Source organism: Tenrec ecaudatus, chromosome 16, assembly GCF_050624435.1.
Source record: "Tenrec ecaudatus isolate mTenEca1 chromosome 16, mTenEca1.hap1, whole genome shotgun sequence".
Taxonomy (NCBI): Eukaryota; Metazoa; Chordata; class Mammalia; order Afrosoricida; family Tenrecidae; genus Tenrec; species Tenrec ecaudatus.
Genome location: NC_134545.1, coordinates 88812570 through 89100927, shown reverse-complemented (window position 1 = coordinate 89100927; position 288358 = coordinate 88812570). Strand labels below are relative to the sequence as shown.

The window sequence follows — 288358 nt, the reverse complement described above, 5'->3', positions numbered from 1 at the left end:
ATGTGGTGTGAGTCAGAGTATGGAATTCTCCTGGGAAGGTTAGCATCATGAAACACCACCTTCGGCAGTACATATAGGTGGAGGCTATGTTGGGAAACAATAGCTTCATGCTTTAGAATTGTTGTTTAATAAAGGTTTCTATGGGAGTGTATCAATACTTTTCAGCAATAGAAAACAAACTCACCACCGTGGAGTCAATCCTGACTCACAGTGACCCTGTAGGACAGGGGATATCTGCCCAGTGGGTTTCTGAGACAATAGCTATTTACAGAAGGATAAAAGCCTCGTCTTTCTTCCACTGAGCAGCTGGTGGTTTCAAACTACTGACCTGGTGGTTGGCAGCCCAACTCATAACCACCATGCTCCTGGAGCTCCTAGCTTACACATACACACAGGGGCATTTTCAGGTGCCATCAAGTCTGGTTTGACTCATAGTGATGCTCTGTAAAACAATACCAAACACTCCCTAATCTTGCACCATCCACACAATCACTGATAGCTTTGAGTCCATTGTGGCAGCACTGAGCAAATCCATCTGGTAGAGGGTCTTCTTTTATTGTTTTGCTGACCCTCTACTTTATCACATATGACGTCTTTCCCCAGGGACTGGTCCTTCTTGCTAACATGCTGATGATTACCAGGACTGGGAAGGTCAGTGGGGGGAAGGGCAGGCACAGGTTCGAGAACAGACAGGTATTTGGGTGAAGGGGGACACAATACTAACAAGAGGGAGCCGGAGGTGGGAATGGTGGAAAGAGGGCAAGACAATGGGAGGTTTGATGAGTTGCTGAATGTAAACCCGATGATCTGCTCTGTCCCATCACCTAACACACAATCAAAAGCTTGAAAAATAAATCAAGTAAATGTCTCACCAACCTTGTGAGGTGGGGAACTTCAAAACGTAGAAAAAGTCCATAATCTTTTCATCCTATTTTTCCACATTTGTGTATGTGTTTTTATCACAAAGATGTGTGCCTATGTTTTATTGGCTATGCAAAGGCATTCCACTGTGTGCATCATAACAGATCTTGGATGACATTATGAAGAAGTGGAGCTCATCATTGTCAAGTGGATCCATGGGTAGACCAAGAGGCAACTATTCAAATAGAACAAGGGATTCCTGTGCAGATTAGAATCGGGAAAGGTGTGCATCAAGGGGGTATCCTTTCATCGAATGTATTCAACCTATATGTTGGGCCAACAGTATGCCAGACTGGACTCCATGAAGAAGACCATGCAGCAGGCTTGGGAAAAGATTCATCAACAGACTGCAATTCGCCAAAAGGTTTACCCTTGCTTTCCGAAAGCAAAGGGGCCTTAAAGCGCGTACTGATGAAGATGAAAGCCTACCGCCTTCAGCATAAGTCATCTCAACTTAACGCAAGAAACATCTTTACAACCAAACCAATAAGCAACAACCAAATAAACAAAAAAAAATACTTAAGGTGTGGAGTATTTCCTTTAACTTGGATCCACAATCAACACCAATGCAAACAGCAGTCAAGAAATCAAATGATGCAGTGCCTTAGGAAAATCTGCTGTGAATTCCATGATGCTTACCTGCCCAACATGATCACTGAAAACAAAGTGGGTGAGTAAGAAAATGTGGTGAAGAAAGCTGATGGTACCCGGCGATCAAAAGATATACCATCTGGGGTCTTAAAGGACTGAAGATAAACAAGCAGCCATCTAGCTTGTTTATGGAAGAAGTACACCAGACTGTGTGATCATGAGGTATCCATAGGATTAGGTATCAGGCATCAAAGAACAAAAAAATCATACATTGTGAATGAGGGGGAGTACAGAGTGGAGACCCACAACCCATCTGTATGCAACTGGACATCCCCTTACAGAAGGTTCGCAGGGAGGAGACAAGCCAGTCAGGGTGCCGGGTAGCAATAGTGAAACATACAACATTCCTCTAGTTCCTAAATGCTTCATCCCTGCTACTATCATGATCCCAATTCTACCTTACAAATCTGGCTAGAGCAGAGGATGTATACTGGTAAAGATAAGAACTGGAAACACAGGGAATCTAGGATAGATGATCCCTTCAGGACCAGTGGTGAGAGTGGCAATACAGGGAGATTGGAGGGAAGTTGGGTAGAAAGGGGGAGCCGATTACAAGAATCAACATTTAACCCCCTCCCTGGGGGACGGACAACAGAAAGTGGGTAAAGGGAGACGTCAGACAGTGTAAGACATTACAAAGTAATAATAATTTATACATTATCAAGGGTTTGAGAGGGAGGGACCAGGGATGGAAGGGAAAAAACTAGGAGATGATACCAAAGGCTCAAGTAGAAAGCAAATGTTTTGAGAATGATGATGGCAACAAATGCACAAATGTGCTTGACACAATGGATGGATGTATGGATTGTGCTAAGATTTGTACGCACCCCCCAATAAAATGATTTTTTTTAATTTGGAAAGGCTCTCAATAATGATTACATAACAAAGAAGAGTATAATCCGTGGCACTGAATAATACATATAGAAGTTGTGGAATTGGAGAATACGGTGTTGTATATATTTTTGCCACAACTGTACAACTGTACAACTCTTCGTGATTGGATCACTGAATTGTATGACATGTGGATGAAGTGCTAATAAAACTGTTTTTAAAAAGTTACTACTTAAACAGTAATATTGCCCTTCTGGAAATATTTTTGTCAGACTTAGAAAATGTTTATGCTGAATAAAATGGTAAAAATTCTTGCAAAAACAATCTGCTGTGAAAGACCTCTGCAGAATGCTAGCAAGCCACAGTGCCCTTGGATCATTCAAGTTCTCTCCATCCGAGCCGTGTTATTTTCAGTCCCCACATCTTCACTGGGTAATGAACTGAGAACCTGACAAAGTTGGACAACGAATCGAGAAGACTCAAGAAGTGATGCCTTTGAATGACTGGCAAAGAACATACACTGTACCAGGCACTGCCTGACAATCTAACGACTCTGTCTTGGAAGTTAACCAGAAGGCCCCTTAGAAGCAAGCTTGGGGAGACTTGGCCCCACATACCTTAGGTAGGGTGCTGGGAGGGGCCGGTCTCTGGAGAAGGAGCCCTGCTGGCAGCCTTGTGTGCGCCTCCACACTGTTACTGGGAGTTGGAACACATTCAACACCCTCTAACAACAGCTTCACAAAGAAATCCCACCATCGCTTCATCCTATTTTCTCATGGATTGATGAAACCATGTAGTGTGGGGGTGTGAATGTGTCTAAACAACAGAGATTCTCTGAGGGAGCTTCAACAATTGTGTGGAAAAATGGACTTGACCGATCATGAAAATTATCCACAATATTTTTGAAACTCGTGTGTGTGTGTGTGTGTGTGTGTAAACCTGCAGACCTCAAGCATAGGCTGTGTGTCAGTCCTTCATGCTTAATCAAAGTAGATTTATACAGACCTTCCAGGAGGCACTGGCCTCAGCCTCCCTTGTTAAAGAACTGCCAGAAACACTGGAGGGGAATTTAGAAAGAACTGGGGTGCTGGAGCAGGAGGCAAGAGCTGGGAAAACACCAATGATGACTGGTGGCATGTCCTGTTTTTGACCTCAGGCACAGCGGCTTCAGAAAACTTATGTGAAATGCATGAGAGAAGAGAGGAAGAATGCAGGAGCCTGTAACTTAACTTTATTTTTTTGACTGCCTGATTTTTTTTAAGACCAAAATCCCAAGTTAGATGGAAGAAACATTTTTGTATCAATAATCAAATTAATAATTTCAGTGACTTAACCCCACTCCCATTGTGTATCCTTAATATTGATGAGGATAAGAGTCTCTGATGGCTCAGTGGTTCAACACTAGGCTGCTAACCGAAAGTTCAAAAGCTTGAACTCATGGGTGTTCAAAGACCTGGCAACCTACTCCCATAAATATCGCAGCCTTGGAAATCCTGCGGGGCAGTTTTACTGCCTCCAATACCATCTTTATGAGTCAGAGTAGACCGAACAGTAATTAGTTCATTGATGAGATTCTTAGGGTTAAGCTTTTCCCATTGTTCTGCCCAGCCCTGACCAGCCAGTAAATCATCTACGGATTTCAAGGACTCAACTCACACCAAAATCCTTCCAGTCTATGGGGGTGTATCCACCCAGTATCCACCTACAACCAACACTATACTGAACTCCTGTCCTCAACACACACACACACACACACACCAGACCCATCCAAAGGGCAGAGTCGGCCGGGATGAGGTTGAAGGTCTGGCCTGATTTTCCCCAGCAGATGCCATGTTGGAAAGTGCTGGCCTGGCAGTGCCCTATGAACACTGCAATCAGGCAGCGGAGGCCAATTAGTTTGAGATGGACGGGCGAAATGCTGACAAGCTCAAGAGTAACAAGGGCCTGGGCCCCAGGGGGAGCTGGAAAGACTTCAAGGCACAGGAGCAGCAGGTCCAGGGGCAAGAAAGAGTCAGACAGATGTTCTCTAAAAAGCACTTTACCTGGTGACCTCTTCAGACTTAACTTTCAGGCGTGTTTGAAAGCAGGACAGACACAGCCTGACCACAGGCAGGTTCTGCGCTGCTTGCTCTCCGAAACAGAAGACGGATGACAAGCAGCGGATGCAGGAGGTTACAGGATGCCACAGGACCCTCACAATACAACATCACCCCAGAATGTCTAACTTTTATGCAGATATACGGGGGTTGGTGGATTCCAGAAAGCATCATTTCATAGGAAAACAGACACCGGTATCTTTTGGAATACAAGCAAAGTCTGCAGGAAGGTTCTTTATGGAACTGAGACTTTCGGGTTAAGGCTATGCGCCCAGATCCCCCTGGAGGACATGGCTAGCATCCTCTGGGACCAGGGCTTCGGCTGTGGAAAAGCAGACCAGGCAGTTACTTTTCATTCTTATTGGGCCACCCTAAGGGTTATATTTCAGTAGCTCTTCTCGGATTTAAAAAGAAGAATGGACGATGGCTGGTGAGTTGTCCAGACTCCCTGGGTGGCACATGGTAAGTGTTCCATGACTAACTGGAAGTATGTTTGGACCCATCCAAAGGCCTCTCAGGAGAGAGGCCCAGCCGCCTGCATCCCAAAGGGCACTCTCTGGAGCAGCTGGACTGCACGTGTGGGTCACCATGACTTGGAATCTACTAGACACTTACGATCAAAATGCACCCAGTGGTGACTGAGCCAGAAATACCAATTGAGTTTGTCAATTCAAGAAGGCACACTCGATTCGAGAAGGCAGCTGGGGAGAACATCGATCCCTGTCGGGCTTGTAGGGCCTTCCGGCTCCTCAGTTAACGTCCTAGGTTTCTCTGTGAGGACAGAGGTAATTGTGACGGGCTAGGAGAGACCAGTGTCCAGAAGACAGCTCTGGATGGGCCCAGAGAGAAAGACCCACCCATGGGGTCTGAGCGGCCACAGTCCCAGGAGCAAGGGGAGCTGGCGTGGCCCACAGAGCACGAGCAAGCCTGGAAGCAAGCACACATGGTCCTCGCTCTGGAGATCAGCTGTGGTGAACACTGCGCTCGGTAGAACGACACGTATCCCTGTCTTAATTTTTCCCTTTCTGGTACTCCATTTCCCGGTGCTATGTTGTGACTCAAAACATCACAGAAGACCATCAGGTACAGAAGGCCGATTTAGATTTAATAAATATATACACACATTTTCTGGGCCTTGGTGGAAGCACTAAATTACAGTGATTTCAAGATATTTCCGGAGGTTAAAATATATCACGCTTGGTTGCCTTCTTATTTCACTGCACATCTACATAGATTTCATTCATTTCCTTGCACGGCTTCCAGTTTGGAAAGATACGCTGTGGGCAGTGGAAGGGAGATCCGAAGGCTGGCCAAGGAGGAAAATTTTGCAGGGGTGTTAAGTAGGTCCCCGCGGTTGACTTCTTCCTGGAGAACACAAACTCTTCTCCCCCAGACAGCTCTGCCCACAGGCTGGAGTAATGGGTAGTGAAGGCAGACAGCAGAGGAGTCGAAAGTAACCCCCTGGGAAGTCATCCATCTAACAGTTCATTCTGGCACCAGGCTACTGTTCTAGGTAGGCACTGGACGCACAGCATTGGACCAAAGAGCCAGAAAGCTGAGCTCCAGAGGAGTGGCAGGCCAAAGGCCAGCTGATTCTGCCACGAACTAGTCAGACTACTGTAGGGGTAGCAGCAACCCAATAGTAATGTCGGTATGGGTAAAAGAAACCCTAAAATCCCAAACCCCTTTCCATCAGGTTGATTCCAATTCATGGCAACCCACGTGCTACTGAGCAGAGCTGCTCCCAAGGTGTTGCTGGTATTGTTATGTGGTCTGCTGAGTCAACAAAGGGGAGTGTTGTTGCTTTCAACAATGTTGTTGTTAAAGATACACACACCAATTCAGTGTCTACGAGTCGATTCAGTGATGCGCTGAGGGCATTCTTCAGATCCTGAAGCCATTCTTACGCTCCCTTTGGGAATTCCCCTTCTCCATCAACATGAACTCACTGCCCTCATCTAACCTTTCGAGGTGCTGCTGTCAGTCTGATTCCAGAGCATCCTTTAAAAGAGCACACGGCATGGGGTAGATCGTCTTTATTAATTGAGCTCAATTACTGTTTGGTCTAGAGACAATCTCAGGGGATATTTTTTGTTTAAGGTTTAAAGGTTATCGCAGGGCAGCAATGCTAGGGTTTCATCTTGACTGTAATCTTTCTGGAAGCAGACACATACACACACCCCGCACTTCACCGGGGCATGGCGTCATGTCACCACCCTTTAGGTTAGATGTAAAGCGCACGCTGCTTGTGCCACTGGGGCATCTTTCAGTGACAGTAGTCGCCTACTCATTCATGTCATCTCTCTGACTTTGCTTAGTCTCCTCCCCTGTACATGAGAATACCAGCAAGAGCCATCAGTAGGAGAGTGACACAGGATGAAGTAGCTTGTTTACAACACGTCAAACGGGGTACATACTACAGCACTGTGCTAATAATACAGACTGGAGCCAGAGACCTCAGTTCAGCTGGCACTTGAAGTCGGCCATTCCTGGAAGGGTGGGTGAAATGAAAAGGTGCTTAGAACAGTATCTGCCATACAGAGGTGAACATACATGTTGACTGTTATCATTAGCAATACTGACAGTAAAAGGACACGGAATGACTAGTCATCCAATGGCATGAAAAGTGCCCCATCTGAAGGTTATTTTCTTTTTCACTCCCTCCTTCTGTCCCCTGTCAGGTGACAGGCGGGTCTGGGAACACTGCGGATTTGGGCCCAATCTCTGACTTCACGACAACGCCATTGTCTCCGTCATTGCCCTTTGCCTCGGTTGTACCTGAGGAGAGCAGAGCTATGCTTGCAGCCTGTGACATGAGTCTGAAGCCGATCACAGGGCTTATTCCAAGTTTTGTCTGTTGCTCCTTAACATGATCCAGACCACGGCCCTGTCCTCGCCTTGGATGGGGCAGTGGAAGGAACTCACCTTCCACTGGAAGGCAGGGAGGACACACACCATCGAATCAATTCTGATTCATAGCGACCCTGCAGGACAGGGGAGAACCACCCCTGTGGGGTTCCGAGACGGTAGCTCTTCACGGGAATAGAAAGCTTTCTCTCTCTCCCATGGAGCACCTGGTGGTTTCGAACACCTGACTTCCTGATTAGCAGCCTGGTCTGTAACCAGCGATGCCACCCCAGCTCCTTATAGGAGGGAGGGAGGGATGAAGGAAGGAAGGAAGAAAGGGGGCATGTGAGGTGCTGGGCGGCACTGTTAATCGTGTTCACGGGATGAAAAGAAAATCAGATCCCATCCTGCTCCATCAAATACAGATTTGAAATGAACAGCCCCGTTCTGGAGAACTCATCTACGAGAGAGGAGGAGGAAGCCTGTCTTCCAGCCCTTGCCCCTCCAACCCAGACTTCAGCTGGGAGCAGGGCGGGGGGCAGATTCTTAAACGAAACAATGTGAAGGAGCCCACTGAGGATGCGAGGGGAACAGATGTCTTGATTTCCTCCCAGGGCTCCTTACTGCTGCTTTCAGCTTAATTAGCCAACTGTGCTCCCTGCACACCTGGATGGGATTGTGAAGGGCTGAGTAAACCCCACTGGTGCCCTAAATGGTGCCTCTGCATGCCCTCCGCCGCTCCTGCTCTGCCTGATCCCATGGTTGACCTCACCTAACCCTGTGGACCTCCTGCTGAACTGGTGCACCTCCTGAACTTACCCCGGGGTCCTCCAGGCCTAACCCATGGGTCTCTGACTTAGCCCCATGGGCCTCAGCTAGGATCCTCAAATTGCTGCAAGAGCAGGATCTAAAGGGGAGGATGACAAGAAAGCCTTGACTGTCCAGCTGCCACCTGGGGACCCAACTAATCTGCTCTCACGGAGAGAGAAGAGCAGGGCCTCCTTGTGAGGATGACAGGAAAGAAAGGTGTGGAAGCACTCGACACAGTGCCTAAGACTTGGCCCCTCCCTCACTGTCATTGAGCAGACTCCAATCCTGACTCCGCGAATTGGCTTTCTGAGGTTAGAAATCTTTTTAAGCGCAGTCAGCCTCATCTTCCGCCAGAAGAGCAGTGGGTGTGTTTGAACCCCCAGCCTTGTGGTTAGCCGTCCAGTACTTAACCAACAGCACCGCCATGTCTGATAGATACTCAGGATGTGATGTTTCCACACCTGTTCACCTTACCTGGAATTTCAGTGTCATCCAAAAGCACACCAACATTATCCCTAACTAGCAAGATGGCCTTAGAAAAATCTTTTTGCCTCTCTGGACCTCATTCCTCTCAAATGTAAAATAAGAAAGAAAAGGAGGCGGGGAGGAGGGGAACCTTTTTCACTTCCTGTGCCATAGGATAGTAGGCCCGGTGACATAGAGGTGATGTGATAGACTGCTAACTGCAAGGTCAGCAGTTCAAAACCACCAGCTGCTCTTCAGGAGAAAGAAAGGCTTTTCTACTCCCATGAGGAGTTACAGTCTCCAAAACTCATGGGCCAGTTCTACCCTGTCCTATAGGATCCCTGCAAGTCAGCATTGACTCAATAGCAGGGAGTTGGTTTGGTTTGATGTCATAGAATTTCAATAAATTGGACCTCACAAAGTGGGTGCACCCAGGAAATTCTGATTTTTCTGACCTGTCTTACTTAAACAGAGAATTTTACATGAGACAGAATCCCTAACCTCTAAGTCAATTTTCATAACCCCTGCCCTTTTACTTGCTAAGAAAAACACCAAGGGACCATATACTACGTTGGCTTTAATAGCATTTTAAAATAAATTTATATTTTGTGAAGGAAAGAGCAACCACATAATTAAAAGTTAGTACATCAGAGGGAGATCCAATGCAATTAGGTCCATGTTCATGGCTGTTGCTGTAGTCGGGAGCGGCCGAGTAGGTTCACACAGCCCCCTGTGTGCAACAGAACAAAAACGCTGCCCGGCCCTGCACCGTGCTCACAAGCCTTTGCATGGTTGAGCCCATCGTTGCAGCCACTGTGTCCATCCATCTCCTTGAGGACCTTCCTCTTCTCTGCGGCCCCGCTAAGCTTGCTGTCCTTTCCCAGTGACTAGTCTCTCCTGAACACATTTCCAAATATGGGAGGCAAGTCTCAACGTCTTTGCTTCTAAGGAACATTCTGGCTGTACTTCTTCCCAGACAGATGTTTGTTCTTTGGGTAACCGTGGTACTTTCAGTACTTTTTTGCTCTATCATTTCTTCTTTGGTCTTCTTCATGACTGGATGGTACACGAGGTTAGCATGTTTATCTAGATATCTTGTGACTGTAGACAAACACGCTAACCAAAGACTGAAGGTGCAAGTCTTCCCAGAGATACCGCAGAAGAAAGGCCTGGAGATCAACTTCCAAAACATTAACCATCGAAAGCTTTATGAGTGCAGTTCTACTTTGACACGCCGGCTGGACTCATGCGTGCTAATGTGTACATGAGTTCGCAAACATATCTCAGTAGCTTCCAGAATCTCGGTCCTTACTGATCCAATTGGCCCAAATTTCCTTTGCCCAGGCCATCACTAAGCACATCTCCAAGGCATAAGCAGAGATGAGGAATGGCCTGAGCCTCATATGAACTTTCTACAAGACTGGTAACGCTTCCTGTTTCAATGCAAATGGGTTAACATTTTTCTAAAACACTAGACAATGTTCTCTGCCTTCATAAGAGCACTTATAATAGAACTGAGCATTTCCTCATCAAACCAGGATTATCAAAATACGAATTTGATTCCTCTGCTAAATTGTCATCTGGCATTGCATTCAGGGGCCATGGCGGTGTATTGGGATTTTTGCTCTTCCACTAGAAAGCAGCAGAGTGCTGAGTTTTAACAGACTCTCTTCATAGTTTTGTCTCCTCCAGTGTCAATCACCCCTCTCTCCCCGCTGTCCATCAATCGATGCTTATCACTCACTGACTTATATTAGGCATTCATCTGTTGTACAAAGATCCCGTAAATCCTTTCCCAGACAGACAAGGACACCGCTCCCTAATGCTCTCCCATTAGCACGAGTCCAGTAAAGCTCAGCTATATTCTAAGCAATCTTTATACTTGATTATAGCTAATCCCCACCTTCCCAGGGCAGATAACATCAGTCCCATTTTACAGTTATTGGCAACTCAGAAGTAGCATATTGAATAACTCACCCGAGATTATACAACAGGTAGAGACAATACTAGAATCCAACTCGCTAAACCCTTCTTGTTCTACCATATCAAGTCAACTGCACTCAGGTGACTAACTATTGTGTTTTCTCACTTCCTTCCTTCATTCAGCCACATGAAGCATTGTGCACAGGAAGGCAATAATCTGAATTTATACTGGATGTCTCAAATATAGAAACATGAATATTTGAGACATATAGAAGCTGGCTGTCTCAAATATAGAAACATGAATATTTGAGACACAGCCCCTGTTTGCAAGGAACTTAGCATCTAGATGCATGGCCGTGACCTAACTAAACCTTGGCAGGCAGTGTAGGAGAGAATGGCAACGCCAGGGCTACGACATTCAGAGGAACAAGACACCTGTGTTTTACTCCCTCTTTAAGTCCCCACAGCCCTGGGTATGTGGCAAAAAACAAAACCACGCTCACTGTCACCATGTTGATGCTGACTCAAAGCAACCCTATAGGACAGGGTAGAACTGCCCCTGTGAGTTTCCAAGACTGTAACTCTCTATGGAAGTAGAAAGCACATCTCTCTTCCATGGAGCAGCTGGTGGTTTTGAACTGCTGACTTTGCAGACTGCAGGCCAACTTGTAACTATGATGCCACCAGGGCTCCCTCAGCAGGTGGCGTGTGACATTAATACATATGTATTGAGCTGACCAATGGCACAAGAACAAAGATAAATGACGAGTGGAAGACCCTCGGAACTCAAGCAAAGCCATAACGTGGAAGCTGTAGGTTGAGGGACCAGATGGAGCCTGGAGATGTTTTGCTTGGCTCTCACCACAAGTCAATATAACAGAGCACGGTTTCCAACCCTCCAAAGCTGGGAGGCCTCACACAAAACTCCTGATTTCACCTTCTCTCGAAAAGCCAAATCTGGCGATGTCCACACAGCAACAATCACCTGAAAAACTACTGGCCACTTTAGGCAGCATGCCACAGCCCCCCACTCTCTGCTTGCTCCCCCCAGTTATCAGCCGAGAGCTGAGTACCGTCTCACACCAGGCTCGTGTCATGACCTACCAGTATCGGCCTGATGCATTCATTTATATTGTATGTCTGGCCCCCGCGGCTAGTTGCCATTCGACACTCTCCATTTCAAGAAGAGCAATCATAAAGACTTGAGCACTCACAATATGTTGTTGTTTTCTATCTAGTTGATTCTGACTCAAGGCCACCCCATGTGTGCAGGATGGAATTATCCAGTAGGATTTTTTTAAACAGTTTTATTGGCATATGATTCACATACCCATAGAGTTTTGAGACTGTGTGCAACCTCTGCCTTCCTTTCTGAAGTGCCTCTGGATGGGTTCACACCACTCACTTTAAGCTACTAGTTCAGCACATAAAGGCTTGTCCCTCCCAAGGACTCCTACTGACAATATACTGAGCGCTCATTTCAGTATTTCATAAGCATGGATCCATTTACTCCTGAAAACAATGCTCGAAAATCATGATGATTATTGATATTAGGATGAGAAGACTAAAACATACACACACAAAAACCGTACTTCCATAGAGTCAGTTCTGACTCATAAAAACCCTAAAGGATGGAATAAGAACTGTCACTGGGGTGTCTGTTTGTTTTTTTACTGGGAATGGAAAATCTCATCTTTCTCCTGCAGTTCGGCTGGTGATTTTGAGCTGCCAACCTTGTGGTTGGCAGCCCAATGAGTAACCATTACACCAACATGGTCCCAAACTAAGATACAGAGAAGTTAAATAATGTCCCCATGGTCACACAGCCAAAGAATAACAGAGCTAGGATGAAAATCTAAACACTCGGGTCTAGTATCTGTATTGTTCACCTTGATACTAGGAAGTTGGTAGATGAGCCCCAGAGAGCAGAAACAGATAAACACATTTTAGATTTTCAGTAAAAAATATGAATGGCATCCCACCCATGAGTCAATTATGCCACAATCATGGCAAAAAAAACCTTGAGAGATCAATCGATGTAGGAAACGTGGTTTCGACACTTGAAAGGTATCTTACCGCCTTCAGGTCAACATCTACTCTTAGTGACCCTACAAGACAGGATAGAACTGCCCCTGTAGGTTTCTGAGACTGTATCACTTTATGGGAGTAGGAAGTCCCATCTTTCTCCCATGGAGCAGGTTGGTGGTTTTCAACAACTAACCTTGTAGTTACCAACCCAACTCTTAATATTAAGACACCTGGTAGATTCTGTAATAGTACTGGTGGACGTTCATCAAACTTTTACCCACATCTTGTTATTACTTCTATTTTGTAGTTCTGCCTGTCCTCCAATGAATTCAAAGATTTGTGGAAAGTGGAATTAAAAGATGAAAAGGCAGTACTCACCCTGGCCTCAGAGCCTGCTAGAACAAGACGACTGCTTCCTACCACTGTGATGCAGGAACCCTGGGTCCAAAGCAAAGCAAACTCATTGCCACCAAGTTGATTCTAACTCATTGATTCTGTCCCAATAGGACAGGAAAAAACTGTCCCATAGGGTTTCCAAGCGTGGAAACTTCATGGACAAATCTGTCACATATTTCCCCCAAGGAACGGCTGGTGAGTTGAAATTGTCAGCCTTCCAGTTCAAAGAGGGGTGCTTAACCACTGTGCCACCAGGCTTCTCACGCCTGAGTCAGAAGATCTAAACTTGATTTCTGTGTCCACCTTGACTCCTCGGGAGAATAAAGCCAGAACTCTGAGCTTCAACCCTAGCCCTCTGCCGGCTGCCAATCCAACTCCTCTCTGCAGCATTCTATGAATCTAGCACACACGCAACACACACACACACATCGTGCTAAGCCAGGTCCGTCTGGGAGCTCTGGTTTACTTAGTCCCCAAGGCTTACCTGTCTCATCTCCCCAACAATCAGGAAAGCAAGGCCTGACACACTCCCCAAGCTATTTTGGACTTTGGGAGTAGGCTCTTCTGAAACACTGAGACATACTGAGAATTTTCAGATTTATAGTCATCATTTATTTTGCCTATAAGAGAATAGCCTATTGCCTGCCCTTCACCCCTCCCAGGAGACAGACTGGTGTGGCAGTCTTAGCCAAGGTCTCCAGGCTTAGTTATTCACCTTAGCCTCTTTCCCCTCATTGATGAGTCATCTTCATCTGCAGAGACTAAGAGAGTTGTTCTGAGGATCGAACGATGCTGGACCCTGGACTCTTAGCACAAGTCTGGCCCATCAGAGCTCAATCGTTGGAGCCCTTTCTGCCACGCATATCACACCCCCTTTCCACTGAGAAATCAGAAGATCAAGCCAATCCCCCTGCCCTGCAGTGGATCCTGACCCGTAGCGACCCTAGAGGGGGGAGCAGAGCTGCCCATGGGGTTTCCATCGGGCTTCCAAGAGCAGACTGCCATCTTCCTCCCAGAAAACAGCTGGTGACTTTGAGCTGCCGACCTTGCAATTTGCAGCTGAGGACTTCACCAGAAAGGCCATGCATTTCTGATCACTAGGAAATAAGACCGGAGCCATGACGGCACAGTGTTTAGCTGTTAATGGAAAGGATGTGGCCGTCAGTTTCTGTAAAGATTACAGCCTTGGAAACCCTGGGCAGCAGTTCTACTGCCCTTTAGGGTCAATAGGAGCTGAACTTTGACTTGATGGCAATGGGTTTGGGGATCATTAAGATGAATCCCTTAAAGGCTGTCACTGTGTAAATCCACACTGGAGTGATCGCTACACAATAGCTCCAGGTTCAGGAGACAACATAAACCCGGAGAAGTCAGCAGATTAGCTCAAGAAACCTAATTAGAGATTTGGAATATTTGCACAACCGTGCATGCATATTAAAATCACCCAAAGACAGTTTCAAATGAGAGATTGACACCCAAACTTCACCTTCAAAGATTCCTACTGGTCTCCAATGACGTCACTGGTATTTTTAAATTTTCCATTGCTTTTCCCACCCATCTAGCCCGTCTGTTCTTCTCTCACTGAATGCCTTCCATTCAGGTGACTTTTGCTCCTGGTAGGCTGCAGGGAGTCATCCATTATTCCTTTACCTAAGATCATAGTTTATTTTAGAAGAATTAATACCCAGTCATTGGTTACAAGTTGGGCTGCTAACTGAAAGGTCAGAAATTTAAAACCACCAGCTATTCCTCGGTTACAAGTTGGGCTGCTAACTGAAAGGTCAGAAATTTAAAACCACAGCTATTCCTTGGGGTAAAGACAAGGCTTTCTACTCCAATGAAGAGTCGTAATCTCAGAAATTCACAGGGCAGCTCTACCCTGCCTTATGGGGTCACTGTGAGTCAGCATGGGCTCAATGTCAGTGAGTTTGGTCTTGGATCTGGAGTGCCAAGGAGTTGGAGATTAAAAATGTTCCAAATGCCCAACTCTTCCAAGATGATCTTCCCCTCCAGTTCCTCCCCTCACACCCCCCACTTAAGAACAGTCTCTCCTGTCCCTGGGTTCTACTATCTGCTGCAACATCTCACAGAAACTCATGAAACTTTAAGGAAATGCCTCATGTGGTTGTGGATGTTATTGTCCTATTTCTGAAAGTCTTGCAGAAATGAGCTAAATGCAGAGTTCAGGGCCTGAAGCCAAAACTCAAAACAGGTCTTCTTACTTCTACCAAAGCTCAGTCAGGAAACAGAGGAATGACTTTGATAGAGATGGGGTTTGGGTCTTTTCACAGACCACATCCCCAAGTAAACAAAAGATGGTTTCATATCCTGCAATGGAGTTTAAAGATGCCCCCAAGGAAACAAATGGTAGGTATGACTTGGTTTGCACCATCAACTAAATGGAAGTTTTAATCCCACCCTGATTGTGTGCATTAGTATAGTAGAGAAGCTCTCCAAAATGGGATTATAGCCATAGGCATGGGGTCCAGAATTATAATACATCACATAAGAATTGTGACCATAAGAGTCATATTAATTTACTACAACTCATTGTAGCCAAACTTTATTTTGCACTTCCTTTTAGGCACATGGTGAGCCTTCTGGAATCGATTACAACCCACAATAAAATTGACTGAGCGTCCACCTACCCGATATGATTGCTGAAGACAAATGGGTGCATAAGCAAATATGACGAAGACAGCTGATGGTGCCCGGCTATCAAATATAGCATCTGCATCATAAAGGCTTGAAGGTAAACAAGCAGCCATCTAGCTCAGAAGCAACAAAGCCCACATGGAAGAAGCACACCAGCCTGTGCGATCATAAGGTGTCGAAGGGATGAGGTATCAGGCATCAAAGAATAAAAACTCATATCATTGTGAATGAGGGGGAGTATAGAGTGGGGGCACAAAGCCCATCTGTAGGCAACTGGACATCCCCTTATGGAAGGGTCTCGAGCCAGTTAGGGTGCAGTGTAGCAATGATGAAACATCCAACTTTCCTCCCATTCCTAAATGCTTCCTCCTCCCACCCACCCACCAATTATCACAATCTCAATTATACCTTTCAAATCTGACTGGACCAGAGGATGTACACAGGTACAGAAAGGAACTGGAAACACAGGGAATCCAGGACAGATGATCCCTTCAGGACCAGTGGTGACAGTGGCAATACCGGGAAAGTCGAGGGAGGGTGGGTAGAAAGGGGGAACCGATTACAGGGATCTACATATAACCTCCTCCCTGGGGGACAGACAACAGAAAAGTAGGTGAAGAGAGACATCGGACAGTGTAAGATATAACAAAATAATAATTTATAAATTATCAAGGGCTCATGAGGGAGAGGGGAGCAGGGAAGGAAGGTGGAAAATGAGGAGCTGATGCCAAGGGCTTAAGTGGGGAGCAAATGTTTTCAGAATGATGAGGGTAACAAATATACAAATGTGCTTTACACAATTGATGTATGTATGGATTGTGATATAAGTTGTATGAGCCCCCAATAAAATGATTTTTTTTAATTCACTGAGTATCTATTATGCTTGGGTAGCACTGTCGTGTGTTTGAAGGTTTCATTCCAGGGCATTGGTATTTAAGACTTAAAGTCTGCTACACATAGGATAGATGGATAAGAGGGTGGAGAAAGAGAGCAAGAAATGAGACTAGTGTGGAGATCTAAAACCTGCTGTGTCCTTCCTGCTATGTTAGAGATTTGACTCTCTACACCCCAATTTCCTCATGGGTTTATTTTGTCCCATGAAGAGGAATCGCATGGCTTTAGCGCCAAAAGTAGACCTTGTGTTAAAAATTAACTTAAATTAATCGCATCTTGGTTTAGTCCAAAGCATTTAAGTCCAAACATTGAAAAGGAAACCTCAGAGATACTTGGGATTTTATTTTACCTTGGGATTGTTACATGCCATCAGGTCAATTCTGACTCATAGCAACTCTATGTACAAAAGAACATCGCCCAATCCTGGCCCATTGCTGTTAATCATTGCCACATTCTGTTAGGTTGCCTTTCTTTCAAAATATGTTCAGCAAATGGGTACAAATGTAGCTCTCCTTCTAGATGGTCAGCTGGGTAGCTCTCTTCTAAGTTATTGGCATAGACTAGTGAGTGTGTGCACTGCTCCATCCACTTCTGGATCGTCTTCATTGGTATTCCGTCAATTCCCAGAGCCTTAATTTTCACCAAAGCTTTCAGGGGAGCCTGGACTTTTTCAGTCACATTGGTTCTTGAACATAGGCTCCATCATGAAGTGGTTGACTGCCAACCAATTCCTTTTGGGACTGCGATTCTGTATACTGTTCCTACCTTCTTTTGTTTCTTCCTGGGCCTTTCAATATTTTCCTTCAGTAGTGCAACTTCAAGCTTGAATTTTTCCTTCAGTTCTTTCAGCTAAAGCAGCGGTTCTCAAACTGTGGGTCACAACCCCTTGGGAGGTCGAACAACCCTTTCACGGGGGTTGCCTAAGACCATTGGAAAACACATATTTCCGATGGTCTTAGGAACATAGACACCACTCCTCTATCCGTCTCCAGGCAGGTCCGCCCACATGCAAATATGCCCACAGACAATTACCCGGCATGAAGACTGTGACCCATGCTCCACCATGCTCCAAGACAAAATTTCATTTATTTGTCATTAGAAATATTTCACAATATATATTATTACATATTGGTGTTGTGATCAATCACTATGCCTTAATTATGCTTAATTTGTAACGATGAAAATATTACAAGAATCTATGTATGGCCTCCTCCCTGGGGGATAGATATTGGATAGTGTAACATATGACAAAATAATAATTAATAATAATAATAATTTATTAATTACGAAGGGTTAATGAGGGAGGGGTAGTAGGGTGGGAGGGGGAAAATGAGGAGCCGATATTAAGGGCTCAAGTAGAAGGCAAATGTTTTGAGAATGATGATGGAAACAAATGTACATATGTACTTGACACATGGATGTATGTATGGATTGTGATAAGAATTGTACAAGCCCCTAATAAAATGATTTTTTTAAAAGAAAAGAAAATACATCCTGAATATCAGATGTTTACATGAAGATTCATAACAGTAGCAAAATTACAGTTATGAAGTAACAACAAAAATAATTCTATGGTTGGGGGGTCACCACAACATGAGGAACTGTATGAAAGGGTCGTGGCTTTAGGAAGGCTGAGAACCGCTGAGCTAAAGAAATGCTAGGTGCGTACTTTCCTTTTGGCTTTATAACTAAACAAATATCATTGTAATTTTTTGTGTCTTTTCAAGCCACCCTTTGAAATATTCTTTGTAGCTCTTTGAAATCATGTCTTCCATTCACTTTAGCTGCGTTACCTAAAAAAGCAAGTTTCAGAGTCTCTTCTGTCATCCATATTGATTTCTTTCTTTCTTCTCTTTTTAATAACCTTTGCCTTCTTTGTGCGCGTATTTGATTTCTTCTCACAACTCATTTGATCTTCAGAGCATCAAATCTATACTTGAGATGTTCTGCAAATGAAGGTGAGATCTACTCAAGGTTGGGCTCTGGCTCCTGTGCACTGTGTTAATTTTCTAAAGCTTGTACATGAGCAATCGATGGTCTGTTCTGCAGGTGGGCTTTGGGACTGTTCTAACATGATTTGGAGCTTCTTCAGACTCTTCCCATAGATATGGCTGATTTAATTTCTGTATCGTCCATCTGGTGAAGTCCATGCCTACAGTCATAGTTTATGTTGTTGAAAGAATGTTATTTGCAATGACTAGTTCACTGGTTTTCAGAATCCTATCATGTAATCTCTGATAGCCTCACTGTCCCCAAGGCCTATTTTCCAGCTTCTAATTCTTATTTGGTTTCAATCCACAGTAATTATCAAAGCATCATTATTACCCATTTGATTATGTTTAGACTCTAGATGTTTGTAAAAAATATTTAATTTCTTCATCTTTGGCATTAGTGGTTTTGTGCAGATTTAAGTAATAGTATTAGCTGGTCTTAAAGGCATACAGATATGATGACTGATAGCATTGTACCTCCAGATAGATCTTGAAATGCCTTTTGCCACAATGAATGTGACACATTTCCTCTTCGATGTCTCACTCCTGCCACAGTAGATCAGATGGTGGCATCATTCAAAATGGCCAACACCAGCCCTTTCAGCTCACTAATGCTTCGGTTATTTATCTTCAAGTACTTGTTTCATTTCTGACACCTTCCAATTTTCCTAGACTCATACTTGTAAATCTCAAGTTCCCATCACTGGGAGTGTTTGTAGCTGTTTCTTATTATTCCGAGTAGGGTCACGTCGGCAAATGAATCCCCAAAACTTTGCTCCATCCATGTCAGTAAGGTCAACTTTACTTCAGGGTGCAATTCTTTCCCGCTGTATTTGTGCGCCTTTTGTTCTGAGGGGCTCATTTCCCAGCCCTGTATCAGACAATGTTCTGCTGCCATCTACACGTTTTCACCTGCACTGTTTTCCAGCGTCTTAGTCTGCCTTCAAAGAGGGGCTCTACTGAAAAGACTGTCCACCATGAGTTACCCGTTGGTATTCAATCTACTGGTGGTACAGCTTCCAGCATCACAGCAACACACAACATGGCCAGCTGGCCTAAGTTAGAGGAAAGAAGCAGCAGCACTGCTATCTTTGATTGGCTTTGCCCCTTCTAAGGAACCCTGGTGCTCTAGTGTTTGCATGTTGGGCTGCCATCTACATGGTTAGCAGTTCGAAACCACCAGCAGCCCTGAGGGAGAAAGACAGGGCTTTCTACTCTGCAAATAGTTACAGGCTTGGAAGCCCACAGGAGGTTGCTATGAGTCAGCATTGACTCTATGGCAGTGAGTTTTACCCCTTCTGGTCATTTATGGTCTAATCTTAACTATACGAATAATATTTTAATGAAATAACTGCACTGTGGAAGAAAGATCTGGAGTGCCCTGTCCACAACTGACTGATGGCCTTTGATATGCCTCTCCTGGGAATTTGGCCTTGACATCGAGGATCAGCTGCATTGGGAAGCAGATTAAAAAACAAAAATGAAATATGACATTTAATTGAGTCACATTAGTGGCAAAAAGTTTGAGAATTCCAAAGCACCTCAAGAAAAAAAACAAAATCCTGGGGATTCTGTGTCAGAAAAGGCTCACCCTGGAAGCCTCAGAAGCTTTGTGTCACACACGCCTTTCCTGCAACCCATCAGGTTGGCAAGAGTCATAACTAATAACGACAATAATGTCCAAGTCCGAACATCAAGGTCAAGGCATTCTGCTACTCTGGTCCTGAGCAGGCCTGATTCCCACCCTTCCTGTGACCCAATTGTCCAAATTTGTCTAGGATTCCAGTAGGCACATGCCTTAGAATATTCTCCCCTTTGCTAATTCCAATGGCCTTCTATAAATGAACTTCAAGGTCAATTGCTTTTGCTTCTGAAAAACAAAAGCACCTCTTTTCCTGGAAACAGGACAAATATTCTCTCCCATGTTCCAGAGTTGTCTCTGAGCATAATCACCAAGCAGAAGGGTGAGGGTCTCGCAGAGCATCCCTGAGCTCATGCTGGGCTTGTGGCCAAGGTGGAAAGGAGGCAGAGAGCTGAGTACTGTTCGGGTTTTACCCGTCCTGCATTGGGGGAAGGTCCCTGGGCAGCGCAATCAATTTGTGACCAGTTGCTAACTTAAAGGCTAGCACTGAGGAGTGGTTTAAACCCACTGGGCAGTGTTTTGGCAAAAAGACCTGGTTAAATGCTTCTGTCAAAATTACAGCCAATCAACCCGTATGGCGTTCCATTCTACTTGAAATGTGTGGGTTGCTAAGAGTCAGCGTTCGCTTGACAACCTCGAACTTGTGTTTCATTGCTTTCATTTGGTTTTGTCCTGTGATGGGAAGGGACACCAGTGAGAGCAATGTAAACCTGGATGGACCCAAGGGGAAAGGGGAAAAAGAACAGAAGCTAACGTTGGCCCCACATGTGCTGTCCCTGAGTCCACTGCTGCTTCTCTGGGAGCTAGGACTGAGAATCAAGCCACAACCAAGCCCACGCTGGGCCCTTTGCCAAGCCAATAAACTGCAATTCATGGGGAAAGTGATCTCACCCAAGGACAGTTACCACGAATGAAAAACTGTGCCGGACATGCAAGTCGCTTTTTCGTGGGTACCTTCGGAAACAGCGTGGAGTCTCCTTTGAACACGTGATGTGACTGTGTATCCAATGCCTGTGTGTGTGCGCATGTGGTTGGGTTTTTTTTTCCCCTGGAGTAATTCTTTGGGCAAGCAAGGCAGCCATCTATCATGATAGAGAGCCATGTACTGTGTGCTCTGGAGTGGTCACTGAGCTTCTCTGCACCTCACTCCCATCACCCATAAACAAAGGGCTTAGTGCACACGGCAATAGAAGACAGGCCTGGTGATGCCCTTCTGACCAGTCAACCAAAGAAAAGTGTCTAAATCACCACCAGCCGACTCCTTCAGGCATGGGGTTGCCACGCGTTAAGGGCAGACTCGAGGGCGGCTCATAACAGAACATCCCCCCTATGGATATGAAGAAGCGCCGATGGGCCGGTGCTTGGCTGTGCAATGAGAGCTAAGCAATTTGAACGCAGCGGTGGCTCCACGGCACAGAAGACCCGGTGATCTGCTCCATAGAGATGCCAGCCTTGGACATCCAAGGGGCGGGTCTACGCTGTCCCAGGGAGTTAGAATCGACTCAACAAGGCACAACAACAGCACAGTTGTTGTGAGGATTGAATGTCCTAAGGCATCTTTAATAACAACAACAAACCTGCGGTTGTGGAGTCAGTTCTAAGGCTTAGTGATCCGATCGTAACCCTACAGGACACCGCGGGATGCTCCACAGGATTTCCAAGGCTGTGAGCATCACAGAAGCAGACTGCTGGCCTGCCTGGACTGGTCTGCTTGAGCTGCGAGTGGAGCCCAGTAAGGCCTCAAGGGCCCCTTCATTGTTCTGAGCTGCTCATGCCTTCAATTTCCTGTTAGACATGGGCTGGGCTGAAAACTCCCAGGACTGTGCAGCCAGCAGCATTGAAGAGAAAGGGGAACTAGAAACCTTTGTTTCTTGTTGTGATGGTTCATGTACAGCCCAAAGATGCACAGTGGGAGGGTGGTCAGAGAAAGCACAGTCCCTGGCTGGGATCGGAAAAGCAGTAAAAACTCAAAGAAGGAGTGGGGAGGGGTCGGAATTAGAAAGGGGAAGATAAAAGGAGATGCCAAGAGAGGTGCCTTGTTGAAGAGCCGCAAAACTCTAGACTGAAAAAGAAAACTAAGCCTTTGGGGCGGGGGGAGGACAGGAGGAGCAGCCATTGATCAGATCCAGTGTGATTTCTTGGGGTGCCACCCAAACTCCCAGGGGCATATAAGGCCTTGGCTCTCCACCCCCTGACCTATTGAGAATGTGCCTCTCCCTGGCCCTCCCTCACCCCCCTTGCTCCCCTCCAAACTCTGACGGCTTACAAAGGAGACACCCCCCACCACCACCCAAGGGCGACAGGTCCTTTCTCAGGCTGCATCCAACATAAAATGTTCCGCATGAATAATTTTGTTTTCATTTCACCAAGCAAGAGAAAAGGCCTGAGATGTAGCCAAGTTCAGGCGGTTTTAATCGGCTAGTTAGTGGGTGGGGTAATAAGAGTGTTGTCACACAGATTTCAATGTAGTAAAAAGCTCCAGGGAAGATAGCGAGCTGGGGAGACAGACACAGAAGGACAGACCGATAGGGATGGTCTGAGCATCCTTCTCTAACTTGGAGCCCTCCCCTGAACTCCAAGGCAGCTCCAGGAAAATGAATACATACCCCTTACCTCACTGACAGAATCCATACACCAGAGCGGAAACGGCACACCTCACCATAGTGGGCATCGTAAAGGAACGGCCCAGAGGAAAAGGCCCAGACACCTGCACACTGGTCTATGGTGAGTTTCGGGGAACCTGTGTGTCTTTTTGCCAGGTAGGCCTGGAGAGTCATGGAACCCCTCCCTAGGGCCACCGCTTACTCAGAGACAACAGGTCAGGGGATCCCTAGGTCCTTTGGTGATGAAACAGAAGGGAGTTCATTCTAAACTGGTCCAGTTAGGGGTAGAGAGTGGTTCTCCTCTAAACCTGAGTTCTAGAACCTTCTCAGGGTAGGTGAAGTAGATGGGAATATTTGTCTCCACTGGGGATGGAATATCCGCAATGACTTTGCTGAAGCAATTGCCTCCAACTGCTTCCCACCCACACACTAAGCGCTTTCCAATCTATGCTCCTGGTTAAAGGCAGCAAATCTCTGTGAAACGCGAATCTGATTCCTCAAGAGGAGGTTTTCATCTCCTGAAGACCCTCTAGTGACATCCAAGTGTTCAACTAAATACTTCCTTGTTTTCCATGGAACCAGAATAAACCAGGACTGAGATGGATAGACACCCTACTCAAAAATCCTACTCAAAAATCCTGCATAGTCTGGCCTCTTCTCTCTCTCCAGACAATCCTGAACTGCATACCTTCTCTGCTCCTCGTGGCACGTGGTCCTGCTTTCACTCCCCAGCATGCTTCTTGCTCCTGCATACCACAGGGACTTTGCACATGCTGGTTCTTATACCTGGAACCCCTTGAACCAACCTTTAGTCAAGTCGCTCCAAGGCATCACTTGAAACTCCACTTAACACCTCTGGGGAAGGCTTTCCTGCCCCCTGGCCTCAGGAAATCTTGGTCAGACCCCTTTGTTACTTACTGTCCAAGAAGCATGTCCTTTTCCTTCCAGTTGTAGCATTTCATCATGCCCTCCTTTGAAACCTCCCGTCTGATTTCACAGACAGCAGCCATGTCTCCCCCACAGATGAATGCAAACTCAAGAACACAAGCCTCAGAAGTGGAGGGAATCTCTGCCCCAGCTCCCCATGTTGGGGTTCTCAGTCATCTTTTCCCACCCTTTCCAGCCAGCGCCCTCTCAATGGACACTAGCGTAGTGAGTATAAGCCCATACTCAGCAGACAGGGCTCACATCCCAGCTCCGACACTTACTAGCTGGGCGGCCTTGAGCAAGCCGCTTTCCGCCTCTGTGTCCATAGGTGTAAACTGATCCACAGTCTTCCCTCAGAGAGGAGGGAAAGGGATGGAATGAGTCTGTGACTCCAGCCCGGTGTGCAGTTGGCACTGGCCTTGATCATCGCGAGCGGTGCGCGGTGATTCTCCGCGAGGATATAAAACCTCAGAGACATCGGGTGTGCATTTTGCTAGAAATGAAAGCCAAGGGCTTTATGGACAGAGAAGACATTTCTCAAAACCAGGAGACGCGTGCGCATCCAGTCGGGATACTGCCGCGTTGCAAATGGCAGAGCGAGAACACAGCTTGGAATCAGGGGAAATACTCAAAGGAAGCTACTTACATGAGAGAATTGTGTCAAGAGCTTTATCAAGCTATAATCTTAGGCATCTAACAACATCAGGTTTACCGGTTACGTCTTCAGATTGTCATGTTCTGGAAGTGGCTTAATCAAGCATTTCTGTTAGGGATAAATCGACTTACAGCTGCTTGTCTACCTCTCCTCAGGCTGAAGGGAATGTGCTTATGGTTTTATCTCAGATAGAGAGTTACAGTCGGCCGGAAATGGAAGATCCCAATGAGTGAAAATAACATTTGATTCAGATTTGGTTAATTGGCTTTTGCTGCGCTTGGTTACAGTTATGGGTGGGCTATAGGCGCTATCTGCTCACCTTACCTAGTTTATTTCCTAACCCCCTGTTGACCGACATCTTCTCTTACAAACATCTAAGTCAGCAATTCTCAACCTGTGGGTCCTGACCCCTTTGGGGTTGAACAACCCTTTCACAGGGGTCACCTGATTCATCACAGTATAAAATGGCAGTGATGAAGTAGCACTGAAAATAATTTTATGGTTGGGGGGGGGGTCACCACAACATGAGGAACTATATTAAAGGGTCATGGCATTAGAAGCTTGAGAACCACTGATTGTACGAACATTCTTAACAGACCTTGCCTATATATTCCTGTCTTGGTTCCAGTAGCTCCACACCAAAAACCAAACCCACTACCACCGGGTCTTTCTAAAACACAGCAACCCTCTAGGACAGAGTAGAACTGTCCCACAGGGCTCCAGCAGCTTCAGGAAGAAAGAACCCATCAATTCCTGAGGCAGCTCATTCTTATCAGACTTTTAATCCTTTATTCATTCAACCAACATTTGTGAGACTCTGAAATCTGGGCAAGACTCTCAGTGTCTATTTGTCCACTAGTGTATCCCCAGTGCCCAGAGTGGCCCTGGACGCAATGTTGTTGTCAAGTGCCATTGAGTCAGCTCCAACCCATAGCGACCCCATGCACAACAGAAGGAAGCACTGCCTGGCCCTGCGCCATCCGCTCAATTCTTGCTGTGCTTTTGCACTTTGTTGCAGCCTCTGAGTCATTCCGTCTAACTGAGGTCCTTCCTCTTTTTTGCTCCCTCTCTATTGTACCAAGAGTGATGTCCTTCTCCAGGGACTAATCTCCCCTGACAACATGACCAAAATGTGGAAGACAAAGTCTTCCGATACTTGAGTCTAAGGAACATTCTGGCCATACTTCTTCCAAGACAGATCGGTTTGTCCTTTTAGCAGTCCATACTACTTTCAATATTTTTCTCCAGTGCCAAGTTCAAATGCATCGATTCTTCTTCGGTCTTCCTTCTTCGATGTCCAATTTTCACATACAGAGGAGGAAACTGAAAAGACTGTCTTGGGTCGGCTCACCTTAATCCTCCAAGTAACACCTTTGCTTTTCAATACTCGAAAGAAGTCTTGTGCATCAGATTTACTTAATGCAACTGATCTATTGATCTCTTGATTGCTACTTCCATGAGTGCCAATTATGGATCCAAGCAAGGCAATATCTTTGACAATTCTAAGCTTTTCTCCATTTATCATGCTGTTACCTATTGAGCCAGTTGTGAGGATTTAACTCCTCTTTACATTGAGTTGTAATCCATACAGAAAGCTGCAAGCAAGGCGGTGTCATCTGCATCTCACAGGTTGTTAATAAACCTTCTTCCTAACCTCACGCTACATTCTTCTTCATAAAAGCAGCTTTTCTGGTGATCTGCTCAGCAGAGAGATGGAATAGTATGGTGAAAGGATATAACACTACTGCACATTTTTCCTGATTTTAACTCGTGCAACATTCCCTTGTTCTGTTCACACAATTGTCACTTGATCCCATGTACAAGTTCTGCAGGAGCGCCATGAAGGGTCTTAAAATTCCCATTCTTCTCAAGGCTTTTAATAGTTTGTTGTGATCCACACAGACGAATGGCTTAGCGTAGCCAATAAAACACAAACAAGCATTGCTCTCGTATTCTCTGCTTCCAACCAAGATCCATATGATATCAGCGATGACAGCTTTTGTTTTATATCTTCTTCTGAATCCAGCCTGAACCCCTGGAAGCTCCCTGTCAATGCGCTGCTCCAACTGTTATTGGATGATCTTCAGCAAAATTTTACTGGCATGTGACATCAATAATGTTGTTCTATCATTTTGAGCATTCTGTTGGGTCGCCTTTCTTGGAATGAGTACAAATATGGATCTCTTCCAGCCCATTGGTCAAGTAGCTGTCTTCCAAATTTCCTGGCCTAGCCGAGTAAGTGCTTCATCAGATCATTGATACAATTCACCTGTGGTTCATCAATTCCTGGGGCCTTGTTTCTGGCTAATGCTTTTAGCGGAGCTTGAACTTTTTCCTTCAGTATCAATGGTTCTTGCTCATATACTACCTCCTGAAATGGAGGAATGTCTACTACTTGCTTTTGGTACAGTGATTCTGTGTATTCCTTACATCTTTGATGCTTTCTGCACCATTCAATACTTTGCCTGTAGAACCTTTCAATATTGCAATTTGAGGCTTGATTTTTTTTTCAGTTCTTTTAGATTAAGATATGCTGAGCACGTTCTTTCTTTTGGGCTTTCCAACCCTAGGTCTTTGCATATTGCATTGTAATATTTTACTTGATCGTCTCGAACTGCCCTATGAACTTTTCTATTCCGCTCTTTGACTTTCTCATTTCTTCCATTTGCGTCATCCACTCTGTGATAAAGAGCACGTTTCAGAGTCTCTTCTGAAACACAGTGGGATCCCAAATACATTTTTGACCCATTGACTTCTTTGCTCCCGCTATTGATCTAGGCACAAGGGCTACAATGGTGAGTAAGACACACCGACTCCACACCATGAGGCTTACATTCGAGGCGAGGAGAGAGAGGAAGGTGGTAATGGGACATTATAATACAGTTCGCAAAGAAGGGAATAGGGTGGTGAGGGTGCAGTGAGAGTTTGTGGGAGCCAGACTAGGGCAGCCATAGGCGGCTTTTTGGAGGAAAGCACATTTAATTATTAATCTCTAAATATGAAGGAGGAGAAGGCATGTAAATAATGTGGGCCTCACGACTTACCTGCCCTGACTTCGCCAGGGGAAGGAGAATCAAACTCAACATCAACTCACAGCCAATTGCTATGAGGCTGAGGTCAGACAAGCCTTCACCCTCCAACCTTCTTTATAGATTCTGACATCCCTCCCACAGCATGCTCTGCCTCTCAGCTGGGCTCCCAAGCCCTCTGCAACGAAAAGACCATACTCACAATAAGGTTTATTAGGGGAGTGAACAGAGTGTATCATTCAAGATCAGAAATGCTCAGGATACAGTTCATTGGCCAAAACCGTTTCTTCTTAGTCATGCCCCCAGGATGCCTCTCTCTGGACCAGCCACTCAATCTCTTGGCCTCTGCCTTGCTTAGGCAATGTTTCAAAGCTCCTTTTGTGCTATTAGTAAATTCCCAAAGGACAACTCACTCTGTCATAAGCCTTGGCCTAAGGGCACTTAACAAGAGCTTCATGGGGGAGGAAACCTTTCTCCCCCAATTAAATGCCTGTAGGGACCCTGCTGACAAGGGACTCGCCTGCCTGGTGACAGGAAGCCCATCACTGTGTCCGGTGCTCTTGGTGCTGCTGCCTCTGCTGGCCCATTTCTTCCCTATCACAGCTCTTTAGCTCCAGGATTGAGGAGGTTTGGTGTACAGGAATCTCATTATGACTCTTCGATCTTCCAGATCTCCCAGTAGTGAAATCTCCCAGTCCTGCTTCAGGGTGTTCCATTTTATACCCACTGAAGTGGCAAAAAATGGACCAATCTCCATGTTGGCATTCCAAGTTTTCCAACCATAATTCACCCTGTTAAGAACCAGTCCCAATTGAACCACATAATTCAGTCAGCATCTTCCCTCACAGGAAAAGAGAAGATACATCCCATCTGCATGGTTCCACCCCGTAACTTGGTGGAAATCACAAAGACTATGGGAGAAGAGCCATATCAAGTAAGTCACTGCACAGAGGGGACATCCAGGAGACACCGTGGCAGTGGAAAGGCACTACAGGCAGAGGCAACAGCGTGTATGAAAGTTTGGTAGAAAGAGAGCCCCCCAAAATCATCTGAGCCACAAATAGGAGTAGTTGGAGGCAGCTTGGTGAGGAGACCAAATACAGGAAATGAAAACCTATAGTCTCATTCAGCACTAGGAAGTTATATTTTGGCATTTCGCCCTTAATCCTAACTCGGTGGGAAACTCTGTCTCAACTAAAGGATCAGGGAAGCGTTCTTGGGGAAGCGACCAGGAATTAGGGTTTCAAGGACAAAGTGGCCACTTATTGTTGACTGGTTTACTCCCAAGCCCCCAGTGTGCAGTGGAAAGAACACGGAACAAAAACACCCAGACTTGGGTCCTAGTCCTGGCTCAGCATCTAACCAGCCAGGTAACATGATGCAGGCCCTTGGTTTTCTCTGAGTCTCAGTTTCCTCAGCTAAAAATAAAATAAAAATAAAAATGGGACAAACATCTCTAATTCCCAGACCCGTTAGGAAGTTCTAAAGGAAATTAGCATGCAAAAGAACTTTGAAAGCCATAAGTACACATGAAAGTAAAATGTGCTTTTATTCTATCTTTGTTTAATTGCCCTGGAAGTCTGAGTGGCATAGTGGTTATGCATTGGGCTGCTAACCAGAAAGTCAGCAGTTTGAAACCACCAGTCGATCTGTGGGAGAAAGATGAGGCATTCTGCGCCCGTTAAGAGACTCAAGAACCCACAGGGGCAGATCTACCCTGTCCTATAGGGTCACTATGAGTCATAATTGACTTGATGGTTTGGGTTTTGTTTTTTGGTTTGGTGTCATTACAAAAGCAAAACCCAGCCATGGTGGAAACTTTGGGAAATACAGATTTGCAGATAAAAATGTTTTCAAAAATTAAGAAGCAGACAATATTGGAGCTCTCCCTTCAGTCATTCTCTGCACATGTGTGTATGTGTGAAAGTTTTAACAACCGGGAACATAATTGGCACACAGTTTTGGGTCTGCTTTATCCCCTTAGTGATAGATCACCAACTGTCCCCCAAGTCATTGGACAGTTTTCAACAGCATGGTTTTCTGTGGTTGCAACAGCTCCATATGACGTGGTCGTTTTCCCTCCAAATCAATTCCTTCCTTCTTTCCTTCGCAGCTGGGGAGGGGGCTGAGGGAGGCCCCTTCCAGCCTGGGAGCTGGCTTTGGGCACAAAGACACCACCAATACATCCAGACTCCAAAGTGCCAGCCTCCTGGAATTCGCTGCCTTGATGTCCCTGAACAAAATGAATTAATGAATGAAGAAGTCTCTTGAGGGACTCAGCTTGTCCATGCACCGCTGAGAGATCACTTCCCGGGGCCTGGAGCCGTGCCCTGTCCAGCTTTGCTGGGTGCACCAGGAATTACACACCAGAATCCACCCCACAGTGGCAGCGGTGGGACTCCCAAGGGCGTGGCCACCCAGTTCTCCCTTCCACCTCATGCCTTCTCCCAGCTCGTTGGGGAAGTGCTCCTCTTTTATTACTGATGAGCTTCACTGGGCTTTAATATTTGCAAAGTCCAGGTGGCCCCAGACCCTCCGAGAGGCACTCCTGCCGAACTGGTTTTCCGCCTGCGCCACTTTAAACATGATTTAAGAAAAATTACCGGAGACTCCACTCCATCTGTCTCTGGAAATGGTCTTTGTGCTCAGATCATTTGCCAGCGACACTCCATCTCCACAATTACTTCAGCTATTTTATCTTTATCTGTCTGGAACACGGAAGGGGAAGCGGCAGATATGCTGTTATTCGAGCAACTTGTGCGCCTTAAATACTTGTGCACCTGCAGTCAGAGATTCCTCAGATGCCCGGGTCCTTCCTGGAAGAACCTCCCATCCCCACCCCTGCACCAGCTTTAGCTTTAGGCATCAAAGAGAGCAGCGGATGATGAAACCATTCCATCATAACAGCACTGTATCCCACCCCTACCCTGCCCAGAGGTAGCTCTGAACCCCAGACCCTAACTACAATTGCCTCTTCGCATGCCTCCTGATGCCCAGGTGGGCCCGTAGGACAGAGGGCATTCTGACAACCCTCTAGGGGTCTCTATCAAAGGAGTCATTTGCAATAGAAGCTGCTGCGTCCTGCCTATAAGGTCAGGAGGGAAGAGCAAGGAGCAGACGGTAGGATGTTCACCCAGCTGGTCCCTCGGCTGGTGTGTGTTTTTATGCATCAACTGTGTACATGTCCTACAGACACCGCGGCGAAGGATGATACCAAGCTCCTCCTGCCTTCAGGGAGCTACAAAAAAAATGACCAAACAATAACAGCTGGTATTTATTGTGCTCTTACTACATTCTGGGTATTCAGCTGAGCAGTGCATGAGCTTTCTCCTCTGCACCTTACAACTGTGCTGGGAGGTGGGCCATTGTCAGCCTCATGAGAGCACAGAGCTCTGTGAGACAAACACCTTGTCCAACGTCGCAGAAGCAAGCAGTTGCAATCAGAGCTCTCTGCTTTGTAGGCAAGAAGGTGTTGCTCCTAGAGAGAACAGTTAGAGGGACCAAAAGGACCCAGACCCACATTTGGAATAAAGTCAATTCAGTGGCCACTTGGGCATGATGGTTAAACATTGGGCTACTACCTGCAAGGAAGGCAGTTCAAAACGACCAGCAGCTCCGAAGAAGAGAAATGAGGCCTTCTGCTCGAACACAGAGTTACAGTCTCGAAAACCCACATGGGAAGTTCTACCCCACCTGACAGGGTCGCTGCGGACTCAATGGCAGTGAATTTGGGTTTTTCGTGCTTGTTTGTTTTTTGGTTCGTGGGCTGTTTTCAGTGCCAATCCCAGAAACCCATAATGAAGACACAGAGCAGCCCCAATGGGTGATGGATCCAATCAACTCTGGTACTTCTCTGGAAGCGGGTCTGACGTGTCCCCTCCTGTCGTGTATCATGTCCTTGGAGTATTCTCTCCACCTCTACTTCAAGACAGGGCCGCTCTCTCTTCTTCCTACGGTTTCTTTCTCCCTTAAAAGGATTCCCTTTCTTTGCATTCAGGGGCTAGACTAAGCCAGCCAGAACACCAGCCACAAAAGCCAGAAGAGGGTCCTGGACGTCAGGGCAGGCCACTGGCTAGGAGAGTCCAAAGTCACATGGCCAGAAAAGTCATAAAAAGTCAAGGTAAGGAAGGGCGCCAGGGCCAGTGACAGGACAAGACGAGTCACATGGGGTGTTGGATCCAAGGAGAGAGTCGGGGCAGAGGCAGAAGTAAGGTGTGAGGTTGGGCTTATTCCAGAAGCAGGGTCTGAGAGAAAGGGGAGGGTCTGAATGGTTTCTTTGGGAAATGATTCCAAGCAGCAGTATTTGAGGAATGGGAAATTGAACAAGGAAGGGAGCAAACTACAACCGGTACATGCTAGATTGCTTACCATTGGGAGTAAGTGGCGCTCAGTCCCAGTGGGGCCCTCTGGGAGTTTATGTAAAACATACAGCAGAGTTGTCCTACCTGAGTTGTCCTACCTGAGGACTTAGGGAGCTGGACTCCTAAGCCATCGATTCTCTTAGGTTAACGCCAGGGCTTTGAACGGGTTCCTCCTGGTTTTACCCACTACTGAGAATTTGCCTTCCCGCCTCAGATGCACAGAATCAGAATCTAGAATATAGGAAGATCCCCAGGGGAAGCTTAGAGATGACATAGGGATCTCATTAAACTAGAGAGTCTGATTCAGTGTGGCTTGGGAAGGCAATGTCTCAGAAAGAGTTGGACGAGAATGAACCAGTTTAACATTCTGGTTAATTGTTGATACCTGTAGCCAGGTCCCTTCACTGCCACCTTTTTGGGGTCTCCCCCACCTGCTTAGGCAGAGTGAGTTCTTCTAGCCAGCAGAAGCACAGAGACAGCCGGTCTCGTGCTTGCAGAGAACAGGTATGGTATGTGCCCTGGGTATACGGGCAGTTGTTGAGATTGGAGCCAGAGCAGCCAGAAATTAGGAAGGAAAGAGTGTTAGCCCATGGCTAAGGCCTTCAGGACTGCAGAGGGGATAGAGGACTGTGAGTCCCCAAATGCAGATTGGCTGCAGGGTGCATGGCATGCCCCACAGACAAGTGGGAGGGGGGTTCCAGGGACCCTGCTCCTCCTGGTGCTGCTGTGACCTCTTTTCTGACCCGAGAGGAGCTGGCAGGCCAAATACTCGAAGGGCCTCCACCCTACTCTGTCCTATAAGACTCCTCACATGCTCTCTCTGCAGTCTGGGCCCAGAGCCTGACCTTGTAAGCAAATCCAAGGACCTGAGATCAAACTCACCCAAACTCACTGCCATTGAGTGGATTCCATTTCCTAGCGACCCTATAGGGTCCTAGAGGGTTCCTGAGAGTAACCTTCACAGAAGGGGAAAGCCCTGTTCTTGCTCCAAGGAGCTGCTGGTGGTTTCAAACTGCCGACCTTATGCCTAGCAGCCCAACACAGAACCAGTAGGCCACCAGAACTCTTCAGGATCTGAGACCAAAACACCAAAACCCAACTCACTGGCATCAAGTCAGTGCTGACTCAGAGTGCCCCCCCACCCCTACACGCTGTGTGTTTCCTAGACTGTTGACTGTTTGCAGGAGTAGAAAGCCCAGTCTTTCTCCCATGGAGTTGCTGGTGGTTTTGAACTGCCAAGCATGCCGATCACAGCCCCAATACAACCACACCACCACCAGGATGAGACAGACACCTGGAGTTTCACACTGGGAGAGCCCAGGTCTTTGAGCAGCAGTGCCTTTACACGGTCTTCCCTGCACTCACCTCTAACCCTTCGGCGATTTGCAGGCTGTGTCCTTTCAAGAGACAGCTCGTTCTGTTTTAAATTTATTTTTTCTCTGTGCTGGGAGCAGACACTCGGGATCTCCAAATGTGAGTTTGGTGCCTTGAGTGGGTAGCTCAAAGTTCCGAGAGTTACTGTAGGGAGTATCGGGCTACCCATCCATCTTTCCTGCTAACCCAAAAGTCAAATCAGTCCACGGAGGGCTTTTTTTTTTCCCTAGGATTTCAGGCTCCCTGAGGGCTAATTTCTCTGAAAGCTGAATTAAACTAATAGCACCATAAAAGGCCCATTGTGAGATGTAATTGGTTTGCAGGACTTTCCTATAAAAATAATAAAAAGACTGCCAAAGGCAGTTTCCAAAGGTCAATTATCTTTGTGTTGCTTGAGTTGAGTGGAGGTCAGTCCCAGAATTCCGTTTTACAGGCTTATTCATCAAACAGGGGCCTGCCCTGTCCATCTGACCTCACCAGCTGTCAGGGAGGTCACAGGTCCCGGCTGGCAGAGGGCTGAAAGGGTACCTTGGGCTCCTCTTTCCCCACGGATAGAATGGTCCGACCCCACAGTGACTGCAGAGCTAGAAGCTGAAACGCCCCAGGCAAAATGAAAGGGAGAAAAGTTGAATCTGACCACACCTAAGACAAGCATGTAACTTTATCGGTCAGTCACCACCCACCTGACAGTTTGCCCATATTGTGATGCTGGAAACTACAGCAACAGGATTTCCAGTCCCGGGAGCATCATTGTGTAAGTCTGGGTTAACTAGAGAAACAAATTCATAGACACTCATATGTGTATAAGAAAGTTTTATATACGAGAGCAATTGAATATTGAGAACACAGCCCAGCCCAGATCAAGTCCATAAGTCTGAGATTAGCCGCTATGCCCAATACCAATCTATAAATTCCTCTTCAGACTCACACAAAACATGCAATGACGCCAAATGCAGGAAGATCACAGGCCAGTGGGTGGCAAGACTGTGGATTGAGTGGCGGCGGAAGCATCTTCAGCGCTGACAGGGGTCTCCATGTTGCTCCTCTAGCTCCAGGACTCTAGCGAAGCTCCATGTGTCTTGTCATCAGGGATACGAGGCAGAGTCTGTGTCCCACCTCCAGTGAAGAATACCAGAATTTCCAGAATCCTCAGGAGGTCGTGGCCACACAAAGACCTCACTGGCTGTGGCCTGATTAACAGGCTAGATTCCATTCCAGTCCACAAATTGACAGGAGATTGTGTAACTGCCACACTCCTCCATGGTACACAAGTTTCAGCAACGCTTCCAGACAGTAGGAAGAAAGGGCTGGCAACCTCCTTTCGAAAATGAGCCAGTGACCACCTGAGGGATCACAACAGAGTACTGTCTATTATAGCGCTGTAAGATGAGGCCCCTTGGTTGGAAGGCACCACACAATCACCACAATAGACTCAATGATATTGAAGATGAGCAGGGACCCAGTAATATCTCACCTGCTGATGGGGTTCTCCATGAGTCAGAGCTGACTTGACAGCAGCTAACAGCAGACTGTGTGGACTGGACCAAACAATGGCCAGCCTCGAGAAGACTGGACATTCAGAACCCTTCATTGTGCTCATGTGGAAGGAGTACATGAATCAAGAGGCCATTGTGAACAAAACATGGAAATACTGCATAGTTAAAATCGGGCAAGATATGCCTCAGGGTTGTATCCTCTCACCACACTTACTCAATCTGTGTGCTGAGCAAATCATCAGAGCGGCTGGTTCATGTGGAGACAACTGGGGCATCGGGATTGGGGGAAGGCTTATTAGCATGGCATATGCAGATGACACAGTCTTGCTGGGTGAAAGGGAGGAGGACTTACAGCACCTGCTGATGAAGGTGAAGGATGGTAGCCTTCCGTATGGATTGCAACGCAATGTAAAGAAACCTGAAATCCTCACCACTGGGCCGATCAGTAGCGTCATGATAAACAGAGAAAAGATTGACGCTGTGAAGGATTTCACCTGGCTTGCATCCACAGGCAAGGCTCATGGAAGCAGCAGGCAGGAGATGAAGCACCGCATCGCACTGCACAAGACCTCTTTAACACGTTGAAAAGCAAGAAAGTGACTTTGAGGGCTAAGGTGTGCGTGGCCTAAGCCACAGTGCTTCCAATCACTTCACGTGCAGGAGAAAATTGGGCACTAAGAAAATTGAAAGAAGATGCGTTCCCATTATGGTGCTGGCGAAGAATATTGAAAGGACCGTGAACTTCCAAAGAACACATCTGTCTTGGAAGAAGAATCACCAGAATTGCTCCTTGGAGGAAGGATGAGAATCCGTCTCGGGGTTTGGTTTGGTCTAGAGTCACTAGGAGTTGGACCTCAGTGGATGGCACCTAACAATAAACAGTCATCAAGCGCTGGGCCGTTTACTTGGTGGCTAGGTGAGAAAGGACCTCTTTCCTCCAGGAGCTGGAGCAACACATTGGTCACGTGTCTTCATTGCATTTGACCCAAACCATTTTAAACTATTGTGGTTCAGTGCCGATGTGGAGGTGCTGATGCACACCCACCCTACCTACAACAGAACCACACACAGCCCGGCCCTGCGCCATCTTCACAACTGTTGTGTGAGCTCTGGTTGCAGCAATGATGTCAGTCCAGTCAGTCCACGGTCCTTCTGCTTTACCAAGAGTGATGTCCTCCTCCAGGAGCTGGTCTCTCCTGGTGACATGTCCAAAGAACCTGGGACAAAGTCTCACCATCCTCACGCCTAAGGAGCACCGACTGTTCTTCCTCTGAGATGGATCTGTTTAACCCTGTAGCCGTCCACAGTGCTTTCGGCATCCCTCAGCAACATGGAGCCCCCATGCCCCGGTTCTTCTTCATCTTCCTTATTCAATGTCCAACGTTCACGCGCCGAGGAGAGGATTACCACTAATTGTCAGTTTGTCACACCGTGGTGGCTTGCCTGTTGTGATGCCCAAAACGTGTCACTTGTATTTCAGACATCAACAGGGTCCCTTGGTGAACAGTTTTCAGGGGAGCTTTCAGACTAAGATCAGGTTTTATAAATAGAATAGGCTGAGGAATTCGCCTCTGAGAACGTTACAAATGTCAGCAGAACATTGTCAGATACAGAACTTAAACGAGTTTCTGCAAAAATTACGTTGAGTTGACTAATCTAACTAGGAATTTAGGATGGCTGGAGCCAGGGGCTCCAGCGATATCATTTGTGCTCTCATAGTCTCTCTCCACTGCTGGTCCCTGCCCGCATACAAGCTCTCGGCCACACCGCTGGTAAAAGGACATCAGGCTACCCTTGAAACCCATTGAACTACCTCAATGTAAAGAGAAGCTTTTATTCTTCAAATGTCTGTCTATCTATCCTGGTGGGGGTGGGGAGGGACTCTGATCAGCCCTACTTAGATCACATGCTCATCTCTGCATCAAATACTATGTCCAAGGGATTGCAGGAATAGAATTTCCCAAGCTAAATAGCATGCCCACTCTTGTGGCTAGGAGGTATGGAAATTCACCAGACCACAATGAGTGAAGGAACAGAGATTGCTTCCAAGGATGGATAATGCCAACAGATAAAAATGGCGTATCCATCTGAAGAAAGCAATCCAACTTCAAACTGCATCCCCTGACTTGCTTAGATTCAGATATTCCATTAATCTTTCCATCCTTCCTCCTTTAATCCATCCATCCATCCAGCCAGCCAGCCAGCCAGCCAGCAAGTGCTCTTGCAGGACCCTATGGTTCTAAGGGACAAAGCTTAAGCTCTAGAGCAGTGGTTCTCAACCAATTCATAACAGTAGCAAAATTTCTATTATGAAGTAGCAACGAAAATAATTTTATGGGTTGGAGGGTCACCACAACATGGGGGACTGTATGAAAGGGTTGCAGCATTAGGAGGGTTGAGAACCACTGCTGTACAAATCTCTAAGGAAACAAAGGAAAGTCTGAAAGAAACACCCCCAGCTATTAGCAATGGTTATCTCTAAGTGATATGCACGGCTCCCCTTTGCTCCTTATTTGCATCCTAGGATCTGCATCAGTTGTTTGCTGCGAACTATATTGCCTACAGAAAGACCAAAAAATAAAAAAGTCAATATCTTAATCTTGTTAGTATCACCACGTGGACTCAACAACCTTTTGGGACTTGGTTTTCAATGAACTTTCCTCCTCAACAGGGAATGGGCTGGCCATTCAGAGAACTCAGTCTCCGTTTTCATCACTATTTATTATCGTAATTGTACTCAGCCATGCTAATTTCTCAAGCTGCTTCTTGGATCTGGAACCCTGAGGCTTCTCACAAGGTGCTGCACTCTTCACAGCACAGCACGATGGCCGAGGCCACCAGGCCCAGGAGGAGAAAAAGCAGTCCCCTTCTCACAAGAGCCCAGCAATGCCTGTCCACATCCGAGCAATGGCCAGCCCCAGAGCAGTGACGCATGCATTAGCAGCTCAGTAGAATCCATGGCATTCTCTAGCATCCGCACAAGGGAGGCGGAGAGGGGTGTGCTCGATGCATTCGGTGATTTATTGTCAGTGCTGGCCATGAAAGGATGCAGCATCCCTGGGAACAAACAGAGGTTCCTTCTGGGATCGGGGCATGATAACCAGTCAAGTTCATGTTAGGAATACACGTGGAAATTACCAGACCTTCGAAACAGCTTAAATTTACATCTTCACGTTCCAAATAGGATCCCATAGTTTGGTCTTTTTGCATGCAGTCCTTTGTACACATAAGATACACATATATGTCAGCCAAAGGAATGCTACATGTGTAGACTCAGTGTCTCCTCGGAAGAGGTAGGATTTCTGACCAAGTAAAGAATAAAACCAGGAAAGGAGGTGGATGTTTCTTAGATAGTAAATGACAAAACACCAAGTTATATAAATAATTCTCCCATGGAGTCTGAACCGGATACACTTCTCCACGGAAACAGCTATCGATCAGAAACATACTAGCAGGAACCAGTCATCACCTCTGATTTGGATGAGTTCCTTCAAGGACCTTACAACCACCCTACATGTTTAAAGGGATAGGAAGTTAACTCAGGAGGCTACTGATTGGAAGAACTCGGGCTTGACCCCATGGCTGTCCTAACTCTGCACCACACTTGCCAGGACGCCAGGCCCCCTTCTCGGCCACGCGAGCCCCGTGGGTGCGCAGTGTGTGCGCACAGGGAACACCCAGTGAGCTTCTACAGTGCTCACGGAGCACAAGCTCTGCACCCACTTCCCGCGAGCTTGCAGGGAATGAAATGGATACCAAGTGAGGAAACTCCGAAGGAAAATGGATGGCGTGGTTAAATTCAGTAAATCAATTTAATTTAAAAGCTCTTTTTTCCACTGCATGGAAATTGGAGGCTGAGCCAGTTGGGGCCGAGCTTGGGCATTCCTGGCTTACACACGACCTTGCCAGAGAAAGTGTCCTCAAGTGTCGGGTGGGCGTCATTCTAGGGCGTTACGAGAACCATCCGCAGGGAACTAGCCCCTGTGGCTATAAATCCCACAGGGAAATGGAAACACTGAGTCAATATCAGCAGGACACACTCGTGTTGCAGAAAGACAAACATGCACACTAAGCCGGTGCCTCCTTTAAAGAAGAGGTAGTGACAAATTCCCTCTAGCCACTTTGCCCAGCTCTTCGTGTCCGTGCTTGGAAAGTCACAGGGCCCCAGAGCCTGGTCTCAGAGATGACTTTCTAGGAATAAGGGGGGGCGGGGCGCACCCAAATTCAGTGTATTTCTTTCTACTAACGCTGAGACTTGGGAGAGAACAAATCTTTCTTTAGAGGTTTATAGAAAACAAGACCGCCTTATGAACAGTATGGCTTTTGTGTGGTTGTTCTTTACAATTACAAGAGGACTGGGCTACACGCTTGGGTTTATGAAGAATAAATCCTGTTTAAAGCTAGCGAAGTTAAGAAGACATGTGACGCTCTTTGGAGAAACACACAGCACTCGTGTCAAATTGTCCTGAGCGATGTCCTTTGCTGCGAGTGGGGGATGGATAAATCTGCAGGCCTAGAACGAAGGGGAGTCGTGAACAGGGAACTCACTGCAAATGGGTTCAGGTAGGCATCTGAACTGAAATGAGAGGAAAGTCATTATTTTTTTTTTCATATTAAGCCACCACGCACAAGGGAAATCATTCTCTTTGCCTTATTTCGACCTGAAATCTGTTCAGAACAAGAGCCAAGACTCCAGCTCCCAGCCTTCCGAGAACTACAAAGCCGTCACTTAGCACGGCAATTAATCCAGGGAGATGGCATGAGCTGCTCCACGCTTGGCTCCATCTTCCCCAATGCCACTGACGCTCGGCAGGGACTGTCGACAGCACATTTCGGGTAGCAAGAATACTGATGGATTTGTGAGCTCTACCCGTCTTGATTTGGACAAGGCGATATCCCAAGTTTATTTCTGAACAATGGTCCCAAGAGCACTTCATAAACAAAAAGAGCCCAACAAGTAAACAGCCTCCTTAGGCAAATCTTCCTATCTGTAAATAAAAACAGCCTTCTATGAAACGACTGATCTTTAGGTACAATACTGAACATGGAGATCACCGGCAAGGCATGAAAGGTTGATCCTGCTGGGCAGGGCCAAGCACAAACAATCTGATGGGAACAGACCAGACAGCGAGCATTTGCGTCCATAACCACCAAACCAAACTTCACACTGATCGACTATATGGCAGCCCCAAATCCCACTTTTAACAGGCTCTGATTCCATGAAGCTATGCAGACCAGCCCTCCTACATCCAGCTCTTCTTGTACCTCATGAAAAGTCAAGGCCACTCAATCAGGAAATAAAACCCAAGCGTATAATTTGGCTAAAGAGGAAGACGAGGACTCTTTTAACTGGTTCCTTCTACCACTGCTGTCAACCCTCTCCATCCAGAGCAAAGGACAAGCTACTTCTGGTACCACTGCCGTCACCTGCTGCCCAACTTCCTCCCTATACTTCTGCCCATTCCTTGCGCTCACCCCCTAGAGCAGTGGTTCTCAACCTTCCTATTGCCATGACAATTTAATAGTTCCTCATGTTGTAGTGACCTCAAGCATAAACTTATTTTCACTGCTACTTACTGTAATTTTGCTAGTGTTATGAATAGGACAACCCCTGTGAAAAGATCGTTTGACCCCCCCCAAAGGGGGTGGCGACCCACAGGTTGAGAACTGCTGCCCTAGAGCTTACCAGCTTACATCCCTTACTAAATGTGTGTGTGTGTGTGTGTGTGTGTGTGTGCGCGCGCGCATAAGGGATACATATATCCTTTATATATTATACATCATATATTGTATATAATACATATATGTGATATATTGTATATCTAGTCATTGGGGGCTTACATGTGGTCTTTCTAATGCAATAAAATTTTAGATACAATGGCTTCTTTATGAGTAGAATGCCCATTCCATCAAATTTATTATTTCAGAAAAATACAGCTGCATCATATTCGTGTTGGAAGTGTTTCTTTCAGTAGCTCTGCTCCCAATCTTTCTCCACAGCACAAACCCTGCCTTTGATAACCCAGGTTCGCAATCTTCATTCACTCTGCCGCTTAAACACTGTTGGTGACAAGATCGCTGTCTCCAAGGCAATCTGTTGCATTACAGGGCTGCAAACATCTGTAGGACATTCGGCCTAGTCTTTACTCAGACTGCCTCATGCCATTCCAGATTTAGATGCTAATCCGCCTCTCAGCAGTTCCATGGAATCCATCAACCCCCCCTCTGACTTGATGAATCTTAGGCCAACTAGAGACAACAGATGCCTTCTCCCCAGCAGAAAGGACCCCCCTCCCACAAAAGCCAGCAGACACCTAGGTAACTATGCTGACACTGCAGGCAGCGAGAGGCAGTGATTGTACAGAGAGGGCACTTCCCTCCTCCAAGGGAGGCGATAACGACGTGACACTCCGTGACTGTTGTCAGACATAAGTGAAGAGCCAATGCCGCTGTGTTGGCTATCTTTCACATTTCCAAGAGAAACATGATATCTGAGTTTGTAGGTGCAATTTCCCAGTTCCCAAATGTTGACAACCCAGCTGGAAAGGCATTTTAAACCCTTAAAGGCCAAACGAAACACACCTGCAAGCCAGATCCCACTACTGCACACAAGCTGGGCTCTTCTCTAAAATCTTCTCTTCTCTGGAGCAGAGATGCCGTGTGGCTCGGGGGACAATGTAAATGCCACGGTTCTTTTTTATTTCTCACCATCCGCTGCACTGGTCCGCAGGATGAGGCAGGTCTTCCTGGGGCTATATATTGACATTTACCTGGAGATTTTCCATTTGAACGCATTTCAACAAAGCTGATCCCTGAGGCACGGCTGCCCGTAGGGATACAAGATAGTTGGCACTAAGTTGCTTAGGTACTTAAAGAACATCATCAGTCATATACCCAGGAGTGATCTTGGGAATTTAATTTCTCTGGGTCTCAGTTTTCTTATTTGAAAACCGAGGGTAAAAAATCCCGTCCTTGGTGGAGTTTAATCACTGCCATCCATCGCCTCCATGTTCAAGGGAGGGCTACATTGAAGCACCATTTCCAGAGACCAGAGAAAGGCACAAAGAATCATGTTTGATGTCACATGGAGATCGTGGGCACTGAAAGGGCACTTCACGTCTATAGTCTTCCTCCTAAAACATCACAATCTCAATCTAATCATGAGGAAAACATCAGATAAACTCATGCCAGGGTACATTCTTGGGATAGAGTTTCCAGGAGGAGGAAATAATTGGCGCAAGTGCTATAGAGAGACTGTTCAAGCTAAGAAAGTTTCCATGGGGCTTCAGTTTTTGCAGAGGTGTACAGGAGACCAAAGTTAGCCTAGAAAAGGTTGGAGAGTATCTGGGATCAAGGATAGACAAGAGGGTTGAAGAAAATTGGGAGCAGACATGAAAGAGCACATAAAATCTAGGAAGACTATTGGGGTCCAATGGTCATGTTAGGGAATGGGAATGGCCCTCCAGAAAAGAGAAAGTGATGGTGCAGGAGCACGGTAGTGACTGAAACAGCAATTCCTTGAGAGAGTGAAGAGATAGGGTTCAGGGGTACCAGCAGAGGGGCTGAGCTTTGAAGGAAGAGAGAGATACGGTGTGGCTGCAAGTAACGTTGCATACTTGATGGGAAGACTATGGCTTGTAGGAGAACCCAGGACATTTGCTGATAAAGACCAAAGCCTGGAGCCTTCAGTTGTGCTTAAAAGCCGTTTAAAACATCAGGGTTAGCAGTGGCCTTGCTTCCAAATGCCTTTTGCCAAAGCTTGACAAAAGGGAAAACCAAAACAGCTAACTAGAAGAAAATCAAGGCCAAACACCAAAACAGGACCAAGGTACCTGTGTGTGAACAGGAGGAAAAAAAACAGTTAGGGGGCAGCCCTGGGAAAGCTGAGCCACAAAAACCAGGGTAACTGGGTGGGGCCAAAGACCATGGGAACTGAGTGAGGCTAGCCACTAAGTCCCCACCCCCCACACCACTTGGTTGGAGCCCTGGATGCCATCTTGGTGAGGTCGGTAGAAGACCACATGCTCAGTTGCCCTGCAACAAAAGGGTGGCCACTGGGAGGGCCATCTGGTGAGGTCGGTAGTCACATGCTTGGCTACCTTACAAGAAACAGCTGAGCCGGGCGTCAGAGAGGAGAGAGCATGGGGGACCATCATCCTGCAGGAAGACCAATGGATTCACGCAAGCGGCTGCAACACAGAGTGAAACACTGGAAAGCAAAAGGGCTTTGGGGACCTGAGTTTCCCCAAAACTGTAGGCAGTAGTCTTCTGACTGCCTCACAGGAAGGGAGGCTTAGGGAAACATGGAGGCAAGGATCTCCCAGGAGAGCAAAAAGCCAACAGGAGGCCAAACATGGAAGCAGGAAATCCAAGGTAGCATAGAATGGCAGACGTGATGGAGCAGAGAAGCAGGCACGTGGGGGGGGAGGGGTGGTTGGTAAGGGGCTCCAGGAGAGAGCCTCTCACTGGCAGCAACTCTCAAGGGCAGGGTTGAATGTCCCAGGGACATCTGCAGCCACGTCTGGGAGCAGAAGGGCCTATCTTCCTCTTACAGAGGCCAGTGGCGTTGTCAAACTTCACACCTTGCAGTTAAACTTCAACCCAGAAGCCAATTCTGTCTCTCAGAGGTAATATGCAGTGAAGCCCGAAACAAAAGGTACACGGAGAGAGTAAATGAGGCAGAGATCTGTGCCTGCTCAAGGGGCAAGTGTCCCAAGCTGGGCTTACCTTAGCCGTGTCGTCCAAAGGTGTTCATCTGAGTCGCTGACACCACGATGCTAGGGTTCTGGCCAGAACTTGGTTCTTGGCTTCGCGCAATGAGAGAGTTCGCTCCAAAGCCAGTTTTGTAATCCAAGTGGGATTTGATGAAGGACAGAAATTTCTGGTTTTACAGTCTCAAAGGGATTCACAACTGGGTCCAACAACCATGTGGAAAAGAGCACCCATACATGCAGATCTTGCAGGGGAGGTGGGGGGGGTGGTAAGGATCTTGGGAGGCCAGAAGCCCAAGAACCCTAGAGGCTGAAAGTATGTGGGCCAAGAAACTGAGCCCCAAGTAGGCCTGGAGCAGGTATATGTGTGCCGGCGAGGGGGAGAGACTCTCTCTCCCAACCTGCCTCTGACCAGGAGCAGGGTAAGAGAGAGCCTCCCAGAGCATGCTCCCTGACCTTATTCCAGCCCACCTCCTGACTGGGGGAAGGCGTGGTTGATGGCATTGGTTGACCTCATTGGCTGAGTTAGGCCCACCTGGGTGATGTCAGGAGCCTGGGCCTAGTTTGGCCAACCCAGGTATACCTCTCACCTGGCTCGAGGGGTTGAGTACAAGCATGCTTACTTGGGGTCTTCATAAGTGTCTAATGGTTGGTTGCCTGATTTTTTACCAACCTCCTCTCTGGAGGCCTTTGCAGGCATGGGAAGGACAACCCTGTCCCTATATCTAGCTACCTAACACAGACTCTCTTTAGAAACACAGATGAAGTCTCATTTCACGTACTTTAGACATGTTATCAGAAGAGACTAGAAAAGGATATCATGCTTGGTAAAGTAGAAGGTCCGTGGAACAGAGGGAGACTCTCAAGGGGATGGATTGTCTCCAAAACCGCAACAATGGGCTCAAACCTCACACGACTGTGAGAATGGTACTGGTAGCATTCTGTTCTGACTCATGCTTGAAGACAGCTAAAATCAACACTTCAATTAAGTATTTCAATTAACAGCCAGAAGGTATGAGTTAAGGATGGGTGGTGAAAAGAAGGCAGACATGAGTCTTAGAAAGTAAATCATAAAAGAAAATAGAGGAAAAAATTAGGAGATAAAAGGAATTTATCGAGGTCTAAATATAGATATGTACATATGTAAATATATTTATTTATGATGATTGGGAAATAGATCTATGTGCATATATTTAATAAGTTTAGTATTAAGATAGCAGATGGACATTGGGCCTCCACTCAAGTACTCCCTCAATGCAAAAACACTTTGTTCTACTAAATTGGCATTCCATGATGCTCACCTTCCTGACACAATCACTGAAAACAAAGTGAGTACATAAGCAAATGTGGTGAAGAAAGCTGATGGTGTACGGCTATCAAAATATATAACATCTGGGGTCTTAAAGGCTTGAAAGTAAACAAGCGGCCATCTAGGGGAGAAGCAACCAAGCCCACATGGAAGCAGCACATCAGTCTATGTAATCAGGAGGTGTCAAAGGGATCAGGTATCAAGGGGAAAAATATCATATTGTTAATGAGGGGGAGTGCGAAGTGGGGACCCAAAGTCCATCTGTGGGCAACTGGACATCCCCTTACAGAAGAGTTGCAGGGAGGAGATGAGCCAGTCAGGGTACAGTGTAGCAACTGTGAAACATACAACTTTCTTCTAGTTCTTAAATGCTTCCTCCTACGCCCCTCCCCCACTATCATGATCCCAATTCTACCTTACAAATCAGGCTAGACCAGAGGGTGTACACTGGTACAGATAGGAACTGGAAGCACAGGAAATCCAGGACAGATGAACCCCTCAGGACCAGTAGCAAGAGTGGCAATACCAGGAGGGTAGAGCAAAGGTGGGGTAGAAAGGGGGAACCGATTACAAGGATCTACATATAATCTCATCTCTGGGGGATGGACAACAGGAAAGTGGAAGAAGGGAGATGTCGGGCAGTGTAAGATATGATAAAATAATAATAATTTATAACTTATCAAGGGTTCATGAGGGGGAGCAAAGGGGAGGACAGGGAAAAAATGAGAAGCTGATACCAAGGGCTCAAGTAGAAAACTAATGTTTTGAGAATGATAAGGGCAACAAATATGCAAATGTGCTGGACACAATGGATGGATGCATGGATTGTGAGAAGCGTTGTACAAGCCCCCAATAAAATGTTTTAAACATTTTTAACTTAAAAAAAAAAGAAAGTAAGAGTCTAATGTGGGAGGGAGGGTCACATGGGTCGAAAGTGTTTCAGCAGTGTGTTAGGCCGAGCTAACTAGAGAAACAAAGCCATATAGGCAGAACTGACTAGAGAAACAGATAAACATAAAAGAGAAGAAGTATGTATCAAGAAGTAATCGTGTTGCAGGAAAACATCCCAGCTTGTGGGGAACTGAGAACCTGGTACCAATTACAAGCTCATGGTTGCTGACTCTACACTTGAAGCTTCTCTGCCTGAAGGTGGTCTTCCACCACAGCAATCAGACCCTATTGCCCACCCCCCTTCTGATACGGAACATGGATTGTTCCCTTTCACTTCCATCAAAGCCCAGTCCCTCTGCTTGTACCTGAACCCCATCTCTCAAACCCTAGAATATATGACCTGGACGAATAGGACATGGCTGTCAGAGAGAAAAATACGGAAAAATGTACTTTTCAAGACTAGGGAATCAGATGATGACCTGAGGTGGGAGGAAGGAGGAGTCATGGGGCATTAGGGACTCAGGAACTAAGTCACCAGAGTACTGCTCAGGCATCCACACAGGGACTGAGTCACCAGAAATGATGGCAGGCGGAGGTAAGGAACAGCCCACACTGAGCCCAGGACTGAAGCCTTTGGGGCTTGAGGGACAGTGTCCAGGAGGAGAGGAGAGGAGGAAGGCTGGTGGAAGGGCTTGTGGGTGGTCCACTGGATGTCTCCAGCTTCAAAGACAATAGTCGTAATTCAGTCAGAATGACATCACCCCATCTCAAAGAGCGTGGCATCTGTGACATCTTTAAATGAAAGGTTTCCCTTCAAGAGGGCTGCAAGGGACACAGGGAGGTGTTAGGAGTCTGCTAGGCCATGGGAAAGACAGGAGCCTTCTTGCATGGAAGAGCTGGCGGCCGTGGGGAGTGAGGCAAGCGCGCGTCACACAGGGAGAGGCGGTATGGGAAACTGGGTCTGTTCAAGTCGTGTAGGGATGAGGCGGCTGTGGGGTTTGTCCTCTCTGGGATTGAGGTGAATAACGTCTATATGGGAGCCGGCAGATGCATCTTTCTTCTGTGTAATAACACAACCCAATGCAAATGACTCAGGCATAAAATCCACGGGGTATGTGCAATACCGTACACTAAAAACTACAAAAAGGTGCTGACATTTTTCAAAATATAAGTTGATGGGGGTTTATGCCATATTCATGGTCTGAAAGCATTAATATTGTCAAAATGTCAGTTCTTCCCAAATGGGCCTGATTTCCAGGCAGTGCTAACCCAGCACCCAGTAGGCCACCTCTTTCTCCTGTGGAAAGGTTAGTGGGGTTTAAACCATTCACCTTGTGGTTGGTAGCCAAGTCCTTAATCACTGTACCACAAAAATCATTTTAAAGGAGAGATCTTACATCACCCAATTTCAAGACTTATGATAAAGCTCTGTTATATCAGGGCAGGATAGACACAGAACTATGCAGTAGAGGGTTTAGAAATGGCATATCAAACCTGGTTCACTGATGATCTACAAATGTGCCATATTACTCCATGGGAAAAAAGACAACCCTTTCAGCCAACAATGCTAAATCATTGAAAATCAAATGGAACACACAGGAACCTCCACCCTCATAACCTCATCCCATCCCAAAATTTAACTCTACACAGATCACAAATCTAAACATAAAAGCTATAAAATCTAAACATAAAAACTATACAAAAAACTATAAAATGCATAGGGAGCAAACCAAAAAATCCCAATCGTGGAACAGACAAAAATGTCTTAGAATAAGGAAAGTACAAACCACTTAGGGAAAAATGGATAAATTTGGCCTCATTTAAATTGAAAATGGCTGCTCTTCAAAATTGGCTGTTAAGAGAGGGACGCCACAGACCGAGGGAAAACATTTGTAATACAGAGGCTTGTATCTGGAAACGCTCGGAGAGCCCAAACCCACAAAGAACTTTCAGAATTCAAGAAGATTAATTATTCTTTTTTTAAAAATTAACCAAAAGATCTGAAGACACTTTATAAAATAAGACCGGTGAACGGCCAAAATGCAGATGAAAAAAAGCCTTTCAGCACTGTTACACACAGGAAATACAAAAGAACACCCCAGTGAGGTATGCAATATGCCCAGTAGAATGACTTCCTTGTTAGCAGGAATATAAGATGGTGTAATTCATCTGGAAAAGAGTTTCGCAGCTTCTTACAAAGGTAAATGTACACTTACCCCTGTTGTTGTTGTTTTTCAAAACCATTTTATTGGGAGCTAATAGAGGTATCATACCATTCCATAGCTCAATCACATCAAACATTATTGTACTATTATGGCTACCACAATCCCCCCACCACCACCATACCTCCCGGAACCCTTATGCTACTTGTTGTCTCTATAAGTTCATCAACCCTGGATTTCATACAGTGAAAAACAAAAACACATAACAAAGATTGGAGAACATACACTTACCCTTTGATCTAGGGATGCCATTGCAAAGTGCTTACCCCAAAGCAAAGATATGCCTGCAGAAAGTCTTGTACATACGTGTTCACGGCCGCTTTCTTTAAAGCCCTACCGTATATGATTCTGCTCATGTGAAATTCTAGAAAAGACCAAACTAACCTACAAGGAGGACAAGCAGAGCCATGGGCGCTGGGACCCAAGGTGGGCAATAGAGATCGAGTGCAAAGGGGTCTTGGGGAGTGCTGATTCAGGCAGTAGTTACTTGATGGACGCATTTGTCAAAACTTATCCAACGGTATGCTTAAAACGTGTGTTCTTATGGCATGTAGATTATATTTCAATAAGGTTGGTTTTTAAAAGGAAATCTACATGAGGGAGCTTTAAAACAGTCATGGGAAAACTTTCATGATCTTTTCTTTCCCCTTTTCCACAAATGTTTCTAAACCCCCTTTATCGAGTTCTTTGTCGCTCTCTCTTGAGAACTCTGTATCTTGTTCTTCTCTCACCATCCATCACATTTTATTGGAAGTAAATTCCAGAGATCTCTGAGGATCTTTTCTGTTAATAAAATGAACATGGAGTCATAACAACACCAGTATGCATGTCAACGACTCCTTTCATATAGAGAGAAACCCAGTGTTTTATTCCAGAATATGCTTGTCAGTCAAGACGGCTTGCTGGGCTGTTAACCCCCCAGCTGTTCTGCCAGGGAAAGAGGAGACTTCCCAACTCACAGTAATTTTCAGTCTCAGAAACACCAAGGGGCCAATTCACTGGTCCCCACAGAGTGAATCTGCCCTCTAGGACCACTGGTAGATCCACAGAGTGGATTACCAGTTGGCCTGCCAACCATGACGTCAGAACTTGAAGGTCACAGATGATCCACAGGAAAGAAGTGATAGAGGTATACAACGTTCTAAAGATCCAAAAAGAGACACTGAAATGTAAAAAGCATTACTATTTCTAAGGTGATATTAGAAATATTTGGCACGCTGGTAAGCCCAGCCCTCCACCAATCAGAAGAAACGGTGGGCTTCAGCAATTAGAGAACCACCCCCCTATGGATGAGATGCGTGCTTGCCCAGGACCACAACCCTGTGGCTATTCTTGCTTGTGAGCCTATTGATGGCCTTCATCCCCTTCTTGTTTATCCTGACTTCCTCATTCTCCATAACCATCCGGCACTTCCAAATGAGGGGGGAAATCTATTTTTAATTATAAAAAAGAAAAATGGTATCCCGTTGATCTCACATTTCATGCTGTTGTAAAATTCTAATAGGTCCTGCAACCCTAATGGAACTTGTAAATAATAGATATGGGAAATGGTATACTACAGCTGCATCGAATTAGATGTTAAAAATGGATAATACTATAAAAATATTTCCCATCTACTGCAAAGAAAATAGAGAAATATGTCGTTTAAATGATTTTCCCACTTTAATATTTAAACGGCCCTCGCTTTGCTCCAATCCTAACCAGATCTCCCCATAATTGATTATGTGTAAGAGAGAGAGAGAAAGAGAGAGAGAGAGAGAGAGAGAGAGAGAGAGAGAGAGAGAGAGAGCCTCTTTCCTCAAACCGCCCAGGCTCTGGCATGCCATAAGTGCTCAAAATTCATTATAATAGTATTTTCTGATGGGTATCTTGGCCTAGGTCAATCTTCAGAGGCTGGCTGAGCAAGGCAGGGAATCAGATGGTAATTATCAACCCGGGTACATTTTTAGAGCAAAATGATAGCTCGTGACAAGGGGGTTGCTGCCATCTCCTCTTAGCGTGACTGCTACTGCCTCTGTGGCCGATCTCAGGAGCAACCCTTTGCTCTGCGCCATTCCTCAGAGGAAGTACAAGAATAGAGTGGATGTGGGAGCCGTGGCAGAGAAGTGATGATCTGCACATGACAGCCAGTGCTTCCCCTTTATTGTCTCTCTCTCTCTCTCTTTCTCTCTCGCTCTCAACAGAGAAGCTACACATACTCCCATCAGCTCAGTGGGGATTCAGAAGATCTTTTAGCACCACGACTCTTTTCGGAAACTCTGCAAACCCCAGGGGGTAAAATTATGTCACTGTACAATCTCCTAATGTTGCTTGACAATGCAGCTCCAAATTGTGATTTTAAAGCGGTCTCGGGCTGGGCCCACACCCGCGGTGAGTTCCCAGTTTACCCATCAATGATTTGCCAATCTCCAGGTTGTTAACAGTTCAGTTTTGTGCTTTGGCGATGGCGTGAATGCCTGCGCCTAAACAGCTCTTGCCTATACTCCCCTTGGCTGTCCAGGTGTTCGGTATACAGGAGAGAGGCGGCAGCACGATCGTCCACCCCGTCTCGTCTGTAAGTCCCTCCCCTGCCAGTTGAACATGAACGCATGGAGCCTAATAGAGCCGCTCTGTGTGCACCCGAGTCCTCCACGACCCTGCTCTGCTACATAAACAAAACAGGAGGACGCAGTGGCCAAATCAAGGGCACGAGGATCTCCCACTCTGGAGGATCGAGAAAGAACTAAAGGGATGCATGACCTCTGCAGGCGAAGGGCCGAAGAATCCCCAGGTCACAACTGGAAGAAAAGTGTTTATGTAGCACCTAAAATAGCATTTCAATGAGATACTCAATTATAAATGACATTACCAAATTTAGCTTTATCTAGAGACTTTATTATCCTCTAACTCAGGGCTTTCCAAAGTGGGTGATGATGCCCCCTGGATGTTGAAATGACCACAAGGGGGGAGGGGTGGCAAAAGCAGATACCTAGGCTTTAACCTGGGTTATAGGCGAAAGGTTTTTCCTTGCCAGCAGGGGTGGGTACTGAGTGGTATTTTTCTGAACCGAGACGGCAGGCCAAGTAAGTTTGGGAACCTATGCTCTAAGCGGTGATGGGAATCGCCCTTTGTGTTGTTAGGTGCCACAGAGCGGGTTCCAACTGCACAGCAGAGCAAACCATGGCCCGGTCCCACACTATTCTCATAATCCTTGTTATGACTGAGCCCATTGGGGTCGCCTCTGTGCCAATCCATCTTGCTGAGGGGCTCCCTCCTTTCCCCTGACCCTTTACTAGCTGGGAGCCCCGGTGGCGTAGTGGTTCTACGTAGGGCTGCCATCTGAAAAGCCAGCTGTTCAAAACCACCAGTCACTCCTTGGGAAAATGATGGGCCTTTCTACTCCTGTAAAGAACTCTAGTCTTGAAAACCCACAGGGGCAGGTCAACCCTCTCCTATCAGATCACTATGAGTTGGCATCAACCGGAGGGCAGTGAGTGAGTTTTACTTGACCCTGGGGACCTTGGTCCCTTAGCACAACAAGGCTATTGCAGCCATCCACTTGTCTTGTCCTGCTTAACACCCGAGTTGCTTACTTTTCAATAAGTGTTAAAGACAAAAACTGTAGAAGGACTCATTGTGAGAGAGCGAGGAGAAATGGTGAAGGGTGTCCTCACACATAAATACTGAGCAAACTCGCTGCACAAGAAGGCAGCTGTAAACCGATGCCCCAGTAGTGGTGGCATCACAAAAAGAAAGCACCATAGAAGCAAACAACTCACGATCTTGGCCTTTGGAAGATGCCAGCCAGGACTCTTCGTTTTATAGACTTGGTTCCTAAGAGTCAAATTCTTACCACTCAATAGTTTAAGCTTTCATTGCATGGTCTGCCAGAGCAAAGATCAAAATCTCTACACAGGTTTTTTTTTTCTTTTTATGGTGAAATGTTTATTATGTCTCTTTGGAATAGAGTCTTCTCCCCCAAGCTTGAAAAGAAATTCCACATGTAAATCATTCTCAAAACAATGCTTTAGATACTTGAGCAGTTGACCTTCTTTCTCATCTCATGCAACAACTAGTTAACCAGGAATAATTAAAGTAATTGCTTATCAGTAAGGTTTGAGGGGATGCATTGCATTTCAAACGCATTTTTTAATATAAAATCTTTAGTGTACCGGTGTCTGTAATGGAGAAATTAATAACCAAAGAATTATCCACATGGAGTGTCCAGATCTGGGGAGTTTCAAATCAATCAGCATGGCAGTAACAAAATATCTGTTACATGCAATGGGTCAGCCTAATTGAATGGATATCGTCACAATCTGTTAACAGCCCCACCACGACTGAGGAAAATCTCACCCTGGGTGGATATGGCGAGGACAGTTCTGCATTTCTTTCCATCTTGGAATATCTGGACTAGGAGCACTGATTTTTCCTTAACAAAATAAAAAAATCTGTGATCCAAAAGAGTTTTGAAAGTGATTCCTACAAAATGTTACATCTCAAACTGCCCAGCCTGTCCAACTGGCCTCAGCCAGCGGCTTCGAGTTAGGACTTCACGTTGGAGGGCTTATTGAGAGGAAATCCACCCCCGGTAAAACGAGGCACCGTCGGGTTAGCCATGGAGAAGGGGTGGTCCATGGATATTCTGTCCTTGTTCCTGTAAGAGACAGGGAGAAAAGTGAGTTTCCTTAACATCTGTTTCCTCTTTAAGTTTGATGTTCTCTTAAGTTCGTAGGTGAGTTAGCCACTGAAAATGGCTTTGATGAGAGCGTTTAGCGTTAAGCAAGGCGGCTGTTCCCATCTCCTTAGGTATTCACTGATAACACCTGGAATGAGGAAAAGACACAAGCCTGAGTGCCCTCCCAGTGTTGATCTAAACACGAACAGAAGACCTCATTATTCATGGCAGCACTGTGAAGTTGGTGGCTTCTCACCAGCAATTATCACCTGCTTTTTAAAATAATTATTTTGCCCCACAGATCAGCCTGAAGCATCTTTTGCTTGGTTCAATTATAAAAATGAATTCATCGCCTATCAACGTCCAGAATCCGAAGTTCCAAAGGAGATGAATATTTACCACACACAAGGTATCTTCATCAAGCTTAGACATTTATGATATAGTGTGAACTTTAAACAAGCAGCACTTGGTTTTAGAAGTGGTCTAAAATCACAGGTGGCAGATAACATGTTTGAGAGGAGATAGAGTTCTTCTCTAAAATCTGTAATGCTTATATGTCTTCTATGTAGATTTCCTCTACACGCACGCACACATGCACACAGCCACACACATACTCAGTTCCTGCAGAGATACCTTCGATTTACACAAGCTTTAAGGAGCCTTGGTGGTGCAGTGGGTGACGTTTCGGGTAGCCAACTGCAAGGTCAGCAGTTCAAACCCAATGAAGTAGTCCTCCTTGCCCAGAAGGGTTGCTGTGGGTTCTACTCAACGTAACTCAATGGCAGTGAGTTCGAGTCTTCGGTTCACCAATTATGTAATTATGAGGCCAACAGAAAACATTGGTGAAGCCCTTTTAAAAAAAATTAAAATGCAAATTGTCAAGACCCATCGCAATGGTAGTTGAAGACAATGAATGGTTGACCTCGGGGACCTGACTGCCACCTAAACAGTAAGGATCGGACTGGTCTAAAATTGATTGTGGGGATAATTGCACCACTCTTCTCCATATGTCTCAACCCCCGAATTGTATCAAATGTGAATTACATGTCAATAAAATTGGTTGGTTTTTTTTTAACGTTAAGGGGGTGGGGGAACGAAGAAGAATCTGACTGATAGTACAGACTTGAGATCAGTCTGGGAACCTAAGGAAAGGGGGTTGGGGGCAGGGTGGGTGTCGACTGAGACTCCAGCAGGACAGAAGGGTCGCTAAGGAAATAGAGGGAGGCTATTTTATAACAGACGTGTGCAAGGAGATCATCTGCAGAGATTAGCCTAAATTATCCCACTCAGAAAGAAGCTGTGGTGGACTGGTTAATCAATCCAGCTGTCTCTTAGCAAAATTGATTTCATTACTTAAAAAAAAAAACTCATCCTCCATAAATAGGACAAAAGCTCAAGTGGATCCAGCAAAGATTCTTCCGTGTCCTTTGGCAACTTGTCTGGCTCCTGATGCTGGTGGACGCAAGCACTGCCCCCGCCCGCTCCCCACTGCCCTCTCTTGCCTTAAATAACCTAAATTTTCCCTTCTGAAGGAACTTAAGCTTAATGCTTCTGGCTTGGTCTAAGCTGACTAATGGGAATAATGTCTCCTTTGTATTATCTTTTTAATGTATTTATAGGCTCTTATAATGACTCCCCTTCAGCCTTTGAGTCTAAACTGTCTCAGCACTTTTGTTCTTGCCTCAGCATCTTTCTCCTCAGCTCCCTAGTCTTCTATTCTCCCACGGACACATCCCTCTGTCTCCCTCCAACTACACAGGACCGCCTGTGAGGGGCTACTCGTAATGAGCATTTAAGGGCAAGATGGAAACAGGTTGAAGTAGCACCACCTGCCAGGAACTTCTGTGATGACGGAAATGCTCTAAGATGGTTGGTGCCACCGAGGGACTGAAGTTTTCGTGTGATTTCATGAAAATTCACTGAAATCTGAAGAGTCCCAAGTTTGGGCCCGTGGTGGTTGGGTGCAGAGCGAGTGGGGTTCCAGAGGATGGGTCATGGGGACAGGAGTGGTGGCGCACCTTAATCCAGCAGACCCCTGGGCATTGGTAAAAACTACAGAGAGTAGGCCAAGTACAGAGTAGAGGCGGGGACGGTAATCAGCTGGAGATAATGGATCAATGAAGGTAGCTCTTTGCAACTGTGTGTAATCGAGGATCATTGGTCTCCAAAATGGGGTGCATGAATGCTAGAGGTAGGAAGTGAGGTGATCTACTGAGGGTGGAAAGAATTCTGTTTATGCTTTTGTCTTTAAAAATTAAAAACCAAAATGCCTGCACAACATGAAGTCAGTTACCAGGCACAGAGATGGTACCGCTAGAGTTTGTCTAAAATACAGATGGAAATCATTTGTGACTTGCTCATGATTGCAGTCCACTGCTGCATTCTTAGAAAGAACCGTGTTACCAAGACCTGCCTCCGTAACAAGGTTATACATGGGTTTAAATGTGAACGCGCTTCAGATTCCACAAGGCTGATTTTCAGCCTTGTCTGCAAGCACAGTATGGCAAGATTGCCTCCCAAACAGGAGCAGACTCACTCCCTGCCATCGAGTTAATGCTGACTCCGAGTGGTCCCCTGTGGGTTTCCATGACTGTCCCTGTTTAAGGAAGTAGAAAGCCCAGTCTTCCTCCGGTAGGTCTGCTGGTGCTTGCGAACTGGTGACCATACAGCTCAACACGTAACCATTGCACCACCAGGGCTCATTGTGGGGGGAAATTGTTTATGTCTCCTTCTCTACCGTAGGCCAATCCATGAGCCTAAGGATCCTCATGAGGAGCCTAAGGAGGGTCCTCAGTCGTAGATACAGGGCTTACTCTGACCTTGTGACTTAGTTTTGTTAGGTGGCTGGATACAGGGACAAGGGCATTGTCCCTCCCATGCCTGCAAAGGCCCCATAAAGGAAGTTGGAAGGAAATCAGGCAACCATCAGATGCCTATGAAGACCCCAAACTCTTATGCAAGCCCCCACCCAGGTGGGAGGTACACCTGGGCAGTCCAAACTAGGCCTGGGCTCATGATCTCACCCAGGTGGCCTTAACTCAGCCAATGGGGTCAACCAATACCTTCAACCAGACCTCCCCCAGCCAGGGTATGGGCCAGAATAAAGGCAGGGAGCATGCTCCGGCACGCTCCCTCTCTCTTGCTCTCTGGCCCTGACTCGTCTTGTGCCACAGCCTGGCTGGCCCCTGTTCCACATGTCTGTGTGTGATTTTCCACAAGGTTGCTCATGCCCAGTTGTGAACCGCCTGAAACTTGTCCTGTCCTTCATAAAACACCCACTTGAATTACAAAACGGGCTTTGGCATGAATTCTTTCATTGTGCGAAGCCAGGAACCAAGGTTTTACCCACTCCAGAAATCTTGCAGTTTGCTGTCTTTGCTGTTGTGTGCCATCAAGTCACCCCAATTCACGGTGACCCTACAGGACCCCACAGTGGCCCTACAGGCAAGGGAACAACTGCCTCATAAGGGGGCCAGGCTGTCACCTTTCTGGACACCGTTGGCCAGGTCTTTGCCCTTCAGAGATACTGGTAGGCTCCAACCTTTCGGTTAGCAGCCGAGAGCTTCCCCTTTGCACCTCCAGGGCTCCCTGTGACTTAATTTACCCCAATGAACTTCTCAAGCCTGTGACAGTACTGCCAAGTGTTTTCTTCCCAGTGTGCAATAGACACAACAGAATTACCACATTTGGCTAAGTCTTACTTCAGAATATGTTCTTTACGCTTCTGAGCCAGGTATTTCTTCTTTATATTCATCAGTTCGTTGGAGAGTTTCTCAATCTCAAACTTATATTCTTGGCTCTGTGACTCATACATATTCAGTTCTGACGACAAAACCTACAGCGCAAATAAGGCAGCGTTAACATAAGAGACTTCAACATTGTTTTCAGCCTGATGGTGGTGATGGTTTCATTCCCTCCATGGAGCTAGAGACATAGAGCCAAGCCCCGGATCGAGAGGTTCTCTGCCCACTGTCACCAGCTCAAGGTCCCCATCGGGGTGAGAACGTAGCTGAGGGGTGAAGACTCATACTCAGATGGCAAACTTAAAATGAGAGAGCATCCCGGCTTCCCCAGAGAACTATCCGGCCGCACCACACAAGCTCCCAAATGAATGCTGTCCTTGGCTTCAGAGAAGCCTTACTATGACTGGAGACCAAAAAGCTCCCAGACATATTTTATAAATTGCTTTTAAAGCTCTTTGGCTGTTATTGTTGTTACCAAAAAAAAAAACATTCAAGAGAAATGTTACTAAGTAGTGTGACTCATCTGAGAATTGTCGTAAAAACTATTCTGGAATCATCCTGACACCACCATTAACTAGGCCTTCAATTCACAGTGTTTTCCACGGTGCTTGTTCTGCTCAATGTCTATCACCTCTGTGTTGTGCTCCTTGAGAGAATTCACAAGTCTGTTCATCCCAGCATGGGGACACTTACCTCAAAGAAGCCGGGAGCTATGGCATGCGCTTTGAAACGCGTAGCCTACGTGGAGAGATTACATAAACAGCCTGCTGATCTGCCTCCTTCCATGCGTGGGTTCAAGATATGCCACTGGTCTTAGACCGGGCAGGAAACTAGCTGAGCTGCTCACTGAAACCAAGGGGACAGACGGACAGCTGCGGTCCCTGTAGGCATGGTGGACTCTTGTGCCTCTTAATCTCTATTTGAAGATGTGTGTAAGAGGGAGGTCAGTGCCTCTGATGTGTTCACTCTCTTTTGTGTGTGTGTGTTTGTGTGTGTGTTCACTCTCTTAAGAGCCTTCCTTCCCTCTTAAAGGCTGTGAACATGACACTGTGATTGCATGAGCTAAAGAATATCACTTTCCTGTTGGGAGAAAACCTGGCTCGATCATCAGACTCTTAAGGACAGAGAGTCCGTCTCCAAATAATGACTACAGAGCTAGGGGAAGAGCTAAGACAGCGAGAGGACCATGTGCCAACTGGCTCAGGACCACCCACCGCAACATCTCTTTTCCATCATTCGTTCAGAGCGAGGAGCTGGATGTCCAGAGAGACTGGAGTCAAAGGATTCAGTGCAACCCAGAGAAGGGGGTCGGGACGGGTGGGGGCATGAGTGGTCGGGCAGTAATATCAAGATGGCCATTTCTGTCTTTACATTATATTTCTAATCTCTACCAACCCCAGAGAACCTCGGTTTTTTGTTTTGCTTGAAGTATTCCTTTTTTTAAAAAGCAACAAAGAGAATCAAAAATGTGTGCTTTATGCAAAACTCAAATGATGCCTCAGGATATGCATGTGAAATGCAGAGTTGGAGTAATAAGTTGAAGATGCATATGCTAATTAGACTTCTGTCTCGTTCGCCTCTTTAAAGTAGGATGGCGTGATTTTGATCATCCTCTTTATGAAGGGTCAGTAAGATACATGCCACATGGCTTCCACTTGAACTTGAGACAGAAAGGCAACCGCGATTGCCTTCATGGTGCAGTTGTTGTTGTTGCAGGAGCAACGGGATCCTAGTCTGAGCAAACTGGCCCGATGACCTAGTGACGGAGCATAGCCTGGTCCTGAGCCCCCCTCCCCATCGTCCCTGTGCTTGAGCCCACTGTTGCAGCCACGGTGTCATTCCATCTCCTGGAGGTCCTGCCTCTTTTTCACTGCCCCTCTACTGCACCAAGGATGATGTCCCCCTCCGGGGTCTCTCCTGGCCCTATGTCCAAAGTATCCACGATAGAGTCGTAGGTAAGAACAAGATTTCAGCTTGCATCAGCTGCATTCTCTGGTTGTGTGTGTAAGACTTCGCTGACTGGAACAAGAACATCTAAGTACTCACTTAGACCATTAAGCTTGAAACAGAGTGTGAACACACAGTTTTCGAGAATACTTTCAAAAAAGATCTGCGTCACAGAGTAAGCTACCCCACCTAGATCCCAACGGAGATTCTTGCATTACTTAGAAGGGAAGTCACACGAACAGATCCTTGATTTTCCTTATTTTCCATGACTACTTACTTCCTATGGGATCATTAAGCAAGACCCAGGGAGTCTTATTTTGTGGACAGGGTTTTGTATATACCAGGCTATGCTTTGCGCACATTATTTGCACACAATGGCCAGCCCCGATTGAGCCATGATGTGAAAACATCTCTTCTGCTCCTTCACACCACTCAAGTCTTCTGAGTCACCCTCCGGCCACCCAAGCAACCCCTCACCCCTCCATTTTGATCCTATCGCCGCCATCCTTCCTCCAGCTCTTCTCTCACTTAACTCAACTTGACTCTTTCTGGAAGTGGAAACCCAGGGAGGAGAAGAGAAGAGATCTCAGACCCGCCCGTCCCTCCTAGGACGGGACTGCTAAAGAAACTGACCTCAGCAGAGTGGGCCATCTGAGAGGATGGCTCCCTGAGCCAAGGGAGTGGACTTGTCCCGGGGTGCTGCTTGGAGTGTGGCCTTGCTTCGGCCAGAAAAGAGCAGAGGCCACCACTTACTTTGAGCTGCTTGGTCTTCTCCCGCAGAGTGTGCCGGTACAGCTGGAGCTGCTCTGCAGCCTCGGGCCCAGGCTGCCGGGCCAAGATGTGCTTTAGCTCCACGTACAGCTTCTCTTTTTCCTGGCAGGGAGCACAACCGCACGGGGAAGTAAGCAGTGACATCCAAGCAAAGAGTCAGCCTTTAACAGCAGGGGCAGGATGCGCGGGGCCACCCTACCTCCCAGCTCACATGGTTTACACAGCTTACACTTACCTATAGATGCCTGCCTTCCTGCAGAGGAGCGATTGATTACATGACTGGGAGACAAAGAGCTCAACTAAGGGGAGGGACTGACTCTGGTCGTAGGAGATGGGTAGAGTCCACACGCAAAAATGTGCATTTTTTAATGGTTCCTTAATGACTAGGAACTTCCCCCTCCAAGCAGAGTTGAAAAGAAGAGCTTTTTAGGCAAAAGCTCCGTAATGGAACACGGGGAGCAGTGAGTTCAGTTCAACAGGGCCAGCGTGAAAGGAGAAGCTGAGAGAAAAGACAGAACTCCCGACTTAGGACCAGACTGAATATGTCACAGGACAGGATTTGGGGCCCCATCTTTAGAGAATGGAGAGCCAAGGAATAGTCCTGCCCAAAGTTGTCAGAGGGACGTTCCAACACAAAGCTGAGAACAGAGTGAGGATACTGATTAAGGTCCTCGTACAAGCAGAAGAAAGATAAGCCAAAGGCTGCGAGGAGAGAGCATGAATAGATGTAAACACAATTCAGAGGCGGAACCAACACACTTTGGTAATTGATCCGATAAGAGGGCTAGGAAGGGGCAGGAGGGAAGATGATTCTGAGGTCTCTACTTGGGCAGGTGATGGTGATGGAGTCAAGGGAGGAGAGAATGGGGGGCAGGTGTTGAGAAAGGGAAATGTGATGGTATCCTCCAGGAATCATCAGGTGCACGACATGTTTCCCCTTGAGGCCCCTCGTCGATCCAGAAGAGGTGCTGAGAATAGGGCCCAGGGCTGACAGCCAAGGAGTATGTGGAAGACAGATCGTGCCTACAGCTCTGAGACGGGATCCACTGGCCAGCAAAGGGTCACCTGGTGGGTTAGGAAAGCCAGGTATTTGGGAAAACACTATATCAGGTGGCATAAGTAGGTGAGCAAAGAAGAAAACCCCAGGAGAAAAGAAGGTAAAGTGATTGAATGGTCCCCAAACCAACAAAGTGCAGCTATTCGAGGAGGAAGGGACGATTTGAATGGTCAGTGTCATCCATTTGGGTAAAGAGGGGAAAATAACCAGCAGAAGGGTAGAAAAATAACTCTTGGGGTAAGTAGGACAGCGGTTCTCAACCTGTAGGGTGTGACCCCTTTGGAAGTCGAATGGCCCTTTCACAGGGGTGGCCTAAGACCATCGGAAAACACATATTTCCAATGGTCTCAGGAACCAACCGAGACACCGCTCCTCTCTCCAGCTCTAGGCAGGCCCACCCACATGCAGATATGCCCACATATGAGTACCAGGCGTGAAGACTGTTACCCATGTGACACCATGCTTCAAGACAAAATTTCACTGATTTGCCATTAGAAATAAAAAGTTCACAATATATAGTTTTTTGTTTGTTTGTTTTTTGTTTTGTTTTTTAAACAATTTATTAAGGGCTTATACAACTCTTATCACAATCCATACATATACATACATCAATTGTATAAAGCACATCTGTACATTCTTTGCCCTAATCATTTTATTTTTTTTCTCTTCTTTTCTTTTTTTACATTTTATTAGGGACTCATACAACTCTTATCACAATCCATACATGCATTCCCTGCCCCAATCATTCTCAAAGCATTTGCTCTCCACTTAAGCCCTTAGCATCAGGTCCTCTTTTTTTTTTCCCCTCCATCCCCGCTCCCCCCTCCCTCATGTGCCCTTGGTAATTTATACATCGTTATTTTGTCATATCTTGCCCTATCCGGAGTCTCCCTTCCCCCCCTTTCCTGCCGTCCCTCTCCCAGGGAGGAGGTCACATGTGGATCCTTGTAATCAGTTCCCCCTTTCCAACCCACTCACCCTACACTCTCCCAGCATCGCCCCTCACACCCTTGGTCCTGAAGGTATCATCCACCCTGGAGTCCCTGTGCCTCCAGCCCTCATATGTACCAGTGTACAACCTCTGCCCTATCCAGCCCTGCAAGGTAGAATTCGGATCATGGTAGTTGGGGGGAGGAAGCATCCAGGATCTGGTGGAAAGCTGTGTTCTTCATCGGTACTACCTCGCACCCTAATTAACCCATCTCCTCTCCTAAACGCCTCTATGAGGGGATCTCCACTGGCCGACATATATATATATATATATATATATATACACACACACACACATATATCTTTTTTTTTTGCATGATGCCTTATACCTGGTCCCTTTGGCACCTCGTGATCGCACTGGCCGGTGTGCTTCTTCCATGTGGGCTTTTTTGCTTCTGAGCTAGATAGCCGCTTGTTCACCTTCAAGCCTTTAAGACCCCAGACACTATCTCTTTTGATAGCCGGGCACCATCAGCTTTCTTCGCCACATTTGCTTATGCACCCATTTGTCTTCAGCGATCCTATCATGGAGGTGTGCAGTCAATGATATGATTTTTTGTTCTTTGATGCCTGGTAACTGATCCCTTCGGGACCACTCGATCACACAGGCTGGTGTGTTCTTCCATGTGGACTTTGTTGCTTCTGAGCTAGATGGCCGCTTGCTTATCTTCAAGCCTTTAAGACCCCAGTCACTATCTCTTTTGATAGCCGGGCACCATCAGCTTTCTTCACCACATTTACTTGTTCACCCACTTTGGCTCCAGCAGTTGTGTCGGGAGAGTGAGCATCATAGAGTTCCAATTTAATAAAAGAAAGTATTCATGCATTGAGGGAGTATTTGAGTAGAGGCCCAAGGTCCTTCCGCCACCTTAATACTTAACCTATAAATATAGACACATAGATCTATTTCCCCATCCTCCTATATATTCACAATATATAATTATATACTGTTTTGTGATGAATCACTATGCTTTAATGATGTTCAATTTTTAACAATGAAAATATATCCTGTCTATCAGATATTTACATGACAATGTATCACAGTAGCAAAATGACAGTGATGAAGTAGCACTGAAATTAACTTTATGGTTGGGGGTCACAACCACATGAGGAAGTGTCTGAAAGGGCCATGGCCTGAGGAAGGTGGAGAACCGCTGTATGAGGGTGTGGTGGCTGACCCTGGGCAGAGAGGTTTGCGCAGCATTTGGAGAACAAACGGCACACTGGTTAGCAAATCCGAGAGAGGCCGGAAGAACGTGAGTCTCTCCAGTAGGACATCATCGTGGGAAAAGATCTGAAGTGGCTGGAGGGGTCTGTGCAGTCCAGGAAAACTTGGACATGTGAATTTGTGAAAAGTAAGGGAAAGGACTTCCTAGGACCCCAACCCTTAATTTAATCAATATGTGATATGAAATTCCCATTCATAGGTTAAAGTTTCATTGTTTATGATGGTTTTCACTTGAAGGAACGATATTACATATGAGTGACAATTTATTTCTAAGACGTATCAATTCTAGATTCTCATCTCTCCAAATTGCAATAAATTAAACAAACATTGATAAAGACTCGTGTCTCCTCATTTGTCTCTGTACATATTTAGTCCCTTAAGGTAATTATGTTACGGGGGGAAAATGGGATCCGCACAAGCCATCTTATTAAATGAAACAGCCAGTCAAATGGAAACTAAATTTTACCTAGAGCTAAGCACTCTTAGTCTTGTCATCAAACAATCTGATTTTGCCAGAGAACATAAAAGTCATTTTAAAAATCGGTAAAAGAAAATTCATTAACTAGCTATTGCTACCGTTTGTTGGAGTTTTGCCTGCTCCCTGGCAAGATTATAGAAATGTTATTACAAATAGCATCACTCTATCTACAAAGGCGTGTAACTGCAACTGGCTGGAAGCAGCTTGTGGAGACACACACACTCATACTCGCCATTGAAGAGATGGTTCCAGGAACAACCAGGAAACCCAGAAGCTCTCACAAAAGAAGAAAACTGGAGCAAATAGAATTACAAAGTGGTGACTTTCCTTTGCTATACAATACCTCCTGTCTCACCTTGCAATATGATCTTCACAGTAAATGGATGTAGCAAGCAATGAGAAAGATATCAGGAGGTGAGTTTATTTTCTATAGCTACTTAATGCCTGCTCTCTCAGAAAAAAATAACACTTCTGACAAGGCTTCAAGATTCAATTTGGAGAGGGTAATAAGTATGTGGTGAAGCCCATGAAACCATATTGCCCATTTCCTTCGGCTCGCCTTTCTTTGGGCCCAAGTACAGGTAGACTTGAAAAAGTAAAGAACTCACAATGATAAGAAAGAAGCAATCTAGTTTGGGATGTAATAATGTCTTAAACGGAAGGGACCATCTTACTCCAAGGATGTTGAAATGTTATGCAGGCGTCCATGTCTCTTAGCCCCGGGGAGAAGACGGACTGGAGGAAGAAAATATTGTGACTTCCCATCATGCGTGAGAATCGCAAGGTCCACGGAGGTGAGTGGGGTGTCCAAACTCCCTCCCCAAGTGCAAACCTAGTCAGGAGTTACTCAAGAATCCCTTTTCCCAGGGCACACTGCTGATGGGACTTCAAAATGTGTCTGGCCCTGAAAAGATCTGGATCCCGTGGAACTAGGGAATTTCCCAACACCACATCATAGCATCGACAGAATAATCAACAGGTGAAATCAGGTTCAGAGAGAGGGAAGAGGAGTCAAGTATGATGAATATGACCCAGCTCCTCCATCTCCTGACCTACCGTGTCCTCTCGCAGGACGTGCGATCTCCGAATACAAAGTGGGTGTGTCGCATTTACTGTCTTCATCTAGCACATCTAGTTCATTCGCTTGTTTGACGTGCAAGGTTGTGAAATGGATTAATGCCAAAGGATGCACTGGGTGAGGATCCACCGGTGTGGAGGAGAGTGAAGATACCGGGTGAATTCCCATGAAAATCGCCAAAGTAGTCAAAGTCAAAAGATTCTGAGAGTTAAGAAAAACAGAAGACATCTGTGTGTTTGCGGTGGATGGGATGAGTACCAAACGAAAACTCTGGGGTTAAAACAATGAAATGTGTGACGAGCAGAGAACGGTCGGCTCGGGGATTTGAGTGCGCTGCCAGACTTCAACGTACATGAACTGTGGTCTGTGCTTAGAGTGGGAAACTCAACGGATGAAGCCACCATGAAGGCTGGTCAGCATTAACATTCTTCCCGTGTCTCTCGTACAGATTTGTATTTGGGGAGAACGTGCCAGTAATTTAGATAAATATGGAGTGTTTGATGGATTGAAGGTCTTAAGTATGATTGTTTTCCAATTTATTTCCCTCCTAACCCTCGACAAGGGCCAACCAAGCTCTTCAAACATTGTGCAATGGTGTGTATAATAACCCCATTTAGAGACAAAGTGTGCGATTCTATTATAAAGAGAATCTATCTTCTGCAACAGAGACTCATTAGCTGTCCAGTGTAGATTGTCTCCATAAGCCAGCAGTGACAGAACCAGCTGCCTTGTAATACAAACTCTGTCCTTCCTCATTAAGTACATCCATTTCCTTTTAAACCTACTCACTTAATTTGTCACTGGGTTAGATGCACCATATGTCAATGAAAGAGCCTGAGAAAATCATAAATAGTTTATTACTTCCCCACCAATACAAGATGGCATCTTTGAGTTGGCATGTCATCGTTTATTCGGGTTGGTTTACAGTACACCTTACTATTCTTACTGTGGTGCATACTCCACTCTTCATCAACAGCTGTATTGGAATTAAGCTGGACTATTAACACCAAGACTCCAGATGCCTCTTAGCTGAGGATGTCTTCCAGGCATGAGCCACATGAATATCCATCCTTGAAGCCATCTCTTCCTAGACATCCTTTCTTTCCGTTGGACGTACTGTCAGGCATGATTATGGATTCTTTTGCTGTGGGACTCTCTGCCAAGTTACGCTAGGTCACAGCACAGCTCATTGTCAATACTGCTGAGTCGAGTGGCATGGTAAGAAATTAATTACAGTATTAGCTTGGAATAATGCTGTCATTACATGGTGACAGTCTGCAACCCCATAGAGGAAACTCCAGGTTTGGAGTCACTCAGACTTCAGGTATTTGTATTTTTTCTGACAATAAATTATAAGTCTACATTCTGAAGATTAGATGCAAATAAGAGCCAGTGCTATTCTGAGTACAATTCCGAAGAAGAAATGGAGTTGCTTACTGAACGCCTTTCCCCACCAGCCCACAGCTTTCTAGTCACTGTCTGCTTGTGGTCCTTTGCCGCTGCAGCTGAAAACAGGAGGGAATCCACATTCAATGTGCACCTTAACACCTCTTCCTCCTCAGCTCGCCTACACTAAGCAGTAACTGACCGAGAGGAACTAATGTATTCGCTTTTCCTCAGAATCTGTGTTTGGCAAATGCCACTGCATTGATTCTGCTCACCCTGGATTCATCCACTTGCTTGGGCGAGAGTTGGGGGTAATTGCCTCGCCCAGGAGATCTGCTGACTCACGTAATCCAGGCAGCTTCCTGCTAGTGCCCAGACCCACACTTCTGCACAGCATCCGGAACAAAAATCACCCACTCGGCTGCTTGGGGCTAATTCTTCAAGTGTCAACCTGTCTTCGTTCTACCCTCAACTGATGGGTTCAAGGTAAGGTTGGTTTTCGAAGTAATAATAATCCCATAATCACTACTTAAATGACAGTCTGCTTCACACAAAAAATTCAGGGAAAAAATTCTTTTCCAAAAAAAAATAATAATAATGTCAACAGAAGTCATGGATGTGACTCCAGTATTTAATCTTCATGAAGCCATTGTTTCTCTCCAATCAAATTCTGAATCCTTAAAGTCAGAAGCATGAAGGATCTCTCCTGGTCTCCAGCCTGCTGTTGTACGCTGCCCTTCTAGGTGCTCGGTCACTTTGTGGATGCCATTTTTATGACCAACAAACGATGCTCACCATATTTTGGTAGAACAGATAGCTTTGTGTGAAGAACGTTTTGCTTGAATTAAGCCATTAGGCATCTTCCAGTTGGCAGAACTTGGATAACTCACCCTAGTGAACACGTGATATAATTTTTAAGCTAAATTTTTCACTGTGCTTATTACTTTGAGCTCAATCTTCTCATTGCTCTTAAAACTCAGGAAATGGCTGATACACGGCTTTTATCTCTCAGTTAAATGTTTATTGAGGTGTTTCGGTGATTCAGAGAATTTCAACGGTTGTTTTTTTTTTAATTCCTAAGACTTGCATAGCTATCCAAGTTAATCGTCTATGAAAACTCACCTTGTATGTTTATGTACGTACTGGTACCTGCACATACAAAGATGCAAGACAACTCTTCATCTGTGGTCCTCAACTAAGTAATGGGTTGATTTTCTTTACCGATCCATATGCACAGAAATCCTAGTTGCGTGCATAACTCTTTTCCAAGATTCTTAAAAAGCCACTATTTTTGCCCCCTTGCTAGATTTAAGTCTCCTCCCCAACCTCCTTCCACTATCCCATCCATAATTCAAAAGACAATAGCCAGCTTTAAAAATATTGCTCAAAATTGCTGCTTCTTGCATATAAAAGCAACTCCATAACACTACCTAATTTATCTGGAAGTGTCTGTTTTCATTAGCAGGAAAATAAATTAGAAACTCCGTAAACATATTACATTTCTATCTTGCTTCGGAAAAGGAAAAATAATGGCTAACACCTTGGGGCTTTCTTGTTGATTGGCTTTATAACGAAAATGTCAGCTACATCGAGCTCAGGGCCATCTTGTTTATGATGTCATGAAGTGGTAAAGCCCCCTTGAGAAGATGGGAGATGCTGGAATTGGGGATAAAACAGAGCCGCATGCCCGGGTTCTTTCTGAGCAGGGAGCTGGATGGTGATACGCAGGGTCCAGGCTTCAGCCGGAGGTGAGTGCTTTATGAGGCAGAGGAGAGATCTGCAGGGGCTAACCTTCGCTTTTTGGTAACAATAGGAAAAATGCTTCCAGAGCTTTCTGATATAAGCAACACAAACTTCCTCCAGAGATCTCTTTGCAAGAGATTTTATTTCCAAATTGCTGTTATATATACATTTGTGGAATCTTGTGCAAAGTATATAGTTCCCTAGATTGGCCTGGACTTTATTACCAAGGCTGTTGACTGATTTTACCTTTGCACATTATCTAGTACCTGAATGTTACTGAAGAGTTTGCACAGATCAAGTAAAGACCGTGCGTGCTGTTCTGAAAGCTTGTCATGAGGCAAGTCCAGAGAAATTCAAGTCCAGTAAGTATTTAGCACCAGCACTGTGCATGCCATTTTGCTCATTTTACATGAAGAGCCATTTTGCTCATTTTACATGAAGATATGTAGAAAGTCTAACTTTAGAGGACCCCTCCCAAGGCTTTACTCCCAAGTGAGGAAAACCAAAGAGCCAGGTGATTACCCAACCAGACAGAGTCATCATGCCAGGTCCCCAAAGATGTACGAGGAGAAGGAGGAAGTGGGTGGGGAGGTTCAAAGGTAAGAGATAATATCCTTTAGGCAGACCAAGCAGGGTTCATAGAGAGGGAAACATTTCAGATGGATCATGGTGGGAATATCGGTAGTAGGAATAATAATTGTACTCATGAATCAGAGGACAATTTCACTATCAAGGGGCAAATTAAATTGATAAGACTCACTTGAAGTCAAGCCATTGAAAACGGTGATCAGTTTTCAGAATAAATAGTAGGCGAGATGCTTGAATCAGTTGTTTAAAACAATTTAAAATTCATAAAGCAAAATGTATTTTGTCTTTTAACTGAAATGTTTGCATTTCAATTTTCATGATATACTACTTATTAGGGAAAACCAAGAATTAACCAAGTGTTAACTTGGGTTTTCGTTTATATAGCTGACAATAATATAATGGTACTTGACTCCCACCATATATTTGATTTCCCCAGTACAATTTCCTGTATTTTTATAATGTGAAAACCATACGAAAGGAACATTGTTCAGCCAGAAAGAGGAAACAGAGTCTTGATGTATGCTTCAATATGAATAAATCTTGGAAACATTACGCTGAGTGGCATATACCAAGCACAAAAGGGCAGGTATTTTATGATCCTGCTTCCAGGAACTATCTGGAAGAGGTAGTTGTAGAGAAAGCCGAGTTTGTTCGTGGTTACAAGAGGTAGCTGAGAGGAGGGGTGGGGAGAGGCATTGATGGAGATATTAAATATTTACTTGTTCATGGCAATGGAAAACATGGCATACTGGTGATGAGGTGGGCATTCAGGTAATTTGTGTCACTGAGTTATGTCTGTGAAAATGTTGAATTGGCAAGTGATGTGCGTGTGTGTATTTATATTTGAATTATGGTGTTGGTGAAGAACACTGGAACTACGATGGACAGCCAGAAGAATACACCCATCTGCTTGGCAGAGGTACCACCAGAGCCCTCCATGGGAAGGCACTGTCTGACATATTTGGACATGTGATCAGATGACACCAGTCTATGGACACGGACATCATGCCGAATAAAGTGGGAAGTCCGAGAGTAAGTGGAAGGCACTTCGTCAGAGGACCTGACACACTGGCTGCAATAATGGACTGCAATCCAACACCAATGGTGCAGGGCAGCAGTGTGACTTTCTGTGGTATATGGGGTCACTCTGAGTCAGAACTCACTGGACAGCACCTAACAACAACTTGTGTGTGTGACAGCATTATATATGTAAACTTAAATCGCACAAGAGTATTTGCAGGATATAATGAGAAACCATAATAATACAATGAATGCTCATGAAACCACCACAAGTAGACTATTAGGAATACTTTGGAGTTACCTGTGTCTTCCCCTCCTCACTCTATCCCTGTGCCTCAGTACCTGCCACCATCTGCCAAGGTGTTCATGGCTGTGAATTCCGTTATCATCATTCCTTTAATGTATTTTTCATATCACTTTATCACATAGCTATTATTTTGTTTTGCTTGGTTTTGAGCTTTATAAAAATAAATCTGAGCACATAGACACAGTAGTTTTCTGAGATTTATTTTGCTCAGCATTATGGTTCTAAGATTTGTCGATATCACGTGTGTTTCTGTCAATGGACATTGGGTTGTTGTCCAGTCTTATTTTTATGGACAAATAATGCTGTGAGCATTCTCATGAATATCCCCTGGCCTTCCGAGGAGATATCAGACTATCTAGGATAAAAACCTCCTAGTGGATTGTAAGGAGCCCTCATGGCATTGCAGTTATGCATTGGGCTGCTAACCATATGGTCAGCATTTCGAAACCACCAGCCACTCTGAGAGAGTAGGTGGGGGGCTCTCTACTCCCATAAAGAGTGATAATCCAGGAAAAGCACAGGGACAGCTCTATTGACTCGATGGAAGTGGGTTAAGTTTGAGTAGAGTGGCATTGCTCATTGCTGGGTCTAAAAACCATATAAATGCTCAACTTTTCTAAAATGCTTTCTAGATTCTGTTTCCCAATTATTTCTAATATTTCCCAAAATCATTACTGAGTTCTTTTCTACACTTATTCTCTAAATTGCTGGATAAACATTCCCATAAATCTGTACCCTTCTCATTGATCCTGGCATGAAGAATGTCAGGCATTCTTGAGCAGAGGGCTAAACCGGGACTGGTGCAGGCTCCTGTCTCACACAACTATGAGATAATGAATGGATGCTGTTTTAAGGCACTAAGCTGGTGGTGATTTATAAGCAAGCAATGGATGATACAGACATCTTAACTTCAGTCCCTCTAGAAATGGTAACATGGCATTTCATTATGGTCTCATTTTGTATTTCCCTGATGATAAAATATGGGGGAACTTTTTTTTCCAAGTTTGTTCACCATCTGTGTTCTCCTTCCTGAGAAATGCCTGCTCACACGTAGTTCCTTTTCTATCGGGCTGTCTTTCTCTTATTGATTTGTACATCTTTAGATGTTCTGGATATGCAAAGATATAGAGTTGGTACCTTACATTCTTTATTATTTCCTTTGAGAACGTGGCATTCTTCATTGTAATGTACCAAGATTTAGCCCTCATTTTATAGTGAATGTTTCTTACACCTTAATTAAGGACTCTGTCCAATTACTTTGAAAAGATTTCTTTTAGCAGAAATGTTCCAAGACTTCACTCGTCTTTCCCCCAATCTTCTCTTAATCCTTTGACATTTCTGACATCCGCTTTGGAGCTGCCGCTTCTGCAGCCACCCTGAGTTGCCACTGCTTTCCTATATAAATTCCGACGTTTTTTCTAGTGTCGCTCTCGTCCAGTTTATCGTATCTGGCGTCTTCCGCAACGGTGGCAATTTTACTCTACGGCTGTGTTCTGCACTGCATTTACATTGCTGGTCGTCTGCGGTTAACCAAACTGGACATTCCTCTCAAGAAAGACACCAATGGGTGCGGTAGGCGCTGGTTAGGTGATGCCGCAAGGGGCGTCCGAGTGAGAGGTAGTCATATCAGTGACAAGTTCACCGGTGAAAATCTTTATGTTTTGACAAACTTTCTGTCTCCTGAACACTCTGGCAGCTTGGGAGGCTTGGACAATGAGCACCGGGGATGAGCAGTAGAGGAAGTGGCAGAAGTTCTGACTGACAGAACATGTGTCAAGGTTATAGATGCATAAGGTGTGGCTCAACAAACAGGTAATTTCAGCACCTCCTCACAGCAAACGTGAGAGCTGACTGTTGTGCTCTCTGGTGGCCAGATGCAGACGGTGGGGGCTCATATGTGCACCTGACTTACCCAATTAGGCTAATGGCCTAAGCAGGATTTGAACTTAATATGTGGAGGACTGCTAATCCTCTTCAGTGCTCGCAGACTGATTCTAAAGAAAGGGGTACACAAGACAAGAGAACAGTACAAGGGCACGGGGTGAGGGGGGGATGAAAGCACAGGTGCCCCCAGTAAGAAGTCCGCTTCCGAAGAGCCACCGCCCTGCACAAGGGAGCGCGTAAGGGACTACCTCACTAGACTAGGAAGGAGGACCACATGTGTCTTGAATGACACACAGATGACTGTGCTTTCAATATGACAGACAGCAGCAGGCCGTTAAGGGTTTCGTGCTGTAAAAGGAATCAACGTTGCATTTGAAGGGGGTTAATTTTCACTGGTGTATAGGACGAATTAAAGTGGGAAACGAGAGAGCAAAGAGATAAATAGACTACAATCGCTATCATTCAAGGTGCTAGTGTTCACATTTTTTCTTAAATCAAGCCCATCCATGTGTAGAACTGTTTTAGTGCACCGCCCTCCCACCCCAGCACCTCCCTAATATATATTATCTTACATGATGAGGCTCTGGAAAGTTTGTGGGAAAATGAAGTTGCCAGCCCACCGAATAAACACTGCACCATATCCACTGCCAAAGCCACTGCCATTGGGCCAAATCCAACTCATAGGGACTCGATAAGATAATAGAACTGCTCCTGGGGGTTCCTGAGACTTTAATCTTTGCAGGAGCAGACAGCTCCGTCTCGCTTCCTTTCCATGTCTAGCGGATGTGACCTGGCAACCCTGCTGCGATGAGCAGCCCGATAGCTAACCCACGGCCCCACAGAGCTCCCGCAGATCTGTAAAGAAAACGCAGTGCCAAAACCGCACGCCCCTTCCTATGTACTGTGTGATTGCTAAAGACGCAGAGCCTAGTGAGTAAGATAGACACGTCTCCAATCAAAGCCAAGCCCATTCCGGTAGTCGATTCTGATTCATAGCGACCCTATGTCGGGTTACGAGAGGCTGTGTGAAACTCAATAGGATGTTGTGATAAAAGCGATTCTAAACAGGCACAAAGGGTGCTGTGAGAACCAGCAAGGGGCCGCCCCTGGAAAGAAAGCCCCCTTGGGGTTCTCTCACCAAGAACGGTCCATTGCTTCCCAAAGGTCTCAGAGGTTCCTCTCCAAAGAACCCCGGGATTGACCTAAAATCAGTCATTTCCCTGAGCCCCTCTCATCCCAGAGGTGGGGGGGGGGGCGCAGGCTACAAGCATGCTGGGATTCCTGAGCGAGGGCACCTGACCGTGCACTTCAACTGAGCTCCTGTCTTTTGTTCTAAAAGGGACTCTTTTCCCTGCGGCCTCCTTGAAGTCTGGGATTGATTTTACCTAGATGGAAAACGCCCAGCTTCTTCTCACTAATGTGCCACCAAGCGAGGGAAAAGGAGCCCCAGCGGTGTAGTGCTCTAGGCCCTGGACTGTGACCGTGAGGTCAGTCAGTGGGCTCAAACCGCCAGCCCTTAAAGATGAGGCTGCCTGCTTCTGTAAAGACTGGAAGACTCACAAGCCCACCAGGGCAGTTCTACTCTGTCCTAAAAGGTCCCTCGGAGGTTGGATCAATTCAGCAGCAGTGGGCGTTGTGGGACTGATGCCCTGGGGGTTGGTGGGAGAAGGCAGGATCATTCCCGTAAAATAGCAGTGATCATAATTGATCGAACACATACCACAAACCCTGAAAGCCAATTCGTAGATGGCATCCATGCCCTCTTCAGACATCAATTCCAGTTCACAGATGAGGAGACAAAGGCTCAGGGAGGCTAAGGATTTTGCCCAAGATCATGTACTTCTGACTGGTCGAGTCAGAAATCCAATGATGAATGTAACCAGAGTAGAGGGCAGCATGAGAAAGGAAGGGTTCAGGAGAACCGGGCAGCAGCCATGCAGCTGTGCGCAGACCATGCCTACGGAAAGGGCCTTGCAGACTCCAGTTATAAAGCCAAGCAGGGGAGCTAGGGAAATGCAGCATCATGAAATCATCTGAACTAGGCGATATCTTTGTAACGCTACGTAAAACCCAGAAACCAAAATCACGGCCATGGAGTGGTTTCTGACTCATAACAACCCCATAAGGGAGCTCCAGTGACATAGGGGATTACAAATTGGGCTGCTAATCATAAGGTTAGCAGTTCAAAACCACCAGGGGCTCCTTGGGAGAAAGATGAGGCTTTCCACTCCAGGAAAGAGTTCCCATCTCAGAAACCCTCAATCAAAATAGTCCAACAAATAGATTCAGCACTAGAAGTCATCACTCATCTGTGCCAAGACACCTGGGGGACAGATTACTTACCAATGGGGTCACTATAAGTAACGCTGCATAGTTCTGAGCGATTAAAATTAAATTTCGAAATCACGTTGTTAGGTGCTATTAAATCCGTTCCCACCTAGAGTGACTCTATGTACAACAGAGTAAAGCACGACCCAGCCCCGTGTCACTGTCACAATTGTTGCTGTGCTTGACTCCATCGTTGCAGCCACTGTGTTGATCTCATGGAGGGTCTTCCTCTTGATGTCCATCTCCAGGTCCCTCCTGAGAATGTGCCCAAAGTACATGAGACAGAAGTCTCCCCTTTCTTCACTTCTAGAGAGCACTCTAGAAGTTCTTTCTCCTGGAAGTCCAAGGCCTATTCAGTATTTTTCACCAACACCATACTTCAAAGGCACCAGTTGTTCTTTGTTCTTCCATGTTTATTGTGCAGATTCCATGCGTCTATAAAGCAACCGAAAACACTGTGGCTAGGGTCAGGCACACCTTCGGCCTCAAGTGACATTTTCGGTTTTTAATCTTCTGCTGCAGAAGTGTCCAGTGCAATATGGCACTTGATTTCTTATCTGGAAGTTGGCTGGAAAATGAAATCCATTCATCTTCAGTCTTTTCTTCATTCATCATGTTGCTCCATGGTCCACTTGTGAGGATGGTTGCTTTCTGTATGCTGAGGAGTAAGGTGCTGCACATCCTCCTCCCTTCCATCAAATGAGATCATGTCATCTGTATACAGAAGACTGTTAAGGAAGAGTCTTCCTATCGTAATGCCAGGTTCTTCACCACAGAGGCCGGCTTCCTGTGTTATCTGCCTAGCATACAGATCGACTGTGTGTGCTGAAAAGAATACAACCCCAGCACACATCTATTTCTCATTTTAAACCATCCAATACCACGTGGTTCTATCCTAACACTGTCTTTTCGTCTCTGCACGGGTCCCACAAAGGTACAATGAATTGTTCTGGAATACTCATTTTTTGTAACATTATCAATAATTTATTATATGGTCCACACAATCAAATGCCTTTGCATAATCAAAAAACCCCACAGGTATAAATATTCCTGGTAATCTCTGCTTTCGGTCAATATCCATCTGAAATCAACCATGACTTCCTCACTTCCACAGCCTCTTCTGAATCCTGCTCAAATGTCTGGCAGTTCCTTGTCAATGTACTGTTGCAACCAGTTTTCAGTTAACTTCAGCAAAATATGACAACTGTGTGATTATGGCTCACTAGTTTCTGAATTCTGTTGGATCATCTTTCTTTAAAATAGGCACAAACAAGAATCACTTCCAGTCAGTGGACCAGGTAGCTGGCTTCCAAACTTCTTGGCACGGACCAGTGAGTGCTTCTAGTGCTGCATCTGTGTGTTGAAACATTCTGGCTGTTATTCCATCAGTTCCTGGAGTCTGGTTGCTTGCCCATGCCCTTCAGTGCAACCTGAGGTTCATCCTTCAATACCATTCGCTCTTAATCATAGGCTACTTCCTGAAATGGTTGAACATGGATCAAATCTTTTGGTACAGTGACTATGTGTATTCCTACCATCATCTTTGAATACCTTTCTACTTTGTTTAATGTTTTTGCCCAGTTGAATCCTTCAATATTTCAACTTGGGGCTTGAGTTTTTCTTCAGGTCTTTCAGCTTGAGATGTGCTTCCTTTGGATTTTCTAATTCCAGGTCTTGGCACGGTTCATTGCCTGACCTCACTTTGTCTTCTCAAGTTGCCATTTGAAATTCTTCTAAAGCTCTTTTGCGTCATCGTTTCTTTCCATTCATTCCTATGTACAAAGGCAGATTTCATGGTCCCTTCGGCCATGCATCTTAGTATTTTCTTTCTAGTTGGTCTTTTTAATGACCTTTTGCTTTCTTCAGGTATGTCCTTGGTGCCCTCCCACAGCCCGTCTGGTCTTCGGTCATTAGTGCACAGTGCATCAAATTTATTCAGGAAATGGTCTCTAAATTCAAGTGGAGTCTACTCAAGGCTGTACATTGGCTCTGGTGACCTTGTTTTGATTTTCTTCAGCTTCGATGTGCACATTAGTCATCGATGGTTGTTCTGCAGCTGGGCTCCAGTCTTTTTCTAACTGATGCTACTGAGCTGATGCACTCTTTCCAAAGATGTCGTTTATTGGATTCATTTGTAGTCCATCTAGTGAGGTCCACATGTTCCATTGCCATTTCTGTTGTTGATAAAATGTATTTCCAATGAATAGATTTCCAACAATTGATCCTCTGCTTTGTTTCCAACTTTCATGTTCCAATCGCCAGTAATTATCAGTGCATTTTGATTATATTTTTCATTAACTTCAGATAGCAAAAATTGATGAATGTTTTCTATTTCTTCATGTATGGCATTGTTAATTGGTGTCTAACCTTAATAATAGTCCTATGTAAGTACATGGATATTATCCTATCACCGACAACGGTGCTATGGTCAGGATAGATCTTGAAATGTTCTTTTTGGATGATGAATGAAACATTTTTCATCTTCACTTGGTCGATCCTGGCCGAGTAGACCATATGACTCTCCAATGCAAAATGGTCAGTACTATTTCATTTCATGTCATTGGTGTGTAGGATAATGGTCTTTCTGCATCCCACTACTCCTTGCGACTTCCAATTTTCTTTGATTTTTACATCATTCATTCCATGTTCCAATTATTAATAGATATTTGCAGCTGTTGTTCTCATTTTGAGTCATGCCCCGCCAATAACTGAAGGTCTCATATCATCAAGATTGACTCCACTTTGAGAAGGCAGCTCTTCTCCAATCATTTTTTATTTGCCTTCCTGTCTGAGGGACTCATATCCCAGGATTATATCAGGCAATGTTTTACTGCTGTGCACAGGTTTTCACCGGCTTTCCCCCCAGGAATAGATAGCTGGGTCCTTTTTTACTATTCTGCCTTATTCTGAAAGGTTCACTAAAACCTGGCCAGCATGGGCGAATCTGTTTGTATTGGGAATCATTTTTTAAATTTACTATTAATTAGGAGTTAATACATATACCATATCATTCCATAGTTGAATCACATCAAGCAGTATTACAATTTTCACCCCACTCAGTTTCCAAACATTCTTTTTCTTCCTGGACTCCTTGACATCGTCTTCCTTTTACACCACCACCACTGTATGCCCCCACCCACCACCACCACCTCCACCACTATCTCCACCACCACCCCCACCACCACCACTGTATGCCCCCCCACCCACCCCCACCACCACCACCACCACTGTATGCCCCCCACCTACCACCACCACTTCCACCACCACCTCCACCACCACCTCCACCACTACCTCCACCACCACCCCCACCACCACCCCCACCACCACCACCACTGTATGCCCCCCACCCACCCCCACCACCACCACCACCACTGTATGCCCCCCACCTACCACCACCACTTCCACCACCACCGCCACCACTACCTCCACCACCACCACCACCACCACCACCACCCCCACCACCACCACCACCACCACCACCACCGCCACCTCCGCCACCTCCACCACCACCACCACCACCACCACCACCACCCCCACCACCACCACCACCACCACTGTATGCCCCCCACCCACCCAAAGCCCTTACTCTACTTGCTGCCGCTATAGGTTCATCAATCCTGGGTTTCATATACCAAAAGACATATAACACAACTTCAAGAGGGTGACCTCCCAATGACATAACACCTCTGAGACAAACCCTAACATGAACAAACATAAATACAGACAATGTTGAAAATCAGATCGGGTCCGGCGTGCATCAATCAGGAGGATCAACAGACAAAGTTTTAGCTGCTCAAGTCAGCTTTATCCTTTTGATGTTCTATACTTATCTCTCCAATGCACTCTGTTTAGTAACCACTTTCCTCCCATCCCCCGATTATGGAGAGAGGGAGATCACCGAATCTTCCTAAGTGGTTCCCACAAAGTATCTTGGGCCCCCACTGTCATCTACAGCCTTCTGCAAACCAGATTCTCACAATTTAGGCTCTGCTACCAACTCCTCCTTTGACTTCAGATTATATAATTCAGAATCCTTCGGTGACTGATGATGGTGTGCTTCTTCCATGTGGACTTAATGGACATCTCACTTAAATGGCTGCTTGTTTGGAGACAAGTCTTTAAGACCCCAGGCAACTGTATCTGTCGGCTGGGCAGCTTCTAATTTCTTCACCACTATTTGCTATAGCATCTGTATCTTCTGTGTTCCCTTCTTCAAGGCGAGTATCAAGCAGGGTCATGATGTAAGAACTGATAGTTCTTAAGTTGAAGCTAAGATTTAATGTGAGCCTCAAACCCATTCCTGGAATTATTTTTTGTTTGTTTGCTTTTTATCTGCCTTTGACTCCTTTCAAAACCTCCTTGTTAATTTATGGTAGGGAGTATTATGGATCATCTCCCTTGGGCATAATGATCTTCCATTAATATTGTCTTTGATTAGCCCCTGGTATTAATTTTTAAAGCCCTGTTGAGAGAGGGATATTGGGTCAATGTAGGCTAACTCCCTATCACAGTACCTAAGTTATTCACTTTTGTGGCTGGCCACTATTTACACAAACAATGAGGGTTAGTTGTCAGGGAAATTGACAGTAATCATCACTGAGAATGTCTGTCACTACAATACATCTCTTCATACAGCACATCGTGTATTTGGAACTCTTATGACATAGCTTCCCACATTTCAGCACCACCAACTGGCACACTAATGGTGGATGGAATTGTATATTCACTTTGTAATAACTCCAAGTATTTTGGATTTATCATGAAATCCTAAAAAAAAACAAAACTCCCAACGATTTAGAACCCATACATCAAGAGAAGGGCCCCAAAGAGAAAAGGCGCCATCCTTTCTCTGCTTCCCTCATGTTCCAGAAAACCCAATTTACTTGATCACTGTTAGTCCCTAATCTGACAGGAAGCTTTCAAGACTTCTTGCCTTTTGACTGACCAGTTCTTTCACTGGAACGCTCTCTTCCCTGGTTCCACCTTCCATCCCTTGACAAACATCTTCTCATCCTTCAAGATTGTGCTCAGAATGATATCCTTTGGAGAGGCTTCCCATTTTTCTCAAAGTAACTGTAAATGTGTTGTTACTGAAATGTTTTTGTTGGGGTTTAATCAGTGCATCATGTATTGAGTTCATCATAGTGTTCGGTTCACCATGCACTGTCATCATTGGTCTAATCAAGCCATCTTTAATTTCCTTTGTAGCATAAACAACGCTATAAGCAATATGGTCAGTATATGCATATCTACACACCCACATACAACTGATTTGTTTGCTCTAGATTAATTCCTCTAGCAGAATTTCAGAGTAAAAAAATGCTCAGAGTTATACTGTGTACGGCCTTTTGAAAACATACCAGCAAACTCTCTTCCAGAGAGATTACATCAATTTAAACTCCATCCACAGTAGAGAGCCTATTATCTAACATTTTCAATAACCCCAGGCATCATCATTCTTTTTCATTTTTGTCAGTCTGATAGGCCAAAAATGGATAATTATTCTTCCATTTTCATTCCCTTGATTACTAGTAAAGCTAATATATTGTCATATATTTGTTAGCCATTCATATTTTGTTCTTTGGGAATGGTTTGCTTCTGATTCCTCACACTTTATTCATTGTGTCACCTTTTTCCACATTGATTTACAAAAGCTCTTAAAAATTAAGGACATTGATATATTCCCCTGGCATATTTGATGCAAATATTTCCTCCAATTTTTTTGTTTTATTTTCTTTGCATTTTTAAGGTGTTTTGTGCAATATCAATGATGTTTTATTAAGTTTTTACATAGACAAGATTTTAGCTTTCTCTTTCTTTCACGATTCATGTCTTTGGTATTGTACTTAGAAAGTTCTTCCCCTGTTTTTAAGTACCTACCCTAACAAGATGCTCCCAAATGTGTACAAGGAAACTTGTACAGGAATCTCCACTGACACATTTTTGCAATAAGGAAAGTTTTCAAAAAAAACTTAAAGTCCAGCATTACAAAAATGGGTAAGTGTATCATAAGTATACAATGAAATCATCTACAGCATCAAAAATAAATGATGTATATCAACAAGGCTAGATGTCTGGAGTGGAGGAAAAAAGGAAGAAATGAAAACTAATGTGCTCAGTCTAGGGGGGAAAGAAAAAGAATGCACTCAGTAAAGTAAATGTAAACTACATCAAAGTAATTCTATGTATTATTTTTAGATTCATCCATCTGCAGTAAAAGCATGAAAATGTACTGAAAAAGCAAACACCGAATTAGTGATGGTTGTTGCCTTTGGGAACCAAACCAAAAAGCAGTAAAAAAAAAAAAAAAAAAAAAAAAAGGTGGGGTTTATAGCCAAGAGGAATTACTGAAATCTGAATGAAGGCCAAACACGATAGCAGGACAAGAGGAAAGTAAAAGGAAATAGAGGAAAGAACAAGGAGGCAAAGGACATTTATAGAGGGCTAAATACAGGCATGTACATATGTAAATATATTTATATGTAACGATAGGAAATAGATCTATGTACATATATTTATAAGTTAAACATTAAGGTAGCAGACAGACATTGGGCTTCTATTCAAGTACTCCTTCAACACAAGAACACTTTGTTCTAATAACCTGGCATTCGGTGATGCTCACCTTCCCAACACAATCACTGAAGACAAAATGGGTGCATAGCAAATGTGGTGAAGAAAGCTGAGGTGCCCAGCTATCAAAAGATATAGCATCTGGGTCTTAAATGCCTGAAGATAAACAAGCAGCCATCTAACTGAGAAGCAACAAAGCCCACATGGAAGAAGCACAACAGCCAGTGTGATCATGAGTTGTCAATGGAATCAGGTATCAGACATCAAAGACCCAGAAAAAAGATCCTATCGATGTGAACGAGGGGGAGCATGGAGTGGGGACCCAAAGCCCATCCGTAGAAAATTGGATATCCCTTACAGAAGAGTCACAAGGAAGAGATAAGCCAGTCAGGGTGCAATATAGCACTGGCAAAGCATACAACTTTCCTCTAATTCTTTAATGCTTTCCCCCACCCCCACTATCGTGACCCCAATTCTACCTTAAAAATCTGTATAGACCAGAGCATGTACACTGGTCCAGATAAGAGCTCAAAACACAAGGAATCCGGGAGAGATAAACCCCTCAGGACCAAAAATGAGAGTAGCAATACCATGAGGGTAAGGGGAAGGTGGGGGAGAAAGAGGGGACTATTCACAATGACCTAAACATAACCCCCTCCCAGGGGGATGGACAACAGAAAAGTGGGTGAAGGGAGACAGTGGTCAGTGTAAGCCTTGAAAAAAAAATTATAAATTATCAAGGGGGAGGGAGGGAGGAAAGAGGAAGAGGAGGAAAATGAGCTAATACCAAGGGCTCAAGTACAAAGAAAATGTTTGAAAATGATGATGGCAACATATTTTACAAATGTGCTTGACATGATGTATGTGTGGATTGTGATACGTGCTGCATTTCAAAAAAGAAAGAAATCCTTAACCAAATCCAAAAGACCTGGTCCCTTTAATATTTTAATCTGAAACAAATGTGACAGAGCATTTGCATATACATCCCGATTTGGTACAGGGTGTTTGCTCTGACATATTCTACTGCAGAAACCTCTTTTTGCAAACTAAAAACAAAGGGGACCTTCCTCACCCCCCAAAACAGTGAGAGGATCATTTTATTTTAGTCTAGAATTTTTGCAATATTTTAAAGAATGTAGTGCATGGTATGGTGAATTATTGTAACTTCACATTTTTCCAAATATAAATGCTGTAATACTTTATCTATACATGTAGAAAAGTGTTTTATCATACTGCATTATAATTATTTGTTTAGAGGCTTGTCAATTCTGGTAGACTCTGCCCTCCTGGGAAGACTGCCCCTGTGCATCTTTGTATCTCTGATAAGTCTTATACGAACTAGTACTCGCTGTTGAATAAGTGATGGAAGGAATGAGTAAAGAATGAATCATTAGTGCAGTGTAGCACTGACAAAACACACAACCTTCCTCTAGTTAATGTCTCACACACACACTACCATGTCCCCAATTCTATCTTACAAATCTGGCTAGACCAGAACATGCATACTGGTACAGATAAGAGCTTGCAACATTGGGAATCCAGGACAGATAAACCCCTCAGCATCAATAAGGGGAGCAGAGATACCAGGAAGGTAAGGGCAGGGTAGGGGGTAGGAGTGGGGGCAAACCGATCACAATGATCAACATATGCCCCTACTCCCGGGGGATAGACTACAGAAAAGTGGGTGAGATGAGACAATGGTCCGTGGAAGACATGAAAAAAAAATTTATAAATTATCAAGTAGACATATGGGAGGGAGGGTAAGGGAAGGAGGGGAGAAAATAAGCTGATGCCAGGGGCTCAAGTAGAAAAAAAATGTTTTGAACAAGATGATGACAACATATATATAAATGTGTTTGACACAATGAATATATGTATGGATTGTGATAAGAGCCATAAGAGTCCCCAATAAAATAAAATTTTAAAATAAGAATGAATCATTAAATGAATGAATGGGTGACTCATCTAAATGGCATAACAATTCTCTATCATTCCTGTAAGTACCATTAATCAGATTACAGAAAACATAAACATATTCATTAAATAAAAAATAACTTATCAGTCAAGCTGATACCCAAATAAATGTGATCATAAAATAGGGCTGCCCTCCACAGAGAAGAAGCACACAAGCCTAAGTGAACACAAGCTCTTGAAGGGATCAGGTAGCAGACAACAAAGAACAAAAACCATCATTGTGTGATCACCTTCCCCAATAAACGCTGAAGATGAATGTGTGCATAGTAAGTGTGGTGAAGAAGGCTGATGGTGCCCGGCTATTGAAAGATATCGCGTCTGGGGACTTACAGGCTTGAAAGTCAACAAGCAGCCATCTAACCCAGAAGCAACAAAGCCCACATGGAAGCAGCACACCAACAAATGTAATCATGAAGGGCCGAGGGGACCAAGTTTCAAGCAACAAAAGCGGGGGGGGGGGGCATCATATCATCGTGAATGAGGGGGGTGCATGATGGGGACCCAATGCCCATCTGCAGACAACTGGACATCTCTTGCAGAGGGGTAGTAGGGAGGAGATGAGTCACTCAGGATTCAGTGTAGCAATAATGAAACTCACAACCTTCCTCTAGTTCTTGAACACTTCCTCCCCTCCAACTATAATGATCCCAATTCTACCTTGCAAACCTGGTTAGACCAGAGGATGCACAGCAGTACAGTTGGGGTCTGGAAACACAGGGAATCTAGGACAGATGAACTCCTCAGGACCAACGGTGAGAGTGGCAATACTGGGAGGGAAGGGGATGCAGAAAGAGGGAACCATCTCGGGGATCTACATATAACCTCCTCTCTGGGGGATGGGCAACAAGAAAGTGGGTGAAGGGAGACGCTGAGCAGTATAAGATAAGATAAAATAATAATTTATAAATTGTTAAGGGTTCATGAGGGAGGGGGAGCGGGGAGGGAGGGGGAGGGAAAAAAGGAAAATGAGCTGATTCTAGGAACCCAAGTGGAAGGCGAATTTTGAGAATGATGAGGGCAAAAAATGTATAAGGGTGCTTTACTCAATTGATGTATGTATGGATTGTGATAAGAGTTGTATGAGCCCCAATAAAATTATTTATAAAAATAGGGCTGTGCTGGTTAATATGACAGCCAGTGCTGTTGTGGGATAACCATTGGGCTGCTAATTGCGAGGTCAGGGGATCAAACCCACCAGTTGCTCTAAGGTAGAAAGATGAGCCTGTCTGTCGCTTTAAAATTTTGCTGTCTCAAAAACCCGATATAGAGTCATTATAAGTGAGAATGAACTCAATGGCAATGGGTTTGGTTTTTCGAGTCGTTGTTGCTTAAGTGACATGTGGATATCAAGCATTTAAATGGAGATATATAGATGCACTCTAATATATAGATGTGGTATGAAACACACACCAAAGACAGTAGAATTGGTATTTTTTTCAAGAGTCATAAAAGTTTATTATAAGAATTGGTATTTTAAAATACTTAAATGACATTAATAACTTAAAATCCATTGCATATTAAAATATTATTTAGGATTGACTTAAATATATTATTAAAGTTAATTCCATCTATTTCTTTTAATCTTTTTAATGAGGCTTCTCAAAAAACCAATCTGACTGGTATTGAGTCAATTCTGACTCACAGTGACCCTACAGCACAGAGTAGAATCACTCTTGTGAGTCTTTGAAGCTGTCAATCTTTACAGGAGTAGAAAGCGTCATCTGTCTTCCTCTGAGAGGCTAGTAGTTTCAAACTGCTGACCTTGCAGTTAATAGTTCAATGAGTAGCCCTGTTAAGCCAGCAGGACACACTTAATGTGACTACGAGAAAGTTTTAAAGTGACAATTGTGACTAGCATTGTACTTCTATCTGACAACCCTGAAACATACCACCAGTTTGTTTTGATTTAAAATTGTAAAAGAAATGGCACTTCAGCATTTATATACTACCTTACCTGAATGTGAACCAATCACTGCCCTTTATAAACAATGGCATAGAACTAGATGAAACTGTAAGAGGTCATTATGTAGCACTGCCGCCAACACATATGTGATAGGTAGGTTTATTGTGCCAACCTGGCCAGTAAACACATGTAGGATTAATAGGGTTGCAGTTTAATTGAAGGGCAAAGAGATAAATAGCTCAGCGAGTCTGACCTTTCTGTCTCTTGCTCTCTGATGATTGGACCACTATGCAGCTGCCTTAGCTAGTTCTCTGCCTCAACTAGAGAGCTACACTGTCTGTGGGACACCCAACCTGTGAACTGTATCGCTGTAGTTCGAGGTTCCTTCGAGATCTGCTTAGCCACACTGCTGGTGTATACATCACTTGAGCTGGGAACTGTCGAACCCTGTCATCTGGCTGACTGTTAGTGACCGGCCCTGCTGTGTGCTGCCTGTGGCTGGACTGCCTGCATTGCTCTACAAAGGACTCAGCTGCCTTCTTCCTTGACTTGTACCCAGCAGTCCTCATGAGTTAAAGGACTGCCAGTGTTTTAACTGTCTCATGGAAGTGAGTTGAACTGAGCCCTCTGTACTGCTCTGTGGACTAATTAGCTGTTTATTTCTTTGTGATATATATATACATTCATAAGTGTTCTAGTTTTGTTTCTCTAGAGAACCCTAACACAGCATAACTTGGCAAATGAGACCTTAGGCAAATTGTTCCACAAAGCACATAATAAAATGTTAGAGAAGTCGAAGATCTTGCATTAAGCTTTCTAATACAAAGCTGATTGGCTTTGAAAAGATAACCGTCAGGTGAGAAGTTATGTGGAAACCAAGAACCACACGGAAAAGGGTTTTGGCACTCTTGAAAGATGGCCCTAGGGTTGTTCTCCTTTCTAGTGCAGTTTCCTTTTGGCTAGATAGTGATGATTCTAGTAGAGCCCAACTGTCACTATGACCCATATGACCCAGTTCCAGAGTGGTAACATGGTCAAGGAGAACGACGAAAAAGTTCAGATTCACCCATTGAGTCAATCTCAGCTTACAGGGATCCTAAGTCTGTAAATCTGTAACGCAGACAACCTAATCCTTCTCCCTCAGAAAGACCAGAGAGTTTATACTGCTGACCTTGTGGTTAGCAGCCGAATGCCCAGATGCTTGCCCCCCAATGCCACCAGAATTCCATCTCACAAGCCCCCTTCCCTCATATCCTACAGCCACTTCCACATCCTTGACTTAAAAAACCTCTAGAGCGATTTTTATATGCTGCCCAGCTGCCCATCCCTCACTCTTATCATGTATCTCAGCAGCCTAGAGAATCGTTCTAGCAAGAACAGATGCCTCCCTAGAGGGGTAGACATGGAGGGGGCAAAGCCAGAGCCCTGCCCAGGAGGTAGAAGAGGAAGGACTGCAGTACTGGGAAGGGAGGTGGGGAAATGAAGTTTCCATGTTGCATCCTGTCTCAGCCAGCAAAGGCCAGGAGTCAAAAATGAGAAAGGATAGTGGATCCTTGCCTAGCTACGTGGTCAATGTGGGCAGCTTGAAAGACTAAAGTTTCCATTTTCATAAAACAAAAGTGAGGGACAGAGCTAAAATGCACCTTGGGTCTTTTTTTGTTTAACTTAGGAGAAATGCTTGTGCAAGATCTTGCAGCAGGGTAGGATTTCACAGTCAGAGAGTGTCTGCGATATTCTAGAAACCAGCAGGGATAGAGGCTTCTCCAAATAGGGCCATGTGGACACACACTGATTTCCAGAAAGGACATACTAAGGGGCCTTTATGTAGCAAGGCATTTAGATAAACAGTGTGTGGGACGGGTGGGGGCGGCTGGTAAGGCAAAGTAGGCCTGGCCATATTTCTTGCTTTGTCTGGTTGATATAGCACACCTAAAATTCCACAGCCAATGAACATGAATGCCATTAACTCAAGAGCTGGTCTTGAAATGCTCTAATTCCTTGTTCCCCTCTCTGAATGCAGCACCTAACTGATCATTTCTCTCCTCTTTCACTCATTCTCTGCCCTCCCTGGGACAGACAATCATTCAACCCTCCCATCCATTCAGCCCCTAGCCTGCTCCTGGCTTTATTGCGCTGCTTCGGGGCCCTACAAACCCCAGAACCAAACACCTCTAAGTGCCCTTGACAACACTCCCACCTTTTCCTCCTGACCCGCTGTGCACACCCCACTGCTACTTCTCTCCCACCCACCAGTTCTCTGCTCCCAGGCTCCGCAGTGCTGTTGGTGGGCAACGCACGGTGGTACAGCGTGGGACAGCACCGAGTCAAGCTTGGCACACTCATGTGACAATTCCCATGTTAATTTCTTGTCCACCCTCTTGATATTGTCTCCTCAGCAGCCTCTTCACAGGTCTCTCCTCAAGGCTTTAGCTCTGTTTTGATCACGAGACCTGGTCTGAAAAGGCTAAAGGGACCCTAAGAGACTGGTCTTCACTGGATGGCATCAGTGGTTACTCTTGGCTTCAGATGAAGAGATAGGTGGCCTTCATCCTCTCCTGGTACATGTCTATGAATAAATCCATGAATACATATACCCAGCCCCATAAAACCATTCATGCAATACCCACTTACATACACTGGCATGCATGCCTGCGGACTCTCTTCCTTTATCTTTGCCTATTCTTTGCACACATGCCTGACGGGCCTCCCACCCCTCTCCCCAAAATGTTTACCAAGGATTAGAAGAGCGCACGCCAATCAACTACACTCAGGGGACAGGGTTAAGATAAAAGGGAAAGAGGTCTGTCATGGGTTATTCTACGTGTTTCAATGTTATCTGAATCTTTTATAATAGGGACCTACTTGTGTTTGATATAGGTACTTACATTGTTCCCCTCCAATCATTTATGCCAAATGTCGTGTACCTGTAACGTGTCCTCTCCCCCATTCCCTTCTGAGCCAGTCCTCCCACCCCAACCACCTCCCAGGGCAGGACTCTCAAAGGACACTAAGGTGCAGCTTCCTCAGGGTCAGGTCCTTGCCTCGGCTCTTCGTTTCGCAAATGCTGTCCGCGATAAGCGACTCTCTCCTTGAAAGGTTCTCTTGCCTTGCCTCTGGACCACATTCTAAAACCAGAGGAATCTCGCAAGAAGATCTTGTGAACAAGTAAGTGAAATTTGTCCCTAAAAACAAGGGGGATACGTTCCTCCAAGCAAAAGAATACAGTTTCTAGCAAGAAGAGTAAAATAGAGGGTGGGGACACTGAAAACAGCCGTGTGTGTGTGTGTGTGTGTGTTCATATAAGATTTAACCCTCTAAACAGCACAAATACACACTCACCTGCAACTACTTGTCTGATTTGGGTTTTTTTGGTGGGGGAGATGGGGGCTAATCAAAGAATATAAACTCAAAAAGCCAAACTCACTGCCCTGGAGGCAATTCTGACTCATGTCGCTCATGTCAATCCTCTAGGATAGAGCAGAACTGCCCCTATGGGTTTCCTGGGAGTAGAGATCCCATCTTTCTCCCAAGGAGATGCTCGTAGTTTCAAACTAATGACCTTGCGGTTAGCAGCCCAATGCGGAACCACTTCAGCACCAGGGCTCAAGGCCAAACTAAAACCCCCACAACCTTAGTGTTGCCAAAGGCAAGAATAGACATTCTATCTCACCTTCAAAGACAGGAGGAAGTAGGGAAATCTGTACTTGAGAACCACGGTTAGATATGTGTTTGGAGTCCATGTTAGAAATTAATGCGTGAGATCACTCCGGGAGGGGTGCAGTGGACGTGCTCTGAAATATGTAGCTTGCTAAGGAAACATTCGATACTTCTATCCTCACCCACCTCATGGGGTTGTTAAAGACCACATGAGACAAAATATGCAAAATTGCTTTGTCAACTGGAAAAGCATTTAGAAATTTTAATTATTTTGTGATATTTTGCCTCTACCTAGATTAAGAGTCAGACCAAGCAATACTGAAGAAAATTAAAATACCTGATCATTTCTTTTGAATTCACATTCCTGGAAATGTTTATAAACTGAGAATTCTAATTAATTGTCATTTTCTCATTCTCTTTTCAGATGAATAGACTGCAATTAGTTTGCAGACTCTATTAATCCCATGGTCAAGCTCCTGGTCACTGTCAATTAGGCTACCAGGCTTTCAATAGGAAGCCTGGAAGTCATTTTTTGTGCACGGCCCACAAAACAAGACGGATCAGTTCTCTCCCTTGACCATCTCGGTTCCTTGATTTTAATCTCCTTGGGCATCCTCGCCGCATGATCCCCACTACAGCAGCTTCCTTGCCCCACACTCCATCTTTAGCCTGATTTTTAAAAACTCATTCTTCCTACCAGTGCTTAAAAACCCAATCATTTTTATTATTCCAGCTAATTGGAAAAGTACCCAAATTATAAATAATGTGAAAAAGCAGGAAATAAAAAGATAGGAACGACTGGAAAAATCTCCAGGGGAATGGATGGAGACAAAGTTGACCCAACAGACATGTGAGGACGGAGTGGGCCCGAGCAGTGTGTCATTTATTATACATGTAGTCACTGTGAGTTGCAACTGACTTAATGGTATTTAACGACAAGCCTGAGCACCGAGCTCTCTCCAAAGCACTCTCTATGAGTTGCCTCATTTGAGCCTCTCAACAGCCCTACAAGGTGGGTTTTACTATCTTCACTACTTTGTGATGAAGTCACTGAACTCTGAGTAAGTACTTGCTCAATGTCATCACACGGGCCAGTGGTAAAACCAGGACTCAGAACTAAGTGCTGACTACCAACTCCTATGTAATCCTGCCTCAGTACTCTAAGGTAGCGGTTCTCAACCTGTGGGTTGCGACCCCTTTCAGGGCCAAATGACCCTGTCACAGGGGTCACCTGATTCATAACGGTAGCAAAATTACACTTATGAAGCAGCAAAGAAAATAATATTATGGTTGGGGACCACCACAGCATGAGGAACTGTCTTAAAGGGTCACACCATTAGGAAGGTTGAGGACCACTTCTCTATGGTAATGACTGGCTGAATCATTTTCACACCTCAAGACTCAGCCCAATCACATCTTCTTTGTCTTGAGGAAGCCAGTTTTTATTTATCCCCCCAGCTCGCTCCCCACTTTGATGATTGCCAGATGGTTATAGAAATAAACACCTGAATATATACTGTCCTCGGCAGTGGTCCTACTGCATAATTGAGGCTTTGCTATTGTCAGTGTCCATTACATTGTGATTGCGTGTAATTGTGCATTGTTCACTAAGTGGAGCCAAGGCGGACTGTCCGGATGTTCACACCCAGCTCCTACAGACCATCTCTTTTCTTCCTAGATTGACCTAAAAGTATCTTCTCAAAGTGAATATAAATTTCTCACAGGTGCAGGCTATGTCTATGTCCTCGTGTGCCCCATAAACCTCTGCAGACCTTATAAACCAGTTGTCACCTCGTTGCATCCAACTCATGCGACCCCGTGTGTGTAGATCAGAGCGGTGCTCCGTAGAACGTAACTGTGTTCCTTTTCCCCTCTTTGTGTGTGGTGACTGTATATGTAACAAAGCATTTGTGATTTCACCCCCGCTCACATGTACAATTCTGTTCCATTCATCATATTCACTGTATTGTTCCACCACTACCCTTAACCATTCCCAAAATGGCCCATCATCCTTCACAGAAGAAGTTCAGCATTCACTAAGCACTGTCTCTTCCTTTCCCACTCCCTACAGCCTGGCCCTGATAATAAGCCACTTGTGAACTTTGGTCCTTGTACATCCACCTACTCTACATATTGCATCTAAGTGAGATCGTATAGTCCACGTCGTTTGGGGATGGACTGATTTCACTCTGCATGCTGTTTTCGAGGCCCATCCATGTTGTTCTCTCATGAAGGCAGACCACCACATCTTTCTGCTTAGAAGCCTGCACATGGACTCCAACCTCCATCCTTTCAGTGAGGAGCCAAGCACATGAATTCTCGGCACCACCTACCGAACCAAACCCAACCAAACAAAAAGCCAAACCCAGTGCCATCCAGTCAGTTCCAATGGACAGCAGCCCTATCACGGAGGGTACAACTGCCCCCATGGGGTTTCCAAGGCTGGAATCTTTACAGAAGCAGACTGCCACGTCTTTCTCCCACTGAGCAGCTGATAAAGTTCAAACTACTCAGCTTTAGGCCATCAAGTCAATTCTGATTCATGATGACTGTGTAGGGCAGGGGTATAATTGCCCCTGTCGGTCAACAAGACTGTAACTCTTTACAGGAGTAGAAAACCCTGTCTTTCTCCCAAGGTGCAACTGGTGCTTTCGAACTGCTGACTTCTTGGTTAGCAGAGCAGCAAGTGACCACCATGCTACCAGGGCTCCTGTACAGCATTTCCAACTCTCCAACATACTTTTCAATTCATGACTCGCCTCCCAAGCTGCCTCTCTTAACTGGGGAGGCAGGTCCCGGGGAACATGCAAGGGAAAGAATGTAAGGGGGCATGATCTTTTCCCGTCTCAGAATAGACAGTGCATTGGGTTCTGACACGCCCTTGGGGAAGTGTTCAGAAGCCAAAGGTAAACTGGCTTTGAGGGCATCAGTGCCATGCTCCTTGGGCTGCATATTTGGCCTCTGTCTCAAAGGAGGCTATGTCAGGAAACCAGAGCAGGTCTCCCAGACATACAGCAGACCTCAGTCTGTCTCCTGCACATGAAGTGCAGTCTCTGTAGGAAATGCAGGGAACGTGAGGCAGGCTTGACACCCCTCTCTCAGCCGCGTTAAAAAGAATAAAACCAGCGCTTCCATTCCAAGGGGCGGAAACTTGACGGCCCCCAGGGAGTTCTTCCCATCTAAATGATTCTATAAATTCCCCTCAAACCATATAAAAAAGCAGATTAAGGATTCATGTGAGTGTTTGGACTATAAATACAAATTAATTTCTGCTCCAGCTGCAGTTTTTCTCATCCTTGTTGGAGACACCTCTACCTCAGAGATATTTCTGTGTGAAGCACCAGCAGAGGAGCTAAAGAGAGATAGGACTCCCCTGAGTTCTTGTTGGCAAGTGTTTTCTTCTCATTTCACAAATAAATCTGCATCTTGAAATGGGCTGAATTGAATCTTGCTGCTGTCCAAAAGCATTTATCACTGAAAATCTGTTTAGTTTGGGGAGTAAGATGTAATTGTGGGCAGATTCAATAAGAGCCTAAATGTTCCGCTGAGAAATTCTTTATAGAAAATGTTGTTCTTGGACTCTAAATAATCCATTTATTTCCATTTTCAGTTAGGAGTCATATTATTACTATTCATTTTTACCCAAAAAATTCTATTTAAACACTGCACTTATAAAAAGTTTGCCTAGTTTCTGATATCTGAAACTCTTATTACTCTGTTTCTCAATTGATTTTGTAAAATTTAATTCAAACTGACTCTCATACAAGAGAAAAAAGAAAAAGTAATTCTTTTTTTTAGAGTCCCATACCTATTAAAGCTCAAGAAGTATAAATCAAAAGAAAATCATGAATGTTAACATTTCTAAAGATTAATTTATCAACTAATACATTCTTGGTTCACACATATGCTCTGATTGAATCGACCAAAACAGTCATAAATAAATGGACTGTAGATCATGTTTGCAAATGCGTGGGAGTAACACACGTGTGCCCCCAAGGAAATGTGCTCGGTTATGACATCACAGCTGGCGCTCCTATAAAAAGAACTATGTCCTGCAGCAAACTATAATTTCCTAAATAAAGGGAATAAAAGATTAAAGAAAGGAAAATCATGTCAGCAATAAAATGTAAGGGTAGCGACAAGATGGCAGGCATATTAAAATGCCATTTCTGGCAAAGAACTGAAAGAAGAACTCTTGTGCCACTTGGCTGCTTAAATACGTGAGATTTCTGCTCACAACAACACAGAACGGCAGTTGTAGTAGGTAATGACCCAAAAAAATGACCCTTTGCAGCTAGATTCTTGGAAATGCTCCTCCTGTGTGTGTTTGGGGATTGACCAGATGACTTGTTTTGGCCACACTGGTCTTAACAAACATGAGACTGAGGCTCAAAAGGTGTGTGGGGCAGTCTCTTTCTTGCTGCTCTTGGGAACCCCGAGGCTGTAGCCACTGGACTATCACTGGGACAGCTCAGGAAAGACCTGTGATTATCCAATCACTCTATCACCCCAGTCAACGGCCACCACCACTCAAGAGCCAGCACCAACCACTGTCCCTGTTACAGATGCCATTTAGCTCAACCAGGTCCTAGGCGACCCACAGTTCCCTGCAGAAGCACAAGTGAGCCCAGGCAAGGCCAACAGAAGCGCTACCCACCTGAGCCCGGTCCAAATTTCTGACTCACAGCAGGACTGGATAAGATAATGGCTTTTAAGCCATGTGTTGGGAATGGTTTGTTATCCAGCAAGAGGCAGCCGTAGCAGAGACCAACAGTAGTGCAGGAGCAGAGTTAGCAAGTCAGTCGTCACAGAGGGAAAATGACCGGCAACTCTTCCTGGAGGTGAGTTCACCTATGAAGTGCTGAGGAGTATCGAGTTGTTCTGGGCTAGTTTTTTGTTAGTTTGGTTTTTGAGATGCTTTTAAAATCCAAATACAATGTGTGATATCACACTAATAGCAGTTGACATTTATGAACTACATATTACATACTTATGAAAAGAGTCCTGGTGGTGCTGTGGAAGAGATATGGGTCTGCTACCAACCACAAGTTGCCGGTTCAAAACCGCCAGCCCCTCTGCTCGAGAAAGATGAGGCTGTTTGCTCCTGTAAAGACTTATAGACTTGAAAATCCTGCACAGAGTTGCTACAAGCCAGAATCCACTTGATGGCAGTGGGTTATAACAGGGAATAGGCTATTCAGGGGTTGGGGACCCCGGCCTCAGAGCCATATGCAGCTCTTTCAGAACATACATGTAGCTCAAGTGTAAAATTGAAATTTTTCACTTTTTCATTTTTTAAAAATTCCTAGCACTTTTATCACTGTGAAAATGTGGCTAATGCCTATTGTTCAGATAATGGAGATTCCATTTGTTTATAAAAACGTGCCTCCGGCTCTTGAGTAAGTTTGAAATTGTTGTGAGGGACAGTAATAGCTCTTCCATCTCAAAAGTCTGCTGACCCTTGGGCTACATGCTTCACAAAGATGAACTGCTTTAAGCCACATGTGAACGATCCTGCTATTATCTGTATTTTACAAATAAAGAACTGAGGCTTTGGAGGTGAAGGAACTGTCTCGAGGTGATACAGCACCGAGGAATCTGGTACCAGGCCAAAATCCCACATGTGATCTTTCCGGTCTGATCATAGACAATGATTAGGTAGTTTCTCTTCTTATCCGGAAGTTGCCCTCCCCACACCAGACCTGGTGCATTGCCTGCCTGCGTACTGCAGTTTTCTGGAGGGAGTTGGAGCCAAGGACTCAAGCCTCCCACTTCCCCCTGCTCAGTCTTATGCTCAGATCTATCAAAGAGGGCTTCAAAAAGTTCGTGGGGAAAATGGCATTGATGCTAATGGAAGTTTTCCATGAACTTTTAGAAGTCCTCTGCATGTGCATCCCACTTGCACGTGGAGGGCTCATCACTGAGAGCCTTGGCCTCTACTAAGATCTCCCTATTCGTGGTTTTGACTGAGATGCCATCCTCCACGGTGACTCACACCTGGCCCTTCCTCTGCTCGGGTCCATCCGGAGCCCGAGCCTTTTATTTGGGACTCAACAGAAAGGCAGATGCCCCTGCCAGAGCTGATCCACCTGGGCCCTCGCCCAGGGCCATTCCACAAAGAAAAAGGAAGCACCAGGAATGTGGCACCCTCTCTTGCCTCTTGCCTGGGCTGATGCAGTCAGTGAATAAAGGCTTGATTGACCATTTTAGTTTAGTTCTTGTCCAAATTGGCCACCTCCCCACCCTACTGCACAACAAGCATCATAATCAACTTGGATTCCCAGATCAGATTTGTTCAGGCGTCTGAGCTCTTAAGAACTATGATTTTCTACCCGATATGGGCCACCTCCCAAGCAAGGCTTCGGTAGCATATAGGGCTAGAGGGCTGTTGGAATCTGGAGGTCCAACCTCTCTCCCTTGAATCGTAGGTGGTCAGGCAGAACAGACTGTGCTAGTTACATGATCTGCTGTCAATTTGAGGATTAAGAGTGAAGGGGTGGAGTCTAGCCTGTCAATCATTATATAGTCAATGATCCCTCTGTGTGGGCATGGCCTTCTCCTGAAAATTCTGGGGACTTGGAAGCGGGAGACACACTCTCTCTCTGCTCACTCCCTGAGAGGCGCTCTACTTACAAGACACATGACGCTCTACTGACAAGACACCAGACACATGACGCCCTGAGAGCTGGAAAAGCCACATGGCTCTACCCTGATGCAACCAGATGTCTGGGGCCAGAGAAGCCACATAGAGATCCCTTGCCAGTGCTGAGATGCTTACAATGCCACTGGATCCACAAGACTTCCAACCCACTGGCCCGTGATCCTACTGCATTCGGCATCATTGCATGTATTTTGTGAGTCTGAAGAGGACTTTATAGACTGGTATCAGACATATTGGCTAATATTGGACTTATGGCCTTGATCTGGACTGGGCTGGGATGTTTTCTCAATATTTAATTGCTCTGGTATGTAAACTTCTTTCTTACACACATATGAGTGTCTATGAATTTGTTTCTCTAGTCTACCCAGACTAACACAGAGACCCCATAAGGCATCTGTGCCCAAAGAGAGAAAAGAGTTGGAATAGATAGTGCACCTGGCGCACCTTGCCCAAGCTTGCTGACCACACCAAGGTTAGAAGAGGAAGTGACCTGGCCCACCTAAGTCCCAGGCTCTGACCAATCAGGTTAGCAAGTCCTCCTTTTTTGAGTCATGGGGGAGCAAAAGAGATGATGCTCTTAGAAGGGAGCTAGAGAAGTAGGTGGAAAGGTGAGTAGAAGTCCCTTTCTCTTTGTGGGTACACATATAATACATGCAGTTCCTTATTCATTAAACCTCTGGAATCAAGCCCCTGTTTCATGGATTTCTGACCATCCAACACACCTCAACTCTATCTCTTAGCAATGAGATGAAAGATGGGAGGAGGAGAAGGAACTCAATCGCTTGCTTGAAAATGCTTAACATGAACAAACCCTCCCTACCCAAATCAAAGCACGAAACCAGGAGTCGTCTCTGTCTCGCCTTAGCTTGGCTGAAATTACAAGTATTTAAGGTATTTACAGTTTGCGGTATAAACTGGATTTTAACTTCTATCTGCCTAATCGAGCCTACCCAAGCTCATCTCTTTTTAAGAAACTCCTACTGCTTATAGGACTTCAACGCTATACAAAATTATTCCTGGCATATTTATAGAGAGCTACTGAGAGGGCATGTGAGAAGGCATGCAATAATTGAGCACATTAAGTATACCGAGGCAAGTGTGAAAGGACATAGGTTGAGAATCTCATTCACTTGAAACGAAGCTGAACATAATTTTTAAGAAATATCCCAAACATCTACATATTAAAAACCTATTTCTTTAAAGGAGACTAAAGGCTCCCAAGCACTCCTGGCATAATCAACCACTCTTTCAGGCCTGCCAAGAGTGATGACAACATTTCTGAATATTGCTAAGTGACTCGGAGCTTAGTTCCCTGATCTAACAGGGTTATTGTAAGGATTAGGGGATCAAATAGTAGTTCCTAGATTTTAGATTTCATGGACCTATTGAATATCCCCCGAGGCTTGGAGGCCAACAGAGTCGTGCCACAATTTCTTCCTTGATGAACTTTTAATGGGAAATAAAATGTTTGAAGAATAAAAGATAACATTTATGTTGTGCATATACATATAATTTCCCCCAACCACCCTATGAGATCGGCATGATCCTTTCCATGTTACAATGGAGAAACCTGAGCTACCACGGAGAGGTAGCAAGAAGGTGGGGAGGAAAGCACAAGTATAAAGCGTGGTCATTTCTGAGAAGACTTGACTTTTTGCATCACCAAAAGAAAGAAGGGCTGGAAGATCAGGCCAGCTTCATGCTCACACTCACTGCCTTCGAGCCAACACGGACTCGCAGTGACCCTGTAGGACAGGGTAGACCTGTCCCTGTGAGGTTCTGAGACCGTAGCTCTTCATGGGAATAGAAAGCCCCATCTTTCTCCTGCGGAACAGCCGGTGGTTTTGAACTGCTGACCTCCTCACACATCGCAGCCCAACACATAAACCCTATGCCACCAGGACGCCTAGCTTTATGCTAAACAGTTCTATGTTCTTTTCATCACAATCCAATGTGTACATTTAAGAATCTGCAGGTTCTCCCAGGACATGAACCGGCATTTGGGAGCCTTGGTATCACTAGGAGAGTCTAAGATCATGACCCTCTCAGTTACCATGATTGTAGACCATTAACAAGCACATATCTGGTTTGCTTTTTTGGGGGGAGGGTTTCAATCAATGCATGTTATGCACATTATAGGCACATTAATCATGTATGAGAAAATGGGATCACTCCAAGGTTTAGACAAATCAAAAAGACCGAGGTATCCAGTACCCCGCAGACCAGACAGGTCATTCACACAATGTAGCTGCCTCGTTGCTCACTAGCAGCATTAGCTCTCTTCTTTCTGAACAACACATCCCCAAGTGCTCACTCAATCCTCCCTGCAAGTGAAGGCCACATGCGGAAAAGCAGCAACAGGAGAAGGTAGAAGCGGTCCACAAGGAGCACACTGGGTATGTTAGTCTGGGTACACTAGAGAAACAAATTCATAGACACTCATATGTGTACAAGAAAGAGTTATTGTATATTAAGAAAATGCCCCAGCCCTGTCCAGAACAAGTAGCTAAGTCCAATATTAGCACATGTGTCTGATACCAATCTATAAATTCCTCTTCAGGCCCATGCAACACATTCAATGATACAGGAAGATCACAGGCCAGTGGGTGAAAATTCTTGTAGATCCAGTGGCAGTGGAAGGATCGCAGCACAGGCATGGGTCTCCACATGGCTCTTCCAGCTCTACGGCTCTGACTCCATCAGCATACCTCCATGTGGCTTGTCAACAGGAATGTCTCCCAGGGAGAGAGTGTGCCTGGCCTCCAGTGAGTCGTTGGCACCTCCCAAATGAGGTCATCAAGCTGCGACCTGATTGACAGGATAGACTCCACCCCTTCCTCAAGTTGACAGTGGATTATGTAACTGCCACACTGGAGAAGACTGTTCTCTGTCCATTTCCAACACTCTACATGTGCTTTGATGAGAAAGCTCTACAGAAGGCAATTTCCCCTCTCCCCAGGTTCTTCCTCCTCTTGACTTAACAGAGCAAAACCCCACAGAATTCAATGGTTTCCACTTACATTGTGACTTGCTTTTGACCCCACACAGAACACTAGTGAGAGAGCATCTTCAACAATTTCAGCTCAGCTTTGCGCATGGTGACCCACTAACAGAGCGGGCAAGCACTATGCTGAGTCTAGGCTACACATCCAGAGACTGGAGCAAGCTAGTAGAATGCTGCCTTCCAAATCTTAATGTGGTTCTTCAACGATTGAACAACTATAGAATTGGGGGGAGGGGTGTCTGTGTGGGGTGCCCATGGAAATGAACTGTTTACTGTCTCTACCAGGGGGCCGTCTAGCATGGCAATTAGTTTCTGCTTTAGGTTTCAGTGACTGGAGTTTATAGGAGCAGTTGCGAACCTTTTCTACAATGGGCCAGATAGTAATTTCTTTAGGCTTTCTGGGCCATAAGGTCTGTGTCACAGCTGTTCAACTTGGCTATAGTTGCTAAAAGCACCCAGACACGGCAAATGGAGTGAGTGAGCCTGGCGGCATATCCATAAAATCTTATTGATAGGTACTGAAATATTTTTAAACTCTTCATGGTGATTGGGTGAAGGTTTAGAGAGCAGATCATCAGTCTTATATTCAGCAATTCATACACATTCTGATGAAACCCATCTATTGCCACCCGTCAGCGAGTCATCACTTAGCCCCCTTCCTCCCTATGTTTCCAGTGTCCATTCCTCCTTCTGTAACCCTCTGAACTTTGTCCTTGGGTAAACTCTGCCTTTTGACCTTAAATGATCAAATATTCTAATACAGAGGTGAGGTCAGCTCCAGACTAAGGGCCATCATCTTGGAGGGCCCACCATTCTCTATCCAATAAGCCACCATTCTCTATCCAATAAGCTCTTCAAAAGGCATGCATTGTGTTTCATGGGGGTTTGCATGTCAGGTCATCACACTTGTAGTCAACAGTTTAAACTACTTCGCAAACATCCCTCCTTTAGCCTACTCCACCTCTATCCTTGGATTTCTCTTTTCTTCCCCTTCACCCAGGTTTATACCTGTAACCCCTCTAATCTCTAAGCTCAGTCTCTTTTGTGACTTTTGAGTTCTGGTCCACATTTTTCTCCCACCCTATCAAGGGCCTTCTAATGTGAGCCTTCAGAGCAGTTGATAGGAATGGCCAGGCATCATCTAGGTCTTCTGGTCTCAGCGTTGTGGAGACTGAAGCTTTCATAGTCCATTAGCCCCTGGGACTAATTGTTTCTGTATATGTTTTCTCAATTTTCACTACTCTACTCCAAGCAGGATAGCCCAACAGATGCACTTTAGATGGTCACTCAGTAGTTTTTCCACCAAATCACTATTCACCAAAGTGAGAACTATGTCATGCCTTTGTGAATTATGTTGTCAATTGACATTCGTGTCCTCTGAAACTGTGATCCTGAACCCCTACACCCAGTGATTTATTCCTTCTATGTTTGCTGATGCCTCACAAGTTTTTGGTATGCCCTACCACATTCATTCATGAATATACTGGCAGCATAGATGAGTACACATATACAATTACCTTCTGTCAAATGTGTGTGTGTGTGCGTGTGTGTAAGCGATATACTCCCACTTTCCCTCCCACACCTGTTTGGCCTGTATGTCTCTCCAAACATCTACTCACACATCACCACTGCTGCAGGACAGTACATGTAACAGTATTTGCCTCTATTTCCTTGACCTCTGGCACACCTCCTAGTAGACATTAAAATCTGAATTCCATATCATTTTCACAGGGCACAAACTATTACTGTTATTTTGCTCCTTTTAACAATTTTAAAAATGTAACCATCTAGTGGAATCATTTAAAAACAGATGGTCTTTGTTATCTAGTGCTGTTATAAAAGACTACCAGGAATGGGTGGTTTTAAAGCAGAGATGTTTATTTTCTCACTGTTTAGAGGGCTAGGGGTCAGAAGAAAAAAAAGCTGGCTGCAGGCTAGTTTTCACTCTTTTGGCTCTGACTCTTCCCCGCTTTTGTCTCTTGGTTCCTTGGGGATTTCGTGAGGTGTGGTACCTATCTTTCCCAATATCAGCTTGCTTGCTCAATCTGCTCTCTTTAGATCTCAAAAGAGATTGATTTAGCATAAAAGAGATCGGGTTTATTGGTCAGATGGAGACTGGTGGGACCCCCAAGATCAGGGGTCCTCAAACTTTTTTAACAGGGGGCCAGTTCACTGTCCTCAGACCTGTTGGAGGGCCGGACTGTAGTTTTTAAAAAAAAAACTATGAACAAATTCCTATGCACACTGCACATATCTTATTTTGAAATAAAGAAAAAACGGGCAAAAACACCCAGCGGGCAGGATAAATGTCCTCAGCGGGCTGCATATGGCCTGTGGGCCATAGTGTGAAGATGCCTGACCAAGATTATGGCCCTTCCCCTACAAGTCTGGGACTGAACTTCAATCCATGTCAGAATAATCAACAATTTCAAAGAAGCAGCCTTTACCCAAAGAAACTGTTCAGAGAGTTAGGGGCAAAGGAGAAATGGAAAAAGAAAACACTGGGAGGGAAGTGGGTGGGCACACTGAGAAGCTTGTAATGGATGAGTTTCATCAGAATGGGCATGAATTGTTTAATTCAAAACTATGAACCGCTCTGTAAACCTTCACCTAATTCACAACCCCACTCTCTTCCTCATGCCATTTGGGTTGATTCTGGCTCACAGGGATCCTGGGTAGCATAATGGCTTGAGTTGGGCTGAAACACTGTGATAGTTACATAATCTGTTGTCAACTTGAGACTATTAAGAGTGAAGCAGTGGAAGTTAGCTTGTCAATCTGGTTGCAGCTTGAAGACCTCATAAGTGCTAAGGAGATAAATAGCTCACTGGAGGCAGAACACACACTCACTCCCTGCAATACATTCCTGCAAGTGTTGAGATGTTTCCACTGCCACTGGATCCACAAGACTTTCTACCCACTGGCCTGTGATCTTCCTGCATTCCACATCATTGCATGTGTTGTGTGAGTCTGAAGAGGAATTTATAAATTGGTATTGTACATATGGGCTAATATTGGACTTATCTGGACTGGCTGGGATGTTTTCTCAATATACAATTGTTCTTTTATATAAAACTCTTTCTTATACACATGAGTGTCTCTGAATGTGTTTCTCAAGTCAATCCAGACTAACACAAGCAATTACAGATTAAGATCAAGGATTTCAGCTCTCAATGTGGATTGCAATTCAATGTAAAGAAACCCAAAATCCTCACAACTATCCCAATAGGTAATATCATGATAAAAAGAGAAGAGACTGAAGTTGTCAATGTTCATGGAAGCAGTATTCAAGAAATCCAACACTGTGTTACATTGGGTAAATATGCTGCACAAGATCTCTGTAAAGTGTTAAAGGACAAGGAAGTCACGTTGAAGATGAAAGTGCACCTGAACCCAAGCCCTGGTATTTCTGATCACTTCAAATGCATGCAGAAGTTGGACACTGAATAAGGAAGTCCAAAGAAGAATCAATGCATTTCAATGAGGGTCCTAACCAACAAATCTGTCTCAGAAGAATAGGCAGAATCCTCCTTAGAAGTGAGGATGGCGAGACTTCGTCTCATCAACTCGGGGCATGTGAGCAGAAGAGGCCAGTCCCTGTAAAAGAACACCATGCTTGGTAAAGCAGAGGAGCAGCAAGAAAGACAAGATGGATCGACAGAGAGCCTGCAACAATGGGCTCAAATCCAACAATTGTGAGGATGGCACAGGACCAGGCAATGGTTTGTTCTGTTGAACTTTGCTTTGTTTGTTTGTTTTGTGTGATGAGTCGGAACCAACTCCACAGCACCTAGCAACAACAACATTGAGGGGGAACAACTCAATCCATGAAATGGTATTGCTAATGTCTAGACATAATGAATGCAACCAACATCGCAGAATTGCATAGATTAAAAAATGCTAAATTGGCACATTTTTTGTTAGATGTGGTTTTAACCACAATTAAATTGTCATTTGTTTTGGTTTTTGTTTAATCTTAGCTTGGAGGATGTAGTAAGAGATGGTGAGCCAGATTTGGCCCTGCCTAGTTTGCTAATTCCTGGTTTATAATCCCAGCTCTGGAGTCTCTTAGCAGTAAATTTTTCAGTAAATTCTCTTGGGAAGCCTCAGTCTCCTCCTCTGCAAAATGGTAACCATATCAGCATCGACTTCGTCTGGATTTCCTAAGATGCACTGGAAGCAAAATGCTTAGCACAGGACTGGGCATGTACAAAGCAATCAAAAAACCTGAGCTGGTATTGCTACTTCCCCCACTATCGAAAACCCTCTGCAGCTTCTGCCAAATTCACCCAGGCTACCATCAAGTAGGATCAGGTGTTTCATGCCTCCATTAACAAGGAGACATTCTGTATTTTTCATGATAACATCAATGCACTTCAAGATGCTTCGGACCCCACATGTGCACATTTGTCAGTTTCTTCCTCAATACTCTCAGTCGCTGGCTTTCAAGAGCCAAGGACCAGAGGGCGAGGGACTCCTGCTCGACACTACAAATACTGCTGTGGGGTCTTTCTGTTTGTTTGTAATTTTTGTTTTCACACATCTTCCAATCCTCTAACAGTATGTGAAGTGCTTTCCTTTCACCTTCCCAGCAACCAAAAGATGCTGATAAGATGACGTGAGAGGTTTTGCAGAGAAAGAAAAGAGAGTGTGGGAAGGTTAAGTAACGAGACAGACCGCCTGCCTAACAGCCAGGAGGCACGGGCTTCCATGCCTCAGCCCTGCAAACTTCCTTGGAGTACTGAAATGTCCCACAAAGGAAGGGGTGGCTGTCCTCCAGCCCCGACCCCCATGCAGCTCACACCTGAATGCCTGGGGAGGCTGTTAAAATGTTCTGATTCATTAGACCTGGGAAGGTCCAAGAGTTGGCATTTCAAACCAGCCCCCAGTTGATACCAAGACACATTGCAGCTTCCAAGGTTCTAAGTCCGATTCGAGGTAAATGTTTTCTCCATGAAGGAGCACAGCAACCGGCACGCGATGGAACGATGTCAGTGGTGCTCCTGCACCCGGGCCATAGGGGTGACACTAAGCCTTCCAAGACAGCCAGCCAAGACACCACGCAGTATTCTACCAGTGCCTCTCCTGGGGTCTGCAGCAAGCAACTCAACATTCCTGAGCGTCACATCCCTGATCTATAAAGGACAAGAGAGGCAGTTCTTGTCTCACAGGGTTGTGATGATGATGAGATTGGAGCAAAGTCTGAGCAAGGGTAAAACAAACCAGACTCAAATCCACAGCTGTTGAGTTCATTCTCACAGCTACCCTGTCGGGCACAGTAGACTAAGTCTTCACAAGAACGGGCAGCCTCAACTTGCTTCCGAGGAATGACTGGGGTGGATTTGAGCTACTGACCTCTTGGTTTGCAGTGCAATGCTTAACCCCCAACACCACCAGGGATCTTTGACATAAAATAAGCATTTGACAAATGTAAGATCATCAGAAGAGCCAAAAAGGAGGAAGCATCCAAAATGTGCTGTCTGCGCCTGTTCCCCTTGAACACTTGAGAACTTGTACAGAGCCATTCGGCCCCTGACATCATTCAAACCATTTTACAGTTAAGCAAACCAGACTTCCATCCAGTCAGTCATAAAATTCAATTAGAGAGAAAGTTCACCTTGAAAAGGCAAGGCCCAGATGCCAACGGAGAAGTAAAGATTTCCAGTTGAGTTCATTGATTATTTATCTGAGTGGTGTCCCCATCCCTGGGGCCTCTAGGCACATGCAAAAGCGGTGACTGAGAAAGCTTGTGACAATTTTCTAGAGCCACATGAATCTGAACTCCACCAAGGTAGCTTTCTCACTTTGATCATTTCCGTGTGTCACTGTGCTTTGCATAGTGAGCCTCCATGCATAACCCCCTGAAAGTAATTAACTCTACTGATCACTGTGTGTACCCAGTAAGGGAAATGCCTCTGTTGTCTCATCTGTAAAAATGAGTGTCCTGCTCAGAATAAGCAGGCGCTCGCATTCGAGGGCCAAGTTTGATTCCTTCCCCCAAAATTGCCCATCTCCCCAGGCGAACCACACATCTCATCACCACACCATCTCTTGAGCTAATGCTCACTGCTGTCCTTACCACCACATGGGAAAGCTAGCCATCCCCCCAGGATGTGGCCTAACACCGTATAATCAATACCACAAAGAGCTCTTCCGTGAGCAACCAAACAGTTTTAAGATGATTACGGTGGAATGCCACCCTCCTATTGGGGTTCACTGTCCTGATGCAATTGAAAGGGAGCTATCTTAAAGGCATTATCTACTTCCTATATAAGTGGATGAGTGTGGGAGTGCTTGCTTGCTTTGGATTGAGTCTGGATCCTGTATCTGGCTCATTGATCTCTGCTTCTTTGGGCTTGATTCAATGGCCTACCATATGGCCTGTTGACCTTGGAGTTATTTGACTCTCCAGGCACAAGCCTCACTTGCTGACCTTGGATTCGTCTAACTCTGTAGATACCAGCCTGCGGTGTTCTGGCTCTTCTTGGGTCCATCAACCTTCAAAGCGACATGGGTCAGGAGAAGCCTTCAGCTTAATATCTGACCCACCAACTTGGAACTGGTCTAAAACTACCCACTTCCAAAACCATGCCCTTGATATACATTTCTCTCCTTCTATGTATGCATACATCACTGCTTTTGCTTCTCTGAAGAACCCAGCTTAACGCAGACATCGTTTTTTAAGTAAATGACAATACCAAAGCACAACAACAGAATAGCCATTTCATCTGGTACTGGTTATGAACTGAAGCAGCAATATCTGAGTGAACTTCACAAAGGCTAAACAGACAAGTGGTCACTGTGTGTTCTAAAGCTGAATTCCAATTTACAACTCAGGAGACTAAGTATGCATTCTGCAATATGTGTTAACTTGGCTGGGTCATGATTTTCAGCGGTTTGCAAGTTATGCAACAATAGAAGCCTGACAGTTATGTAATCCTATAATCATCCCTTATGGTGTGATCTGATACGATCCATCAATCAGTCGTATGGGGATTAGAGAGTGTGGTAGTTACATAATCTGGTGTCAGTTCGAGGATTCAGAGTGAAGGGGTGGAGTCTAGCCTGTCAATCAGGTCATAGCTTGATGACCTCATTTGGAGGCACTAGGGAGATAAATAGCTTGCTGGAACACATGCTCACTCCCTGCGAGACATTGCAGCTGACAAGATACATGGAAGTAGGCTAGTGCCCTGAGTTGGAGGAGCTACGTGGAGCCTCCTCCCAGTGCTGAGATGCTTACAATGCCACTGGATCCAGAAGACTTCCCACCCACTGGCCGGTGATCTTCCTGCATTCGGCATCATTGCATGAGTTTCCTTTTTTATTTTTTTTAGGTTAAATTTTCTTTTCAATTTTATTTATTTAATTTTAAGTTTTATTAGGGGCTCATACAACTCTTATCACAATCCATACATACATCAATTGTGTAAAGCACATCTGTACATTCATTGCCCTCATCATTTTCAAAGCATTTGCTCTCCACTTAAGCCCTTGGCATCAGGTCCTCTTTTTTTCCCCTCCCTCCCCACTCCCCCCTCCCTCATGAGCCCTTGATTATTTATAAATTATTATTTTGTCATATCTTGCCCTGCCTGATGCCTCCCTTCACCCCCTTTTCTGTTGTCCATCCCCCAGGGAGGAGGTCGCATGTAGAACCTTGTAATCGGTTCCCTCTTTCCAACCCACTCTCCCTCTACCCTCCCAGTATCGCCACTCACTCAGGACCCCTGGTCCTGAAAGTATCATCTGCCCTGGATTCCCTGTGCCTCCAGCTCCTATCTGCACCAGTGTCCATCCTCTGGTTAGCCAGACTTGCAAGGTAGAATTCGGATTATGATGGGGGGTAGGAAGCATTTAGGAACTAGAGGAAAGCTGTATTCTTCATCGGTGCTTCATTACACCCTGACTGACTCGTCTCCTCCCCTAGACCCCTCTGCAAGGGGATCTCCAGTGGCCAACAAATGGGCTTTGGGTCTCCACTCTGCACTTCCCCCTTCATTCACTATGGTAAGATTTTTTTGTTCTAATGATGCCTTATACCTGATCCCTTCAACACCTCATGATTGCACAGGTTGGTGTGCTTCTTCCATGTGGGCTTTGTTGCTTCTGAGCTAGATGGCCGCTTGTTTATCTTCAAGCCTTTAAGACCACAGATGCTATACCTTTTGATAGCCGGGCACCATCAGCTTCCTTCACCACATTTGCTTATGCACCCATTTGTCCTCAGGGATCATATCATGGAGGTGTGCACCCAATGATATGATTTTTTGTTCTTTGATGCCTGATATCTGATCCCTTCTGAACCTCAAGATCACACAGGCTGATGTGTTCTTCCATGTGGCCTTTGTTGCTTCTGAACTAGATGGCTGCTTGTTTACCTTCAATCCTTTAAGACCCCATGCATGTATTTCTTGAGTCTGAAGGGGACTTTATAGATTGGTATCAGACATATGAGCTAATATCAAACTTATGGACTTGATCTGGCCTGTGCTAGGATGTTTCCTCAATATTCAGTTGCCCTTGTATAAACCTTGTTCTTATCATCATACGTTTGTTTCTTTAGTCTACCCAGACTAAAGATACGGATGCAACAAACACACTTAATCAGATCACAGGCCTGATTGGATGTAAGGGGCGCTCCCTGGAGTGTGGTCTGCTTCACCGTTTTTCTTCTGACAGACAAAAGGAGAGCGAAGGGAACCTCTTATTACGAAGAACGAAGAGCCAGGAGAAGAGTATGTCCTTTGGACCTGGGGTTCTTGTGCTGAAAAACTACAGAATCAAAGGGAAGATTGACAGCAAAGGCTTTGCCCAAAGCCAACATAGAGATTAAGGCTGCTGGAGTTGGTGATCTAAATTTAGCTTTCCAGCTTTCTACATTGTAAGAGAATAAATGTGTTTGTTAAAGTCATCCACTCATTGTATTTCAGTATTAGAAGTCCGAGATAACTGGGGCAATAAGGTAATAAAATACTGAGAGGAAAGGGGGCTACTGTTTCATGGCCAGGAAACCTGATCTCATGTAGCGACACTGGAAGGACCCTGAGCCTTACTCCCTCCTCAACTAACATCTGCATTTCCACTCCAGTTAAAATGCACAAGCACAGTGATGGCCATCTGTCCTCAGACACTCCGGCAGCTCCCTACCCCAAGTTCACACCGAGTCTGCTTTTCTCCTTCAGGGAAGAGCTTCCCGGAAGTGAGGTGGAGACAGGTGGAGTCCCTCAATCTGTCTACACAACAGCCTGAATGTGGTAGGGAAGGTAGAACAAACTCTCAACCAATAGAAAATGAGATTCAGTGACCCCCTGTCCCAGTTTCTCTTTCGTGGATGGGACAATTCTGAGTGGTTCCCCCAGAGGATTCCTGGTGACACTGGGTCTAAGATAGCTCCAGTGGTGACCAGCTCTCAACCCTCTCTTTACTGACTTTATCTCCTTCAACTCTCTCCTCTGTTTCCTCACTCCAAGTTCCTGGGACCACTTCCTAGCTCCCAAACGACCAGGTCCCAGTCCCTTATCTCACTCTCGGATTGGCTGTGGCTTGAACTGAGATGGACGCTCACTCCTCCAGAGCCTGGCTTGCCATGCCATACCACCCTCTCCAGGATAACATCAACACTAGGAGATCCTTCAAAGGTGGGACCAGGGCTGTCTCATTCAGCCTAGAACCCCTGGTTCACTGGTGAGGATCAGAACCACTTACTGAATAATTACTGTCAATATAGGTGTTCCTGCCACACCATACCGTAGAGGCAATATTTGGTCTTTTCATAATTCAAGAAAGCTCTTTTATATTTGATAGAAGTTCATGAAATAAAATTAAGGCAGAGTAATGATCAGTATTATCATAAAATACATCACAAGGAGACTCATTATTTTCCATTGAACCCACCCAGTGCTGCCCCTCAGAACCCACCCAGGTGTCTCTGCCTCTTTGTCATCTTCTTTGAAGGGCCCAGCATCATGTCCCTCTGATCATCCTTCCTTGTCAGAGCCCCACGGTCTCTTCCCTGTCACCCTCCCTCTCTCCATCTCTACTTTCCCTTTTGATTCCTGGGCTCTGCTCTTCCAGCAAGGGATCACAATTTAAAAAAAGAAAAGGCTACATCAAAAATGTTGAAGATAGAAAGACTGATTGTGTAGCTGCTATAGCTTTAAATCATTTTCTCCCAAAGATCTTAAACTGACAGGTTGTGAACTAAGCATTTCTGTGTCATGGGCACTTCGCAGTCAAATTTCTGGGAGGCTCATGCATGCTCTTAGAATTTTCCAAATCACTGTCAACGTTTAAAAGTCAGTAGATTGAGCATAAAATCCAACAGTTCTCACTATTCTTGAAAAATTGAGGATTTAAGGACATAAGTCTAGAGTCAGCTAAGGTGGCATTGCTGCTTTCTAGAGATGGGACATGCAGGCCCCCTGCACTGCAGTCCCCAGAACTCCCTTTGGCCTTGGCCTCTGAAGTCTCTAGCAGCTACCATGTATGGTCATGATACACAAAATCCATTTTGCTCTTTCCTGCCTGGTACTGAGGGTGAATATATTTGGTCTTCACTGAAACAACTCACTACCATCGAGTCATTTCTGACTCATAGTGACCCTGTAGGGCCCCATACGACTGCCTCCATGGATTTTCCATATGGCCAAGGTTTGCAGGAGTAGAAAATTTCACCTTTCTCCTGCAGAGTGGCTGGTAGTTTTAAACCACATACCTTTGGTTAGCAGCCCAACTGGTAATCCACGACCCCACCAGAATTCTGCCCATAAAGTAAGCACATGGGGGGTGGGGGAGAAAGAGAGAAGCCATAGACGCTGTGACTACACCTTGTGTTTACAATGCCTGTAACAATAGGTTACAACTCCTAACTTTACTGCCATGATAAGCCACGCCCATAAACCATCTTGAGAGTGATGGTATGATGATGCCCAGATAATGGGCAACACTTACTTATGCCTCACATGCCTGCCCGAACCTATGTGACTTTTTCATTAAAGATTCCATTAATACTGAAGGATTGGGGGGGAATAAAGACCAAGAGGAGCAAGAACAGAGGGGCGGCCACTAGCAGGCATGTTTCCTTTGCCTTTGTTTTATTAAAGGAGTTGCATGGTGGGGGAAAGGAAACAAATTCTTCCCTTACGTGGCTTAGGGTCCCATTCTGGCAGGAATATAGACTTCTTCATCTTACCACCGAGGCTATAAAATCAGACGTAAGAACCATTTTCATGTTAACCCTGAGCAAGGGTAGAACTTGGAGCATGCCCACTTGAATCAACCTGCCTCTGCAGACAGACAGACACCACAAGGACACTGACAGTCCCCATCAGTTGATAGAACCACAGACACACAGTAAATTCTAGACTCTCGCAAAGTTAGAAGTTAATGGCAAAAAATGCAAAAGCTACGGGAAGTCTAATTCCCATCGCTTCTCAAGAACTGAAAGACAGAACTTCAATGACTACGGGACATACCACTTACTGGAGAATGACATTCTCGCAACATTGAATCAGCTACCAGTCAAATATTGAACTCGTGCTGAATGTGGACAAGGAACAAAGGATATATTGATGAACAAAACCGCTGTGGGCTCTGCTTTTATGAAGCTTATGGTCAAGTCATTAGACACCTGGAATTATTTACAGAATCACGCATGTGGAGGAGAGGTTAAGGTTGGGAAACAAGTAAGCACCAGGGGACATATCTTCATCGGCCGAGGAGAACGACTTCCTTGAAGAAGCATTTAAGTTAAGACAGAAAAAATGACCTTCCTTATGGAAGGTCTTCCTCTCTAATGTTTACCCTCTATCTTATCAAGCATGATGTACCTTTCCAGGGTCTGGTGTCACCGGATAATATAGTCACCGTATGTGACATAAAGTCTCACTCTCCTCACTTCCCAAAACCATTCTGATTGTACTTCTCCCAAGGTTGATTTTTGTATTACTCTAGAAATCCATGGTGTTTTCGATATTTGTGGCCAAGACCATAATTCAAATGCATTAATTCTTCCTCAGTCATCCTTATTCATTATCTAGCTTGAATATTCATATGAGGTTATTGACAATACCAAGGTTTGGGAAAGAAGAACCTTAGTTCCCAAAGGGACCCCTTTGCTCGTTAACACCTTACAGAAGTTTTGTGCCGCAGACTTGTCCAGTATAATGTGTCATTTGATTTCTTGGCTGCTGCTTTCGTGACTGTTGATGATGGACGACGTCAATCTTTTCTCCACTTCTCGTGATGTTGCCTACTGACCTAGTTGTCAGAATTTTTGTTTTCTTTACTGAAGGTAGTGGTCTTTCATCTTCATCAGTGAGTGCTTCAAATCTTCTTTACCTTTCATATTGTCATATGCAAACTGCAAATGGTTAGTGAGGCTTTTCCCAATCCTGATGCCTCACTCTTCCTCACACAGTCCAGTGTCTTGGATTATGTGCTCAGCATACAGACTGGATACAGTTGGTGCAATCCTGATGCCCACTTTCCTGGTTTCGAACCTTGCAGCAACCCTTGCTCTGTTTGAACGACTGCCTCCCGGTCTGTGTATCATTTCCGTATGAGCAGCGTTAAGTGTCTGGAATTCACATTTTTTACAGTGTTGGCCATAGTTTGCTATTATCCACAGTCAAATGCCTTTCCACTGTCAATAAAACACATGCAAACATCCTGCTGGTGTTCTTTACTTTTAACCAAGAGCCATTTGGTGTCATCAATGATATCCCTCGTGCCACATCCTTTTCTGAATCCGGCTTGGATTTCAGGCAGCTCCCTGATAATGTGCTGCTGAAACCATTTTGTTGAATCATCATCAACAGTATTTTACTTGGAAGTGATATTATTGATACTGCTTGATAATATCCACATTTTTGTGGAGTCATTTTTCTTTGGAATGGGCATCTAGATTAATCTCTTCCAGTCAGTTTGCCTGGTAGCTGTCTTTCAAATTTCTTGGCATAGATTAGTGCATGCTTCTAGCACTACATCTGTTTCTTTAAACATTTCTATCAGATCCTGCATCCTTGGTTTTCACTAATGCCTTTAGTACAGCTTCAACTTCTTCCTTCAATACCATCAATATTAATCATATGCTATCTCTTGAAATGGTTGAACTTTAACCAATGTGGAATGGTTGGTTCTTTCTATGACTTTGCATATTCCTTACATCTTCTTTTGATGATTCCTGCACCATTCAAGACATAAAGGGTGGGTAGGAGTTTTCGAGGCAGAGATATTATCCAAGATTGCTGGATACCTGATCTGTGTCAGGCATTGTTGTTAGAGAAATGAATTATGAAGTGCCTTTCCTCAAAGAGCTCATAGGGAGTGGGGGGAGGGGGCACGTAGATTAGAGAGAGAAGATTCTATTACCTTGCTGGCTGGAAAACAGTAGGGTCCCTTTACCACCATGTAATAGATTAAATAGTCAATTATACATTACTGTGATCCTTGGCAGAATTCAACCAAAATACTGTGTTGTAAGTACAAAGAGTTTCTCTAATAATTTAAGAAAACAAATGAACTTGAGAAACTATCAACCCCAGGGGTGCACTTGGGGCCTTAGCAGGATGAGACGGCTTGCTGGGGAAATGCGAGCTGCAGGAGGAACCTCTCGCCTACCCATCCAAAAGAAAGGCTAAAGGAGGAATTGGATAAAAGGAAGGGTGATAGGATATTACACTCCAGAAGTATGGGAAAAACTGCTTCGTAATTGATAATATCAGTCATCATAATAATATAATCACAATAATGAAAATGCTATATAATCACCTCTAAATGCTATACACTGGCCTCTGTGGAAGGTACTATTATTGTTCCTATTTTACAGATGAGAAAATTGGGGGTTAGGGCAAATGAGACATTTCTGTATATGGCAATATGTCAGACTAAAAATACTGAAAACTAAGCTCTGTAAAGCATTCGGTACTCCAGGGGGAAAAAAACACATATTCTTTTCATTACAAAGTGACATTTACAGGTAGTTTGATCACAAGTACAAAAATAAAAGGGTGAAGTGCACATTAGAGTAGTAAATAGACATGACAGCTATCACAAGGAAGAGGGATGCCGTGCAGGGATTTTAATGGTTACAGGTGGGAAAAAGGTAAGGTTCTGGGCCTACATAAAGCTAGGAGGTAGCAATGAGGCTCTTTAACATAAAGTTAGAAACTTATAATAATTATAACTTTGGTAAAAAGATACAACAGATTAAAAAAAATCCACCCATGGAAACAAGAATACACAAGGAAATCCAATTGTCACACTTCATCTCTGGGTAAGAAAAAAAAATCCATTCCCTCTGTGAATCTGTATTCATGGGTAATCTCTCACAAGAATCCAAGGTTCAAAAATATGTTAACCCACTGACCAGTGGAGCCCCAAAGTAACAACTTAACATAGAAAATGATCCCACGGGTACAATATCTTGTGGGATACTGGGCAGAAAAAATTAAAGGAGCACACCCTGAAGCTAGACCATCCCCACATGCCATAAATAAAGCCCTTCTAAAAACAAGTTCTTAATCCATAATGGCAAAATACAAAAAAGAAGAGCTCAACTACATATGGAAGTTACAACCCCAAAAGACCACCCAACACTTCAAGTAATCGAACAAGCAGGTAAAGGTTATTAACTAACCATATTTAAATTAATTGAAGACCTAAAAGAAGGAATAGAAATGTGAGAAAAAGATCAAGACACCATCAGCAAAGATCAGGTGTGTGTGACAAAAGAACCTCTAAAAAAGTAAAAGTGCTGGAAATAAAAATCTCCAGGGGCTCTTAGCAGATGAGCACAGCGTAAAACAGAACTGGTGAACAGGAAGATAGAGTTGAGAAAATGTAGCCAAAATAAATTTTCAAATGGAAATATCAAAAGAGACCAGTAGATAAAGAAGGAAGCACTGTCAGTCCAGCATACTTCTAACAAGAGTTTCAGAATGTGCGAATAACTCAAAACAAAAAATTGTAAAGAAACCACTCAAGCCTATCAAGCTGATTTGGACTCACAGAGACTCTGAGAGACAGAGTAGAACTGCCTTGCTGGGTTTCCAAAGGCATACATTACTGCAGGGGCAGCAAGCTTCATCTTTCGCCCACAGAGTTGCTGGTAGGATTCAACAGATAGTTGGCAGTACAATGTGCAACTCACTGTAACTCCAGGGTTGCTAAGAGGATGTGACTAGATTAAAAACAGGATTATCTATCCAACATCAAAGGAATCCTCAGAGTCTAGAAATACATTGAGTCCTAAGCATGACAACTAAAGAAAAATCATACTGAAATGTATTGTGCCAAACTCTAGAATACCAACAGCAAAGAAAAGCTCTAGCAATCAAACAGAAGGTGTCAGAAAAGGGAACAATAATTATTGTCAATAACAATATTGGAATGACACTCAGCTTTTCAATAGCATCACTAAGAGATAGAACACAAAGTACTCATACTTTCAAAGTGCAAATAGAAAATACGATGCTAATTTAATCATTCCTGAAAGTGCTAGCCATCATGAGAAACCATCACAGAAAAAAAACAAGAAATGATATGCTTCAAAATGAAGAAGGCTAAACCAAGTTGGAAGGGATAGAAAATAAGAAAAATGTTGGGGAGAAAAATAAAAACACAAATAAGCAGCTGAGTATATGAAAATATACAAAGATGACAATGACTAATGTGGAAGAGATTGAAGGAAGTACATGGAGTTTTAAAATTTGAATCACTTGCACTGTTTGTAAAGACAGTAAGATATTGAGCAGGCTTAGTGCCATGATGCATATTAAAATTTTTGTGGAATCCAGGGTGGTGATGACTGTTCAGAAGAAAAATACAAATATAATGGGAAAAGATGTAAGAGGGAGGAGATTTGTTGAGAAAAAGAGTAAAAACAGAAAAGCCAATCCAAATAAAAGTAGGGACTGATTTATTTCATGCTTAAATAATATCAAAAAGAAAAAGAAGTCTAAATTTATTAATAAATGCAAATGGATTCAACACACCAGTCAAATGACAAAATCAAATTAGGAGATATATATATATATTTGTAAGTAAAAAATATTGTTAATTATTTATAATTTAAAACCAACTGGTAGAGATTTATTAATATGAGATCAATGTGTTTTAAAAAGTTGTTATTAATAATACAAGAATAGCTGCATGTTATTAAAGGACTATATCACCAGAGAAAATAAATCTAAAATTTTACTTACTTTATTAACATGATGTAAAATAGACTAAAATCAAAAAAGGCAAATGATAACAAGAACTAAACAAATTTCCAAGCTTTTATCAGTTGAATAAAAAATTAGAAATAATATAGATTTTTTTTAAAAGAAAGAAATAGTATAGATTTGGATAACATAACTTATATAGAATCCTGAGCCCTGAACATGGAAAGTACATATTCTTTGAAAACATGCAGGAATCATTTACACAAGAAATTAGTTGGTAGCAAAATGAGTTTCAAAAAATACTAAATTATCACTATAATACAGTACACAATGTTAAAAAGAAGCCATGAATAAAAAATAACCTAAATACCTAGGTAGTTAGAAATTTAGAGATTACCATATGAGACGAGTACAGATGTTAAAGATTTTTAATTATGGGAGAATAGCAAAAATAGAAGTATTTAGAGAAAACAGAAATGAAAATACCACATACCAAAATCTGTGGAAACAACTTGTTTTTACAAAGGTCACTATAGGGTGGGAACTGACGCCTGACATGGGTGCGATCTTGCCTTTGAAAGTAATCCCGTGCTGCATCTGTGGAACCCTACATCAAATGTGCACACCACCCTGCTACCTTGAGGAAGAATTGGAACTCCTCCAGCCTCACGGACAGTTGATCAAGTCTCAGTTATCTCCTTACTTACTACTCTATTTCTTCTCACTTTATTCACGCCCGTCTCTCTGACCCACCACAGTCGGTCTCAAGGAGCTCAGATTTGTGTTGGGTTTTTTTTCTCTTTCTTCTTTTTCCTTCTTTCTTTCCCTTTTTTTCCCTTTTTCCCTCTTTCTCCTCTTCTCTCCCACTCTTTCCTATAATACGCCACTACTGGCTTCCAAGTCACTACCCCCTGCCCTCCATGGGAGTGCTGTACACCACACCACACAAGGCAGCTATGACAGTCATCTACACCACTCTGTGCTGCTGAGGAAACCTCCATCTGATCCCTAAGGCGATCTCGTCAACTAGGGAAATACTGCCCAGCACCACTGGGTCCCTACATTAAAAGGGCACACCAACCTACCAATGAGGGGCAGGGTCTAAATCCCTCTGGCCCTACATTCAAGCAATCAGGGATCAGCTATCTCTTTATTCTTTATTTCCTCCTTGTCTCTCTCTCTTCCCTCTTTACCATCACAGCCAATCTTCGTGAACACAGTTGAGTTATTTTCCCCTTCTTTCTCTTTCTTCTCTTTTTCTTTCTTTCCTCTCTCTTTCTTTGTTCTCTTAGCTTCTTTCTCTGCTTGTATGATTCTCTCTTCCCCTTCTCTTTCCTGTCACATGCCACTGCTGGTTCCCAGACCACTACCCTTTGCCTAGGGTAACTCTGCCCACCCAGGGGACAGACCAATCCCTAAGACAGTGCTGCAAACAACACGAGTCAGTGTTACGCACAGCACAGCACAGCATGGGGTCATCTATCTCTTTGCCTATTTTTAAATTCTCTCTCCTTCGCTTTCACTTTTTCTTCTTTTCTCCTCTTCTCCTAGCTCCGCTCTCTTTCCTACCACAGCCTCAGCAGATTCAGTTCTCCTTTTTTGTTGTTTTCTTTTCATTCTTTTGTTACTGGTTTCACTTTTGTTTACTCTGTGCATTTTAGTTGTGTGTGTGTGTGTGTGAGTGGGTGTCAGTTTGCTTGACATTGTTACTCCAGTCTGTGTCTTCTTCTTTATCTCCTTTTCCTCTCCTTTCACTCTCTTTCCTGTCACAAGCCACTAGGGGCCTCCAGGCCACTCCCCTCTACATAGAGAAACTCTGAAGGCCCAACTGAGGGAGCTCCCATCCACATTTATTGGCTGCAAGCAGCTCTGGAATCACGCCGGTCCTCTTCCATACACCAAGCAGCTGGGGGTTCTCCCCTGAAAACAGTGGGGGCATCCCCAGCCGAAACACCGAGCCCCTACAAGTGACTGGGGGAAACGCCTGACCACCACTGGTGTGACTCCATGCTACTGTGGTAACATCCACCCAATCTCCAAGAGATCTCTCTGATTATGGTAATTCCCCTGTCAGCTACAGATCTCTACACCAGGGATGGTATACCCACATGCCCTCATCATCACTCCAGTTGAGAGAAAAACACCACAGGCCATCCAAGGAGCTCCAAGAACCGTGAAGCCTACTTAGAGATCTTCCAGGGAAGCGACGCCCTCATGGGCCCACAATGGCCCACAACAACCCAACCAGAGTCACATGAGAGGAATATCCTACACACATTCCAAATAATGGAATACTGGATGGCTAGGATAAGAGTGAAATCACAGGAAGATATAGCAATAGCCTTATTGCTTCCGTACAGCTACTGGCAGGTAGTTCATAAAAGCACTCATATGAATTCCCCAAGAGAGAGCCCAGGGCTCTTCAACTCAGGAAGATGGCTCCAGGCTCCTCTAAAACAACATGTAAACAGCAACCAGTTCCAACAGCATCGACAAAAAAGCAGGATAAACAGAAGACAATTCCGGAAGAAGTCATGAACCTAATTATGGGCATAGAAGAAGCAGATATTGACCTGCCATAAAAAGAAATTTTCAGAATGCTGCTTGGAGTCATAAAGGATATGAGGGAATCAATGCAAAAAATTGAAATGATAGAGGAGATAAAGGCAATGCGCCCAAGGGAAAAACAAATATTAAGGAATGAAATAACAAAATCCAGTGACAAATTGACAGACCTTGCCAACAGAGTTGAGGAGGCAGAGAATCACACAAGTGACCTAGAAGATAACCAAGCAGACCTTCTCAAATTTGAAAAGCAGTCAAATAAGACAATCAAAGAAGCTAAAGAAAACTTGAGAGCCATGTCTGATGCTATGAAAAGGAACAATATTAGAATAATTGGACTACCAGAACAAGACACAACAAAGAAGGCAACAGTGAAAATAGCGAGGGAATTCTTAGAGGAAAAGTTCCCCAGCTTCATAAATGAAAATCAGGCAACCATTCAAGAAGCTGAATGTATTATTGTTACGATGCTCTACAACTATACTATACAACTACATTGAGAAACAAAGACAGTGTGTAAATATTGTCCCTGAAACACTGTGCAAAATTTATCTCTAGCCCTTTTTTTTGATTAGTTGTGGAGACCTTATCCTAAACCATTACAATTATTTCTTAGGACCTATATATAAACAAAGGTTCCTAGTACTATTTTAATGTATGGTACTTTGTATAACATTTTTCTTTGTGAAGCGGTACCTTAAAAAATTTTCAAATATACCTGGTTTCAATTCTTTTTCCATGGGCAGTGCAAACTCTACAGGCTCTGGTAGGAAATTTCTTTTTTCCATTGCTTGAAATGAATACAGGTTCATGCTGCTTCTTGAGTTATCTCATGATCCATCCAAAACAGATGGCGTGCAAAACACGAGTAAACTCGGGATCTGTCCGCAATGGACGAATCTGACCAAATTGACCTCTAGATACAGGCCATAACAAGAGACAAGGAGGAGCACTATATAATGCTCAAGGGAACAATAGACCAAGAACCAGTGAACATAATAAACATAAATGCACCTAACTAGAGACCTGCGAAATTTGTAAATCAAAAACTCCAAAAGGTGAAAAAAGAGATCACAGGCTCAACAATTATAGTTGGTGACTTTAATATACCACTCTCTGGAAAAAAAACAGATCATTGGGAAAGAAACTCAACAAGGAGGCTACAGATCTAAATAACACAATTGGACGACTTAACTTGATAGATATTATCAAACCTTTCCACCCACATGCAAAAAAGTTCACATTCTCTTCAAATCCACATGGTACATATTTGAAAATAGACCACATGCTGGGACACAAGTCGAACTTGAATAAATTCAAGCACAGACATCTCTCTCCGATCACTGTGCCATAAAGTTGGAAATTAACAGAAGGATGGTGAAGGAAACAAGGCCAAACAATTGGAGGATGAATAATTTCCTATTGCAAAAGGAGTGGGTATTGACCACATCAGAGATGAAATCAGGAAGCTTCTAGAAACCAATGAGAATGGAAATAAAATTTCCCAAACCTGTGGGATACAACAAAGGCATTTATCAGAGGAAGGCTGATAGTAATAAATACATACATTAAAAAAGAAGAGAGACTCCTGGATGATATGCTGACACAAAACTTACACCAATTAGAGCAGAGTCAACAGAACAACCCTACTAATAGCAAGAAGATAGATATAATAAAAATCAGAGCCAAGATACAGGAGAGGGAAAACAGGAAAACTATGGAAGAAATTAATGCTGCTAAAAGTTGGTTCTTTTAGAGAATTAACAGAATTGATAGGCCGCTGGAAAAACTTAACCAAAGAAAGGAAGGAACAAACAGCATTTGCAAGGATGAGGGATGAAACAGGGGACATTATAACAGATCCTAATGAAATCACAAGTATAATTATACAGTATTATGAAGGTCTATACTCTAAAAATTTCAACAATTTGGAAGACATGGACAAATATTTATCAATACAATCCTTCCCTAGACTATCCCAATGGATGTCAAGAACCTCAACAGACCCATAGCAATGGAAGAAATAGACAAGGTAATCAAGGGCTTACCAACCAAATAATCCCCGGGGCCTGATAGCTTCACAGGAGAATTCTACCAAGCATTCAGGGAAGAACTGACACAAATCCTATAGAAACTCTTCCAGAACATAGAAAAAGATGAAAAACTCCAAACTCTTTCTATGAAGCTAGTATAACTCTGATACCTAAAGTAGGCAAAGATACCACAAGAATTGAGAACTACAGACCAATATCCCTAAGGAACATTGATGCAAAAATATATATCCTTATCAAAATACTGGCCAGTAGAATACAAAAGCATATTAAAAAATTAATTCACCGAGACCAAGTGGGATCCATACCAGGGATGCAGGGATGGTTCAACATACGAAAGACCATCAGCATTATTCACCACATTGGCAGGAAAAATGATAAGAACCACATGATAATATTGATAGGTGTAGAAAAAGAATCTGACAACATCCAACACGCATTCCTGTTTAAAATACTCAAATACATAGGAATAGAAGGGAAATTCTTCACTATTATACAAGCCATATATGAAAAACCAATAGCCAACATGGTAGTTAGAGAAAAGACTAAAACAATTCCACTGAAAAAGGGGACCAGACCAAGATGCCCCTTGTCCCCCCTCCTATTTAACATCATACTGGAGATCCTAGCTAAAAACATAAGACAAAGGAAAGATAGTAAAAGTATTCATCTGGGGAAGAAAGAGGCGAAATTATCATTATTCTCAGATGATATGATTCTATATATCGAAGATCCCTTAAACTCCACAAGCAGAGTGTTGGAAGCATTAGAGGAATATGGCAGAGTGACAGGGTACAAAATCAACAAACAGAAGTCTATTGGACTGCTCTACACATCAGACAAGATCACAGAAGAGACGATTAAAATGGTAGTACCCTTTATAATAGCCAAGCACAAATTGAAATACCTAGGGATATACCTGACTAAAAAAACAAAAGATTTGTATGAGGAAAATTATAAAACACTACTACAAGAAATCAAGCATGACCTCAACAAATGGAAGAATATCCCATGCTCATGGAATGGCAGACTCAATATAGTAAAGATGTTAGTTCTGCCCAAGGCACTATATAAGTTCAATGCTATCCTGATACGAATACCACCATCCTTCAGAGAATTGGAAAAACAGATTACCAACTTCATTTGGAGGGGAAGAAGCCCAGAATTAGTAGAGAACTCCTCAAGAAGAAGAGGAAAGGGGGAGGGCTTGCTCCACCTGACTTTAGCACATACTATACGGCCACAGTAGTCAAAACAGTGTGGTACTGGTATAATGACAGATATTCAGACCAATGGAAAAGAGCTGAAGACCCAGAAATACAAACATCAGCATACAGGCAACTGATCTTTGATAAGGGCCCCAAAAATATTTCATAGGAAGCGGATGCCATATTCAATAAATGGTGATGGAAAAATGGATATCTACCTGCAGAAAAATGAAACAAGACCCTTACCTCACTTCATGCGCAAGAATAAACTCAAGGTGGATCACAGCCTTGAGGTAAAACCCCAAACTATTTGGGCCATTAATGAGGGAATTGGGACAAACCTTGGCACAGGGAATACATAGGCTGTCAGAAATCGGGAAGAACACCAACACAGAGGAGTGACAAATAGACAAATGGGATGTACTGAATATAAGACACCTGTGTACATCGAAAGAATTCACAAGAGAGTAATAAGAGAGCCCACTGACTGGGAAAACATCTTTAGCAATGACACATCAGACAAAGGTCTTATTACTTAAATCTACAATGCTTTGCAAGCTTACAATAAGAGAAAAACTAATTGCCCACTGAGGAGGTCGACAAAGGACCTGAATAGAAGTTTCACAGAGTCTGAAATCTGAATGGCCAATAAACATATGAGACAATGTTCTTGATCATTAGCCATAAGAGAAACGCAAATCAAAACAAATATGAGATACCACCTAATACCCTCAAAGACAGCCCAATTCAAAAAATCAGAAAGCAACAAGTGTTGGAGGGGCTGTGGTGAGATAGAAACTCTCATCCACTGCTGGTGGACCTGTAGGTATGTACAGTCTTTATGGAAATCGATTTGGTGATTTCTAAAACAGATGGAAATTGAGCTACCATATGACCTGGCAATCCCCCTACTGGGCATACACCAGAAGAGGCAAGAAACAAACCAGACATCTGTGCTCCAATGTTCATTGCGGCACAGTTCACAATCACAAGGAGTTGGAAACAACCCAAATTTCCATCAGCAGACAAATGGATTAAAAAATTGTGGCACATACATACAATGGAGTACTATGCATCGCTAAAAAGCCATGATGAACACATGAAGCATATCGCCACATAGGAAGAACTGGAGGAAATTATGCGAAGTGAAGTAAGCCAAGCACAAAAGGACAAGTATAACATGAGATAGATATAGATAGATAGATATAGATATAGATATAGATATAGATATATAGATATAGATATATAACAGAAAAGTAAATGCAAAGGGGGCACAGGGGAAAAGCTACTGTATACAAACACTTCAGGGGTGAGGTCCAGGTAGAATGGCAGGGGCCAGACCAAATCCAGGGGTACATATGGTAGCCAACTAAAAAGGGGCAGAAAGGGAGGAAAGGGGAAAGAAAAAAATTTGTGTGATGGGGGAATAAGGCACTGACCCACCCAAGGGGAGGGTATTGTTTGTGTCTCCACAGGGAAAGGGGACCAGACTTGAAGCCTGTGCCAGATGAATGCAGTGTGCAGGCAAGGAGTGGGGAGCCAGTGGAGGGACCTAGGGGCTTGGCCCCAATACCAGCCACATGGACAACTGCCCCTCCCTCCAGTATTTACTTGAGAGGACAGCACTGAAGCTGCAGCTAGGGGAGAGGGGCATGTCTGATCAGAGCACATGGGAGCAAATGAAGGGGGAGGAAGAGGGAGTGGAGCATATTCTGGCCCACCAGGCCTGGAGGACGATATCCTCACTCTGAACAGCCAATGCACAGAGTGGACCATATGGCTGATCCCACTACGAGACACATCGTCCCTTGCTGGCCCAGAATGACCCCATGACACTGAGATAAACCACTAAAGGCATGCAGCAGAGCAACCAAGGGAGCCCCTGAGGGAGTACAAAGAACAGACACTGGGGCCAGAGCATGGCATCCATTGGACCTGACTGAAGGACACGCCTAGAGACCAAAAATCAAACGTTGATCTATTTACAGGTTTTTCCTTCTTTCTAAATTTTTTTCTTTTAATTAATTTATTCTTCTATGGGTCATTGGTTTTCTTTTTTGTTGTCATTGCTGTGTTCTCATTCATCGCCTATATTGCTATGGCTTAATTTTTGGTGCATATTATTATCTACAGATCTATCTAGATAAGATGGGCTGGATGAATAGTCTGGAGGAGAAAACAACGGGACCAATGGTTCTGGGGGGGACACAGGAGAAGGGGAGGCAGGGGTAGGAGGTTGTGCTGACCAACCCAGGGACAGGGGAGCAAAAAGTGATCCAAAATCAGAGACAAGGAGGATGTGAGAGGCCTGGTAGGGATTCAGCAAGGGTAATGCAACCGAGAGAAATTACTGAAACCCAAATGAAGGCTGAGCATGATAGTGGGACAAGAGGAAAGTAAAAGGAAATAGAGGGAAGAACAGGTGACAAAGGGTATTTATAGAGGTCTAAATACTGGCATGTACATAAGTAAATATATTTATATAGGAGAGTAGGGAAATAGATCTACGTGCATATGTTTATAGGTTTAGTATTAAGGCAGCAGATGGACATTGGGCCTCCACTCAAGTACTTACTCAATGCAAGAACACATTGTTCTATTAAATTGGCATTCTATGATGTACACCTTCCCGACATGATTGCTGAAGCAAAATGTGTGCATAAGCAAAGGTGGTAAAGAAAGCTGATACCCAGCTATCAAAAGATATAGCATCTGGGGTCTTAAAGGCCTGAAGATAAACAAGCGGCCATCTAGCTGAGAAGCATCAAAGCCCACATGGAAGAAGCACACCAGTCTGTGTGATCACGAGGTATAGAAGGGACAAGTTATCAGACATCAAAGAACAAAAAATCATATCAGTGGGTGCCCACCTTCTCGATACGATCACTGAAGACAACCGTGTGCATAAGCAAATGTGGTGAAGAAAGCTGATGGTGCCCGGCTATCAAAAGATGTAGCATCTGGGGTCTTAAAGGCTTGAAGATAAACAAGTATCCATCTAGCTCAGAAGCAACAAAGCCCACATGGAAGAAGTACACCAGCCTGTGTGACCATGAGCTGTCGAAGGGATCAGGTATCAAGCATCAAGGAAGAAAAATCATATCATTGTAAATGAGGATGAGTGCAGAGTGGAGACTCAAAGCCCATTGGCAGGCAACTGGACACCCCCTTACTGAAGGGTTGTGGGGAGGAGATGAGCCAGTCAGGGTTCAGGGTAGCAACAATGAAACATAACTTTTCTCTAGTTCTTATATGCTTCCTCCCCCCCCCCACCCGCTTCACTATCATGATCCCAATTCTACCTTACAAATCTGGCTAGCCCAGAGGATGTACATTGGATAGCAACTGGAAACACAGGTAATCCGGAACAGATGACTCCTTCAGGACCAGTGGTGAGAGTGGCGATGCCTGGAGGGTGGAGGGAATTTGAGGTGGAAAGGGGGAACCAATTACAAGAATCTATGTATGGCCTCCTCCCTGGGGGATGGATGGCAGAGAAATGGGCGGGGGGAGACATCAGACCGTGTAATATATGACAAAATAATAATAATTTATGAATTATGAAGGGTTCATGAGGGAGGGGGGAATGCGGAGGAAGGGGGGGGGGTAAATGAGGAGCCGATATTAAGGGCCCAAGTGGAAAGCAAATGTTTTGAGAATGATGATGGCAACAAATGTACATATGTGCTTGACACAATGGATGTATGTATGGATTGTGATAAGAATTATATGAGCCCCCCAATAAAATGATTTTCTTAAAAAGGTCACTATAGGACATTTCACAACCTTAAATGCTTTGTTGGAAAAGAAGTCGGAACATTAAGAGCTAAGCATCAATCTCAAAAGGTAGAAAAAGGACAGAGTAAATCCAAAGTACGTAGAAGGAAGGAAGTAATAAAGTTGGAGCAATCGTTGATAGATAAAGCAAACTTGCAATATCGAGATTTCATAAAAAGCAAAACCCGGGTCTTTAAAAATGAATTAAGTGATCATAACAGTGGAGGCAGAGCAAAGAACTTGTGGAGAGCAGGGGCGCTGGAGCCCACTGCCTGGAGGAGGTCCAGCCTGGCCACTTACCCAGCTGCATGGTCTCGGGGAAGTGACCTGCGGTTGTCATGACTGGGAACCCAGTCCAAGTCTTAGACTGTCCGACCCGTGCCCCCATGCCGACTGGTGATCCACACAACAGGACATGCCAGCTGCTTACTCTCCCGGGAGTACATCCCTCCCACATGGAAATGGGAATGATCATCTCCAAGACTTTCCCAAACTATCAAGGGTTGAGAGGAGCCCTGGTGGCATCGTGGTTACCAATTGGGCTGCTGACCTCAAGGCCAGCAGGCAGTTCAAAGCCACCAGTGGCTCCACAGGAGAAAGACAAGGCTCTATTCCCATAAAGAGCTACAGTCTCAAACACCCACAGGAGTTCTACCCCGTCCTATAGGGTCACTGTGAGTCGGAAGCAAGTTAGAAGGCAGTGACATTTTGGTTTGGGTAGTCTATACGGAATGCAGCAACATTTTGAAAAAGCTTGAACCATTGTGAGAATTACCAAATGGTTGTCATAGAGACACAAAGTGGGCGCACACTGCTGGGAAATCTGGCCCCGACAGACTTGCCGGACACGGGTCGTCACGAGCCTTCAGTTTGTAAACAATGCCATGGCAGTGCACAAAAGGCAGCCACAGTGAAACAACATATGCCTGTACTTTGCACCAAGCAGGATGCTCAGATTTTTTTTTCACTCCTCACAACATCCCTGGGCATGGGTTCGATTACAGATTAAAGTCCATAATACAGATTAAGGTCTTAAGATGCAGAGAAGTTAAACTCACACAACTACACGTTAGAAGATGCAGGATTTCAAGCCAGACGCCCTCGTACAGGGGCTTACATTCTTGTCCACACCAGACTGCTGGGACCCAATTGTCTCATCCATCAGCTGGGAGAGCAACACCAACCCGCTAATAGGAAAGGAGACCAGGGGATAAAGCCCCCAGTATCATAGGTGACAGGCAGACAGGAATGAAGACGGTGTGTCCATCCTGATGGCAATGAGGAAGAGGAAGAGGTGGCAGCAGCGATCAATCTTACTTACGAAGACAGACGCCTGAAAGGATCTTCCAAAAACAAACACCCTCACTGCCATCCAGTCGATACCGACTCACAGAGACCCCCGCTGTGGGTTTCCAAGACTGACTGCTACTGGACTAGAAAGTCCTGTCTTTCTCCCACGGAGCGTCCGACGGTTTCAAACTGCCAGCCTCGCAGGTCGGGTCTCAGCCCAATGCGTAGCCACTAGACCACCAGGGCGCCTTCGAAAGGTTTGGGCCCTTCCTAATGGTTCCAGAATAACTCCTTGCGTAGATCCCTTAGGAAGACGTTTTTTCTGTGTTTGACACAATGGATGGATGGATGAATTGTGATAAGAGTTGTACAAGCCCCCAATAGAATGATTTTAAAAAGAGATATTTTTCCTCCCACTTCAATCGCAGACATCTTTAAGTGGCTGTGTCGTGTGAGCACGTCTCTACGTGAGAATTTATTTTCGAAATCAGAATCACAGCATTTCACATTTGATAGAGATAGGAAGGAACGTATTTAAAAGAATCTGACAAGTGAAACTGCAGAGATACGGGGGTGCAGGGGGGAGGCAGGAAGGGTGTTCCCATGATCTAATGCAGTAAGTCTAGCCTTGAACTTAATTTTCCGGAATTCTTGATACAGCGCGGCATCATCAAGGCCTGTTTGTCCCCTATATGTGAGTCACTGTTGCCACCTACAGTTCAAGGCGGGGCGTGCAAAGCCGCCCAGGGAAGGGGCATGCTGAGAATGTCGCCCTGGAAACGGCCCAGAGAGTAGAGAAAAAGAAAAGGCTACCTGAAGAAGCAGCTCTTTTTCAACCACTTCTTCGGTCTTGCTGATGAGACGCTTTTGCAGGACATGGATTTTCTGTATCAGCTCATAGGTACTGGGGTCGCTGGCCTGTCCGAGAGGGACAAAAATTAAAAAGTAATCGACATGTCATCAGTTACCAGTCACTTCCAAAGGACGGAGGCCTCTGGGTCCTATGATTTCAGTCAATTGCAGACCCAATTCAGAGAGAATCATAATCCCCAAAACATGTATCACAGGTGCGGTGGTCATAAATAACTGCCTCCGCCGCCCCCCTCTCCAACAACAACAAAAAAAGACCAGTTTCCTAATGTCTTATTTCTGACTCTATTCACCCAATCAGTAGAAGTGAATATGCTTCCTCCACCAATGAGGGTAACAATAATGATAGTTACCAGGAGGGCTTGCTTCTTGGCCACCAGCCAGAGCAGATTTTAGCCACATGGCAGCGCTGGGAGGTAGTATTAGCCTTCCCCTTTTCCAGGTAAGGCAAATGATGCTCAGAGATGTCAAATCATTCAACACCACGAGGGAAACCGGCATCATGTTAAGCTGGAACTAAAGTCAAGCTCGGATACGCCTGGGGCCCACCATTACTGTGTTCTGAGGCCACATTTCTGTTTCCGCAGGAATGAGACAGGGTTCCCTAATTTGCTTCAGCTGTAGGAGTCTCCTCTGGGGATTGTCAACAGGAAGATTCATTACAGCCCGTGATGCGGACGGTTTCTAGGATGTGGACTTTAGCTAATAGCTGGCAGCAGAACACGACCATGACATTTAGCTCTCAAATGGAGTTATCAATCTGTAGGGCTTGGATGCCTTTTCAGGAGGGGTCTTGTGCAATTCAGACAGGGGCTACAGCCCTAAATTGATCGCGTGTCCTCTCGACTTTAGCCAAAGCTCCGCTTCCAACTGCACTGACATTTTGAATTAAGATAGCTACTAAATATTTCCAACAGTCTCCCGAAGTCTCCATTTTCTAATATCATTACAGAAATTGACATAGAATTGGACACTTCAAAGATCTGACTTGGAAACATCTGGAATAGCCCCGTGCTACTGTAAATGGATTTAAAATCCCCAGATACATCCATAATATCCTTAGTTTCATAAGCTACAATGTTCTTAGTATTTGAAGAGGATAAAGTTAAGGCCCAAAAGGGGGGAAAGAAGAAGAATCCACAGACTCTGACTTTAAATTCTAAGCAATGCCGAGTGATTTCCATATATCAGGATGAGAGTTGGCATGTATTCACTTGGCATGGCTGGCTGTTGTTAAAATTCAGGCCTCGTGTTTACATAACAATTTATAATGCATTAGCCTTAATGTTGTCTTCATTAAAAGGGGAAAAAATGGAAAACAAAAACCTACTTGGCTGATTTTCCCCAGCTCTTTCTTTTGTCACCTACCTATGTTCTCCTCCAAACCTAATTGGTCGTTTAATCAAAGTCCCTTCTAGCACCTGCACGGTTGGGCACAAGGAAAGGAGATGGCCATCGTTCTCTGGAGCGAGCAAAATTTGTCTCTGAGGGGCTGATGGCAATGTCCGCCAGGAAGTCGTAAAAGAAAAATGCCATTTATTATTCAGGACCTACTAAGGGGACTTTGGTTGTGTCCCCAGACCCTAAGAGAAAGGGTTTGATTAGCAAAGACTGGTCCTTGGAAAAGAGAGCTAGTTCCCCAAAACCCCGTTGCCTGTAGGGATTAAAGGGATGTCAAGGCCAATAGAAAGAAGGTGGCCAATGGTCTGAAGTAAACAGATGGCCAGAGGAACGCTGATTGGCTGCAGGAGGCAAGGGGAGGGAATTAAACTGTTTCAAGTGCCAATTGGTGAGACCAGTTCACAGCTAGTCCTGGGTCTGTTTTAGGCAGAAGGGATTGTGTCCAAGATGTACTAACCAAAGCCCAAGGGAACCATTTGGTTCTGAAACATCTGACCCAGCCTTACATTTGGAGTGGCAATTTATACAGTATTAAATAAAGCCATGCTTCGTATCGTGGTTCTGGTTAGAAGCAGTGGGGGGTTGGAGGGATGGGGCAGGGAGTGGGGTAGAAGAAGGAGGTGTTGGGACGGGGAAAGAAGGCCCCCCAGGAGTTACCTCAAGCTTCCTCCATCTGTGCACATTCATGGGGTTCTCCAGCTCCTCCTCCAGGGCTCGGCACCGCGTCCTCTCCTTCAAGAATTCTCTCTGTATGTGGTAGAGCTCCTGCCTGCAGAAGACAAGTCTCAGTTGCAGAGAAACCCTCTGTCCTGGGAAAAAGACTAGACTTGAGTAGAAAGAAAATGGGTTGGAAATTATGGTGGCAACATATGTACAAATGTGTCTGCCACGATGGATGGATGGTTGGTGAAAAGGGCTATAAGAGCCCCCCAGTAAAATGGTTAAAAAGAAAAAGAGACAGGTGGACCCCTCCCCCACTCCCATCTGAGACACATACACACACACACACACACACACCACCACCAACAACAACAACAACAACAACACTGTGGCCATAGACACCCTTCAAGCCTGGGGTTTAAGCTACCTCTGGAGATCAACCTTCCGTCAAACAAATAACTTGCAGGTCTATCGAGTGAATAACCAGCCCAGTGAGGAGCATACTCTTCAGTATAAGTACATTCAATGATACCAGACCAAAAGGGCAGCAGTTGCCCCAAACTAAAGCCCAGGTGGCAGGAAATGAAGGCAGCTAGAATTGGAGGGGTGGGAGGCAGGACTTGCTAAGGAAGCAAGTAGGAGGAGCGCTGTTACAATGGGGGACTGCAACTGATGTCATGAAACAAAGGGAGCATGGCATTGTTGAAACGAAAACGAATTTGCTCTGTAAAATTTCACCCAAACCATAACAAAAGTCTATTGGAATGTGGTGTCTTCAAATGGTTACTATGTACAGATTAAGTCATAGATTTAAAAAAAGGTAGGGGGGTTGTCATCAAGACAATCCCGACTCCTAGTGACCCTCTAGGGGCAGTAGACTTGCCCCTGTAGGATTTCCAGGGCTATAAATATTTATGGTAGCCGACTGCCACATCTTACTCTGGTGGAGCAGCTGGTGGTTCCAACCCCACCTTTCAGTTAGCAGTCAAGGGCTTAAACGCTGTGTCACCAAGCCTTAGTTGGAAAGTTCAAATTAGTGAGACTTTGGGGAACACAGAGAGTGGCCTCCTAATCTGACCGAGACACCAAATCCCAAACCCACTGCCATTGTGACTCACGAGACAGAACAGAGGGACAGCATTGAGACTCTGAGACTTGTATGACAGAGCAGTGGCCAAGGGACTATGGAGGAAGAAGCCAAAGGACCAAGTGGCTGAGAGGCCTCAGTCCAGAGAGAGCCTTGGCTGCTGACTGAGGAGAGGTGCTGCCGTGGACCACACGCTGTATAGTCCGTGCTTTCTGATGCTGCTTTGCGGAAACCTGTTAACTCCCCTAATAAGCTTCCTTAACTGTGGGGGTTGTGTGTGAGCGCCCGGTGGCCGGTGCAGCAACTTAATCAAACCGAGTAGAAATGGAGAATGTTGTGGAAGGAACACTTGGTGGGAGACTGGAGGAAAAGAAGGCTGGAGTGTGAAGGTATGCCTGATTTCTGCCTGGGACAGACCAGTTGGAGTCTCCTTTGGGTAGTCAGAAGTATCTGAGAAGCTGTGAAAATATACTCTTAGGGGTGGGGGCGGGGCCTAGATCCAACCCTTAGGGTTCCTACTTTAATTAGGCTAATGTGTCAGCTGGTCTTTGAAGTATAGAAGTCTTGCGGGTTCATCTCATTGGCAGCCAGGATTGAGGAGGGAAGCGGTGGGATAATAATTCCTCTCACGCTCCACCCCTACATCAGTGACTTACAAATTCCTTGAGAATTAACTCCGCCTCTGACTGTGCTTCTGAAAATCCACGGCCCCTCCAGTTCAGAGGGCGGGTGGTTCTGCCCCACCCCCTGGCTGGGAAGCTTGCTTAGGGGGCGGGAAGAGAGGCTAGCACTTACATTGACGTGGGCGATAAGGATATTATTATCTGTCTTCGTCTGCTGAGGGTTTGCAGCTTACTAATACTAAGCCATCTCTTTTACTTAATTGCTTCATTTAAACCAATAAGGCAACATCCCCTCATTAGCAAAGCAAACCATTAGAATTAACTGCAGGACGTTCACTCAACAGGGAGCTCAGAACAAGCTGCTTGGAATTAAAAGCATATTTTTAACACTTGCACTTTCGAACGTGTCATCAGGAGAGAAGGGCAAGGTATCCATGACTGTGACTGGCTGCTTATCTTGTGCTGGACGCTGCACATGCATGTGCATGCCAGTTTTAACTATGCCTCCAAAGCTCAGACTCATTAGGGGATCTGCCCAGGGTCACACAGCTTGTATGTGTCAAGGCTGAGAGTGGAATTGATGGCTGCTTGCCTCCAATTTCTTTATTAAATTCTCTTCCCTGTGAAAAGAAAATGTCTATTCTCAACAAACCAGCAATAAAGACCCATAATGAATCAAATCTGGTTCTTTAAAAAAACAACAACCTCATGACTGGCAAGTTTATTGATAGTCTTGGAGATCATTCAATAGTTACTTAGAAGAAATGGATTTGTCTCCAAAACATAAGTCATGTTATCTCAAGGTAGTAAAGTTATGAATGATTTTCTAATCCTTATAAGTCTTATGCATTTCTCACATTTTGGAAAGTTTTACTTCCATTATCTGAAGGATAAGCAACTCTTAAATATTTTTATATAGAGAAGTCATATGTATATTTAACTCATAAATATATATATATATATATAGTTAAGTCAACAAAACAATATTCTCCATTCCACTTTGGTGCAGAGCAGCCATCTAAGGTGCAACTATTGGACCCTCCCCATTTGAAGCAAAGAAAAGTGAAACAAAAATCCAAGATGAATGGGAAGCACTAGCCCAAAGCACTAATGGACCATGAAAACTTCAGCCTCAATGGCCCTGCGACCAGAGGAACAAGGTCGTGTCTGCCTCCTACCTCTGACCTCTCTAGAAGGGAGCGCTATAGAAGGTCCTGGATGGAGTGGAAGAAAAATGTGAAACAAAATTCCAAATTGTAAGAAAAACCAAACAAACAAAAAGACAGGCTTTCTGGTCACAGAGAGGCCAGTGGGATCCCCAAGACTACAGAGCCTTGAGTCACCCTTCCAGGCTGGAACAGAGCTCACTCCGGTTGCTCAGTGTTCAGCTAAACAACAGGCCTACATAATGAAGAGCAACACCAGCGAGGCGCCGCACCACTTCAAGCATTCAAGCACGCCAGGTCTAAAAAGCAACAGGTGCCCAGGGGTAAAGGTCAGCGACAGGTAGGGGTAGGAAAAAGGGAGGGGTGGAAATAGGAGGAAGAGGGAAGCGTGCTGGCACCCTACTGCGGGGATTGCAATCCAGGGCACCCGACAGAAGGTGCCTGAAATGTGGAATGGAAAACCAATTGGCTCAGTCAACTTTCACCCAGAACGCAATAAAAAGTTTTACAAGAACTAGGAAAGCAAGAGAGAGCCAAACAGAGAGTGCTCCATCCTTGCCAGTGGCAACTCTTCCTGAATATACTCACTGCCTCGAAATACCAGCACTCTTTTCTAATCAAATTGATTTCAGAAGCAGATTCAAAGGGTGTCCTTGCCCCAAGGTGGCCATGGGTACCGCTCGCCTACGAGTCTGTGGGGGAATAAGCCTAACTGCTGAGAAACCACCAGACCCCTGACTTGGTGTCCAGCAATCACCCATGTAAAACACGGGGGTGTTTCCCCAGAGGGAGTGTAGCTCTAGGGTCAGGCAAGATTTCAGCAAAGAAGATGGCGCAGTGAGCTGAAACGAAAGCTGCAGGCGGTAAACCCAGAGTAAGATGTAAAAGTTGGCCACCGTCTAAGGAAACAGAGTTTGCACAACGTGATAAAAGCCCATTTTTTTCAGCTCTGTCCTTCTGAGCTTGTAAGAGGGCGACGAGCCACTGTTGCTACGATTGTATTTCAATACAGGCGCACCGCCTCTGCATCGGCCTCACCAAAGACAGTCCACGTAGCGCGCTGGAGGAAGCCTGCGTCCTGAATTGTAACTCGTGTGTGTTGGTAATCTGACTTAAACACACACACACACCCAGAAAGAGTTGGTTTTTGTTTAGTTTTGTTTTACCTCTTTTTCCCTTCAGAAAGGCAATGGGTTCACATCCGCGATGACACGGATACCATGTAGTTTCTGCCCTCGTTATTAGTTGGAAGGACTGCACCACATGAAAATGACTTGACGCAATTTCATAGAAACCCCCAGTCACCAACAAGCATGACAACAAGCTTACTTCAGGAGCCCCAAGCAAGCCCAGTGCCCTCAGCCCCAGCAGTCTCCTGTCACCTGAGCTCATCCACATTCGCCACACTTCGAGCAAGAATCCCCTTTTCCCGGCGCAGCTTCTTGATCTCAAGCTTGAGGATCCTCATGTCCTCCACCCTCTGGTTGTACTGGCTCTCCCCTTTGTTCAGCACGGACTGCTGGATCTTGATCTTCTCATAGAGCAAAGCTAACTCGTCATTGCGCCGAACAAGCTGAGACCCCAGAATGTCTCTCTCACTGATGACCTAGAACGGGGGGAAGAACATGTCCATCAGAAAACTGTCACTCACTGACCGAAAGTCTCCTGTTCCATCTGTCCAGGCACTGTGTGGGCCCAACCCACAGTGGTTGAGCCTATTCTAGCTCACAGCAGACGCTCTGGGACAGAGTGCAACTGTGCCTGAAGGTTTCCAAGACTGTAAATCTGAATGGGAGGGGACAGCCTCACCTCTCCTTTCTCCCTTAGGGCAGCTGGTGGGTCTGAAACACAAGCTTGTGGTTAGTAACCCAATGCTTAAACCACTACCACGTGGTCAGGCATTAAAACTAGCCTGCTAGGCAATCCACACAGGCCTCCTCCCATCAGCATTCACAGCTTCCTGGGAAAGAGAAAGAGTTCAACAAATAAGCCATGGCTTTGACCCATGAGGAGGATCCATGAGGCAGAGTGGGTTGAGCACTGGACTGCTAACCACAAGGTCAGCCATGGAAACACCAACCGCTCCGGGAGAAAGATGAAGCTTTCTGCACCCTCAAAGATTCACGGTCTCAGTAGTGGGTCGTTTCGATTGGTTTCCAGACATTGTTGGTCGTAATGTTGACATTTGAATGACCTGCTCCTGAGCAGCTCTTGCCAAGGTGCACCACGTCTCCGTTGGTTGGGTTGATTTGTTAACTTTTTCTCCTGGTTTGGGCAAACGTCTACAAAGCAAATTCTTCCACTCAACAGTTTATGCGCATCTTGTTTTGTGACCTAGATGTAATTCCCCTAATTGAATAGCCGTCTGCCCATCTCCTCCCTGGGTTCCCATTTTCCATCCGTCCTCCCCTCCTGCTCCGTCCTGCCTTCTGGGTTGTGGTTTGGGCAGAGGCTACCCTTTGCGTCCCTGAGGATGGGTTGGTCTGAGGGGCACACTCCTCCCTGATGCAAGAGTGTTCCTTTTACCAAATGGTCCTGTCTGTCGTTTGGCTGAACCATGGACCCCAGGCCTGAGCGCGGGTCCAGAGGTGAAGGGTGTCTAAGGGCCAATCCCTGAGCGTTTCACCAGTCTCTGTCAGACCAGTAACACTGGCCTTTTTCAGAAACCCGAGGTTAGGCCTCCTTTTCCCCCACTCTCCCCAGGACCTTCTACTGGTTACCTCACTTCTCTCTGTTCTACCCTAGCCAACCTCATCCAGTGTCGCCTGCCAGGTCCCTGAAAACGGTGGAGTTTCTAGCTGCTGAGTGACACATTTGAGTTTCCAATTCCCAAACTTCCTGAATATCATTGAGAAGTTTGCCTGAGCCATTACACTGGAATGTGAGCTCCTGGAGAATAAGGGCCGTTTTCTTGTCCATCATGTATCCTCCAGGCCCAGCATCGTGACTGACACCTAGTAAGGAAGGGCTCATAAATATGAGTAGAATAAATGAATACCTTTTTCATAATTCATCTGCAAAAGATAGACCTCTGCCGCTATTCTTGGGGTGGACATGCTTAGCTAGGAATGAGGATCCAGGAGGAGTTGGCTCAGATACCTGGCAAGGGCGGCAGGTCCGCAGGTGTTCCTACCTGGTCTAATTCCTTCTTCTGTCTCAGCCTCTCGCCATCAGCCTCAGCAATGATTCGCAGAAGTTTTCTCTCCTCTGCTTCTTGCTTTTCAATGAAGTGTTTAGTCTCCAGGGCTTGTTGCCTCAGCTTCTGGAGCTCGGCCTGAGAGAGAGGGAAAGACACAGACCAATTTCACCTGGTAACAGCACAAAGCAGGGCTGCGGGGCCCGCAGCTAGATGTCCAGTTAGGCTTCTTAGACTTCCTCTGGTGTTTCATTTTAGCACGGTTTGATCACGCTCAGTAGCAAAACAAGCTTATGCAGCGAGCACACACACACATGCCTGTACAGGAACAGTAATGTGCATTGTGGTGATCATGTTCACTCTATGAGCAGAGTCTTGAGGGATTTCTATCACTGATCAGTATATGCATGGCATGGGATTCACTGATATCCGACAATGCGCCCTCTCTTACACTGAGAGGAGGGGCACAGGATTGTCCGGAGGCTGACATGGGCTAGGAAATGCTCCTTTAACGGTCCTGCCACCAGCATGTGAACTGCAAAGAAAGTCCACCTCGAAGCAGAATGCCCACCAGTAAAACAGGCCAATGGGCACATCGTGTTAGAAAAGGCATGGAATGAGACGTACACTCTGCCTCTAGGGCATTTCCAATCCAGATGGGAAGATAAGGGATACGAACGTTATTCGACTATGAAGCCCATTTTGCGGGCAACAGGCTGGACTTGGACGTGAGGTCAGAGGCTGATGAAATGGTCAGTGTTGGGAAAGAAAGGGCGGAGCTAACGAGGATGCCCACAATAAAGGGGAGAAAGCAAAGATGAAGAATGCGACGGGGTTTCTATTTGGAACTGTAGTACAGTCCCTTCAGCACCATGCCAGAGTTCACCTGAGCTTGACCCATGGAGATACCGAAGTAGGTTACGTTCTGTCTGTGTTTACAGGAGAGCTTTTGGAGATTACAAAGGACCAAATAAATCTTAAGTTGCCAAGAATGCACAACATATGAGAATGCCAAGAACTGACAGGCTCCCAGCGTATATACCATATACACATTTCTTACTGTGAATATACCAATAAGCTGATGTTGGTCCAATGATACCAAACCCTCTTGGATATTACTTCTGTTGTAGCTTATCCTCCTGGGTGTCACTTCTGTTGTAGTTTATGTCTGAAATAAGAGTCAAGTAACTGACTGAAGGGAATGAATCACTGGACCAGGGAGCTCAGGACCACAGTCCTGGAAGACACTAAGGCCTGTTGGTTCAACATGGTCCATCAAACCAATGTTCTAAATCCTACTGTAATGAGTACCAGTAGGAGTCTACGAAGCTAGTGAAGTGCATCTTTAAAGTATCCATGGTGCGCGTTATGGTCTCTCTCCAAACACAGCAAAGAAGAGTGATGAGAATCAAAGGGCACAGGGAAATCATTAGTCAACATACTAATGGACCACAATAATGGCCATCTCCACAACCCTGAGAACAGCAGAATTAGATGGTGCCCGACTATCACCGCCAACGTCGTCTATCACATTAGACGGTCTTGGACCGCAATGGGAGAAAAACGTGGGACAAAACTCCAAATCATGAAAGAGACCAAGCTTACTGGTTGGCTAGAGACTGGACTCATGTCCATAACTGTGGCCCTTAGGCACCCGTTAGGGCTGGAGCTAAATCCACCCCTGTAGCTCACTTCTCAGCCAAGCAATAACCAGCCCTCTAAGGAAGACAGTGACCCTGGTACGGTACACACACTTCAGAATAATCAAAGATTTCGAATCAAAAGGGCAGCATTTACCCAAGGACAAAGTTCAAGAGGGTCAGGAAGGGAGGAGGAACGGAGAGTGGACGAACAGGGAGGACGTGGGGTAAGTGGTGGACCACTGCAGGGAGCACCCTGGCTGAGGAGAAACAAAATGGGAATGCGCGGTTGAATGGAAAGCTGATCACCGTCTCTGAAAACCTTCACCTAATTCACCATAAAGAGCTGAGAGGTAAATATGTAAACCATCAACAGGCAGATCGTGGCTGCTAGAAAGGGAGGGAGGAATACAGAGAAGGGTGAGAAGGAAAGGAAAAAGGAACTGACACTGAAGTGATGACTCAGAAACCTAGCACAAGGGAGAGCCTGGCTATGGCCGGCCTCACGCACTGCACCCTATTGTCAGTGCGTTCCCGGCCTCTGAAGAGAAATGAGTGCACTGTCAAGTGTCCTGGCAGCCGATGAAAGCTTAGTGTCACACACAGGCCATTCATCAATAGCACAGTGCGTGGCAAGGAAGCCCGTCAAGCATGGGCACAGGGTCTGGCACTCAGCTGACTCACAAACAGGCTTTGTACGTCTATTGGTATCTCTTCTCGGGAGGAAACACGGCATAGCCCACGGTCCACCTCTCTCCCTCGGTGAGAGTGTTATCCTTGGACGATGTCAGTCATTCCTGCAGCCCTTCTCTCGGGTCCGTCACCTTGGACCGTTGTCTTCCTCCTCTGGCTTGGAGGACAGCATGGAGCAAGAGGGACTGCGTCCTGCAGGCACAGCGCGAGCAGACAGAAAGGGGCTAAAGGGGCTTGCAGGACTAGAGAAGCGGACAGATACAGCTCTGCTTCATACCACGGTGGGCGGGCGGGGGGTGTCCAGACAGGAAACCTGCGACAGTGTTGCCAACCCTCCACAAGCCAAAGGGCGACACTAGGATCCAAAGAAAGAGCAACCGGCTCCTCAGAAATTCCTGGCCCAAGAGAAAGCAGTTGTGGACCACAGTGTGATCCCGGGAGGGGGCCCTGCTTTCATCCACGGCCAGCAAGGGTCACAACCCAACGGTGCGCTCTCGAAGGGTGGCACTGAGGGCTGTATGTCTTTATTGACTGGGGCACTGTAAGCAGCCACACAAGGCCCAGCTGTCACAACGGGGGCGAACGTGATCAGCTTTCCTCTATATATATAATATTCATATATATATGATTACTCTCTTTACTTGAGAAGAACCAACCAGGACATTATATATACAGTCGTCCCTCTGTACTTGAGAAGAACAGACCAGGAGTGGGTGGGGTACCAGAGGGCTCCGACAGGCTGGGAAGCGCTTCTCTGCCAAGCCATCTAAAACGTGAGGCAGAGGATACAGGCCTACGAAGAAAGGGAGACCCGAGCAGTCACTCTGTACAGACATTGCAGGGTGCCTGTCTGGGCCCCTCTATGTTTCCAAAAGTTTCACACCATAAAATAAAAGTTGTTGAGAGAGAAAATGCTTCATCCCACGCCTCATCCCAGCTAGCTACGTCTACAGTGCAGTGGTCTCACATGATATTTACCAAAACCCATCTGGCCTAATGAAATTTCAACCTGACTCAGTGATTCTGCACACATCTCATTCCTAAAAATAGCTCGTGTCACTCCACTTGCACAAACATCACATAGTGCCCTCATCATGGGAATACGGTGCCTGGGGATGCTCAGCACGGAGAAGGCAAGGCATCTACTGTGGCTGGATTGTAGCGTGGAAGGTGGGGATCAGCCAGAGGTGCAGCTGGAAACCCATGAAGGTCAAACTGGGAAGGGCTTTGCAGGTCATGCGCTGTATCGAGTGTGCAATGGGAAGCTGTACCGTGTTTAAGGCATGAAGACTAGTTCTTGAGAAGCTCTGTGTTCCAACGGGAAGGACAAGCGGGGACTCAGAGCAGGTCCACACAAGGCAAAACAAATGAGGAGATGGGGCTCTGCTGTCACCAGGGTCTGGAATCGGGAGGGAAATAGCAAGAGGATATAGTAAGGAGCCACCTCACCGATGACTTGCAGGTCAGGCGAACGACAGCAGGAGAGCTGAGATCTTGTTTTCCTTCCAGAATGTTTCCGGGCCCTGAGATGCAGTGAATGGTTTCATAAGTATCAGGACCCTGAGATGCAGTGAATGGTTTAATATCGCTTTTCTAGCCATAGCTTTTGCTCCTCCCACATAGCATGCTTCGTTTTCCTGACGGGTCTAGCAAAGAAGGTGGGGGAAGATACTGATTGGGGTATGATGCAGCAGTGTGTGATGGCTAACAGGGTTCACTGTGGGTGTCATCCTGCTAGGGCTAGGTATAAAATGAGCCATCTCGGGAGCAGGAGGTGGGATTTTGCTCCTAGCAGAAAAGATGAGCCGGGCCAAGTAGAGCCAGGAAGGGAGCATGACCTTTTCTCCCCGAGACCCCAGCGCATGGAGTCCCCTGGATCCAGGAGACAGCTCTGACACCAGGGAAGCACCAGCAGAATGGGAGTCATATCCTGAGACAGAGAGGTGGGTGGCTTGCCCCGCCCACTGAGCAAGTGCAGCTGAGGACTGCAGGCTGGCTTGTGGTGGCTCACAAATGGGGAAGCTGGGTTTGCTAACCCATGGGGCTGGAGCTGGAGCTGGGTGCCTTCAGGTTGAGGTTTATAATGAAGTGTCCTAACCTTGGGGCACTTATTAACAGCCTGGAGAAGGCTTCTTAACATGGCACGAGCAAGGCAGAAACCAACGGGCCAAAGGACAGAGCAGGCAAAAGACCAGAGAGAGGCGCCTGACATCCGGCAAGGCTGAGAAGAGGCTGTTCTATCTCAATCATGGTATCCTAGTCACTTGTCAGGAACCCTGGTGGCTTAGTGGTTACATATTGGGCTGCTAACTGCAAGGTCAGCAGTTCAAAACCACCAGAGGTTCCGTGGGAGAAAGGCAGGGCTTTCTAGTCCCAGAAAGAGGTACAGTCTCAGAAACCCACAGGAGAAATTCTATCCTATCCTATAGGATCATTACGTGTCAGCATCAACTCAATGGCAGTGAGTGTGAGTTTGAGTTGGTATCATTTGTAACCTATAAACTTCCTTAACAAATCCCTTAATTGTGAGTATTGTCTGTGAGCAACATGTGCCCATTGCACTGAACTGTTGAGCCCAAAAGAGAAGCAGGGAGTACTTTGGAGACATAACAGATTTATACCCACATCTACTCCCAAACCCAAAGGGAGATGGTGGCATGGGTGGAGCAGGGCACCCGCCCCCGCAAGGGGAGGGTATTGTTTATGTCTCCACAGAAGTTGGAGGGTGAGTGCAGCCCCACGTTGTGCCAAACCCTGAGGGCAACATGGCCACATGGAGCAACTCATGAACGGAGAAGGCTGCAGGGCCAGCCCTCAGCAGAACCAAACTGACCCCTCCCCAGAAGGATATGCTACAGAGGACAACCCTCAACCTACAGGTTGGGGGGATGGGCCGGCCTGCCACACCCCACGGAAGCAAACCTAGAAGGAAATGGAGAGAGTGAGGGACCAGACCCTGCATCAGCACACCAAGCCCTGAGGAAGACAGCCCTGCATGGAGCTGCTAAGGCAGAGAGGACTGTAGGGCCAACAACAGCACGAGACATGATGTCCCCTCACTGGAGCTGGACCATACTGAGGACACACAGTGGGGAGTGAATCCGGTCTGACACAAACCACAACCCCCCACCCCTCCGGCAAACCATGAAGAGAATATACAGATCAGCAACAGGAGCAAAGCCAAGCCACAGAGCCCCTGAGGAGCCCCCAAAATAGACTTCCAGCTAGGAGGGGCAGTTCCCAGAACCCTCAGGACCGGTCGGAGATAGCCAGAAAGGTCAGTAAATAGACCTGGAATTATGTATGGGGTTTTTTTTTCTTTTTTTCAATCTTTTGTTTTCTTTTTGTTTATTTCCATTATTGATGGTTTGCTTGTCTCCATAAGATAGGCATGGGAAGCAAGCCCTATGAGAAAGCAATGGGGCGGACAGTTCCGGAAGGACTCTGGGGAGGAGGCGGGGAAGGGAGCAGTGAGCAAACAACGACATAGACGGAACAACTGGGGAATTAAAATCAACAACAAGGAGAACGGAGAGAACCTGGGGGTGTTGGAGCAACAGCAATTTACCTGAGAGGCATTACTAAGAGGCAGAAGAAGGGTGGGTGTGATGGTAGGAAAGGAGGAAGGTAAAAGAAAACAGAGGAAAGATCTAGGAAGCAAAGCTATGGGTAGTGGTATAAACATAGGTGTGTACATATGTAAATATATTAATTCATAAAAATAGAGGTATTGGCCTATGTACATGTACTTATATGGCAGTACATTTAGGTAGTGGATGGACCTTTGGCCTCTACTCTCCCTGGGCTTCTAACCTGGCATTCTGTGATGCTCACCTTCCCAGCATAATCACTGAAGACAAAATGAGTGCACAAGCAAATGTGGTGAAGAAAGCTGATGGTGCCCAGCTATCAAAAGATATAGTGTCTGGGATCTTAAAAGTTGGAGTTAAACAAGCAGCCATCTAGCAGAGAAACAACAAGCCCACATGGAAGAAGGACACCAGCCTGTGCAATCATGGGGCGTCGATGAAATCAGGTAACAGGCATCAGAAGACCCAAAACAAATCAACAAAACATACTGAGAGTGAAGGGGGTAAGAGCAGAGACCCCAAACCCATCTGTAGACAATGGGACATCCCCTCACAGAAGGGTCACAAGGAAGGGATGATTCAACTAGGGTGCAACATAGCACCACTGAAACACACAATATTTCTCTGGTTCCTTGAGGCATCCTCACTCTCACTATCATGACCCCAGTCCTGCCTGGGCTAGACCAGAGCATGTACACTGGCACAGATAAGAACTCACAGCACATGCAGTCCAGGTCAGATAAGCCCCTCAGGAACAGAAATGGGAGTAGTGATACCAGGAGGATAGAGGTAAGGTGGGGAGAGGAGGGGAGGAAGGGGGAACCGATCACAATGAACAGCACATAACCAATCAAGGGGTCATGAGAGTGAAGGGGGGAGAAGAAGGGGGGAGGATCTGACACAAAGGGCTCAAATAGAAAATAAATGCAAGGGAACACAGAAGAGGGGGAAGACAGGGAAAGGAAGTGGGTATTAATAAACCCAGGGACAAGGGAACCACAAGTGATCTAAAATTGATGGCAAGGAGGGTGTAGGAGGCCTGGTAGAGTTTAATCAAGGGCAAGAGAGCAATTACTGAAACCCAAATGAAGGGTAAACATGATAGTGGGGCAAGAGGAAAGTAAAAGGAAATAGAGGAAAGAACTAAAAAGCAAAGGGCATTTATAGAGGTCTAAATACAGGTATGTACATATGTAAATATATTTATAGATAATAGGGAAATAGATCTATGTACCTATATTTATAGGTTTAACATAAAGGTAGCAGATGGACATTAGGCCTCTACTCACGTACTCCCTCAATGCAAGAACACTTTGTTCTAATAACCTGGCATTCCATGATGCTCACCTTCCTGGAATGATCACTGAAGATAAAGCGGGTGCATAAACAAATGTGGTGAAGAAAGCTGATGGTGCCTAGCTATCAAAAGATATAGCATTTGAGGTCTTAAAGGCTTGAAGAAAAAAAAAGAAACTATCTAGCTGAGAAGCAACAAATTCCACATGGAACAAGCACACCAGCCTGTGTGATCATGGGGTGTCCATAGGATCAGGTATCAGGCATCAAGGAACAAAAAATCTTATCATTATGAATGAGGGGGAGTGCGGAGTGGAGACCCAAAACCCATGTGTGGACAATTGGCCATCCCCTTACAGAAGGGTCACGGGAAGGAGACAAGCCAGTCAGGGTGCAGTGTAGCACCATTAAAACAAAAATCTTTCCTCTAGTTCAGTGGTTCTCAACCTTCCTAATGCTGCTACCCTGTAATACAGTGCCTCATGTTGGGGTCACTCCCCCAACCATAAACTCATTTTCGTTGTTGCTTCATAACTGTAATTTTGTTACTGTTATGAATCGGGTGACCCCTGTAAAAGGGTCGTTCGACCCCCAGAGGGGTCACAACCCACAGGTTGAGAACTGCTGCTCTAGTTCTTTCATGTTTCCTCCCCCCAACTATCGCAACCCCAATTCTACCTTACAAATCTGCTAGACTAGAGCATGTACACTGGTACAGATCAGAGCTGGAAACAGGGAATCCAGGACAGATAAACCCCTCAGGACCAATAATGAGAGTAGAGATACCAGGAGGGGAAGGGAAAGGTGGGGAAGAAAGGGGGAACTGGTCACAATGATCTACCTATAACCCCCTCCCTGGGGGACGAACAATAAAAAAGTGGGTGAAGGGAGACATCGGTCAGTGTAAGACATGAAAATATAATAATAAATTTATAAATTATCAATGATTCATGAGGGAGGCAGGGAGGGAGGGAGAAAAATAAGAAGCTGATACCAAGGATTCAAGTAGAGAGAAAATGTTTTGAGAATGATGATGGCAACATATTTATAAATGTGCCTGACACAATGGATGGATGGCTGGATTGTGATAAGAGTTGTATGAGCCCCCAATAAAATGATTAAAAACAATAATTTTTTAAAAGGAAAAAATCAAGTAAATATATAAGATAAGTAACTATATACAGACCACAGTAAGAGGCATGTGATTTTACAAACAACATACAACGAGCTACGATCCAGCCGGGGCAAGGTTTTCTGGTTTGGTTTTTGTTCATGGCATTTTGTTTGTTCCTTCATGAAATATGACTGGGTCGAAGGGCAAGCACAAGGAAATACTTGCTGAGAAAAAGATCTGGTCCAGCATTGAGCACTTGGAGGGATTGCCGGCCGGGAAAGAGAGTGACGAGGCAACCTTTCTGTTCCTGTGATCGTTTAAGATGACAGCAGAGACAGCAATAAAATACCTGTTTGGCTCAGGCTTTCTTGAATAAAACTATCACTTTCCCAGATGTGCAACCCTCACTTCCCTGCCCCTAAGTGCCGGGAGCTGATCAGAATCTATCAACAGAACAAAATGAAGCCTTGTCGTATTAAAATGCAATCAACGATGTGTAACAGTATCTGTCTGGAATGGAAAGCCATCTGTGTGTTCAGCATTGCCGGGCTGGGTTTGTTTTGTTCTGTTTTTAAAATATCAAAATTCTGAGTGGGTATCCTCATGTCATAAATGTATGGGCTGCAAACAAGACGTGGCATTAGACGCTGGCAGCCAACGTTGACATCAACAAAATACCTTGGGTCTGATGCAGTTAGCAGTTATACATCTGAGCTGTCTTGCCCCGGAAAGATGGGCATCCAAAGGCCCATCAAGTGGTATTCTAGGTGGGTGGGACCTGAGGTGTCGACATCCATCAGAGTGTTACTGGTGCGATAAAGTTGTAATGAGATGACAATAGAGACACTTTAGTCACTGCCTCCCCACTTAGGCGCTTTTGTGGTGGGCTGTTTATGGAATAGGGATCATCTAATTTCGCTGTGAGGCATCAATCACATCACAAGAACCATATTTGTGGGTATTTCACCATTCATTCATGATCCCAGGACTCACCGGGTTGCCCAGTACCCATCTTGTTTACTTCTAGCTAAACAAATAGGGCCAACTGAATTCTCCTAGCCCATCCTCTCACTGTGTGTGTGTGTGTGTGTGTGTGTGTGTGTGTGTGTGTGCGCGCGCGCGCTGAAGAGCTCCCCAGCCATGCCATTCCAGAGTCCACTAAGTGAAAAGATAGGGTGCCCTGGAGCCAATGGCTAATGGGATGCAGAGCTCTGGACATGGAGAATTTGCCACTGAATTATTCACCGAGAATCACAGTGCTGTCAGATGGATGTGGGATGATTGGGAGGTAAGCGGATAGCAATGGGGCTTGTTAGGGCTGGAAGGCACATACTCCAAATGAGATGGTTCTCTCAATGCTGGTGAAACAGAACTGGGACAGACTGGACAGATGAACCTCATTGCAGAGAACTATTGACATCCTGCCGTCTCCATAATGTGCTGGCAATGTCCAGAATCCTGCGGAGTCAGGAGGACGAGGGAGGAGCCGAAGGGGGAAGTGAAATGTGCAAGAAGCAAGGTTCTTTTCCGGGGGGATGGAGATGAATGAGGAGGAGGATAACCTGCAAGCAGACGACTGACTGTCCATCTGCCTGCTTTGAGAAGTGGCAGATTGGGTTGTCCTGTCGAAGGACATCTCACGGTCTAGCGAGCAGGCTAGGGCTGGCCCTTCCACGAGAGAATGTGCACCCGCTGAGCTCTGGAGAACTCCCAATTACAAGCTAAACTTCTCTTGCAGCCAAATTACTAGAAAATCTGCCATGTCCCCAAACTTCAGCTGTATATGAATCCAGAGACCTGCGCGTAACGTGATTCCAATTCTTAGGCTAAAGGAGTTAAGAGGCTCAAACTCGACATCTGAGCCGTCATATTCCTCTACAGAATGCCCAAAGGGGCTTACTGATAGGCTAAAGTTATCCAGTCGGAGCAGTGTGGTCAGTCACTCTTGGGTAACCTGGAATAATAAATCAAGCAGGCATCTTGTCTCTGTGCCTCACTCTGTCATTAATGGGAAACTCTGGGAGAAAAGGCATCTTAGTTTCACAATCTATCCAAAGCAATGGTCAACCAAAGCCAGTCAGACCTGGGATTCCCCTCTTGCAGTTGCCTCTCCAGAAGGGAAGCTCATCAGATCCACCAACTGCCAGCTCTGCTGACCTAAGACCGAATAAATAATAGAACCCAACTGCCCTGTATTATATTTTATTGCAATATTTCTTTGGGGCTATCTGTGTAGATCTTATGCTCCAAACTGGTCAAGGGAACCACCCAGAGAAAATACAGAACCCAGGGCTCGATTTGCAACCTAATTAATCAGAATCGGGGGAGGGGGGAGCCTAACGATCTGTCTTCACCGGATCCTCGGGTGATTACAATGATCAGCCAATTTTGGAAAGTTAAGAGTGTAACTGTTTGATAATGCTGGGGTATAATAAGCTTAAAAGAATTGTAATGATCCAATCAAAACACCCATTCACCAAAGTCAAGCTCTAAGGCATTTTAAAAAACCACGTACCTATACACAGGGCATCCACTGCATGCTCTGAAGCAAGATCTTAGGGAAGACACTTAATTGCGCCTTGGACCTCATTAATGGGCAATGATAGCTCTTTGTAAGACAGAGCTTCTTGGGAAAGTAAGTGATCCGGATCAATGTCATTCTCTAAATGAAAGCCGTTGACGTACTAGCAATTCCCCAATGGTATTGCCCTCAAGCCTTGAGAGCACGGGCCCCTGAGGCGCATGCGTAAAGCTGTGAATGCTCTTTGGGTTCACCCAAGGATAGATATGCCCCCACCGCTTGGGGCTCCAAGGTGAAACAAACCGCCTTTTATAAAAGGTATGCCTTTGAATAAGAGAGAAGAAAAAGACACAGAGTCTTTCCAAAACAGAGAAAATGTGTGCTCTCGGTGTAGCATTTTCTGGTCTTTTTCCATGATAACCGCAAGTGGAGAGCAGGAAGGCTCAGAGAGGCAGGTGTCTCCGCTCTTATATTGTTTACCAAAGGCGCGTTGTTCAAAGACGGGCCTGACGTTCATTGAAGCTAGTGGTTGTCTTTCCATGAGAACTTTATTGTCAACTTGGCCAAACCTATCATTTCATGGAAAGTGCATATTCCAGTCTGTGAAATCTCAGTGTCAAGGAAATAGGACATTAGACCTGTCCACCGCCAGAGACACGTCCTCAAGACGGGATATGTGTTTGGAAGCTAATCGGTGTAGAGGCCAAAATACTGTCTTCACCTTGTTGTAAGTGGTTCCCACAAGCAGCTCATACTCATTCTAAGTCTTCTGCGTAGACATAGCATGTTTCAAAATAAGAACAGCATCATTCTCTTAGCCGGTCTTTTCTAAATTCTTTGGTCAAATTAACTATAAGGGGAATCCATGGAGCGGGATAGGAAAAGAGAGACATTAGGTGTAGTGATGTGTATAGCAAAATCATATTCAGTTAGAGGATTTCCAGGCAGTTCTTTGGCGCGACACTTCTGGAAGAGAGCATCCTCATACTGTGTTGGCAGACATTGACTGTTCTAACTTAGTAGATGTCAGAGGTGGTCCAAGGAGGAGTTACTACCAAGTCCGTAGGCCCCTAAAACGAAAGAGCGTACGGAACCTGGCCCAGGGAAACCCTGGGGAAGACAAGGATTTCAAGGACATGTGTAGAGAATGATGGTGCTGGCAGAAAAGCTATGTGCACACCCAGGAAACAAAGGACAGACAGACAACAATGATTAGGAGCAAAAGGGCAGAGGGCCTTGCCAGCATCACCTTCTAGAAGGCCCAGGGAGGCGTCTGGGAGGACCAGTCGTGGACACGGGGTTGGGCTTGGGCTGGGAATGCAAAAGGCACTGTAAGGAACCTGCAGAGTCCAGGTCTTCCTGGCATTGCCAGGCTGGTCTCTTCCGCTGGTGTGATGCTAGCCAACATAACGAAACGAGGTGCTTGTGCCTATCAACGGCCCCACGCCTCTGTGCCCTGCCCTTCCTATTGGGAACACTACCTGTGAGGAGCCCTGACTGGAGATGGTAAGCTCTCCTTCCTGATGCCTTTCGGAGGTGGGCTTAGGGAACCATCAACAGTGGCCATGGGCACGCTTGATGGTCCTCCTTGCCCTTGAGTGCCTCGAGTGGGTCCAAGAGAAGATGGGCCCAGAGCTCTTATTACAGGATGGGTACCTTTAGTGTTTCCTTCTCCTTCTCTATCCGCTGCTGTTCCAGATGCAGCTTCACCAGGGCTGACTCTTTGGCTGATATTTCTTCTTTTAACTGGTCCACCTGGTGGGTCATAATCTTTAACTTCCTCTTCATCTCGGTGATCTCATCCTAGCAAAAGAAGCAGCGAAACAGTGGGAGGTCATCGCCGAGATGGAAGGTCCGGCCATCTTCCAGAGTTATTCGAGGGAGACTCTCAAAACAATGGTCTCTTGGCCATTTAAAAGTGGGCTATTCTTCTAGATGCAGTGGTTCTCCACCTTCCTCGTGTTGCCCCTTTAAGACAGTTCCTCATGTTGTGGTGACCCCTAACCCTAACTCCCCCTCCCAAACCATAAAATTATTCTCATTGCTACTCCATCACTGTCATTTCGCTACTGTTATGAATCAGGCAACCCTTGTGAAAGGATCATTAGACAACGCCCCCCCCAAGGGGTCGTGACCCACAGGTTGAGAAGCGCTGCTCTAGAGCTTGTGCCCATGCATCTCAGAGTCAGCGTTAGGCTCTCGAAATGTTCGCATGAGATCTATACTAAGTATGCACCCCGTGCATCGCAACCGCAGGCGTTTCCAGCCTCGCTTTACAAGACTGGAAGAGCAGCACAGTAACGCGACAACCAAAAAGCCTGTGAAGCCAAGCGCTGCAATCTAGCGACGGGCGTGTGTCACTGCCCGCCTGCACCAGCAGTTGGAAACACACCTCTTCCTCATTGCCACTGAGTCAGCTCCGGGCTCCTGGGGACCCGACAGGCCAGGGTAGAACTGCCCCCGTGGGTCTCCGAGGCTGTGGTTCTTCACGGGAGTAGAAAGCCTCTTCTGTCTCCAGCTGCTGACCTGGAGGTTAGCAGCCCAGCGGGTAGGTCAACACACCAGCCACGTAGGGACTCATTCTACATCACCGTTAACCATGGGACCAGGGTCTCCAGCACCTTAGCAAGCCCTCTCCTTTGCAAACAACCTGACAGTTTTACATACACTGAACGTCTCTCCTTCGGGTGAATTCCAAGACCTTTCTTTCTTGATCTGTTTTCGATTCTGCCCACAGGGTAGCCAGGGTGGGAAAGGACAGCAACGGAAAGACACCGCACGCCCCTTTACCTGAGCCTCCACCAGGTTTTTGCTGTACAGATTCCGGTCTGATCTCACAGCTTCATACAGGTTCTGCTGCTGTTTGAATTTCGTCTCTGACTCGGCGATTTGTTTCCTGTAGTCAAAAATCTGCATCTCCCGGGTTTTGATGTCTTCCATGTTAATGAGGACCTGCAGGGGAGAAGGAGACGGATCAGTTGGGAACTGACTCAGAGACACATCGAGCGCTGGCTGGTAGCAAACCAACACCAAGCTCACTGCCATCCAGCGATGCTGACTCCCAGTGACCCCCCTGTGAATTTTCAAGACTGTTGTGGTGGATAGGAGTAGAAAGCCCCATCTTTCACCCATGGACAGCCTGGTGGTTTCTAACTGTCAACTATGTGGATCACAGGTCAACACACAGCCACGACAGCATGAGGGCTCGTGGTGGAGAAGCCAGAAATCAGAACATCAGATTGTAGCTGTAATCGCCACAACACAACTCAGGTGATGAGGGATCAGCGTGTATCTGACCTGCTCCAGAGTCCTGCTCAAGCATACAGGCTTAGCACGGTTATTTCCAGATCATACCAAAGAGACAAGAGGAAGGAAGAATGCTTTTAACTCTGTAAACCTCTCCTGACAATCATACCCACCGAATAAGAAGAAAAGGGGGAGGGGTGGGAGCAGGTTTAAACAGAGATTAATACAAAGTACCGAAGAAGACAGATGAACACGGAGCGGCTGGCTGCACTCCTTGTTGGGGAAGAGTTAAACCAGGAGAAAGAAAAGTGGCCATTGGACCCCGGTAGCCTGTCTTGCCAATGTCCAGTTCACGCCATTAGGGGAACAAAAAGGCCTCGTAAAAGTGCGTTCTGCGGCGCTCACCACACTTCCAGGAAGGACGAGATGCAAGACTGACAGCCTCCCTTTTGCAGGTGTCAGAAGGCAAGGACACAACGCCACAGTGACTGCTGCACGGGAAGAAGCCCACAGCCGCGATCACTAAGCGTCAGGATTGGGCTGCAGTGTCTACACGGGGTTGGTTGGTTGGTTGGTTGGTTGGTTGGTTGGTTGGTTGGTTGGTTGGTTGGTTGGTTTCTGTTTTTATGTTGTTTTTAGCTTTTTTTTAAGGACACAAATGGGAACATTTTCTCAAGAAGAAAATGCTTAGGAGGGAAAGCTGATTAAACTGAAAGAATCAAAGGGCCCAAGGTCGATGCAAACAGCCAGAAAAATCTGTAGATGTCACGGAATTCATGGAGTCCTCTTAATTTAAAAAGAAGAAAAAAACCCTCCACTGTCATGGGATCCATTCCAGCTCATAGTGACCCTCTAGGACAGAGGAGAATGTCCCCTAGGAACTAGAGAATGTGGCAGAGCAGGGTGGGGAGATGGGGGGCGGGGGACAGAAAGAAGCCAAGAAAGGGTCCTCTGGCAAAGAGACATTTTACTAGAAGTCAGGATGAAAGGAAGTCCTCAGACCTTTGCGTGTTCATTTCATTGAGTCTGGAGGGTGTGGGTGGGGGGCTACTTGTAAACTGCATGTCCCCAACTTATTGGTTTTTTTTCCCCCGCTTGTGAAATTTGCATTCCCAAAAAATACATTCTGCGTCAGCCTGCCCTACTATTTTCCCATCAGAGTTGATGACGGCTGGTGCCGAAAATATTTAACCTTTCTATCTATAAATAGGCATTTCGAAAACTTTCTTAGACTTATACTTAAGGAGGGATAACATTTTAAAGGCCCTTTTGGAGTATATTATTTCGCACTCTTGTTTCTTATTGGATCTATGAATTCTTATTCATGTTTTTTTTCTTTTTACGATCTCTTGATTTGAATTCTTTATACATATCCCTATGTGTCATCATTTCAAATCAATAGGAAAAAGTCGAATGTACTTTTATTCCCCTCCTTTTCTACTTAGACCTTCCTGCCTCCATCACATCAGCCCCTCCCTTGTTGCATTTAACCTAGCCAGGTTAACCATCTAATTCTTTTAATTCTGCATATTCTACAAATATAATGCCTACTGCCATCGAGTATTGAAAAGCAAGGACTAAGGGGCATCTGACCCAAGCCGGGGTATTTTCAATTGCCTCATACGCATGTGGAAGCTAGACATTGAATAAGGTGGACCAGGGAAGAATCGATGCATTTGAATTGTGGTGCTGGTAAAGAATATTAAGAGTACCATGGACTGCTAAAAGGGAAAACCCATCTGTCTGGGAAGAAGTATGTCCAGAGTGCTCCTTAGAGGCAAGGCTGGCGAGACTTCATCTTACGTACTTTGGGCGTGTTGTCAGGAGAGACCGGACCCTGGAGAAGGACGTCATGCTTGATAAAGTAGAGGGGCAGCAGAAAGGAGGAAGCCCCTCAATGAGATGGACAGACACCGTGGCTGAAACAATGGACTCCAGCAGAGGAAGAATTGTGAGTGTGGCACAGGGCCGGGCAGTGTTTCGTTCTGGTGTACCTGGGGTCGCAGCAGTTGACGGCACCTAACAAAAGCCCTGAGACTGAGCTGACTCGCAGCAGCCCTGTAAGACAGAACAGACTTGCCTTCATGGGGGCAGTCAGCCTCCCTTTTCTTCCAACGAGCAGCAGGTGGCTTCAAACTGCTGATCTTGTGCTTAGCAACTCAATACATAACGCACTACAACACCAGGGCTAATAGTTATTAGGTACTTTCTTCGTACCAGGCAATTGACACATACTAACGTATTTCATCTTCACAACACACGTCTTATGATCACCCTGATTCCACGAGCAAATCTACGAGCACAGGGGTTTCTTTTCCTTTGGTTTTTATAGGTTTTGTTCTTCCATTTGTTTTACTTTGCCTTTTTAGTTTTTCCTGTGGAGGCTGGGGTTGGCCGAGTAGAGTATTATGTATCCTTTCATGTGCCTTGCTTTGATCACTCAATAATATCTTGTGAAAATCATCTGGCGTTGCTCTAATTCACTCTCTTTAGAGAGCACATGTAAGCGTCTACAGGACTACGCACCATCATATACCCAACTCTTCCTCTACTGATGGCATTAACTTTGTCTCCACTTTTCACCAATACATGCAATACTGCAAACAACAAGACGTGTACATGCGTCCTCATCTACGGCTTTTATTTCTGTGGGATGGATTCCCAGGAATAGGGTACCTAGCTCAAAGGGCATATTCTGTATTTAGCTCTAATAGATAATGCTAGATTGCTTTCCAAATTGGCTATCATACTTTACACTTGCACACTAACAGCCATTGTTTTCTTACTAGGAAGAGGGCTTATCCTGAAACTGCAAGGGTAGTTTCCTTAGTGGGATTAAACCCTCTTTGGTCATACTGGGTGATTCTTTGAATGTACGGTTGAATTTGGTTGACTAGAATTTTATTTAGAATTCTGCATACATATTCATAAGTGAGATGGGTCTGTCGTTCTATTTTAGTATCAAGGTTTCTGCGAGGCTCTTAAAGTGAGAGGGAGTTCATTTCTGCTCATTCCTTCATTCACTCACTCATTTGCTTATTTGGTTGAAGGAATAGGTATTGAGGACCTAGCTATTGTATCTTCCTTCTTTCTACTCAACCTTCCCAACCAAGGGCTCACCAGGGATCCCAGGCTCTCTCCCAGGTCTGCAATCTTTCTGTGTTCTAACAGGAGAAGGCATGAACGATACAATTCAAGCAATGCCTAGCAACACTCCCAAAAATAGCACAATACAAAGTACATGAGCAGCATTTTTCATAAGTTCCCATGCGCACGCTCACACGCGTGCACACACAGAGAGAGAGAGAGCTTACATAGTACGAGAATGATCTGATCCTTGAAAGTCTCAGTTCTAAATCACCCAGCCTTCCATCTGTTGGAGTTACTACGCTCTCAATTTTTTCCCTGCGGCTTCCAAAGTTGTCATTCTGTCCAACTGTCCGACTTCCCTTAGGGTCAAGCCCTTAATGTATAGACCACCGTATCTCATCCAATTTTAAAAATTGTATGTAACTAGAGTTGTAAGGTCTATTCTGACCTGCTAGTCATACTATCATCTACTCTATGTGGAAAGAAAATGACCCAAAGTATAATAGATACCAACTCAGTGGGAAGAGTTTGGATGGTTGGTGAGGGCCTGGAAGGAGGAAGAACAGATGACCGACGACCACGACGTTAGGGGAAGGGTCATATTGAGGGATCGCAGAGGCAAAGAAACCCCGGTTCAGTTTCTATCATTTCTCTGAGCTCTATCTCTGGTTGTTGTGGTGGTTGTTGTTGTGGTTGTCATCGTCATCATTGTCAGATGTCATCCAGTTGTTTTGGGCTCATTGCAATCCCTTAACTATGGAACCCTTCAAACTGAGTAGCAGGTGAGGTTTGCAGATACCAACACTGTCAACATTTACGACAGGAATAAGAGGGAAATCTTATCAAGCTACCCATTTCTGGAGCTGCTATTTTTCCTTCCTTCCTTCCTTCCTTCCTTCCTTCCTTCCTTCCTTCCTTCCTTCTTTCCTTCCAAGAAAGGCAATGTGTAAGCCTGAAATGTAGCCTTTCTACGGACAAGACATCACCCTCTTCCAAACAAACGGATCGGAATACTCTGCACAGCACCATCAGCATAGAGACTGTCAAGCAGCACATCAGAGAAGAGGAAAACTTGCTGTGCCATCACTGTGAGAAATAGAATAAAAACAATCCTCTGCAAAAGACAGAATAATGTTCCAGAGGAAGGAGGATGCAGCCAAGGACGGTTCATGTGGGGCATATCCCACGAGCCGGGCCCATCTTTGCACAAGCAACGCACAAAGCCACCAGCCCACTCCTGGGTTCCCGGAGCGGGGCATAAGAGCCCACCATGATAGGAAGAAGAAGATGGAGAAGGTCTCAGTTAAGTGACAATGAAAACTTAAGTACTGAAACTAAGAAAAATGACCATTTCCAGGAAGCAATTTATTTTCTAAGTGTAGAGACCCCATTGTTTTGTTTTATTAATGAATCATTTTACTGGGGGCTCTTACAGCTCTTATAACAATCCATACATCAACTGTATCACACACATTTGTATATATGTTGCCATCATCATTTTCAAAACATTTTCTTTCTGCTTGAGCCCTTGGTATCAGTTCCTCTTTTTTCCCCTCCCTCCCCCACCCTCCTAACCCCATGGGCCCCAGACAAATTATAAATTGTTATTATTTTCAGATCTTACACCATCCGCTGTCTCCCTTCACCCATGTTTCTGTTGTCCACAGGGGCAGTTATACATCAATCATTGTAATCGGTTCCCCCTTTCTCCTCCTCCTCCCCCCACCCTCCCCCTACCCTCATGGTATTGCTACTCCCATTACTGTTCCTGAGGGGTTCATCTGTCCTGGATTCTGTGTGACGAGAGCTTTATCTGTACCAGTGTACACGCTCTGGTCTAGCCGGATTTGTAAGGTAGAAGAACTGGAGTCATGATAGCGGTGGGAAGGAAGCATTAAAGAACTAAAGGAGTGTTGTGTGTTCTGTGGGTGCTGTGCTGCACCCTGGCTGTGTCATTCTTTCCTGTGACCCTTCTGTGAGGGGATGTCCAAATGTCTACAGATGGGCTTTCTGTCTCCACTCTGACCCCCATCATTTGCATCGATCTGATTGTTTGTTTTGGGGTCTTCTGATGCCTGATACCTGATCCCGTGGACACCTTGTCATCACACAGGCTGGTGTGCTTCTTCCACGTGGGCTTTGTTGCTTCCCTGCTAGATGGCCGCTTGTTTATCTTCAAGCCTTTAAGACCCCATATGCTGTATCTTTTGATAGCCAAGCACCATCAGCTTTCTTCACCACATTAGCTTATGCACCCATTTTGATTTCAGTGACTGTGTCAGAAAGTGAGCATCACAGAATGCCAGGCTATTAGAACAAAGTCCTCTTGCATTGAGGGAGTACTTCAGTAGAGGCCCAATGCCCTTCTGGGGCCTTAATATTAACATTTAAATATATGTACATAGATCTATATCCATATTGTTAGATATTAATATATTTACATATGTGCATGCCTATTTATACCTTTATAAATGTAGCATCCTAGCTTTTGCGTCCTAGCTCTTTCCTCTATTTCTTTTTACTTTCCTCCTGTCCCACTTCATGTTCGACCTTCATTCGACTCTCAGTACTTTCTCTAGGCTACACTGAACTTGATCAAACCCCATCGGGCATTCTACGCATCAATTCTAGATCTCCTGTTGTTCCTTTGTTCCTGTGTTTGTTGGCTCCCCCCGGCCCTTTCTCCCACCTTCTCTTCTCCCATGTCTCCCCAGACCTGTTGGCCCCATTATTTTCTCCTTGGGATTGGTTATCCTGCCTACCCTATATGCACAGACATGAGAAAAAGAAAACTATAAACAGTTCCACGTCTGTCTGCTGACCCTTCTGAATGTTTTCCAGTCAGATCTGGTGAAGTGCCATGCCTTGCCCACAGATTCCGAAGTCTATTTTCGGGATTCCTCAGGTACTTTATTGCTGTAATCCCTTCATGTTTTTCTCCGATGAGGGGGGTCAGACTGGACACAATTCCCGCACTGTGTCTCCAGTGCTGACCCCATAGGCCTGGGGGTCAGTGAGGGGATGTTGTATCTCATAGAGGGGCCAGCCCCACAGGCCTCTCTGTGCATTGGCTGCACTGAGCAGGAATTTCATCCTTGAGACGTGGTGGGCCAGGATGGGGGACCACATTTGTTTTGATGGAACTCATTCAAACCAATGTCAAAGTGAAGTTCAAATTCTTGTAACTTCATAAAATGTGTGGGGTATTAAACGGCCACAAAACCTTCTGTCAGCAAACCGTGTCCCCTGTTTAAAAAAGGCCTAGTGGTACGTGAGGAACGTCAGTTGTGGGGCTGGTACTTAATTGATTGATTTCTCTTTCAGATACTCACACCAACTCATGAGATAAATCACATCCAAATATAGAAAGTTTTATTATAGCCAGAGAGTTGGAGATCCTCCCTCGCATCTGCGGGCCGGCTACTTCGGGGGAGCCCAGAAAATGCTTACGGTGCACTCTGAAGGCACAGCCCTGGCTGATAAGCTACTCCTACCTGTTCTTTTTCTGCTACAACAGCCTGCCAATAGAAACAAGAGTGAGCTAAGAAATCAATAAGGCCGCTGAAGATCTGCAGCATAGCCAAAACAGCGTATAGACTGAGACAGGACACGAAAGTAGGTCATTGAATCAGGAACGCTTTAACTTACACTTGATGAAATATCAGTACAATAAGCTCCTCAAATAAGTTTTTCTGACAATGGTTGGAATGCTGACAATGCTTTAACCTCTGGTGAAACAAAGAGGCTCACTCTCTGAAAATAAAACACACCAGCGTGCTCCAACCCAAAACCAAGCTCCCTCCCATGGAGTTGATGCCGACTCACAGTGACCCTATAGGACAGAGTAGAACTGCCCTGTGAGTTTCTGAGAGTGATATGTTCATGGAGGAGCAGATGGTGGTTTTTGAACTAGTGACCTTTTGGATCCAAGCCCAGCTTATAATCACTATTCCCAGACATGGGAAATTTGAATCTGCTTTGTACCTGTTGGATATAGTTTCTCATTTTATCCTCCATGCTAACTTCAGGGAGCTGTAGCTATGCGTCTATCCCTTTGTCTAGTGTGTACTCCATTAGATTATCAAACGAGAGAGTTTAATCGTATCAACCTCATGGGACTATTGTGCGGATTTGGTGAGGAATATGCATATGCATGTCATCACATAAGCCGCCCCTGCATCAAAAACAAAACAGACACACACAAAAAAGATGTCCCTGTATATGGTAGCTTAATCACTTAAGAAGTGAGAAAGGATTTTTATTATACGTTACATGATAGAATATCAGTACTAAATAAATCAATTTGCTGGTTGTTGTTGGGTTTTTTTCCCTATAGATCAAACGTGGTTCTCTGGGAAAGAGGTGCTATACAGCCTTATTCTCTCATTACAACACGAAAAGCCTGTAATTTCTATCAGTTCCCTTGACGCCCCTCGCCAGGATTCAACCCAATTAAAGATGGTCTGTGTATAACTTCAAATTGACGACAAAGACACAGAAGCTTCATTTCATTATAACGACATCTATCCAGTGGGTAATGTTCCTTTGATCAACTTTTGCTCTCCTTGCTTGCTTCTAAGCCCACCAAAGCCCATTCTCGCTCATTTGAATAGCACGCAGAGTCTGGCCAGAGGAGCCTTTTCCCTGTAATAGGCAAATGAGTTGAGAGCTAAGGGATTTGGAGGCAGGGATTTTTGTAAAAGTATACATTAGGCATGTAAAATCTCTGGGAGGAGATTGTCAGAGTTGAATATTCATACTGGAAAAGGAGCCGCGAGGCTCCTGAAATGATCCAAGTGCATTGTGTGAAAAATGTTCGTCGGCTTCAATACTGAACTAGGGACGGCGGAGCCCTGGTGGCATAGCGGGTACCGCAAGGTCTGCAGTGGGAACCGCTCGCCGCTCCTTGGGAAGGCGAGGTTTGCTGCTCCCATGGCATCTCCGTGCTCTGATGCCCACACGGCCGTTCTACTCTGCCCTCTGGGCCTGCTGCGACTCCACGCGGTGGGTTTTTGAGCGGTGTGGTGTTGTTTCAATGTGTAGACATTTGGAAAGGCACATGGTTAGCTACTTTTTTGCGGTTCATAAAATTCAGAGTCCAGCAGATAGAAAAAAAAATCGTCGGAGTAAAAAGTGCCAGAACCGTGTATGTAGCACATTAGCTTCCGGGTCCAGCAAATAAGCACTGCTCTCCTGTTACCAGCCTCCCTGGGAGGAATAAATTGCCCCCTACTGTTGATGCTGGCTTTGGCCGCGTGACTTGCATTCGCCAACAGGATGTGAGGAAAACACTGGGCAACTAGAGAGATGTGAAACATGCCCTTGTGGTTGAGTAGGGCGCCGTCCCTCCTTCCTTCCAGCAGGAGGACAATGAGCATCTGGGAGGTTGAGATACACATGGTACAGAACTGGGCCCAGCCCAGAGCCCGCCCAGCCTAGGTCAGCTGGGTCTCAGTCAGCTGCAGGTGTGCGAGTGAGAAATAAATGTTTATTTTTGTCACTGAGCTCTGGTCGTCGGTTATTATAATGCATTGCTATGGCAAGTGTTGACTGAAACAAGCAACTAAGAAAAGATTTGGGATTCGGAGCCATCCAATTCTGGCACAAAAGGGACTCTCCTCCCTTCTAGTTCACAAATGCCAAGTGGGCTTAATAAAATAAAACATGGGGCTTTTAGCAACCTAGAGTTCGCCTTTCTGTCTCTAAGCAGAAAGAACCGAAGGCAAATGTTTATACTGTTTTTGCTTCCTCGAGGGAAAGGGGACCGTGGCCAGCATCATTCACAGCTGAAAATGCTGAGGGGGGATCGGTGAGGGTGCTCCATCATGCTCACACACGTCAAACGAATTTAAGGAAGTAAGCAAAGACAAGCATATTCTTAAAGAACAACTACAGCTTCCTAAAACTAAGTCTTGGGAGAGTTCATTTAGATGTCCAATTATGTTTTTCACTCACTCTGTCAGAAAAGATGTGAGTAGCTATCTAGTTAATAAGTAGAATAACAAGCTCAAATAAGTCCTGTCTTTCAAGGAGCCATCAGGGAGAATGAGGACAATGTGGAAATGGTGGGAAGTATGAGTACATCGAAGCTGGTCGGAGAGACAGAACCAGCAGTGGACCGCAGGTTCCCTTTCACTCGGAGCTGACGGGTCTATGAAGAACTGTCATTCCCAGAGTGTTCTGTGGCCTGGGCCGATCCTTTCTGCCCTGACACAACTCTAAGCCACACTGTTTGGAATGCTCTGGGTCAGGGCCAGTTGCTCCACTGTCTCCCCACATGTTCTCTGCAGCCATTATTTGACTAACTGCAATAAGGGATGAAGAGCCTGGTAGCAGAGTGGTTATAAGTTGGACTGCTAACCTCAAGGTGAGTAGTTCAAACCTACCAGCCCACTCCAAGAGAGAAAGATGAAGCTTTTTATTCCCATTAGAAGTTACCATGTCTGTTTGGCCTCCTCCACTCAAGTACTCCCTCAATGCAAGAACGCTTTGTTCTATTAAACTGGCATTCCATGATGATCACCTTCCCAACATGATCGCTGAAGACAAAGCGGATGCACATGCAAATGTGGTGAAGAAAGCTGATGGTGCCCACCAGGCTATCAAAAGATATAGCGTCTGGGGTCTTAAAGACTTGAAGATAAACAAGTGACCATCTAGCTGAGAAGCAACAAAGCCCACATGGAAGAAGCACACCAGCCTGTGTGATCACGAGGTGTCAATGGGATCAGGTATCAGGCATCAGAGAACAAAAAAATCATATCATTATGAATGAGGGGGAGGGTAAAGTGGGGACCCAAAGCCCATCTGTACGCAACTGGACATCCCCTTACAAAAGGGTCTCCAGGAGGAGACGAGCCAGTCAGGGTAGCAGCAATGAAACATACAACTTTCCTCTGGTTCCTAAATGCTTCCTCCCTCCCTGCCCCCGGCCACTATCATGATCCCAATTCTACCTTACAAATCTGGCTAGACCAGAGGATGTACACTAGTACACATAGGAACTGGAAACACAGGGAATCCAGGACAGATGATCCCTTCAGGATCAGTGGTGAGAGTGGCTACCAGGAAGATGGAGGGAGAGTGGGGTAGAAAGGGGCACTGATCACAAGGATCTACATATAACCCCCTCCCTGGGGGACAGACAAAAGAAAAACGGGTAAAGGGAGGCATCTGACAGTGTAAGACATGACAAAATAATAATAATTTATAAATTATCACCGGTACATGATGGGGGGCAGGTAGGGAGTAAAGGGAAAAAATGAGGAGCTGATACCAAGGGCTCAAGTAGAAAGCAAATGTTTTGAGAATGATGATGGCAAAAAATATACAAATGTGATTGACACAATGGATGGATATGTGGATTGTGATAAGAGTTGTATGATCCCCCAATAAAATGATTTTTTAAGTTCATCAATAAAAAATTAAAATAGAAAGTTCTGAAACCCACAGGGACTGCTTTACCCTAACTTTAGGATTGCTATGAATTGGAATCACCTCAGTAACAGGGAAGTTTGTTTGGGCTTGTTTTGCTTTGGGGGGTGGGGAAGGAGGGGCAGCAACAATAGGGTCGGTTATTGGGGAATGCAGAACCTGAGTCAGGGAGGAGATGGTGAGCGAGTTCTGCAGTATCTTTTCTAGGTCTTGACACATCGGCTCTTTTATGATGCAAATTCAGTTCTGTTCTGTTGACTTTATAATTCTCATCCACTCTCTTGTAGTTTCGCATTAAGCTCCATGTCAATCTTAAGTGCTGGGTGCCATGGAAAGTTTTCACATACAAGCAGTCGGGATTAGCTGCGTTCGTTCGAGTGGCACACTGGGGCAAAGCTCTGCCCTATCCACCACCGTGTTTATTTACTGGTCTATTTATAAACACACGTAGCATGGGCTACGGAACAAAAATTGTTCTCAGTACTTTACAACGTTAGCCCACTAACTCCTCGCCATCACCCTCGGAAACACACCTCCGTGTACTTTGCTACGCATGTTGACCAAATTGGGGTGTCAAACCTTGTGAGCATTCTATATTTATCAGATTCATGTTGCAATCATCTTCCCATGTCAAAATATACTGTTCAGCTATAGTTTAACAACGACGCAATATCATATCAAATAAATGTAACACAACTTATTTAAACTCCCCCCCCTCCCTTTTTTTTTTTTTTTTGACCAGGAGCCATGGGGTGCACTAAGCAAGCATTCAGCAGCTAGCTCCAAAGTCAACGAATGGTTCCAGCCCACCAGTTGCTCTGCAGGAGACAGAGGTGCAGTCTGCTGTCCTAATAGTCGACAGCATTGGGTCGGGGGAAACCTTGTGGAAAGTCTGTCCCACTACAAGTCAGAATGGACTTGATGGCAGTGAGTGTTGTTTTGTTTTTTATGTGCCCAGGATGCTGGGGGAAGAAAATGAATGAGCTAAAGGTCCTTGCTTCTAAGACGTGTGGCAACAAGGGTGCCGATAAAGAACTATCCCAGAGATACCATGGAGCATAAAATCGTGAGTGACTAATTCTGTCTGAGAGTCAGAGAAAGCTACCGAGGGGATGGCCACTTGAGCTGGCTCTTGAAGGCTAAACAGAAGGCTGCCCTACAGGGAAGGGGGGAAAACTTCCAGGGAGAATACACGAAGATTTTAACCCATAATTCAGAGTATCCCAGCAGCTGTGCCCAGCATGGATTACAACTGGGTGCTCAAATAGCGATTCAAGTACAAAGCAACAAGGTGGGAGCAGGGCGGCTGGCAGCTCTGAGTCGGTCCCCTCCAGTTCTGATGCCCCTTATCCCCATGTGCCGTGGACATGCGCTTCTCTATAGGAGCTGTGATATAAAACCACTGCCCCGGAGGCCTGACAGTTAGCAGTGCTTTGTGAACCCAGGGACCATCTTGGAAGGTATCAAGACTTAGCCCTGATGGTGACATCATGGCAGCCTGGAATGAAGAGAGGCCGACAGCAAGAAGCAGCAAGCTCCAAGAGATCGCACTGAATGCAAAAAACAAAATCCCAAACTCACTGCCATCGAGGTGATGCTAACTCCGTAGTGGCCGCCTGTGGGTGTCTGAGACTGGAACTGTTTATGGGAGCTGAGTGCCCAGTCTTTCTTCCACAGAGCTGCTGGGGCGCAGCATGACCACAACACCACCAGGGCTCCTCCAAGGCCCCTGCGTTTGGAGGGATGCACTGCTACCCAGGGGTGCCGGGCTTGGCCGAGTGGAGAAGCTCTAAGAGCATCACAGGGTTCCCCCAATTAGGTCTTGAGCCTCTCCAGGGCCAGCAAGCCTCAGGCAGAGGCAGCCGAGTCTGGAGAGCGCATTGAACAAGATTGCAGCAGATCCTCGAAGGGCAATGTTGTGAGCAAAAGTAAATCTCCACTGCTGCAAACCACTGGGTTTTGCAAACGCTTCGCTACAGATTAAGTGATGTGCTGCAGAGGCTCGTGTAGCAGCCCAAGCCAGAGGCGCCCGGGCCTGAACTGACCTCTGTCTTACCAAATCCTGAGAGTCACTCGGGGCTCTTCCCAAGGCAGGCAGACATGTGCCGTCAGGGCTGGACTGGGCCCCTGGGCAGCCCCTACCTCCCTGCCATCTGTGCCGCATCTATTTAGTCTCGGTGGGAAGATGCTGGTTTCTCATTAGTAAAGCTCGCTTCCCCACCTCCTTTACGTTTAAAACGCAAATGTCGGCCACCTTCTTTGTCATCTTCTTTGATGTCCAGCCCCCCACCCACCAAAAAAATTGAACACGATTTTAAGCATGCAAGAGCATTGGTAAGCACAGGGCTTCTGGTGCAGGACAGGCCAAACTTCTTCCAAAGTCTCTTCTCTAAAACTTTTCTCCATCCCAGAACCACTGTGCTATGCCATCGATGTGTAGAGTACTACTTTCCTTAACTGTGTGTGCTCACATAGTGTGCTAGGAGAATTGGTAAAAATAAAATCCAAATCCTTGACCGCATTCCTACACAATCCTGCCCACAGCCTTCTTCCTGTGAAGGAGTCTCCAAGGGGAAGAGATGGGGACCTCAGCTCCCTGCCACCCGGACAGACTCCACCAGTGGGTTCACGAGAGAAACCCAAAGCCTGTGGTCATGGGGCATAGTGATTTCACGCACTACCAGATAGAACCGCGCCATGGGGTTATCTTGGTGATCATATTGACAGGCGCAGGTTGCCAGGCCTTTGTTCTGTGCCACTGCTGGGGGGATGGGGTTCTAACCGCCAACCTTCAGGTCAGTTAGTATGGAATGCAAACCATTTGTACCAACTGGGGACTTAAGGTTCGAAACTGTTAAAGTAGACGGGTCTGTGGATGTGACACGTTGAGCCCATATGCCGATGGTCACTCACGACTGAACATGGGCTGCTTCGATTAGGGGTTTTCTCTGAGCCACCGCTTGAGAGCCTTGCTCTGAATGAACAGGAGTGTCCTGGAGCAAGGTGGCAGGTGGGAGTGAGGTGGCAATGTCGCCACCTGCGAGCCCCCCCCCCGCCCCCCCAGGGATGCTGCAGGGCAGGGAAGCAGGAAGGAGGGGCAGGTTCTGGAGCACAGGCAAGGAGGAAAAGGAAACAGGAGAAGGCCAAGGCAAGACTTGTCCACTTCACAGTCCGGTGCACAACCAGCTCTAGGACAAACCCAGGTCCCGCCCACATCATTCTTCTTATGCCTGTGCAAACCACATGCTGAAATCTCAAGAGCCCATCTTTGCAACAGTTTGTAACGATCAAAACTGCAGAGAGATATGCCTGCCCCCCTCCCCCACCATCCCATCCCGCCCTACCTCCACCGGACCGGCAGCGTACACACACACACACACACACACACACCATGGAAGAGGGCCGTACCTTTTGGGTAAGTTCACTGGCTTCATTGATGTACCGGTCTCGCTCCTTCTCCAGCTGGAAGATGATCTTTCTCTGCTTCTGAGCCTCTTCCTTGTAATTGTGGATTTCTTCCTCCAGGTTCCTCTTGGCTTGTTCGTGGAGCTTCACCAGGTCTGTCTGTTTCTGGGTCGCACCGACCGCCTTAAGCAGGTTCTGAAATGACAGACAGCAAAGGGGCCACATTAGCTCATCGGGTTGGGGATTCATTTTAGAATAATTAGATACATTGTCTTTTGATTGGATACAAATAATTATATTCTCGCCAGCTTATTGAGAGCTGCTTATGTTTAATTTTCCACAAGGCACTCTAAATGCACATGCAAATGTACTGGGTGACCACAACATCCCTAAGAAGAGGCATTCCGCCTTCCCACTTCCGGGAAATAAGATTGCAAGGAATGGGGCTAAATGTTTACAAGGTTTAAGGCCATTGTGGTAGTGACATAATTTCATGTCAACTTAAAGATATATTAAAGTATAGGGGTGGAGTTTAGCCTTTCAATCAGATCATAGCCTGATGGTGACTCCTTGCAGGTGAGGCCTGCTCATAAGGGGGGCCCGGGGAACCGCCCCCCTCGCTTCTCTTTCTGCCTTCACCTTCCTGCTAGAAGATCCTGATTGTTGTGAGCCCTGTGATGGGGCCACAGCCTTTGGAGCCACATGACTGCACCCACCAGCCTGTGACCTTCCTACAGGCTGCATCATTGCATGTGGCTGGGTGAGTCTGGAGAGGGACATGGGGACTAGGGGACTAGTATCTCACGTATGGACTTGATCTGACTGGGCTGCGATGCTTGCTTGATCTATAATTAATTCTTGATATAAAACTCTGCCTTGTACATAGATGAGTGTCACTAGATTTGTTTATCTAGTCAACCTGGCCTAACACAACCATCCTACTGAGAAGTGGATTGGAAACCAGGGCTGAGTGAAGCCATATGCTAAGCCCTTTACAACCTCCTAGCTCTATCCTTTTGTGTGTGTCACGGAGAGAAAGGCTCGAACGCCTGAACTAACTGATCGTGGTATCTTACTAGGAAGTAAATGCAGATTCCTAGGTCCCAACTCCAGAGATGGGGGTTGAGCAGATCTGGGTGGGAACCCAGGAGCCTGTATTTTTCTTGAAAGCTGCACTGTGCTGACTTCTGATGCTGAAATGGAAACGCCTTGGGTAAGCTGTCCAAGATCTCTGGAAACCGGAGTCACCGGCAGTGCTGCGCTGGCGGCCAGCTCAGGCAAGAGTGGCCGGCTCTCTAGTCCTGACTGGATGGACCCAAACACCGCCCTTCCCAGGGAGTTCTGAAGCAGCATCTTCAGACATTTGCAACTCAGCAGAAGTTGTAGACTTGAGAGTGGCAGCCATTTATCTGGACTGAGAAACAGACCAGCCTTCACTGAAAGGAAAAAATACAGCAGAAACTCATCAGGAAGCCTTGTGGTAGACAGAGAGACCTTCCTATGCACCTCAAGAAAGCCAAGCCAAGTGCCTACCAGTTCCTGAGACCTGGCTGTATCGTCCAAGTCCAGACACCTCATATTCTCTTCCCAAATCACTAACCAATACAGACCCACAGCCAGGACTGAACTGCATAAAGGTAAAAGGCGACTTGAACGTTGGTCAGGCAATGGCATGGCCCACAGAACAGGTCGACTTTATTTTCAAGGACCGTATTCCACAGTCGTTTGGCAAAAGCAAACTGTGTTATTGCATGTGCTGGGTTACCGCGTATGCAATGGGAAGTGCTAACGCAACGCATGCAGTAACAGTGCGTACACAACGCAGCGTGTATATTGTGAGCCCTAACACAGGCTGCTCTATGCAAGCATAATCAACATTGGGTCCACATATGGGTTAATAAGAAAATAAAAAATAAAACATAGCAGACCAAGTACTATAAATAAATGTACTGCATATCCAAGACCAGAGATAGACCGGTACTTATACTCAGCAACGCTTGGGTGGAGCAAAGGGGCATGACCAAGCATGGGCAAGGCTGTAAAGGCTACGCCATTGGTCACAGCCCTGGAGAAGGGCGGGAGAAGAAGAGTAGCCACATCTGACATTACCTGACAAGGATGCGGTGTGGCCCAGGTACACCCAGAAACACACAGAAAGGAGCAGGTTCTTGCTCAGTACGGCACACACAGAGGCTGCCGGCGTGCAGGAGAAAGGAAGAGCGGTGACAGCAGCAGTCATCGGAGCACCCACAGAGGCGGCAGACACCCGCAGATGAGCGGGACAGACCAGAGAACAGATAAGTGGGACCCACCCTTGAGCATAAGCCAGGGGGGCTTTTCACCATAAAAAACTGTGCTAAAAAACTCAGCTTATACATGAGTATATATGGTACAAGTTGGGCTGTTAACTCCGAGATCAGCAGTTCAAAACCATCAGCAGCTCCAAGGGAGAAAGATGAGGTTTTTCCACTCCTGTAAAGATGTAGCACCTCAGAAACCCAGAGGGGCAGTTCTGCACTGCCCTAGAGAGAATTGACCCCGGGGCAGTGAGAAGCTCAAGAGTGGTCTATTTCGTTCACCCTTTGTTCAATTTGGGAAACCTAACGAAACCATGAATAAATTCAGGACATTCCCATTTGGGTGAGATGACAGATGGCGTGGCCAGAAAGACAACAGACGTACAGAGGGAGCCCCGCACCCAGCTAAAGCTGACTGGTCTCTTCTTCCTCTCAGGAGGAAATCTTTGAGCAAGAAACTTTAGCCCAAATCCTCCAACGCAGTTATCTCCTGAAAGGGACTATCAGTTGACAGACTCCCTCTGGAAGTTACAGGAAGCCCTATCATGAGTAGAGAGGCCTCCAAGCTTTTACCTTCAGGCTCCCCCCCGCCCTCTCTCACAGCTTTGGGCCCCACTGAGCTCAATGGCTGCAAGGCGCAGGGACCAGCAACAAAGAGCAAACCCCTTAACCACATTGAGTAGCAGGAAGAAATGTTAGAGACGGTTGATATTGCCAACAGGCCGTTCTTACACTTCACACCTCACAGTGAACTTTTTAATAGCACTCATTGATAGTTTCTGGATTAGGCAAAATTGTAGATTGTAGACCTTAAATTCAAAAAATGTGATCAACTGTTTAGGACGCCAAATAACACACCAACAATAAAAGCAGAATCCACCAAACACTCCTGCAATCCCCTGCTGGTTTACATGCTGATTTTCTTTGTGCTCAGGAGTGGTAATGCAGTTTCAATGACCTGCCAGCGAATGGCAGGCTGGAAGGAAGTACTCGGAGGAAAATTGAGCACTATTATTTATTCTAATTTACCCGTGTTTGCCTCCAGTTTTCCTTCTGCATACAACTGGTTATAGACAGATATTGCAGCTGCTGGAGAAAGCCATCCCGTTACCACGGTTACTGTAGCAAACTCACCTTGCTTAATATGTCCCTTTCTCTCAGAAGCTCATCCATCGCCTTCTTATCAAGTTCCGCTTGTTTCTTCGCAGCCTCCACCTCTAAATCACCAGAGAAGATAACAGGAAAGATCAAGTCAAGCCCAGAGGGATGCAAGCACTGCTCTAAGTGGGTATGGCCTCTGCAAAGCCTGGCTGCCAATCACCCTGGCTCAGGCAGCTGCCAATCACCCTGGCTCAGGCAGCCCTGTGGGTGTCGACGTAAAAGTGAGCTAGCTTCCTGGGGGGCTTTCAATGGCTGATCTTTCTAAAGATCGCCCGTCTTTATTCTGAGGTCCCTCTGTGCCGGACTCTTGTCAACCTTCCAGTTAGCCTTCAAGCAAATCAACCCGTAGCACCTAATACTACTATTTACGGTTACGGCGAAGTGGCTCTGACTGTCCCAATAGCCAAAACGCCAAGTGGATTCCCACTCATAGCAACCCTACGGGTGGAGTAGAACTGGTCCTTTGGGTTTCTGAGGCTGCACACCTTTACGGGAGTAGACAGCCTCATCTTTTCTCCTTCGGAGTTGTTGTTGGAGTTGAATTGCTGTCCAGGCCAGTTAGCAGCCCAATAAGGAACCCATGAGGCCTTTTGATCGAAATCGAGGGACAGCAAGATTAAGCCACATGTCCCAAGTCCCAAGCCAGCTCAGTGGCTCTTCCTCCACAAAGCCCTCACTCTTTTTAATCCTTTTTTATTATGTAAGTAGATGGGTATCCAGAAATTAGAAATACTGAAAAGCAAGAGGAAAAATAATTCAATCAACCTAAATTTACTTTGTATTTTGATTGATCTGTTTTCTGATTTTTTCTGGTGCCGACGTGTGAATGTGTATACCAAAAGTCCACCAGATTGCAGCATGCTTTTTTCACTAACAAATATAGAAAGAGAACTTTTGTATCCTGTAAATGGCTTCGTGGTATTTCACTGTATGCAAATAACTATTTTCTTTAGCCCATTTTTAATATTTAAGTTGTTTCAAAACATTCTTTGCAATCATAAGCAATACTCTTATGAAGTTTCAAATTCCTTTGCTCTTCTAGAAGAGTCTAGAAGACCTGGCACAAGACCAGGCAGTGGTTCACGCTGTTGACCAGACTCACTGGCATCGAACAGCTACTTCCAGAAGAGGAAGTCCCCCAGGAGCAAAGCCTCGCTGCCCTGGAGTTGATGATTCTAACTCCCAGTGACTCTATAGGACAGGGGAGAACTGCCCCTGTACATTTATTTCCAAGACTGTCACTCTCAAACAGAGTAGAAAGCCCTGGCTTTCTCCCAAGGAGCACCTGGTGGATTTGAACTGCTAACCAATGCATAACCACAATGCCACCAGTTCTCCTTCCTGGCTCAAAGAGGATGTTGTTTTAAGGGAGGGGTTCTCAACCTTCCTAACGTTGCAACCCTTTCATACAGTTCTTCGTGTTGTGATGACCCCCAACCATGTTATTTTTGTTGTTACTGCATCACTGTCATTTTGCTACTGTTTGAATTGGGCGACCCCGGTGAAAGGGGTCATGACTCACAGGTTGACAACCGCTGTTTTAAGCCATTGCACCAATGGCCAATGTCTCTCCCAAACCTTAACAACGTCTATCCACCCACACCCCTTTTAGGGTCATCATGCTTTTGCATCTTGGAAAGTGAACGACTTTTTAAGGATTTAATTTGCATTTCCTGGATTATTACTGAAGCTAACCCCTGGTACCTATTTCACGCTCATTAGTTCTTCTTTTGAAAGTTGCCCACACTGCCCTCTGCCCACTTTCCTCATGGACTGTGGACCTTTCTGCGGATTGGTAAAACCCCTTTACAGTGGAACAGGGTAGTGGACTTGCTTTCCTCGTTAGAGTGATTTGTAGCGTGGAGCCTTTTGGTTTTCATTTCATTGACTTTTTTCATCTTGTTTTATGGTTTATATCTTTGGTTGTAACTTTAGAGTTTATCCTACTATTGTGTGATTTTTTAAAAACTCTTTCCTGTATTGAAATTATAGTCTGGTGAAAGGAGACATGTCAGGCGCTAACTTTCTACCCTCTCCCTGCCAAAAAGAGCAGCTTGCTGTCGTGAGATAAATGTTTCCGTAACCCCTACTTCTCATTGTTGTGAAACACCTTTATCTTCGGTGACTAATCTTCTTTAGCCGAAGGTTGTCCAGCTTTTCCGTTGATGGGTCATGTGGGCACCACTGCAAGATGACTTGACGGCTGAAGACTTAACGGTAAGGCTGCCAAGTGAGGCAGATGCTGCTTCACCGCGCTTCCTCTTCCAGATTTAGGACAGACGGATGGCACGTCTGTCCTGGGGAAACTCTAGAATCGCATCTCAAGTCCCAAGCAACCAAACTCACTGGAGAGTTCTACTGCAAACACTAAAGGCCTAGATCAATTTAGCTCGACTTCATATCTTTATCATTTTGAGTTCTCTCATGGAGCATCTGGGTAGCTCTGTTTTTCAAGTCTTCCTCGTTAACCATTCATGTCATTCTATAGCTTTAAAAATAATCTAGGGCCTGTAGCTATCTTAGCGATTTTCTTCATAGCGATTCTATTACTTTGTTTGCTATTATAAAAGGGTTTCCCCATCTTCTAACTGATTACAAAGAAAGCTATTTATATCTACATATTTCTTTTAAAAGCAACCAATCTACTGAACGCTCCTGTAAGGTCTAGGTGCTTTCAAGTTCATTCTGGGTTTTACGATAGCAAATCCTATCACATGAAGGGCCCATGCTCCAAGCCAGTAGGCCAAAGGTCTTTCTTTCTTTCTTTTTTTTTTTTCAGATACATCAAAAGGAAGCGATCCCTAGGAAGAAATAACAATGTTGGTGGTGTCTGTAAAATCCAGGAAGAGAGAACATGATTATTTTGGTAACGTGATTTAGGGATGAAGAATTGAGTTCCAAAAATAATTTTTAATTAAAAAAAAAAGAATTGAGTTCAATATTGAATAGATATTTTTCAAAAGACTTTCAAATTGCAAGGGAACACGCAGAAATTAAAATATGGACGGGTTTTAATAGCATTTAGAAATGTGCTCCACTCTATCTGCTTGTCTTCCTGTCTCCCAAAGGAAACATTAGACTGCGAACTCACGCTAGATGGCAAGCAGCCTGAGAGCAGAGCTCTCCAGGTGCCCAGCATGCAGCGGAGTGCTCACATGCGGTGTGCACCCCGGGTGCTGAATGACTGCGTGGCCGACTGGAGAAACTGTCCCCAGAAGCAGCAGCTGCAAAGGAAAACCACCCTTCGCTTCTCAGAGGCTTAGATTTTGCCTAATGTCTCTGAGGTTCGCACATGGGGATGTCCTCTGGGGCACGTTACGTCGTTCAGAGGCTGACACACTCAGTGTGGACAGGATGAGGTCAGGAAGGCACCGTTGTTCCTGCCTCACAGATTCTGCAGGAGTCAGGATTCATCGCCAGGTTCTTTGTCTCGAAGCCCAGAACTACTTCTGCCACACCAAAATGGACCAGTACCTGATATTCTACAGTACACGTTCAGTCAGAAGAAAGGAACATGACATTTGGTAGACGTCTTCTGTGCGGGCCCTGTCCGCTGTGCTCTTTGTGGACCAGCTCACTCATCACCCCAACAGCCATCGGCCCGGAGACGGGATCTGCCCGCAGGCAGATCTGACTCTCCAGTGTGTAGTGTTTATGACCCTGCCTCCTATGACATTAACAGTTTCTCCCACAGGTCTTGTTTCAGCTGAAACAGGGGTTTCACCACATGGTAAAGTCCTAACCAGAGAAATGAAATTGGAGGCCATTTTTTTTTTTTTTTTTTTGCTGCTGAGCTTGGTAGGTCATTTTGCCAACTATTGCTAATGGGGGCCACTTATTGACTCCCTCCTTTTCTGTGGCAAAAGTAAAATAAAGAGAGAGGTTATAGAGACCCCTAATGTATCACCATGATTAGGTTCTGGAGACAGGGTTGTGCAAAAATCAGCATTATGTGAAAACGGAGGATGACTACATCATTACCTGCCAACTTACCTCAGGGGGTAATTGCTGGATTGAATCGCTAGGGTACCGCCAACCCACTGAGAGGCATGACTGAGCCAAGTTGACACACAACCTTAACCGCCACAACAAGCATCCCTCTGGCCTCCATCCTCGGCATTCGTTACCACCAGAGGGATACAGTGAGGGCCCCATCATTTACTGTTCCCATCAATGCCAAATGCTGCATACCAGAGACTAAGTGAGCAGTAGATACACAGACAGTGTTAGTTCACTGACAACTACTGAAAATATTAAGCTAGATTTACTCAGTGCCAGTCTCTCTACTGAAGAGTTTGTTTTAATGTCAACCAGATATTCAAAATGATGTCCCTTTACACTGGTTGTTTACCAGCTTGAATGCTGTTTATTTTGCTGACTTCATTGGGCATGCTGGGTGTTTGCCTCCATGGAATCCTGGGTTGCCAAATGACATTAGTCACCAATTAAATGTTTATAAATGAATAAAACAAGCCACAAAAACGGTTCTTGGTCTACCTCTCTCTAACCCTAAAATCTGGTTTCTGAGGGTTTCCCTGTGCTGTTCCACTTCGGCCTTTTGATCTTCAGTCTGGTGCAATTTCTTGTGGATTTGTTCTCTTACTTTGTTGAGCTTCCCAATATCAGTACGCATCTGATGGATTTCTTCCTCTCTGGCCTGCAGATGAGTGGGAGAGAAAATGGTCAGAAATGCTCCTTAAATTAGGGGACGGGCGACTGGACAATGGTAAGTGCAGATTCAATATAAGAAGATTCTTTCTTTATCTGTGTAAAGTTGTCCGATGGGATCAGAGCAAAACATACAGTATTTGATTTAGGAAGAGACTGGAAAATTCTATCCCCTGAATACAATCCATGGCTTATAATGAAAAAAAAATTGGATATACCTGTTAGCTCAAGGTACAATCTAGTTGCTGAATTAAACAAGGCCAGAATGCTAAGGTGTGTGTCATAAATATGTACATTTTCTGCACAAATGTTATCTGACTAGCAATTTTCATGACTCACAAAGTAATATTTCTCAGAAGGTTATTAAAGCACTACAAAACATCCAGCTAGTCTTTTGGACCCAATCTTGCGGCACACAGCACAATGTCCTACACTGGAGAAGGGGTGCTCTTCCCCCAGAGGATGGTCCCCGTGGTGTGCATCTGGCACGGGGCCAAAGCATTATTAACGGACAGCTCTGCGCGGTGGCAACACTGTACTAAAAAGTAATTGTTAGAAAACAAAGTACAAGCTTCTAATCTATGGACTTCAATGTTTATGCATTTTTTTAATGTAAATTCCTTCTTTTTTAAAAGTTTGCCCCTCATGGAAATAACGGGAAAGGCAGCTGGGGCGTCTTCTGCAAATGTTAGCAATCTCCCAGCTTTAGATAATGAAGAGCCTACTGTCAGCTGTGTCTGCTATCCCTGAGTGAAGGCTAAAAGCAGAATCCCATAGGTTTGGAATTTGGTAACAGAAAGCTCCATCTTTCACAATGCCCCATTCATGTCATCTAAGGAGGGAGTTGATGGCATGAGTGGTTTTTTAAACTTTTATTGGGCATTAGGAACTAATCTATTGTTTTGAATTAAGTAGTCCTGTCACCACTGTTTCACACACAAATCAAATCATTCTGTCCTGCTTTAAATGTTTTTCAGCCTCAGAGTCTATATGGTCCAAGTTAGCTGGCTTTATGGTCCCTTTTGATTCTGATGTGTTTTAATTCCGTAGTTGTGAATTTACAGGCCTTAGACTTCAGAAAACTCCCAGAAAACCGAGGATGCATACAAAACGAGATGTGAGCTATGCAAATATGAGCGTGTGCATGCGTGCATGCCTGTATGCATGCACCTACACACGCACAAACTTTCATATTATTAAAGGTACTTGTGATAACCACACAAAAGAGTATGAGTCATGGATCTAATCTATGTATGATTCTTGTCGGGTCGCCTGCTTTAGCCTCACATTCTAACATGCAGAGTATGGAATATGGATTTTTCACAATTACAGGGACAAGCACAGCACTGCTCTGATCAAGCCTCTAAGCAAACAATTGGTATCCAAGACTGAAACTGCTACCAAACGTCCTGGGCAAGCACGCTTCAAGAGAGCAGGCAGAAGAACAGGGACCCTAGCTTGTGATTGACATTGCACAGAGGTGAGATGCAGGGTTCTCCCACCCTGGTGCCAGCCTATCACCCACCCTTCCCGCCCACCTTCTCCACACAGGCAGTACATCATGATCTGAATTCTTCGCTACTCAGGGCAGTAGTGCCTATGGAATGTGTCAGCTCGCTTTGGGGAGCATTTGCCTAGCCATAGGATCAATCAGCAGGTTTGCCATTCTACAATTAAGAATGGAAGTTATTAAACGGTCGGCTTGTGACCGTAAAGCAATCGCTACAGGCTTGCACCTGCGTCGGGTGTGTCAAGGCACCTCGTACAGCTGCCCAGGGTTACCCCGGCAAAGGCTCACCCTGCAAGGGCAAACCTGCCTGAGGAGGCCTTGAAGCGGGGCGTGCAGGCCCCCGGGTGGGCCTGCGCTCTTACTTTGAGCTCCAAGGCTTTCTGCTGGTTTTCCTGGGAGAGCTGCTCACAAAGCGTACTGTGCTGCTCGTTCTCCTGCTGCAGTTTCGTATTTCTCATCTGAAACTGCTCCAGCTCCTTCGCGGCTCTCTCGTTCAGTATCTGAAAGATGTGGAGCGAGCATGTCAATGGGGTGGTTGGGTTTTTCTTTTCCTTTTAATCTGCTTACAGTCTCCGCATAGACACATAGGTGGCCCTGCACACCTCCTGAGAAAAAAAACAAGTAACCGCATTTTTTGTCTTTATAGAAATCACTCCTTACCCTGGATGAAAGCACGGATGCACTCCAACACCATGCATGCTAAATGGCCGAGGAAAATGACGCCTTCTAATGAATAACACAGTGAGAATAATTTCCCCCCCTTTTTTTCCCTGAGAGCCTTGGGAAGTCTTGTTCACAGGTGGTGGATAAATATTTTAATGCCTGTTTGCCATTTGGCGGGCTTCACAGCCGAAACAATTGCTATAATCATTGCAAATGAGCTGGAGATTCCAATGGGTTTTATCAGCTCTGAGGCTCCGTGGCTCTGGCTTCCGGAGAAGATCTTGCATTAACATGACTATGACTTCTCCCTGACCAGCCCCGTTCACTAACACCAACACATCGCCAATTTCCCCTAATCCAACCAAAGCTGAAACCGTGGTGCCCCAGCCCAGTGATCGGTAGATCGGCCTGATTTCAGCGTCAAACTTTCTTCTCCCTAGCCTCGACTAGCCTGAGCAGACACGGTTTTATAAAAAGGGGATTGGAATTGAGGAGGGGCATTCCCACTGGGGAAACAGATTACAGTTTCTTAACTTGAAATGTAAACCTCAGCCTATTATGAGGAAGTCATCTTCCTACATTGAGAATCGTTCACAGCCAGCCAGGAGAGCTTTCCCAGCTGAGGGAAACACCAGAAACAAAAGCAAGGAGTTTTACTGACTGATATGAAAACAAGGCTTTCTGGGAAGTGAGGAGACACACAGCACCGGGGCGGGAGGCGACTGAGCACGTCCCTAGAGGGAGCAGCCTTTGTCAGGCAACGCAAACAATAAGACTAGGAAAAGGGAGAGAGGAGCAGGACAAAACGTGACAAGGGTTTGCTCAACTCCAGCTCAAACTTTTAAAATGTAATCTTCAACTCTTTAGCGTCAGCTACGCCCTGACATTTCTTGCCTTCGGAAGTTTCGGTGACACCCTGAGGTTTTAACAAGACATTCTATCAAGGATAATTAAGTCAGTGTTCTGTCACCACGGCAGCTGCCAGTCCCCTCATCATAAGGTAACAGGCTTAAGTCTTTGGGATTTTCAAAGGGAAGACAAGGGAATGAAGTGAAGATTGCAGGGAGGGAAGTCTACTGGGGAAGCGGGGGTGTCAGGAAATCATAACTGAGCCTGGCTAACTGGAGTTTGCTTCATCTTGGTTAGAGTTATGAAGGCAGAAGAGCTCCATCGTAGCCTTGCCAAATCCAATCTTATTTCCTAGACTCTGGGGAGAAGAAGAGAGACCCCTGGTGGTAGAGTGGTTAAGCGTTGGACTGCAATCTGCAAGGCCAGCAGTTCAAAACTACCAGCCACTCGGTGTGAGAAAAACCAAGCTTTCTACTCCAGTAAACAGTTACGGTCTCTGAAACTCACAAAGGCAATTCTACACTGTCCTATACTTAATTTTGTTTTTGTTCTTTGGGGAGGTAGAGGATGGGGTGGCTGCAAGATTGAGCAAAGCACTCTTTCTAAACCAGACATTCTTAACAGACATCTACAACAAACTTAGCATTCTGAATTCTTGCTCTATTTATGTTGTAAGCTGTTTACACTTTTACAAAGGAACTGAGTTGTCTCTTTAGAACTGTAGAATTGAATATTTTGGTATAATTTAGAATGGAGTTTTAATGTAGGTCTGGAGTTACCCCCATTTTCAGCTAATGCGGGCACCTCCGTTTTAAGGTCCACAGACCATTGAGCTTGCTCCAACAGAACTCTCCACCCGCAGATGACTGGAGCACTTCAAATGGACTAATGCAACTAAAGGAACACATTTTAAATTTTATTTCATTTTAATTAAATTTAAATGCGTACATAAGTCACACGTGGCTACAGGGCTATCATATTAGGCAGCTCGGGTCTATAACCCTATGGCCACAGAGGAATTCATCTCACAACTGTAATGTTGGGTGAAAGAGGTCAGATGCCAAAAAGTACACAATGGATAATTTCATTTTTGTAACGTTTAAAGACAAGTGAAACCAAACTCTGCTCAGAATTTCAGATGGAGAGTCAGTGGGGTTTCTGTGGGGGGCGTAACATTCTGTTTCTTGAGTTAGGTGTGGGTCACCAAGGTTTGTGTAGAGTTGAGATCCGTCAAGCTTTATATTGGGATATGTACGTGCCTGTTCATATTAGGAGCCCTGGTAGCATAATGCTTACATGTTTGACTGCTGACCGCAAGGTCGGCAGTTTGAAATCACCAGCTTCTCCAGGGGGGGAGAAAGAGGAAGCTTTCTACTCCTATAAATGGTTACAGTCTCGGAAAACCACCGAGGCAATTCTATACTGCCTTACAAACACAAACAAAACATACTGCTATGAGTCGGTGCTGACTCCTAGCAAGCCCCTGTGGGTTTCATAGACTGGAACTGTTTGTGGAGTAGAAAGCCTAGTCTTTCTCCCTAGGAGCTGCTGGTGGTTTTTGAACTGCCAACCATTCAGATCCCAGCAGCCCAACAGGTAACCACTATACCACCAGGGATACCCTGATCCTATAGGGTCACCGTTCTATGTTGGAATCCCCTTGAAGGCAGCGAGTTTGGTTTTTGAGAGTTTGGTGGTACAGAGTTAAAGCACTCAGCCCCTACGCAGAAGGCAGCCAGCCACCTAAACCCACCAGCAGCTTCCTGGGGGAAAGATGTGGAAGGCCTGCTTTGTTACAGCCTTGGAGGCCCTAGGGGGCAATGCCACTCTGTTCAACAGGGTCACTCCACGTCCCAACTCAAGGGTGGTGGTTTATTTTGTTTGTGTGTTTAATGTGCCTATTATGCATCAATGAAAGGATACAAATAAATTAATATGCTTGATGAAGTGAGACGATGTCCTGATGAACCAGCTATGCCACCAGGACATCGTTAGGCATTGGGCTGTTAACACAAGGTCAGGAGTTCTAATCCAGCAACTTCGTGAAAGAAAGTTGAGGCTGTCTGCTCCTACAAAGGTGTACAGCCTTGGACACCCCAGGAAGCAGCTCTGCTCTGTCTGCTGGGGTCACTAGGAGTTGTAATCAACTTGATGGCAGTGAGTTCTGGGTGGACGGACACAAAGCCAAGGCCCCAATGCCGTGTTAGGTGTGTCACCAAACATGGGCAGTAGGCGGAGCTGGATGGTTTGCTTTCAAAGGGTGTGAACAGAGGTCGCAGAACCGTGTTCTCCCGCACGGTCAGGCCTGCAGCCAACGTACCTTCTGCTCCTTCAGCTGCTGCTCCAGCTTCTGTAGCTCCTCCTTGCTTTTCTGCACGTACTGCTGCAGGGCCTTGATCTCCGACTGCCGGGTGTCCATGTCCACCTGAATCTGCTTGAGTTCTTTTTCCAGCTTCTCCTTCTTCCGAGACTCTCGAGAAGCCTCATTCTGGCGATGTTGGATTTCTTGTTGGAACTACAGGCACGGGGGTGGGGGTGGGGGGGAAGGAGGGAGAGAGAAACAGCCTCGCATGACGGCAGGGCTCAGCCAGCCTCCTGCCCCCACCCCACCCCCAACCCCTCCCACCATCCCAGCCCTTTCCTCTTAAGGGCAGCCCCTGGGAAGCAGCATTTGGCTGTAGGACAAATATCTTTGTGCATCACTGTTCAAAGGTCCCAAAGGCAACAGTCGTCTGTGTTGTTTATCGGGGCTCGACACCGAACACTCACCTTAATGGTGAAAATGCCACCGAAACCGAGACTCCCAGAGTCTTAGGGCGGGTGAACCGAGAGTCTATCTAAATGTCCACCACCGGGGACTAAACAGGATGTGGCCTGTCCTAACTACGACATGGTGTTTCACGTGAGTCCTCGATCGTGCTGGACAAAGCACCATCGTTTTTGGCAAGCCTTTCTCTAACAGTGCAAGCTCCAGGGAGCCTCGTCTTTTCCTCCTGGAGACTGTGACGTGTTAGCTATCTCTGACTCCTGGCTTTATGTAAACGTGTTCTGATGGACGTTGCCACGTGGCTTCTTATAAGGGAGAAGGGCTACAGACTGTGGACAAATGGGCAAAACCATGCATGCTGTCCTGGGGCACCAGGAGGTCCACTTGAGAGGGGGCCCAGGAGGAGGCGGCGGCCTGGGGAAGGACAGAGCATCCTGCCCGCCATGGCCAAGCTGACCTGATTGACGGCCTGCTCCGCCTCGTCCCTGGCTCGCTCCGTCTCCTGCTGCTGCTCCGTGTTCTGCGCTAACATCTCTCGCAACTTCACCACTTCTGTCAAGAGCTGGTCCCGCTCCTTCGTGACTTCTTCTTTGAACTTCAGTAAGTCTCGGATACTGGAAAGAAGAAAACCAGAGCGTGGCTACGTGGGCCATCTTCTCAGGGGTCCTTCTGGTCATCCTGTGGGCTTAATTTCGTGGGAACAACTTCCGGTCAAGTGTTCACCCCCGTCAGGCATTAGAGAGAAAGATCTTTACACCGTGACCTGAGGAGCTGGCTTAAGACAGCTTGACTGAAAAGAAGTTCCCATGTATATAATGCCCCTGGAATTTCTCAGAAAAGTGTGTGTGTGTGTGTGTGTGTGTGTGTGTGTCTGTGTGTGTGTGAGAGGATTTCTCTAGTAATCCAGTAAAACGACCATGAAAACAGGAACTGGTTGCCTCAGAAGAGTAAAGTGTAGGGTGGAAGAACTGAGGGAACAATGTTTTTATTCCTTATTGCCCACGCCTTCCGTATTCCTTGTGATTGCTGACACTAGATTACTCTTGTCAACACCTACAATTAGCCCTAAGGAGATGTCAACGGAGGAAATTATGTGTTTAATGTCGCCACTAGAGGGCTACGATCACAGCTATAAGGTCCAACGGAAGCCTAAGCATGAGGAAATGGATGCGCCGCCAGTCCTCACTCATCCACACAGAGATTCCTTTCCGCCGAAAGGATGTGACCGAGATAAAATGTGTCCAAAAACGAGATTTGGAAAATCATTTATGCAACCCCTTTTTTTTTGGAAGGTGTGTGGTAATATTCACCAATTTTCGCTGTAAACCAGTTGCCTTGTATTTCAACAACCATGACATGACGCAGCTGGATTTCCGGAAGGTATTAAAACGACCTGAGCACCAGCATTAGTCTAGAGCAGCGGTCCTCCACCTTCCTCAGGCCACGACCCTTTCATACCGCTCCTCGTGTCGTGGTGACCCCCAACCGTAACATTATGTCCGTTGCTACTTCATCACTGTCATTTTGCTACTGTGATGAATCGGGCGACCCACAGGATGAGGACGGCTGGTCTAGAGCGAGGTAGACAGTTTAGAGCGGAGAAGGCTGAGAACTTGCCTGCCAGGCTCTTGCGGCTGCCAGGCATCAGACAGCTGTTCAGAACACAGTAATCTGTTTACTTACTAGCAGCTTTGATATAAATAAATGTTTAAGAAGTCACCTTGCATGTTTCACTCAAACTCTTCTTCCCCCAAAACAAAACTTTCAAATTCTAAGGTGGCTGTGAAGAGAAAGCGTCACATGAGCGCACGGTTGGGGACACGATTCTGGACTGGGTGGTTTCTTACGCTCCATACCCTGTTCAATTCTCGAGAGAAGTCCTAATACCTGAATGTAAGTATTCTGTCTGTATATAAGTTCCTTGCTATTACTTCATTGCTCTGAATGTGCTTGACATCTTTACTAAGAAAACTGAGGCCACCATTGTATGTTACGATCTCCTCTTTGTTGTTTTTCCCATTCTCCACCCCCACCCCAACCCCTAAAACCACCTGTGCTGTCCATCAACGTTTGATAAATGTACTTTACAAGGTAAGCCGCCCAGAGAGCATTCGCACTTGGTTAAGAGTGCCCCTAAGGAAGTGAATGCTCATTCCTGACTCAAACCTTCATTCGAGCCTGGCATACCTTCGTGCAGAGCTAGACCCTTGGTGGGGAGATAAAGGTGTCTTCCTTCCAGGAGCTCACAGCATTATGGGTAAAGAGACCCGCCAACCGATCATTGTAATGCAGGGTGAGATCGGTTCCAGTCTAGAGGTAAGGAGGAGGTGCGATGGAAACCGAAAACACCGTGACTTTCTGCCTGGCCATCCAGTGGTGAGCAGGGAGCTGGAGAGGCAAGGCTGGTGCAGAAATGCAGGTGGAGGTGAAGTGAAGGAGGCGTTGGAGGATGAACAGGGCTTGACTGTGTGGAGGAGGCAGAAGAAGTTTCAAGAACAGAAAGCAGCATTTGCAAAAGTAAGAGGAGGTCTGAGTAAGCGTGGTATGGCTTGAAAGGGAGGCTGCTCAGTGCAGATGGATGAAGGGCTCTGGAAGACAAACTCAAGGGTTTGGGTTTTCCCCTTTGGGCAGGGGTCGTTATTGGAGGTGTTTATGGGGGGTGGGGGTGGGGGAACATGCAGGTCCATGTTTCAAAAGCAATGTAAGGGTCGGAATAAAGATGGGCAGGGAGGTTGCTATAAAGTCCAGCAGAGAAGTAGAGGCGCAAACCAAGGCAGGAGCACTGAGGATGGGGTGTTTGGAGAGGCCAAAGTAAGATTTTAAAGACTGAGTCAGCACTACAGTTTCAGGGCCACAGGGAAAGCAGAGACGAAGAACAATTCTGTGTTCTGGGTTAGATCCTATAGGGGTAGGGAGGAGGGTGATACATTTCATCACGGGGAATGTATTTGAGGTGCTGGGAGTCTGAGTAGAAAGGCAGTCCATTTCAGTCTACAAACGTTTGGCTAAAAAACCTAAAATCTTGACTCATTTTGAGATGATAGTAACGGTTTTGTGTTGTTTTGGGTTTTGACTTGGAAGTTGAATATAAACACAAATTAGAAGTTCTTGAATGTAGAGAACGGGGATTTGAGAAAGAGAAAACAGCAATGCAAAGAAAACAATCACCAGGAACCCATTCAGGCACAGTCTTGCACCACAGAGAAAGTTCAAGAAGACACTGGCAAAACCCAGCTCTCTTTTCAAGAAGGAGCCATCTGCGAACTTCAACGCACATGAAGACGTCTGTGACCTACTTGCTATCTTGATCCATTGATAATCCGGAGCCTTGCTCAACCAGCTTGGTCAAGTTCACGATTTCCTCTTTCAATGCAAGAATGGTCTCCTTTGCCTTCTGTTCCTTGTCATAGGCAGAGTCCACCATCTTCCAGGCCTTCTCAATTTCCTGGAGGGGCCACGGGACATCGGAGAGGGAAAGCAAACTGGACTCCGAGTCAAGACGACCCGAGTAAAGGGAGCAAGATCATGACTATATGACTACAGTTGTTTATAAGAGAAAATTAGATAAGGCACATTAAGCACTCACTCACTTACTGAGCTGTCTGTTCCACGTGAGCTAGTCGGCACTGAACCTCACATTTAAGGAGGTGACGTGACAAAAGCTATTTTATAGGTGAGTGGAACTACAAGGTTTACACGCTGTAAGGGCTGAATAACAAGGACAACTATTTCTAATGAAGATATTACTATAGGCTCGCAAAATTAGGAATGAACGCTTCTAGGATTCCCTAGTCCAGATGTTTGATAGAGAAAAATAATAATAAATTTGGGCACATAAGAAATAGTTAGATGTCCCGGCCTTAAAATTTTAAGTTTTGGATATATATCAAATTTTATATATATATTGCCCTCGGGTTCCAAGTGAGCTCCCTGCTGGCTGTGTGAGCTTTGGAACAATGCGGGGCAACCGGGTTTGCTCTGTACCCAGCTGTGCATGAGGACACTGGCAACTCCCATTGCCTGAAACCCAAGCTGCCCAAGCCTTCTCGGCAAATGCATATGGCGAAGAATGGAGACAGGGACTCGTTCCACTCCAGTCTCCTTGCTATTCTGAAATGTTCTGTGGAATATTCAAATAAATATGCAAAGGTAAAATTCTTGAGCGAACTCCCTTTGAGTAAATGAGTGAGCAAACATCCTACGTGGTATAACAGCCTTGAATTGTATACCCTCGCTTAACTTTCTTACTAAAAGTTGTCAAGTGAAATGTGGGTCTCTACGGGTACAAACCAATAAAGTTGAGGGAAAGATATTCCATCTATAGGCTCCCAGGAAGTAAAATGAGTCAATGAGAGCATTTCATTCGATGTAATAGATCCGTGTTTTTCCATGGACGTGAGAAGAATGTCTCTTAGGTAAGCAGGGCTCAAAATGCAGTGATTTGAAACAAAATGCCAATTTGTGGGGATGTTCCTTTGGAACAACCATGTGTGCTGTTTCTGGAAAAACAAGTGAAGGATATTTCGATGGAAAGAGGAGTAGACGAGGCTTACGTAAATCACCTTCACCAATTAGATTTTAATTAATTCATGATTTCTATTTCCAGTTTTTAAATATTAAATTTTTTTAAATCAAATCATAAAGTGATTGGAAGCCTTCTTATTTGATTTTGTTGGCAAGGAGGAGAAGAAGAAAATGTCACTACACAATTGGGCACCAAAAAGAAAGCAGTTGCTGAGACAGCAGAGGAGCCATCTTTTGTAAGTGGTTGTTATCCACTGACATCCAAAACCGGAGCCTCTCGGGGGAATGAAGTCCAGATGTTATACATTCGCTGTCTTCGTGAAGATTTTCATTGTAAATGAAAACCTCTCAACGTCCTGTCACGTCCACTCTTACATGGAGCAGAGATCAGCTTAACTCTGAGGACGGATAAAAATGAAGCCAGACTTCCTCACGCTCCCACTAGGCTGATTCTCCCCTGATGAGGACTTGGAGGAGCCGGGGAGAAGCAAAGGAAGAAACATCATGAAAATTACCATCTGGGAATGCTCAGATTGATCGCTCCTAAACCTTCAGGGAAAGGTAGAAATGGTGCGATGATCTTTAACGAGCCACTGCCGCCCACTACTGAATGGCTCACCTTTGAGATGGATAACATTGCATGTACTCATCTGCCGTTCTTTTTGCTTATTTGTTCGCAGAAAGCTAAACCAGAAGGGGTCTACATTGTTTTCTGCAAGATGAAATTCACCCAGGCTAATTATTTTATTTGGAAATGAACATTGGTCCCTAGGCTTAGAGAATATGTAAATCATGCAAATGTTTCCTTAGTTAACTCATTGACTACCCACCCCCCCAACCTGGAGCTGCCAGGCTAATGAAAGGGTGATGCTTTAAATAAAGGATGCAGTTGGGTGGGCTCTCTTGGGGGTTCACTTCTAGACATGACTGACCTTCTTCAAGGAGGCAATGGTGGTCTGGTCATCCTGAGAGAGCTTCAGCGCAGTGGCGACCTTCGCAGAATTAACCACGATCTCTGCGTTTAGCTCTCTGCACTTGGCCATCAGCCGCCTCTCGTTTTCATACGACCTTTTCATTACCGTATGCAGCTTCTCATATTCAATCCTAAATTTCTCCAGACTTCTGTCTCCTGAAAGTTCATTGAGAACCTCATGGAAATCCCTCTCGATTTCTTCAAATGCCGTTTCCTCCAGCACTATCTTGTCGGGCTTTTCCTGTCCAAAAGAGCAGAGACAGGAGTGGCCATGTCAACATTCACACCATCGCTGTTAAGAAAGGACCCTCCCATTCAGGATTCAGTGTAGCAACAATGAAACTCAAAACCTGCCTCTAGTTCTTGAACGCTTCCTCCCCTCCCAATTATCATGACCCCAATTCTACCTTGAGGACCTGGTTAGACCAGAGGATGCACAGCGGTGCAGTAGGGATCTGGAAACACAGGGAATCTAGGACGGATGAACCCCTCAGGACCAGCGGTGGGAGTGGCGACACCGGGAGGGAAGGGGGTGTAGAAAGGGAGAACGATCTTGGAGATCTATGTGTAACCTCCTCTCTGGGGGATGGGCAACGGGAAGGTGGGTGAGGGGAGACTCTGGACAGGCAGTGTAAAATAAGATAAAATAATTATTTATAAACTATTAAGAGTGCAGGGGGAAGGGGGGGTGTGGAGGGAGTGGGGGGAGGAAACCGAGCTGATTCCAGGAACTCAAATGGAAGGCGAATTTTGAGAATGCCGAGGGCAACGAATGTATAAGGGTGCTTTGCTCAATTGATGTATGTATGGATTGTGATAAGAGCTGTATGAGCCCCAATAAAAAGATTTATTAATAAAAAAAATTTTTTAAAGAAATGACTCTCCATATGCTGTAGATGAAAGACAAGAAGAAATTAAGACAGCGGGGAGGTGAGAGGGCCCTAGTCGACAGACCGATGCAGTCATATGAATACTACTGGAATAGTCACATAGCCTGCACCTTGTGGCATCTGTTAGGTGGGAGAACCTAGGTCAAGCCCTTCCTTGCAGCCTGCTTCCCAGGGCTGCAGACCAAGCCATGACATGTTGAGGCCAGGCAACGGGAAGTCTCGGAACATGTACCATGAAATCACGAGCACCTGCTGAAACCCACCTGAGGGATGCCATTTTTATTCCTTTTTTTAAAAAAATGGGCTAGATCATCCCCACAAGTAGTATTTTCAAATACCCCAGTGAGCAATGCTCACAGCCTTTTCCAAAGCCACCTTTCATGATTTTTAAAACAATTTATTTATTTTACAAAGTCAGTACCGATTCTTGAGGAACTGATATGCCTCAGAGTAGAATTGTGTTCCTTTAAGATCTCTCTTGGGAAGAGACTACCTGGTCTTCCTTTTGAGGCACTTCTCCGCGGGTTCAAGCCACACAGTCTCCAGCTTTCGTGTGCTTATGAGATGACCTGGGGGGTAGGAGCTGAGGGCTAAATGATTTACTACCTCCAGGGACTGATTGCTTGGGGAAAGCATATTTTAAAAATATAACCCAGACATATATACCATATATACTCATGTATAAGTTGCGTTTTCCAGCACATTTTTATGCAGTTTTTGTGGTAAAATTAGGTGCCTCGGCTGATATTCGGGTCGGCTGATACTCGAGTATAAACAGTATGTGATGAAAGCAAGCCAGGCTACGAATTAGATAAGAACCCAGGGATTCTTACTTGCCAGATCCCTGTGAAATACAGCACAATCATCTTTTAAAAGAGAACGGGTGTGGTTAGCATGGCGCGCATTCAGGAAGCATGTGTTGAACATGTGCCGTGTGTAAATTCGGTGGCGGCACCTGTAGAAAATGCCAAGGTCCTCCCAAAGTGAATTTAAACCCCAACAGCCAATGGAGTATCATTCAAGTAATGGAAGTGTGAGACTGGTTACCTGCCAGAAATGTTGCTTTGAGGACTAAGGTACACCAGAGGAAAACACGGGGTTCCCTGTCACCTCATACGCACACCAAAGCTGGAGAGTGAACAGGGATGACCAAAGAAGAGCTGATGCTTTTGAATTAAGAAATTGGTTAAGAACGCTGAAGATACCACGGACTGCCAGAAGAATGCACAAATGTGTTTGGAAAGAAACACAAGTCAGAATGCTCCTTAGAAGGGGAGACTTCGGCTCCTTAGAAGGGGAGACTTTGGCTCCTGCCCTTTGCACACATTATCAGAAGGTTGCAGTGTCTAGAGAAGGATAGCTTGTTTGGTAACATACAAGGTCAGCAACCAAGAACAGGCCCTCAACAGGATGGATTTATGTAGCAGCCACAACAATGGGCACAAACATAACAGTGATTGTGAGGATCATGCAGGACTGAGCAGTGAGTGGTCCTACTGTGCACAGAAACTCAATGAGTCAGAACCAGTTCAACCGCATCTCCCTACAGCGACACCAGTAAAGTCAGAGTTCTACATGCATCGACCCTGTACAAGCCTACAGGAAGAAGTAATGACTCTCAATAACAACAATGAGAGCAAATTCCATCATGGAGATGGCATTTGAGCAGGATGAAAGAGAAGAGCAGAGTTTTCACAAGGTACATGTGAGGGGAAAGGGTATCCTAGCAGAACCAAGCTTGGGAAAAGACTCATGACCTTGGTAGAAGCCCAAGTAGGCAAAAAGCCAGGGAGTTGGGAAGAGACGACCAACGGCATGATTGGCCTTTTGCAGGATGTGGAGCATATTGATTGGCAGCCCATGACCACCAGTCGAGATTTCAGAGCACACAAGGGACAAGACCTGTAGGGTCTTTGTGTCAGACAGGGTTCTCTAGAGAAACAAAACCAGGACACAATATTTTACACACACAACTTTGACATCAAAACTCTATTGCTAATCAAAGGCACAATGGAGGAAATCTCTAGGAATGGAGTGAAATTTCAATGCTCCCTGAAGATTTTGAATAAGTAGTCCAGTTTACCTTCTGCTTTGACAAGTGTAGTTATTTGGGGTCTTCAAAAACACATATACTGCTAATTAAATCTCTAAAGATGAGATGCAAACCAAATGCCGTCTTGAGGGAGATTCGCCCTAAAACCGTTGGGGCCTCACAAGCACGCCGATTCCATCTCGTATAACAATGTTAGTACTAATTTTGAACTTTCTTCCTAAAAGCAGATTATTGTAATGTAACCATTTCACAAAGGAGCAAAAATCATATTAAGGCAATATGCAACTGCCGCCTCTCTTCTGTGCTTTCCTCTTGTTGATACTAAACGTGAGCACACACACACATTTATCACGGCAATGTTCTCGGCTCCGGCCTGTAAATGGTATTAATGCCCACACGTGATCACCAGCCTACTGATTTGTTTGTGGGCCAGGTGTTCCCTGTACACTTGGCAGTGATTACGGGAACAGAAATTTTTCCAAAATATAAAAGTTTTGAAGAAACTTTCTGGGCAGAAAAGATTTGTTCAAATTGTTATTAATACCCTACTGCTATTAAAAGGAAGAATGGGTGTGTCTGAACTGCCATATTGGTGGAGAATATTGAAAGGACCACAGACCGCCAAAAGGACAAACCAATCCGTCTTGGAAGATGTACAACCAGAATGCTTCTGAGAGCCAAGGATGGTGAGACTTTGTCTTACATACTTTGGACATGCTGTCGGAAGGACGTCATGCTCGGTAAAAGAGAAGGGTAGCGAAAAGAGGAAGGCCTTCAACGAGATGGGTTGACACAGTGGCCAAAACAATGGGCTCAGGCATTGGAACACTGGTGAGGATTGCGCACGCTGAGTAGTGTTTCATTCTGTTGTGCATAGGGTCGCTATGGGTTGGGACCGGCTCCCCAGCACCTAACAACAATTACGGAAAGGAAAGCAAGGGTAATCTCTTGGCTGTGACCAATATATAGTTGGTATCTACCGTGTAGAGTTAGTAGCCCATGTTGGCATTTTTTCAAAAAGCAAGATTGCATCAATGTATCAGGGAGGCACTGTGGTGGCCTTCCATCAGCTCCTATCCATTGAGTGTTTCCTATGTAGGAGGCACTGTTTCAGGTCAGAGCACCAACTAGTGGGGAGAAGGAGAAGGAAATGGGGAGAGACTGAGCTGCAATGAGCAAGGAGTCAGAGAGAACATGGAGACTTGTGAAAGCAAAGCAGAAGGAAAACTTGGTTGAGGTTAAGTGGGAAGGAAAACGGGCGCAAGTTGGAAATGAGAGAAGATCGTGAAAGGGAAGGTAGATTAGGAGATGAGGTAACCCTCATCGAATCAGTTTGGGAGGCGTATGAACAGGGAATGAAGACAAATGGAATACGCCAAGCTATCACGTTAGGGAGAAAGAAAGGAAATGCCCAAAACAAATCAAGAAAAGTTGAAGGTGACCTAGGCAGAATCGGAAGAGAACATGGGAAGAAAGTTGTTATGGGTGAGTACCAGTAATGGGAGGAAGTAACAGGACCCCAGGCACCTGGCTGTCAGAGGCAGATGAGTGTGATGGAGCCCAAAGAGTGAAGAAGGTGGAGGATGTGAAAGAAACTGGATGAGAAGAAAGGAGGGAGTTGTTGACCACAGGGAAGACTGAGCCTATACAGGGAAGAGTAGAAGTGGAGGAGATGGGGTGAGGGGCTGTGTGTAGTATGGAGATGACACGGAGAGACGCTAGAGGAGTGGGGGGAGGGGGTAGTGAGAGAATCTGGTACCAGAGTCAAGGTTGTGAGCACCTGACTTGTACAGGCACACGAGTTACTGGGCTTAGATGGGCACTGCCCTTGGCTTAATGCTCCACTGTCTTAATTTTTGCTCAAAAGGTCCCACATTTTAATTTTTCACTGGATCCTGCAAATCACATAGTCGGTACTGTCTAGGACTAATAACTCCCATGTGATTAAGATGAGGGGCGGTGGGGCAGGAGAGAGGGGAGGAGGAGACCATGAATGGCAGGTGAATGACAAGAGTCTGAGGCTGTGAGCTATAATGGACAGACAGCGGTCATTGAAGAGCTTCAGAAATAGCCCTTCATCGGTGAGCATGGAGATGGGGCTACACTATAATATTTAATATTATAAAAATATATCACAATATAAAGGATTGAAAGGAGGCTACAAGATAATACCACAGGGATCAGTGAATGAAGGGGCACTGTAGACTGGAAGTGGAGGAGATGGAGGTGATTCCCGATCATCTACCTGAGCACCCACATCTAAAGCAGGGTGGGCAGAGTCGTGAATGGGGGTGACCATGATCTCTAACAAGTCTTCTTCCAGATCCTCCCAACCAGGGGTGATTTCTCCAGCATGTCTGGGTGGTCACGTGATACCACGCTCACTTATGGTATCAATTTATAGCTCAAAATGGGGGGTGCATGCTAGCGTCAGTGTGTCAACTCATTAATTTCCACCGCGCCCAGCAGAGTGCCAGAAGCGGGGTATGTCCCCAGAACTGAAAGCAGAGCAAGTGGTAAACGTGACCCAGGGGCTGCGGGTGATGATGGGACACACGGGAATCAGTGATGTGACAGGAAGGAGCCCACCGCAGACTGTGGTCCAATCGGGAGGGGCGGGCGAGAGGCGACAGAGAGAGGGGCGCTGACTCCTGACCTCCGTCATCCTGATGTCTCGGGGCGGCCTCAGAGGCTCCTGTGGAGATCGCGGAGTCTGAGGAAGGGGCTGTGCTCTCCCCCTGGCGTCTAACTCGGCGCCACGTTATCACCCTGCCCCCGCCCGGCCGAAACCCGGCGCTCGGCGCGTCTTCCCGTCGCCAGGCAACCGCCACGCCCCCTAGGGGGAGCTCGCGGGCGTTCGAAAGGGGCGGGGCGAGGAGCGTCCGCAGCCACCCACTGGGCGTGTTCCGCAAAGAAATATGCAAACGTCTTCCTGAAGTGGGCGGGGCCAGATGAATAGGGGCGGGGCCACAGAACCTGGGCGAGGTCCTCAGGTGTGCGTGGGAAACCCCGAGAGAAAGGAGAGGGCCAAAAGGCAAAGGCTTCCTGGGAGGAAGGAGAAGGATTGGGGGGCTGTGGAGCTGGTAACTGGAGCCCCAGAAGGGAGGGTTCCGGATGAAGGAAGAAGAACCGGCTCCCACTGACAAAGCGACTGGATGGGGCACCAGAAATCATCCCCTTTGAACCCCTTTAGCTACTGTGTCTGGGAGCACAGAGTGAAAGCCAAGGGGCAGAAAACACAGGCCCTGCCTTGAAAGGCTTCACAGTCACGAGTGGTGGGGGAAATAGGGCGCGGAGCTCAAGGCACCCTGGAAAAACATTTGTGGAATCACTCTGTGAAAACCCCTATAGCATCCGGTGCTCCTCTCATGGAAGGCCAACTTTTCCCCCCCTCCTCTTTTTTCTTAGGAGCCCTGCTGGTAGTATCAGTTACCTGTTGGGCTACTAACCTGCAAGATCAGCAATTCGAATCCATCAGCGTCTCTGTGAGAGAAAGATGAGGCTTTCTATTCCCGTAAAGATTTTCGGCCTCAGAAATCCACAGGGGGGCAGTGCTGAGGGTTTCCGTCTCTGGAGGGCTGCACATGTTGGTTGTGCATCGACCACATTTGACTTGCATTCCCCAAGGGGTGGGCACCAAAGCTGCCGCCAGCTCCCCAGCACTGCAAATAACTCAGTGATGACTACTCCGTCTCTACTACTGGGGGTAGGGGGTGTGTTGTTAATATGTGTAGCCCCTTATAAACCTGTGTGCAAACCCCTCTGAATTTGCCAAGGAGTGAGATTATTTTATTGTAGCTGCGTTCGGTGTTGTATCTGTGTCTCAAAATGCATTCGCATAAAGACCTCAAGGCCAGGCACCAAACCAAAACCTAAAACGAACTCCCTGCTGTTGAGTGGACTCTGAGTAGAGCTTCCATCTGGTCCCTCTTCACAGAGGCACGCTTCCAACGACCTACAACCTTTTGGCTTGCAGCCAAGCACTGGCACCAGGGTTCACTGCTGTGTGTCAAAAGGCATGGGAGCCACATTGGATCTCCTGTGGCTATACAACGGGGAAGGAGAATCCAACTCGGCCAAGGCTGAGTTCTAGGGGGCAGAGCTCAGACGTGCCTCCTGGAGGCTCCAAACATCTTTATTCTGCACTGACACCACCCCTTCCTTCCACCACACTCTGCTTCATTGCTGGGTTTGATCATGCGTGTCGGTGGCCACACATGGCTCACAGGCAATGCTCACGATTATGGGGGTATCTTAGGGAAGTTAACTGATTACAACAAGTCATGATGGGAAAGCATTAAAATACGCTTCTTTTGTTTACGGTGCCTCTTCTCAACCATCCCTGCAGGTGTGTCTTTCTCTGGTCCTCGACTTCTCACTTGGTCTTTGTCTTGCTTAGGCAAGTGTTAACAATGCTCCCTTCTCCCTGATAAATGACCAAGGGGCGCCCTACTCTGCAAGCCAGGCTCCTGCCAGAGGCATGGCCAGGAAACTCACCACTCTGACTCTGGCTCTCTCAGGAAACCCCCATCTGCTCTTCTCTTGAGGCTCTTCATTCTTGGTGGGCAGGAGATTCTTCTTGCCTCTGAAATGGCTCACTTTCAACACAGGGGAATGGCAAAATGGACCCACCCCCTCATATTAGGCCCAGGCATCCCACTAACATATTTCCACCCAAGTCATTTGGTTACAAAGACTATGGATAGAAGAGCCAGACCAAGTGATTTCATTTCCCCACACCATGGTACCAGTTGAGGGGGTGAAAAATTACCACCATTCTCTTTTCCAAGCCATGCGCCTGAAAAAGATCTATCTTTTTCTTCCAGAGCTATAAAACTTAACAGACTGTGACTATCCCGGGAATATGCCTTTATTAAACTCATCTGCTCACAGTTGGCATCATGGGGATGGGGTGGGGCTCTCAGAAGTGGCTGACGAAGTTGGAGAGATAAGCTGGCCTAAAAGCTAGTGGAAATGGGCTGGAGAGGGGGGAGCAGCGATTGGACTTGGGTTGCTTTGTATGTTTATGGGAAGCCTATTAGACATGGGGACCACCAGCTTGTGGGACCATTATAATCCAGAGAGAGCTATTAGACTCCCAAAGGTACACAGCAATGGAGAAAGGCATGGGGGTTCCTAGCACAGCTGTCAGTGTGGGCTATCTATCTTCACAGTTCCTAGGAAACTCCTAAAGGATTATTCCACAAGCAAGCAAGTGGCCTACAAAGGTGTCGCAGCTACATAAACCACTGTCAACCTGAGGAAGGGGTGGAGTCTAGTCTGTCAATTGAGTCACAGCTTGATGACCTAATTTGGATTCACTAAGGAGATAAATAGCTCCCTGGAGGCCAGGCACACTCTCTCCCTGCAAGACATTCCTGTTGACAAGCCACATGGAGATACGCTGATAAAGCCAGAGTCCTGAAGCTGGAAGAGCCATATGGAGACCCGTGCCAGCACTGGGATGCTTCCACCATCACCCAAAGACCACAAGACTCACCACCACAGGACTTTCCACCCACTGACCTGTGACCTGCCTGCATTCTGCATCATTGCATATGTTGTCTGAGTCTGAAGAGGAATTTACAGACTGGAATCAGACATACGGGCTAATATTGGACTTATGCACTTGATCTGGACTGGACTGGGATGTTTTCTTAATATACAATTGCTCTTTTATATCAAGCTCTTTCTTATACACAGGTGAGTGTCTGTGAATTTGTTTCTCTAGTCTACCCAGACTAATACAAAAGGTAACAGGAATTCAGTCTGGCCAACGCACTTTTTTTTTTTCTGCATGGTAAGCGCAAGGCTGGTCACAGAAAGCACAAGGTTGACTAAGGTAGGGTCACTGTCCCTTAGATCCATAATTTGGCATTGGAAGAAAGAGAGACTGGAACATTTACCATTAAGGCTAGCACAACAGGACTGTCTCATTTAGGATGTAGCATGAGCACAGAAAGCACTCCAGGAGTTGAGGGAAGGTAGGACCTGGTAGCTGGCAGCTTTTAAGTTCGGGACAGAAAGACTCCACACGGGAAATCAGAGAGCCATACGAAAGTTGAAATGGCTGATGACATGTTCAACTTACAGGAAGCGCTGCAGATGGGCATCCACATTTGTGGATATATAGCTGGCAGGAGAGCAGGTTGGTAAGTTCACGTATACCAATGGAAAGAAAATGTGTGCCTATCAATTTAACCATGGGGCTCCCTTGGTTGTAATAATGAAAAGGAGCACTAGGTGGCATCATACTCCCAAAGAGTAGCCATAGGCGACACCTCTCCAGGAAACTCCAAACTTGCTGCCGCGGAGCCAATGCTGACTCATAGCAACCCCTGGTGAGTTTCTGAGACTGTCACTGTTTATGGACCTGGAAAGCCCAGTCTTTCTCCCGCGGAACGGCTGGTGGTTTCCAACTACCAATCATGCGGATCACAACCCAATGCGTAAGCACGACACTCCACAAAACTCAGAGAAAGAAAACCAGAGAATGGGTCAGCTCCTACCTTTATCCCTACCAGAAATAAAGTCGCTTCCTATTTCTCATTACACTTGCTTCATGATAGGCTGCCTGCCAGCCCGGTGCTGTGCACTGGAGAACAGAAACGGAGTGGAAGACGAGATCCTAGCCGCGAGGGAGCACCAACCAAACGGCAGCAAACCTATGACCACAGAGATGATCCGACTCAGAGCGACGCTATGGGACAGACTCGAGCTGTCCTGTGGATGGTCGTGGGCGCAGACTGCCACCCCTGGCTCCTCTGGAGCAGGTGGAGGTTAGAACCAAGGACCTTCTGGTCAGCGACTGCATCGCCAGGCTCTTGGGTGGAAGGAGGACAAACAAAGCATGCCCACCTCCCCCACCTGAAAGATGTGGAGGCAACCGCGCAGAGCGGGATGAGGGAAACACTGACTTGTGGGTGTTGAGACACAATGCCCGCGACTTTCCAAAGCCGGAATCCCTCCCTGACACTGGCACACTGGTCTCTCAACACGCTCCTTCCAACTGCCTGGACATCCCGAATCCGGATCTCTGGCTGAAATGCCTATCCCACCCTCTGTGTGGCTAATACCCGTCCATCCTTTTACTTGCCCCGGGGCAGATCTTTTCTGACCAGCCTTGCCACCTGGCTACTTTTTCACGTTTCATGGACTTGCATTTCTTGGGATCTCCCACAATGGTAGTTAATGGTGTGTCTGTGAGAACGACTGCTTAATATCTTGCCTTCCTTCTGAGACTGTCAGCCAATGAGAGGACACAGATTAGTTATGTCTTGTTTAGCCGTGAGTCCCCAGAAACTGCCACTGGCACAACAAATCATTATTGGCTGAATGAAAGTTGAAGAAATTCTAACGTAAGGAAAATCATTTAAGAATGGCATGTGAGGACCCAGCAATCCCCCGACTGGGCAGATACTCAGAACAAGTAAGAAACAGACTCCAGGCAGAAATCTGCCCCTAATATTCATCACAGCACAGTTCACAATCGCAAAGCGTTGGAAACAACCTAAATTTCCATCATTGGATGGATGGATCAAAAACTCTGGAACTACGTACAGTAGAACCGCATCAGTACTCGGCACAATCAGATTTCGACGTGAAATGTTGAGAAAATTTTGCATCAGAGTGCAAACCATCGGAATGCGACCCCACGCACCTGATTTTTGTCAACAAAAGGGGTTCGTGTTGCGTCACTGGGCATGAGTTGGCGTTGTTAGTTCGCGTTGTTTAAACCTTTTGTGACTGTGTTCCAACCATTTTTGCTATAATTTTCTTAGTTTCTGTGGCTTTTTGTACCGTTTTTAGATTTTTAAAAACATGGGTCCTAAGACAGAGTCATTTGAAAAGAATCGTCATGATACGGAACTGTTTAACTGTGTTGTCAATATTGTTGTTGATAATTTAGTAGGTCCTTTTAGAAAACTGATAAGGAAACACCAGCAGCAGACCACATTAGACACTTTTTTTTTTTTTTTAGAGAAAGCCAGCCAGGTCCTAGTGGAAAAAGGCAAAGAAGGGGAAAAAAATCTCCTGAAAAGCAGCTACCGGTTGATTTGATGGAAGGGGATTCCCCTTCCAAACAATGACTCTCTCCATCCCTCCTCTCCACGTCCGTGTCCACAGACCCAGATCCTCATCAGTCTCAAGGGATGGGCCATACTGTAGTTGTTCAAAACGTTTTTAATGTGTTTCATATTCAAATTATATTATTTAACTCAGAACTTATTTACTTTGAATTTTTCTCTGTAATGTTTTGTATAAAAAGGCAAGGTTGGGGTAAAAACTTGGTAGTCGAGAATGGATTAATCTATTTTCAGTTATTTCTTATGGAAAAAAATGATTTAGAACTCGACTGTATCTCAACACACCTCCTAGAATGGATTGGCATCACGATCCAGGGTTCGACGGTACAATGGAGTACATCACATCCCTAAAACGCAGTGATGAACGCATGAAGCACATCGTTGCATGGGACGAGTTGGAGGAAATTATGCTAGGCGAAGTAGGCCAAGCACAAAAGGACAAGTACAACATGAGTCCATCGGGGTAAGCTTTAAAAGCACAAGGAGCATGGGAGAACCCACTAAATGCACAAATGCCCGAGGAGAGGCCCAGGCACTCTGACAGGGGGCAGACCCAACCCAGGGATGCATATGGCAGCCAACTAAAAAGGAGGGGAAAGAAAATAAAAAGAAGTCATGGATAGTGGGGGACAGGGCACTAATGCACCCACAGGGAGAGTATTGTTTATGTCTCCACAGGAAAGGACGAGAAGGACCAGGTCTCAACCCGGTACGCCAAGCCTTGAGGGCAACATACCTGTACGAGGCAGCAAACAGAGAGGTCTTCGGGCCAGCCCCAATCCCAGCTACAGCGACCCCCTCCCCAGAAGCATGCTCTACAGAAGACAGCACTGAAGATACAGCCCGGGGAGTGTGGCAGGTCTGCCCAGACCACAGGGGAGCAAACTATAAGGGAGAGGGAGAGATAGAGAGAGAGAGAGGGAGCAGCACCCTGGCCCACCAAGGCCTGAGGACAACACTCCTGCTCAGAGCAGCCAAGGCGCAGAGAGGACCCTAGGGCCGGGCCCACCACAAGACAACAGCACTTCCCCTCGCTGGCCCACAGCACGCAGGGGAACACCTGAGACACAGTGTGAGAATTGTGTCCGATCTGACATCCCCCCATGTCCCCCGCCAGAGTGAAGCACAAAGGCAGAGCAGCAAGGAGAGCAAAGCAATGAAGTCCTGGAGGAATCCCAAAAACAGATGTCAGACTTGGGGGCAGGGTTTGGCACCTCCTCAGACGTGATCGGAAAACATTCATAAGGGTCAGCAGACAGACCTGGAGCTATTTAGGCCCTTTTTATCATCCTCCCCCTCCTCCTCCTCCTCCTCCTCCTCTTCTTCCTCCTCCTCCTTCTTCTGCATTCTATCTATATAAGATAGGCAAGATAAACAACTCCTATGAGAAAACAATGGGACCAAAAGCTCTGGGGGAACAGGAGAGGAGGGCTGGTGGGGAAAAGGGAGCGGGAAGCCAACAAGCTCAGGGACAAGTGAACAAGAAATCCAAAATCAATGTGAGGAGGGTGGAGAATGCCTGGAAGGGTTTGATCAAGTGCAATGCAGCTGAGAGAAAGTACTGAGAGCTGAATGAACGGCGAGCATGATAGTGGGACAGGAGGAAAGTAAAAAGAAATAGAGGAAAGAGCTAGGAGGCAAACGACATTTATAGAGGTCTAAATATAGTCATGCACATATGTAAATATATTAATATATAACTATACAGATATGTCTATGTACATATATTTATAGGTTAAACATCAAGGTAGCAGGTGGACATTGGGCCTTTAGTCAAGTACTCCCACAATGCAAGAACACTTTGTTCTAATAACCTGACATTCTGTGATGCTCATTTTCCCAACATGATCACTGAAGACAAAATGAGCGCATAAGCAAATATGGTGAAGACAGTTAATAGTACCTGACTATTACAAGATATAGTGTCTGAGATCTTAAAGGCTTGAAGTTAAACAAGTGGCCATCTAGCAGGTAAGCAATAAAGCCCACATGGATGAAGCACACCAGCCTGTGTGATCACGAGGTGTTGATGGGATCAGGTATCAGTCATCAGAAGACAATCATATTGATGTGAATGAGGAGGGTCAGATTGGAGACCCAAAGCCCATCTGTAGACAGTTGGACATCCCCTCACAGAAGGGTCACAAGGAAGGGACGAGCCAGACAGGGTGCAGCATAGAACCTACAAGACATACAACATTCCTCTCGTTCTTTATTCCTTCCCCACCCCACCTCCATGACCCCAGTTCTACCTTATAAATCCGGCTAGACAGGAGGATGTACACTGGTACAGATAAGAGCTCTCATACAGGGAATCCAGGACAGATAAACCTCTCAGGAACAGTAATGGGAGTAGCAATACCATGAGGGTAGGGGAAAGGTGAGGGGAGAAGGGAGAGAAAGGGGGAGCCTATCAGAATGATTGACATATAACACACACATACACATACCCCAAGGGGGATGAACAACAGAAACATGGGTAAAGGGAGGCAGTGGACAGAATAAGTTATGAAAATAATAATTTATAATTTATTTAGGGCTCACAAGGGTAGGAGGGTGAGGGAGGGGGCGGGGAAAAAAAGAGCTAATACCAAGGGCTCAGGTAGAAAGAAAATGTTTTGAAAACGATGATGGCAACATATGTACAAATGTGCTTGATACAATGGATGTATGGATTATTATAAGAACTGTAAGAGGGGGGGGGAAGAGCTGTAAAAACCCCCAATAAAATGAGGTCTATATATATATATAAGGATGGCATATTAGGGGAACTTGCATGGCTCTTGAGGGGGCTTCAAAAAATTCGTGGGAAAATGGACTAAGGAATGGAATTTTTCCACAAACATTTGGGTTTCCCTTGTATAAGCTGGAGACGTGGAGGAGAAGGAAACACAAGCATAGGAAATACTGTTGAGCAGATGCCAAGGCAAGAAGGCAAATCGATTCTAGAGAGGCTTTGGGGGCTCCCTTCCAGGGAAACAGTGGACTCTGATGTGTACTGTGGACAAAAGGGCATGGGCAGACTTGGAAGGATAGCCAAGAAGTGACTGTCAACATAACGACTGGGGACTGTCAGAAACAAACAAACAAACAAACAAACTCACTGCCATCAAGTCCATGCTGACTCATAGCAACCTGCATTTCTGAGGCTGTAGCTCTTTACAGGAGTAGAAAGCCCTATCTCTCTCCCTAGAAGCAGCTGGGGGGTTCAGCTGCTATTCTTGCAGTTAGCAGCCCAATGCCTAACCACTCTGCCACCAGGGCTCCTTCCAGGATGGTCAGCGCGACACCCATTTGCTCTGCTAGATGACTGGAATCGATGATCACGAGCTGTGATAGCACTGCTGAGCTCCTTGTCTGAGCCGGGTTTAATTGGCTCCTATCAGTATCCAACGAGGACCTCTGAGCTGAATGCTGTAATGTGGGAATAAGAACAGCATTATGTAGCTCGCCTCTCCAACAACACCCGATACAGATACAAAATCAGCCTACAGAGAAGCAGAAAGAAACACTGACATGTAGCTCTGGGTGCGCATCCGCAGGTCTGTCATGCACGATACTAAACCCCAACACAAACCTGTTCTCCGACTGAATCAGAGAGGCCCCTTGAGACCAGTACCTACCCCTAGAAGTCTATGCCACCTTCTTCCGGGCCATAACTGAATGGGTCAGGGGTGAATGAGATACCTCAACCATGGGAAGCCAAGTCCATTATTTCTCCTGGGAATTTATAGTTGGGCAAAGAGCTATAAATCAATCATTGCCGGGGACTGGAACGGCGTTTGCAATGTCCACGAGAGGCAGAGAAAGGCAGGTTGCATTGGGGGAAGAATGAAGCAATGAATGCAGGCGGAAACCACAGGTACAGGCAATAGAAGCCAGAGGAAGGGATGGCAGCGGGGGGGGGGTGTCCTTCTGTTGTCGCTGATGCCTTTTGAGATCCTGGCAATAGTCTCCAAGGATGCACAGCGGCATCTGCTCTCTTGGGTTCTGCTGGATATCTTGCATGCATCCTCTTAAGAAACCGACCGTGCTCGTGTTAGCTAGCTGAGGCCCTGCTGAAATGATCATAAGAAATACATAAAGCTTTGCAGCACAGGCCCTGTTTGTATAGGGATTCTTGTGTGATGTTGCTGGATTTGGTACCTAAAAGTCCTAAAACCTGCGTCGAGGGTCCCAAAGGACGAGGTAAAAACTGCTCTAGTCATTACGTCGAACGTTCGCCTGCTGGCTGCTGGGAAGATGGAAAGCCCACACACGGCAGAATATTGCTATCATTTATCAGCCGACCCAATGGTCACCTTAGATGACAGAGCTGAGTCCCAGCTGGCTACTGCTCTCCGAAACTGTTCAGGGCATATTTTATTACTATAATCTGCTCCTTCCCCAGCCGGCTGCACATCCAACTTAACAGAACATTTTTTGATCATTTGACATCTGATCCCAAAGGGTCTCCAGACACACTGCGCTCTAGGTACCCAGAGAGGGGTGATGCCTGGGCAGATTGATGAGGAAGATTGAAAGGTCAGATTGGAGGTGGCCGTGACGGGCACTGCAGGTGATCATTTGTGCCAGGGGAAAGAGACAATAGTGTGACAACCACCTGGGCGTTTCACCTGCCTTAAATTTAACTGCCCTAACAATGACTGTACTTACCCAGTCCAAGTACTTTGGACAGTGACTGGTTAGGCTACCTCATTCCGTTGGTGCTTCGCCCAAGAGGCCAAGGTTGTAATTTACGATTTTGATGTAGTTGTGTGTTGCGCTACACACCATGAGGTCAGCGATTTGAAACCTCCAGGGAAGAAAGAGGAGGCTTTCTACTCCCAAAAAGAGTGACAGTCTCAGAAGCCCACAGGGGCAGTATTTCCCTGTTCTCCGGGGTTGGTATGGGTCAGCAGTGATTTGATGGCGGAGTTATTGTTGCGTTGACAAACGATTGATCGGGGCTTGCCCAAACCACTTCACCAGATTGGCTAAAAAGTCCAAATGGCTTGATGCAAACCTTTAAGACTCAAAACCACACAACTCGCTGCCATCCGGTTGATGCTGACTCAGAGAGACTCTACAGGACAGAGTAGAACTGCCCCCGTGGATTGCCAAGACGGCCACTGTTTATGGCAGCAAGGAAGCTCCAGCTTTCTCTGCAGGAGCTGCTGGTGGTTTCAAACGGCTGACCTTGCAGTGAGGGGCTCAACACAGCACCACTAGGCTACCAGGGCCCTGGAGAATTAAAAACACCCAAATCATGAAAGCACAGATTCCTTTGCTGAGAAGCCATCCTACTCTGATGTGAAAGTGCCCCGTGTCCAAAGATCTCTAGACTTCAAACAGGCTGGCCTTCTGCCTGGAAGAGTTGGTGTCCTTTGCCCAGGCAGCCCTTTCAAAATTCACCTTGGGGTCACCTCCACCAGGAAGTCCTCCCCCACCCTTTGTGCTGGGAGGAAACCTGGGCCTAGTTCTGAGCTTTGTATGTATCGCGCAGCACTTTGGTCATGAGTTTCCCCGTCTCACACCATGTCTCCTTCACCAGCCTGGAGAAGCCAGTCCTTTCTTTTTCTTTACATGTCCATCAACTTGCACACGCTGGGAATCGGCAGCTACTCTTGGACATGGTTCCTAAAGCTCTTGGCGCACGGACATTTAAGATCCTAAGGCAGTTAGAGAAAATCATCTCCAAGCACACACAAGGGCTCCAGAAGCACATGGGAAGCATTAGGGATCACAATAAAGAGCATGTATCTGGGTTATCTTCCCATGTTCAATGCCAGTGTCTGAAATTGCCCACAGGTCAAGATGCGCAGTCGGTGCTGACACATTGCCCCTTTGGTTCTCTTAGCAACAAGAAATGTCTATAAAAGGAAACTCTTGTGTTAAAGGATTGAAGTGTCTTTTTCTAGCCTGAGTCAATTGCTTTCTTTCCGATAGCTGCTACCAAATTCACCGAATAATTTCAGCCACAGAAAATGCCTCCCCGGAGCCCACAGAGAGCCAGGTGCTCACACAACTCCCTCCTGTCGAATCATGGCGGCCTCCGGTGGGCTTCCCAGAGGGTAGCTGTTCATGGGAGTAGAAAGCCCAGTCTTTCTCCCTTGGAGCTGCTGGAGGTTTTGAACTGCCGACCATGCGGATCACAGCTAACCCGAGTAACCAGTACACTAGCAGGGCTCCTTCAAACACAGCACAAGGGAGGCAAAAATGAACTGAGACCCAGTGGTTCCCTTCAAGTAGCATGGAAACCAATTAAATGAAGCAGTAGCCTCCAGGACGATGGGAAAGCAGTCTATGATGTTTGCCTTTGAGTTTATAATCTATCACTTTCCAGGGGGTTCCAGTCTTCCACGGTTGACAAACCCTGGAAAGGAACACACACACACATGCACGTACACACACACACACACACACACACACACACCGTTGCCACCCAGACAGTTCTAGCTCATAGGATCAGATAGTACATATTTTAAGCTTTACGGGTTCAACAGTCTGACAGCCATGGTTGTGCGAAAGCCTCCTAGACAACACATAAAGGACTGCACGGGGCTGTGTTCTATGTACAAAAATAAATGGCACTCTGGATTTGGGCTCCAGCCACAGCTTGCCAACCTGTGATCTAGCACCGATGTTTGGCAGATAGTAGGTGTCCAATCAGAAGACCTGATAACGTAGAAGTTATGCATTGGGTTGCTAACTGCAAAGTCAGCAGTTCGAAACCACCAGCCACTTCTCAGCAGAAATACAAAGCATTTGACTTCCTCAATGAGTACAGCATCTGAAACCCACAGGAGCAGTTCCACCCTGTCTGTAAGGCCACTAAGAGTCAGAATGAATTCTATGGCAGAGGACATGGAATTAGAAATTCAAAGCGCTCAAACTCATTGCTGTCAAGTCCATTTGATGACCTTGATGACCTTACCTGCTTCAGAGCAGAACTTTGCTCCATAGGGTTAGCTGTTGACATAGTTTACTGTGCCAACCTGGCCGATAAACACTTGTGAACTTAATTGAAGGGTAGAGAAATAAATGGCTTGGTGAGCCTCGCTTTTTGAGTTCTCGGGTTTCTTGCTTTGTGATGGTCGGACCAGGGTACAAGACATCCCCAAGGAGAAGCCACATGGACCTACCCCGATGCAGCCCTGGGTGCTGGAGCAGCCGTGTGGAGACTCCTGCCAGCACTGAGATGCTTACACATTCACTGATTGGGCTTTCCTCCTGCAGTCGGCGTCATAGTGTGTGCTTTGTGAGATGGAGGACTTTGTGGATTGGGGTTGGACATATGGGTTAATGTTGGACTTGTAGGCTTGGGCAGCACTAGGTTGGGATGTTTTCTTGATGTGCACTTAACCTTTATATAAAACTCTCTCTTATACATGAGTTTCTATGGATTTGTTTCTCTAATGCACCCAGGCTAACACAGCTGTTAACCAGGCATTTCTTCTGTGGGCCTGATAGGTGGATTGATATGGAGTCAAACCACCAACCTTTTGGTTAGTAGTGCAGTACAAGCCAATTGTACCAGTTATGGACCAGAAAGAAGCTTGATAGACATCACCTGACAAGTCTTTGGAACCCCACTGTACATGACATCTATCAGTGGAAAATAGTCATTAATATTTACAAAGCACTAAAGTCTTCATAACTGAGATATGAGATGAAAGAGTGGTTTAAAGGAACTTGTATTTGTTTTTCAAACTGCAGACGATAGCTCGTTTGTGAGCTGTGCCCTGTGTTTTATTCAGAGGAGATAAGAGAGAAAGGAGGGAGGGGAGCTCACCTACACTAGCAGAGGGTTGTTCGAAGAAGCGTGGCTGTTGATTGTCATCACGTGGATGTGTGAGTTTGCTGGGGCTCTGAGGTCAGATGTATTTCCAAAAAAGTTTTAAAATGCTCTTGTCCAACTACTGGAATCTCTTTCTTAAGAAATGCTCGCGTAGCTGTATGTTTCAATGGACTTACTTGACTTACTTTGAACAAAAAGGATGGTGTGTAATAGAGAAAGGCATGATTCTGGAGCCCCAAATACCTGATTCAAATCCCATCTCTGCCCTGTTAGCTGTGAAACATTGAACAAGTGCTTAGCCTCCTCTGATGGATGTGAATACTCATGATATATATTGCACAAGGTTATTATGAGAATTAAATAAGTGGTTGTGTTAGTCCGGAAACACTAGAGAAACAAATCCATAGAAACTTTTATGTACATAAGAAGGACATTTATATACAAGAGCAGTTGAACATTGAGAAAACATCCCAGCCCAGTCCAGATCAAGTCCATAAATCCAATATTAGCCCATATGTCTGATACCAATCTATAAAACCCTCTTTAGACTCACGAAACACATGCAATGACACCGAATGTAGAAGATCACAGGCCAGTGGGTACAAAGTCTTTGGTTCCAGTGGCATTGGAGACATCTCAGCGCTGGCAGGGGTCTCTGCATCAGAGTGGGTCCATCTTGTCAGCTGCTACGTCTCCCAGGGAGTGACAGAGAGAGAGAGAAGTGTCTCCCAGATTTCCCAGATTTCCCAGAATTCTCAGGGGAAGGCCATGCCCACACAGAGGTCTCATTGGCTATGATCTGATTGACAATTTAGACTCCACCCGTACACTCTTACTCCTCAAATTGACAAACAATTATAGATCTACCACAGGGATGTAGAGAAAACCCAAATCCTCACAACTGGACCAATAGGCAGCATCATAAGTGGATAAAAGATGGAAGTTGTCAAGGATTTCTTTTTGCTTGGCTGCTCAGTCAACGCTCATGGAAGCAGCAGTAAAGAAACCAAACAACATATTACATTGGGCAAATCTGCTGCCCGACAGCTGTTCACAGCAAGATGTCCCCTTTGAGGAATACATTATGCCAAACCCAAAACATCCTGTTTTCAATGGTCTTATTTGCTTGTGCTCTAAATGGCATGGGAGGACATATCTGACCTCCTCCGGCCACGAAGCAGAGGTCACACATGACTCCACATTCCATCCTCTTGATTTTGTTTGGACACCAACCATTTCTCCCATGCTTCTATGCCGGGATAGATCATTCCTCACAATAGGCACGCAGGAGTCACAGAAAATACTCTCAACTGAGAGGATTCTGTGGGGGAGTTAACAGGTTCCACGAGGCGGGACCAGCAAACAGCAAGGACACAGTCATTGGTCCTCAGCCCAGCAGCCATGTCTCTCTCTGGTCCTCAGCCTCTCAGCCATGTGGTCCCTTGACCTTTGCCTCTGTGGACCAGGAAGCCCACCCGTCGCTCTGTCCCATGGTCTCACAGTCTCGGGCCAGGTGAGAAGGTGCCCTATAGGTGCTGCTCCTCTGAGTCTCCTTGCTGCAGGTTCTGGGGCCTCTGACCTCAGCGTCTGGCACTTGAGACAGCATTCCAATCATGTACTTGCTGGTCCAGGGTCCTGGGACTTCTCAAGGTCTGAGATGGCCCTTTACACAGAAACATGGCTTTCAGGTGTTACTCCCAAGGAAACAAAGGCTGTGAATTGGCTCACGCCCATGACTACATTAGAAAATTAATCTAATCTAATAATTCAATCCTGCCTGCATTCACATAGCAGAGAACGCCCTCCAAACAAGGAGACCAGACCCACAGGCAGAGTCCAGAATTCTAATATAATTATCTAATTCAAATTTTAATATAAACCCAGAATATAATCCACATAAGGTATTATGGCTAGAAGAGCCATGTTAGTGGACTACATCAAAGTCAACATTGGAAGACCCTGGAAGAACTGCGACATTTAAATCACGGGGTTGGGCAAAAACATTGGACGTACTGTGGCCTGTTAGAAGAACAAACAAACCAGCTGGAACAAAGTACGACCTGAACGCTCCTTCGAAGTGAGGGTGGCAAGACTTTTGTCTCATGTATGTTCGACATGTGTGCAGGAAAGCCGAGTCCCTCCCTGGCAAAGAACAGCATGCTTGGTCAACTGGAAGGTCAGCGAAAAAGAGGAAAGAGCCTCCACATGATGGAGCGACACAGTGGCTGCAGCAATGGGCGGAACCATAGCAGAGACGATGAGGATAGCGCAGGACCGGGCAGTTGTCCAGAGGGTCTGTTGCCCAGAGCGTCACTATGCCCTGAACTGGCTGCACACCGCCTAGAAACAACACTGTTAGGAAGCTAGATTTAGGGACGGACGTGCCTGCAAAGGCCCCCGTAGAGGAGGTTGGAAAGAAATCAGGCAGCCATTAGACACCTATGAAGACCCCAAGCTGAGCATGCTTGTACTCAACACCCCCCGCCCCACTCCCCAACACACACACTCCCGAGCCAAGTGGGAGGTACACCTGGGCAGTCCAAAGTAGGCCCAGGCTTATGACATCACCCAGGTGGGCTCAACACAGCCAATGGGATCAACCAATACCTACAAACATGCCCTTCCCCAGCCAGGGGGGTGGGGGGAGGGCCAGAATAAAAGAAGGGAGCTCCCTCTGGAATGCTCTCTTGCCCCCGTGCTCCCGTATCCTGCTCCTAATCAGTGGCAGGTCGGAGGGTGGGGGTACACATGCGCTGCCTGCGTGTGCCCCCTCAGGGCCTGCTCCAGACCTCTTGGGGCCACATGTGCCTGATCCAGGCCTAATCACGGCCCACAGTCTCTCTGGCCCCCACATCCCCAGTTCTGCACATGTGGGTGCTCTTTGCTGAGTCCAGTTGTGAACCCCTTTGAGACTGAGACTGTAAGACTTGAAACTTGTCCTGTCCTTCATGCAAACCCACTTGGACTACAAAACAAGCTTCGGCGTGAATTCTTGCATCGTGAGAAGCCAAGAACCGAGGTATGACCCACTTAGGAAACCTAACACAACAACAGCATCCACGTGCGCGCAGTGCTTAGCCTGTAACGTAAGGGTCAGCTATTATTTTTCTAAGCAGCCACGTGGCTTTAAGAAGTTTACTGAACCAATAGAAAAGTGGGTGAAGGGAGACATCAGGCAGGGCAAGTTATGACAAAATAATAATTTTTAAATTATCAAGGGTTCATGAGGGAAGGGGAGTGGGGAGGGAGGGGGAAACTGAGGAGCTGATGCCAGGGGCTTAGGTGGAGAGCAAATGTTTTGAGAGTGATGAGGGCAATGAATGTACAAATGTGCTATACGCAATTGATGTATGTATGGATTGTGATGAGAGTTGTATGAGCCCCCAATAAAATGATTTTAAAAAGAAAAACACATTCACTGGACTTCTCTGGGCTTCCTCTGTTGGACTCGGACCTAGCAACAATGGCGAGGGTGGCGCAGACCCAGTAGCATTCAGATCTAGTTACACAGTGTGTCAGTCTGGGTTCTTTAGAGAAACAAATCCACAGCAACTCATGTATAAAAGAGAGGTTTATATAAAGGCTATGTACGCATCAAGAAAACATCCCAACCCTGTGCTGCCCAAGCCCACAAAGCCAACATTAATCCATTAACCCATATGTCCAACACCAGTCTACAAAGTCCTCCTCCATCTCACAAATCAGACACAATGATGTCGACTGCAAGAGGAAAGCCGAGTCAGTGAGTGTGTAAGCATCTCAGCGCTGGCAGGGGTCTCCACACGGCTGCTCCAGCACCCAGAACTGCATCGGGGTAGGGCCATGTGGCTTCTCCTTGGGGATGTCTTGCAGGAAGTCAGCCTTGCAAGCTGGAGCAGGGAATTGCTAAGGCAGCTGCATCCTGGTCCGACCATCACAAAGCAAGAGACCTGAGAACTAGAAAGGCGAGGCTCACCGAGCCATTTGTCCCTCCGCCCTTCAATTAATCGCACATGTGTTTATCGGCCAGGTTGGCACAATAAATTAATTCAAATAGTAATCTCTAAAGGCCCTGCTGACTCCCACATTTCCAAGGGGGGTTGGGGCCGGTATTCCCCAGCACTGATCTGAAGGAAGAAATAGCCAAATGCAAGGGTTCCATCCTTGTGTTAGTCGGGTAGACTAGAGAAACAAGTTCATAGACACTCATGTGTATAAGAACAAGCTTCATATAATGAGTAATTGTACATTAAGAAAACATCCCAGCCCATTCCAGATCACGTCCATAAGTCCAATATTAGCCCTATGTCTGAAACCAATCTATAAAATCCTCTTCAGAATCACGCACCACATGCAATGATGCCAAATGCAGGAAGCTCACAGGCCAGTGGGTGGAAAGTCTTGTGGGTCCAGTGGTGTAGAAGCATCTCAGTGCTGGCAGGGATCTCCACGTGGCTCCTCCAGCCCCAGGGCTCTAGCAGAGCTCCATGTGTCCTGTCAGCTGCAGTGTCTCCCAGGGAGTGAGCCTGTGTCCCGCCTCCAGCAAACTATTTATCTTCTTAGCACCTCCAAATGAGATCATCAAGCTATGACCTGATTGACAGGCTAGACTCCACCCCTTCACTCTTAATACTCAAATTGACCACGGATTATGTAACTACCACAATCCTGTTCAAATGACTCACTTGAGGTCTCAACTAGGCAGCCAATCGCAGTTAAACACCCCCTGCGGAGAGTCCTTGTGAAAGTGAATGCTGGGTGGTGATCAAGGGAAATGGCCCTGACCCTACTCATCAGACCTCAGTGATTAGTAACACTCCTTCCTGCCTCTTCTCTCATATCCTGGTTTTTTATCCCATGTACTCCATAGCCAACACGTGGGTGTGGGGGGTGAAGGGTGGGGAGTAGGGATGAGGGCAGGAAATCTGGCCCCATGAGTGGTTTGTTTTTTTCCGTGTTCCTGACAGTGAAGTTAGGCTGACCTGTCACTGACAATGTTTTGTCACAAGTCTCTTTTTACTATGGATTCTGAGGTCTCACCCAGCACCTACAGTCAGTCAGAAACACATCGCCCCGAGCCAGGTTGCTGAGACTACATCTTTCTCTCTCTCTTTTTAAAACAGTTTTATTGGCACTTAATCCACATATCACACAATTCAGTAGTTCCATCGCATCCATGTGGGAACCAGAGAAATGAACAGGGATACAGTGTTTGCGGATGAATTCTTTATTCTCATAGTTTAAGAAGGCTGGTAAGCGGGGTTCTGGGATGGAGGGAGGACTTCACTCTTGTGACTTTTAGATGAATCCCAATCCTATTCTCATAATTAATAGTGATCCCCACAATATCCTCCCACAATATTGCTGCCTCCAGTTACCTCTTAGGAGCGCATGGCTGATTGCTCTCTAGACAGTAGCTTTAACTATAGGAGCAGACATTGTTCCCCCTGCTCATGAGAAAGTCACACCCCCTTACCTGCCCCAGCACTGGTGTTAGGTTACTCCTCCAATGGACTCAAGGACCTTTAGGGTTAGGGTACAGCCCACTTTGTTACCTATGTGATTACCTGTAATTAGGGGGGCTTGTATGGCCCAAGAGTATATTAGCTGATATTGAAGATATATTTTCTCTCTGCGTGGACCTGGCTCCTGAAGTCATGGCGGAGGTGAGCACCCCAAAACTTTTGTCTATTTCTTAATTTCTTCCCTTCAATTATACAGCAACCCCCTTAGGACCCATCCAGATGTGAGGCTGGATCTCATGTATCAAGAAGACATATAAAATCATTACTGCAATCGATTTTAGAAAACTTTCTCTTTTTTTCCCCAAAGTGAAATCATTTTTAAAATAAGCTGTGTAATCACCATCAGTTCAAGTGCTCCCTCCTCCCTCCCACATACATTGTTTGCTCCCCCTGCCCCCTCACCCTCCCTATCTCCCACCCGTAACCCCCAGCTCCTCTATAAACCCTGCATGAGTTCTTATCTCTATGCGTCTACTCTGTCTGTGCTCCACAAACTGGAAAACCCTACAGAAAAATTAAAAACAGAAACAAAATAAAGCGGTAAGGATAAAATGATAATAATACAAAGATAAAAACACAAGCAGTGAACAAGGAAGAAAAGGTCACCGTGAATCTGTAAAAGGCCAGGGAAGAAATGTTTGTCATGGAACTGGCAAGAAATACTTGCACCTAGAAGAATTTCAGTTTGGGAGGTCAACGGACCAAGTATCCAATTCGATCAAGTACAATCACGATCACAACGATCCCTATCTGATAGTAAAGCTGTTCGAGACCCTTGCCTGTGTCTAGTGGGATCTACCAGAGGCTTAATCTGACCAGATATTCTGCAGATGGGTTTGGGTCCCCACTGTCCGCCGGAGCCTTCTACAAATTGGGTGTTCAAAATTTAGGCAGGCTCAGACACTTTTCCCTTTGTCATATTTGATTTGCGTTATTGTCGCCTTTGGGTCACACAAGCTGGTGTGCCTCTTCCATGTGGACTTAGTTGACTCCTCCCTTAGAGGGCTGTTTGTTTGGAGACAGCCTTTAAGACCCCGGACTCTATTCCGATTGAGAGCCAGGAACCATCTGCTTTGCTGTAGCGCCCTTGTCTTCAAGATCATTGCATGAAGCTGAGGACTGAGCAGGGTCATGTGATCAGAACTAACTGTTCTTGCATTGGGACTAGAGTTCATCCATCTGCTTGTCCCTGGGATATGTGTGACTCAGGCTTATGACAAATTCAAAACCCCTAAGACCAACTGTCTCTAACAACAGCAACAAACCAACTCGCAGACAACAAGAGACAAACAAACAAACAAATCAAAAGAAGCAAACTAAAAGCAGAAAAACAAGAACCCATGGAGCCAGAGAAGTAAAACACTGTCAATCATCCCTCTGGGGTATAAGGCCATTGTACTTATAATGTCACCAACGTTCCCAATGACACATCACTGCACATGGAAGGGATGAGGAGTCTATGGACATACAGCTTCACCGTGAGCCGTATCCCATGAGTTGTTGCTTCACAACGTTCGGTCTCCCATTCCATCGGGCTCTGTTTACCCTCAGCATGGGGGTTAATGGCAGGGGGAAACTTCCTGGATCATTTCTGCCAAGTTCAAATCCCCACCCAACAAATCAAAACCTGTCATGTCACTGAAAAGGGGGCATCGAGGTACTAAATAGAAAGGTGATTCTGGGTTCCTTTCCATTGGTTATGCCACGCTGCCCTCAAGGTCAGCATTCACGGTCAACATGGTGCTTAGTCCATGGTGTGTTTCACTGAGGGTTGGGTAGAAATGTATTCCTAGTGTCTACCCGGGACCATAAAATGGGGATCATTGTCCCCCTAGGGCCCCTACAATCAATGGTTAACAGTCCTTCCTGATGCGAGGCTACTTCTCCCCAGTCACCCCCATACTCACCAACAGAGCTATCAGTGTCTCCTCCAAATGTAGATGATCCTCTCCCCTGGTCTTGGCTTGATTTTCTGATGGGTGGTGGTGGTGGTGGTGGTGGTGGTGGTGGTGGTGGTGGTGGTGGTGGTGGTGGTGGTGGTGGTGGTGGTGGTGGTGGTGGTGTGTGTGTCTCTTTTGACCCAGCCTTATCTTGATGTTGTATAACCTTAAGTGAATGGTCTCTTCCCATCACCCACCTCTTGAAGGAGTGACTCCCGACAATGTGAGGTTCTTGTGAGGTGCATAAAAAGGAGGCGGTGTCTGGTTCAAGGCCAGTAGGTAGGCTGGACATCATGAAAGCACCAAGCCCCAGCTCGCCCCCACCCCGGAGCAAGTGGTGGATTCAAACTGCTGACCTTGCAGGTAGCAGGGTACCACATAACACAGTCATTACAGGGAGAGAAAAATTCATGAACTAAAGAAGAAAGGGAGTGGGAGGGCTGGGGAGGAAGGGGCTGAAGGAGGGGAAGGGGGAGAGAAAAAGAGAGAGAAGCTAGTTAACAGGAAAGTCAGTAAGGTCTGACTACTCACAAGATATAAAAATGGTCAAGGAAAGAGACAAACAGGGCAGCATGGATGCTAACCCTCGGTCCTTAGCCATTTCATCTTTCATTCCTGTCACATAGGCCCACCTTTGCCTTCGCTCTTCAATCTCCCGCCTCCACCTGGAGCGCTCCCTTGCCCCCTTCCAATTGGTGGTACGTCCAATTCGGCATTTCTGTGGCATGGGTTAAGAGTTGAGTTGTAAACCGCACAGTGAGTAGTTGGAACGCAGCAGCCACTGCTCGGGCAAAGATGAGGCTTTTCTGCTCCTGTAGGGAATTACAGCACCGAAACCCACTGTCGTTGAGCCAGTGGCAGTTCTACTCTGTCTTAGAGGGTTGCTGTAATTCAGAATTGACACAGTGGCGGTGAGTGTGGAGGTTTGGGGGTTTGGTTGCTTTTATCCCCTAGCATGAAGCTGCTATGGAAACTTTGTCTAGGAGGTTCAAGGAAGACGTCCTGAAGGAGAAATCACCTATGTGCTAAGTCCTGAAGACTTCGCCCACCCTGCCAAAACCCAACACAGGGTTTTCCTGACTCATAGTAACCAAGTTACCATGTAACATAGTTTCCAAGGCTTTAAGTCTCTCTTGGGAGCAGACAGCCAGCCCTGTCTTCCTCCTGAGAAGTGGTTATCAGCTCAATATACAACCCACTCTTCCACAAGGGTCCATCCTTCTGACATACATCAATCAAAACCAAGTCCACTGCCACAGTCAATTCCAACTCATAACAACCTTTGGGGAACAGCCAGCCAGCCTGCCTCATGTTCCTAGCTCAGAGCTGCTAGTGGGTTTGAACCCTTGATATAAGGGTGAGCAACCCACCACTTACCTACACTGCCACCAGGGCTTCTTCAGACAGAATTAGCCAGGCAAAATGCACTCTGTGTGTGTGGGGGGGGGGCGTTCACACACGTTGAAGAGGGCAGGCTGGAACACAGTGTGTATGGAGATCCAGCAAGGACAAAACTTGGAACCCCAAGTTTGAAGAATTGATAGGAGTTGGGTGTGGAGTGAGACAGGAGATACGGCTGGTGAGATCAGCAGAGGCCAGAGAGTGAAGGGCTGTACGTGCCAAGTGAGCCCTGGGCCCTTGTCCTGAGAGTGGTGGAAGCCCATGAAAGGGTACACAGAGGAGAGATGGTCAAGTTTAAAAGAAAAACAAACCTGCCAACTGTCCTTTATAGGCACAAACGTGACTGTAAGTGGAAGACTTAATAGAGTCTGCTATGAACTACAGTTTCTTCATGGTTGCCCCCGAGCTACCCTCTAAAGTTATGCCCCAAGGCTGACCCTGTAAAAAGTACTGCCCAAACAGGGAGATTGTGCCTTTGTCAGAAACCAGCAGACCAAGGACAGTGACGACCACAAAGGGATCAGTGACCCACGAAGGACAACAACCGAAAATGACTATCTGGATGGAGCTTTCATGATGCTGATCAATCAAGAAGACTTCACCCTGTGTTTTCCACCAAGCCCAGCCCCACTTTCTGTACAGTATGTAAGGACACTAGTCCCTGAGCTTGGGGCTAATACATGGCATAGACTCAGCCCAGGACGATGCCCTATTGTTCTACTTCAGCCCGTCTGCACCCCCAGACGAGAAAGAAACTATGCTGTTTGCAACCCACCTGTCCCTATGACTGAATTGAGTCTCTTCTTTCAACCTTACAGTTAGAACAGGCTGAACCAACTCTGCAGACAGGATGACCACCCTGGAGCGTCTTGGGGAGAAGCATTGTCCTTGGCACTCCAGGGGAACCAAGTATTATCCTGAGGGTGAGGGAGGCAGCAACTACTAACCCTTTGCTGGACAAACCAATTCAAATGCATAATGGTGCTACAGGACAGAGTAGAATTGAGGCCTCCCCCACCGCCGGGACCTGCACCCAGGGTTTCCAATGAATCAGCTTCAATTCATAGGGACCCTATTGGACATAACAGAACTGCCCCCACCCCCAGGGTTCCTCTCTCTGTCTGTCTCTCTCTCTCTCTCTCTCTCTCTCTCCTCTTTCTCTCTGCCTTTCACATCACAGGCAAGTGTTTAACCCCTGGGTCACCAGGGTTCTGGAGTTAGCACACTACAGCAGGGTCCAGTGCCCTGGTGACATAATGAGTTATGCATGGGGCTGCTAACTTCAAGGTCAGCGGTGAGAAACCACCAACCGCACTTAGGGAGAACAACGAGGCAGTTTGTTCCAGTAAAGAATTGAGTCTCAGAGACCCACCAAAGCACTCTGCCATTAGGGTGGCTGAGTCGGCATAAACTTGATGCCACCGAGTTTGGGGATGGACTTGGAGGAAACGCGCCTACTATACAATCATGAATCTGAGATCACAGATGGTATTGGTTGCATTTATTGCCCGTGTGTTTTGTTTACTTTTGGTGGGACGGGGTTGGTGACTTTGGGCAGGGTGGGTGAGTACTGCCCCCACCTGATGGACCTGCACAGCTCTTTCAAGGTGATTTCCAGGGATCATTCCACTCCCCCTCCTCCCCCCCCCCACCACACTATCACCCCTGGCTCTGACACAAGGAAGGGGCAGCGAATAGCAATAGAAGCTTGAAAATACAAACACTTGGGCCATTGGCCAGGAGGTCTATTTTTAGAAAATGTTTTCATGGTCTGTTTATCTTTTCGTCTCTGTTTTAAGGTCTTCCAAGCAAGTGTCCCCCTTTGTCTGGTTTAAGGGAGGTGGAGGGGTCAGGACTGGAGTTTGGTTCCTCCCCAAAGGACTCCTTGTGGAACTCTTGCAAGCGCTTCCTAACTACTTCTGCAGGTTGTGGAATTCGGGTAGGTCACAAAAGGCAGATCATGGAGGGGGTGGGGCAGGGGTAGGAACTAGCTCAACAGCTAAAGGCTATGCTGCAAAACAAACAAAACGGTAGGCGATGAGAAGCCACCCACCCATCAGCCACTGCTGAGAAAGGCAGGGCAATTTGTCTCTCTGCAAAGACTCACACCAAACCCAAGCCTCTAAGGCGGAGTCCATGCTGATTCATAGCAACGCCATAGGGGAGGATGGACCTGCCCTGTGGGCTTCTGAGACGGGAACTCTCCTCTTTTCTCCTTCCACATAGACTACAGCCTGCAAACCCTCCTGGCATAGTGAGAGGTTGGGCGGCTAGGTGATCTGCCAGGTCAGCAGTTCAAGATCACCAACCCGCTTTGGGCTGTCTAGGCCTGTCGACAGTTAACAGTGCTGGAAGCTGCAGTGTGTGAGGATCGAGCATGGGGAACGCAGATGTCAGCTACAGATAAAAGCTTGTGGTCCTTATTCTGCTCCGTGTCTGTTTGCTCAGGGAGAAAGCCAACCCGGGTTAGTTAGGTTTGGTTTTATAAAGTGAGTTCTTTTCAGTAGGCCCAAGCTACAGACAAATGCAAAGGGCCGTTTTAAGTCAGGGGACAAAATAGGCGGCCCTGGAATCTCACCACTTAAAAAAAAAAAAACCGCTGGGGAGAAAAAAAACCCACCAATTTGGCGCGCTGACTTAACCCCTTCCACCCTAGACAGTTCTTAAGGTCGTCCTCCCTGCCCCTGTCTCCACCCGCCTCAGCGGGCTCCATTGACCCAATCCTGTCTCGCCAGGCCACCCACCGGTCCTGCGGCCCCGATTTATGTGTCTCGCGCGGGGGCGGGAATCATCGGGCACACCTTCCTGGAGAGGCCAGAACCCTGTCTCCCTTACTCTTATGGGCCTCCTTAAGCATTTTTTCGGGGCCGACCTAGAGGCGGGTGTTTTGTTCTTCTCAAAAGGAAAGTTGGTGACATCAAGGAAATGCGTGCGTTCGGGCCCTTGAGAGCCAGGCTGATGGAGGCCAGGAGGCGCGAACGGACCGGACCACCGCCGAGCCCCGCGCTCTAGCCGCCCGCCGCCTGCAGACTTCGGCGCCCGGGGCTGCTCGGCCGCCGCCCGGGTCCTGCTCGCCGGGCTCCAGGTAAGTGTCCGGCCGGGCGCGGCGGCCGCACCGACCGCCACCTCGTGTGCTGGTGGAGACGGGGGTGGACGCCGGGCAGCCCGGGGATCGGCGGGGCAGCGCGCGAGATGGCGGCCGGAGTGGGGGTGCGGGGGCCCGGAGGTTGGGCTCAGACTTTGGAGACCACCCCCCAACCCACACCCTGCCCCTTAAAGCGCCCTGCAAAACTCGGTGGTTCCGGGCAGGGTGATCTGTGCTCCAGCTGAAGTCTCCGCGCCAGCCGCGGTCCCAAAGTTGGTGGGCGCTCTGCCGCAGCCGTGCGCGGGCGCCGGCAGCTCCTCCCCGGGGCCCACGGAGCCCAATGCGGGGCCACGTGTTTTGGACCCAGCGCCCCGACTATCCGTTACTTTTGACCTTCTGAACAGAACCGAAAGTTCGGGCCATTTCGCCCAGCGCCTTAGCCGTCCTCTCTCCACTGGCAGGATGGAGTAGGAGGGAAGTTTGTCTTTACTTTCGTTTAAGAGAGTGAGGCGGTGGGGTCTCCTCGAACACCTCCCCCCTGCCTCCTTCGGGACTGAAGGGGTTGGGGGGGGTGCTCCATCCAAGCTGTGCAGAACTTTCTCTTGGGGCTGCAAACAGCCGCTGCCACCTGACCTCTCACCTTAGCCCCAGCCCCTGCCAGGTTTGGGGAATCAAGCCCCAGCCGGCCCCTCCATCCTCAATGCCCCTTCTCTTTCAAAGCAAAAACGCTGCTGACCTGGAAAGGGGAAACCTTCTTTTGTCACTGTGAGAAAGGACCCCATTCCCGGCCTCACCCCCTTTCAAAAGGAGAAGGGAACAGGTCACTGACCACATCCTGAGTCAGGTCTTTGGGAGCTAAAACAATGTGGGGTCATATTTCATTTTCCTGGTCCTCTCTCGGTGGCTTAGTGGTTACCGTTTGGTAGCCATGGGTAAGGTCCTCATTTCTAAAGTGCCAGCAGCTCCTCAGCAGAAAGATGGGGTTCTCTACTCCTGTCTCAGAAACCCAAAGGGCGTTCTACCCTGTCCTATAAGGTCGATAAGTCTGTATTAACTTGATGGCAATGAGGTAGGGGGGTTGCTGGTTTGTTTTCTTGGATTTGACGCATTTACAAACCAGCCCTGCCTAGGCAAGACTGCCGGTTACAGCTCACTCTGTTGGGTGGATTCTCAGGCCTAGGTTAGCACCCTCCTCGCAGGCAGCCCACGTGCTTAACTGCCTTTCATTATTTGCTGATTCCCAGTGTGCTGCTGCCGCTGCGGGCCATTTCTGCCCTCAGATTTTCCACTTGTGGGTAACCATTAAGTGGTTATACTGACGCTGCACTCTCCCTGGGTGGATGAAAAGGCTTTGGTTCAAGTGCCTGCCATTCTCAAGGTTGCCACGGTTTCAGGCTTCTGTCTTTCGGGAGGGCAGACAAGGAGTTTAACCTTTACCCCAAGACGCCATCATCCCAGAAGTTGTCACCTTACCAGGAACAGGCTCTGCCCTTCTGCAGGCCCATCAGGGAAACCAAGTAGAGGGTGTGGGGATGAATGTTTTTCTCTGAGCAAAGGAACAGGGTGGAACTTCTGTGAAGAGGCTTTTAGGAAAGTTGCCCGTCTGAGAGGGTTTGCTCAGAGGAATTTACATGGTCTGGTGTCCTGCTTTACCAATGTTAAAATCTGGTCACCTTAGTCTTGGGGAGACAGTGACAAATATGTATGGGGGCCTGGCACAGTAGAATTGGATGGAAGGACCACCGTAGGCCACTTCTCGGGAGGGACACCACTGTCCAGTGTGAATGTGTTCAGTGGAGGAGGGCTGGCTTGGCACAGAAGCTCTGAGACGACTGTCTAGTGAAGGAGAAGGGATTGAGGGGAGATTGTTTACGGCAAGCATGAGAAACCTAGAGTGACAAGACTGTGGCCTTCAGGTATCTCAGACACAGCTTCACAGACTCACCTGCATGGACTCACCTCCGTGGTTGTTGGGAGAGGCAGAAGGCAGGGTGACACAGAAGTGTCCCTTGGCTAGAGGTGCCCTTGTCAGCAGAAGCAGATGACCATCAACAGGTAGGAAGGAGAAGGCTCCCGCAAAGCCTGCACATCTGTGGTTCCATGTTTGGCATGACAGGTGATATGTTGGAGACAGGTGATGTGGCAGTGGGGGTCTCGGGGTACCCTGAGAGGGGGGCATGTGTGCCAGATATGCTAGGGAGCTGAGGATCCAAACCAAACCCACTGCCATAAGTTAATCCAGACTCATAGTAACCTTGTAGGCCAGAGTAGAGCTGCCCCTGTGGGTTTCTGGGACTGTAACTCTTGACGGTGGTGCGAAGCCTCTTCATGGTCCCAGGTAGCTGCTGGTGGCTTCCAACGGCTGTCCCTGCAGTCAGCTGCTCAGCGTGTAACTGTTAGATTCCTTGGGTAGGAAAGACCTCGATTCTTGGCTTCGCACAGGAAAGAATCCCCGCCGAAGCCTGGTTTGTGATCCAAGTGAGTTTTTATAAAGAACGGGAGGAATTTCAGGTGCTAAAGGAACTGAACACCAGCACCCTCATGGCACTGCACACTTACCTGTAGCAGCCTGAGGTCCGAGAGGGAAACCACGGCCCGGATAAGTGGAAGGCCGAGGAGCAGCTGGAACAAGAGGGCGGTGGTCTCCAGGTTCCGGTTTTAAGGGAGGCGTGGTCGATGGTACTGGTTGACCCTATGAGCTGAATTAAGCCCACCTGGCTTAGATTGGGCCAATCTAGGTATACCGCCCACCTAAGTGTACTGCCCTCCCTGGCTCGGAGGCCGGAGCCTGAATTTGGAGCAAGCTCAGTAGACACACCTGGTCCCTGCTCTAGCTACCTAAATAACCACTATGCTACCAGCGACCTTATAGGATAGGGTGGGACTGTCCTCCTTAGGTTTGCAAGACTACAAATCTGAACAGGAGCCGACAGCCTCATCTTTCTCTGGCAGAGTGACTAGTGGGTTTGAACTGCTGCACCTGTGGTCAGCAGCCCAACACAAAAAGAGGGGTTGTGTTCCTTGTTGAGATCAGTCCAACCCACCCCCTCGAATCTTGTGCTGCTGGGAAAGAGAAGGGAGTGAGCGTAGCTGGGAGGATCTGAGAGCTTAGTGGTGAGAGCCTGCTGGCTGCCTAGAGCCTATGGGTGTCAGTGATGAATTAGAATAGGATGTCCCCTCTGGTTAAGGTGATGGCACCTTGGTAGCATGTACCAAAAGGTGTCTCCTGAGTAAACCCAGCCAAGCCGCATGGCTGGGCAAGTGGTATGTGGACAGGCCTTATCCTCAGCCTGTAGCTGGGTGGGTGCCCTTGAGCAGTGCCCTTCCTGAACACTCACTCTCAGCCGTCTTGACCACTAACCATGATTGAGAGCAGATATATGGTTCTAAATAACCACACATTGCCAGCTTCTTGTTCCCATCAAGAGCACTTTGACTATATATATGAATTGCGACGACTCGTATGAGCCCCCAATAAAATGATTTTTTTTAAAAGATCACATTGCCTGTATTCGAGCATTTAATCCTCATAAGATCCATATGATTGGTGGGTATTATTGGCCTCATTTTACAGCCGAAGACACCCAGACCCTGAGAATAAAGTGTCCAGGGATCTGGAGGCTGCCCCCCAATCACAGAGTGAGGTGCAGACAGAGCTGAAAAAGCAAGTTTGGTAAGGTGCCCTCATGCGGAACGAGGAAAGAGCAGTTGCCTTTTGTCCCTCTTGTCAGCGGAGAAAATGCCTGCTCCTGCCCCAGATAAAGCCCACCTGGGAGGACGGAGGTGAAGAAAGGGAAGAGGCGACCCCAGCCTCTGGCTGCTGGGTGGCCTGGGTCAGGCATCACTTGGCTGTCCTTCTTCGCTGGGTGGTGTGAGGTGGCAGATCCGGTTTGGGGCTGGCATGAGGGTGATGAGTAAGTGCCCCCTGGGTGTGGTGCCGAGGGAAAAAGCCACAGCTGTGTCCTGACACTTACTTCCAGCACCCCACCCCTGTCCCTGTCCTGTTCGGTCCACGTGCTGGGCACCTGCCAGAGCCTGCCCGAGCGCGACCACAAAGCCTCTCTTCAGAGCTTCCTATCTGACGACGCTTCTCGCAGTTCGTGGTATCATTCCATGATCGTTTCTGCCTTTCCCCTGAGCTTTTCGAAGCCCCCTCGCATACAAGCATACCCCGTTCTGTTGAGCTTCACTTTCGGGCGCCCCACCAATCACTGGCCTCTTTACCAACTGAGGGTGTGCGGCAAGCCTGTGTGGAGCAGGTCTTTGGGCGCCTTTTCCCCAGCGATGTGCTCCCTTGGTGTCTCTGTGTCGCCTTTTGTTCATTTTCACAGAATCTCAAACCTCATAATGCTTAATAGACTACCAAAAACACAACAACAACCCCGAAGCAAAACCAAACCTCCCTGCCATTGAGTCCATTCTGACTCCTAGTGACCCTGTAGGGCAGAGTAGAACTGCCCCTGTGGGTTTCTGAGACAGCAACCATGACGGGAGTAGAGCGCCTCCTCTTTCTCCCACGGAGCTGCTGGTGGCTTTGAACGGCCAGCTTTGTGGATTGCAGCCCAGGGCCGCCAGGGCTCCCTCACAGACTGGTGCCGTGGAAACGGAACTTGTATCTGGCGGGGAAACGTCATCGCTGAGGTATGCCTGCTTCGCCGCTTCTTTTCCACGCCGTGCAGCCTTTCATTGGCTGGAAAGGAGCGTTTCACCGCTTACTGAGGAGTCCTGGTGGTTCAGTGGACTGTGCCCTGAGCTGCTGACCATAAAGTCAGCAGTTCTAATCTACCAGCTGCTCCCAGAGAGAAAGATTTAAAGTCTCAGAAACCCACAGGGGCAGCCCTGCTCTGCCCTGCAGGGTCGATCGAGGTGAGTGGAAATCGACTCAGTGGCAACAGTTTGGTTCGTCTTTGTTGACACGTTAAGCTTCAAAGGCAGAATTCTGAGCCAGTGAGGAAGTCAAGATGTCACCGGGGAAGGGCTCCTGGAGCCCAGCAGATTGCGCAGAGTGGCTTTGACCTGGTGGTGTCACCTGCCCCAGGGACTGGCTCTTTGCTGGGCAAACACACAGAGCCTCACTCTGCAGTTTTCGGCATGATTTGGACTTGGGGTTTTCAGTCTCCCACAGAAAGCACCCAGAAGTTGTAACTCCGAATCAGACCACCAGTTGATACATTTATTTGCAAGGAGACTTTGAGACCAGTAGGCAGACTGGATGGCATCTTTTCCGGCTTTCTGGCCAAAGGACCTAAGAAACCAAAGATCAGAAGGTGGCGTGTTTGGTTGGCAAGGCAGGAGTCAGAACAAGGTGACCGCAGAGATGCTTGCCCGCCCAGGGCTCTGTGGCTCTCTGACCAGAGGCGTGATGGGGCGGACCAGTCAGCCGCTCTGTGGGCATCTCCTGGGTCAGCACATGCCTCAAGGGCTGCATTTACGCAGGAGGACTGCTTCCTTTCCTCCCATGATTCAGCACTTGGTTTTGTTTCCATCTTGGCTGCCATCCCTGCTTCCCTCAGAGAAGTGAGGGACTTTCATTAAAGGAGCCTCGGCGGCATAAGGATGAAGCATGTGGCTGTCAACCAGCCTGAGCCCACCCAGCAGCTCCCCGGGGAAAGACCTGCTGCTCTCTCTGCTCTGTAAAGATGCAGCTGGGAGAAGCCCAGGGGGGTCAGTCTACTCAGCCCTCGAGGCCCTAGGTGTCAACATCAACTGGGTGACACCTGTCACCATCAGCAGTGGTAACCTAGAGCAGCTTATTGTCGGATCCGCCTAGCCCACAGTCTGTCTGTCGCCATGAGTGTGAATTGATTCAAAGGCAGTGGGTTGTTATTGGTTTTCTTTGGGGGGGAGGGGTTTGAGGGATTTCTTAGGAGCCCCCATGACTTAAGTGGTGAAGAGTTGGGTTAAAGAGAAAGAGAGAGAGAGTTGGGTTGCTACCCATAAGGGCAGCAGTTCGAAACTGCTAGCTGTTTCTTGGGAAAGATGAGAGTCTCTACTCCCGTGAAGAGTCACGGTCTCTGAAGCCCACAGGGCCACTTCTACCCTGCCCGGTGGGGTGGCCGTGAGCGGGACAGACTCCGTGGCGGTGAGTTTGCGTTGAGCGAGGGATCTTGTCACAGGAGTGTGGTGGTTCCCGTTCTGAGCTATGATGAGTCACGTTCCCAGCGTAGCCCTCCTGCGTCATTCTTCTCACCTTCCTTCCCTGGCCCGGCGCTGCCACTCGGAGGTCTGGCCTCACTCCTGGTGGTAGTTTCCTGTATGTAAGAGCTCCCTCCACAGTAGGGTTATGAGGCCCTGAGTTGGGAACATCCCCAGAATTGAAGAATTGATAGGTGGCTGGAGAGCATCCAGCCCTCACCTCTCCATCCTACAGATGAGGAGATGGAAGTGTGGTGGGCTGAATTATGATCCCCAAAAGGTGACAGCATCCTGATCCCCAAAACCTGTGATTTTGTCTTATGGTACGTGTCAAAAGGGACTTGGATCTTGAGCCGGGGGGAGGAGCCTGCCTTATCCAGGTCCCCCTGTGCTATCCAGGTGGGCACAGATGGGCTCCACGCGCCCAGGTACCCACATGGCTCCTCTTTACTGACTCACTTCCTGCTTATGCCTGGGGGTCAAGAGAAGTGGTCCCGTTGGGCTTGGGAGACACCGACATGGTTGCTTAGGAGTTGAGTGTTTCCTGGGAGGTCAGCCCCCTGTGTCATCCACCATCAGCGTAGTGGCCCTGCCCCCTCACAGGATTGTTGGGAGAATTAAGCTGAGCCGTGTGTGTGGAGTGCTTAGCGCAATGTCTGGCAGAGAGCCACCAAGCTGGCCAGGATCAGTCTTAAGGACAGGGGCAGACATTCCCAGCAGAATCGGTCCCAGCTGTTCCCTCAGTGCCACTGCCACCCCCTCGGAGTCTGGTAAAGGGTGAGAGGCCACAGGGACCCCGACCGCCCTAGACAGGAGGAAGGAGGTCACTGGTGCCCAGGGGGTTGGGGTGCTCAGAGCTGAGGACAGAGCTTCTTCCGCTGACCTTTCTGTTGACTCCCAGAGGGAAAGCCGTCTCTGAGGTCTGGCCAGCAGCACTCTGCCAGGGATGTGGAGGGTGAGCGGATTTCTGGGGAAAGAGGGGAGGGGATCATTTGGAATTCCCTAGAGGTGGAAAGGATGCCCCTCTGCAGTTTGGCACCTGTGATGTTTTCCCAGAGGAAACACCTTCCCCCTCCATCTGCACAGCCCACCCGGTGACATCAGCAGAATGGAAGCACCTTGGGGGGGGTGACATCACCGTTGCCACAGGCAACATCTCCATCTTAAGGTTGCAGGAAGGAGCAAAGAGAACCACCCTCAACTGTAAGACACATGTTGGAGGAAAGGAACCAAGCGGCAGCAGCTACAGGTGTGTTTCTCAGAGAAGGAGGGGGTAGGGGAAGGAGATGGGCTTGAGTTTTGAAGTCTGGGCTCTGGGCCAGTGAGAGATGGACCTTCAGGCCTGGCTGGGGTTTGATCAGAGGGCAAAGAGCTGACAGCTGGAGTCTGGTTAATTGTGAGCTTTGCCTGCGAATGAAGAGCTGGACTCCTGTGGGGTTGCGGGTGCTCTTCCTAGCCCTGCCTCCACTCTGCAGCCAGAGTCTGTGACGTGATTGTGAGTTGTGGTGGTGGTGGTTGTTAGCTGCCATCCGTTGGTCCCAATTCATGGCATCCTCATGCAACAGAACAAAACGCTGCCGGTCCTGCGCATGGGCTGATTTGTGGAAGATCGCCAGGGCTTTCTTCCTCGTCTCTCTTGATCTGGGAGCTCTGCTGAAAACAGGTTAGCACAGCAAGACACCAGGCTCCACTGACAGACGGGCAGTGTCTGCACACGAGGAACACTGGCTGGGATGCAAACTCAAGTGAGATTTCCCCCACTGAGTCACCAGGGTCCCCGATCTGTGAAGAGGGGCAAGGATGAGTGATGGGGCGATAACGAATCACCCTCCACCTGAAAGGAAAATAAGAAGCAAGGGTGCTCGTGCCTTCTTAATGAATGGAATAAATGAGCCAAACAACTTGCAGGGCACCGGGCTCGGGTTCAGGGGACTCCTGGAGCTGCGTAATCAAATGTACCCAGAGAGGAGGAGTGTGTGGCATCCATTGCCTGAGACATGGCACCTGCCAGAAAGATAAACAAGGCAGCAGCTCTCTGCTGGCCACCCCTGGGATTGCTGGGTAGGCTCCGGGTGGACCTGTGGAATCCCTTCCCCTCGGTAGTTCACGCAAGGACTTGGAGGCGTGGAAGATGGACCTGATGTTTCTGACACAAGTGTGACAGCTGAGGGAGGTTCCTGTAACCACATGTTTGCGAGGCTGAAAACGAGAGGAAATTCTGATGCCCATCATTTGGCCACCTGTGGTTTCAGCCATCTCTTAGAAGATGACACTCCCTGCTCTCCTGCCAGGCTGCCAGCTGCGGGGTGGAAGGTCTGCACCCACCTAGAGAGGCCGCATAAGAAAGGCCTGGCGATGTACTTCTGCAAAAGCCACGGTCGCAAAGCCTACGGAGCCCAGTCCACACACCATGAGATGCCACCAGGTAGTGGCAATGGCACTGCCCTCCGTCAGACAGGAATTCCTGATTCTGTCTGTTAGCACCAGGGATACAAGAGGCAGGGAAGGGAGAATTCTCTCCCCTGACATGGAGGGAAACTTCAGGTGTCTCTCTGAAGAAGTTTCGGGAACAGGGAATTGCACCGAAATCTCCTCGCCATTGTACCTTAAGGAATCTGATTAAGTTTGGGGATCACACAAAGAACCAGGTAACTTAAGGCACGTTGGCCCTAGCTGCCCTGACGCCTGGCGTACCCGTGGCTAAGGTGATTGCCTGTGTTGTTGTCTGGATGGTGCATTTTCAGAGTTATACATGAAAACTAGAATATTATCAGTGGGGAAGATTCGTTCCAAACTGGGCTTCTGGCTAGAAATCTGGCCCCCAATCAATGTCATGACCTTTTGTTCCAACATGAGCTAAGCACCTACTCTGAGCAAAGCCCCAACGCGAGGGCTTTACATAAATCTGTTTCTCTTCCTACCGGGTAGGCGTTGCTTGAATTCTACTGGCTCAGGGAGACCAGGGGCTTACCAGAGTCACAGCTGAGACCACAGAGAGAGGACTCAAACTCACATCTGCGTGACCTCTGCCTGGACTCCCTTGCCCAGGGCATGTGCAGGGGCATAAAGAGTCCCCCTGGTTTCCCTGTCAAGAGGGGAAAAGATAATAGGCACTCCAGCCCAGAAGTGGCTCGTGCTGTGGTCTTAGCCGAGGGGGCTCCATTTCTCTGCCTGGTTACTGGGGGAAAGGCAGCTAGTCCCAGATACCAGTCAGAGCACGCTACGATGGGAGTCCCAAGAAGAAAACACAGGGCCCACCCTGACCAACTGTAGTTGGCTTCCAGGTGAACAAGCCAGCAGCAGGGCAGGGCAGGGCCAGGGAGCAGGGAGCTGGACCCGCGAGGAGCTTAGCCCTGGAATGGCTGCCCCCTTCTCGATCCGAGAGAAGTTTCCTTCCTGAAGCAGACACAGGGAATTGCCTTCTGCATCAGACCACCAAAAGGGGAGATGATGTCAGAATATTGGCCCTGCCCACGGGTGCAAAACCACGTACTCCAAGAGCCGATTCTCCTGGGAGCCCGTTTCAATAGCCTTCTTGCCAGCAGTGCGGACCGCCTGTATTTCATGAAAAGGTCCTTTGTCTTCCGAGACTTTGTTCCAGAGGCTCTCAGGAGCCTGGCTGTGGCGTGTCTGGACTGGAGTGGAAGAAATCAGGGGCTGCCTGGGTCCCGCCCTGTATGCTACCCTTCTTTCTCCTGTTCCATGCCCCCCCCCCCCACCTCCCTCTGCTTCCTCCCTGATGCCTCAGCACTCCGCACCACCCAGTGTCAAGATAGCCCTGGCTCCCTTCTCCTGGCCACTGCAGAGACCTCCACTTGCCTGAGAAGCCACAGGGCATCCTGTTCACACTCTCGGAATCTTGGAGGGGGGGTCTCTTAAGTCACTGCATGAAGTCCAGCTCTGCAGAATGCCCAGATTTCCCTCCAAACGCCCACTACAGGTCCCTAAACAAACAGTACAGGGAGGGAGAATGTTTCACAGATGGGAAGTCACGGAGCAGCTTGGGTTTGAATCTGGGCTCTGCCCTTCAGAGCTCTGCACCTTTTAAAAGCTCAAGACACCTCTTGGTGCCTTGATTTCCTCATCTGTGAAATGGGGTGTTAGTCCAGGTAGACTAGAGAAACAAATCCAAGGACACTTATATGTGTGAAAGAGAGAGCTTTATATCAAAGAGTAATTGTATTATCAAAAAGACAGCCCAGCCCAGATCAAGTCCCTAAGCCCGATATTAGCCCATAGGTCCAATAATAGTACATAAATTCCTCTTTAGACTCACACAGCACATGCAGGAAGATCACAGGCCAGTGGGTGGAAAGTTGTAGAGACCCAGCGGCGGTGGAAGCATCTCAGCTCTGGCCTGAATCTCCACGTGGCTCCTCCAGCTCCAGGGCTCTGGCTCCATCAGTGTGTCTCAGAAATGTCAACAGAAATGTCAAGCAGAGAGAGTGTGCCTGGCCTCAAGTGAGCTGCTTATCTCTGTCGCACCTCCAAATGATGTCATCAAGCTGTGACCTGATTGACAGGCTACACTCCACCCCTTCACTCAAGTTGACAGGAGATTATATAACTGCCACATGGGGCTAGGGCCCCACCTGCCTTGGATGTTTATGGTGATGACAGACAGGCGGACAATATAGCCGAAGCATTTTGCAGAAGGCCTGAACCTCACTAAGTATGGTTGTTGGCTTTTACTTGTACTAAGCTCTCCCACAGCACGTTGATGGGTCTCCGGGGAGACAGTTCACACTCAGCTGCTCGCCTGATGACCTAATGATGGCAGTTCTAACCCACCCAACAGTGGCGTCGAAGAAAGGGCCGGAAATCCACCCATGTGAGGATTCCAACCACATCAGCAAGGGGGAGGGAAAACGGACCCCCACAGTCGGGAGATTTTCGCCTGCCAGGAAGAAGTGGGCAGAGTGCTGCTCACATTGAGGGAGCCGCAGATAACATTACGAAACAAAACATATATGGATTATTGAGGGGCAGATGTTACGAGACAAAATGTGTACACGTTACTGACTGGCAACCAAGTTGTTCCGTAAACGTTCGTTCAAATCACAGTCAAAGAAAAACCTCAGTAAAAGATCCCAGCCAAGACAAACAGTATGGAGCAGTTCTCCTGCGTAACACCAGGGGTCGCCATGAGTTGGACTTAACTTGATAGCGACTAACCACCGGAATTGGGGGGGGGGCGCCTTCTTCTCCCCTAAAGAATTCCAGTGTCGGAAACCCACAGGGGCAGATCAGTCCTTCTCTATGGGGTCGCTATGAGTCAGAATCAGCCCGATGGCCGGGAGTTTGGTCTGGGTTTTGGAAACACCACCACCACCACCCATGGTGTGCCAGTGCAGGGCATCCCCCCTCTGCAGCTACTCTTACCCCATTTCTTTGTGACCCCCCACTTTGTCTTCCACTTCTCCAAAGCTCTGGGGCAGCAACACCTTGGGGTGTCAAGAGGAGAGGCAGCTGGGTAGCTGTGGGTTGGATACACTGGTGTTAGGCTCCACCCAGAGCTGACTTCTGATAAGTGTTGACATGTGTGAGCAAGACTGGGCCGGACAAGAGTGGTGGTCTCCAGGCCTGGGGTGGGGGTGGGGGGCTATCTCAGATTTCTCACACACCTACCCCAGTTAGCGCGTTGGCTGACGGTGAGGCGCCTCCCAGGAAGAAAACACCTAGCAGTGGCCTGGTCCAGGAGCTCCCACTCCGCCCCCGTTGCAAGCTCCTTCTCCTGGGAGACAAGGCTGGCCAACCCAGAGCAAAAGGCTAGACCCCACAGCTGCCGCTGAGCCGCTTCCCGTGCAGGTCGATGCCAGGTGTTGCAGGGTCGAACTGTGCTTTTTGACGCCTTTCAGGAGCAGGTGCCAGGTGGTTTCTGCCAGGTGTGCCTGGGTGGGTTTGAAGCACCTTTTCAGGTCGTAGTTGAGCACTTAACCATTAACCATTGGCATAGTGGTTACCTGTGGGTTACCACAAGGTCAGCAGTTCGAAATCACCAGTCGCTCCTTGGGAGAACGATGAGGCTTTCTACTGCCGTGGACAGTAACAATCTCAGACACCCACCAGGGCAGTTCTACTCCGACCTGTAGCATCGCTAGGAGTCAGAATCGACTCGATGGCAGTGAACGCTGCTGTTTGTTTGTTTTTTAGGGGCAACTGGGAAGTAAAAGTTTCAAGGTTTACTTCTGGCACTGGCTGGGTAGTCCAGTGGGGTTGGAGGGTTCGGCTGGGCAAGAAAACAGTGAGTCAGGAATGACATTCTTACCTTTGTCCTAAGACTTCCTGGGAGCTTTGGGGACACTGGTGACACCTGCCTAACCGAGAGCTCCTGGATACAACCTGCCAGACTTAGTAACTCCAAAGGAAGACGTGGCTTTATCACCCATGCCAGTGACAAGTGGTATTCTTCAAGAAAGCCTTCCGGGTTCCTCTAGGCTAAACGGGACTGGGGAGTGTTCAGCCTGAAACAGATTAGGAAGAGAGGCTGGGAATCTGTTTCCAGAGCGCAGCCAGTGAGAACCCTGTGGCTCAGATTGGATCCATAACCTATCATGGTGTGCGGCGGCATTTCATGCCCTTGGCGTGGGGTCACCAGGCATGTGTGGCTGACTGGATGCCAGCGATGATCAGGCTGCTGCCCCTGTCTGAAACCTCACCTGGCCATTGGCTCATGCGCTCCTAGGGGTTGTGATTTGGGTGCCTACTAGGTGCCTGGCTCAGCACATGGAGCTCCCTGTGTCTGGTGTCACTGCCCGATTGGCAGGGGCAGGTGGTGGTGGGGAGTGTTGTGCCGTTGACAGGGAGCCATCGCTGGGTGTAGTCACAGGGGCACGCAGGGTGACATGTCCAACTGTCCCTAGCCTGACAGTCTGCAGCCCCGGCATGGGAGGGCAGGCCGACCCCCCACCCCGGCGCCATTGTTCAGCCCGGAGCACAAGCAAAGAGGCGACCACAAGTTCTTCATGTTGTTTTACAACTGAGCCGGCCTCCCTTGGACGGTCGCCTTTGCGTTGCTGGCAGTTCCTTGTTATAAGATGAAAGGGGTTTTTAGATCTTTGCAGGCTCAAAGCTGGCGTGTGTGCATGCGTGCGTGCGTGTGTGTGTGTGTGTGTGTGGCCTCCCAGCACCTCCCTTCCTCCCTGCCTCTCACCAGCAGCCCCGCTGGGGCCCAGGCATTGTGTCAGGTGCCTCCCAAGCCTCAGGGACCAGGGTAGAAGAACAGCCTCCAACACGGGACCAAGAATCCCTCCCAGCCAGGAGGTGGGTAAGGCAGGGAGGTGGGTGTGGGGAAGACTGCCTTCCTACAGCCACCGAGAAGGCCTGGTCCCAGACTCTGCACCCATCCCCACTCCCCATCCCCCGCCCCTCCCATGAGACGCAGGTGGAGGACAGGGACCAGGCTGTCTTTCCAAGCTGGTCTCTCTTTGTTCCCTTCCAGGGATAAATAGGCCCCCCAGTTCCTCTCTGCAAGGAGATGGCCAAGGGGGCCGTGGGCTCTTTGTTTTCCTTTGTGTTTACTGTCTGCCCTGCTCAAGCCCCACACGCATGCCCCCGCCCCCACCCCAACCTGGCCGGTGTGCGTGCTGGTGTGTGTCACTGCTGGTCTGGCTGCGGCCTCCCCTTTTTTCAGACCTGCTTTCTCTGAGTACCCGCTGGTGGACCTGCTTTCTCTGAGTACCCGCAGGCAGAGGTGAGGGGTGCAGAACAAAGCGGGGAGAAGGGGAACAGGGGAAGGTCGGGGATCCCTGGCATGCCCTGCCCTGAGGAGGTGGGTGTTAATATTACACCTTGGTGCCAGGCACTCTTGTGTCTGCATGGGAGCCACAGGGCCAGAGGGAAGCCTGAGAAGTAAGCCATGGCTCTGTGTGGCCGCAGTGGGGTCGCCTCACTGCTGAGCAGCCTTTCTGCAACCCCCCCCCCCCCCCCCCCGTAGCACCCTATGATTTCAAGTCTGTCTGGGAATCTGAAGAGGGAGTCCCAGAGATCAAGGGAGGTGGCTCCCTGCACACATGCTGTGACAAGGTGCCCTTCCAGGAATGAACGTGGTCTTAGCACCATCAGCGGGCGGCCCCGCATCTGGTCTGTGCCAAGCCCTGTGGTGGCTGCAAAGAGAAACCAGACCAGGCCCTTCCCCTGGAGGCCCAGGGAGGTGGTGGGTCGAGACCAGGCCGCGGCTACCTTTGCTGAGAAAGCAGGCTGGGATGCAGACAGGACTCTCCAGCTCTCCCTAGCTGGCCACCTTGCGGGGCTCTCAAGCCTCTTCAGGCCCCCAACCCGCCCTCCCCAGGATGCAGCACCCATCAAGCTAAGGAAGGGAGAGGGGACCTCCAGCCTTTGAGAGGGTCCCTGCTGTGACACGGGCCCAGCTCTAGAGGCACCTTGAACCATACAAACACCAGTTGCTCGCCTGCCCGCCCACATGCAGTCAGAGAGGCTTAATAAATATGTTCGTCTGCCCCCTCTCAACCCGCCAACCCCTGCCTTGTCCATCTGTTCACAGACGGGAAGTGCAGGTGTTGGGGGGAGGGGGGGGAGTAAGCGGTCTGTAAACGGAGGCGGGAATAGAGTCCCCTGAGGCTGGTTGTGGCTGGGCAGACCTCGGACTTAGAGCATGTGAACTGCCTGCCCTACAAACCGGAAAACCACTGGCTTGGGCAAGGGGGACCTCCCGCTTTGGGGCGGCCACATAACTGGGTGTCAGGAAGCGCCCAGGGGTGCTGGTGACGATGGCGCACGCTGGGCTGAGCAGGGGAGTGAGAGCCCATCAGGTGTGGAGGCCAAGGCGGGGTCAGAGCCGATGGGGACATGAGGCACCCCGAGAGGAGAGGGAAAGCCCGGTGGGGAACTGGTGGGCAGAGGCTGGCGCATCCTCTCGGCGCTTGTACTCACTTCCTGAGCCACACACACTTCTTCCGGGGCCGTGGGAGCAGCGGCATTGATTCTCCTTGGTTCTGGGGGCCAGGGCTACACTCTCAAAGGCTCTAGGGGAGGAAGGACCCTTCCATGCCTCGTCCAGCGCCCGGTGGCTCCAAGTGCTCCCTGGTTTGTGCTTGAACGGCTCTCATGAGTGGCTACGTCCTCAAGTGGGCCCTCTCGTGTCTTCTCCTCTTCTGGTTCTTGGAGGACTTGAGTCACGGGCTTATGCCCCTCCCGTGCGGAGATCTTTAAATGCAGCTGCAGCGACGGGAGAAAGAAGGCTTTGTACTCCCTCCTGTAGAGTTACCGTCTCGGACGCCCACCGGGGCAGCTCTGCCCTGTTCCATAGGGTCGCTGTGTGTCAGCATTGACAGATGGCAGTGAGTTTGGGTTCAGCCCTTACTTGAAAGTGCCCGGCGGCACCGCGGGGAAAGCGCTGCCCCCACCCATCGCTGCGAGGGAGAGAGATGGAGCAGTCGGCTCTTACAAAGATGTGCAGCCCCACAGCCCCGCAGGCCCTTCTGCTCTGTGCTTCGGGGTGGCTGCGAGCAGGAATTGTGGGGCTGGTTCGATTTTATGACAGCCAATGCAGGTGAACAGGGTGCCCACTCGGCTCTGCGGAGCCTGTTTCTTGTCGTTGTGACATTGCTACGTAGCAGCCTGACTCACAGGTCTCCTACCCCCCCCCTTTTCCCCACACCCCAGCTGTAGGCCCTGCGCCTCTGCCTGTCTGTGTGTCCCAGGCCGCTGGGATTTTCCATGACACCCCATGGGCCAGGGGTGGAAGGCAGGCTCTGGGGCTGGCCGGAAGGACACTGTGCCCAGGAGATGGATGACTTCCCCGCCTGGCCCTCTCACTCTCCCCGGGACATGCACTAGCTGCCGGTGGAGGCACGGGAACAGGAAGGACATGGGCTTCTCCACGGGATGCAGCCGGGCCAGGCTGGCCGAGGGACACCAGTCTGGAGAACAGGCTTGGGGTCCTGATGACCTTTGGAGCTACCTCTCCCTCTCCCATGTGTGGCCTTCAAGGAACTTAGTGCTTTTAGCAGGTGTTACTGCGCTCCTCCTGTGAGCCTGGGTTGGGGCGTCCACCATGGGGTGGCCACCGGGGTCCGTGTTGTAAGAACACAGATGGTGGAGCACCCCCTGCCCCCACAGCTTCCTCTCTTGTCTATTGGCTCACTGAGGGGGCCCCTTGGACTGGGCATCTGGGGGGCACTCTCATCCCGTCCTGCTTCCCCACTCTGGGTCACCCCAGGCTCCAAGCTTGACCCCAGGGCCTCCTTCAACAGTGAGGGGAGGGAGACTCCCCACTTCTCCAGGTATTCAGAGCGGGGACCCCGGATTTGACTCTAAGACTGACGTTCCTGAGCACATTCGCAGGAGGCCGCCGTGGGCTGGGCCGTGGGGAAAGGAGAGAGCAGGTTCTGGCGTTTATGTAACGGTGCCCGCAGCACAGCCCTGGCATGCAGTACACCCACGGCGAGGCTGGGCATGATGCTTCCTCTGCCTGTGGCTGATGGGGCGTCACTGACATTGAACTCTGAATGAGTTTGGGGAGAGGGGCTCAGCTGGGGATGGGACCGCTGGGGGAGTCGTGTGTGCAGAGCACATGGGAGGCGATGGCATCGCTTGGGGGGGTGGTGGTGAAGAGAGGCCAGGGGTGGCCTTGAAGTATGCTTCATGGACTAGAGAAGGCTGCAGACCAGCCTTCCCTCCCTCCAGGCTCTGAGTGGCCCCTAGGTATCGTTTGTGGGCTTCACGTGTTTTTTTAAAAAAAAAACTTTTGAATTAGCACTGAGTGTTTTAAAAGATGAGGGGATTTCTGGTCTCTTGAAACCCCGAAAGGACTCTGGGCACCCCACCCAGTGCAGCCTGGGGCTGTGTGTGGGTGGAACTGCACGTAGACTAAGTCTTTGCTGCCCAGTGAGGCCCCCCACCCCCACTCCACCCAGCTGTCCAGCCCCTGGAGGCACCGGGTTTTGCCATCTCTGCCCTCAGGAAGGGGTGGAGGGAAGGAACCCGGTGGTCGGGCAGGGGGTGGGTGCAATGGGGGTGGGGGGCATGGGGAGCCTGGCTGGAGTCCCGTAGGAAGACCCTGTCCAGGGGGAGGAAATGGAGGTGGTTTGGTGTGGTGGGAGAAGAGGCCAAGACGAGAAGGTGCCAGACCCCAGAGCCACACCCTCTCTGCCCACTTTCTCAACCGTGTCCTGCCTTCCTCTTCCTTCCTCTTCCTCACTTCCCTTTCTCTGCCTGCCCTGCTCGGGCTGAGCCCCAGCCCTCCGCCTCCAGGGCTGCGCCTTCTGGGTGGCAGGTAAAGAGGGACCCCGGGCGGAGATGCCCGTGGCAGCCGATGGGTGGCCTGGCCCTTGCTGGGATATAAGTCAGCTCTGCCGAACCATTCTCCCCTCTCACAGACCAGCACATCCAGGGAAGGTGGGCACCAACTGTGGTGAGCAGCCAGGGGAGGAGTGCAGCTCGTTTCTAGCCACGTTGAGGCACCCGCGTGCCCCCTGCCTGAGTGAGGTGAGGAGCAAGCGCGCCTTGCTCAGCCCCCAGACCTGCCCTGGCCTTCCCTTCCCTTCCCGAGCTGGGCAGATTGCTCCTGCAGCATCCTGGGAGCCTGCTGAGTGTCCAGACTGGTGCCTGGGGCGGGGAAGTGGAGATATAACTCTGGCCCTTGCCAGAACTAGGGATCAGGGCATAGGAACAGTGAGCGCCCCTAGTCTGGAGGCTCCCTGGAGTAGAGGCCCAGTGGCCCTGGAGGAGGGGAGCACCGGGCATGACTGGGAAGCTGGTCTGGCTCCGCTGTGGGGCATGGGCTCTGTTGGAGGAATGTGGCATCAGGGCTAGGACCAATGTGCCGGGCGGTAGAGGGAGGGCCCCCCTGGAATTCACACAGACTGTCCGTGGCGTCCAGGATCCGGTCAAACCTGTGTTCTTTATTAAGCCCCTCCTTCCTATGGTCCTACTTGGCCAAGGCCTGGGAAACTTGGGGGACAGACAGTCCAGCTGGTGGGTTTGGGTGGTCTCCATTGGCAGTGTTGCTGGGAGGGGAGGCAGGTCTCCCTCTGTCTCCAGCCTCCTGGAGGTCTGGAGGGCAGGGTCAGGCACAGCTGAGGTGCCGCTCATGCACACAGTCAGGCTCCGCAGACCAGGGAACCTTAGACTCAGCACGGACCTTAGGGCCCACCCCGAGGGCCTTGGTGGCCTGCAGGCTCTTCTCGTGTGACATGGAGGCAGTGGGACTGCTACAACCCTGTCTCAGCAGACTGACCCAGCCCACCTGCCTGGTCAAGCGTGCCCCGTGCTACGTCTCATTCTTCTCATCTGTAGCGGCTCTGGTGGTGGCGTGGGTTACATGTTGGGTTTCCACCTTCAATCTCAGCAGTTCAAAACCACCAATGGCTCCACTAGAGAAAGATGAGGCTTTTTACTCCCCTAAAGGGTTATGTCGCCGAAACCCGCAGGGGCAGGTCTACCTTCCCCAGGAGTCGGCATCGACTGGATGGCAATGAGTTTAAAAATGACAAGTGAGACTGAAACAGACAAATGTGACTCTCCTGAATCATTGACTTTGTGTCGTCCCCCCAAATGACTCACGAGCTGTATCTCGTTAGTGGGGACCATGCATCTCCAGGCACACACAGCAGGGACTTAGCCCAAACTTTCAGACCTTGTGGGCCTCCTAAGGTCCCTTCTGTCACAGAGGCCCTAAAGGCTCGGCGGTGAGAAGGGGGCCCAGAGAGCCTCGGGCACCTGGACCCAAAGGGCACCCTTCTGTTCTGTTCTCTCTTGTAAAGGAAACACGTCCACAGTTCCTTAGGGCTCTGGGGATGACGCCAAGCCTGGGCTGCTGGTGCCATCGGAATGAGCAGGAGGAGTCGGCGGGTGGCAACCAGTATTTGGCTTTAGGGCCAACGTGACATCTGACCAGCTAGCTGAGTGCGGGGCAAACCTGAGCGCCCTACCCTCCGCCACCACCCTTCTCTGGCCCATCTGAGAGCAGCTTGGCTTGGGGGAAAGGGTTCTCAAACTTGAGCAGGCGTTAGAACCACCGCACTGGTGGGAAGTGTTACTTTGGTTATTTTTAGCACCCAAGCCTTTGCTTCTCAAACACCTTTGCCAGGTGCTGCCGCTGCCGCTGCTGCTCTGGGGACTGTCCCAGGGGAGGACTTGGCTGCTGAGCACAGACTTCCGAGTCCTGTCGCCCTGAGTGAGGCGGAGGAGAGAGGAGGGCGCCGAAGGAGTATTGGGGATGAGGCCCAGGGGCTGCACACTGTCCGGTCCATGGTGGGACTCCTGCCCGGAAAGAGGGGAGGAGGTGGATGTGGCAAAAAGAATTCGCACGCTGGTATGGACACAAGAGGTAGGACCAGAGGGAAAGTAGAGAGACCGGGAGAGGCCTCCCTAAGGACATGAATCAAGTGATCTCCCTCCTCCTCTCTTTTGTAGCCAGTTGTCTGAGCAGCTCATGCCCCACAGCTCGCTCTGCCTGTGAGGACACTTCGTGGCTGGCTTCCTCTCTGTGGATCTTACTGTTTCCACTGCCGGGGGGTCCTGTTGTGCTCATGGCTGTGGGCCCTGTACCACCGGCATCAGGGGATGGAGTCGGTGCTCTGTAAACACAGCTCAGTGGCTTTGCAGGAGACGGCCTGCTGAACAGGCTTGAATCCCGGCCTGGCCACTCTCTTCAAGCTGCGTGGCTAGGACATGATTTTGTCTCTTGGGCCCTGGTGTGTGTGTCTGTGAGACAGGGCTAACACCCGCTGAGGAGCACCCAGGGAGTTTCTGTGACCACCACATCCTGGTGAGAAGTTTATGAATCGAAGCTGTGGCCATGCGATATCTCCTAGCGCTGTGCCCCAGGGTAACCTGAGCTGGGGTGCTGTCGAACTCCGGGGAGGCAGGAGGCCCACTGACAGAACCATCTGGCGTTAGCCCCAGGGTCCTGGGCTCCTGGCCAGTCTCGGAGGAAGGGTCTGAGGTAGCTGCAGGCCCTCGCCCAGGCACACAGCGGGCTCTGACCCCTTCCTCCACCCCTGCCACCCTGTGACCCTGGTCCTGGGCCAAGCTAAGTTTAGCCGTGAACTGCGTAGGCCACCCCATCTCTGTGGGCAAGGCGGGGGTGGAGAGGAACTCAGCAGGTTTCCTGTCCGCTTCCTGGCCAGCAGACAGACAAACTGGTCACCAAGAGGTGAAGCCAGGGTTATTTTCAAACCAAGCCCGAGTTGTCAAGATAAGAGCTCCTAGCCACGGCCTTGTGAGAAGGGGTCCTTTGGGGGTGGAGACTCCATGTGTGTGTTCATGCACGTAGCTAGCTCGTGGTTTGGAAACGGCCCTAGCCACCCACGGCTCTGAAGGTCCACACACCGTGGCTGCCCCCTTCATGCTTCTGGCCTGAGTCACCCCAGCTTGTGCCTTCCCTGCCATCTGGGAAGGGAAAGGAGACGTTTTGAACTTGATCCTGACTAGTGGGCACAGAGGGTCGTTGCCCCATCCCATTCCATCCCAGCCTGGCCCTCCCTGCCCATGCCTTCAGGTGCTGCAGACAAGCCATGCGCTGGGAGCTTCAACCAGGAGTGAAGTGGCGGCGGCCCTGGGGCCTGGGCGGGAGGCAGTGGTTCAGGCCAGGAGGTGAGTCGGGAGGAGCCTCGCGCTCTGCCTGCCGGGAACTCCAGGTCCTAGGAGGAGCCGAGCACTTGCTGGGGGGCAGGGTGGACACGCAGGGTGACATGCCAAGGAGCAGCCGTCATCTCAGCTCACAGGAGCGGTTTGTGCTTCCTGAGCACTTTTGAGCGTGTGTGCCTCCACACCCCTGTGAGTCGGGCCGGGCTGGTGCGTTTGGCAGGTGAGGAGACAGGGGGTGGGGTAAGCCGAGAACTGGGTGAGAATGTCACGCAGCAAAATCCTCGGTGCTCCTACGTACTGATCTGGAAAGCCGACTCCGGTGGGGGAAGACCCTCACAGTCATGTGATATTATAGTAAGTAAATCTTAATACATATTCTCATGACTGGACACAATCCTCCCAATAACCTCCCACCCCCACCCCCATTAAGGAGCTGTCTTAAAGGAGCTACCATGATTGATGAATTGTTTCTGTGTCTTGACTACTTCACTAGGCTTGGGGGTTACCTGTGGAGAAGAGCAGTCAGGCTCTATAGCCAATCCAAGGTAAAATGTAGCAAACTCTGTGTCGACATCTCTAGCGGATACTGACGGAGATTAGAACCCCTGGGAGGCCTCAGAGGGCTTTGAAGTCAACTAGCACAAGGTCAAGACGATGACTCACCTCATTGCTAGGTATATTATGCTACCCGGTTATGCTGTTACCCAGTGACTACGGACATGGTAGCTATGTGACGTGCATGCCTTATGAAAGATCTGTGGGCCCCCTTGTATAGGCCCATGGGGAAATACAGTCACTCTGTCAGTCCTTTGCCCTGCTGTCTGTCTTTAATATTTTCCATATTCGCAAAGTCACTCCCCAGGACCCGTTCAAGTGTTGGGGAGCCCCCCTCACCCCAACAGGAGGGGAAGGAGTGGATGATACGTGTGGAATAAGTGACTCTGTGCCCGGCCCTGGGCTAAGCACCCAAGATACATGATCTTGATTAACTCTCACTATCCCAATGGATATCAGGCGGCTGTTAGCCCCATTTCCCAGGGAAAGCAGTGGCGTCCAAGAGACACCGACTCACCGGCGTTCACTCAGCAAAGGGCAGCAGTCAAGATTCAGACCCAGGTCAGGCTGGTTCTACAGCCCAGGCTCTGATAACCCTGTGTCCGTGTCCTCCTTCCAGTCTTGTTGGTAGCCCTGCTGTCACCGTCTCTGAGGGCTGACTGCTCCTGCCAGAGTTCCTTGTAAGTGTGTCTCTGGTCCGCTCTGTCATGAACCCCTGTAAGTAGGCGCATCAGCCTGGATCTGTTCGTGGCAGCTTCCCCCGTGTAAGAAAACGTGCCCAGGCAGAAGCACTTGCTATGTTGATGCATCATCTGGTCACCGCAGGTAAATCTGCTGGGCATGTGTTGTCGGAGTATGACCTGAGTAACAGGTCTGTCCCCCATGCAGCTTGCACACCAGCATGTGCATCTTCCGTCAGCCACTGCGTGCCGCGGTGCACCAGCTGTGGTGGCCAGAATGCTCACAGGTTTGCCAGTTAGGCAACAACGTGGTCATCATCCGTTGGTGACCGGCTGTGGCCATCCTCCATCTTGGCATAACACCCACTTTCCCATAATGGCCCGGCCTTCGAAACCTAACCATGTCGCCGATAAGTGAGGAGTGGGTAGATTAAATAAATATGACCCATAAATAAATCCTCGTCTCTCCATTCCACAGGGGAAGAAACTAAAGTTCCGAGGTCTTGAGTGATTTGTCTGAGGACAGCTGTCTGACAGGCGCGGGGGCTGGGGGACTAACTCTGTCTCCTCCAATGTCCGTCCTCTTAACCCCTGGCTCAAGGTCCTGCGTGAAGTTGGCCTTAGGCTGCATTGGTCCTAGGGGACTGTGACAGCCCGCCGTTGCCCTGCACAAAGATAGACGGGGAGCATCAGAGACTTGTTGGGTAGGGAGGAGGACTTCTCAGTGGCGGGACTGGGTGATGACGCCAAACCTCAGTGGGTGGCGATGCCAAACCTCAGTGGGTGGCATCTGTCCCTGTGTTGGCATGGAAACAGGGGCTTCCAGCGGTTGTCTGTTGCCAAGGACTCTCCCAATGACTGGTCAGGGCCTGCTGTGCTCACAGCTTGTACAGGGGCTCCAGAGGCACTCAGAAGCCCCAAACAATCTCGCCATTGCCCGCTCTCTGTTAGAACTCCATGACTGGGATCCACGGGAAGCAGCCGCCCTCCCAGTTTGGCCGTGGACCACCCTGGCTCTTCTTTCCCTGCCCATTGACGTTTCCCTAATGGGAAAACCAGGGCTGGCCTGTTTCTGCAATTATCTAGCGAGTGGCTGCTGGGTGTGGAGAAGAGCAGCTGGCAGACTGCCCCTCCGCTTGTTTCTCACCCCACCGTCCTTCCAGTCTGCTTCCTCCACTTTCACTGGTCCCCAGAGTTCCTTCTCAGGGGGAGCCACCCCCCAGAAATACACTTGCCTGCAGACTGACTTCTGCAGAGCCCAGACCACCCTCCTGCCCCCCCCATGCAAGCCCACTCCTTTCTTGTCTTGCTGGCGCGTCCGGCTGCAAGCAGGGTGGAGCTGCCTGAATCATTGGAGCAGCTGGCTGTGCACAAGGTGGCTGGCAGCCAAGGGAAGCCACCTGTGTCTTCCCTCTTGCCAGGGATGAGCTGCAGAGGTGCCCTCACCTGGTGACGCATGCCTGCTCCTTTGTGCCCATTAGGTCTAAAGACTGGCACGTTCCTTGTCCTGGGGCAGGTGGGAGGCCAGAAGGTATGTGTGTCTGAGCTTGGAGTGCAGAGCGGTCTCCAACTCAGCAAATGTTGGCGTGAGTGTGCGCTGTTCACTGTGCCGCATGACCACCGATGCAATAATACTGGCAAGCCTCCGCTTGTTTAGGAAGGAAACTGGCGCTCAGAGAGGTGAATCCACACACCCAAGGTCACACAGTGAGACAGGGATGGCTTGGGAGCCCAGTCCCTATCTCTTAGCCACTCGGTTTTACCGCATTGAGAGAAGATGGCATCTGCCAGAGAGGATTCCGTAGAGGAAGAGAGAGCTGCTGTAGTCAAGACTGTCTCCATTTCGGGTGCCAGACAAATAACTCAAACTGGCTGAAACCCAAAAGTGGACGTGTTGGCATAGAGGATGAATAGGTCCATCAGTCATGACTGCAAACATTACCTGGATCTGGAAGCTCAGACTGTGTCCCCAGGACCAGGCACAGAATCCTGTGTCCTCTGTTGGCCTCTTTCTCCAGGAGGAGCTCCTTCATGGTAGTAGCGAGCCATCAGCCCTAGAGGTGCAGTTTTGTTCTCGTGGTAGCCCTAGGCAACACGGCCAGTCCTTCTCGCCATTGGTCCAGGATTTCCGAGGCATGTCTCCCATTGGTCTGAATTGAGTCTAATGCTCCATTCCTGAACCTATCACTATGACCAAGGGAGTTGAATAGGCTGATGGTCTGGGGCCTGGGTTATCGACTCACCCTTGCAGCTGGGAGATGGGTTCGTTCCTGCCCTGTCTCCCACAGCACTTTGCTTTTCAACTGGGTTCAATACTTCATTGCTGGGGCCACAATGAACTCACAATGCTCATGCTTATGGAGTGTATTAGAGAAGTTACCGGGGTGCAGTTATAGTAAGAAATACTAAGGATATCGCTGTTCTGTCTGGCCAGTTTGTTCTCTGCCACACCCACAGGTTCTCTTCTGGCCTTCAGCCGAGGCAGTGCTCCAACACTCGTTAAGGGGCATCCTACTCCACTATAACTCCAACCTGAAAGTACCAGTTCCCCTACCCACCCACCCCTTACATGCCCAGAGGCATCCCGTTCCACGAGTCAGCCACCTAACCCGAAGCAAGCAGCTTTACTTACTCGGTGGGCCAGGAAGTCCACTGCTCTGTCTCATCCTGGCTCTGCTGCTCTGCTGCTCCCCGGGGGTTGAGCTGTCACCTGGGTCAAGGAGGCTCAGTGCCCAGGGATCTCAGGGTCCAGAGGACACGCCCACTCCTGGCTCGTGTCTCTTGCTGGTAGTTAGATCCCCCTTGCTTGCTTCTGAGATGACCGAGTTCACGCCCACCAGGCTCATTCACAGCTGAATCATATCATCCCATCAGTATCTTCTTCCCCGGGACCATTTGGAGTAACAAAGGCTTTGGCCAGAAGCACCTTGTTCAATAATTCACTGCGTTGCTATTCCCCATCCAGACCATCTGGACTAAGAATGGAAAGGGCAAAGTGAGGTGCTATTGCCAGAAAGGGGGTTGGCTACAAGGCCAGAAACAGATGGGTTACTAAGCCAAGGTTGTGGGTGACTGCGCCAAGGTTGACAGCAACGTATTGGGGGATGAGGGGTGGTTCTTTCCCAAGGCCAGACTGAGGTTCCCGAGGAAGTCACAGGGGTTGGTCGGGAGTGCTGTTGGTTGGGTGGCCTTCCCCGATGCAGGGACGCTCGGTGTGACTGTCTGCCTGTCTCTGTTCCAGGTCAGCACGGGCCATGGCGCTGGGGCTCTTCCGGGTGTGCCTGGTGGTGGTGACGGCCATCATCAACCACCCGCTCCTCTTCCCTCGGGAGAACGCCACCATCCCGGAGAACGAGGAGGAGATCCTGCGAAAGATGCAGGCGCACCAGGAGAGGCTGCAGCTGGAGCGGCTGCGCCTGGAGGAGGAGGTGGCGCAGCTGGCGGCCGAGGAGGTGGCTATGGAGCAGGCGGCAGCCGAGGGCCCGCCGCCGAGCGAGACCCACACCGCCTGGGACCTCTGGAGTACCCTGTGCATGATCCTCTTCCTGATGATCGAGGTGTGGCGGCAGGACCACCAGGACGGACTGCCCGCCGAGTGCCCAGCGGGGGACGAGGATGAGCTGCCTGGCCTGGGGGCCACCCCGCTCCTCGGCCTCACCCTGCCCGACAAGGCCACGCTCGGCCACTTCTATGAGCGCTGCATCCGGGGGGCCACGGCCGATGCCGCCCGCACCCGGGAGTTCGTGGAAGGCTTCGTGGACGACTTGCTGGAAGCCCTGAGGAGCCTCTGCAACCGGGACACGGACATGGAGGTGGAGGACTTCATGGGGGTGGGCAGCATGTACGAGAACTGGCAAGTCGACAGGCCCCTGGTCTGCAACCTCTTTGTACCCTTCACGCCCCCTGAGCCTTACCGCTTCCACCCCGAGCTCTGGTGCTCCGGCCGCTCAGTGCCCCTGGGCGGCCAGGGCTATGGGCAGATCAAGGTGGTGCGCGCGGACGACGCAGCGCTGGGCTGTGTCTGCGACAAGACCAAGCTCGGCGAAGACATGCTGTGTCTCCTGCACAGTCAGAACGGCAGGCGCCGGCCTGGCGGGGAGATGGAGGAGCTGCTGTGCGCCTCGGGGTCCCCGTACCTGGACACCGTGCAGGTCATGAAGTGGTTCCAGACGGCCCTCACCCGGGCCTGGCACCGCATCGCCCACAAGTACGAGTTCGACCTGGCCTTTGGCCAGCTGGACACCCCGGGCTCCCTGAAGATCAAGTTCCGCTCAGGGAAGTGTATGCCCTTCAACCTGATTCCCGTGATCCAGTGCGAGGACTCGGACCTGTACTTTGTCTCCCACCTGCCCAGGGGGCCCTCCCAGGTGAGCCCAGCATCCAGCACCGACTGGCTCCTGTCCTTCGCAGTCTACGAGCGGCACTTCCTCCGGATGAAGTCCAAGACGCTGCCCGAGGGCGCCTGCCACCTCAGCTGCTTACAGATCGCCTCCTTCCTGCTCTCCAAGCAGAACCGCCTGACCGGGCCCAGCGGGCTCAGCACCTACCACCTGAAGACGGCCCTGCTGCACCTGCTGCTTGCTCGACCGGGCCCCGACTGGAGGGCCGAGCAGCTGGATGTCCGGCTGCGGGAGCTGCTCCGATCGCTTGAGAAGAGCCTGCTGGAAAAACGGCTCTGCCACTTCTTCATCGGCAACCGCAAGGTGCCGGAGGCCACGGGACTCCCGCAGGCCATCCGCAGGGCCGAGCCCCTCAACCTCTTCCAGCCCTTCGTCCTGCAGCGGAGTCTCTACCGCCAGACGGTGGACTCCTTCTATGAGATGCTCAAGAACATCCCGGCCCTTGTGAGCGAGTATTCCCTGCACATCCCTTCGGACCATGCCAGCCCGCTCCCCAAAGCTGTCATCTTGTAGGACATTGGGGACCCAGAGGCCATGCCGGTGGGCACCCCAGCACACCTGTACTCTACAAGCCTTCATGGGACGATGGTGGCTCTGTTGGGACCCGTGGGTCTTTGTGCCTGGAAAGCAAGGGTCCGTAGATAGGAGGAAGCTGGTGTGCCTGGACAGCCATGGGGCCTTTAGATAGAAGCTGTTGTGGGGCTGGGGAGCTGCTCCTGTGCTAGGCCACTCTTACATCTCCGTGGATGGCCAAGATGGGGTCAGAGCCCTCTGAGGACACCAACATAGACACAATTCCAACACGGGCTTCACACCGCATGTCCAGCCTTTGCTTGAATGTTCCCAGAGGAGCTGCCAACATGCCGGCTGACCAGGAACAGCGAGAGGACTTCAGCCAGGACACTGATAGCTATGAGCTGGGGAGGCTGGGCCCTCCGCTCAGGGGCTGCACGGCACTTGGCATCCCGTAGGCTGCCACCTGCCTACTCTGTGTGGGGGAAAGACCTGGTAGAGATCCAAGCTCATTGGTGGCCACATTCTGAGCCTCACGTCTTCCCCTCCTCCCCACAGCATGGTGGGTCTCAGCATGTGGGGAGTGGGGGTGGACACTGGGAGGCTGCTCAGAAGAAGAGGCCCAGCTCCCTGGGACAAGCCTTATTAGCCCCACAGAGGGCCAAGGAGGTTATCTGTACCTCCCCAGCATCTGGCTCTCCCTTCAGTGTAGGCTGGCCACGCCCCCCACACAACACCCAGTTCAACAGGAGTGCCCAGGGCACCTCAAGAAGGGCAGGCAGGAAGGAGTTTTCCCCCTGCCCCTCACCCCCAGAGTACACTCACACCAGGGACTCAAGAAAGCTCAAGGAGATGGACAGTGTACATGGCTAAGGGCCCAGGGCCCCTTAGCTGTGAGCAGGCCCCTGACATTTCTAGGGGACCTTCCGAGTAGTCTGGAGTTTCACAGGGTGGCGGGCTTGGGTCTGTCCTCCCGGCCTGCCCTCCCTTGTCCTTCAGCAACTGGCCCCATGCCCTGGAACCAGCCTGCATGAGGGTGTCTTGTCAGGAGCCAGATCAGGACCCATTTCCCTCAGGATTCATCACCAGAATCAGGGGGTGGACTTCTTTATTTATTATCACCTGTGCCTTTCTTGCCCCCTCTGTCTTTACCCCCCTGCCCCCCCCGCCGTGCTTGGGGGAGACCCCAGCCACCAGGAACCAGCCTCCAAGAGCCACAAACAAACCTGAGTCACCTCCCCGACTGGACAAAGCCCACTGAGGAAACCACCCTCCAATGTCCTATTGGGACCCAGACAGCAGATCCCCCACGGGACGACGGGATCTTTTCTGTACCAGAGATACCTCTGAACTTGGGCGGGGCTCTCGTGGGACACCTGGTGTTCCATGCTGCCTTATTTTTAATAAAAGGAGAATGGTGCGCTTGCGCAGAGTGGAAGCGGTCTCCGGGTTTGTCATTCACCTGGGGAAACTTGGGAGGCTCCCCGGAGCTGCGAGCAGGGTTGGGTAGGGGGTGCATTTCCTGTTGACATACAGAAGCTCATCTTCCCTTTCCAGCAGACAGGAAACTATCTGCCCTGACAGACCCTTTCCAGCGCCTCCACCCTAAACCCCCCAACCGTGAGGCAGCACCTTCTGCAGAGTTGCAGAGAGCGCCTTGGGAAGGCAGGTGGAGAGTGGGTTCCTCCCTGCTGGCCGACCTCCTGTCACAGAGTGTGCACCCTGGGGACCCAGTGGTTACACTGCGGGCTGCTGACTGCAAGGTCAGCGGTACAGTACAGACCACCAGCCGATCCACAGGCACCCCATGTGGAGGAAGGCTTCTCCCACCCTTTATAATGGGCATTCTCTGGGGAATGACTTTCCCTACAGTAGCGCTCAGGGCAGAAGTGCCCTGGAGAGTCTGAGGCATCATGGGAACACAGCGTCTTGTGACAGGAGGAGCAGGAAGAGCGAGGGAGGCAAAGGGTGGTCGAGGCATCTTTCTGGAGCAAGTCCACAGGGTTGTGGCAGTTGCCGAACATGCATGAGGCAGGATGGAAGCTCGAAAAATGAGGAGAGCCAAGCTGTGCCCCGGGAGGGGCCGAGTCAGGTCGGTGCCTGACTACTTACCTGTGAACAGCACAGGCAAGACCAAGCCATGCTGGTGGGCTCCGAGGAGGGAGCCAGTTCGTTTGGGCTGCTTCTCCAGGTGAGGTCCCGGACTGCTCACGTTGGTATCACCTGGGGCAGGTTCCTGGGCCACACCGCAAATGACAGCATCTCCATTCTACCAAACTGCCCAGGAGATTCCCAGAGCCCAAGCAGCATAACTAGCTGAAAGCAGGTAGGGAAGGTCCCGGGGTGCTGCCCATAGATACAGGCTGTGTGCAGGCATTCCAGCCAGAACCATGGAAGACGGGGTGGAGGTGGGAAGTAGGAAAACCTAAGAAGGTAGCATTGAAGCAGGACCATCATCCTCACAGGAGACCTGGTGCTATAGAAGGTGTATAATACGTCGGACTGTGTGTTGGTCTGGGTTGACTAGGGGAACAAATTCATATTCATATGTGCATAAGAAAGAGCTTTATATAAAAGAGCAGTCGTATATTGAGAAAACAGCCCAGTCCAGTTCAAGTCTGTATGTCCAGTATTAGCCCATATGTCCGATACCAATCTAGAAATTCCTCTTCAGACTCATGAAACACATGCAATGATGCTGAATGCAGGAAGGTCACAGGCCAGTGGGTGGCAAGTCTGATGGATCCAGTGGCAGTGGAAGCATCTTAACGGTGGCAGGGATCTCCATGTGGCTCCTGCTCCAGGGCTCTAGCTTAGCTCCATGTGTTTTGTTGGTGGGAAGATGGAGCAGAGAGTCAGTTGTGTATCTGGCCTTCAGTCAGCTCTATCTTCCAAGGCACCTCCAAGTGAGGCCATCAAGCTGTGACTTGATTGACAGGCTAGACTCCACCCCTTTGCAAGTTGACACCAGACTACGTAACTACTACGGACTGCTAGCCACAGGTCAGGAGTTTGAAACCACCAACAGCTCCCCAGGAGAAAGACGAGGCTCCCTCCTGTAAAGTTTTACAGTCTCAGAAACCCACAGAGGCAGTTCTACTCTCTCAGATAGGGTCACTGTGAGTCAGAAATGATGCAATGACAATGAACTCAGAGAAACCAGGCTGCAGGGTGTTCTACCAACATTCAAATAGCCAAGGGCCACTCCAAAGTATTGTTACAACAATATCCCGGAATCTTTCTGAAAGGCAAATCGCAAAATGCGGAGCTACTGTTTCTCCTTCATCCAAGCACACACACTTCTGAGAATGTTTCCATCTCTCTTAGCTACTGCCACCCCAAAAGAATTGTGTGCCCTTCTATGTACCGCCTGTCGAAACAACACTTGGGGCATGTGGGGAAGACTGGAATCATGTCTGTGGTCATTTTTAAAATCATTTTATTGGGGGCTCTTACAGTGCCCGTGGTCTTTTAAACGTCCTTTGAATTTGGAGAACACAAGTCTGCAGGGGCAAGAGGAGAGCTGCAGGGTGGTTGGCGCAAGGTTTCCCAAAGAAAGTCTCCTGGGACAGCCCCCGAGACCCCCAAGGAATAAACAGGTGCACTGCCGTGCTGGGAAATGCCTTGAATCAATTTTCCTGGCCTTTTGCTCCGCAGGGCAGTTTTCAATTTTCCTAAAGTGTCTTCCCACTCAGCCCCCATGGCGGTCAGGTGTCCTTTGAGAAAAATCTGCCAAGAGGATTTCTTTGGGATCCCAAAGTGTATCCCAAAGTGTGTGACTGAGAGCGCTTGACTGCAGCCATCCACGGACTGCAGAGACAGGGTGAGACAGGTTTTGTTTAGAAGCAGCCTGGAAATGTATGAACTGAAGTCCAGGCAGCAATAATTTTTGCCTTGCCTTGGTATTAACTCAATTAATTCCCATGTCATCCCAGTGAAGTGGGGTCCCTTATTGTCCTCCCTGGTCTCCAGATGAAGAAACAGAGGCCCCGGGGCGAGTGGTGGAGCGGCATATACAAGATCCTGCTGGTGGGTAGCCAAGGCAGGCTTGGAACCTAGGCAGAGGTGGTACCTACTGAGAGCTCAATCAGCAAGGCTGGAAAGGTAGAGTGAGGATGAACCCTAAAAAGCCTCTGGCACTGAAGCCCGAGGCACACTTGGACGTGGACAACAGATAGTGGTGAGCCACTGGCAGGGTTTGAGTCAGGTGGTCAGCTGAGTGACCCCGGAACTACAGCATCCTTAAGGATGTTGTCAGGGCTGTGCTGGGTGCTGCTGGGTATGTGGCCAGCTTCCAAAGCCAGCTTGGTGGCCACTGGACAGCGGTGAGTGGAGCCCAGGAAGTTTTGACCTAAAGTCACGTGGGGCTGTGATTCAGAACATTCTCATGCCCCAGCCTGTCTGCACGTCATGGGATGAAGCTGGAAGATTGTTTGCTTTGGCCCAGGGGCCTCCGGGAGAGAGCCAAGAGCCACAGGGTGAAGGGAGATGGGTGCCTTTGAGTCCCCCATCCCAGACCTGCTGCACCCTTCTGTCTGTTCTCCCGCCTCCACCCTGAGGAGGAGATGGGAGTTACCGTCTCTGGTTACTGCCCAAGGATAGCTTGTTTTAGCTCGTTTGTTTTGAAATGAAAGTAAGGCACTTGTGATTTTTTTAAAAATCCAATGAATGACAGAAAACTGCCACCCCGACTTCTCAGACCACTCCCCAGAAATAACCAATATTAAATTTTGTCTGCTTCTTTCCAAAATTGTACTACAGATGGATGTGTCCTGTGTGTGTGTAACATTTGTTTTTTGTGCATAAATAATGCATTCCCTTCCTCCTTAAACTATCTTCGTGAACACCTGTACCCTAACTCACCCAGCCTCTCCCCGTCATACATGCCCCCTTGCTCCCAGAGCCAGGAGCACCTAGGTGGCCTCCCCGTTTCTGTTGTTCTAAACACGGCCATGAGCAGCATCTCTGGGCACACAGCCTGCTTGGAAGTGATCGGCCCTCTCCTCGTCACTGTCCTATTCTGCGCTCACCAAGGAGTTGGCGGGTGTCACAAGGGTGTCACAGTGACGGTGGGAGGATAGTCACTCGCCATGCGGTTGGAGTTGGCAGTTCCATTTCTCCCAGAGGTTCCTTGGAAGGGCCAGGGAGAAGCAGTTCTACTCTGACACACGTACTGGTCGCCCGGATGTGAGAACCATGGCTACTCACCAGCCTGTCGCTAGATTCAGCCCCTGCACAGTTGAATCACCAAAAAGAAGGCATGGCCTGGGATCTCTTCAGTCAGCACAGCCCAAGACCAAGGAAAAGGCATCTTGGCCCAGTGCTGAGGGAACCGTGTGCTCTGGCCTGGGTCCAGGGGGCTCTCTGTAGCAAACGAACGCAAGTGGAGGAGGACAAGGACTTGGTGCCCCAGGCCAGTGAGTAATGGAAAGGGAAGTGCTGTGGACCCTGACGCCTGATCCGAGCACAACGAGATGTGCTCTCACTAGCGCTGTCCCGGGTTTTACTCATCACCCAGGAGATGATGAGGACAGCCTCTCCAGAGAAAGTCTCCCCAAGACAGCTGCCTCTTTGCCTCCCAAATGCCTGTGCTCCGCTCACCGAAGCCCAAGGCCCATTTATTTCTTCCTGCGCGGCTTTATATTCCCATCCCTGTGGGGCTCCCCGGCAGCCCCCACAGAGAACCCAGAAAGTACAGCTGTCAGCCACACATTGCCTGCCAGCCAGAGAACCACACAGGCCTCAGAGCCATTCCTGCAGGAACAAGCGAGCGACCTTTCTTGTTTTCTTCGTGGGAAAGGCAGGTCTTAGCAGTGCAGGTGAGCGTTGTAGGACCTGGCGGGGTAGCAGCTTTGGGAGAGTCGGGTCCAATCTGTTTCCTTTCGGCCCTGCTGAAGAGTGACATTTTAGGTGCCTTTTAGGATAACTAGTTTAAAATGAAAAGAGGGAGCAAAGACCAGCTAGTGCCATTTCTCATAAGCCTGTTCTGTTAGCCTGGTGACCTGAAACAAATTTATAAACACTCATATGTGTATAAAAGAGAGTTTTATATAAAGGGTAATTGTCCATTAAGAAAACATCCCAACCCAGTCCAGTCTAAGTCCCTAAGTCTGATATTAGCCCATATGTCTGCGACCAATCTATAAAGTCCTTTTCAGACTCACGAAACACATGCAATGACGCCGAATGCGGGACGATCACAGGCCAGTGGGTGGAAAGTCTTTGGATCCAGTGGCAGTGTAAGCATTTCAGTGCTGACAGGGGCTCCACGTGGCTTCTCCAGCTCCAGGGTTCTGGCTGCATCAGGATAGGTCCATGTGGCTTCTCTTCAGGGATGTCTCCCAGGGAGTCAGCCTTGTCAGTGGAGCGTCTCCAAAGAAGTGAGCAGAGTGAGATGTCTCCCACCTCCAAGGAGGAAAAATAGGAGTTCCCAGAATTCCCAGGAGAAGGCCAGGCATACACAGAGACCTCATTGGTTATATGTTGACTGACAGGCCAGACTCCACCCCTTCCCTCGTAATCCTCTCAAATTGACACCAGATTATATAACTACCACACCTGACGTCCCAGCTGGCCAGCCACGACTCTGAGCCCCCACGGCCTCCCTGCTCCCCTAGAGCTGCGCAGTAGACAGGATTGCTAGAACGAAAGTGTCCTGGGCCGGTGGGACCCGCATGGACTGACCATGGCTCTGTCTTCCCGAAAGCATAGATAATGCTGAGCCTGCCCCTCTGGCATCCGAACCCTCCAGATCAGCCCCCAAACTGCTGAGTCAATGAGAACTAGTCTACCTATAGTCAGCCCCTCACTCCAGGCCTAGGGATCAAGCCAGACTACAGCAGAAGCCCGGAGTAGAGCCAGGCTCAGGGCCAGGGGTGCGGGTGGGGGGGGGGGATTAGACCAGCTATTCCGCATCAAGCTGGGTTGGAACTGAGGCGTGCGAATGAATGGAAAAGAAAGAGCTATGTACAAAGCATGGGATCGGGAGGACTCCAATCTGATGGGCTGAAGTCTCCAGTATATTTGAAGCTTGGTATATATACTCTTCTTACACAAGGGAATTGGTTACAAAACAAACATCAAAGAACTTAAACATTCCTAAACTCTTATCTATGCAAATGTTACTTAACTAGTCACAGTTTCTTAACTTTAGAATAATAAAAGCACTAGGTTCAAAGACAGTCACAGGGATATGCAAGGTTCAAGAGGGCCTCAAAGAGATCTTAAATAGCTGAGTTATCTCTCAATGCTTTTAGCAGCAAAGTCACAAACAACAGTCACTTTGCAATACTCATCTGCAGAGACACAGAGGCGCAGGGGACTAAATAGTCACCCATTAGTAAACACCTTGATCAGCCGGATGCTTCCTACACAGGGGCCTGGTGGCGGTCAGCACTCTGAATAACCACAGCTTTGCTGGTTCCTAAGACATGCTCTGCACGTATTTCTTTCCTTCTTCGCTCGTCTTATAACCTGGCCAGGCAGGGAAGCCACTCAAACAGTGGTTCTCAGCCTTCCTAATGCCGCGACCCTTCAATACAGCTCCTACTTCATAACTGTCATTTTGTTATGAATCGTCATGTAAACATGATACGCAGGATGTATTTTCATTGTTACAAATTGAACAAAATGAAAGCAGTGATTCATCACAAAAACAATATGTAATTCTATATTGTGAAATATTTATTTCTAATTACAAATCAATGAAATTTTGGCTTGAAGCATGGTGTAGCATGAGTAACAGTTTTCCAATGGTCATAGGTGACCACTGAAAGGGTCAGTTGACCACCAAAAGGGTCACAACCCACAGGTTGAGAACCGCTGATCTAAAAGAAGCCAAGACCTGAACGCTCACCCATCCTGATAAAGAAAGGAGGTGGGCCCCTGCCCGATGTGCACCTATGAGACTGCTCGGTGTGGAGGCCTTCGGGTGCAGTCCTGCCCAGCCTCCTCTCAGGACAAAGCTACACAGAGACTCACGAGATCGGGAGACCCCACCAGTTGTTGGGTGCTGTCCCCTAGGTTCTGACTCATCACCGCTGTATGCAGCGGAAGGAAACAAGGCGCGGTCCTACGCCGTCCTCACAGTTGTTCTTGTGTTTGGGCTCTTTGAGGAAGGCGCTGCAGCATTCCATCTCGCCGCAGGCCTTCTCTTTTCCACTGTCCATCTACTGCACCCAGCAGGATGCCCTTCTCCAGGGACTGGTCTCTCCTGAGAACTTGTCCAAAGGACATGAAGCAAAGGCTTGCCATTTTCACTTCTAAGCGAGGCCTGCCTGCCTGTCCCCACCCGCCTCCCCCCCAGTGCCGTGGAGAAGAGCAAATGAAAGGCCCATATGAACCACTTGGCTTGGGGCCTGGCCAATAGTAAGCTGTTCAGTAGGCAAGGCACCAGTGACTACCTTACCCTGGGGAGGGCACCTTCCAGCCAGACTCCTACTTCCTGGATTCCCCGGGGTGGGGGTGGGGTGCAGGGAGGGAGGCTGTCTCAAGAACGCCTCCTTCCACTCCCTCTGACCACTCAGTGTGCTGGCTGGGCCCCCAGTATGAGGGGACCTCTCATCTGGTCCCTCCTCACCCCTCAGCTCCCTAGATCCTTCACAGGCAGACACCAGGCGTCTAGACCAACAGTTGGCATAGCAACAACAGAGCCAGAGAAAGGCTACCCAGGAGGTATCCTGGAGACAGGGCACCTCTTTTGGACAGCAGAGGGGCCAAAAGACTAGGACAGCCGCGCTGGGAAGGGCAGGCTTCTAAGGTCCATGATCCGTTCATTCATGTATTTGCTCATTCACCCGCCCCTTTCTCTCTCACTACAGTTGTAAACTAGACAGGCTTTGCCACGTGCAAAGGCAAGTGACCCACAGCTCTCAGCCTGGAGGGAGAAGGCTAAGAGGAAGGCAGGGGAAGGGTGGAGGACAAGGGCATGTCAACGAGGAGGAAGCAGTCAGGGACACGGGCTCTGGGGTCGGCCATCTGCTGCTGTGTCCATGACTGGCTGTGGGACGCTTGGAAAAGTTACTTGACTCACTCAGCTGTTAAATGAGAGTAGTTAGCTCTTGCCTCCTACATCCAGGCTTAAAAACAGCATGTAACTCACAGGGATGTGGCAAACAGAAATGCAGAGACATGTGCACACCGCCTTCGGGAGACTTTTCTAAACCCCGAGACGGTGCATGCCGTTTTAAGGAGCCCTGGTGCTGGTGGTGCGGTGGTTCTGGGTTGGGCTGCTAACCGGAAAGTCAGCAGTTCAAACCCGCCAGCTGCTCTGAGGAAAAAAGATGGGGCTTTTCTACTCCTGTAAAGAGTTACAGTCTCAGAAACCCATCGGGAGCAGTTCAACCCTGCCCTGTAGGGCCCCTACGCAGTGAGTTTGAGTTGTTGGTTAGTAGATGTCCATTCTCTCACTTGCTAGCCCACTACTTAGTCCTACGTTCCTCGGAAGCTGGCACAGGGGCTGGTCCTGCTGCCCAGTGGGCAGTGCCTTCCCAGATCCCACGCTGCCCCCTCCCCCTGCTCCAGGACAGGCCTGGGAGCGTCTCTTTCAGCCAGACCCCAGGAGGCTGTTGCATTCAGCCACACCTTCAGATGGGAGGCTGTCTACTGGCCAAAGGGGGCTCCTGGTGAATCCTGGGGAGGATGGGACAGGGCAGCGCATCCTTGGCACTTGTCTAATTGACCTTTGCATAAGCCAGCAGCATCCGGGGTCTGCGTGCATGCGAGTGTGAGTGAGTGAGTGAGTGTGTGTGTGTGTGTGTGTGTGTGTGTGTGTGTGTGTCCATTCAGCACCTGGCTGCCTGGTAAGGGTCTCAGGCCTGTGGTCACTTCAACTCCCTGGAATATCAACCCTCAGAAGGAAGGAAATCACTGGCTCCAAAGGGCAGAGGAGTGAGAGTCTGCAGCCCCTCCATCAGAGAAGGGCCTTCAGGTCACCATCAGCACAGCAAAGTCTCACGACTCCTGGTGTTCAACTAGGCCTTTCGGTGTTGAACACCTTGAGCCCAGAGGTGACTGGAGACGATGTCTACACACACGAGACAACCAGGAAACACCCCCAACATCCCGAGTCCAGGCGCGTGCAGTGCAGTGCCCGACATCTGTTGGCACAAAGTGTTGGGAGCGTGACCCCCGCAGCGAGACCCGGGCGCTCCCCTGGCACGGGCTCAGGCCGTCCTGGGGAGTCTCGTTGGGTCTCCAACAACCCTCTCCATTTAGTTCTCAGGGGTCCCCATTTACAGATAAGGAGCTGAGGCACAAAGAGGCTAAGTTACCTGCCTGAGGAATTTGACGACTCTGCAGAGCCAGGATTTGAGTCTGCGGGTCTGACCAGGAGTCGTCACAGGCCTGAACACAACGTTAGGTGCTGCTGCCTCTCTTTGCACAAGAAGAGTAGTGAGTCGAACTTTGTGAACAAACTGGTTACGAAGAAACAGGAGGCTGCTCTGAAGAAGATTCCAGGGATGGGAAACCGGGCTTACAAAAACCACATCATTGTGAATGAGGGAGGGCAGTGAAGACCCAAAGCCCATCTGCAGGCCACTGGACATCCCCTTAGAAGGGTCACGGGGAGGAGACGCCAGTCAGGGTGCAGTGTAGCAACGATGAATATACAACTTTCCTCTAGTTCCTAAATGCTTCCTCCCCACCCACTATCATGATCCCAATTCTACCTTACAAATCTGGGTAGACCAGAGGATGTACACTGCTACAGACAGGAACTAAAAATACAGGGAATCCAGGACAGATGATCCCTTCAGGACCAGTGGTGAGAGAGGCAATACCAGGAGGGTTGAGAGAAGGTGGGGTAAAAAAGGGGAGCTGATTACAAGGATCTCCATATAACCCCCTCCCTGGGAGACAGGCAACAGAAAAGTGGGTGAAGGGAGATGTCGGACTGTGTAAGACTTGAAAAAATAATCATAATTTATAAATTATCAAGAGTTCGTGAGGGAGGGTGCAGGGGAAGGAAGGGGGGAAATGAGGAGCTGATACCAAGAGCTCAAGTAGAAAGCAAATGTTTTGAGAATGATGAGGGCAACAAATGTACACATGTGCTTGACACCATGGATGGATGGATGGATTGTGATAAGAGTTGTAAGAGCCCCCAATAAAATGATTGGAGAGAGAAAAAAAAGACCTAAGGGCTAGAACAAGTCAAGCATTCTGAAAAGACCAGCCTCCCAGGAGCTCACAGATGCAAATAAATGGAAGTGGGTCTCCAAGGGGGGCACCGGTGTTGAGCTGGGGGGGAGGGGAGATCTGGAGGCTGAACAAGGAGCACTCTCCTGGGTCAGCTATTTGGCCACCTGCGAAGGCTTTGGATGACAGGGAGCCAGGCCGACATAAGCTAGGCTCAAGTTTGGTGCTCGGCACACGACACAGAGTCTCTCATCAAGAAGGCCAATGACTTTGATAAGGAAACATCAACCAGAGGAGATGGGAAAAGTGAGAAATCATGGGAGAGATTCCCCCCTCACCACCACCTCCATCTCCAGTACACCACCAACCACCATCACCACCACCCCACTACCTCCACCACCTCCACCACCATGACATCATAGCCATCACCACCCCTTCCACTGCCCCATCAAAGCTCCGGGGGCAATGTGGGTGACACACACAGGCAGTTCCTGCTGGGGTGAAAGGAAAGCTTGGGCTTGTACCTTGCAATTCAGGTAAATCTGCTTTCACAGCACAGCTACTTCTGTGAACGAAGATCAGAGGATCTTGGAGCTAGAATGAAGTTCAAATAGCATTTAATCGACGTCCCCCGGTGCTGCCACCAGCTGTCCCTACGGCCGCCACCATTAGGAAGTGGACTCAGTGCAGGCTGGGTCCCAGTTCTGAGCCTCCATGGACGGGAAAGTCACACCACTTTCCCTGACCCTCGATTCCAATGACCACAGCATCTGGCACAATGAGGGGCCTGCTGGGGTTGAAGCTCATTTCCGCTTTCACCTGAAATCCCTGTTTATCCCCGTCAGTTGTTAGGAGTGGCTGTCCTCAGGGCCTGAGATAATGGTAGGGGTCCTACTTTCTTGTATGATTATATTTGGTAACCTCTGTGAATTTTTCTGGCCCCCACCCCACTTCTCTTCTGTGCCACTGATTCCATCGCCTTATTCTCTCTTTCCCGTTGCACCTCGAGGTTGAGATCTCAGGGTGGGCCGAAGGTCCCATGATGACAGCCATGAGGGAGGAGGTAGAAGTCGAATGCAGTGCCAATGACTGGGCCCTGGCAAACAGGAGGGAACTCGCCTGGCGGAGTGGTACTTAAATCCTAAAGTTGGGATTTGCTGGGTGGGGACCAATCTGCCACCTTTTCCAAGCACTGCTTCCTCCCTGCTTCATTTTCGGGATCTGTACGCTTTCTAAATCAGTAAGTATGGGGAGCCCCCAGTGGGAATCTTGATGGTCTGGGCCACTCAGACATACGTCGTCAGCAGTTGTGTCAACGGTAACTTGGGTCCCAATGCCAAACAAACACTGTGGCCCAGGAGATTTACACCTGCAAAGGTCCTCAGTCCTCTTGGCTCTTTTTGCCCTCCATGGTGCACTACTACCTGGCCAGGCCAGCCAAGGGGCCACACTGAGTGAAGACTAGATTCCCCCATCAGTTCCCACCAGAGGAATGGAGAGAAGCTGCTGTTCTTCAGGACCTGCATTTTTGTTATTTGTACACCGTACCCTCTGCCCCATGGCTGGTACCCAAGAGGCACCCAGAAGTGTTTGCTGGGACAAAGTGAACCAGTCAGCAGGGCATGATGCAAATCCTTTGGTGACCTTTGCCCATGTCTGGGACGAGGGGGTGTGTGTGTACGTGTGTGTGTGCTTTGAAGGCAGGATGTCACCTGTAGAACATTTTGCGAGACATCCTGAGCCCCGACGGCACGTCACGTTCTGACTTATTTGGTGCAGGGTGATGGACTGGTGTTTCATTTCCTGCTGTGGAATTCTTTCCAGTCACAAGACCCTTGGCATCTCCCAGGCCCACGGCCAACGTCGGAATGAGTATGAGAACCACGCATGCCCACACAGCCAGCAGGGCTTGCCTGTGCCAGGCGGGGGCATTCAGAATGTGCGTGTTTTCTCCTTTCTCCTCCGTCTTCCACAGCTTCTGGTCCCACGAGGGAGGCTGTTTGAGGTGACAAGTACCAGCATTCGGTCAGCCCGGAACCTCACCGTCAGCCCCAGCCCCGATGATCAGAAGGACCAACAGATGAAGGCTCCAAAGCAGGAGACATGCACCTCTTCCCAGCGTGTGTTCAGGTTAGCACTGAGCACACACAGCCTTTAAAGGCTACGAGTTGGGGGAGTCAGACAAAGGAGTATCACAAAGAATGCATTTCCTACTTCCGGTTTTATTGGGAGCCTCAGAAAAGCAGCAGAGGTTTATCCCCTGCCAGGCAGTCCCCACTGCATACCCACACAACGTACTTGAGAACTTCGGGCGTCAGATGGGGCGGGCCATGACGCTCAACAAGTGAGTCCATAGTCAAAGGCTTCGAGGCTGTTCTGAAAGTAGAGGTTCAGGAAGCCCAGGAAGGTGCACTTATCGATCATAAGGGCGCACACTGAGGGGTCCTGCCTCATGGATGCCATCCAGAGCTTGAGTGTCGGGGTGTGGTCCACACAGCTGCGGGACAGGGAAGAAGGGTGAGCAAACCTGCCGTGGGAGAGCTTGGGAGAGGTCAGAGCATCATTTATTAGACTTCGAGACACTCCAACCAACAACAAAATGGGTTTCTTTGGGGACGACTGGCTGAGTACAGGATTGTGCTCTGGACCGGGGAGAGTACTAGCCCTGCGCGATGCATATCCTCCTGGAACTTTAGAAGGCGACTTCTTTTGGAGCCCGGGTCTTGGCAGAAGTAATCACTTGAAGATCAGGCTTACTGGCATTGGCTAGGTCCTAAATCCGAGCAGCAGGATGGGCCATAAGAAGACACACAGGAGGAAGGCACTCGATGGTGATGGAGACAGAGGCTGGAGTGCAGCCACAAGCCAAAGGACACCAGGCCCTGCTGGGAGCCCCTGAGGTGGCAGGAGGCCAGGAGGGGCCTGCAGCCTCAGGAGGGCATGTGGCCCTGCCAACAGCTTAATTTCAGGTCCCAGCCTCCGGCACGGAGGAAAAACACATTTCTGGTGTTGTGAGTGCCCGGTGTGTGCCCTTTTGCTACTGCAGTGCTAAGAAGCAGATGCGTGCTCCCTTGGCAATAAGTAAGTTCACCGAGACTTGGATTATGACCAAGAACACCCTCTCTGGAGTCCTGCTATGCTGCAATCTCTGGCGTTCCCGCTAGTCAGACTCTACTAGAAGGCAGTGGGTTGGTTTGGGGTGATTATCAAGTAAGTAAAATCCTTCCCTGGAGCAGAATCCTATTTTCTGAGTAGCTGTTCATGTTCTTGAATTGAATGTGTTGCTGCTGCTTCCAGCGACACAGCTGGAGTACCCGTGGCCAGGCAGCCTGAGAAAAAAGACGCGTTTCTGGAGTGGCGCGTCTCCTTCTGTCCTTCCCAGTTTTTCTGCTAAGGGACCCGGGCATGGGCAGAGGGCAGGGTGGGAAGACAAGTGGCTTCTGAAGCATTTTCCGAAGTGAGCACAGCAGGCCTGAGTCCTTTGAAGCATGGCGCTGGCAAGGGCCCTGCAGAGGAGGAGGAGGAGGGAAGAGAAGGAGCAGGAGGAAGAGGAGGAGGAGGGAGAGGAGGAAGAGGAGGAGAAAGAGATTCCCGTGCAGCGTGTGGAAAGCAACTTGCTCACAATCCTGCAACCAGCTGCTGAGAGGTAGGGTACAGAGGGGAGGTCCACTCCTCGGTCCTCAGAGGCAACATAAATGCTTGAGCCTGCATTTCCAATAGCCAACTACTTTGCATATGAAGGACATGCGACAACCCTTGTACGCAGTGCTGTGCGCAGTGCTGTGGGCTGGCTGCCTAGTGCCTGGGCCTCACAAAACTGCGGGCTGGGATCAGAGCAGGAGCTGGAGCAAATCCAGCATCTACAGTCTTGCCCGGTCTCCCCGGCTAGTTCCTCTCCAAGGCTTAGGTACTGGGCTGCTAACAGACAGGTTGGAGATTTGTGTCCGTGCACAAGCGCCTAGGAGAAAGGTCTGGCGATCCATCTCTGACTAGCCAGCACAGGTCTAGAAGTTGGAATCCCCCTGCTTTGGGGGTGCTTGGTCCTGGGGTCTGTTTTGTTCAACCTCACAGACATTACTTTAAAAAAGAATCTCTGTAAAGGGCATTTCTGTTAGGGAAATCCCACGGGGGGGGGGGGGCGGGGGATGAGCAGTGACGAAGGTCTATGACATCTGCTGGGTGACTCTGCGGGACCAAGTGGGGAGCCACTGAGGGAGCTCAAGACCAGTCTCTAAAACATGACCATGAGGGGGGACGAGTGCAGACCCCCCAGTCTCCCTCCCAGGCAGGTTCTTCTCCATTTGCTTTCCCCACCAGCCCATGTTCAGAGGGGTGCTGAGGACAGCGGGCACTACAGTAACAAGGTCGGGGGAGGGAGGAAAGACAGGGTTGGACACAGGGTGCTAGCGGCAGAGCTGGGGGCACAGCCTGAGCCGGCAGGTCGTGGTTGAAGAACACCAGTACATGCTCAACCGGGGAACACAGGGTACCGATGCGAAAGCCTGCCTTCTTGTCCCATCCATCCTGAACCAGATCCCACATCCAAACCACACCCGTAGCTGCTGAGTCACCTCTGACTCCCAGCAACCCTGCAAGACAGTAGAGCAGCCCCAGAGGGATGTCCAACCTTGACCGAGGCAGACTGTCACCGCAGGGACTGAATCGGGGCCTCTCCCTTCAGAGTCAAGCACTTAAGCCTGACACCACCAAAGCTCCTTGAGATGACCGAGGAGCCCCAGGGTCGCTACGTGGCACCCAGCTATTTCAACGCACGTTCCTTAGTGTGGCTCCCAGGAATCCGTGCCCCCACAGCCCGATGTCTTACTCAGCGATCCCGTATACATCCAGTCGCTCAAACCAGGGCCAAAGGAGGTAATCAATCATGGTTATACAGTTCCCGCCGAAGAAGCAAGTCTTCTGATAGCAAAGAATCTAAAACAGGGAAACAGAATATAAGTCAGTTCATTTCCATGCTCCTTTGTCAGTCACGGGCACTGAAAGTACCAACATCAAGTGCATTTGCAGGGAGAGAGAAGGGAGGCTTTGGTGCCCTTCCTGTTTGTTAGCAGAATGCCTCTTCCCTTCCCGCCCACAGCCCTGGGGCGGCGGCACACCTGGTTGCGCACAGTCATGCCGGCTCCCCCTCATCTTACCTGGTGGGGAATTAGACAGGTTTCTCCAGGGGAGCCCACCCAGGCCCACCCTCTGAGGATGCCAACAGGCTCCTCTGGGTGCTGAGCTCTCCCTGATGAGCTCTGCTGGAGGAAGGGTCTGGCCCCAGGCAAGAACTACCTGGGGTCGGAGGAGGCTCCAGGTGAGCCTCAGCCGGATACGGAGGGGCAGTCATAGGAGCCCCTGGGACTGCAAATGCTCTCTGCAGTCTCCAGGCCCAGCTCTGTCGGGAACGCAGGGATGAGCAGGGTCTCTGTGTGCCTGCTCCTTTGTCCGACTTCTCAGCTGGTTCCGAAAGAAGGTGACGAAGGACCGTGCTGGAGAACGGGCTCCCGCAAGTGTCCACGCCACCTCTCAGCCATTCCCTCTCTGACTGTGTGAGCTGGTGGACGCGCGCCCTGTTGACTGCTCCACACGGTCACCATGTCACATGAAAATGAAAGTTATCCTCCCCAAGCAAGACAGACCCACCGAGCGAGATGGACCGCTAAGGAAAACAAATATGTCATTCTGCACCAAGAGGAGGTGGCCAGACACAGCCAAAGAATTATCTGGAAACTTTGCAAAGAGGATGTGCTTAGAAACAGCTTGTTTGGTTGGTTTTTCCTGTAGTGAATGATCTGGATTTCCAGGCCCAGGTGAGTTGTGGGAAGGAGTTTAGTTGGGAGTTCCACACTGAGATGCTGGGACTTTGATGAGGGGCAGAGGATGACAAGAGTCAAGCTATGGCTGGTGGGACTGAAAAGCAGTCCAACCCTGGGGAAGAGCTGCATGGTGCTTCCTCCAGCCGTTGAGAATAGAGACCCCACGGGAGCCGCCGAGAGCACTACTCGGTCCGTAGCCGACAGGAATGACCCGGTGTTCATCGCAGAACTACTCACAACAGGCAGAAGATAGCAACCACCCAAATGCCCTTGGTGGAGAATGGATAAGCTTGGTCCGTCCACACCATGGGAGAGAACAGTGGTGAGCCGCTCATGGCGTGGATGGATGGAGACAACATCACGCTGAGTGAAGGTGGTCCAATGCTGTGGTTAGAAAAATCAAGGAGGGATTTTCACATCCCAGAAACAGACTTTGATTGTGACCAGAGGGCGGATGGAAATGGAGGGGAGGGGAAGCAACAGGCTGGAGGGTGGGCAGGTGTGAACATGGATGAAAGGAAGATCATATGCCACAAGAATGAGATGGAGCCAGGGCCGACAGGACAGGCTATTGGGAGGAACGATAATTTGGTTAGATTGGGGAATGCCCAAATGATGGGCTGATCTGTAGAAGGTTTGAGGGGTGCTCCATGTTAGGTTCCCAGGGCAGGACTGGCCCGACACTCAGCCTGACTCTTCAGAAGCCCAAGCGACCTGATGACTCACAGAGGGAATCTTTGGGCTGTAGTTCTGAGGGGGAGGTCCGGAGCCAGTCAACCTGGACTTTTTCTGGGTTCTACCTCTGATTCCACGTGGAGCTCAGGGTGACTGACTGACCTCCTTCTCCAAACCTCAGCTTTCTCATGTGAAAAGAGGTGTGGCTATCAGTGGCCACCTCAACGGCTACGAGAGAAAGCATGCAGAACACGCCAAGCCCCTATGGTAAACATGAGCTGCCGTCATGAAAAGGCCCCGGGGACAGAAGGCTGCATCTGCAGACAGCAAACCCCTCCCTGGCAGAAAAGATCAGTGGGCTCTCCCACCAGCCACCCCTTTCCAGAGGAGAAAGCCAACCGTGCTCTCCCAGAGCCCAGAGCCCCGTCATCTCCCCATGTGGAACAGGGGGGACCCTCTGCCGCCCTAGAGTCTGAGAAAATACTAGGTGGCCTGGCTTTGTTCCAAGAAGCTAACGGCCTGGTGCTAAAACAGGAGAATCTGGCCAAAACAAAACAAAACACCGAGGCTATTTTCAGTGTTGGGTAAATAAGATCTGGCTCCGAAGGGAAATGAACTGCTTCCGAGTGTTCCCGAAAGCCTTGAGGCTTCTTGGTGTGCAGGAACAGACGGCACCCACCCACACTTGTGTCACTAACATGGCAACATTCAATGCCTCCAGTTTGTTACTGGATTTACAGACAAATCAGAACCAAATCTAAACTGGTCGGAGCTGGGGCACCCGGGTCTTAATCCGGCAGGCCAGAGCAAACGTGTCCCTGGAACAATTCTTGACAAACTGTACGGATGTTGAGGACCACGTACAACCACCCCTAAAGAGAGCAAAGCGCCTCACAATAAGCAGCATCGCGGTGAACAGGGGGAAATACTGAAGTGGTCCAACATTTCAATCTACTTGAATCCACAGTCAATGCCCATGGAAGCAGCAGTTAAGAAACCACACTAGGAAACTGTATTGGCTGAATCTGTTGAAAAAGACGTCTTGAAAGTGTTAAGCACAAAGATGCTATTCTGAGGACGAGGTTGCACCTGACCCACACCGTGGTACTTCCCTTCGCCTCATATGCATATATGCATACATACATGTAAAGCTGGCCAAAAAATAAAGACTGAAAAGGGATCGATGCACTGAAACTATGATTTTGGTGATGAATACTGAATTTGCCAGGACTGCCAGAAGAATGAACAAATCTATGTTTGAAGAGTTACGGCCAGAAGGTTCCTTAGAAGTAGGCTTTGGGCGGGGGGGCAGTAAGGCTTTGAACTGGTCCAAATCTTTCTGGTTCAATGATGGCCAGTGACATACAATCAGAACGAACCCCAACATTTAAGAATCGTGGCGTACCAGATCGAGAGCCCAAGCAGGAAACATGTGCACACTGCACAGCGACCAAGTCTAGGCTGGCAGCGTCAGAAACAGCAGTGGGTGCGTTCTTCTCCACAGTCCTGGCAGGAATCCAGTCTCTTGCGTCAGGCTCCTGAAGGAGCTCATTGCGTGTCTTCTGAGTCTCCCAGTCCAGGGTCTTGGCGTGGAATTCTTCCCACTGCCACATTTTCACATGTTTGGGTCTGCTCTGATTTTGTCTCCTTGGGCCCGACGGAACAAATTTGAAGCAGTTCACGGTTCGTCTTTGACGGAAGGGTAAGGGGGCTTTGTCTCACATACTTTGTACATCTTATCAGAAGGGACCAGCCCCTGGAGAAGGATATCAGGCTTAGTAAAATCGGTCAACACACACAAAGGAGCTGAGCCAATAAAGTGTCGAGGAGGGGGCTTCAAAAGGCTCGTGGGACAATTCCATCCTTTTTTAATCCCACCTTCCTCAAACTTTCTGAAGCCCCCTCGCACACAGCAGCACCATGCAGACGGATGAACAGCTCACACAGCCGGGGAGATAGAAAGCTCCAAACCCACAAGTCAGAGAGCAGGCTGGCGGCTCCTCCTGACACACACGATTTCAGGGGTCACAAACCGGTACACTGGCAGGTTAGACAGCCGGCTGCTGGATCAAGGAGCTGCAGGGGTTGGCAAATCCCTAAATCTGCAGGACACTGGTTCAAGACCAAGAACTGGACGTCAGATAAAGGCCAATTAGACACAAGATCAAGACCGAGGGGCGGGGGAGGGGGGGGTTTGCCAGCACATCAGCATATAGTCGCGAGCCACTGAACGTGTTTGGGCAACATTCAGCTGCATACACTTCCTGTGAGAATGATGGTTCAGTTCTACACCTTTGCTCTGCGCCAAACTAGCTTAAACTAGGCATGCGAGCCGAAGCGGACCAACACACCCCAGAGCAAAAACTACCCAGGCAAAGCACTGGAACCCACGGAGCCCGCTCCCTGGCCCATGCCCATGCCCACCATCCCATCATCACTGATGGCAGCTTGCCGAGCAGTCTTTCCCTCAGTCTCCATTTTTCAACACCTGTCGAGCATACCCCCAACTCCTACAACCCCACCCATGGAGACCCCGTTCCTCAAATTCTCCCCCTCTGTTCCTGAACAAACGCAATGTCCTTCTTGCTTAAACTCGCTGAGAAACCATGGTCTGTGCTGACCTTGGCCCCTCCCACGTGTCCCATGGCAACAGACTTCTTTCCCTCAAAAGCCCTTTTGCGGGTACAGTAAGCTGGGCGCCCTGCCTCGTTATTCTTCCCTGGGGCGGGAACGAACCCCATCTGTGGGACACTCCTGCAATAAGATTAGGGAAAATAAAAACTAGGGGAAAAGGTCAAAACCTTCTCGGAACACAGTCTCAGAATATGGAGCTGGGGGGGGGGGGTGGTATGGGCTACAGGGTCCTGTACGTCTGTATAGACTTGGAGCTTCCTGGCAGTCAGAGTGGAGAGGCCAACTATGCTGATGCTTGCCTTCCACACGGAAGCGCACCCTTGTCTCGACCTCCACTCGGCAGAGGCAGCGATCCAGGCCCAGACAGAGAGCTTCCTCGTGAGTGTTGGATCTGACCAGACTAGTGTCAATTCTTGCCCTTCAACTTCCAATATGTCCTTATAAGAACTCTAGTCAGTCTCATGCAAGAAGCTTCGGCAAGTCTCTGCTGACTTCTTTGCTAGCTCTTTCCCTTTAAGTAGCAAGGGACGGCTGGCAGCTGCAAGCTCTTCAAAATTTCTTTAGTTAAAAAAACAAACCACAGCCCAAGTGGGCCAGGCTCTGCACTTCTCTGTGGGAACTCCCTGCTCCGCCCAACGCCCAGCCCTCCTCTTTCTCACTCTCGCACCTGAGCAGGGGCTCACAGCCCGCTCGGTTCTCTTTTCTCCATCAACCAGGTCTTCTTGCAACTTCATCAGAATCATTCTGCTCTGATCTCTGCTTAGGAGTCCCGTGCACTGACAGCCAATTAGCTGTCGGGAGGGGTGTTAGGACAGTCGGGGTCAAATGAAGCGACAGTTACCATAATCTATAAATCTTCCAGTGTCTGTCCTTTGCTACGTGCTCTCTCAGCATTTGTGAAATGGAGCCTGGCGTTTTATCTCAAACCATGGGGCAGCATCCTTTTAAAGAGCTCACTTTCACGTTCCTTTTGTCTCCCATCTGCCCCACAGCATAACATGGCATTGGTAATGCTCACCAGCTTCTCCCTCTCTGAAGTCCACTCACTTTCGGAACTATGGACCAAGCAAAATGACCTGCTTGGGTGACGTTATCCTGCAAGGGTCCCAGACAGACTCTCACCGATGACTGCTGGGGACGAAGGCGCTCATTGCTAACTCTCCCATTCACCCTGATGAATGGAGGCTGCACCAGGAGACAGGGTTTGGGGAAAGCCCTTCACCCAAGCAAGCTTCCAGTGATCTCACAGACTCAATCTCACCTGCCTGGGGGCTAGATTCTATCAGGCAGAGAGTTCTAGGTACAGCTGGTCTCCAGAGGAATCACAGTAACCCCCTCTCAAAGGCCACTCACGGAGGGTTTTGTTAACTGGCCTCAGTCCATAAAAAACAATCAGGTGTTGAGGTTCAGCAGCCAGTCGGACGTCTGCTGATGAGGGGGACAAACCATGAGAAAGGGGGGAACCCTCTAGTGTCTGGGGTCTTAAAGGTTTGAAGATAAACAAGCGGCCACACAGCTGAGAAGCAACAAACCCCACCTGGAAGAAGCACGCCAGTCTGTGTGATCATGAGGTGTCGATGGACTCAGGTATCCGGCATCAAAGACTCACAACAAAAAACCCTATCATGAATGAGGGGGAGGGAGTGCAGAGGAGTGGAGACCCAAAGCCCATCTGTAGGCAATTGGACATCCCCTTACAGACGGGTCTCGGGGAGGAGAAGAGCAAGTGAGGGTGCAGTATAGCACCATTGAAACATACACCTTTCCTCTAGTTCTTTAAGGCTTCCTCCCCACCAGAATTGTGACCCCAATTCTACCTTACAAATCCAGCTAGACCAGAGCATGGGTACAGATAAGAGCTGGAAACACAGGGAATCCAGGGCAGATAAACCCCTCGGGATCAATATTGAGATCAACGATACCAGGAGGGGAAGGGGAAGGTGGAGTAGAACGGGGGAATGGATCACAACGATCTACTTATAACCCTCTACCAGGTGACAGACAACAGAAAAGTGGTCAAACAGAAAAGTGACCAAAAAATCAGTGTGAAACATGACAAAATAATAATAATTTATAAATAATCAAGGGTTCACGAGGGAGGGGAAAGTGGGGGGGGGGTTGGTAAATGAGAAGCTGATACCCAGCTGTACGAGCCCCCAATAAAAAAATTTTTAAAAGGGTGAGCCCTCTCATGAGCGATGGGAGAGATGAGCAGACCTGGGTGGGTGGGGCGGAGCGGCCTCTGTTTACGCTGGGGTTCTGCGAGGCCCACGGAGGCTCCTTCCTGTATTCAGCATGCATGCAGACACTGCTCCTGGCACTCCAGAGGGCATGAACTTCATCTTTTATGTGCGCAGCCTCCCTCCTGCTAAAGCCTGGAACTCTACCCGACCTGAGGGATCTATCTATCTATCTATCTATCTATCTATCTATTTATTTTGAGTGGGGAGTAAATTGGAAAATAGCTAATTCAGATGTCCAGGGTTGGTAGTCAATGATTTGCCCAGACTGTTTTCCGCTGTTTTCCTCCAGCTCTTCGAAGACACCCTGGATCAGGGCAGCCAAGCAAAAGGTTTGCCTTTGCTTTATGCTCTGCCCATTTCAATATCAGGGATTATCTTTAAGAAGTAAGTCATTTTTGAACAAAACAACATGTCTATTGGAAAAATAATAATAAAGAAATGGGAGATTCTTTAGGAAAAGCCATTTGATGGGTCTGTTCTCCACTTGACTGAGAAGTCAGGCAAGCCTTGGCTTTGTGTCTGGATGTGAAGAAGGATCATGAGTGAGCAGTGTAGACAGCAAGGGAGGACGGAGCTGTGAGGAACAATGGCGGGGGGGAACCTACCATTCCCCCATACCTGTGGACAGAAGGCCTCTCAGGCCCCACCACGGGATATGGTGCCAAAGTCAGCCTTTCCAGGAGCCAGTGAACCAGGCAGGAGGAGGAGGACCAACAGGAGGAAGCACGGGGCTCCCCCTTGTGGCTATCTGTTGGGAGGCGCATTGCCTGTGCCTGAGGCTGACCCCAGACAGTTCAACAAGGAAGACAGGGAACCCAAAGTCCATCTGTGAGGATCTGGACATTCCAGATTTGGACTCAATGAGGATCTGGACATTCCCTCACAAGGAAGGAAACGAGTCAGCCAGGGTCAGCCCAGCACCGACGGCACACACAGCATTCCTCTAGTGCTTTAAAGCTCCCCCCCTTCCACTCTCATGACTCCAGCTCTACCTTACAAATCCGGCTCAACTGGAGCACATACACTGGTACAGATAAGAGCTCTCGACACGCGGAATCCAGGACAGATAAACCCCTCAGGCACAGTAATGGGGGTAGTGATACTGTGAGGGTAGAAGGAAGGAAGGTGGGGGGAGTAGGGAAAGAAACGGGGAACCGACTACAATGATCGACGTATAGCCCTCCCCCAGGGAGACGAACAACAGAAACGTGAGCAAAGGGAGACAGTGGATGGTGTAAGATATGAAAATAATAATAATCAGGGGTTCATGAGGGTGGGGGAGGGAGGGAAAGAAGAGGAGCTCATACCAACGGCTCAAGCAGAAAGAAAATGTTTTGAAAATGATGATGGCAACATATGTACAAATGTGCTTGAAACAATTGCTGTGTGGATTGTTCTAAGAGCTATAAGAGCCCCCAATAAAATGATCTTTTAAGAAAAACAAATAGATAAAAGGTTTCGGTCTAATAAGATCATAAATTCCCAGCCTCTTTCAAACCCAGCATTCCATGAAGCGCCAGTCTAAGTAAGGTCTTGTGATCTCAAAGTCAGCCTCAATGATTGGGCTTCAAACCATGAAGTGGCCACCGGCCCTCCCCTGCCTGAAATCCAGGGCCCCAGTGAGCACAGGGTGATGGATCCCTGCCGGGGCTGCCGTCCACGCTGGAGAAGGAAGGAAGCCGTGTTCTCGGTGGAAATTGTTCTGAGGAAGCGAGAGAGGCCTTATCCAGACACAGCCGGAGAGTTCTCAGCTGGGGGCGAAAATCTTTGGAATGCATGAAAGAGTGGAGGGTCCTCAAGATTCCAAATCGCAGGCCCCTATTGCAGAGGTCAAGCTATGAACTGATTCCCTGTCGAGTGGACCCCAGGGTCCAGCTCAAAGGGTTTCTCTTCCAGAAAGAAGCCTTGGAAGTAGCGTCTGTGGAAGACCATGTCCCCTTCCCCCCAGTGAGCATCTGGAGCCTCCTGGGGAAGTGAAGAATGTGACTGGTCACCAATTGGTGATGAAAGGCGCCTGAAAACACTCCTGTGCTAAAATCTTTGCACTGGGTTCCTCTCAGCTTCCCAGGTCTGTTGGAGGGCTTTTAAGACTGGGACATGTATTGGTTCACTCTTCTGGGGACTAGTACATCCACTCCTCACATGTTAACATGGTACGGTTCCACAGACCAGGTGAAAACCAGCATTATGCCAAAATGGAAGATGATTATATCATTCCAAAACTGCCAAATAGCATCATTACATAAGAGCCAAACCACAAAGAATCATGACCCAGTTGAGCTGATACATCACCTTAACCATCACAGCCAGGGTCAGAAGTTCAAAACCATCACCACTCCATGGGAGAAAGATGAGGCTTTCTACTCCCATGAAGAGTGAGAGTGAGTTCTCATGGGGACAGTTCGACACTGTTCTACAGGGTCACTATGTCAGCATTGACTCAAAGCCAGTGAGGGTATTGTTTTATTTAGTCTCATTAGCTACTAACCAAAAAGTTGTAGGTTCAAGTCTACCCAGAGGCACCTCTGGGAAAAGACTGGCCATCTCCTACCCAAAACCCAGTAGTTGAAAACAGTATGGAGCAGAGTTCTACTCTGACAACCAGTGGGCTGGAATCAACTCTTAATACAACTGAGTGGTTACTGGTTCCTCTCCCATGGAGCAGCTGGTGGTTTTGAACTGCTGACCTTTTGCCGCCCAAGCATACACACAGTAAGGATAGAAAGCAAAAAACAACCCTAAAATATTTAAAGCACTGGGTGCTGGATAGTAGGATTATGAATGGCCCCCCTCCTCCATATAATTTCTGTATTTCCCTGAATTTCCACATCCCTCTACTGAATCGGTGTTGTTTTATAGTTGGAGAGGAGGGATCTCTCCGGCTCCAGGCCAAAGATGGAGTCTGAAGCTCCAGCCAATGCACCTCAGGCACGGAACCACCCTCCCACGCATGGAGCCTTCCCAGCTGCCACGACACAGAACTGGTCCAGACTGAGATGGACTGAAGTGCAGCACGCCCTGACGCCATGATGCCAAGAAAATGGGCTCAGTGTACCTCAGCCAGAATCCTCAAGAAGAATCCACCGTGCAATGTGCTGGTTCTTGTTCCCTCATGGGTGGCCACTTGGATGGGCGGATTCGTGGAGGGGGGACATCTCAACCAGTTCTGAGGCCAGAGCTCCAGCAGGGGAAGATCTCCCTGGATTCTTTTTGTTTGAAACCAAGAGAAAGTATGCTTTCCTGGTTCTGTTTTGTAGATATTTAGCATAGGCAGCTCTCCACCTTGATCCAAGGTGGGGTTGGCACCTCTTTACACTAAAGTTTCTAACATTTGGTGAGAAAATGCAGTGTTTGCATGTTAAAAGGAACCAAGGGAAATACTGATTTATCTTTTTTTTTTTAATTGGGGGCTCGTACAACTCTTATCACAATCCACAAATACATCCATTGTATCAAGCACATTTGTACATTTTGATAGCCGGGCACCATCAGCTTTCTTCACCACTTTTGCTTATGCACTCATTTTGTCTTCAGCGATCTTGTCAGGAAGGTAAGCATCATAGAATGCCAGGTTAATAGACCAAAGTTCATAGACCAAAGTTTTCTTGCATTGAGGGAATCCTTGAGTAGAGGCCCAATGTCCATCTGTTACCTTAATACTAAACCTATAAATATTTGTACATAGATATATTTCCCCCATCGTCATATATATTAACATATGTACATGCCTGAATTTAGACCTCTATAAATGCCCTTTATCTCCTAGTTCTTTCCTCTATTTCCTTTTACTTTCCTCTTGTCCCACTATCATGTTCATTTGGGTTTCAGTAGTTCCTCTCAGTTACATTGCCCTTGATCAAGTCCTACCAGGCCTCCTAAACCCTCCTTGCCATCAATTTTAGGGTTTGTTAACACCTACTTCCTTTCCCCCGCCTCCCCCTCTCCCATGTCCACCCCCACAAACCATCGGTCCCATTGTTTTCTCCTCCAGATTGTTCATCCCATCTATCTTATCTAGATAGGTATGCAGAGATAATACTATGCACAGAAAACAAGACAGGGCAAAACAAAGCAACTAAAGAAAACAAAGCATGAAAGAATACAATGACAAAAAATTTGCCTATAAATAGTTCAAGGTCTGTTTGTAGACCTTTAGGAGTATTTTCCAGTCAAGTCTGATGGAGTGCCACTTCCTGGCCCCAAAGCCTATTTTTGGTATTCCCTTGGGACTTTCTTGCTCTGCTCCCCTTGCTGTTCTGTTGTACACCCTTCATGTTTCGCCTCAGTGTGGTGGGGTCAGCTAGGGCACAATTTCCGCACTGTGTCTGAGTGTCGTCCCCTGTAGGGCTATGGGTCAGTGAGGGATACCGTGTCCCGTAGTGGGGCCGGCCATATAGTCCTCTCTCTGCATTGGCTGCTCTGAGCAGGAACATCATCCTCAAGGCTTGGTGGGCCAGGGTGTGCTCTACTCTCTCTTCCTCTCCCTTCATTCACTCCTGTGTACTCTGATCAGACATGTTCCTCTCCCTGAGCAAGATGTAGCTTCAGTGCTGTTCTCGGAAGTGAATTATTCAGCAGGGGGGGCTGCCCATGTAGTTGGGATTGGGGCTGGCCCTCAGACCTCTCTATTGGTGATTACTCTTTTCAAGAAGAGCGCGCTGTACTGAAAGCTTTGTTACTTCAATTTTCAGTTAAATGTGGTCAATACTTCTTTTACTCTCTTTTCTTGATAGGAAATACCCATTAGGTTTTGGCGAGTGTAGCTTTGAGAACAAACATGGGAAACAGGACAGGAAAATATCTAGTGGGGGTTTTGGTTTTTGTCATTTAAAGGGGGAAAAAGAGAGAGAGAGAACTTTGGAAGATGTGACCTCTTGTGGCTAATGCGCCCCTCCCCCTGAATTATCTAGCATATTGTAAGGTGCGAGGAATGTTATTTTGCACGTATTCTCAAAAGAAGCTTGCTAATTGACAACCTCCCTCCAATCCCCTGTCCCACCTTTCCTTGCTGCTTGTAGTCTATGACATTTGCTTTTAGTTTAATTGTAAATGTAACCTTTTCACAATGAAGATGATGCTTTAACCATTCTGTTATAATTTCTTTTAGTGATTATGGTTTACTAGTTAATCATACAGAATTATAGAAGTATAGCTGGAACACACTCTCCCTCCGAACAACAAAAACAAGGACAAAAAGAAAGATCTGGTCATCTACATCCAAAAATCAGCCACTGAAGACCCTACCGATCACAACTGTTAGTCTCACAACTGCCTGTGGGTACTGAGCAGGACGGGGCAGCATTTCCTTCTGTTGTGCGTGGTACTGTCACGAGTGGAGCCAACTCAAGGGCAGCTAAGAACAATAATAGTCTGTTATTGATATGGTGGCAGAGGGTATAGCAGAAAGCTATTTAAAGAAATGCAGCAACTATCAGTTTATCTAGAAAGTAGCTGTCAAAATTGGGAAACCAATGAAATCTCCATGCAATGGCACGTTATTCAGCCATAAAAGGAAGGAAGTACTGATTCGAGCTGTAAGATAGATGAACCTCGGAAACTTTATGCTAAGTGAAAGAAGCTCACAAAAGACCATGTATAAGGAGATTCAAAAAGTTGTGAAAAAAATTATATTATCTTTTGATTTCATTGTTCCATTAATTTTTAGAAAACTCCTTGTATTACACTATTTCATATATAAAATGGCCATAGAGAGGCAGAAAGTGGATTAGTAGTTGCCCAGGTTAGGACAGCTGGTGGGGAGCTGGGTGGAAATGGGGAGTGACTGGTAGTAGGCAGGGTTTCTTTTTCCCCTTAAGATTATGAAAAAGACCAAAAGCCACACACAAGGGGTACCCCACAAAATCAGAAAAATGCTCCACTGGGCAGAGCTGTTATAGTTCACATTTTTCCCATTAGGTGAGCATTGAGCAACTCACTCTGAGTTAGTGTGCCCAGCAGCATCGCCTGGGAAGGTTCTCTCTGGTCACTGATTTTTTTTGTTTTGTTTTGTAAAAGCAGTTTCACTGGAATCTCGTTTTTTGTGACGGCTGATTTAGAGAACAGCATGCAGCTGTGAAATTTTGTTTCCTGCTCATGAAAAATGCCACAGAAACTGTTGTGATGTTGAACATAGCTTATAAGGTCAGCACTATGGGGAGAACTCAAGTGTATGAGTGGTTTTCCCATTTCCAAAAAGGTGAAATGTTGATGAATGACAAATCTCTTTCTGGATGTCCACCAACTTCCCAAACAGACAAAAATGTGAACTGGTAGTGCATTTGGAGATTGTTCCACCAGGTCAGACTGTTAACCAAGCTTTCTATTTAGAGGTTCTGAAAAGATTGTGTAACAGTGTGCCACACAAACAGGCCTGACTTGTAGCAGATGGGGGACTGGTGTTGCCACCACCACAATGCACCTGCTCATGCAGCCATCTCAGGGCACCAGTTTTTGGCAAAAAAACACCATGCCTCTCTTGCCCCACACTCCTGACTCAAATGACCTCACTCCATGCAACTCTTTTTGCGTCCTTGAACGCAGAGGGACACCAAGCAACAGCGATTTGATGATGTCAAGAGGTGGAGAGCAAAAAGAGGGAGGGAGGTGTCAGCCATCCAAGCAGATGAATTTGGAAAATGGTTCCAAGAATGGAATCGCACATTTGACAAATGCATTCAGTGTAATGGCGAGTACATTGAAGGTGATAAGACTGTATTGTAAAAAAATTAAATACATAGTTTTTGGGGGAAATCCAGTTTGGGGTGGGTTTCTCTTTGTATGCTAGTGCAGGTGTAGAGAAATGGGACCTCACACACAACCAGTGAGACTGTGCGTGGAACAGCAACCGTGGAAACAGTGTACGTCTTCCTTCACTCGCTCACTGTCATCCAGTCAATGCCAACTCCCAGCGACCAGACAGGACACGACAGAACAATACAGACTGTCCTGGGGGGTTTCTGAGACTGTAACTCTTTATGGGAGTAGAAAACCCCACCTTTCTCCTTTGGTAGTTTCAAATTGCTGACCTTTCGGATCACAGGCCAACATGTAACCACTGCACCACCAGGGCTTCTATGACTCTTCCTTAAGACATTGGAAATCGAAATGCCGTGTGATCCAGCAACCCCACTACTAAGTATATACTCTACAGACATAAGAGTCACGACATGAAGAGACAGATGCACACCCAAGGTCAAGGCAGAACTATTCACAAGAGCAAAAAGATATAAACAACCTAAATGTCCTTCTATTGGGAAAATACGTAAGTAACCTGTGGCACATACACACAGTGGAATAGGGCACGGCATCAAGGAGTAATGATGCATCTGTGAAACACCTCTTCGCAGGAACCTGAAGGACAGTGTGCTGAGTGAAATGAGGCCATCGCAAAAGGGCAGGTATTGTCTGAGACCACTATCATTGAAAGTCAGGAAAAGGCTGTCACACTAAAAGAAAAAAAAGCTTTGAACAGAGGCCAGGCATAGAAGAGAATGGGAGGGTGGAGCAGATGGGGAGATAAATCACTAACCCGAGAGTAGACACAAGTTACCTTGGGCGATCGGCCACAACGAAAAACACTGCAGCTGGCTGGGTTGGTTACGATTTCCAACAGCTCGGTGAGACAGGTAGAACTGTGCCATAGGGTTTTCAAGGCGGGAATGCTTTAGGGACGCAGACTGCCTCATCCTACCCCTCGGAGCAATCAGTCCTTCCAAGTGCTGACCTTTGCATTAGCCGCCCAGCACTTAATCCACTGCACTACTTGGGTGGCGGGGAAAGGCATAGACAAAGAGGAGGAGGTCCGCACAAAACAATGACGACAAAGGAAGACACGGGGAGGGGCGCCCTCGATGAAGGCAGCAGAGGTCAGTACTGCACATACCCAATCCGGCCGCCACAGTGGCCCCAATCCTCTATGAGTGGGTGCACAGAGACCAAGGGGGTCAGGACTAGCAAAGCCACAACGCCCGACGCTCTGTCATCGAGTCGATACCAACTCACAGCGGGCCTCATGAACAGATCAGGTTTGACAAAGGGATTTCTTCTTAGTTTCTATTTGTTTGTTTGTTTGGGTTTTTTTTTTTTTTCATTGTGAACTGAGGGCAGGTTTCTAGAGCAGGTCAGTTTCCCATTTAACAATTCATATACTTTTTGTTTGTTTGTTTCATGTCATTGACTGCAACCTCTATGGTGTAACACCACTTATCTCCCATCCTGTTTCCATTCCTCCTCCTTTCCCAACCCCGCGGAATGTTGTCCTTTGGTAAATGCTACCCTTTTGATCTCCAATGGTTGGTTAGTCTAGGATGTGCATATCTCATTAGTATTCTTGCTCCTCTCATAGGCCTGTCCATTTTGGGTTGGAAATTGCATCATGGGATGGGTTCATTTCCAGGCTTGAATGGCGGGTAGTGGTCATCATCTCAGGGTTTCCATCTGGATATACCCAACCATTAAGGGTAGTCTTGATAAAAAGATTTTAAGTTTTGTTCTCCATTCTTCCCCATTCTATCTAGGACCTTTTAATGTGATCCCTTTCGGGGCAGTTGGTCATGGTAGCTGAGCCCCAGTAGTTCTTCTGGTCTCTGGGGCATGAAGGCCGATGCGTATAAGGTCCATTGCTCTACTGGCCTAATGGTTTTCAGGGTTTATCAATTTCCCCTAGAGAGGGAGAGACCAACAACTGCACCTCAGAGGGCCACACACAGGCTTTGAAGACCCTGTGCACCTCTCATTGGAGTGGGATCTAATAGTGTCTTTGTAGACTGCTGTACCAATTGAGACTTCAGTCCTCAGCACCCAGACCCAGCGATTCACACCCACAAGGTGTTTTCTTAGGGCTAAGTTTTCATAACGTTGTCCCTTAGATGTGCCGCCACATTCATGGATATCTTTGTAGCAAAGGTAAAGAAGCAAGTAGAACAAATAGACAAAGATATTTCTGCACACGTTATTTGCAAAATGTTGTGACTATACCCAGGAATATAGTAGAGCACATAGGGGGCAGAGTTGTGGAAGCTTTTTAACTAAAACAAAACATCTTGGGGGAGTGAGTTACCAGGTCCGATAGCTTAGGACCACTGACTGTCTCAACGGACACCACGGTCAGTTGGCACAACAGATTCCACAGAGAACATGTTCCACATCCTACGTTGGTGAGTAGCGACTAGAGTCTCAAAAGCTTGCGAGCGACCATCTGAGATGCAACTATGGGTCTCTCCCTATCTGAAAGAACGAATTGTGGAGAACAATTTAAACCCTAAGGAAGCAATTAATACAATGGCCTGATGGACCGTGCAAACGTCGGTCTCCACAGCCCTGTCACCAGGAGAACTTCAGTGGTGCCCGGCTACCAGTACCAGCTGCTCTGGAAGGGGTCCCATTAGAAGGTCCTCGATAGAGTGGGAGAAAAATATGAACAGAACTCAGAATCCTAAAAGAGAGCAGGCTCACAGGTCGGAGCGAGACTGGGGGAATCCCTGAGATGATGGCCCTAAGCCGCCCTCCAGGCCTGGAACGGAACTCACTCCCATGCTTTGCTTTTCCGTCCAACACGAAGTGAGCAATAACATTGGGGAGCCATGCCCTCCTGCGAGCAATCAGCCATTTGAAATCGAAAGGGTACTGCTGACCCAAGAGCCGGATCCAGAAGGCAGGACGGGGTTGGAAAGGAGGGGGTATCCAAAAGGAGACACAGGGAGTCAGAGAGATGAGTGGTGTTACTTTCTGGGGGAGGCACTCAGTGACCTGATACAACATGTGTAAACCGTGTGCGGATGGTTGAATGGAAAACGGATTTTCTCTGTGCCCCTCACCCAACGTATAATAAAAAGCTTGAAAATGTGGAAACAAATAAAGATGATGAAAATGTTCTAAAGTTAAAAACCATTGAATTTTATGATATACAAATTATAGTTCAATAGCGTTAGAACAATATATAGCTATATATAGTTCAGTAAAGTAGCTCTAAGAAATCATTTATTTGTAGGCATGTTAAAATTTTAAATAGATATAAATTTGCTATCCATAACAGGCTACAAGATTAAAAACAGACTCTCTCACTTACTCACTCTCTCACTCACTCTCACTCGCTCGCTCACTCACTCACTCTCACTCTCTCATTCACTCGCTCACTCACTCTCACTCATTCACTCTCTCACACTCACTCACTCTCACTCACTCACTCACTCACTCACTCACTCACTCTCACTCTCACTCACTCATTCACTCACTCTCACTCATCATTCACTCTCACACTCACTCACACTCACTCACTCACTCTCTCACACACTCACTCTCACACTCACTCACACTCACTCACTCACTCTCTCACACACTCACTCTCACACTCACTCATACTCACTCACTCACTCTCTCACGTACTCACTCTGCCTCACTCACTCACTCACTCATTCACTCACTCTCTCATTTACTCTCTCACTCACTCATTCACTCTCACACTCACTCACTCTCTCACTCACTCTCACTCACTCATTCACTCTCTCACACTCATTCACTATCTTACTCACTCTCTCACACTCACTCTCTCACTCACTCACTAAAAAAAAAAAGATTAAAAACAAAAACACCATTATGCTATCAAGTCAATTCTGACTCATAGAGACCCTATAGACCAGGGCGGAACTGCCCCTGCGGGTCTCCACAATGGGAACTCATTATGGGAGTAGAAAGCCTCATCTTTCTTCTGCAGAGCGAGTGGTGGTTTTCGAACAGCTGCACTTGCAGTTGGCAGCCCAACATGTAACCACGGTGCCACCAGGGATCCTGTAACAGGCAGTGAGGGGCCAATGTCTATACATGGCTGGTCTTCATTGAAAATAATTTTCTATGTTCTGTAGCAGGTTAGAGAAACTTATTTTCAATGAAGAATTCACCATGCGTCAACATTCCTCCATTCGTATCCTGATGACATGCATGGAGATATAATTATAGATGGTATAAATCATTTCATCACTGAGAAGAAGAAAATTATAAAAAGGAAGACCACAGAATTCAGCCAGTGCAGTAATCTAGTTGGACTAACGTGTATCTGGGACTTGGGGGAGGAAAAGAGCACATTAATCATTGACGTTATAGGTAGAACTTAGAATCAATAGAATAGTTTCTATTATATTCTACTATATTATACTAATATTCAACTCACTGCCATGGAGTCAATGCCAACTCATACCAACTCTACAGGACAAGGTGGAATTGCCCCCTGTGGGTTTCTGAACCTGTAACTCTTTACAGGAGTAGAAGGCCCCCTCTTTCTTCCTGGGAGAGGCTGGTGGTTTCAAACTAGTGACCCTGAGGGCAGCAGCCCAACTTGTAATCACCATGCTACCAGGTGTCCCTAATAATGCTCACAGACAATGTATGCCAATGTGGCCCATGCACACTACTACACATTCAGGGACGTAAAACTTCACGTGGAACTACAGAGTGCCCCAGGGTGGCCAGAGAATGCCAAGAAGTGAACGCTTACAGCAGGGGTCTTCAAATTTTTTAAACATGGGGCCAGTTCACTGACCCTCAGGGCCGGACTATAGTTGTTGTTTTTTTAACTATGAACAAATTCCTAGGTACACCGCACATATCTTATTTTGAAGTAAAAAAACAAACAGGGCAAAAACACACAGTGGGCCGGATAAATGTCCTCAGTGGGCCGCCTGTGGCCTGCGGGCCGTTGGTTGAGGTCGCCTGCTTACAGTGTCCCTCGGCCACCAAGAGTGAAGACCTTGGTTACGCTGGGCAGGTTCCCAGCTCTGTCAGGGCAATTTCAAGGTTATTTCTGTCATTTCTCTCCTCACTCCCCTTCATTGAGTTCTGCTGAAGTCTGGTCATAGAACTAGCAGTAGCCAGCATGTGGAACCAATTCGTGTACACACACACACACACACACACACAGAGCTGTCAGCTTGATACACTGTGGTGGCTTGATGCTGGGACGCTGGCAGCTATGCCACAGCTGTTTCAGATGCCAGCCCGTGGTGGACAGGGGTCAGCAAAGCTTCCTAACTGAGACAGACTAGGCAGAAAAGCCTGGCATTGTACTTCCAAAAATTAGCCAATGAAAGCCCTATGGATAACAAGAGGCTATTGTCCAACATAATGCTGGGCACACCGAGACACACCGCGGGCGGGGCAACAATGCAGCAATGCCAACAGGACGGCAACGGTTGCGGGGAAGACACAGGATTGGGCAGCCTTCCGTTCTGGTGAGACACGAGACAGCGACAAATCAGAGCTGACGCCACCACAGTTGAGAACCACTTACAAAAAAAGAACTCATGACCACCACGAGAAATGAACTAATTAATGAAATGTGGATCCACAAAGGAAGGAAGGAGTGGTGGCGTGTAAGGAGCGGGAAAAGAGAAGCCCATCAAGGAAAGCGAGCAGACGCAGACGGCACCCTGCCCTCACTACCCGCCCCCACCTCCCTTCCACCCCTGCCTACACTCCTGGGGCTTGACTGAACTACTTCCACGGCCAGGAGATGGTTCAGAAAGGCGCTGGCCATGGAGAGCCATGGAGAGACTCCGCCACTTTAGAATCCAGCAGGATAGAATAAAGCTGGGATTGAGGGCTAGTTGGAAACAGGAACTTCAATAATTGCATTAAAAGAAAATAAAGCGGGTGGGGGGTGTCCTCCCCTAATTAATCATTCAGTCAGCTAGGAATGTGTTTGAAGACAAAGTGGGGTTTGATGGGGGCAGTCAACAGAAATCAACTGTTTTTAATTGTGTGCCAATATTCAGAACAGGAAAGGGGATGGGGGTGTTGGTTTGATAAGAGGAGCAGAAGTAATTCTCAAAGAAATGCCAAAACACAACAAGCACAATGATGCTTAGATCTTGATGATGCTGGATTTTCTTTATTCATAAAAAAATTACAAAGTCAAGTAAGTACATTTATTTCAAAAGAAGAGTCCACCGGTATTTTAGACTGCAGAAGGTCAACGGAGTCTTTTGCTTGCGGGGGTGGGGGGGGTGGGGGGGGGGGAGGTCACCTTGCAAAAGACTAAAACCAAAATCTTAGCTTCACTTTACATTCTGAAAGCTCATGTATGTTTAACATCATTGCAGCTCACACAAACTTCTGATTGCTCAAAGATACGCGGAGGAGCTGTGTAAGTTGGTGGGTCGTCCGCAGTGAAGTGATTCTCCTTTTATTTCCATAAGAACCATCTCACTAGATAAAGACGGAGGACTGGGTTAAGCCCCTCATATTCACTGGGGTGTTTAAGAATTCTGGTATTGCCCCACTGAGTTACGGTTCCGGTGAACAAACCACTTCAGACCTCTTAGGACAATGCTGAGTGGCCGACGGTGCTTAACTACCAACAGTGAAAGCTACCTAAACCTGGGTTGGTTAGCAGCAGGCATTTCCAGGGCTCCGTGATAAAGTCCAAGTGAAAAATGTCCGGGAGCTGGTCCATTAAGCCCCCTGAAGATGTTGAACTTTTATATCCTTAGAAATTAGCACACTGATGGCGCAGTGGGCTATGCATTGACAACAAGGTCAGTAGTTCATGCTACCAGCTTCTCCAAGGGAAAGAGATGAGGTTGTCTACTTCTGTGAAGATTCAAAGCTTCAGAAACTCAAGGGGACAGTTTTACCCCATCCTAGAGGACCTCTATGAGTCAGAATCAACTAGATGCCAGTGAGTTTGGCGTTTGGAGAAGCTACCTCAAAGAAACCCAGACGAAGCATCTGGCTAACCCAAAAGTAGGCAGTTCGAATCCATCAGCTTCTCTGAGGGACAAAGAGGACGCACGCAGTCTGCTTCTGTACAGATTACAGCTTTGACATGCTACGTGGCAGTTCCACGCCACCCTATAGGTCATGATGCGTTGAAATTGATTTGGCAGAGGTGAGCTATGAATTCAAAGAATTTTGGCAGTTTGTGCTTTGTATATACTGACTGCCAACTCACAGCGACCCTTTAGGACAGGGCAGAACTCGCCCCGAGAGTTTCTGAGACTGTAACATGTTACTGGAGTAGAAAGCTTCATCTATGCCCGCTGAGCGGCTGGTGGTTTCAAACTGCAGACCTTGCAGACCGGAGCCCAGTGTCGGACCACTACACCACCTTCTTGACTCTAGAATTGCCCTGCCCAGGGGGCCGCTCTGCAGAGCCTGGAGGCTGTGAGGATGCTTCAAAGCACCGCCCTGTTTTATGAATGTGGGAACCAAGGCCTGGAGCGCTCCAGAGCCCGAGGTGAAGCCCAGACTCGGGTCCAGGAACACAGCTTCTTTCCACTACCCCATAGGACCTCCATCAGGCTCCAGGCTGCGACCTCCAGTCCAGGGCAGAAATACTGCACAAAGCCAAGATAGGCAACTGGAAGGGCAAATGCATGTAATCTGCTTCCACTTGATGAAAGCCCAATAGAAGGGCATTTTTATCAGCTCATCCATCCCGCTGACTGCCAGCACAGGCACACACCACCCAGAAAGGGAAACGATCCGTTTCTGGAGCAGAGATCTAGATGTGAGGGGCAAGGAACCCTGGCAGCCAGGAGAATCAGGGGCCTGCAGCAGAGAGCGCCACCGGCCCCCACGGCACCTGACCCTCGTCCAGGACTTCAGAGCCCTACGTTTGTGCGAGGTGTCCTTCCGCTAGAGACCCCATTTCTACTGAGCAGGCTGTGATCTACTTCCAACATGTGGCCAAGGAGATGTAGGCGACAACTAACTTCCGTCATCAGGCAGAAGGCCTGGGGGATCCTTTAAGAGGTAAGGCCTTTCGCCTTTTTGTTCACATTTCCCGGAGCCCTGGTCGCAGGGTGGGTGAAGCCCAAGGCTGCTATCTGCATGGCTGGCAGTTTCAAACCCACCAGCCACTTCACGGGAACAAAGATGAGGCTGTCTGCTCCAGGGAGGATTTACAGTCTCCGAAAGCCCAGAGAGGGTGCCTACGAGCCCGGGAGGACTAGACGGCAGCAGGTGTGCATGTGGGTGGCTTCTCTGCTCTAAGCTGCCCTGGGGACCCTGTGGGTTAGCTGATGGGCTGTGAAGCACAGGTTGGCAGCTCAGACCATCACTCCACGGAGACCATCCAAACAGCCCTGAACTCTCTAGCTCTGGCGTGTATGTGTGTGTGTGTGTGTGTGTGTGTGTGTGTGTGTGTGTGTGTGCGCGCGCGCACGCACGTGCATGCTTCGTTATGAGAGAACGAGCCCCTTTAAGAAAAATGTACAGTCATTAGGTCCCTTTGACTAGCAGTCGAGCACGCTGCCTGACCCAGACAGACGGTCTCATTAGCAGAAACAACAGTAGCCCCACAGAACCACATAGGAAAGGACAAGTCCTTGCTAGCTTGGGGCAGATTTGGAAAACTTGTTCCAGAACAGGTTCATGGAGGGCAAGCTGAAATCAGATGATGAGAGGCTGGCCTGAGCCAAGTCTGGTCAAAGAATCAGCCCAGAGGGGTGGGGGTGTCAGAGGAAGCAGGTGACTGGTCTGAGTCCCTCCCTCCCGGGGCCCCTCGTGTACCTCTTCCAGGTTGCAGAATTCCTGGCGCAGAGCCGCCTTCAGTTCCGTGCATTCTCTCCGGTTTCTGAGTGCTATCAGACACTCCTTGGCCAATCCTGGGACCTGGTCGGAGGGCAGAGGTTCTGAGTGGAGGAGACGGAGGAGCTCCGTTGGCCCTCTCCGCCTGAGAACAGTCAGCGTGGAAGGCCAACACCCGGCTCCCTGACCTGGTACTAGTTTCTCTCTAATTCCAGGATTCCCCCCAGAGCAGGCTGGTTCTCCAGTGCTCCTCCCTGGACCCGCTGCTTCCATGCTGTGCAGACAGGACACTTACCTCTCTGAGCTTCCATGCGCCCATCCAAGAAAGGGGCACAACCATAGTACTCAACTTAAAAAGCAACCGAGTTATAACCAATTAAGCAGGTGAGGACATGGTGAGTACTCAGTGCCTCCCCCAAATCTGTATCAGTGAGTTGTTGCTTATTTCTCTTCAGAAGGAGTGATCTAACATTTTCTCCATCACTTTTTCTTCCCCGCTCAGCAGTTTCCCCCTTTCCTCCAGTCTTCCCGTTTCCTAGACATGAAGGGCATGGTCTTCTTTGTGCCTCAGTGTTGCTTTTAAGCTCGAATCCTGGGACATAGCCCCTTTCAAGCGCCCCCTTTTCCAGTCACCTGGTCACAGCGACATTAGAACGCTGCCCACTAAGCCTGCTGCTGCTTCAAAGGGAAAAAAGGGCAAGGGAAAACCCGCTGGATCGCTCACCTTGGGCAGCCGTGGCCCTAAACCACCTGTGAGCCCACACTAGTTATCCACCTGCAGTGGATCACTAAACAGAACCAACAAAAGGAAAGCAATTCTAACTGCGGGTTTAAACATGGGGTGAAGTTTGGGGAAGAAAGTGCCAAGAGTGTGTGTGGTCTTTAAAAAATATATATTAAATATATATACCTATTAGATATATATAATATCTATCTGTCTATCTCGAATGGGGCACTAATAACAATGAGTGCAAGAAGGAAGAACATGTTCTGAACTTGACTGTGGGGAGGTCTATACAACTCTTCTGAATGTGGCTGAACGAGTGACTCGTAGGATGCGTGAATCACATACTGGTCATACTGCTTTAAAACCCAAGGAAAAATCATTGGGTGTACCTTGCAGAATAGCTCCAGTAGCATCTTCTGGCGAGCTCGCTCGTAAGGGTCACAAGGTAGCAGCTTCTTTCCAGGATAAGCATCATCCAAGTACTCACAGGCGATGGCCGATTCATAGATGAGCTGGCAGTGGCAATTCTCCAGGACGGGTACTTGGCCAAAGGGGTGTTTCGTGTAGAACCAGTCGGGCTTGCATCTCAGATTAATGTTGACTACTTGGTATCTGGAAGAGGGAAAGGCAAGGCAAGGCGGAGTGAGATGAGAGGTGTCCGCAGGGAGAGGCTCATCTGGAAAGTGGATGCAATCCACTGATGAAACTCAAAGGTGATCAAACTGAAACTTTGATAAAGTTTAGCTTCTGGATGAAAGGGCCGCCCTTCCCGCAGTGCGATGGGTTCCGTGCCTCCTCCAGGTAGGTTTAAACAAACAAACACCTCACTGCCAAGGAGTCCACGCCGACTCACATCAACCCTATAGGACAGGGCACAACTGCCCCTGTGGGTTTCGAGACTGTAACTCTTCACAGAAGTAGAAAACCCAATCTTTCTCCCAAGGAGTAGCTGGTGACCTTCCTGAGAACTGTGACCTTCCTGTGAACAGTGTTACATAGAAAGCAGTTTGCCTCCTAGGAAATAAGGCTTCAGGAGGTGGAATCTCACAGCAAGGAACCGATCCATGGTCGCTTCCAGGCAGTCTGACTCAGAGCTCCCCGGCTTTAACCATGACATGACCGATTTAAAACATTCTCAGGCTTGAGAATATGAATCTGAACAGGCCACAGAGGAACAGGGCACCCGTTCGCAGCCGGAGCTTGGGTCAGCCATCAGACTGTCTGGAGTGGGGTAAATCCAGCGGTGTGGCCTAAACCAAACTCTTGCAGCCCGCTGTATGCGGCTTCCATGAATTGCTCCCATCTCTGGTCATTTTGAGGAGCGAATGCATGGAAATGGCTAAGATGTTTGGGATGGTGTTGAGAACAGAAGAATGTGACAGCTTTCTTTCTTCTTGTTGTTGTTTATTTTTATTTGGGTTCAGACCTATACAATGACCACCGGGTCTCTCCTATGTTTCTAAATATCAAAGAAACCAAAGGGGTACATTCTTTTCTCAGTGTAGACTCCAGGACATCATCTTCAACTCTAAAGCAGTGGTTTGCAACTACGAGTGATTTTGTCCCTCTCCCCACAAGGGACACTGAGCAATGTCTGGAGATGTTTGGGGTTGTTACCATTGGAGAGGGGGTTTTCCTGGCAGCTAGGGGATGAGGCCAGGGATGCTGCCAAGCATTCTGTCCCTTCCCCACAAAGAATGATCCCACCAGAAACATCAACACTGCTGACTGGAAGAAACCTTGCCTCCGAGAAACATCCACATCAATTCCTAAGCTCACGGTCTGTCAACATGGGCAAGACACCAAGGGGTCTGTCATGATTTCTCTCCCAAGATTGGTGTCCTTGGGACCAATTAGGTTGGAGCAAAAGGGAAAAATCTGGAAATGGGATGCCATGTTTACTCAAGGCGGGCCTCTCGGTTGCGCTCTGCATTTCTTTGACATGAATCTCAAACTTGGGGATCCATCTGCAATGTCTGGCCTTCCCCAAGACAAGAATCAAAAGCACATTCTTAACCCGTTTCTCTTTTGAGGCCAGTGGCATGATGCAGCCCACATTCCAGCAACATCCTTCCACCGTCCACAGACAGACCTGCACCAGCTAGTCATGTGATTGATGATAAGTATAAGTGTGATTTCATCAATGTCCGGAAATTATATAAGTATATATGGCTAAAGAATTGTGTACAGGTGCCGGGTTGGCAAAGGGTGGATTGAGATAGTTAATTGTGCCATCCTGGCTGATAAAACACAAGTGTTTTCATTTATCCAACAAACACTGAGCACCTGGCCTCTGTGAGGAGGAACAGGGCATCAGGAAGGCTTATAAATTGCCTTTGATACACAGATGACACAACAGTGCTTGATGAAAACAAGAAGGACTGAGGCACTTGCCCATGAAAACAAAAGACTGAAGCCTTCAGTATTGATTGCAACTCAGTGTAAACATAACTGAAATCCTCACAAAGAGACCAGTAGACAACGACAGGATAAACAGAGAGGAATTGAAGCCGGCAAGGATCATTCTGTCTGGATTCACAATCAACTCTCATGGACAACTAAGTGGGGCAACCAAAGGACAAAGTCGCTTTGTGTTGGGCAAAGCTGCTGCCAACGACCTCCTTAAAGTGTTAAAGAACCAAGATGTTGCTTCAAGACTCCGCCGGGCACTTTCAATTGTATGGTGGAATTGGTGCATGATGGTATTGGTGATGAGCAAACAAATCTGTCTTGGAGGAAGAATAGCAAGGCTTCTTAGAAGCCAGGGCGGCATGTGCTTTGAACACGTTATCAGGAGGGACCAGTCTCTAGAGAAGGACATCGTGCTTCATCAAGCGGAGGGTCAGTGAACAAGAGGAAGAGTCTGTGCAAGATGGGTGGGAGCCGTGGCTGCAGCCTGGCAGCTAGGATGGGGATGTGCAATGTGCTGTTCTGTGGCGTGCAGGGTTGCCAGGAGCTGGAACCTTCATGATAGTGCCTAATGCCAATGCCACCACTGTGGCCCACTCTCTTCCAGCCAGGGAAGAAAGGGCATGAAGTCCCCAAGGACTTACATTTCAGCAGGAGTGGGTGGGCATATAGGAAGACTGATATGAACATGTTGGCTTTAGGTTTGCACGAAGCATGAGAACAGGGTTGACTTGAAGGTGTAAGGAGGTTGCATTCGATGGGGCAGTTTGGTGGGCAGCCTGGAAACCACCAGTGTCATTCCTTCCTTCGTGTTATGGGATAGAACCAGCTCATCAGAACCGTCGTCGGTTTAATTCTGGGTTCTCTTAAACATTTTGTACACAGACCCAAATCCCTAAAGATGTCTGCATTTCAGGATAACCCACCAAAGAATCAACCTTTTCCCAGAAAGAAGAGGCTGGGCACCCCAGATTTTAAAGACCCCACCCAACCCCCCACCCCAAGTGGGGCTGGAACTTCTCACTTGATTCCTTTGGCATGCATGACAAGGCGGGTTCGGTGCGCGTAGGGGCAGAACCTCATGCTGTAGAGGCGGATAATGCCCTCTGGGACCGGCCCTGGGGGCGGGCATCCTGCAAGGGGCGGGGTGGGGGGAACTGGTTAGTTAGGTGGAAGGGGAGCTGCCCCACTTCCCGGGGCCCCAGGAGGGCTGGGCTCTTACACTAAGTGCCAGAGAGCACTTCTTTGGTACATGGCTTTGTGCCCACCCTGTTGGTCAGCCCCATCTCCCGAGTCTGCATCCCAGCCACACTGTGTCAGCAGTCTGTGGGCCCTTGTCCATGTGGGGAAAACTCACCTTTCCTCAGAGCCCTGGTCGCATTTCCGGACATGGTCTCTGCACCCTGATGTGTGCCCCTGCAGCTCCCAGGCAAGTGATTGAATGGCTGTGGGCTGGTAGAGCAGAGGCAGAAGTGGCCCAGGGTATGAGCTTGGAAAACTTCACCTGGGGAGACATTGCCCACAATTGGAAGCGGAAGAGAAGGGATGGGCCTAAACACTATGCTTTGGACAGGTGGGTATAACCTTGGGTGGGCTTTCTTCTCCACACCAGGAAGATATGAAGAGTGGACATTCAGCCCAACATGTGCTGTTTTGTTTTGCTTTGTAACAACCTGAACCAAATCTATGCCATCAGGGGGATTTCAACTTATGGAGACACACTGTGTTTGCTCCACTGTAAGCTTTGCTTAAGTAGATTCCCAGCCCTTTCTTCCGCAGTGCCTCAGGGTGAGTTCAAACAGCCAACTTTCAGATTAGCTGAAAGTCGAGCACAAATTGTTCCCCTACCCAGGAACCCATGGAAGGAAAATGGAACAGGGCAAGCAGACTTTTCTCCCAGGCTACACTCGCTTGGCCACATCACTAAGGAGCCTGAGCTTCTAATTTTCTTTTAGCAAGCTCAGACTTTGCCGTGATACAGCGGCTTAATCGAACCCATGGCCACCACATCGATTATGACACACAGCGACCTTATAGGACAGAGCGGAAATGTCCCTGTGGGTTTCAGAGACTGGAGCACACAAGTGTCACCTTTCTCCCATGGCGCAGCTGTTGAGTTTAAACTGCTAACCTTGTAGTGGGTGGCAGCCTAGCCCTTGGTCAAAGTGGACAATGCCGCCCCTGAGGGGCACTAGAACAATCCAGGAAGGGATGTCAAAGCAGATACCTACACTTTATTCTGCATCATGGGTGGGGCACTGCGCAATTTTTTTTCTAAAGGGGGCAGTAAGCCAAATAAGTTTGGGAACCCAGGAAGTGGATGACCAACCCAAACCAGCTCACTGTCATTGAGTCATTCCTGACTCGTACATAGCAACCTTACAGGGCAGAGTGAAACTTCAGAAAGTCTTATCTTTCTCCCACAAAGGGTTTAGTGAGTTCAAACTGCAGGCTTTTTGGTGGGCAGCCCGATGGGTCCCTGCTGCATCCCCAAAGGGAGGGAAGAAAAATAATTGGTGTTGCTTTCTCACCCAGCTGAAAGGAGCGCTTCCTTAAATATTGCAGCCTGCCACCCCACTCCCCTCAGCCTTGAATTGGCCCTCCTTGTCAGATTGTACACACAGCTCTGGGGAGACCTGGCAACAACTAATAACAACATATCTGAAAGCAAAGGTAAAGGTGCCACGGCTCTGCCCCCAACAGCAAATTGTTAGCAAGTCCCTTTCTATTCAGTGAGGTCACACAGTCAACAGCCCGGCAGAGCAGGGGTTGCTTGGACTGTCCTTCCCAATGACATGAGATCAAGGAAGTAGCTGACCTTCGTTCTGACCTCCTGAATCTTACCAAGTTCACAGACAGCTCCTTTCGATTTACAGGCTTGGGCTGAAATGCTAGCAAAAGTACTTTATGGCAATGATGGGTAATGAGAAAGAGCAGTGCACTTTGCGCCTCACTGGGCTAAATGGTTGCTGAGTTACCTTGAGTCTTACAGCGCTGAGTCAGGCAGTTAGCAGTTTCCTTAAAATGATTTGGCCAAGGTGGGTGACCAACTAGTAGGGTTGAAGAAATCTTAATGTCTGAAGCCTGACTCTGTCTTCACCTCTAAAGCAGACATCAGTGTGGAAAGGCTGAAAGTCCAAAAAAGATGGAGCATGCAATGGCTGCTTAACAAATGTTGTTGTTAGGACTTTTCTCCCATTAAATCGATTCCATTCTGCAGTGACCCTATGTACAACAGGGTCTTTTCTACTCCGTGATGAACTTTCACATGCATCCGAGACAATGGAAAATACCAAGGCTTGGTAAGGTGCCCCTTAGTCCTCAAAGTAACACCCCTGCTTTTCAATACTCTAAAGACGTCTTGTGCAGATTTACTTAATGGGTCTTTTGAATCTCTTGACTGCTGCTTCCATGAGCACTGATTGGGATCCAAGCAAGACAAAACCCATGACAACTTAATTTTTTTCTCCATTTATGTTACCTATTGGTTCAGTTGTGAGGATGTGGGTCTCCTTTACATTGAGTTGTAAACCACACTGAAGGCTGCAATCCTTGATCTTCATCAGCAAGTGCCTCAAGTCCTCCTCACTTTCAGCAAGCAAGGTTGTGTCATCTGAATATCATATGCAAGTCATTAGTAATTTGGAAGACAGCTACTTGACCAACTGATTGAAAGATATCCAAAAAAGGGCGACCCTCTTAATAAGCCTTTCTTCAATCTTGATGCTACTTTCTTCATAGAATCCAGCTCCTCTGGTAATTTGCTGTTCATACAGATAGAATATGCATGGTGACGGAATCCAACCTTGTTGCATACCTTTACTGATTTTAAACTATGCAGTATTCCCTTGTTTGGTTCATATCTGCCTCTTTATCCCAGGGACAAGGACCGCAGGCTCCCAATGAAGTGGTCGGGAACTCCCATTCTTCTTAAGGCTATCCAGTTTGTTAGGAGCCACACAGTCCAACGCCTTGGTATTGTCAGTAACACACAAGCATCTTTCTGTTATTCTCTGTTTTCAGCCAAGAGCCATCAGTAATGATATCACTCATTCCCCATCCTCTACTGGATCCAGATTAAATTTCTGGCATTTCCCAGTTAATAGACTGCTACCACTGCTTTTATATGGTTGTCAACCAAAATTTACTTGCATGTGATATTGTTCAATAACTGCCACCTTCGGTTGCTACAGATTCCTCAGGAATGAGCACAAATCTGTATTTCATTTGGTTGGTTGACCAGGAGGCGGACTTGCAAATTTCTTTGTACAAACTAGTAAGTGCTTCCAGCAGTGTCAATCTTTGGTAAGCATTTCAGTTACTGCCCCAATAACTCCTGGGGTCCTGGAATTGTCACCATTTGTTTGTGATCATATGCTGCCTCTTGAAGTGATTGACTACTGCTTTTTGATACAGCGGTTCTGCATGTTCCATGCTGTTTTGAGCCTGCCTGCCCTGGTAGCACAGAGGTTATGCATTGGGCTTGGTGGGATCCGCAAGATTGGCAGTTTGAAACTACCAGCTGCTCTATAGGAGAACGATGGGTTTTTTACTCCCATGAAGAGTTAGTTACAGTCTCCGAAACTCAAAAGGAACAGTTCCACCCTGCTCCTCTAAGGGCCACAGTCAGCATCATAGGGAAAGCTATCATCTAATATAGTGCCCAGAACAACAAAACTGCGTTTAACTCTTTACAGAAGTAGAAAGCCCAGTTCTCCTCCCATGGAGCAACTGCTGGTTTGGAACTGCTGACCTTGCAGGTAAGCAACACATCTTAAGGCCTCCCACATTTGGCCCACAGAATCCTTAATATATCAACTTGAGGCTTAAACTTTTTCTTCAGTTCTTTCAGCTTGAGATATGTAAAGTGTGTTCTTCTCTTTTGTTTTTCTAACTCCAGGTCTTTGCACATTTCATTATAAAGCTTTGTCTTCTCAAGCTTTCCTTAGAAATTTCCTGTTCAACTCTTTTATCATTTCTGTAGTTACTGCAGAGTCAAGAGTTAGTAGAGTCCATTCTGCCATCCAGGTTTTTTTTTTCTTTCTTACCTGTCTTTTTAATGGCCTCTTGATCTCTTCATGTGGGATGGTCTTTATCTCACTACACACCTCTGGTCTTTGGTCGTTCGTATTCAATGTATCAAATCTCTTCTTGAAATGGTCTCTAGATAGGGTGGGGCACACTGAAGGTAGTATTTTGGCCCTGTGGACTTGTTTCGACTATTTTCAGCTTCAATCTTAACTTGTATATGAGCAATTGATGGTCTCATCCAGCCAGCTCCTGATCTTGGTTATTTCACACTCATCTAATGAGATGGAACTTCACTGCCTTTCCACAGATGTAGTCAATTTTATTCCTGTGTATTCCTCTGGTGAAGTCCATGTGCATAGTCTCCATTTATGTTATTAAAAAAGGTACTGGCAATAAGGAATGTGTTGATCTTGCAAAATTCTCCATTACAATCTCAAACTTCCCATCACCAAGGCCTTATTCTCTAACTATCAATCCTTCTTTGTTTCCAACTCTCACATCCAAGTCACTAGTAATTATCAATGTATCTCGATTGTAAACTTGTACAATTTCAGACTGAAGAACTTCTTAGACTTCTTCAATTTCTTCATCATTGGCTTTAGCACTTGGTACATGAATTTGAATAACAGTCATCTTAACTGGTCTTCCTTGTTGTTGGTAGATGCCACCAAGTCGGTCTGATGCATAGTGGCCCTACTACGCACAACAGAACACAACACTGCCGGTCCTGCACCATCCTTGCAATTGTGCCTGTGCCGGAGCTCCTTGTTGCAGGTACTGTGTCGATCCATGTCCTTGAGGGCCTTCCTCCTTTTCATTGTCCCTCGGCTTGACATGCCCTTCGGAAGAAAATGCGTAACAAATCTCAAGCTGAAAGAACTGAAGCAAAAAGTCAAGCCTCGAGTTGATAGTCAGGCCTCAAGTTTACCAAGCATGATGTCCTTCTCCAGGGACTGGTCTGTCCTGGCAACAAGTCCAAAGTATGTGAGACAAAGTCTCGCCATTCTTGCCTCCAAGGAGCACTCTGGCTGTACTTTCTCCAATACAGATTTGTTTGTCCTTTGAGCACTTTCAATATTCTTCACTGGATCTACAGTTCAAATGCCTCAATTCTTCTTATGTCTCCCTTATTCAGTGTTCAACTTTCACAAGCATATGAAGCCCATCAGGACTTGGGTCACATGCACTTAGTCCTCAAAGAAGCATCCTTGCTTTTCAAGCAGATTTACCCACTGCAACTAGGCAGTCTGGAAAAGCTATAGATTGTAGGCCTCCCACAGTTTTGGAAAGCAAAACTACCTATGTGCTTGCCAAGGACTGGGGTCATATTGAGAAGGGAAGAGATGACTAGGTGGAACACGGGGGATCTGGGTGGCAACAAATCTAATCTCTACGATAATGTAATAGCAGACACATGACATTATGTATTTGTCAAAATCCATAAAAATGTACAACATAAAGAGTGAACCAGTGTCAACTCTAGGCAGTAATGTCATCAACAGGAGTTTAATCAATTGTAACAAATATATCACAGTAGTATGTCAAGAATTATAGAAAGTGTGAGCAAAAGGGAGAGAGAATATTTGAGAACTCTACTTTCTGCCAAATTTTTCTGTAAACCAGCCTTAGAAAAAATCTTTGGAGAAAAAAAAACTCATATTTTTTAAAAAGTCTACTGCATACCTTCCAAAATAGTCTTTAAGTGGAACATCAATTTCTGAAGCGTGAATCTGACTAATGAAGGCAGGGGTGGAAAGTCAGAGGGTGTGGAACGCACATCCATCCCCATGCAGGAAGGGAGCGACAGAGTGTATGTTTCACCTGCAGGCCCTGCAGCCCGAGGGGCTAGCTCTAAACTCTGATTTGGACACCTTGACAACCTCTCAGACCTTCCCCTCCCTGACTGGTCAAATGAGAATGCTTGTAGTACCTATGAGCTAGGTGTGCTGTTCGTTTGGAATGAAATTGTGTGGACATCATCCAGGTAAGAGCTCTGTAAACTTTGAAATTCATGGCAAGCAATGAAGAAGAGGGTGCATTCCAATTTTTAATTCATAAAGAGGAAATGCAATGCAATTCAGTTTTGCCAGGCAGATGAGAAGGAAAATCAATTCATACCACTTATTGCACCAGTTTAATGCCACCTGAATACTGCAGGCTGCATTTCAGTAATGTGGTTTTTAATCATACCGCAGAATAATATGGTTTCCCTGGAAAGATGACCTTTCTAAGTAGCCCTACTTCCCTTTCAAGGCCACTAAGTACTTCTTTAAAACTCCTCTTTGCACGCACTCTTTTTGTGCTCCAATTTCATGTTTACACTTAAATTCTACCGAGTCACTCAACCAAGAAACAAAAGGGAACGCAGCCACCGCAAACATAATCGGATGTTTTGAAAATGTGAGGATCTTTGGTCATGTGTGGTTAATTACTGACGCTTTCTAGGAAAAGAATGTTAACATCGAAATAATCCTGTCCTTCATTTTGATGAGTCTCTGTTTAGGAGGAGGGAAGGAAGTAGGGTTTGAATTAGACTAAATAAATAAATAAAATTATTAACCATTCTCTGGTAGAAACGTAGTTTATATCAAAGATTTTGTGATCAAGTATTCCACAATTTTCTCCAAGAGCATGCTACAGGGTGCAGTTAAGTGCATGTCCCTTTAAGAAGAAAAAAACCTTGCAGCTTTCGAGTTTAGATTTATATAAAAGTGGCAAAAAACAGTTCCCATATATCTATACTTGGTCTTCCCATACCATTTGTATAGTATAGTTGTTAAAATGAAAAACCAATATTGGTCCAACATTACTAATTACAGTTCCACCTCTTCAAATTTCCTTAGCTTCTACCTTATGTCCTTTTTCTGTTCCAAGACACTATATTTAGTCATCAAGTCTCTTCAGGAACCTCTGACGGCACCACTTTCTCTTGCTTTCCTTGTGTTTGATCACCTGGCAGTCAGTGCAGAATGCTAGCACGGCTTTGAGAGACCATAATTGGATTGTGATGTTTTCTTCATGGCTTTGGGGTGAGGGAGACCACAAAAGTGCCATTTTTCTCGCATCGTATCAAGGGTACATACAGTTAGCACAACTTATCACCGATGACCTTAGCCTTGATTCCCAGTCGGAGATAGTATTCTTCCTATCAAGTCGCCCTGCCCCATTCCCCACTTCCGGAGTGCGCTCTTTGTAAAGCAAAGTCCCCGTGCAAGACCCACATGGTAAGTACTGTGGAAGTCAGCCCCATTTCCTCCAAGGGAGGGTACCTACATTTAATGTGGTTGTGGTGTGGTTGTTAAATTCTTCTACTTAGGAGACTTTCCTCGCCCCTCTCACTTACTTATTCATTTATTTATATCAGTATGACTTTCAGGGGTAATTCTTTTATACTTCTGGATTATAATCCAATACGACGCTATTATTATTGTTACGCCAATGGTTCCAACTTTGAACCATTTAACACGCCCCCGCCCGCCCCCACCCCCCTCGCCCCAACATTCCTTTAGCCTTTTTTTTTCCTTCAATATGCTTCTACCTTGATTGGTGTTACAGTCTTTGGTGAAACGTTGAAGGTAGGTTGGCGGGCTTCCTCTTAATGTCCTAGGTTAAAAAAAAGAAACCGTTTAAAATACTATTCCGGGCCCCGACATTCCGTGAAACCCCAACGTCCGAAGTAACCTCAATCTCTTCGTCCCTTCAAGCACTACAGAGCTGGCAAGCCCCCAGGTGGAACGGAAAGGACTGAGGCCAGTAGCGCCCGCGAGCTGAGCGGCGGCCAGAAGGGCCCGCCCCTTCCAATGCGATCGGACCCAATTGGTCGCGGGGCCCCAAGCTTCAGCCAATCGCCAAAGCTTTTGGAAGCGCCCAGGCCGAGTGGAGCCAATGGACCATCGCGTTGTACAAACGTGGTCCTCGGAAGTGGAAGGTCAGTTACCCGCAGCTTCTCAGCGCCCGGCATCCCAGCTCCTTGCAGATCAGTCTGGCGCGAGTGGTCAGAGCACCCTTCGGGCTTGGTAGGCTGGTCGGCTGGTCGGCGGCAGAGGTCAGCCCTGTGTGAGTCTGGGGGGTGTTGGTGGCCGGAGGTGGTGGGCGTCAGGAGGCCGATTCTGACGTCCGCCTGTTCAGAGCTGCCCCGGAGGCTGTGGCCCCCCGGCTCCTGGTTCATCTCAAATGCAGATTTCTTAGCCCACCGCAGACCTGTTTCAGAAGTCCAGCGGTGCGCCCGAAGGAGTTTCTGTGCCCACCTCAATCCGAAACTCACCAGACGTTTTACTCGCCGGCCCACAAACAAGTACAGCAAACCTCACAGCGGGGCTGGTGGACAGCCGCATTCTAATAAGTGTGCCCCGGGTTTTTTTCTTCTTCTGATCTTTCTATAAGCTTGACTTTAACCACGGCCTTTGGTTGCATCTTCCATGGGATGCACTGATGTTCTCC

General features: G+C 47.5%; 3 protein-coding genes across 3 annotated transcripts; 1 reads left to right on the top strand and 2 right to left on the bottom strand.

Annotated features, from left to right (window-relative positions):
- Nucleotides 1-52252: 52252 nt before the first annotated feature.
- Nucleotides 52253-226390, bottom strand: CFAP58 (cilia and flagella associated protein 58). Its single transcript, XM_075533461.1, has 21 exons — nt 226344-226390; nt 225660-225765; nt 213446-213508; nt 210791-211039; nt 180106-180387; nt 177946-178094; nt 175107-175263; nt 174203-174397; nt 170733-170870; nt 168690-168849; nt 164166-164248; nt 160738-160929; nt 146350-146511; nt 145216-145362; nt 132703-132843; nt 130952-131175; nt 126691-126802; nt 124576-124680; nt 58829-58948; nt 56087-56220; nt 52253-52364 (listed from the first exon to the last, which is right to left on the bottom strand). Exons 1-21 carry the CDS (start codon nt 226388-226390, stop codon nt 52253-52255), a joined length of 3078 nt encoding a protein of 1025 aa, XP_075389576.1.
- On the top strand, nt 210585-239160 carry ITPRIP (inositol 1,4,5-trisphosphate receptor interacting protein). The gene is made up of 2 exons (XM_075534158.1): nt 210585-210886; nt 236051-239160. The coding sequence occupies exon 2, from the start codon at nt 236064-236066 to the stop codon at nt 237720-237722; it is 1659 nt and encodes a 552-aa protein (XP_075390273.1). The 5' UTR covers nt 210585-210886; nt 236051-236063; the 3' UTR covers nt 237723-239160.
- An 11910-nt stretch (nt 239161-251070) lies between these two features.
- LOC142428864 (glutathione S-transferase omega-2-like) lies at nt 251071-287705 on the bottom strand. Its single transcript, XM_075533755.1, has 8 exons — nt 287600-287705; nt 287457-287521; nt 280245-280391; nt 279912-280020; nt 276868-277090; nt 275734-275835; nt 253687-253793; nt 251071-251358 (listed from the first exon to the last, which is right to left on the bottom strand). Exons 3-8 carry the CDS (start codon nt 280276-280278, stop codon nt 251199-251201), a joined length of 735 nt encoding a protein of 244 aa, XP_075389870.1. The 5' UTR covers nt 280279-280391; nt 287457-287521; nt 287600-287705; the 3' UTR covers nt 251071-251198.
- Nucleotides 287706-288358: the final 653 nt, after the last annotated feature.

What these genes read in the sequence shown, in the direction of transcription:
- CFAP58 (XM_075533461.1), bottom strand. Translation starts at nt 226,390, where the DNA reads ATGGGTGGGGGCAGCGCTTTCCCCGCGGTGCCGCCGGGCACTTTCAA. An exon ending in ACAGATGGAGGAAGCTTGAG is followed by an intron (nt 124,681 to 126,690) that starts GTAACTCCTGGG and finishes CCTCTCGGACAG; the next exon opens with GCCAGCGACCCCAGTACCTA. An exon ending in CGTAAAGAACATATTCTGAA is followed by an intron (nt 52,365 to 56,086) that starts GTAAGACTTAGC and finishes TGTCTCTTACAG; the next exon opens with GAACAAGGACAGAATATCCA.
- ITPRIP (XM_075534158.1), top strand. Translation starts at nt 236,064, where the DNA reads ATGGCGCTGGGGCTCTTCCGGGTGTGCCTGGTGGTGGTGACGGCCATC.
- LOC142428864 (XM_075533755.1), bottom strand. Translation starts at nt 280,278, where the DNA reads ATGTCCGGAAATGCGACCAGGGCTCTGAGGAAAG. An exon ending in TACTGGAGCTATTCTGCAAG is followed by an intron (nt 275,836 to 276,867) that starts GTACACCCAATG and finishes CCCTCCGACCAG; the next exon opens with GTCCCAGGATTGGCCAAGGA. An exon ending in GATGTATACGGGATCGCTGA is followed by an intron (nt 251,359 to 253,686) that starts GTAAGACATCGG and finishes CCTGTCCCGCAG; the next exon opens with CTGTGTGGACCACACCCCGA.